The following is a 278,097-nucleotide window of genomic DNA, read 5'->3' on the forward strand; positions in this document are numbered from 1 at the left end:
ATAATAATTATTATTATTATAATAATAATTATTATTATTTATAATAATAATAATAATAATAATAATAATAATGGAATTTGTAATAAAAATTATTATTATTAATTATAATTCTAAAATCAATAATACACGAAAAGAACAAGATGTCACTAGATATCATCCCAGATTATTTTAAGTGAAAAAAAATTTTAGATAGTAGCTAGAATAATCCAGATTACAATGAGTATAATCCAGATATCACCCAGTATTATCTAGATTATACAAACTGAAAACTTAGTTTATACTAAAATCTAGATTATACTATCTGAAAATTTTTTTTCACTGCAGATATCACTGAGTATAATCTGAGATGATGACCAGTGTCATCTTGTTGTTTCCGCGTAATAATAATAAAAATAATAATAATTATCATTATAATAATAAATTTTTTAACGTAAAGGCTTTATTATTATTATTATTATTATTATTATTATTATTATTATTATTATTATTATTATTATTATTATTATTAATCCAAATTCTGGAATTAATAGTAATAATAAAATTTTGAGTAAAAAATATTTTTATTATTATTATTATTATTCCAAACTTTAAAAAAAAAAAAAATAATAATAATAATAAATTTTTTAACGTAAAAGCTTAAAGCTCAATTATTATTCTAAATTCTAAAACCAATAAAAATAATAATAATAATAATATAATTAATAAAACATACCAAATATTTTTTTATCCATAATCAACACATGAATCCCTCGACAAATTTTAGTAAAAGATTCTTTATCAGGAATTCTTTTCGAAGGATAAAACTTCATAAGATAAGCTTTAAGAACTTTAGCAGTATCAAAGCGTAATTTTTTTTTCTCATCAGTATAATCTAAACTTTTATCTTTTTTACTCTTATTATTTTTATCTACCGAATCATTTTTACTTCGCTTACTCGGCCGGTTTATTTCACCCGTCTCGGCTGACATTGGTGAAGAATATGACCGTTTATTTTTACAGTTTTTATTAACTTTACCATTAACGTCAGTATTATTAGCGTTAATAACTTTTTTATCGTCATTTAATGGCTCGGAGTCATCTATTACCAAAACATCCGAATGGTTAGACGTTATTTCATCAAAACTATTACTGACATTTTTTTTATCACTATTTTTAACGCTATCTTTTTTGACCATGTATTTCAACAAAGAATTCTGTTCCTGGCCAGAGATTTTTTTTTTAACCTGACGTTTTTTTGCAGATTGACTCTCATTAATTTTCTTGTCTTTTTTGAGACTTTCCGTAATTTTGTCTTTTTCTTTATCAGATTTTTCTTTTGCATCAAATAAAAAATCGGATTTTTTATCAATAAATTTAAAATGTTTATTCATACCTTCGTTGCTCGGAGCGTCGTAAATTAATTTTTTTAAATTACTTAATTCATGATCTTCTTCAACTCCATTTAAAATTTTTTTATTTTTCTTCTCACTGTCTTCTTCAATTTTTAATTCCAAGGCACTTTTAAATGCCGTTAGATTTTTATTATTTATTAAATTATCGGTAACTTTGTTTTTATTTTCTATTTCTATTAATTCTGTACAAGTTATAAATCCGCCGAAATTATTTGTTGATTTTTTTGGCGAATCTATTTTTTTAAAACTTTCGTGAAGTGTTTTAGATTTTTCGCATTGTCGGATAGTTGATACCTGTTAAATTATAATTGTTGAAAATAAATGAAATTTTGCTTATTAAATAATGAATTTTGTTAAATTGCACTGTATTTTCGTAAATATTGACATTTTTAAAGATATAAGCTCATCTTGGTGTTATACTCATCAAGAGCTTTCATTTGAGTACCCACATCAATTTTTCATATATTTTTTATATATTCATATATATAATATATATTTTAAAGATATAAGCTCATCTTGGTGTTACACCCATCAAGAGCTTTCATTTGAGTACCCACAAGCATTTTTGATATATTTTTGATATATACATATATATAATATATATAAATATATGGAAAATTGATGTGGGTACTCAAATGAAAGGTATTGATAAGTGTAATATCAAGATGAGCTTATATCTTCAAAAATGTCAATAGTTCACAAGATACAAAGTCATTTCTTAGTTATTGACAATTTTAAAGATATAAGCTCATCTTGATGTTACACTCATCGAGAGCTTTCATTTGAGTACCCACATGCATTTTTGATATATTTTTCATATATATAAATATATGATATATATAAATATATGAAAAATTGATGTGGGTATTCAAATGAAAGGTCTCAATGAGTGTAACATCAGGATGAGCTTATATCTTTAAAAATGTCAATTATTTATATGTAAATATGAAAAATATATCAAAATTCTTAATTATTGACATTTTTCAAGATATAAGCTCATTTTTAAGTTACACTCATCAAGAGCTTTAATTTGAGTACCCACATCAATTTTTCATATATTTATATATATCATATATTTATATATATGAAAAATACATCAAAAATTGATGTGGGTATTCAAATGAAAGGTCTCGATTATTGTAACCTCAAGATGAGCTTATATCTTTAAAAATTTCAATATTTCTCAAGATAGAAGGTAATTTTTCAATTCTTGACATTTTTAAAGATCTAAGCTCATTCTGACGTTACATTCATCAAGAGCTTTCATTTGAGTACCCACATGCATTTTTGATATATTTTTCATATCTACATATATATAATATATATAAATATATAAAAAATTGATGTGGGTACTCAAATGAAAGGTCTCGATGAGTCTAACATCAGGATTAGCTTATATCTTTAAAAATGTCAATATTTCTTAATATACAAGGTCATTTCTTAATTACGTATCTAGTGACAAAATTTTAATATAGATAAATTTTAACCTGACAAAATTAAATTAATTTGTAAAATTTTAAACGAATTAAATACCTCATTAGATACATTAAGTTTGTATTTATTGGCTAGCTTCGTTTGACTGAAGATTCGGTACTCCAATTCACGTGCTACATCATCAACATTTGTCTCTGCTAAGTCTACAATTAAATCCTCCTCTTGGCAACACTTAAAATTCTTAAACAATGCATCTTTCAATTGTGACAGATAAAATTCACGGACTTGGATTGACAAACCTTTGACCTTACGATCAGTACTCTCTGCAGCTTTAACTCGTGAATTTTTAGCGTCTATTTGGTTTTTTTTTCTTATCTGTTAATAAAAAAAAAAAAATAATAATAATATTTATAATAATAACAATTGATATAAATAATAATTAAATTAAATATTAAATTAAAGTTAGAATTTAAAAAAAAAAAAATACAAATTGATTAAAAAATTTTTTCTAATAATAATAAATATAAAATTACCTTATCATTTTTGTCACTATCACCACGACGTAGAGCAAACTGTTGCTGAATCATCGCCATAGCTTCTCGTTTTTCTCTAGCTTCAAAAGAATCTCTGGAGCCTCCGCCACCTTCTTGGTCATCCTGGCTGTAATTTTATTAGTAATATAATTGTTACATTAAAAAATAAAAAAAATCAATTAGATTATTTTTAGTGAGAAATAAAAAAATACAAGTCATATTTAGGAAGTGCAATACTGTCATCATCGTAATTTCTTTTTCTATGCGAATGTGATCGCGATTGACTGAGTTCAAATTCAGCAATTCTTCTCTTCACATCCTCTCCATCTTTACAAACATCGCATCGGTTAGTACATTGCGGAGGATTGTCCCCAAAAAATTGAGAAAATCTTGCATGCCGACATCTAAAAATATTTTAAATAATTCATTAAAAAATTTAATTAAATTTTAGTAAAAAATAAAATTTTATTGAATTTTAATAAAAAATAAAATTTTATTAAGAAATAAAATTTAATAAAATTTTAGTAAAAAATTTAATTTAATTATTTTAAGAAAAAAAAAAATTTAATTAAATTTTAATAAAAAATTTAATTTAAATAAAAAATAAATTTTAATTATTTTTAAAAAATAGAATAAAATTTAAGTAAAAAATTAAATTTAATTATTTTTAGTAAAAAAATTAATTACTTTGGCTCAATACAATAATTAACAAGAGTCTCAAAATTTTTGAACCGATGTTTAGCTATATCAGCATTTTGTTCATGCTCTGCATTTTTTAACAAAAATGATATAGCCCGCAGTTCCTCGTTACTGTAATAAATGCGACAGAAAGCTGGATTGCCATCACGACCAGCTCTGCCGGACTCTTGGTAATAAGCCGCTATGCTTTGTGGGATTGTCCAGTGAATAACGAATCTAAAATATTATAAAAAAAAGTTAGATAAAATTTTCCTTTATTAAATTGCACTGTACTTTCTTAAATACTAATATTTTTAAAGATATAAGCTCATCCCGAAGTTAGATTTATCGAGCTTTCATTTGAATACCCACATGCATTTTTGATATATTTTTCATACATACATATATATAATATATATTTTAAAAATATAAGCTCATCTTGATGTTACACTTATCAAGAGCTTTCATTTGAGTACCCACATGCATTTTTGATATATTTTTCATATATACATATATATAATATATATTTTAAAAATATAAGCTCATCTTGATGTTACACTTATCAAGAGCTTTCATTTGAGTACCCACATGCATTTTTGATATATTTTTCATATATATATATATATATATATATATATATATATATATATATATATATATATATATATATATATATATATATATATATATATATATATGAAAAATTGATGTGGGTACTTAAATGAAAGGTCTCGATGAGTGTAACATCAAGATGAGCTTATATCTTAAAAAATGTCAAGAGTTTACAAGATACAAGGTCATATCTTAATTATTGACATTTTGAAAGATATAAGCTCATTTTGATGTTACATTCGTCAAGAGCTTTCATTTGAGTACCCACATGCATTTTTGATATATTTTTCATACATACATATATATAACATATAAAAATATATGAAAAATTGATGTGGGTACTCAAATGAAAGGTCCTGATGAGTCTAACTTCAAGATGAGCTTATATCTTCAAAAATGTCAATAGTTCACAAAATATTAGGTCACTTTTTAATTATGTATCTAGAGACAGAGCATTTTCGAATGCAGCCTAAATATTCATCATAATAAGTTAATTATTTATATTTTAGGCGTGACAATGATCTTAGGTAGTATTTGTAGTGTCAACGCCGTGGTCTATTATTCTATTATTCTAGATTTACATTATTCAGACCTAACTGATCCTTTGTCTACTCCCATTCCAAAGCTGCAGGTTGCTGCAATAACTGGCACCAAGCCAGAGGTCCATTTATCTTGAATTTCAGTGCGGCTGCTACTTTTTAAACCTGTTTTTTTAACACAAAAATATCAATTTAATTTAAATAAATAATTTTTATAAAATAAATTTAATTTGAAATATTTTTTATTAGTTTAATTTATTAAACTGTTTTACTGTAAATTAAATTTATTGTTAAAAATTTAATAAAACTAATTTTTAATTAAAAAATTGTCATAAAAATTAATCAAAATAATTTTCAATTAAAAAATTGTTATAAAAATTAATGAAAATAATTTTTAATTAAAAAATTGTCATAAAACTTAATAAAAAATAATTTTTAATAAAGAAATTGTCATCAAAATACTAAAAAATAATTTTTAATACAAAAATTGTTGTAAAAATTAATAAATAAATTCTAATAAAAAAAATTGTCATAAAAATCAATAAATAAAGTTTTATAAAAATTACTAAAAATAATTTTTAATTAAAAAATTGTCATAAAAATAATTCTTAACAAAGAAATTGTCAAAAAAATAATTAAAAATAATTTTTAAAAAATTCATTAAATTTGAAATTAAAGTAAAAAAATAATATTTTTTTAATTAAATAAAAATAATTAAAAAAAAATTTTTGTTTAAAAAATTACTCTAGAAAAAAGTAATTTACTCTAAAAGTAATTTTATATTAGTATATATTAATTGAATCTAAACATTGTTACGCAATAAAAAATAAAAAAAGTTACAGAGGTCGTTAGCATATGATTTATTTATATTCTAATTTATTTTAAGAATAAAAATATAATTTACTTAATTATTTTTTTCTCTTAAAATTATCTAACCGACAATAAAAGCTTGTTAAAAAATTAAAAAATTCACCTGCATGATAAGCTAACGTAGGAATTCCCGAAGCGCTTAATTTTTCAGCAATAAATTCCGTAGCTTCTTTTTTACGGCAATAAATAATCCCGCAATTTTTGCCATTAATCGGCATCTTGGTATCATCAAAAGAACTGAGCGCTTCGATAATATAAGTAACTAAATGGTCAAGAGGGTTTGTTATGGCGTCTACAAACCACACATCGTAAAAAAGATTCTCACGGAATACCGGAGCTGAAAATATCAACGGATTTTTCATGGTCAAACTAGAAAAAATATCTTGTACAATCTGTAATTTAAATAGCGTTATTTTATTTTTATTATAATTAAAATTTTTAATATTAATTATAATTTATTTAACAAAATTTAACAAACCTCTTTAGCTGCGGTAGCAGTGAGAGCAATTATTGGAACTTCAGGACATTTTAAACGCAAGATATTTAATTTTCTGTATGTAGGACGAAAATCGTGCCCCCATTGGCTTAAACAATGAGCTTCGTCGACAACAAAATATGAAATTGTTTTTAATTTGTACATACTCTCTAATAAACTCTGAAAAATAAATATAAGAAATGTATTTTTTTAGTTAAAATAATAATTAACGAGCAATCTTGTTAAATTGCACTGTACTTTCTTAAATATTGACTTTTTTAAAGATATAAGCTCATCTTGATGTTACACTCATCAAGAGCTTTCATTTGAGTACCCACATGGCATTTTTGATATATTTTATATATATGGTATTTAAGATATATATATAAATATATGAAATATATGAAAAATTGATGTGGGTAATCAAATGAAAGGTCTCAATGAGTGTAACATCAGGGTGGGCTTATATTTTTAAAAATTTCAGTAGTTGACGAAATACAAGGTCATTTCTTCATTATTGACATTTTTAAAGATATAAGCTCATCCTGATATTACACTCATCAAGAGCTTTCATTTGAGTACCTACATGCGTTTTTGATATATTTTTCATATATACATATATATATATAAATATATAAAATATATGAAATATTGATGTGGGTACTCAAATGAAAGGTCTCGATGAGTGTAACATCGGAATGAGCTTATATCTTAAAAAATGTCAATATTTCACAAGATACAAGGTCATTTCTTCATTATTGATATTTTTAAAGATATAAGCTCATCCTGATATTACACTCATCAAGAGCTTTCATTTGAGTACCCACATGCATTTTTGATATATTTTTCATATATACATACATGTAATATACATAAATATATGAAATGTTGATGTGGGTACTCAAGTGAAAGGTCTCGATGAGTGTAACATCAAGATGAGCTTATATCTTAAAAAATGTCAAGAGTTTACAAAATACAAAGTTAGTTCTTAATTATGTATCTAGAGACACGAAATTATTCTTATTCTCTTAATAATAATATATAAATAAATTTAATAAATTTTTTAACATACTTGAAAGTGAGCTTGATCACACATCTCAGGTGTGATATATAACAATTTAATTGTTGGTTTTTTACTGGATATATCCTTCATTATCGCTGATTTCTCTTTGCTGCTTGTTTTTGAATTCAATGCATTTGCTTTTATTCCTTTGGTGTTTAAAAAATCTACTTGATTCTGAAAAGGTAATTATAATAATTATTACAAATTACACTTTATTGTACATCAAATAATATTTTATAATTATATCAATTTTTTATGCAAAAAAATTATTTAAAAAAAAAAAAATAAAAATACAATTTTTTTAACAAATTTAATTAAAAGATAAAAAAAATACTTAAATGACGGCTAACTTTACTAAGATTAATTTTTGTTACTGAAAAAAATTATTTAAAAAAATTTAATTACAATTTTTTTATTTATAATTTTTATTTATTAAAAAACTATTAAAAAATTTATTTCAAAATTAATTTTTATTTATTGAAATCATTTTTAATATCAATTATTAAAAATAATTAATTTCAGTATAAATTAATTTAATAAATTAGTAAAATAATAAATAAATAAATAAATTATTTACCTTGACAAGAGCCAGAAGTGGAGAAATAACAAGAGCCACTGAATTTTCTTTCAACGTTGCTGGCAATTGAAAGCATAATGATTTTCCAGCTCCAGTTGGCATGCAAACATAAACGTCATTTTTTCCTGAAAAAAATAATTAACAATTAATAATTAATAATTATAAACAATGAATATTATTTGTATTATATTATTATAAACACTGGATAAGAGAGGTTAAATCTCACTGTCATTGATAGCTGCAGTAGCACGTGCTTGCAAATCACTTTTAAAATTTTCATATTTGAATTTTTTTTGTAGAGCTTGTTGTAATAACATTTTAACAATTATTTTTTATAATTTAATTGTTATTCCGGTAAATATGTCCTTTGATTTTAATTATTAAGCATCACATATTACACTACACATAAACACGGAGTTAAATCCACGACGTTCTGTACGGAGTGGTACGGAGATACACGAAAGCGCCCGAGTGATAATTTTAAATTTGAAATTTTTTTAAGGAGGCTCGAGCGAATCTAATTTAAAAAAAGTTTGGAAAATCCAAAAGTGCACGCCTCATAACGCTCATTCATTTTTTAAGAAAAAATAAATTGTGTAACTGATAAAAAAAAGAAAATTATAATTAAGTAATTTCTTACAGAGTATTTTTTTTTAACTTCCCGCTAAAAATCTCAGATTTTCAAAAATTGGGAAATTATTGTTTTCACCCCGTTTTGCAAAAATCGAGTTTTCATCAGATCTCGACGTTTGAAGGTCACAGGAAGCTTCCCTGACTATCCCCGCGAGGTTGTCATGGCGTCTGTATGTATGTGTGTGTGTGTGTGTGTGTGTGTGTGTGTGTGTGTGTGTGTGTGTGTGTGTGTGTAAGTATGTGAATCACTTATAACTTTTGAACGGTTAAACCGATTTCATCGCGGTTGGTGCCATTCGAAAGGGCTTCGCCAAACTTAGATTTCCTGAGAATTTGAACCGATTCGGACCGATAGATTTTGAGAAATTTTGAAAAATCTCAAAAAAAATTAGAAAAAAATCATTTTTGAAAGTGGTTTTTGAAATATCTTTTAAACGGCTCGATCGATCAATTTCAAAAACTAATCAGCTCTTAACGTCAAAACCACGCCGATCGGCGCTAATCCGGTCAAAATCGGTTGATTCGTTCGAGAGATAGCGTGAACGAAATAAAACCGAAAAAACTGTTTTTCACATAACTTCGTCATTTCTTCTCGGATCGTTTTTGATGATATAGAATAATTTCAGAGGTTAAAAACCGCGTCGATTGCCGCCGAAAACGTGGAAATCGGTTGATTAGTTCGAGAGATATCCTCGACGAAATATTTGGAAATAAGGATTTTTCAACATAACTTCGACATTTTTGGAATAACTTTCAAACAGCTCTACCGATCGATTCCAAAAACTAATCAGCTCTTAACATCATAAAACCACGTCGATTGCCACCAAGCTGGTCAAAATCGGTTGATTCGTTCGAGAGATATCGTGAACGAAAGAAAACCGAAAAGTGTTTTTTCAGAGTTACTCCGAAATTTCTAGTTTGACCAATTGAAACTTAGAAATTATTTATAAGGCTTAAAAACTACGTAGAATGCCGCCAACCGCGTAAAAATCAGTTCATTCATTCAAAAGTTATTGCGGTATGAACATTCAAAAAATAGTGTTCCATGAAACTTCTATCAGACTTTTGAGCTCAAAGAGCTCAAAAAGCATAGAAAGGTATCTTTTGAGCTCGGAGGCTTAAAACAACACACAGATTGTACTTTTGAGCTCGAAGAGCTCAAAAAGCAACCAGGTATTAACGGAATTAGCGGGAAGTTGCAGGGATGGCCTTTAGGGTCAACCGTTTTCCTAATTTTTTTTTTTTAATATCAGCGCCCTTTTTTCTGGGTAGGTGTCGTTTACGCATATCCCGATGATACATACACTGATAAAAAAATTAACTTGACTCAAGAGCCAAACTCTTGAACCAAGAAATCCATTTTGAAGAAAATGATTTTCTTGAGTCAAGAGAATAAATTCTTGACTCAAGAAAATTTTCTTAGACCAAGAATAATTTCTTAGCTCAAGAATTTATTCTCTTGACTCAAGAAAATCATTTTCTTCAAAATGGAATTCTTGGTTCAAGAGTTTGGCTCTTGAGTCAAGTCAATTTTTATCAGTGTATGTATCAGTTACTCAAGTCCCGATGATACATATCCCAATTTTTCATATTTCGATTACACATATACCCAATGATACATATGTGCAATGATACATATCCCGATGATACATATTATAAAACAAAACAAAATCACTGATAAAAAAATAGCTGGCGTCTTATTTTTTACCGGGGATTATAATTATAATTTTAATTACATGTATCATCGGGATATGTATCATTGCACATATTTCAAAGCTCGAGCTTTGAAATTAAGTATACGTATAAATAAATACGTGATTTATCTAATCCCAAAATTTAAAAAAGATTCACCGTTTACTTAGATATTAAATTTTAAAAATCACATATTTTATCTCCTTATACACGGACTCTTATGGCGGACAAACCTCCTGTCGAGACTTTAATTATTTTTTTCAATATTAACCTCCCAACTTTAACGGATAAAAAACTATACACGCAAAACTTGGATTATTGCAAAATATAAAAACAATTTAATAATAATACATTACCGATATAATTTTTGAAATATTTAAAGTCAAATTTTATGTTTGTAACTCGTTTATCGTCAGCTATTTATTCGAATAAAGATTTGACAACATCGCGTCAACAGCTGAGAAAAAACAAAAGGATAGAAATATAGTTACAGAGAGAGAAATGTTTAACTCACACACTCATCCACGTCTCAGGTTATGGGTACAATCAAGCGCGCTATTGCCAAATCTGTCTATTTATTCCGGAAAGTAATAAATACCAAAGTCATTTTATTACTTTACTTTATTAAATAAGTTAAAATCATCAATTATTAAATTGTTTAAATTATTTTAAATTAAAATAAAGAATTTTGACGAATATTGGGAAGACTAAAATTAAAAAAAATTTTTAACATTATTTTGACTCATTAGTTACGCTCGAACTTCCTTAAGGAAGTTCGAGCGAATCTAATGTAAAAAATAATTTCCAACTTTGAGCTTTGAAATTAAGTATACGTATAAATAAATACGTGATTTATCTAATCCCAAAATTTAAAAAAGATTCACTGTTTAGTTACTTAGATATTAAATTTTAAAAATCACATATTTTATCTCCTTATACACGAACTCTTATGGCGGACAATCATTTTGTCGAGACTTTAATTATTTTTTTCAATATTAACCTCCCAACTTTAACGGATAAAAAACTATACACGCAAAACTTGGATTATTGCAAAATATAAAAACAATTTAATAATAATACATTACCGATATAATTTTTGAAATATTTAAAGTTAAATTTTATGTTTGTAACTCGTCTCTAGTCTCCATGGATAATTAGTTCCGTGATTGTTATGTCCGTCTCCTGGTGGACAACGAGAGAAATATCTTTATTCTGTAAGAAATCTATACTGTGTATCGGTAAGTTAAATTTCATACTGACGTGATTTTATGTTTTTTATCTACACAAGATGGCGAAGTGATCGCAAATTATAGCCTATGTATTTTATCCATTGTATTATCTGAGCCAAGTCAGTTTTGTGTTGAGAAAAATTTTTCTGCTCGAACAGATGTCGTAAATTTATATATAAATTATTCTTAAAAAAACATTTGTAAGTCTTTGTTATTTATTATAATTTTAATTGCATTAATAATTAATTTTAACAATTATTTATTTATTTTTTGCAGATAATAAATTTTTGTCACCGGCCCTTAACCTAAAAAAATACAAGTGAGTGTTAGCAGTGTTTTATTTATTATTATAGTATACATGAGTAACAATTAATATTAGAAAAATTTGGAATTAAAATATTATTTTTTATTATATATTGATGATAAAATTTGAAAACGTCAAGTGTCAGCTGATTTTTAATGATTTTTTAATGAAGCAGATAAAATAAATTCACAGTTTGTTATTAAATTATTAAATTACGAGACAGCTGACTTTTTCAATTTTTTAAATGAATTTTAACACGTGACATGTGTTAAATGCAGTTTTTTAAAGTAATTAAAAATTAATTATTTAGGCTGCTCTATATCTAGATACATAATTATGAAATTACCTTGTATCTTGTGAACTATTGACATTTTTAAAGATATAAGCTCATCTTGATGTTACATTCATCAAGAGCTTTCATTTGAGTACCCACATGTATTTTTGATATATTTTTCATATATACATATATATAATATATATAAATATATGAAAAATTAATGTGGGTACTCAAATAAAAGGTCTTAATGAGTATAACATCAAGATGAGTTTATATCTTTAAGAATTCCAATATTTAATAATTTTTATATATTTTTCATATTTACATATATATATATATATATATATATATATATATATATATATATATATATATATATATATATATATATAATTGACATTTTTAAAGATATAAGCTCATCTTGATGTTACACTCATCAAGAGCTTTCATTTGAGTACCCACATCAATTTTTCATATATTTTATATATTTATATATATGTATATATGAACAATATATGATAATGGATGTGGGTATTCACTTGAAAGCTCTTGATGATTGTAACATCAAGATGAGCTTATATCTTTAAAAATTTCAATATTTAAGAATTTTTATATATTTTTCATATTTACATATATATAATTGACATTTTTAAAGATATAAGCTCATCTTGATGTTACATTCATCAAGATCTTTCATTTGAGTACCTACATGCATTTTTGATATATTTTTCATATATACATATATATAAATATACAAAATATATGAAAAATTGATGTGGGTACTTAAATGAAAGGTCTTGATGAGTATAACATCAATATGAGCTTATATCTTTAAAAATTCCAATATTTAATAATTTTTATATATATTTCATATTTACATATATATAATTGACATTTTTAAAGATATAAGCTCATCTTGATGTTACATTCATCAAGAGCTTTCATTTGAGTACCCACATCTATTTTTGATATATTTTTCATATATTTATATATATAGTATATATAAATATATAAAATATATGAAAAATTGATGTGGGTACTCAAATGAAAGATCTTGATGAGTATAACTTTAAGATGAGCTTATATCTTTAAAAAAGTCAATATTTAAGAAAATACAAAAATTCCGGGATAAAAATGACTGGAAGCAGTACCATGACGGAGCCACTAGTCTCTACTGAAAAGGCGTCAAACAATCCACTGGAGCAATTCGTCCTTTTGGCAAAGTCAGCAAAAGGTGCAGCAGCGCTCCAGCTGGTCAAGCAGGCAATGGAGGCTCCAGGAGTGAATGTCTTCGGAGAGTTGCTGGACATGCCAAACATAATAGAGCTGAAGAACGGGCCACACAGCGCGTACTGGAACACTTTGAATTTGTTCGCGTATGGAACTTACAAAGAGTACCTGGAGAACAAGGACAACTTGCTGGAGCTTACTCCGACCCAGAAGAAGAAGCTCCAGCACTTGACCATCGTTACATTGGCTGAAAAGTCTAAGTGCATTCCGTACTCGGTTCTGCTTACGGAGCTCGGGATTGACAATGTAAGAGAGCTCGAGGACCTTATTATTGAAGCTGTCTACGCGGATATTATTAATGGCAAGCTGGATCACAAGAACTCCCAGCTGGAAGTCGACTATGCTGGACTCGGGCGCGATGTTAAGCCTGGAGAGACTGGAGCTGTCATGCAGACTCTTGAAGCTTGGGGCGAAACTTGTGAAACTGTCTTGGCTTGCATTGAACAGCAAGTTAACAGTGCTAATATCAACAAGCGCAATGCTACTAGTCATAAGGAACGCATTCAACAAGATGTAAGTTTTTTTATTAATAATTATTTCATAAATTTTAATTAACAAAGAATTTTATTGAAATTATCATTTAAAATTATTTGATAAATTTTAATTAGTAAAAAATTTTTAGGTACATAATTAAGAAATTACCTTGTATCTTGTGAACTATTGACATTTTTGAAGATATAAGCTCATTTTGATGTTACACTCATCGAGACCTTTCATTTGAGTACCCACATGCATTTTTTATATATTTTTCATATATACATATATATGAATATATAAATATATATAATATATGAAAAATTGATGTGGGTACTCAAATGAAAGGTCTCGCTGAGTGTAACATCAAAATGAGCTTATATCTTTAAAAATGTCAATAATTAAGAAATGACCTTGTATTTTGTGAACTATTGACATTTTTGAAGATATAAGCTCATCTTGATATTACACGAATTAAGACCTTTCATTTGAGTACCCACATCAATTTTTCATATATTTTATATATTTATATATATGTATATATAAAAAATATATCAAAAATACTTGTAGGTGCTCAAATGAAAGCTCTTAATGAATGTAATATCAAGATAAGCTTATATCTTTAAAAATGTCAATAATTAAGAAATGACCTTGTATTTTGTGAACTATTGACATTTTTAAAGATATAAGCTCATCTTGATATTACACTAATTAAGACCTTTCATTTGAGTACCCACATCGATTTTTCGTATATTTCATATATTTATGTATTTATATATATGTCCATATGAAAAATATATCAAAAATGCATATGGGTACTCAAATGAAAGTTCTTGATGAATATAACATCAAAATGAGCTTATATCTTTAAAAATGTCAATAATTAAGAAATGACCTTGTATTTTGTGAACTATTGACATTTTTGAAGATATAAGCTCATCTTGATATTACACGAATTAAGACCTTTCATTTGAGTACCCACATCAATTTTTCATATATTTTATATATTTATATATATGTATATATAAAAAATATATCAAAAATACTTGTAGGTGCTCAAATGAAAGCTCTTAATGAATGTAATATCAAGATAAGCTTATATCTTTAAAAATGTCAATAATTAAGAAATGACCTTGTATTTTGTGAACTATTGACATTTTTAAAGATATAAGCTCATCTTGATATTACACTAATTAAGACCTTTCATTTGAGTACCCACATCGATTTTTCGTATATTTCATATATTTATGTATTTATATATATGTCCATATGAAAAATATATCAAAAATGCATATGGGTACTCAAATGAAAGTTCTTGATGAATATAACATCAAAATGAGCTTATATCCAAAATTTTTTTGTTCATTTTTTGATGATAAATTTTAATTAGAAAACATTTTTAATTTTAATTATTTTTCAAAATTAATCATTGAAATTTTAACAAATTTTTTAATAAAAAATATTAAAAATTTATTATTTTTACAGATCACAAATATTAAAAAATCCTTGCTGGCTCAAGCTGGAGGTGGAGGTGTCCAAGAAGCAGACGTAGCTGGTGGCAGTTCTGCTGCTGGAAGTGAATCCACCCGAGAAGCTATGTCTATTTCAACAGACTTAAAAAAAAAGCCCCCCAAGTCAAAAGGCATCCGTGACCGTAGTAAGTTCTGGAAGACCTAACTCATTTTTTTTTCTTAAAATATATTATCGCTGATATTAATTAGCGTCTCTACTGATAAGTTATTTTTAACAAGTAATTTTCTTTAAAACAACTTTTTCCATTTAATTTCGTAAATTCATTAGTATAAATATTTAAAGATGTATTTATAACAATATTAATAAAATAATGTCATTTATTATGAAATTTTGGTGATTATTCCAGGTCATAAAAAAAAAATTATTTTTTTTTTTTAAGTTACATTTATTTTTATTTTACACCTTAATTAATTAATTAATTTTTTTACATTATTTTGACATTGTTTTGCATTGCATTTTTAACAAAATTATAAAAAAAATTACTTATATTCTTTAAGATATAAATATTTAAATAATTTTCTTATATTTGTAAATTAAAAATTTTTTATCAAAAAAATTTTAATTTAGAATTTAATTAAAATTTTTTTAATAAAAAATTTGAACTTAAAATTCAATAAAAATTTTTTACCAAAAAAATTTCAACTAATAATTTTTAATAAAAATTTTTTATTAAAAAAATTTCAATTTAAAATTTAATAAAAATTTATTTAGAATTTAATAAAAATTTATTTAAAAATAATATTAGCCAGTCAAAAAAATATTGGGCTCAGTAATATTTTTTTGCCTTGCATTAAAATAAAAATTAAAATTCTTAAAAAAAAATTTACAATCAATTTAACAAAAAATTGTATACTCTAATTATTATAAATAATTGCACTACATAATTCGGATGCTCTCTTATTTAAATTTAATATCAGTAGACAATTTTATTTTATTAATAATTAATAATTAATAATTTATAAGCAATTCCTCAAGCTTGTAGATTAATTTTTTTAAAAAGAGATTTACTATACAATTAAAAGAAAAACTGAACAGAGATTTATAATTAATATATACAGCATGCAGATAAATATTTTAAGCTACTTATTAATTATAAATTCAAGTATTTACATATTGCTTACATTAGATTAATAATAAATAATTATTCTTTGTACACAATATATTTAATACGATCACATTAATGCTTTGCTAAATTTTTTATAGATTTACAGAAAAAAGCTTATTTTTTTACAATTAATCTTTTTGGCCACGTTAATAATATATATTTACATAATTAATATTTAAATAATTTAACAACTTTAAAACACCGTGTCGAGGTAAGTATAAAAATTTTTTTTTTAGTTGATATATATACCTTTCTATCTTAATTAATTATTAATTATTTATTTTTTACTTTAACTATTTTTATTATTTATTTTATTATAATATGATCACAGTATAACTCAATAATTACATCTTAAATTTTTTAATTTATGTATAGAACACTTGGAATTAATCCAAATTTTTTTATAACAACCATTTTACCGACAATTTGTCATAATTTCTTTTTTTTAATTAAAATTCTAATTTTTTGTTTTTTACAATTCGATGACTAAAGAATTTTTTTTTTATTTTGATTATTTATTTTAAATTAATTAATAAACAATTTTTTTATCAAAAATTATTGTACAAAAAAATGTATTAAAAATAACATTTCAGACGAAAAAATCAATTTGAAAAACATTTTTGTACAAAAAATTAATTAAAATAAAATTTTTGTGCAACAAATTGATTTAAAAAATTTTTTTTTCATAGAAAAACAATTAAAAAAATCATTTTTGAGCTAAAAATTACCATAGATATAATTTTTCTATAAAAAATGAATTAAAAAAACATTTTTTTTTACAAAAAAAAAATTATTGTACAAAAAAATTGATAAAAATAAAATTTTTATACAAAAAAAAAATGAATTTAAAAATTATTTTTGTACAATAAATTAATTAAAAAAATTTTTTTTCTTATAAAAAAATACAAAAAAAATTTATTTTGCAAGAAAATTGATAAAAAAACAATTTCTATTAAAAAAAAAATGAATAAAAAACTCATTTTTAATGTTATAAGCTCATTCCGATGTTACACTCATCGAGTCCTTTCATTTGAGTACCCACATCAATTTTTCATATATTTCATATATTTATATATATTATATATATAGATATATGAAAAATATATCAAAAATACAAGTGGGTACTCAAATGAAAGCTCTCGATGAGTATAACATGAAAATGGACTTATATTAACAAAAATATTAATAATTAACAAATGACAATTGTATTTTGTTATCTAATGATCTTTTCAACGATATAAGCTCATCCTGATATTACACTCATCGAGACCTTTCATTTGAGTACCCACATCAATTTTTCATATATTTCATATATTTATATGTATTACATATATGTATATATGAAAAATATATCAAAAATACAAGTGGGTACTCAAATGAAAGGTCTCGATGAGTATAACATCAAAATGGACTTATACTTACGAAAATAAATAGAAATAAAATTAAAATTTTAAAAATTTTCCTTCTGGTCCTAAAATTGATATAAATAAAAGATCAAACGATCGATAGATAAAATTACGTTTGAACGTTGAGACAGATCTTAACGAGTATTCAATCAGATATGTGATAATAATTAACAGATAATTAATAATAATTACACCTAAACTTAGAATTAAACTTGAACCGGTTCCTTAGAAATAGGAACAAGATTGGCTTTAAGAAGGATATTGGGCAGTTCGCTCCGACTTATCAAGGAGCCGATGTTCTGCTATAAAGCCACGTCTTTCTTAACACCAGGTCCGTTTCCAATTTTAGCGTTAGCGCTTCCGAGGTCATTTAATTTATCGTCATTGACGGTCTCATTGTTGTTGAGGGAAGTCTGGGTTGACCTAGTCACCCCGGAAGTGAGGACTCTCCCGTTCTTGCAGTCCTTCAGCTCTATTTCGTGCACTGTAACATAATCAAGCCGTCAGTTTTGGTAAAGTCACTTTAGTTAAAGCACTTACTCTCACTTTGGGTCGAAGAGTCATTGGTGGTGACGTTGGTGTGCCCTTTGATGGTTTTATTCTGATCACAGGTTACAGCAGTCAGCGTTACTGTGGAGATCATACTTGAAGCGTTCGTTCTGCCAATTGTTGAATGCTTCGGAGCTGCGAAAGGTCCTCTGCCTCGTCTGATGTTCCTTTCAGGGTGGATTAGTATTATGTACAGCTGAAATTTGAAACAAGTCATTTTTATACTATATCTTGTAAACTATTGACATTTTTTAAGGTATAAGCTCATTTTGACCTTACACTCGCCGAGACCTTTCGTTTGAGTACCCACATCAATTTTTCATATATTCTATATATTTATATATATATTATATATATAAATATATGAAAAAAATATCAAAAATGCATGTGTGTACTCAAATGAAAGCTCTTGATGAGTGTAACATCAAGATGAGCTTATATTTTTAAAATATATGTTATATATATATATGTAAAATATATATATATATATATATATATATATATATATATATATATATATATATATATATATATATATGTAAAATATATAAAAATTTAATATGTTATTAACTTAAAAAAAAAATTATTTTTAAAAAATTTTATGTTTTTATTTTAAAAATTTTTTTGTCATCATTTATTTGTTATGAAATTATTAAATTCATGCTAAATTAATTTTCATTAATTGAGAAATCACCTTGTATCTTGTAAAATATTGACATTTTTAAAAATATAAGCTCATATTTACATTACACTCATCGAGAGCTTTTATTTAAGTACCCACATGACATTTTTCATATATTTTATATATTTATATATAATATATATGTATATATGAAAAATATATCAAAAATGCAAATGGGTACTCAAATGAAAGCTCTTGAAGAGTCTAACATCGGGATGAGCTTATATTTTTAAAATATGTATTATGTATATGTATATATAAAAAATATATAAAAATTTAATGTTATTAAATTAAATAAAAAATTATTTTTAAAAAATTTTAATTTTTTTTATTTAAAAATTTTTTTTGCCATCATTAATTTGTTACAAAATTTTTTAAAATTATTAAATATATGGTAATTAATTTTTATTAATTAAGAAATCACCTTGTATCTTGTGAAATATTGACATTTTTAAAGATATAAGCTCATATTTACATTACACTCATCGAGAGCTTTCCTTTGAGTACCCACTTGCATTCTTGATATATTTTTCATATATACATATATATAATACATATATAAATATATAAAATATATGAAAAATTGATATGGGTGCTCAAATGAAAGCTCTTGATTAGTCTAACATCAAAATGAGCTTATATCTTTAAAATATATATTACACATATGTATATATGTAAAATATATAAAAATTTAATATGTAATTAAATTAAAAGAAAAATTTTTTTCCAAAAATTAGATTTCTTTTAAAATTTATTTTTACCATTGTTTGTTTCAAATTTCTAAAAATCATTAAATATATGTTAAATATTATTTATATAGTCATTATTTAATAAAATAAAATTTTATTTATTTTTGATAAAAATTAATAAAAAAAATTTCAGCAAAAAAATTTATTACAAGTGTTGATTTAAAAAAAAAAAAATTTTTTATGTGATAAAAATTTTTTTATTTTTATAAATAAATAACTATCAATAATAATAACTAAATGTTTAAATTTATTAATATAAAATTATGAAATTATTTATTAAATAATTAAAATAAACAATTTATTTGTTAAAAAAATTATTTTAATTTTTGAATTCAAATAATCAGCGCGGTTGTAAAAAACCCGCGCGCACGCGCGGGTTCGAAATCTGCGCAGCTCAGCTGCGCAGAAGGTATGAATTGCAAGTTTTAACGGTCGCGCGAGCCAGCAGCCAACGCATCCTCATTGACATTTCCCGAGTATTCAGTATGATTATGCAGTAATAATTGTATGATTTATAAATAATTTATAGCTAATATAATCTACTGATGGCCCTTTATCTATAGAGATAATAATTTAAGAAAAATATTTATGGTAAGATAATTATTTATTAAAAATAAAAATTCCCACTGTGGAGCCATTTTGAAGCTTTCAGATTTCTTTTGTTTTTCAATTGATATTGTTAAATATCAAGTAATATTTAATTATTATTAGCTCAATTTAATTCAACAATAGTATTATTAAATATTAAAATAATTTAAATACATATTTTTATAAATAATAGATGAAAATTAAGATGGCCGACATTTAAAAATTTTATAATTTTTTTTTTTATTGAAAAAATTATAAAAAAATTTTTTTAAAAATATTATTCATAAAAAACGATAAATTATTTAAAAATATTTCTTAGTTCTAATTAAATAAACGAAAAAATAAAAATTTTAGCTAACTTTAGTATTATAAATAATGAAAATAAAGTTAGCTGACATTTTAAAATTTTTAGAAATTTTGTTATTGAAAAAAATTTCAATTAAACAATTAAAAAACAAATTTCACACGTACAAAACTTAAAAAACTATAAGTGGAATTTTTTATAAATATCTTTTTAGTTGTAATTTAATTAATAAAAAAAATCAAAAATTTTTGCATGAAAATTAAGTTAGCCGGCATTAAAAAATTTTTGATTTTTTTTTAAATTAAAAATTAGAACTAAAAAACTATTTTTAAAAAATTCCACGGATAATTTTTAAAATTTTCTACATGTGACAATTTTTGTTTTAATTTTTTAAAAATTATTTTTCAATAAAAAAAAATTTCCTAAAATTCTTAGGTGTCGGCTAATTTAATTTTCATCTAACTTCAGTGTTATTTATATATAATAAAAATAGTATTTTAATAAATTTTATTTTTTGATACTAAATTCCAAGTAATTAAAATAATCATGTGACTATTACTAGCTTCAGAATTATAAAAATTTCAAAAAAGTTAATGAAGAAACGTTGACTTGCGGACTCAAAGTCGGAATATTTAACACTCGGTCTAAAGTTTCAGTTGTGTTGTTTTATTAATAAGTGAAGTATTTTTAAAACTAGTTTTAGTGTATCAAGTATAAAAAGTTTATTTAAATTAAGTGTAGAGAGTGTATGTTGTGTTGGAGATGCTTAAATTATCATCATCAGGTAAGATGAATCATACAAATACGAAAAATAATAGTAGACATTTAGCAATTTTTATAAACGGAGATAAAAATTGTTCTGTCTACTACATTTTAATTTTTATTCAATGTTTTGAATCTTAAATTTTCTTTTTTTCCCAGAATGTTCGCTGCTTACTTCTACTTGCCGGCTGATTGCTTCTAACTGCTGAAATGGTGAGTTTGTTATAATTTTGTTAACATTTTTAAATGACTAGCACATAATCTGAAAATTTATTTACTATGATGGAGCTGATATTTTTTATTAGTCATTAAAAATTTATGGCTACAAAATATTAATCAAATATTTTTTATCAATTTCATTTATCTGTTTAAATCAGTCTTATATTTTTTGTGCTGATTTTAAAATTAATTAAATTATTAAATATCTGCTAAATTAATTTATGATAGTGAAATTAGCTGTCAAATTTTAGAATTTTTTAAATAATTCAATTTTTTAATTAAAACCTTTTTTTTTTTTTTAAGTAATTTTTTTTTTTAATTTTTTATTGTAATTTTTTTAATACAAAAAAATTTCTAAAAAAGTTTCATAATTAATTTTCATTAAAAAAAAAAATTAAAAAATGATCAAGTGCAATTAAATTTATATTAAATAATAATAATAATAATAATATACCTTGGGACTGAATAAACAAGCTATTGTAACTGATGCTGAGAGGCTTATTGTAACGGACATTGATGTTATTCTAAGCGCAACATGATTGCCTGTCCCGAAGAACAGTGGTACGAACGCCAGCCAAATAACACATGTTGTATACATTGTGAATCCTGAAACATAATTTATACCCCAAAAATTATCATATAAATTAAGATAAGTTTTAATTAACGTCATATAACAAAAAAAATGGTATAATATTGAATTACCAATGTGCTTGCTTTCGTTAAAATCTTCGGGAATCTTGCGAGTCAAGACTGCATAGACCGTGCAAACGATAATCAAAATAATGGGGTAGGTAAAGGCTATCATGTAGCTGGCGTCAATATGGCTGTTGCATACAAGGAGATTATCTTCGCGAGTGGGATAATGATGCTTAGCTCGGGCAGGATCAATCGCCATCCATACGATGTTTATAAGAATCTGCACTCCGACAAGAAGCGAGCAAATTATCAGCTGTGATCGCGGGGATATAAACGACGGCCTTTTTGCGCTCTTCTTGCTTTTGTTAAAGATACGGGATATCCGGTTTGTCTTTGTTAGCAACGCTGCGTAGACTACTGTGAAGCAAAATCCAGCTGCGAACCTGAAATTGTTATTTTTTTTTGAAAATAAAGAAATGACCTTGTATCTTGTAAAATAATGAAATTTTTTAAGATATAAGCTCATTCTGATGTTACACTCATCGAAAGCATTCATTTGAGTACCCACATCAATTTTTCATATATTTTATATATTTATATATATTATATATATAAATATATGAAAGATATATTAAAAATGCAAGTGGGTACTCAAATGAAAGCTCTTGACGAGTGTAATAACAGGATGAGCTTATATCTTTGAAATATATATATTATATATATGTATATATGAAAATGTATGTGGGTGTTCAAATGAAAGCTCTTGATGAGTGTAACATCAAGATGAGCTTATATCTTTAAAAACATCAATATTTGAGAAAGTACAATGCAATTTAATGAGTCATTATTTAACAAAGCAAAGCTTTAATTAATTACAATTCTTTTATTAAAAAATGACCTTGTATCTTTTAAAATATTGACATTTTTAAAGATATAAGCTCATCCTGATGTTACACTCATCGAGAGCTTTTGTTTGAGTACCTACATCAATTTTTCATATATTTTATATATTTATAGTTATTATATATATATATATATATATATATATATATATATATATATATATATATATATATATATATATATATATATATATGTATGTATCAAAAATATATCAAAAGTGCATGTGGGTACTCAAATGAAAGCTCTTGATGAGTGTAATATCAGGATGAGCTTATATCTTTAAAAACGTCAATATTTAAGAAAGTACAGTACAATTTAATGAGTTATTATTTAATAAAGCGAAGCTTTAATAATTATAATTCTTTTATTAAGAAATGATCTTGTATTTTGTTAAATATTGACATTTTCAAAAAAATAAGCTCATCCTGATGTTACACTCTTCAAGACCTTTCATTTGAGTACCTACATCAATTTTTCATAAATTTTATATATTTATATATATATGTATATATGAAAAATATATCAAAAATGCATGTGGGTACTCAAATGAAAGGTCTTGATGAATGTAACATCGGGATGAGCTTATATCTTTAAAAAAGAATAGTTAAGAAAGTACAGTGCAAAGCAAAATTAAAGCAAAACTTTAATTAATTACGATTCTATTTTTATGAAGAAATGACCTTGTATCTTGTAAAATATTTACATTTTCAAAGATATAAGCTCATCCTGATGTTACATTCATCGAGACCTTTCATTTGAGTACCCACTTGTATTTTTGATATATTTTTCATATATACATATATATATATATATATATATATATATATATATATATATATATATATATATATATAAACATATAAAATATATGAAAAATTGATGTGGGTATTCAAATGAAAGGTCTTGATGAGTGTAACATCAGGATGAGCTTATATTATTAAAAATGTCAATATTTCACAAGATACAAGGTCATTTTTTAATGCAAATAAAATTATAATTAATTAAAGTTCTAATTTATTAAATAATGATTTTTCTGAAGATATAAGCTCATCCCGATGTTACACTCATCAAGACCTTTCATTTGAGTACCAACTTGCATTTTTCATATATTTCTTATATTTATATATATTATATATATGTATATATGAAAAATATATCAAAAATACATGTGGGTACTTAAATGAAAGCTCTTGATGAATGTAACATCAAGATGAGCTTATATCTTTAAAAATGTCAATATTTAAGAATATACAGTGCAATTTACCAAAAGTCATTATTCGATAAAGCGAAACTTTAATTACAATTTTATTCTTTAAGTAGATTTATTTTTGAATAGTCGGGCGTGAAGCTTTTTTACAGTTGAATTTCTCGAAAAAAAATAATTTAAATTGTAATTACCTCTGAATTCCGCATACAATGTCCGTGGGTTTTAGAATGAGGGTGAATGTTACCAAGTAGCACAATAATATCCCAGTTAAAAGGACGTAGGAGAGTTCTCGTCCAGAAGCTCGGACAATTGGGGTGTCATTGTGTTTTAGAAATACTCCGCCGACGAACAGAGTTACCTAACAATTATCCCATTATTGCAGCGAGTATAAAGCGCTGGATAGACTATTTAATGATTGTTTGAATTTTAGTAAAATTAAACTCACGAGAATTCCGCTGGCGGAAAATGTCATTGCACCGATGGCCCATCCACTGTCGAATTTCAAAAACTCTTGGGGTATGTCGCGGCAAGAGGAGTGCTTCTCGTCGGGAAATGTTCCTTGAGGACATTCGACGCAGCGAGTGTGATCGGTTGCGTGCCGGATCTATTATTAATTATTTATTAGTTAATTATTGCAGTGTATCACAGTAGGAAATTATAATTATGATAAGGCTGTTATAATAATAATTATCATAATATAGAAAATTAGGTAGTGTGTCTATTAGAGAGGTATTACTTGATACTGGGTACAATCAAAACAATGCCAGCAGCAGCTTTCTCCTTCGACGTACTTTTTTGCCTGGCCTATTCTGCAAGGTAATGAACACACGCTTTCTGGAGGTTCTGAATTGTCAAGCCGGAATTTTATTTCTGGAAAATAATAATTTTTTTTCTTTAATTTTTGTACCAAAAATTAATTTTAAATTTATTGACCTTGTATCTTGTGAACTATTGACATTTTTAAAGATCTAAGCTCATCCTGATGTTACACGCATCGAGACCTTTCATTTGAATACCCACATCAATTTTTCATATATTTCATATATTTATATATTTATATATATGTATATATAAAAAATATATCAAAAGTGCATGTGGGTACTCAAATGAAAGCTCTTGATAAGTGTAACGTCAAGATGAGCTTATATCTTTAAAAATGTCAATAATTAAGAAATGACCTTGTATCTTGAGAACTATTGACATTTTTAAGGATATAAGCTCATCCTGATGTTACACTCATTGAGACCTTTCATTTGAGTACCGACATCAATTTTTTATATATTTATATATATTATATATATGTATATATGAAAAATATATCAAAAATGCATGTGGGTACTCATATGAAAGCTCGTGATGAGTGTAACACTGGGATGAGCTTATATCTTCAAAATATATATTATATAGATGTATATATCAAAAATTAATATGTTGTTAGATTAAAAAAAAAATTATTTTTAAACATTTTTTTATTTTAAAAATTTTTTTTGCCATTTATTTGTTATAAAATTTTCAAAAATTATTAAATATATGCTAAATTAATTTTTATTAATTAAGAAATGACCTTGTATCTTGTTAACTATTGACATTTTCAAAGATATTACCTTAATTAGCTCACCCCGACATTACACTTATCGAGACCTTTTATTTGAATACCCACATCAATTTTTCATATATTTTATATATTTATATATATTATATATATGTATATATGAAAAATATATCAAAAATGCATGTAGGTACTCAAATGAAAGCTCTTGATGAGTGTAATATCAGAATGAGCTTATATCTCTAAAAATGTCAATATTTAAGAAAATAAAGTGCAATTTAACAAAATTCATTATTTAATAAATAAAAATTTTATTTATTTATCGTTCACAGTATTTATTGTTAAAAAAATTAATATTTAATAAATTAAATGAATTTGTAAAAAACCAAATTAATTATTTTACATACTTCAATTAATAAATCAATTTACCGGACATGTTCAACCGTAGTTCTCCTTCCAAATATTTTCCAACGCGTACCCACTTGTACTCGCCGGGTGATACTTGTTTGAAATGTATAATATTGTATCTAGCAGGTCCATCGCCGTTTTTATCAAAGTGAAATTGATCTCCACTGAGACCTAATTTAATTATTTTCATTTCACAAAATTAAATTACTCAATTAATTAGTAACAAATTGATTTGAACGTACCTTGAAATTTAACTTTGCGTAAATATTTCAGCAGCTCGGTCCCTTTTGTTGGCTTCATAGCTTCACAAAGGCCCGATTCTCCTTGACAAAGATCCTTATGCATGTCCCTTAAATTTAACAATAACAATAACTAAAAATAATCCATAAAAAAATTGAATAGGGAGAAGGGGTCAATTGAACCAAAAGTTTAGTAATTTTTACTATTCGAATTAAAACTAAATAATAAATTTTTTTTTCTTGGAATGATAGTTTATTAAGTCTACTATCATTATCAATACATAAATTAGTTAATAAACAACGTGAATTTTTAAAAATTATTAATTTATCCAAACGCGTCGAATGGTTCAATTGACCCCCGCTCGGGGGGCAATTGAACCAATGACATTTATAACTCAAACCCGAACTTTTAATAAATAACATATTAATTGTTACTTTCTAATATTACTGTTGCACATTTTTAATACACATATATTATATTTAATAAATTAAAAATCGATTTAAAAATAATTTTAATTACAAATTGAGTTTATCAAATTGTTAGGTTATTTCCCTGAGTATTTTTCACGTCGAGTCAAGATGCGCGCGCATGTCCCATGCTTCTCCGTATGGTTCAATCGTCCCCGGGACTGCTGGTTCAATTGACCCCGTATAATTTTAAAACAATTAATAGTAAATAATAAATAAATAAACCATTCTATCACTATAAACAAAGTTGAGGATTATAAAATATAAGTATATACAACTACTATAATTCAAATTTTATCAATTAATTCAAAAATTTAAATATTATTAAACAATTTGTCACCAGCCGAAAAGAAAGTTTGCATGCCTAAAAATAAGAAAATCTCAATTTTTCAAAATTTATCGATCGCAATGATTTCAAATTTTGATCATATCCAAGTTTAACATATTAGAATCTAATTCTAAGAGCATGAAGCGTTTTTCAATTTTTCGATTTTTAAGTCGAGTGGTTCAATTGCCCCGTGGTTCATTTGACCCCCTTCTCCCTAATTATTTTTCAATTAAAAAACCGATTACTGGAGGAACATTCTAAAATTTTCATTAGAGTTTGATTTATAAATTAAATTCAACTACACTTGGCCTTTGTTATTTACAAAATATTTCATCCGTCCTGAAACGTCCCTTATTTATTCTCCAACCCCACGTCTTACTTTCTCTTGTGATTGTTCTCCATTAAATCCAATTACCAAAGGGAGGATAAATTAAGGAGACTTTAACCTTTGGGATTACCGGAGTAACAATTTATAAATAACAATTCGCTATGTATAATATTAGATTCATAAATCCATCAGCTGGATTCATTATTGATAAAAAAAAATTAATTATATATTTTTTTTTTCATACACAGTAATGTATGCTGGCTGGTCATTATTTTGTTTCTTTACCCTTTAAAAAATTATCTAAGGAAATTTTAATAAAGATATTGATAAATACCTGAATGCAAAAGCGAATGCCATAACTGCATCAGAAACAAACTGTAGTTGATCTTCAAAAGCTGTGTTTTCTTTAGTGAGTCTTTCTTTGGTCGTACAAGCTGTTTTGTATTTTTTATTGTAGGGCGTACGCGAAGAGTTCGGGTAGCGACATTGAAAGTGATCTTCCCAAAATTCTACAGCATAAAAAAAAACAATAAAAATTATAATCTATATGAAATATTGATATTTTTAAAGATATAAACTCACCCTGACATTACATTAATCGAGACCTTTCATTTGAGTACCCACATCAATTTTTCATATATTTTATATATTTATATATATGTATTAGGGTGGCGCAAAAAAACCGACTTTTTTTTTAGTCTCGAGTGAAAAAATGTTAGTTTTTGATGTTTTAAGAGCTCTCTCCAAAGGACAGCTTAAAAAAAAATTTTTAAGATGTCGCTCCAAATTTTTTTAAATTTCAAAAATCGTCAAAAATCGAATTTTTTTTGTTTTATTTTTTTTCTCGTTGCGGTATAATTTTATAGACTAAAAAAAAATAAGTTTCTGAAAATTTCAGTTCAAAATTTGAATTTTGAAAGGTCGCTCATAATTTTTTTCAATTTATTAGTGCATTAGTTTAGATTTTTTCGAGCGACCTTTTACTATTCAAATTAAAATTCCATGCATTTTTTTTTTTTATTTAGTACAATAATCGATAAAAATACATCTCGAGATGAACTAAAAATCAAGCACAACATAGAAAATATAATTTTTTTTTAATTTAATAATTTTATTTAATCAACTGCCAGGCGTGGGTTCGAATCCCAGGCTGGTCTTAGAAACCAGCTTGGTTGAGATTTGACCTTGCCGCGTAGGTTAAGATTTTTTCAAACCAAAAAAACCCCAACGTACCACTCCCAACACTTAAAGTCGGCGATATGACTAATTAAAGAAAAAAAAAAAAAGTTATGAGCGACCTTTCAAAATTTAAATTTTGAACTGAAACTTTCAGAAACTTATTTTTTTTTAGTCTATAAAATTATACCGTAACGAGAAAAAAAATTAAAAAAAAAAAAATTCGATTTTTGACGATTTTTGGAATTTTAGAAAATTTGGAGTGACCTCTTAAAAATTTTTTTTTCAGCTGTCCTTTGGTGAGGGCTCTTAAAACATAAAAAACTAACATTTTTTCACTCGAGACTCAAAAAAAAAAAAATAGTCGGTTTTTTTGCGCCACCCTAATATGTATATATGAAAAATATATCAAAAATGCATGTGGGTACTCAAATGAAAGCTCTTGATGAGTGTAACATCAAGATGAGCTTATATCTTAAAAATATGTATTATATATATTACATAATTAAGAAATGGCCTTGTATCTTGTGAACTATTGACATTTTATTGACAATGAAAATTCTAAATTTCTCAAATAATAATAAACTCGTAAACTTTTTGGCCTAAAAGCCTTTTATCGGATGCAAAAATGATTCGATTGGTATATAATAATAATAATCATAATAATCATGAGAAATAAATTTATTGAAAGTTTTGAAGCCTATTTTATGTTATTTTATGTCTTTTTATGAACGCGGCCATGTAACAACGAAAATTCGAAATTTCTGAAATTATAATAAACTTTTCAACTTTTTGGCCTGAAAACCTTTTAGCGGGTGCTAAAACGATTTGATTGGTTTATAATAATCACTAGCAGTTCGCCCCGGCTTAGCACGAGTTCACAAAAATTTTCAAATTATTTATAATATAAGATAGCCTACACAGAAAAAAAGATTTCTTGACTGGAGAATAAAATTCTTGGCTCAAGTAAATTTTCGGGTGCCTGAAGGAAGACCGAAGTTGTCTTGGCCGAAGTAAAAATTTTTCTTGAAATTCTATCCTTGGCGGAAGTATATTTTCTTAATTCAAATTATCATAAATACTTGATACAATAAATTTTTATATTGGATCAAGATTTTTAGATACTTCAGGGAAGCAGCGCCACCTACTTTAGCTGAGAAAAAAATTTTCTCGAGAATATTTGATACCCATTTGAGATTATTTTAGCACGCAATTATACATATTGAATAAAAGAAAATGGTTCAATATTATTTGATCTTCCCATTTGACATATTTGTCAATAAAAATATTAATGAAAATTTATTATCGAGATATTTAATTTTTTGGAGCAAGAGAAAAATTTTCTCAAAACAAGAAAATTTTCTCGATTCAAATAAATTGTCTTGGATCAAGATACGTATTTCTTGAAGCAAGAGAATTAATTTTGTTGAGATAAGTGAAATTTCTTGTGTCAAAAAAAAATTTTTTTTTCGCCCAAAAAAATAATTAGCAAGAAAAATATTTTCTTGGTTCAAGTGAACCATTCTTTCTGTATATGTCACCCGGGGATAGTGTAGCTTTCCAACAGTGAAAGAATTTTTTAAATCGGTTCAGTAGTTTCGGAGCCTATTCAATGCAAACAAAGTTAGGAAAATCCAAAAGTGCACGCCTCATAACGCTCATCCATTTTTTAAGAAAAAAAAATTGTGTATTTGATTAAAAAAAAAAAAAAAATTATAATTAAGTAATTTCTTACAGAGTATTTTTTTTTTTTTTAAATATCAGCGCCCTTTTTTTTGTCAAATGCGCACGCAATCTAAAAAAATCTAGCTTGCTCAAGTGGCGCCATAGTTTTCACGTGACAAATAAGAAAAATTTGTTTGTCTTTGTACGATTGTATCGTAATGAATTTTAATAAAAATTCAATTTAAAAAAAAAATAAGTAAACTAGACTACTGATATGCAATACGGACCCAGTTCATCGCATTCTAAAACTAATAAAAAAAGTCCGGTTTTGAAATATCAATTTGTTCAGGAGTAATCGTTGGTACATCCAAAATGGGGTGACATCCGGACGTCCACGTAAAATTTTTTTCAAAACGTTTTTTTTTTCAAAATAGCTATATGAAATGATTTTAGAAAGTAAAAGATGGTTTAATTTAAGTGTTTTCTCGGTGTACATCTACTTATATTATTGTATAAGTGTAATATGGTTGTGATAGAGACATTTAAAGATCACAAAATTGCTTGACCTTGACGAGTCGAGTATAAAGCACAACCTCACGCGCTTCGCGCTATGAGGTGTGCAAAACAATCAAATATTTCCTCTTTATAATATTAGTATGGATTCGGAGACACGATAGTGTTTCGCGCCAAGTACACGTCCAATATATGGCGTGAGACAACGTGTCTATTCTCTCATCATATGTCAACATAACCTCCTCACATATTTAGCTCTATATTTTTTTATTATTGCTAAGACACTAACACTTGACATCATTGTTAATAAGTTTCTTTTTACCAATTATGCATATATTACAAAAAATTATTGGATCTTAACAATTATTTAATATATCGCCAGTTTGAAAACTTTTGCTTGCGCCTGTTTTCGATTCTCCGAGAGATTTTACAAATTTAGGGCGAATTTTCTTATTTCCAAGTTGGCACCACTTAACCCTGTTATTCTACCATCTAAGTAGTTAATATACTAAGTACTGAACTTAGCGCCGATATAAGTAGTTGGTCTTTAGTTTAACATTTCAATATATGACAGTAGGTGGAGCCACAAAATCATTACCGCTATATTTTAGATGTCACATTGGTTAGTCACGCAAGTCATTTAAAGTATTGTAGTAATTTTGTTTGTAATTAAATTATTACAAAAATTCATGCATAAAGAATCAGCTGAATTACTTGAGAAGTACATAATTGGAATTTTAAAATATTTATAAAATATTTGATTATGTCACTTAATATACTCTTTGCAAAAAAAAGATATATCCCACAAAAAACAGTTTCACTGTAAACCAACGCGCCAAGTACACGTCCAACTATTGTTACAAACTATAATAATTCAATTTTTACAAAAAAACTATTGAATCGAAAAAAAAAAACGAAGTACAAAAAATTTTTTAGATTAAAAAAACATTAAAGACAGTAAATACTAAGGAAAAAAATTTAGTGTACTTGGTGTGCTATACAATTCACACTACAAGTATCAATTTTAAAAACTGTGGATAATGAAAGTATTCGAATGATGCTCACCAAATACATTAAATTTTTTTCCTTAATATTTACTGTCTTTAATGTTTTTTTAATCTAAAAAATTTTTTGCTTCGTTTTTTTTTTTTCGATTCAATAGTTTTTTGTAAAAATTGAATTATTATAGTTTGTAACAATAGTTGGACGTGTACTTGGCGCGGCGGTTCACCGTGAAACTGTTTTTTGTGGGATTAATAAATCCCTCTATCAGTATAAAATTAACAGAAATAAACTTACCAACAAACCAAGGATTGCGTCTATTATTTTCAACAGTGAGATTCAGAAAATACTCTTCAAACCCCACAACAGGATTAGCTTGTGGCTGTACTGACAAAGTACCTTCAACCTCAGGTTCATTTTTATTGCTAACGAGCCCGCGGGCGCTCCAGCCATCGCTCCCTATCCAGTAAAATGCACCAGTTGCATTATTGCGCCGGACTGCTCTCATCATTTCAGCCACTTCCTGGTCAGACCCGAAGATAATGCATCCTGAAAAAGGAAAATGACTTCACTTTTTTATAAAGAATAATTGAAAGAATTTAAAGCACTGGAATGTAAGCCGGAAAATCGGATTAAATACTCGCGAGTTGATTCAAGCTCAAGTTATATATTTTTGTTATTTTATTTAATCTGCAGGCTTTTAATCTCCGATCTACAAAGTAGTTTATACTCGATTAAAATTGAATTAACGATATCGTTGATAGACTTTATTGGTCTGTAGAAGAGTTTTACGATCAGCCTCTAAAGCTTTGTACCAATTAACTGTAAAATTTTATTCGCTTTTTTATTTTAGTTTTTACTTTTATATATATATATTCGGTGATATTGATATTTTTTAGTTTCAATTTTAAGTGGGATTGTAAAGAGGGCTTGGTAAATTTTATTGAAAATTTTTTAAAAAATTGAGACATATTTTTTTTTTGTTAAAAATTTATAATTAAAAGCTCGAAAAAATTATAAATAAAATTTTTTTTGTAATAATTTTTTAGACCTAATTTATTTTTAAAGAAAAAAAAATTATTATTATTTACTTATTTTATTAAATATGAATATAAGAAAAAGGTTCTGAAGCCAAAACGTTGATTTTTTTTCATAGAAAAGCTAGGAGAGCTCAAAATAACACATAAATTGTATTTTTGAGCTCGAAAAGCTCAAAAACGTCGTAATTGCAATTTTAAGAGCTTATTTATGGAATTAGCGGGAAGTTGCAGGGATGGCCTTTGGGGTCAACCGTTTTTAAGATTTTTTTAGTCAATTTTCACCGATAATTAATTTATTATGATAAGTATTTAGGCTGCATTAAAAAATGCTCTATCTTTAGAGATAATTAAGAAATGATCTTGTATCTCGTGAACTATTGACATTTTTAACGAAATAAGCTCATCCTGATGTTATACTCATCGAGACCTTTCATTTGAGTACCCACATGCATTTTTGATATATTTTTTATATATACATATATGTAATATATATAAATATATGAAAAATTGATGTGAGTACTCAAATGAAAGCTCTTGATGAGTATTACATCAGGATGAGCTTATATCTTTAAAAATATCAATAATTGACAAAATACAAAGTAATTTTTCAATTATTGATATTTTTAAGATATAAGCTCATCCTGATGTTATACTCATCAAGAGCTTTCATTTGAGTAACAACATGCATATTTTTATATATTTTGCAGATATACATATATATAAATATATAAAATATATGAAAATTGATGTGGGTACTCAAATGAAAGGTCTTGATGAGTGCATCGAAATGAGCTTATATCTCTAAAATGTCAATATTTCTAAGATATTTGTTAAAATACCCTGTACTTCCTTAACTATTAACTTTTTAAAGATATAAGCTCATCCTGATGTTATACTCATCAAGAGCTTTCATTTGAGTACCAACATGCATTTTTGATATATTTTTTATATATACATATATATAAATATATAAAATATATGAAAAATGCATGTGGTGCTCAAATAACTATGATAACTAACTTATCAGGGCTAACTAAAGATTCTGAACCAGGGATTTCTTTAAGCTAGCCTGTGAAAATATTGACATTTTAGAGATATAAACTCGACTTCGATGTTACACTCATCAAGAACCTTTCAATTGAGTACCCACATAAATTTTTCATATATTTCATATATTATATATATGTATATATGAAAAAGCTATGACCATGTTACCATAACTCTTGATATTACCTCATCTTTAACCAGCATGTCAATATTTAATAAAGTACAGTGCAATTTAACAAAAGTCATTATTTAATACTGCAAAATTTTATTTATTTATAGTTCAAAAGTCACGGCAGTCACATAGTAACTGCAAGATTGCTAGTTAATAATTATTTTGCTTTTTTTTTTAATTTTCATTAAAAACACTATATTAATTATTATAAATGAAAAATACAAAGTAGAAATAATAAAAAATACTATTTCGAGCAGATTATTTCTCCAAAAATCTTAAAAAAAGATTTTTTATTTCTTAAAATCAACAAATAAAATATCTTCAAGTAATTTTCTCTTAAGTATAATTCAGCAAAATTTCCAGCGCAAAAAAATATACTACCCTTGGCCTGATTTGATCTTTAACTTTTTTCCGCAATAATATTTTTCGTCCATCGTCAATTTAATATCTCGACGCAATACAAAGATAATTCTTCAGTTATTGAATCCCACAAAAAATTTAACCAACTAGTTCCAACACTCGATTCATCGGAGTAAAATTAGAGCTTTATATTTTCCGAGTTCCAAAATCGGTGTTTCTACCGAGCTTCAATAGTCTCTTCACTTTTTCAGCGAAAAATACAATCGTTTAAAATAAAAAATTTAAAAAGTCTCTTTAAGCGGTGCAGATCCAGAGATTCGGTGTCATGGATTTTTCGCTCTCAATACTATCTCCAGTTGAAACTACCGTGTTTCTCTGAATGTCCAGCTCGACTATTTGCACTTGTTATCCAGCTTTTTTCCATCTCTCTTCTACATGTGCGCTTTCGCTCTTTTTCATTATTTTTTTGTCGCTGTTCGATCGCGTGTTCTCAAACCAAAGGAATGAAATGTAAATAAATTGGTATCTATAAATAGACATATTGGTGATATTTTATCACCAATGTTCGATGCATCCACGATTACTCATCTATAAAAAAGTCTGTCATATTAAATTCGCAATGCAGTTTTGTTGTAATATTCTTTCGCCCGAGCAAATTCCAGAGTGACTGAAAGATTATTATATTTATCTATATTATTAAGAGAATAAGAAAAATTTTGGTTCCAGGATAGTCATATGATAAAATCGGTTTTTTTTTGTGAACTATTGACATTTTTTAAGATATAAGCTCATCTCGATGTTTCACTCATCGAGACCTTTCATTTGAGTACCCACATCAATTTTTCATATATTTATATATATTACATATATGTATATATGAAAAATATATCAAAAATGCATGTAGGTACTCAAATGAAAGCCCTCGATGAGTGTAACATCAGGATGAGCTTATACCTTTAAAAATGTCAATAGTTAAGAAAGTACGGTGCAATTTGACATAATTAAGAAATGATCTTGTATCTTGAGAACTATTGACTTTTTCAAATATATAAGCTCATCCCGATGTTACACTCATCGAGACCTTTCATTTGAGTACCCACATCAATTTTTCATATATTTCATATATTTATATATATTATATATATAAATATATGAAAAATATATCAAAAATGCATGTTGGTACTCAAATGGAAGCTCTTGATGAGTGTAACATCGGGATGAGCTTAAATGTTTAAAAATATCAATAATTAAAAAATTACCTTGTATCTTGTGAACTATTGACATTTTTTAAGATATAAGCTCATTTCGATGTTACACTCATCGAGACCTTTTATTTGAGTACCCACATCAATTTTTCATATATTTATATTTATTATATATATGTATATATGAAAAATATATCAAAATGCATGTGGGTACTCAAATGAAAGCTCTTGATGAGTGTAACATTGGAATGAGCTTATATCTTTAAAAATATCAATAATTAAGAAATTACCTTGTATTTTTTTAACTATTGACTTTCTTAAAGTTATAAGCTCACTCCAACATTATACTCATCGAGACCTTTCATTTGAGTACCCACATCAATTTTTCATATATTTCATATATTTATATATATTATATATATAAATATATGAAAAATATATCAAAAATGCATGTGGGTACTCAAATAAAAGCTCTTGATGAGTCTAACATCGAAATGAGCTTATATCTTTAAAAATATCAATATTTAAGAAAGTACAGTGCAATTTAACAAAATTCATTATTTAATAAAGCAAAATTTTAATTTTTTATAGTTCACAAGTCACTTAGTGATAGCAAGGTTGCTAGTTAATTTTATTTTCTAAACAATAAAAAAAAAATATTCTCCGCAAAATAGTCCTCTTATAAAAAGTTTATTTAATTTTTTCATTATTTCAAAGTTTGTGTTCCGAATAAAACAATAAAGCGTCATGAGACTTATTTTTTCCCATGAGGCTTGAATAATAGCATTTTTTTACTGTCCTCAGATTTATTCTCACCCTTCGGAGGATATTCTATTTAATTTTTCTTTTTATATATCTATCGAATAACTTTGAATTGAGTTATCTAATTATAACTCACGGAAAAAAAGGTAACTATTAAAATTCAAGGATTTTCTCCAGTAACTCGCCGGAATTACTTTTAAATTACATTAAAACATTTAAAAGTAAATTTTAACTTTTTACCAGTAGTTCGATGTCACTTTTAATCCAAGTTACAGCCGAGGAAATTAAAATTTTTTAGTAATTACTTTAAATAAAGTTTGGTAAATCTAAATGTGCAAGCCTTAAGCGGTCATACTTTCAATTTTTCAAAAATTTTATATCTAAACTATAAAAACAAACAAAGAAGGTATAATAATGAGTTGTCAAGAATTAATTATAAGAAAGAAATTTTATTTAATTCAATTTTAAAGTTCGTTCAAATTTTCTCCGGGAATATTATTTATTTTTATAAAAATTCAACGCTCTCTTGCGATTGCGGTAAATCATCAAAAGAAACAATAGGGAACTGTATTACCGGCGGTCACTAGGCTACATCACATTTTAGTATAGTATCAGCTGTCTTGAAGCTCTATTTAGAAATAAATTATTACACATGGCTGCTTAAAAGACCGAAAATTGTCGGGATCTCCCAGCCGAAAAAAATTAATTATAACTAAACAAAACAATTTTAAGCTGGTATTTACATACCGTCGCTTCCTAAATGATTGATAAGGAGATTAAAAAATAAATAGAGTCGAAAAATTGATATTTTGAAAAGTTATCGTGCTTACACCTCCATAAGGACTTAATAATCCACAGCATAAGCCATTAGACGACTTTTTTGATGTAAAAAGTCCTGTGTAAAAAAAAATTGTCCCAAAAATGTCCCAAGCGTGGGACATCCAAACGTGACACAATTTGGGACATTTTTGGGACAATTTTGGGACATCTCAAAAAAAAATTAAAAATTTTAAAATAGTGCGTTTAAGTAATTTTACGTCGATTTTAGGTATTTTTTTGAAGATTTTCAGAAGACTTCACAATTTCATGACAATTTTAAACGGTTTTTAAATGATTTTGAAGAAGATAATTTATTTTTGCACAGCTGTAGATTTGTCTAGAAATTAATGGATGAAACATTTATTGAACATTTTTGGGACAATTTTAGGACATTTTCGGAACATTTTTTTAATATTTTAGGACAATTTTGAACGTTTTTCAAATAATTAAAAAAAAAACAATTTATTTTTGCACGGTTGTAGATTTGTCCTAAAATTAATAGATGAAAAATTTTAGGACATTTTTGGGACAACTTGAGGACATTTTTGGGACAACTTTAGGACATTTTTGGGACAACTTTAGGACATTTTTGGGACAATTTTAGGACATTTTTGGGACAACTTTAGGACAATTTTAGGAAATTTTCGGAACATTTTTTCAAAAGTGTCGTGAAATAGTTCTAAAAATGTTCAAAGTTTGTTGTAGAAACATTACAGAATTGTCCTAAAATTGTCCCAAAAATGTCCTCAAAGTTGTCCCAAAATGTCCTCAAGTTGTCCCAAAAATGTCCTAAAATTTTTCATCTATTAATTTTAGGACAAATCTACAACCGTGCAAAAATAAATTGTTTTTTTTTTAATTATTTGAAAAACGTTCAAAATTGTCCTAAAAATATTAAAAAAATGTTCCAAAAATGTCCCAAAAATGTTCAATAAATGTTTCATCCATTAATTTCTAGACAAATCTACAGCTGTGCAAAAATAAATTATCTTCTTCAAAATCATTTAAAAACCGTTTAAAATTGTAGTAAAATTGTCATGAAATTGTGAAGTCTTCTGAAAATCTTCAAAAAAATACCTAAAATCGACGAAAAATTACTTAAACGCACTATTTTAAAATTTTTAATTTTTTTTAAGATGTCCCAAAATTGTCCCAAATTGTGTCACGTTTGGATGTCCCACGCTTGAGACATTTTTGGGACAATTTTTTTTTACACGGGTTCAGCAATCAATTTTCATTCTGACAATCTGCTTTTTATATCAATTTTATGCATAATATTGCAAGATATGATTCAATTAAAGCTTTTATTTCAATTATTTCACTAATTAAAAGTGAATATTTTTGTAAAAAATATATTTTATACATATGTACGCGTAATTTACTATTTAATTATCGTAATATATGGCTGTAACTTAAGTAATTACGTAAAATAGTATTATATAATATGAGTAGGGCAGGCAGTAAATTTATCCACAAATTTTTGCTCTCTTAATATAATGTAGTGTCATATTCCATTTCGTCCCGGTCTGCTAATTTTTGGGTTTTGTCTCGGGCATGTTCCCCTTACACTACACAATAATGTGACATTTCAGACGGCAAATAAATCATTGTTCTGTTATTGTTATGCTCGTTGTAGTAAAAAATATCAAGGGAAAAAAAGTGAGATCATTAGACAATTTTTTGTCCGCTTTTACTCAACTTCCGTTTACTTTTTTGCGTCAGCTCGGCGAGATCTTAATTACACTTACACTAAGAGTCGAGAAAGGTTTAATTTCAAAGTAAATGAGCTTCTGGGCTTTTCGATATTTATTTTTTTTACAATAATTATTTTTTACACCAATCCTACTTAACGGAAAATTACTTTAAAAACATTTTTAACTTTTTATCACTCATCGATTTAAAGCTGAAAGTATTTTTAGAGTATCTTCAAAAATAATCTGCTTAAAATAAAACTTTTCTAAAATAAATCGCTAAATAAATTTATTGGATTTTTTTTATTTTATAAAATTTTAAAAACAACAAATTAATTTTTTCTCATTAAAAATTGTTATTTAATTAATTTATTAATTAAAAATATCAATAAAAAACAATTCAATTATTTTTTCTGTTAAAAAAATAATCATAAAATTTTTCCTTTAATTTTTAATGAAAAATAATTTTTTTTTCTATAAAAAAAATCTAATTGAAATTTTTAACCAAACAAAACTTTTTCAATCTAAAAAATTGAAATGTCCAGTTTTTTGCAACTCCTGTTACAGATTCTTCTTAAATAATTCCTAGTTCTGAAACTTTTAACTGACGCAAGATACAAAACATTGCTTGAATTCTAGCGTTCATCTTTCCTTTGACATAAAAGTCCGTATCTCGGCAGTCGAGCAAATTACGCAAGTTTCACTTAAAATAACTGTTGTATTTAATTAAAAATGTTTTTATTGCTTTCGAAGATCGATAGCGAATGCAAGTTCGTCAAAAAGATCTTACGTGTTGATACTCTTGTCAATTTACTGGTAAAATGACAGCATTTTTATTAAATTAATTGAGTTAAGCCTTGGAACAGTGACAGAAAATGAAGTTATTAAAAATAAGGGCCTGCAATCATTTGTGACCTCGATCTTAAATTATAATCTGTCAATATATTTAACAATAAATCTTCTTTTAGCGAAAAAAAAATATTTTCCGACATTAGCAGTGTCTTAAGAGAAGTTCGAACGTAACTAATGAATCAAAATAATGTTAAAAATTTTTTTTAATTTTAGACCCCAATATTCGTCAAAATTCTTTATTTTAATTTAAAATAATTTAAACAATTTAATAATTGATGATTTTAACTTATTTAATAAAGTAAAGTAATAAAATGACTTTGGTATTTATTACTTGCCGGAATAAATAGACAGATTTGGCAATAGCGCGCTTGATTGTACCCATAACCTGAGACGTGGATGAGTGTGTGAGTTAAACATTTCTCTCTCTGTAACTATATTTCTATCCTTTTGCTTTTTCTCAGCTGTTGACGCGATGTTGTCAAATCTTTATTCGAATAAATAGCTGACGATAAACGAGTTACAAACATAAAATTTAACTTTAAATATTTCAAAAATTATATCGGTAATGTATTATTATTAAATTGTTTTTATATTTTGCAATAATCCAAGTTTTGCGTGTATAGTTTTTTATCCGTTAAAGTTGGGAGGTTAATATTGAAAAAAATAATTAAAGTCTCGACAAAACGTTTGTCCGCCATAAGAGCCCATGTATAAGGAGATAAAATATGTGATTTTTTAATTTAATATCTGAGTAACTAAACGGTGAATCTTTTTTAAATTTTGGGATTAGATAAATCACGTATTTATTTATACGTATACTTAATTTCAAAGCTCAAAGTTGGAAGTATTTTTTATTAGATTCGCTCGAACTTCCTTAAGGAAGTTCGAGCGTAACTAATGAGTCAAAGTAATGTTAAAAATTTTTTTTAATTTTAGACCCCAATATTCGTCAAAATTCTTTATTTTAATTTAAAATAATTTAAACAATTTAATAATTGATGATTTTAACTTATTTAATAAAGTAAAGTAATAAAATGACTTTGGTATTTATTACTTTCCGAATAAATAGACAGATTTGGCAATAGCGCGCTTGATTGTACCCATAACCTGAGAGGTGGATGAGTGTGTGAGTTAAACATTTCTCTCTGTAACTATATTTCTATCCTTTTGCTTTTTCTCAGCTGTTGACGCGATGTTGTCAAATCTTTATTCGAATAAATAGCTGACGATAAACGAGTTACAAACATAAAATTTAACTTTAAATATTTCAAAAATTATATCGGTAATGTATTATTATTAAATTGTTTTTATATTTTGCAATAATCCAAGTTTTGCGTGTATAGTTTTTTATCCGTTAAAGTTGGGAGGTTAATATTGAAAAAAATAATTAAAGTCTCGACAAAACGTTTGTCCGCCATAAGAGCCCATGTATAAGGAGATAAAATATGTGATTTTAAAAATTTAATATCTAAGTAACTAAACGGTGAATCTTTTTTAAATTTTGGGATTAGATAAATCACGTATTTATTTATACGTATACTTAATTTCAAAGTTCAAAGTTGGAAATTATTTTTTACATTAGATTCGCTCGAGCTTCCTTAACGAAGAGCAAGATGTTTAAATAATACATAATTGAAAGTTTCTAAAGTCACAAAGAAAGAAATAATCTAAAAGATCGTGTCATTTTCTTTTAATTTTCACGATAAAAAGCATATCCTCTCTTTATACAAAGTATGAAAGACAGGCTGATTTTTTTCCTTATAAATACTCGGTGTTTTTTTATAAGAGAACATTATTGCTAGTTGTCATTATTCACGTTTCCATCTGAAAGAGCTCGGGTGATTTTTTTATTTCTCTTAAACATTTCTGCTCTCAGACTTTCTTTCACCAACTTTTAATCACCTCTATTTCATTTTATTTCTTTTATTTCAAGGACTTTGTTTTGTTTAATTAATTTTCAATATAACGAGACTCGTTTTGCTATTGGTTATTAATAATAATTATTATTATTGAGAGACTTTTAACAGATTTTCTCTTCATCGCGTTCTGGATAAAATGATTTATCAAGTCCTCAATTTTGCAAAGAACTATTTTAGATTTATTTATAATTTACGTTTGAAACTAAACCTCTTAATATAAACGATTATTTGGGTTCTTTTGCTCCTTCTGAGCATAAAGAGTTAAGAGCATTTATTCTTTTGTTAGTCGAGGACTTGATGGCGTATTAAGTGACAAACTTTTAATTCAAAAACGGTAAAACTTTCCAGCTAAAGATTTAATGTCTATTCATGAAACTTTTAAGACCTCATTTTCAGTAATAAACAATTTATACAATTAAATGTTGAAGAATAATTGAAAAAGGTTATTATTATTATTATCTTACCTCGAGCTCGCGGCTTAGTCAACAATTTCTGCACTATATTGTCGTAAGCTATTTCTTCGGCAACTCCTGAATCTTTAACTAGTTTTTCCTTTATTGCGATGCAAATTTGGTGTTTTGCGAGAAGTTCTTCCAATTCTTCATAAGCCTAAACAAGAAATTTTTTTTTATTATAGATAAAATGAACATAAATACATTATTTGTAGTAATAAGTGCCTCAAGAGAGAAATTATTGAATTTTTGGTGGTTCAAAAATGGTTGATAGTCGCCATTTGTAAAGTTATTTATAGATTTAGTTGAAATTGAAACTCTATCACTAAAATAGCGCTGAAAATAAGTGTCTTCAGTTTCGTTAAGTTTCCTTCAAAATTATAAAAGTTGTTACACGTTAATTAAAAAAATTTATCTAAAAAATGTAGTCAATTTTTGTATATAGGATAAAGACTTTAAATATTGAACAATTTAGATAAAATTAACATAAATATTAAATAGTTTCTTGAAAGAGAAATTATCGAACTTTTGGTGGTTCAAAAATGGTTGATAGTCACCATTTGTAAAGTTATTTATCGATTTAGTTAAAATTGAAACTCTATCACCAAAATAGGGCTGAAATTAAGTGTCTTCAGTTTCATTAAGTTTCCTTCAAAATTATAAAAGTTATTGCACGTTAATTTAAAAAACTTATCTAAAAAATGAAGCGAATTTGTGTATATAGGGAAAAGACTCTAAATATTGAACAATTTAGATAAAATTAACATAAATATTAATTAGTTTCTTGAGAGAGAAATTATCGAATTTTTGGTGATTCAAAAATGGTTTATAGTCGCCATTTGTAAAGTTATTTATCGATTTAGTTGAAATTGAAACTCAATCTCTAAAATAGCGCTAAAAATAAGTGTCTTCAGTTTCATTAAGTTTCCTTCAAAATTATAAAAGTTATTGCACGTTAATTTAAAAAACTTATCTAAAAAATGAAGCGAATTTGTGTATATAGGGAAAAGACTCTAAATATTGAACAATTTAGATAAAATTAACATAAATATTAATTAGTTTCTTGAGAGAGAAATTATCGAATTTTTGGTGATTCAAAAATGGTTTATAGTCGCCATTTGTAAAGTTATTTATCGATTTAGTTGAAATTGAAACTCAATCTCTAAAATAGCGCTAAAAATAAGTGTCTTCAGTTTCATTAAGTTTCCTTCAAAATTATAAAAGTTATTGCACGTTAATTTAAAAAACTTATCTAAAAAATGAAGCGAATTTGTGTATATAGGGAAAAGACTCTAAATATTGAACAATTTAGATAAAATTAACATAAATATTAATTAGTTTCTTGAGAGAGAAATTATCGAATTTTTGGTGATTCAAAAATGGTTTATAGTCGCCATTTGTAAAGTTATTTATCGATTTAGTTGAAATTGAAACTCAATCTCTAAAATAGCGCTAAAAATAAGTGTCTTCAGTTTCATTAAGTTTCCTTCAAAATTATGAAAGTTATTACACATTCAAAGAAATTCATTAAGACTCCAAATATTGACCAGTTTAAATAAAATTAACATAAATATATTACTTGTAAAATTAATGGAAGAGTTTTTGAGCTGAAATTAGTAATATGCTTTTTTTTATAGTTTTAACATACAAACAATAATACTTTTGTTTGTAAAATACATAATAATAAACATTTAATTGTAATAATTAACAGCCGGTTGCTCCGAATATTGAACATTACTTACTAAATATTGACCGCTATGTTCCAAATACTGACCAGTATTATGCTTACTAGACTTATAAATAATTTTTATTTTCAATCTATAATAATTTCGACATTAGCTAGTCTATTCACTGACATGTTAATAATTAAAGTATTCTTGTTAGTTGTTCTGTATTCTGATACAATATTATCTTCCGTACTGATATTTAAATCAATGGTCGAATCCGTACTAATATTAGGTACGTTGGATAATTTACAACCCCAATTGTCGACCAGAGTATTATTTCAATTAACATGCCTTTTCTCACTAAAATAATTGATAATTAATCTTCGATATTAAATTGTTTTGACAAATACTTATTTATTATAAAGTATTTAATTTTACATAAATTGATCACAATGTACTTATTAAACACGGCGAGGTCAAGTTCTAATGACTAATTTTCACAACTTTCTGACATTTGTACTTAATTTTTTTTATTATAACAGCATATATTTATGTGCATGCTTTTTATTTAGAGTATAATAAAAAATAGATAATTACTGAATATAAAATTAAATTACTAGATTTTTTAAAATTTAATTGTTACGCTGCCTGGTTACTTGCTTTTTAATTATTTACATAAATTTACAAGCTTTTTAATTCAATAATTTACTACTTAAAAATTTTTTAAAAAATGTAGCTGGATTGAAAAGTTTGTAAATTAGCATAATTTAATTTGTACTCCTCAAAGTATTATTTGTAAGTTTTTTATGTTTCAAAAAATTTTATATTGAGTGTACCATCAAGCATTTTAAGCAGTGCACTAACTTGTGTATTCGCGGATAAATTTTCGAGATCGAAATCTAGTAAACTTTTAAAAGTCTAATAAATATTAATCAACTCAGTAAATTTCATGAGCGACTATAAATGTTCTCTCCAAGTGAATGTATTTGATGGACTGTCGGAAAAAGTCATAAGGCACCTTGAGATTTACTTTTTTTCTGAAATTACTGCAGCACAATTTTGCTTTAATAAATTTTCACGGTTTTTGTCGAAAGATTTCCAAAGTACTAAATGTTAAAAAAAAAATTCTCAATGCGGAATTTAATATCAAAATATATTGTACAAAAAAAGATTAAAATTGTTTGAGATATTTTTTAATTAAAATAATATTGCACTTTTTAAAAAAGAAAAATTCCATGAATTTAATTGAAGATATTAAAGTTTTAATAAATTAATTTTATCAATATGAAAAATAATAAGATATAATTAAGTTAGTTTTTTATTTTTTTCAAGATAAAAATAATTAAATGAAAGTTTATTATTAGGAAAGTTTTAGAGGAATTTTTTTAACAAATTTCATCGCGGTATCTATCTTCTCGAGTTTACACAAGTTATTTGACGAAAAAGTCCGACAGGAGAAGAACGATACAAGAGAAGGAAGAGATAAAAACATTAAAGAAAAGCATACATTTACATTTACTTATATATGAACAAAAAAATAGCAACAAGACGAAAGAAGGTTAGTTGAATCAAGGCTAAGACTTTTACCGGGCACTTATTTATTTAAATTAAAATTGCTGCGCTTTTTTGAGATACGAGTGCGCTTATGCAACCTGGATCGTTATTTACTTGTATATTTTCTTAATTCCCCTATTTTTTGTACTTAGCAAATGTTTAGCCTGGTTCCCGTAAAAACTTTATACCCACTCATGCAAGAGGTTACCTCTGAAGTTTAATTAAAAAATGTGTATTAGCATTCATGTATTTTACTTTTTGTGCTTTCTCTCAAAGAATTCGTTCAATTTAGCTCTACTTTTATTTATTTTGGATTTAATTAAATTACTAATTTATTTTTTATTTGAAAAATTTTATAAATTATCATAAATAAATCTAGTAAAATTATTTTATTCAAGTACTTATATTTTTTTTTTTTTTTAAGAAAAAAAATATTAATTTTGTAAAAAGAATAAAATTTATTATTAAAAATTTTTAAATAATTAAAATGTAGCTTTAATGTCGTAAAAAATTAACCTACTTTTCACGCGAAAGAGATATGAATTTAATGCACATAAAGTGAAAGCCGAAGAGAGAAAAAAAATTTTTTATATTAAAATAAAATTTAGACTTTTAAAATTTAGAGTGTCTGATATTGATTGTAAAAATAATAAATTCACATTAAACTTGTGTTAGCTTGAGGAGCTTACACCGACTTAAGCTTAAAGAGCTTACAATGCATTAGGCGAGCTTAATATATCTAATCGTAACCATCCGAACTTTGAATTATAAACTTTGTATTGGATCTGAGTAATGGAAATATTAAACAAAGCGGGTATCACTTTATAATAAATATTTGGTTGAATTAATGAAAAATATCAAATGTGAAAAATTAGATAATCTGCACTCTACTTGCTTAAATATTGACATTTTTAAAGATATAAGCTCATTTTGATGTTACACTGATCAAGAGCTTTCATTTGAGTACCCACATGCATTTTTCATATATTTTTCATATATACATATATATAATATATATTTTGAAGATATAAGCTCATTCCGATGTTACACTCATCAAGAGCTTTCATTTGAGTACCCACATGCATGTTTGATATATTTTTCATATATACATATATACAAAATATATAAATATATGAAAAATTGATGTGGGTACTCAAATGAAAGGTCTTGATGAGTGTAATCTCGGGGTGAGCTTATATCTTTAAAAATGTCAATATTTCACAAGATACAAGGTCATTTTTTAATTAATGAAAATTAAATTAACATATTTTTAATAATTTTAAAACATTTTTAACAAATAAATATTGGCAAAAAAAAATAAAATGCAATATTTTAAAAATAATTTTTTCTTTTTTTATTTGATAACATTAAATTTTGATATATTTTTCATATATATAATATATATTTTAAAGATATAAGCTCATCTCGATGTTACACTCATCAAGAGCTTTCATTTGAGTACCCACAAGCATTTTTGATATATTTTTCATATATACATACATGTAATATATATATAAATATATAAAATATATGAAAAATTGATGTAGGTATTCAAATTAAAGGTCTCGATGAGTGTAATCTCGGGGTGAGCTTATATCTTTAAAAATGTCAATATTTCACAAAATACAAGGTCATTTCTTAATAATGTTTTTTATCTAATTAGATTCGCGGCATTAAATTATAAATTGGTATTTTGCGTAATAAATATTTCTATTATCATCACAAAAAAATGTCTGTATAGATTGATTAAATAAAGAAAATACCTTCGGGAAAGCTCGTGTTAGGCTTATTGAGTTAAAAAAAGTATTTGATTAAGAAGGTACATAAAGCATGTCTGCGAGTAGTATAACTGGGGTGTGAATAATGCGAATGACATACGTGAGATAAATAAGATTAGTGTTGTGTTGTAAATTTGATTAGAAAAGGTAACTCTTGTTCTGCGGAGAAAATGCTCGAGCTTTCCATCAGCGGCAAAATTTATATGAATGTGCCCTATATATATAAGGGTGGCGCAAAAAAACCGACTATTTTTTTTTTTGAGTCTCGAGTGAAAAAATGTTAGTTTTTGATGTTTTAAGAGCCCTCACCAAAGGACAGCTCAAAAAAAAATTTGTAAGAGGTCACTCCAAATTTTTCAAAATTTCAAAAATCGTCAAAAATCGAATTTTTTTTTTTTAATTTTTTTTCTCGTTACGGTATAAATTTATAGACTAAAAAAAAATAAGTTTCTGAAAATTTCGGTTCAAAATTTGAATTTTGAAAGGTCGCTCATAATTTTTTTCAATTTATTAGTGCATTAGTTTAGATTTTTTCGAGCGACCTTTTACTATTCAAATTAAAATTCCATGCATTTTTTTTTTTTATTTAGTACAATAATCGATAAAAATACATCTTGAGATGAACTAAAAATCAAGCACAACATAGAAAATATAATTTTTTTTTAATTTAATAATTTTATTTAATCAACTGCCAGGCGTGGGTTCGAATCCCAAGCTGGTCTTAGAAACCAGCTTGGTTGAGATTTGATCTTGCCGCGTAGGTTAAGATTTTTTCAAACCAAAAAGACCCCAAGGTACCACTCCCAATACTTAAAGTCGGCGATATGATTAATTAAAGAAAAAAAAAAATTAGACAAACGGTTGACCCTGAAGGCCATCCCTGCAACTTTCCGCCACTTACATACCTAGGCGCTTAAAATTGCACTAATAATTGCTCTTTGAGCTCAAAAAAACAACTTATGTCTTATTTTGAGCTCTCCAAGCTCAAAGAGATAGTCTTTCTATACTTTTGACATAGAATTTAATTTCACATAACTTCACACTAATAGATTTGTTTATAGTTAAAAAGATTTGTTAATATTTAACAAATCATTTATTAGAAGCCATTTGTTAGGCCTTAACAAATATTTCTTAGTATTTAAAAAGATTTATTAATACTTAATAAATGAATATCAGATTTATTGAATACAAACAAATCATTTTGAATACTAAGAAATATTTATTTAACATTAAAAAATGGTCTCTAATAAATGATTTGTTAGCTATTAACAAATATTATTTAACACAAATAAATCCTTCTATCAGTGCAGTCAATTCGTTCAAGAGATATCATAAACGAAAGAAAACCGAAAAGTGTTTTCTGCACATAACTTCACATAATTTCACATAATTTCACATAATTTCAGTCGATTCGTTCAAGAGAAATCATGAACGAAAGAAAACCGAAAAGTGTTTCCTGCACATAATTTCACATAATTTCAGCCAGTTCGTTTAAGAGATATCATGAACGAAAGAAAACCGAAAAGTGTATTCTGCACATAACCACATAATTTCACATAATTTCACATAATTTCACATAATTTCAGTCGATTCATTCAAGAGATAACTTCACATAATTTCACATAATTTCAATCAATTCGTTCAAGTGTTTTTTCCACATAACTTCACATAACTTTACATAATTTTGCATAAGTTCTCATAACATTTCTTTTCGGATCGTTTTTGATGAGATAGTATAATTTTTAGACTTTTGAGCTCGAAGAAGCATAGAAAAGCTATCTCTCCAAGCTCGGAGAGCTCAAAATAATACATAAATCGATCCAAAAAAAATTAGGAAAACAGTTGACCCTGAAGGCCATCCCTGCAACTTCCCGCTAATTTCATACTTAGGCGCTTAAAATTGCAGCAATGACGTTTTTGAGCTCTTCGAGCTCAAAAATACAATTTATGGGTTATTTTGAGCTCTCCGAGCTCAAAGAGATTGCTTTCCTATCCTTAAAAGCTCTTCGAGCTCAAAAGTCTGATAGAGATTTGATAAGACACTATTTTTTGAATTTTTAAACCACAATAACTTTTGAATGAATAAACCGATTTTTACGCGGTTAGAAGCATTCGACGCAGTTTTTCAAGCCTCACAAAGAATCTCAAATTTTGAATTGATCGCCCTAGGAATTTTGCATTTATTCAGAAAACACACGTTTCTCGGTTTTCTTTCGTTCACGATATCTCTCGAATGAATCAACCGATTTTGACCGGTCTGGTGGCGATCGACGTGGTTTTTTGAGGTTAAGAGCTGATCAGTTTTTGGAATTGAACTATTAAGCCGTTTAAAAGTTATTCCAAAAAAACCACATTTGAAAAAATTTTTTTTTTTTCAGTTTTTTGAAGATTTCTCAAAATCTATTGATCTGGATCGGTCCAAATAGTTTTCAAAATCTAAGTTTGGTCAAGCCCTTTCGAATGGCACCAACCGCGATGAAATCGGTCAAGCCGTTCAAAAGTTATAAGCGGTTCACATACTTTCACACACACACACACACACACACACACACACACACACACACACACACATACAGACACCGTGACAACCTCGCGGGGATAGTCAGGGAAGCTTCCTGTGACCTTCAAACGTCGAGATCTGATGAAAACTTGATTTTTGCAAAACGGGGTGAAAACAATAACTTCCCGATTTTCGCCGCGGGAAGTTAAAAAAATTATGAGCGACCTTTCAAAATTTAAATTTTGAACTGAAATTTTTAGAAACTTTTTTTTTAGTCTACAAAATTATACCGTAACGAGAAACAAAATAAAAAAAAATTCGATTTTTGACGATTTTTGAAATTTTAAAAAATTTGGAGTGACCTCTTAAAAATTTTTTTTGAGCTGTCCTTTGGTGAGGGCTCTTAAAACATCAAAAACTAACATTTTTTCACTCGAGACTTAAAAAAAAAAAATAGTCGGTTTTTTTGCGCCACCCTAATATATATATATAATAAATATATATGTGTGTTTTATGAGCTAGGTTAACTACTCTATTCTGTTTCGCAGTTAGTTGAGCGTCCAAGGTGCGCGTAGTTTTAGAGCGTTAAATATTCACTGGATTATAATGGAACTCTTGGCAGTTGTTGGTGTTGGTTCTCGTAAAATACATAGATAATAGGGTGCAAATGCAAGAGAAAAGGAACAAACTGATCTGGGATCTCGGATGGCCTCTACTCTGGGTTGCTCCAAAGTCTGCCAAAAGTGAGAATCAAGACTTGGTCGGATTAAAATCATTTGCATTTCAGTAGTTTAACATCTGTACTCGCTTACATAGTTTAAATATCGCTTCATCCGAGGGTTTACTAGCTCCAAAAGTAACATTTTATCTTGTATGTTAATTACTGGCATTTAGCGAGCTTTTTATTCTTGATTACACAAAATTTTTTTAATAAATTTAATTTTAACTTTTGAATATTTAATCCAACAGATTCCTTTGATTATAATTTATTCCTTTAGTTTATTTAGGTCGACCGCAACACTCGTGATTAATTGTTATTTTATTACTCACTCGTCGGCTTTTTCTTCCATCTATTTATATTTAGATTAACTGGGGAAAAAAAGCTCGTTATATAAAAGGAAAGTTAATTATGATTGCTTTTATCTTAAGACGTGGAGGGTGACTGGCGAAATTTTTTATCTTAAATTTACTAAAGCTACGGCAAGAGCTTGTCTAGTTATATAACCAAGGAGACTTTTAGATTTTCTGCGCAATCATTTTAGAAATTTATTATTATTATCGTGTGAACTATTGACATTTTTAAAGAAATAAGCTCATCTCGATGTTACACTCATCAAGAGCTTTCATTTGAGTACCCACATCAATTTTTTCATTTTATTTCATATATTTATATATATGTATATATGAAAAATATATCAAAATGCATGTAGGTATTCAAATGAAAGCTCTCGATGAGTGTAACCTCAAGATGTGCTTATATCTTTAAAATATGTATTATATATATGTATATATGAAAAATATATCAAAATTTAATATGTTATTTAATTAAAAAAAAAAAATTATTTAAAAAATTTAATATTTAAAATTTTTTTTGCCATCTATTTGTTGTAAAATTTTAAAGAATTATTAACTATTTTCTTAATTAATTTTCACTTATTAAGAAATGACCTTGTATCTTGTAAACTACTGACATTTTTAAAGATATAAGCTCACCCCGGCATTACATTCATCGAGACCTTTCATTTGAGTACCCACATTAATTTTTCATATACTTGATATATTTATATATATTATAAATATGTATATATGAAAAATATATCAAAAATGCATGTGGGTATTCAAATGAAAGCTCTTGATGAGCGTAACATCAAGATGAGCTTATATCTTCAAAATATATATTGTACATATGTATATATGACAAATATATCAAAAATGTATGTGGGTACTCAAATGAAAGTTTTGATAAGTTTAATCTCAGGATGAGCTTATATTTTCAGAAAAGTTAATTTTAATAAAGTATAGTGTATTATTATTATTTAATAAAAACTTTGAATAAAAATCAACAGTGAATATTATTATTCAGAGAACTTTAAATGAGTTAATTGTTTATAATTATTATCAGTTATCAATATCAAAGTCAACAACATAACATAAACATTAAAATATCAGATGTTAATAATTGTTACTCTGTCAATACCTGGCATTTTCGCTCGACTGAAGTTTATTATTAGTCATACAGAGTAAATACCGAGTTGAAATGTTAATTATTGGCCTCGAATTACTAAAAAATCGTTAAACGTACGCTGATATTTACGGAAGCGTATTTGTATTGGTAATGAGTTAATTTATAATCAAAGTATTATTTGAGCTGGCAATCGAATTAAAATGGAATAATTTATTTTATTTAAACTGAAACTAAAAAATTAAATTTTATCGCAACTAACAATATGTTTGCTTACCTTAATTCCATAATTGCTCTCCTCGTAAACGATCGAAACGTAACTCCAGCCCATTTTTCTGATAATATCAACCATGGCCTTGACCTGATAGTGATCGCTGGGTATCGTTCTTGTGAAATACTCGAATCGTTGTTTGTTTGACAGCTCGGGGCTCGTTGAAAAAAAAGATACCTGCAATCATAAAAATCAGGCTCGTTATTTACATTTTGCTTCATACTTCCGGTTAATAAAATTTATAAATATTTTTTCCATCGCTGTCGTTATCGTAAATATTAATTTATGTTTTACACCACCTGGGTTGTTTCCGAGCGAGCCAATAACAGGTCAGTAAATACAGTAAATATGTCCAGTAAAAGGGGAATAATTTTTATTGAACAATATTTTTATTTATTTGTGCTTTTTTCCGGATAAAAATTCAATAAGCTTACATAAATTTGAACAATTGGTTGTTTAGAAGTAAAATAGTTGTGGAAGCGGTCAACAGGTGGCGCATGGTAGTTAAAAATTTCCGCTTGTAGACTGTTAAAAATTAAGTATTTATAAAAAGATCTATTAACCTAGCGGGAATGTAATATAATAATTAAAACTAGGCATTTTGCAGTCACTTTGTGACTGTCGTAGTGAATTATAAATAAATAAAATTTTACTTTATTAAATTATTAATTTTTATAAATTGCACTGTAATTTTTTAACTATTGATGTTTTTAAAGATATAAGCTCATTTTGTTGTTACAGTCATCAAGCTTTCATTTGAGTACCCACATGAATTTTTCATATATTTATATATATTATATATATGTATATGTGAAAAATATATCAAAAATGCATGTGGGTACTCAAATGAAAGGTCTTGATGAGTGTAACATCAAGAAGAGCTCATATCTTTAAAAACGTCAATTATATCCATTTAAATATAAAAAATATATCAAAATTCTTAAATATTGGCGTTTTTCATGATATAAGCTCATTTTGATGTTACACTCATTAAGAGCTTTCATTTGAGTACCCACATGCATTTTTGATATATTTTTCATATATACATATATATATAAAATATGTTAATATATAAAATATATGAAAAATTGATGTGGGTATTCAAATGAAAGGTCTCGATGAGTGTAATATCAAAATGAGCTTATATCTTTAAAAATGTCAATAGTTTTCGAAATACAAGGTCATTTTTAATTATGTATGTAAATAAAAATCTCCTGTCGATCTACGGGCCGTGAAAATTTATTAGCGGTCGAGAAACTTTTAATTTATCGACGCGTGAATAATAAACAAAATTTTATCTCAAAACTGTAAAGTAATATTTCACCTTCAATAAGCTCATAAATATTTATCTGATAAACTGAAAACCAGAGTTGTTAATAAATATCTCGAGGCTTGGGCCATTAATAATAATAACAACGATTATTTATTTTTCTTTGAAAAGTCCGCGGTAGATATATATCCTCGCGAAAAATGTGAATATTTCCATCATCGCTTAATGAAATATACACTCGGCAATGTGCCGTTGACGTATGGTAATATCAGATGAAAAAATAACTTGAATTTATTATTGTCAGGTAAAAAAGCGTCGAGCATTAATTTAATTTAGAAATCGCCGTGAACAGATGCGCTAGTAAAAAGTATGTCGAATAAAAGTGCAAATCGGTCTTACTGCACCAAGTGTCATGTTTGCTGACAATAAGAAAATAAGTCAAGCATCTTTGAATTACGTATGCACGTCAAGAAGAAGGAAGGATCAATATTTGCAGTAAGAAACGTGACAAACATCTCGCTCATAATATTATACATATTATTATCTACATTATCCTCAAGCATATCATTATAATTATGTAATAGATGTTATCTTGACGGTACAACACTAAGTCAAGACCTAAATCTCATGCTTGGGTACCCTTGTCTTGGATAGTGTTTCAAGTTTACGATATTGTCTAAACTCGCCAGCTGCTTTTATCATTAACTGTATTCCTTGCCTGACATTGTGTTTCAAAATTAATTAATATACACTCTTGCAAAAATTTTATTTTTTAATTAAATTACACTTTTGTCAATTTTTAAGTTTGGTTATATCTCTAGGTACATAATTAAAAAATGACCTTGTATCTGGTGAACTATTGACATTTTTAAAGATATAAGCTCATCTTGATGTTACACTCATCGAGACCTTTCATTTGAGTACCCACATCAATTTTTTATATATTTTATATATTTATATATATATATATATATATATATGTATATATGAAAAATATATAAAAAATACATGTGGGTACTCAAATGAAAGCTCTTGATGAGTGCAATATCAAGATGAGCTTATATCTTTAAGAACGCCAATAATTAAGAAATGACCTTGTTTCTTGTAAATTATTGACATTTTTGAAGATATAAGCTCATCCTGATGTTACACTCATCGAGACCTTTCATTTGAGTACCCACATAAATTTTTCATATATTTTATATATTTATATATATGCTTTTCATATATATTTATATATGAAATATTTATGTATAAAATATATGTGAAATATATAAATATATCTATGAAATATATATTTATATATTTATATATGAAATATATATATTTAAATATTCATATATATTTATATATATGAATATATGAAAAATATATAAAAAATGCATGTGGGTACTCAAATGAAAGCTCTTGATGAGTGTAACATCGGAATGAGCTTATATCGTTAAAAACATCATTAGTTAACAAAATACATTATCATTCGTTAATTATTAACATTTTTATAAATATAATTCCATTATGATTTTATACTCATCGAGACCTTTCATTTGAGTACCCACATGAATTTTTTCATATATCTTATATTTATATTTATAAAATATATGAAAAGTGCATGTGGTCGGTCAAAATCAACAACAATTTATAAATAAAAAATCTATTAAATAAACATTTTCTCGTGGTCTGAATTGTGAATCTAAACCATTCTGGATCCACCGGAAGACACACAAAAAATTTCATTAAAATCGGTCCAGCCGTTCAGGAGGAGTTCAGTGACAAACACACGCACAGAAGAAATATATATATGTATACATAAAGATTAATTTTGAGATTTTTTTTGTCGAACGAAAATTCATCCTTATTTTATTTATTTTAAAAACTCCGAACGCGGATGTTTTTCGGAGTGAAATTCGAAATCACTCTGAAATCACTCCGCAAATAAAAACTCCGGATTCACTCCCTACGCGGAGTGATTAATTACTTCACTCCGGAACTCCGAGTGATGGGAGTGAAATTCACTCCGGATTTTTTACAGCGTAAGGGTCAACCGTTTTCCTAATTTTTTAGATTAATTTCAAGTTTAAAAATGGATAATTTACGTTCAAAGTCAATCTTTCACTTAATTCACTGTCTGTGGTTGCCGTAAACACATGTATCAGAGTGAAATACGAACACGCGGTGAAGTTGGAGCACGTTACGCGGTTACGGCATTCAGTGGATCGTTTGGTTGAGCAGGGACGTGGAAAGACGGTAATTTAACGAGGACTATTTCCAAGAGGACAAGAACGATTGCGATAGTCTTTGGAGTATAGAAACACTCTGTACGTGTGATATTAGTTTCTCGGGCGCAGTTGGTTCCTTTTTCATTCAGTGTAACCTTATTTGATGCGGCCGCGGAAACGGATTGGCAATTTAACTTAGGTTTTAGGACATAACACGGAAGACGTTGAAAAGGGCCGAGTGTTTTATTTCAAATTTACGATACGACTCTCGAGTTTGTCCTTACGAATACTCAACAGCTGCTGGGGATATTATATTGATATTGTCACGATATTTTATTTTCATCCCTGCACTGTAAACGTAAATTAATATTTATGAATATTCCGCCGAGATTTTACACAAATAGACTAAATTTATGGCCCGTGATAGTTCCGGGATTTTATTTAGAAAGCACCGACTTTTTGCTGAGCTTGGTGAGAGTTTTGAGTGCTAATATACTGTAAATTATAATGCACAAGATAAAAATGCACTTGCTTCAATGTTATACGCAAGTAAATGGCCCGAGCTTTTTTAAATTACAAAAAATATGAAGCGCTTCAAAAAAAAAACCGCGGTGAAATGAGATACTAGCTCGTAAGTGTTCCAGACAGAATGACACAGTTTAGGACAAGAAAAAATAGCTTTGGTGAAAATTTTACGAGGCCAGAGGTGATCAATTTGTTCCTTTCTTTCTCAGGCGTGGATGAACATGAGAGAAAAAATTTTGTGGGATGTTTCAATTATACTTTCAAGTGCTAGAGAGTGAAAAAATTTATTTTATTTTATTTAAATAAATAGAATTTCGCTTTATTCAATAATGACTTTTGTTTAATTGCACTGTATTTTCTTAAATATTGACATTTTTAAAGATATAAGCTCATCTTGATGTTACACTCATCAAGAGCTTTTATTTGAGTACCCACATGCATTTTTGATATATTTTTCATATATATATATATATATATATATATATATACATATATATACATATATATATATATATATATATATATATATATATATATATATATATATATGAAATATATGAAAAATTGATGTGGGTCTTCAAATGAAAGGTCTTCATAAGTATAATATCAAGATTAGCTTATATCTTAAAAAATGTCAAGAGTTCACAAAATACAAGGTCATTTCTAAATTATTAACATTTATAAAGATTTAAGCTTATCTTGATGTTATACTCATCAAGAGCTTTCATTTGAGTACCCATACGCATTTTTGATATATTTTTCATATATACATATATATAATATATATAAATATATAAAATATATGAAAAATTGATGTGGGTATTCAAATGAAAGGTCTTGATGAGTGTAATGTCGGGGTAAGTTTATATCTTAAAAAATGTCAATATTTCTCAAGATACAAGGTCATTTCCTTATTATTGACATTTTTAAAGATATAAACTCATCTTGAGGTTACACTCATCAAGAGCTTTCATTTGAGTACCCATACGCATTTTTGATATATTTTTCATATATACATATATATAATATATATAAATATATAAAATATATGAAAAATTGATGTGGGTACTCAAATGGAAGGCCTCGATGAGTATAATATCAAGATGAGTTTATATCTTAAAAAATGTCAATATTTCTCAAGATACAAGGTCATTTCCTTATTATTGACATTTTTAAAGATATAAACTCATCTTGAGGTTACACTCATCAAGAGCTTTCATTTGAATACCCACATGCATTTTTGATATATTTTTCATATATACATATACCTAATATATATAAATATATGAAAAATTGATGTGGGTACTCAACTGAAAGCTCTTGACGAGTGTAACATTGCGATGAGTTTATATTTTAAAAAATGTCAATATTTAACAAGATACAAGGTGATTTTTTAATTAATGAAAATTCAGTATATATTTAATAATTTGAAAAATTTATAACTAATAAATAGTGGCAAAAAAACAATTTTCCGAAAATGCAATTTTTTTTTTTTAATTTAATAATATTAAATAATTTTTCGGAGGATCATGACATTAAATTTTTAAAAGCGTGGGTGGGCTTCCTATAAAAAATTGACAGCTTAACTAAAAATAAAAATAAAAAAATTGTTTTTACTTGAACATCGAATGTAACTCGGCGGAAATGAATAAAACAAAGGATTAGTTTCGTAAAAAGGACATTCGAGCGCAAATATAAATAAATAGAAGTGACTGTCAAATGAGAACACAAACTTGGTATTAAAAAAAGTGAGGGGCTGGTTGTTAATTGAAGTAGTGATGTGATGCAGATAAATGCCGAGTGTACCTCCAGTCTCCAGCGCAATTACATTGCAAGCCAGCAGCGAGTACAGGGGTTATTATCTAGTTTGATATGTTTCTCACGGATGCTTTGTGCGTTCTATTCGTCCGACGACATGAACAGTCCTGGCAGTAACATCAGTATCAGCCTACGCTTGTTAATTTATACACCATGTCATGTACACAACTATATACAATATCGGGCCTTCTGAACAATTGATCCTGCTGGACGTATATATTGCTAATAGACAAACATATACTCTCAATCGATTTAGTGGTCGCCCAAAATAACCTCCTGTAATTATATACTCAAATTAGTATCAGTGTACGTTGAGGCTATCTATGTCAATTCGAGATAAACATCCGATATTGTGATATTGCATTACATGGTTAACCTTCGCGATTTTGGTCCTCTACAAATCTAATTATTTGATAAATACACTGACCAGTGGCGTTTTCGTTCTAGTTTATGTCAAATAGATAACTTTCATTGAAAAATTACCTTGTATCTTGTAAACTATTGACATTTTTCAAGATATAAGCTCATCCTGATGTTACATTAATCGAGACCTTTCATTTGAGTATCCACATCAATTTTTCATATATTTTATATATTTATATACATTATATATATGTATATATGAAAAAATATATCAAAAAGCATGTGGGTACTCAAATGAAAGCTCTTGATCAGTATAACATTAAAATGAGCTTATATCTTTAAAAATGTCAATATTCAAGAAATGACTTTGTATCGTGTGAACTATTGACATTTTTCAAGACATGAGCTCATCCTGATGTTACATTAATCGAGACCTTTCATTTGAGTAATCACATCAATTTTTCATATATTTATATATTATATATTTCTTTTATATATTATATATTATATATTATATATTTCATATATTTATATTTATATTATATATATGTATACATGAAAAAATATATCAAAAATGCATGTGGGTACTCAAATGAATGCTCTTTATGAGTATAACATCAAAATGAGCTTATATCTTTAAAAATGTCAATATTTAAGAAATGACTTTGTATTTTGTTAACTCTTGACATTTTTCAAGATATAAGCTCATATTAACATTAAATGCATCGAGACCTTTCATTTGAGTACCCATATCAATTTTTCATATATTTTATCTATTTATATATATATGTATGTATATAAAATATATATTAAAATTGCATGTGGGTACTCAAATGAAAGCTCTTGATGAGTATAACATCAAAATAAGCTTATATCTTTAAAAATGTCAATATTTAAGAAATGACTTTGTATTTTGTTAACTCTTGACATTTTTCAAGATATAAGCTCATATTAACATTACATGCATCGAGACCTTTCATTTGAGTACCCACATCAATTTTTCATATATTTTATATATATATATATATATATATATATATATATATATATATATATATATATATATATATATGTATGTATATAAAATATATATTAAAATTGCATGTGGGTACTCAAATGAAAGCTCTTGATGAGTATAACATCAAAATGAGCTTATATCTTTAAAAATGTCAATAATTAAGAAATGCCCCTTTAACTTATTAACTGTTGACATTTTTAAAGATATAAGCTCATCTTGATGTTACACTCATCGAGACCTTTCATTTGAGTACCCACATCAATTTTTCATATATTTTATATATTTATATGCATTATATATATATATATATATATATACAAAAAATGCATGTGGGTACTCAAATGAAAGCTCTTGATGAGTGTAACATCAAAATGAGCTTATATCTTTAAAATATATATTATATATATGTATGTATGACAAATATATAAAAAATGCATGTGGGTACTCAAATGAAAGCTCTTGATGAGTGTAACATTAAAATGAGCTTATATATTTAAAAACTACAATGCTTCAGAAAGTACAGTGCAATTTAACAAGAATCATTATTTAATAAAGTAAAATTTTATTTACTTATAATACACAAGTCACGGCAGTCACATAGTGACTGCAAGGTTGTTAGTTACCATTATTATAATTCAAAGTCACTTGTCCTTTAAAAAGTAAGTAGTTAAGATCAACCATATAGTCCGACAATGTACTCTACTTACCAAAATTCTAATCTTGTTTCATTTATGGAATGCAATAAAATATATCATTATTTTTAACCAATTAAATCTAATCTGAAAGTAAAATAAAATAATATTTAAAAAAAATTAACGCCTTGTTAATTTAAAAAAAAAAGTTTAATGAATTTTCAAAGGACTAAAATTTAAATTTATCATTATTAAAATCGAAAAAATAAATACCGAACAAAAATTATGAATTTAAAAGTATATTTTTCCATTTTATCAACTACTTTTAACATAAATGTTTCCCCTTTGTGTTATCTTTGTTATCTCCATTAGATCGCGAACCTCGAACGAATCCTCTTTTTACCGACTCGCGTTTTGCATAGAAATGCGTGTGGATGTAATGTATAGCATTAAAAGGAATTACTTTTCAGCAGTAAGAGTAGAGACATCCAATGAGAGAAAAACTCTAATGTGTATACATTTTCGTCGCTATTGCTACATTACTTGTTTTCTCAGACGCTCTGGATAGTAATAATAATAATAATAAATCCTTTGAATTTTTATAAATTATTGAGATTTCCATTTATTTTTATCCTCATTTTACTTTCTATTATTTCCAACAACAATTCCGGATTACAAATTAACAAAAAAAAAATATTTTTTTAAATTTCATTTTTGGTGCAATTAAACTCATTTTTTCTTAAAAATCTCTGCTAACAATAGAGTCTGTGTACAGCTAACATTTTAATGAGCCTTTCATTCGAGACAATGATAAATATAACAATGAAGGGAGATTAATTATTGAGACGTTATTAAATTTATGTTTAAAATATAATTGCTAAGAAAATAAATATAATTTTTATTAAAGGAATATTGTGGTCTAGAAGTTTGAATTTAAGGTAATTTTTGAAGGCAATATTTTTACTAATTTTTCTATAAGTTAATTAATATTTCAAGAATACAGAAAAAAAATTCAAAATTCAAAAAGTTAGCTAATAAAAGGGGTTTATAAAAATTGGCACGCGACCATACCCACGATTACAACCCTTAACCGGGAAAAAAAAGATTATTAATTTAGAGTAATGTTATACTAAAAAAAAATTGAAAAAAAATTTTTTTTCACAAAAAAACTGCCTGAATTAATTTTTGTACCACTTTTTTTGAGTTTCCGAATTTTTTAAAAATAGTAAATATTCAAATTTGGAGGTGAGGATAGTTGAGGCGATAGAGAAGTCTATAGAGAAGACTTACACCAAATTTCAAGTAATTCGGTTCAGTAGAACTTGAGAAATCGTGGGTTGAGTTTTAAACAAGACAGGTTCAAGAAAAACGCGTTTAAAGTTTCTTGTAAAAATTCTCGCAGTCTAGTTCCGGCCGGGCCGGTTTGGATGCCGCGTCAGCAAATCAGCCATTTCTCCGAAAATAATTTGAATTTTCTAAATTACAGATTGTGTTATTATTTATTTAATTAGTTATTTTTCTTTAGAAAATATTTTTTTAAAATTGAAAATTGATTAATAATTTTTTCTAGAAGGATAAAATTGATGATTTTTATGGAAAAATTAATTATTCAAAAAATAATAACAATGTTAGTGATAAAATATTTATTTTCACCAAAATTGCTCTCAAAATTTATGTTAATAATTTTTTGAACAATTTTAAATTAATAAAAAATTAAAAAAAATTTAGAATTAGAAAAATTATAAAAATTACATCAATTACTGAGCTAAAAATTGCGTCAGCAAATCAGCAATTTCTCCGAAAATAATTTGAATTTTCTAAATTACAGATTGTGTTTTTATTTATTTAATTAGTTAATTTTGTATTAGAAAATATTTTTTTAAAATTGAAAATTGATTAATAATTTTTTCTAGAAGGATAAAATTGATAATTTTTATGGAAAAATTAATTATTTTAAAAATAATAACAATGTTAGTGATAAAATATTTATTTTCACCAAAATTGCTCTCAAAATTTATGTTAATAATTTTTAGAACATTTTTAAATTAATAAAAAATTTTTTATTAATATAAAAAAAATTTTAATTATAAAAATTACATTTTTACTCTAAAAATATGAAAAAAATTAATTTTATCAAATTTTTAGACCAGAATACTTCTTTAAAAAATATCGCGTTTCAGATGCCATAAGGGCATATACCGGCAAAAGGTACTGGTGAAAAGCCATAAGGGCATATAAAAAATTTTTTTTTGGGAATCAACTCATTTTTGTCTGAAACATGCAGAAATGCAAAAAAAAAATTTTCGCCTAACTAAAAATTTTTTTGGACTTAGAAAAAAAAACCAGAATTTTTATTATACGCCTTTATGGCATCCGAGGTGGGTCCCGGGAGCCATAGGAGCGTATAAAAAAATTTTTTTTCGGTAATCGATGTATTTTCGTCCGAAATGTGCAGAAATGCAAAAAAAAATTTTATACGCCCTTATGGCACCTGTAACGCGATATGAGCTTAACATTAACCCTTATTTTCTCATCACTGGTGTTATTATAATTATTATCAACTGCAATTGTCTGAAAAAAATTTTAACGATAACTGCTGAGAAAAAAAAAGCATTTAATTTAACCCGGCGGTGCGATATAAGCTTACGCACAATTTTATGTATATTTGTATTTTTATTTTCTTCCGTGACTCTCATCAACATTCATATATGTGTATTCACCCATTATTTTATACAGTCGCCCAAAGAATTTTACAGAGCTACGAAAATTGCCAGCTTAAGATAAGCCACCATTGTAAATTTATTACTCGAACTCTTGCTCTTTTTCCTCCGCTTTTATTTTTTATGCCAAACTCTTTTCAGTTTTACATTTTTGTATTCCGTTGTTATACTCGGAATTCCTCGCGTATATTTTTCCTACGGAGATGAAAATTGAACAACAATAAAATTAGTTAAAACGCAAACACTGCGGGCTAAAATAAACCACGCGAGATTTGAATTTTAAAAAATTAATGTTAATCTCTGTTTTTTTATGCAGTTTATAAATATTTTATATTTCTGGCGTTTAACGCTCGACTAGAATTTATTTTTTTACATTGAATATTTTACTGCAATATGCACAAGATAAAATATTATTTTAATCGGGTCGATAATTTTATTAAATATTAAATTATTTTTAAATTAAATTAAATAGTAATTTATACAATTTAATTTTAAATCAAATTTTTAAGAGTTTGGTATTCAAAATTTTTCTTATAAATTTATTTTTATTAGTTATTACTCTTCAATTAATTTGAACCAGGAAAAATAAAGTACCGAGACTATAAACGGTTCTTTTATCCTCAATAATAACTTATCATATTCTTGTGATATAAAGTTATAAGTTTACTTAGTCATAAAGTAATTTCAGTTTATCCTTTGTTCTTTTTCTTGATGGGTGTGATCAAGTTTCATATTTAGAAAAAAAACTACGTTTTTTATAAGAATTTAAATTGTTGGAATTTTTTAAAAGTGTAATAACTTTTATAATTTTAAAGGAAACTTAATGAAACTGAAGACACTTATTTTCAGTACAATTTTAGTGATAGAGTTTCAATTTTAACTAAATCGATTAATAACTCTACAAATGGCGCCTATCAACCATTTTTGAATCTTGACTTCGCCGTGTTTAATAAGTACATTTGGGATCGATTTATGTAAAATTAAATACTTTATAATAAATAAGTATTTGTCAAAACAATTTAATATCGAAGATTAATTATCAATTATTTTAGTGAGAAAAAGCATGTTAATTGAAAAAATACTCTGGTCGACAATTGGGGTTGTAAATTATCCAATGTACCTAATATTAGTACGGCTTCGGCCATTGATTTAAATATCAGTACTGAAGATAATATTGTATCAGAATACAGAACAACTGACAACAATACTTTAATTATTAACATGTCAGTGAATAGACTAGCTAATGTCGAAATTATTATAGATTAAAAATAACAATTATTTATAAGTCTAGTAAGCATAATACTGGTCAGTATTTCGAACATAGCGGTCAATATTTAGTAAGTAATTTTCAATATTCGGAGCAACCGGCTGTTAATTATTACAATTGAATGTTTACTATTATGTATTTTATAAACAAAAGTATTATAGTTTGTAAGTTAAAACTATAAAAAAGCATATTACTAATTTCAGCTCAAAAACCCTTCCAATAAATTTACAAATAATCTATTTATGTTAATTTTATTTAAACTGGTCAATATTTGGAGTCTTAATGAATTTCTTTGAATGTGTAATAACTTTCATAATTTTGAAGGAAATTTAATGAAACTGAAGACACTTATTTTCAGCGCTATTTTAGTGATAGAGTTTCAATTTTAACTAAATCGATAAATAACTTTACAAATGGCGACTATCAACCATTTTTGAATTACCAAAAATTCGATTTCTCTCTCAAGAAACTAATTGCTACAAACAATTTATTCATGTTCATTCCATCTAAACTGATTAATATTTTTGTCGCAATAATTGCAGATTTTTTCCGTATGAAAAAAAAAAAGTAGTATAAGAAAAATTCAAATTCCTGTAATAAAAAAATTTTTTTTGCTCGACGCCTGCTGCGCTAAACGAAGTTGCCCCTTTCTGCCTTCGTCGAGCAAAAAAATAGTATACACTCCACGGGAAGTAAATAAGAAAGCCTCAGATCACATGTTTGTTGACCTCGGCTTCGCCTCGGCCAACAATTACATGTGATCTGAGACATTTCTTACTTTACTTCCCTAGGTGTGTAATATACTATTCTTCGAGTTCCTGCGCATCGATCTCTATTATTACCACCTAATTATTACTCTGCCATATCATTATTATTATTATACACACTTAGACACAAGTGACGTGTTTGTCAATGGACGTCAGGTGTTTGATGCCCGTCTACAGAGTTAGAAACAATGGATCGAGTTGAAATCCGGGTTTGTGTATCGCAAGCTCGGGTTTGCACGCCGCTGAAAATGCACACAACACCTACCTATATTTGCATGGATAATGAGATGCTTTACGATTGCACGATTAATTTATAACGCTCGAGAATGTCTGATAGGGCTTCTCACCCCATTGTAACAGCACAAAATAATCCAAGTTATATTGAATAGTTTATTTCGGGCGCTTTGACCGTAAATTACATCATAACACATGAATTATGCATTAGATTTACTCTTTGCTACATGTACTCAATTCCAATAATCACTTAATAATATCAATAATTGTTATCCACGTTTGCATTGTGTTTTATTTATTTATCGCTGTTACAATGTAAACAATACACGCTGCCGGGTTAAAATGCTCTTTTATGAATAGAGACTAAATTTTATCGTGACTCTGTTCTGTATGTAACTAAATAATGGAATCGTGTATGGAAAAAGTGGTGTTAATAACATACCAGCTGATACAAAAAATGTACGAGCGCTAGATTGCAGAATTCATATTTATGTTACTCAGAGATATTAAATCTACATCTAATGAATTTTTAAATGGGAGTGATTTGATTACTATATTACAAAGTCCATTTTTTGCCTCGGAATTATGTAAAACGATATAAAGAATTTTTTTAAGTAGAATATTCACAGCGTAGTAGGGTAAAGGCTCTAAATATTGTACAATTTAGATAAAATTAACATAAATATTAATTAGTTTCTTGACAGAGAAATTATCGAATTTTTGGTGATTCAAAAATGGTTGATAGTCGCCATTCGTAAAGTTATTTATCGATTTAGTTGAAATTGAAACTCTATCACTAAAATTGCGTTGGAAATAAGTGTCTTCAGTTTCATTGAGTTTCCTTCAAAATTAACGAAGTTATTACACGTTAATTAAAAAAATTTATCTAAAAAATGAAGTCAATTTTTGTATATAGAAAGACTAGATATTGAACAATTTAGGTAAAATTAACATAAATATTAATTAGTTTCTTGAGAGAGAAATTATCGAATTTTTGGTGATTCAAAAATGGTTGATAGTCCGCATTTGTAAAGTTATTTATCGATTTAGTTAAAATTGAAACTCTATCACTAAAATTGCGTTGGAAATAAGTGTCTTCAGTTTCATTAAGTTTCCTTCAAAATTATAAAAGTTATTACACGTTAATTTAAAAAACTTATCTAAAAAATGAAGCGAATTTGTGTATATAGGGAAAAGACTCTAAATATTGAACAATTTAGAGAAAATTAACATAAATATTAATTAGTTTCTTGAGAGAAATTATCGAATTTTTGGTGATTCAAAAATGGTTGATAGTCGCCATTTGTAAAGTTATTTATCGATTTAGTTGAAATTGAAACTCAATCACTAAAATAGCGCTGAAAATAAGTGTCTTCAGTTTCATTAAGTTTCCTTCAAAATTATGAAAGTTATTACACATTCAAAGAAATTCATTAAGGCTCCAAATATTGACCAGTTTAAATAAAACTAACATAAATAGATTATTTGTAAAATTATTGGAAGAGTTTTTGAGCTGAAATTAGTAACATGCTTTTTTATAGTTTTAACTTACAAACTATAATACTTCTGTTTATAAAATACATAATAATAAACATTTAATTGTAATAATTAACAGCCGGTTCCTCCGAATATTGAACATTACTTACTAAATATTGACCGCTATGTTCCAAATACTGACCGGTATTATGCTTACTAGACTTATAAATAATTTTTATTTTTAATCTATAATAATTTCGACATTAGCTAGTCTATTCACTGACATGTTAATAATTAAAGTATTGTTGTTAGTTGTTTTGTATTCTGATACAATATTATCTTCAGTACTGATAATTAAATCAATGGCCGGAGCCGTACTAATACTAGGTACATTGGATAATTTACAACCCCAATTGTCGACCAGAGTATTATTTCAATTAACATGCCTTTTCTCACTAAAATAATTGATAATTAATCTTCGATATTAAATTGTTTTGACAAATACTTATTTATTATAAAGTATTTAATTTTACATAAATCGATCACAAATGTACTTCTTAAACACGGCGAGGTCAAGTTTTATGACTAACTTTCACACCTTTCTGACATTTGTACTTAATTTTTTTTATTATAACTGCATATATTTATGTGCATGCAAATTTTTATTTAAAGTATAATTAAAAATAGATAATTATTGAATATAAAATTAAATTACTAGATTTTTTTTAATTTAATTGTTACGCTGCCTGGTCCATTAGTTTTTTAATTATTTATATAAATTTACAATCTTTTTAATTTATTTTTTAAATATTTATTTTTTTGTACGTTTTTTATGTTTCAAAAAATTTTATATTGAGTGTACCATTAAGCATTTTAAGCAGTGCACTAACTTGTGTATTCGTTGATAAATTCTCGATATCGGAAATCTAGTAAACTTTTAAAAGTCTAATAAATATTAATCAATTCAGTAAATTTCATGAGCGACTATAAATTTTCTCTCCAAGTGAATTTATTTGATGGACTATCGGAAAAAGTCATTTTTTCTGAAATTACTGTTGCACAAATTTGTTTTAATAAATTTTCATGGTTCTAGTCGAAAGATTTGCAAGGTACTAAATGTTAAAAAAAAATTCTCAATGCGGAATTTAATATCAAAATATTGTGAAAAAAAATGAGCAACGATAAATTTTTATTTAAAGTACATGGAAAGAAATTTTCTTTAACAATTACCGTTAAAATCACAGTAATCGTGGAACATTCGGGAATTCTTGATCTAATTACAATTCTTTCAATAATTATTCACTACAATGTAAAAAATTCAGAAAAGTACCATTAATTTTTACTGTAGTATACCGGTAAAAAATATTAAACGTAAAAAATTATATTAAAAGTTATTTTTACTGATTTAATCTTAAAAATTACAGTAAAATCAAAAGATTTTACTAAAACTACTATAAAATTTACCGAAGTCTCCGGTAAAAAGCAATCTAAGTAACGGTACTATCCACCGACTTTTCAGCGGCGCTGCAAACGCTCTAGACTTCTCAGCTGTTTACAAAATTTCACATGTCAGTGATCAGTTGACACTGAATTACAGTTAATTCTAACAACACATTTATACAATTATCATTATAATAAAATTTAATGCAATTAGTTAACTATTAATTGTAAAGATGTGCTTTAATGACATTCTTAATTATCTATAAATATTTGCTATTATTCTATACACATAGATTGTAAAGTGAAATAACCTAAAAAAATAAATTAAATTAAAAAAATCAAATAAACATTTAATGTTGATAAACTAAAATCAACTTTTTTTAAACATAAAAACCTAGAAAATTTATAATAATAATATTCCATTAATAACAATATGTCCAATCCCACAAAAAACAGTTTCACTGTAAACCGCCGCGCCAAGTACACGTCCAACTATTGTTACAAACTATAATAATTCAATTTTTACAAAAAACTATTGAATCGAAAAAAAAAACGAAGTACAAAAAATTTTTTAGATTAAAAAAACATTAAAGACAGTAAATATTAAGGAAAAAAATTTAATGTATTTGGTGAGCATCATTCGAATACTTTCATTATCCACAGTTTTTAAAATTGATACTTGTAGTGTGAATTGTATAGCACACCAAGTACACTAAATTTTTTTCCTTAGTATTTACTGTCTTTAATGTTTTTTTAATCTAAAAAATTTTTTGTACTTCGTTTTTTTTTTTTCGATTCAATAGTTTTTTTGTAAAAATTGAATTATTATAGTTTGTAACAATAGTTGGACGTGTACTTGGCGCGGCGGTTTACAGTGAAACTGTTTTTTGTGGGATATATCTTTTTTTTGTAAAGAGTATATTAAGTGACATAATCAAATATTTTATAAATATTTTAAAATTCCAAATATGTACTTCTCAAGTGATTCAGCTGATTCTTTATGCATGAATTTTTGTAATAATTTAATTACAAACAAAATTACTACAATACTTTAAATGACTTGCGTGACTAACCAATGTGACATCTAAAATATAGCGGTAATGATTTTGTGGCTCCACCTACTGTCATATATTGAAATGTTAAACTAAAGACCAACTACTTATATCGGCGCTAAGTTCAGTACTTAGTATATTAACTACTTAGATGGTAGAATAACAGGGTTAAGTGGTGCCAACTTGGAAATAAGAAAATTCGCCCTAAATTTGTAAAATCTCTCGGAGAATGGAAAACAGGCGCAAGCAAAAGTTTTCAAACTGGCGATATATTAAATAATTGTTAAGATCCAATAATTTTTTGTAATATATGCATAATTGGTAAAAAGAAACTTATTAACAATGATGTCAAGTGTTAGTGTCTTAGCAATAATAAAAAAATATAGAGCTAAATATGTGAGGAGGTTATGTTGACATATGATGAGAGAATAGAGACACGTTGTCTCACGCCATCTATTGGACGTGTACTTGGCGCGAGACACTATCGTGTCTCCGGATAATAATTATATTCCAAGCAGCAAGCTGCATTGAAAATCAAAATTTTTTTTACCGGAGACAGGTAAATTTTACTCACACCTGTAAAAAGTATTTCTGTTTCTAGTAAATGGTAAAGTCCCACGATTACAATACAGGTAATTTTTCTCGTTAATTTAAGGGTAAATTTTAAAGAAAATTTCTTTCCGTGTATAATTACATGCAGAAATTTTTTAAAAATTTTCATCAATTAAAAAGTTAAATTCACTGACGAATATTGAACTGTTCCGGATGTAAAAGTACAGCAGGAAGGATCTGGCTAAATTGTAAATTCACATGTTAGTTGATTGCCGGTTCTAGTTGCAAGGCCGCCGCCCTAGGGTGGGAAAACTGCTCGACATTCGCATCAATCACGAGCAGAGCGTGGGTCGAAAATAAAATGAAAAGGAAAAAAGAGGAAGGAAGGAAGGAAGGAAAAGGTTCACTCGCCCGGAGAGTGAGAAAAGGGTAAAAGATGCTGGGAGGGAGTTGACAGAGCCTTCGAGCTCCGGCAGGGTGAAAAAGCTTCAGATAGACCGGCTCTACTTTCCCAACAACATAGTCATTACTCTTCATCATCTGCATACACAATTACCGCCGGGTGTACATGCAAAGTGTATTACATTATCCTATTTCTGGTGGGAACGGCTTACCAGTGGGATAACTCGGAGATTCTAATCGTAAATACCATCCATAATCCACCGATTCCAATGAATTATTTATCTTCACACCTAAATTGATAAAAAGTTCGCTAGTGCAAGCCAGTGATTCAAAGTTTCATCATTAATATCGAAGATATTTTTCACCTGGTCGTTTTTTTTGATTAACCTCTGCAAGGCTGAAGAGCTTCAAAAGTTCTACTCATGATATTAAACTTAAATTATTTAACGCGAGGAAAATTTGATTTATGAGCTGAACTAGTTTAAAAATTCTAGCTGGAATTTATTTCAAATAGAATAATAGAAAAGCCAATGGAGGTGATTTCTTAAATAGAGAAAGTTTATTATTGAATTAAAAAGCTTGTAAATTTATATAAATAATTAAAAAACAATTGGCCATGTAGCATAACAATCAAATTTTAAAAAATCTAGTAATTGAATTTTATATTCAGTGATTATCTGTTTTTAATTATACTTTAAATAAAAATTTGCATGCACATAAATATATGCAGTTATAATAAAAAAAATTAAGTACAAATGTCAGAAAGGTGTGAAAGTTAGTCATAAAACTTGACCTCGCCGTGTTTAAGAAGTACATTTGTGATCGATTTATGTAAAATTAAATACTTTATAATAAATAAGTATTTGTCTAAACAATTTAATATCGAAGATTAATTATCAATTATTTTAGTGAGAAAAGGCATGTTAATTGAAATAATACTCTGGTCGACAATTGGGGTTGTAAATTATCCAATGTACCTAATATTAGTACGGCTTCGGCCATTGATTTAATTATCAGTACTGAAGATAATATTGTATCAGAATACAAAACAACTAACAACAATATTTTAATTATTAACATGTCAGTGAATAGACTAGCTAATGTCGAAATTATTATAGGTTAAAAAATAAAAATTATTTATAAGTCTAGTAAGCATAACACTGGTCAGTATTTCGAACATAGCGGTCAATATTTAGTAAGTAATGTTCAATATTCGGAGCAACCGGCTGTTAATTATTACAATTAAATGTTTATTATTATGTATTTTATAAACAAAAGTATTATAGTTTGTAAGTTAAAACTATAAAAAAGCATGTTACTAATTTCAGCTCAAAAACTCTTCCAATAAATTTAAAAATAATCTATTTATGTTAATTTTATTTAAACTAGTCAATATTTGGAGTCTTAATGAATTTCTTTGAATGTGTAATAACTTTCATAATTTTGAAGGAAACTTAATGAAACTGAAGACACTTATTTTCAGCACTATTTTAGTGATAGAGTTTCAATTTTAACTAAATCGATAAATAACTTTACAAATGGTGACTATCAACCATTTTTGAACCACCAAAAGTTCGATAATTTCTCTCTCAAGAAACTATTTAATATTTATGTTAATTTTATCTAAATTGTTCAATATTTAAAGTCTTTATCCTATATACAAAAATTGACTACATTTTTTAGATAAATTTTTTTAATTAACGTGTAACAACTTTTATAATTTTGAAGGAAACTTAACGAAACTGAAGACACTTATTTTTAGCGCTATTTTAGAGATTGAGTTTCAATTTCAACTAAATCGATAAATAACTTTACAAATGGCGACTATCAACCATTTTTGAAGCACCAAAAATTCGATAATTTCTCTCTCAAGAAACTAATTAATATTTATGTTAATTTTATCTAAATTATTCAATATCTAGTCTTTCTATATACAAAAATTGACTTCACTTTTTTAGATAAATTTTTTTAATTAACGTGTAATAACTTCGTTAATTTTGAAGGAAACTCAATGAAACTGAAGACACTTATTTCCAACGCAATTTTAGTGATAGAGTTTCAATTTCAACTAAATCGATAAATAACTTTACAAATGGCGACTATCAACCATTTTTGAAGCACCAAAAATTCGATAATTTCTCTCTCAAGAAACTAATTAATATTTATGTTAATTTTATCTAAATTATTCAATATCTAGTCTTTCTATATACAAAAATTGACTTCACTTTTTAGATAAATTTTTTCAATGAACGTGTAATAACTTTTATAATTTTGAAGGAAACTTAATGAAACTGCAGACACTTATTTTTAGCGCTATTTTAGTGACAGAGTTTCAATTTAAACTAAATCAATAAATAATTTTACAAATGGCGACTATCGACCAAAAAGTTCCCGAAAACTTTGTAAATTTCTGTACAATTAGGTTATTGAACTCTATTATTAAGAACTAAGACATTTCCCAGGGAGTAGCCAATTTATTTGAGTCACTCTATTAAAGATATTCAAATTTAAAAGTTTATTTGCCGTCCTTATTGATCCACATTGGTAAGAATAGGTAAAACTCAACGAAAGTCTATATTCATGAGCCACCTGTGTATAGTTGTTGGTTTAAATTCTTATTTGTTATCCTAGTTGTTTTATAAATTCAACAGCCGGAACGGATTTGAAAATTAAATGGAAATTGGGTAAACCTTTGGATGGTTTAGTGCCAGTAGCAGAAACTGGAACATGCAGAAGTTCCTTGCTGATTTCGAACGGCAAATCTTGTTCACTTAAAGGGACCTCTCGGTCATAAATATACAGGTATATTGGAATATTATATGGTTCGTAATATAGGACGATGAGTCGTTTCATCTCGAGCTCAAGAGACACTTGGAAAGCAAGCTAAGCTTGGAAAGCGAACTAAACCGCAACTATATGACAGGATAAAGATCTGGGTAGAGATTAAAACGTATTGCGGGTTTCCTTGCATGTGTTATACACTATAAAGGGGATAATTTGCAGGAAGAGATGCAAGCGTCTTCTTAATTAGCAGTCTACAGCTCGCTTCCTCTTCTAGCTCAGCCTTCTCTACTGTGCCGATTGGATCTAATTTCTGGAGAATCTTACAGCTTTTATGGAGTGTAATTATGATGCGCACTTATTTGGTGTAAATTTCATCATTATCGAGGCTTCAGGTTAGCTTTATGATCTGCAGGAAGTATCTGGGTAGTCTTTAATGAAATTATATGATATAGATTACAGGAAAATCCCTTTAAAGGTTACATATTATGCATAAAATTGATATAAAAAGCAGATTGTCAGAAAGAAAAATGATTGCCGAACTAATAAAAATATTTTTAAATCGATTAATTGCCATTTTTACCTCAAAAAAGTCGTTTAATGGCTTATGCTGTGGATTATCAAATCCTTATGGAGGTGTAAGCACGATAACTTTTCAAAATATCAATTTTTCGGCTTTATTTATTTTTTAATCTCCTTATCAATCATTTAAGAAGCGACGGTATGTAAATGCCAGCTTAATATTGTTTTGTTTCGTTATAATTAGTTTTTTTCGGCTGGGAGATCCCGACAATTTTCGGTCTTTTGAACAGCCATTTGTAATAATTTATTTCTAAATAGAGCTTCAAGACAGCTGATACTATACTAAATTGTGACGTAGCCTGGTGATCGCCGGTAATAAAGTCCCCTATTGTTTCTTTTGATGATTTACTTCAATCGCAAGAGAGCTTTGAATTTGTATAAAAATAAATTATATTCCCGGAGAAAATTTGAACGAACTTTAAAATTGAATTAAATAAAATTGATTTCTTATAATTAATTCATGACAAACTCATTATTATACCTTTTTTGTTTGTTTTTATAGTTTTGATATAAAATTTTTGAAAAATTGAATGTATGACCGCTTAAGGCTTGCACATTTGGATTTACTAAACTAATCAAGTCATTTAGATTTCTCTATCTTTTGTTCATTAAACAAAAAAATTTTTATCTTTAAGAAGATACAAATCTTCTCTTAAAAAAATCGCGAGATACGCGACTATATAACTTATACGAGTTTATCTCTTAAAGTTATTTACTTTTATGAAAAGAGATTTCGCAAATAGTATTAAAATTGAGAAAAGTATCTCGACTGAACTCAATACGCTCATAATTTTATAGTATTACACTTTATACACAAGATAAAATACAAGACTTTGAATGTAGATAAAGCGATTCTATGCTATTGTTGCCGCGGGCTCCAGGTCATTGTTATAAACGGTTGATATTAAGCTTGTACGTAAACATTTATGTCCATACAATCTTTGTTTTAAATTCTTTGAAGATTAAGAATAAATCTTATACTCTCAGATACTTGCAGTATTTAATAAGAGATTCTTAGAATGATCCATTAAAAGTTAGTGGACTTTCTAAAAAACTTACTTGTGGTATTCGGAAGAGCCGTAAAAGATTAGCGACTTGGATAGAAGTTACTGAGGAAGCTGCTCCGACAACACCACTGATAACTTTTCGTACGGTGCTTTTGTTGCAGTGATACTCGGCGCCATCAATGTTGCTTATAGATCCTAGAATCAGACAAAATTTAATGTATAGAATTTATTTTTCAAAGAAATTCACAATTAAATCGTGGAAAAATGATCAAAAATTAACTTACAAATTAAAATTTACAACAAAAAGTTTTTAAGAAGCGTTAAAAAATTAATTTTTATTTTATTACTTATATTTTAAAAATTAACTCACTTAAAGCGAGAAGATTTAGCGATCATGCGCCACATGTCGGATTTTTTTGGAACTAAATTTTATCAAAAAATTATATCTAGGCAAATTAAGCTTAAATTAACTTTCTAAAGTAGAAGATAAAGCAAAAAAATTGTAATTGTTAGTTAAAAAAAATTAATGTTTTTTTTTATTAATTGTAAATTGAAAAATAAAATATTGTTATTTTTCGATCTCTGACAATGTATTAAGTCCAAGAAAAATGCCGCTATTTATCTCAAAGGTTTCATTATTTTTCTCTCAGTTAGGCTCTCTAGTTTAATCAGAACACCGCACTTACGTCCAATTTACTTATAACGATGCCCGGTCTTATTTGAGCAAAAAATCCTGGTTAGAAAAATATGAAACAAGAGAGATGTTTGGATATAAAAACTTAATTTTATTTTATTACTTATACTTTCAAAATTAACTCTCTTGAAGCGAGAAGATTCAGCGACCATGCGCCACCTGTCGGATTTTTCAGAACTAATTTTTATTGAAAAATTATATACAGGCAAATCAAGTTCTAATTTAATTTCTAAGGTTGAAAATTTTTTATCCATCGTTATTATTAGAATTTTTTATTCTACAAAGAAATTTACAGTTAAAATGATCAAAAATTGGCTTACAAATTAAAATTTACGACAAAAAATTTTTGAGAAGGCTTAAAAAATTAATTTTTATTTTATTACTTATATTTTTAAAATTAACTCTCTTAAAGCGAGAAGATTCAGCGACCATGCGCCACCTGTCGGATTTTTTTTGAACTAAGTTTTATTAAATAATTATATACAGGCAAATTAACCTTTCTAAAGTCGAAAATGAAGCAAAAAAATTGTAATTGTTAATTAAAAAAAGAATTAATGTCTTTAAAATGAAAAATAAAATAAATATTTGTTATTATTAAATCCAATGATATTTTAGCAGTATATGTAGTAGGGTGTGTCATTTTTAGGCGATATTTTTCTTTTTACTGCTATACCAGAAAATCTGGTAGTATATAGAAAATAAAAAATTATGCCGCTGAACTAAAGGTTTTAAGTCCAATAGCGGCTTAGCTCATCAAAAAATTCGATTTCCCATTTAAATAACACAGGAAAAATTTTTTTTTTGTTTCAAGTGGACTTTTCGTTATTAAAAAAATTTTTCTTCGAAAAACCTTCTCATGGCTTTTGTAGGAAATTAAATTCTCTACAAAAATATTTTTTTAGACGAAGACTGTAGAACGACTATTTTCGAAGTTATAGCCCGTTAAACGGTAACATTTAAAAAAATACACATTAAATTCTCTAAAAGAGAAATTTTTCCGACGTAACACACAAGTGATTGCTGAATTTTTTTGACGCTACTTCTGAAAAATTTTTATTTATTTTTTTATAATTCAGTAAATCTTTCATAAATTCTAAATCCTGTCGAGGAGCTTGGATTTATGAAAGCGCACAATACCATGCTTTTATGTATACTAATACGATGAAAATACAAATGTGGTGGAGTCCCGAAGCTTCTGTCCGGCTGAGTGAAAATTGTTCTTGAAACAGGTAAATTTTTAAGGAATATATTGCTTTAAATATGCGCGAAAATATGATTTCAATCCATAAGTGTTATTATTTCACAATAGTAATAACTATTTAATAATAATTTAACTTAGATTATTATATTGAAACGAGTCAATACTTTAATTAAAAATTTTAATGCTCAAAAATGTACAATAAAATTAAATTATTCATGTAAGAGTAATAAATTAAAAATTAAATGGAATTTAATGTGTATTTTTTTAAATGTTACCGTTTAACGGGCTATAACTTCGAAAATAGTCGTTCTACAGTCTTCGTCTAGAGAGATATTTTTGTAGAGAATTTAATTTCCTACAAAAGCCATGAGAAGGTTTTTCGAAAAAAAATTTTTTTAATAACGAAAAGTCCACTTGAAACAAAAAAAAAATTTTTCATGTGTTATTTAAATGGGAAATCGAATTTTTTGATGAGCTAAGCCGCTATTGGACTTAAAACCTTTAGCTCAGCGGCATAATTTTTTATTTTCTATATACTAAGGTAAAAGCCCCAATTATTGACGCTATAAGAGACAAAGTTATGATTTGATTTTTTTTAAGCAATCAAATATAAATATCGATGAATTTTGTTTGTGGTAATCCGAACAAAAACAGTTTCACTGTAAAAAAATCGCGCCAAGTCCACGTTCATAAGACTATTAGGAAAAAAAAAATTTTTTTTTCTTTACAAAAAGATACAAAATAAAAAAATAAAAAAATCCAAGTAACCGATATGATTGTTTATGATTTTCGGAAATTAAAAAAAATCTTATTGTAAATTTAAAAACTAAAAAAAAAATTTTAGAACGTATTTAGTGTGCGTAGTTGCAAAATATTTTACTTTTAATGAAATTCGTAAAATCTATTTACTAGGACTTTAAAAAAATTAAAATACACAATGACGCACACCAAGTACGTTCTAAATTTTTTTTTTTAATTGCGAAGCAATAAATCATTTGTTAAATACTAAATATTTATTTAATTAATTAATTAGAATTTAATAAAAATTTATTTGATCGTTATTCTTATTACAGATAATTTAATATATTTAAAAATAATTTAGGGTGTCAATATTTAGACCCCCGTCAATAATTGGGGCTTTTACCTTACCAGATTTTCTGGTATAGCAGTAAAAAAAAAATATCGCCTAAAAATGGAACACCCTAATATGTAGCACCTGTTGAATTTCTTGGACTGTATACTCCTACATTTAACCTTTATCTATCAATTTAACATTTAACGAAAGCGAGTTGAACTTACGAAGGTACAGTCGTTAAAAGTTTAACAGTACGAGAAAATTTATTTGCGTAGAATTGTTACGGCATAACTAAATTCAACGATGTTATCGTTCGCGCAAACATAAATATGAAATATACTATTTATATCTTAGAACATAATTATAAAATATAACTTGTTGGAGTAATATTTAGTACTTAGTTTTATTTACTCAAGGCGAAAGTTTGTTCAGTGCAAAAATTGAAGTCGATGATATTTCAGAAAGACGAGTAACTTTATCCTTAAAGTTAAGATATTTCGGTTAGTTAGCGTCGCAACAGCATTGCAGTGTTTGCGAGGCGTCGGTAGATTAACTCGCCGTAGAAGAACAGGATCAAGTAGTTGAATAAGAAGAATGGGAAGAGTAAGAACAAGATTTGCAATGAAAAAAATTGTAAAGTATCCTGCAGCAACAGCCGGGAACTTTTGACGTTAATTGTGCAGCTAAATTTAATTTTATGCAAACTTTTATCGTGTCTATTCATTAAAAATAATTTACTGTTGGAAATTTATCAGAATTAACAATTTTTTGTTTATTCTTCAGAACAAATTTTTCAGAGAAAAAATGTAATTTTTATAATTTTTCTAGATCTAAATTTTTTTTAAATTAATAAAAAATTTTTTATTAATATAAAATTGTTCAAAAAAATATTTTTTTAACAATTTTGGTAAAAATAAATAATTTATCACTAACATTGTTAATATTTTTAAAATAATTAATTTTTCCATGAAAATCATCAATTTTATCCTTCTAGAAAAAATTATTAATCAACTTTCAATTTTAAAAAAATATTTTCTAATACAAAATTAACTAATGAAATAAATAAAAGCACAATCTGTAATTTAGAAAATTCAAATTATTTTCGGAGAAATGGCTTGGCTGACGCAATTTTTAGCCAACCAATGTAATTTTTATAATTTTTATAATTCTAAATTTTTTTTAAATTAATAATAAATTTTTTATTAATTTAAAATTGTTCAAAAAATTATTAACATAAATTTTGAGAGCAATTTTGGTAAAAATAAATAATTTATCACTAACATTGTTATTATGTTTAAAATAATTAATTTTTTCATAAAAATCATCAATTTTATCCTTCTAGAAAAAATTATTAATCAATTTTCAATTTTAAAAAAATATTTTCTAATACAAAAATAACTAATTAAATAAATAAAAACACAATCTGTAATTTAGAAAATTCAAATTATTTTCGGAGAAATTGCTGATTTGCTGACGCAATTTTCAGCTCAGTAATTGATGAAATTTTTATAATTTTTCTAATTCTAAATTTTTTTAAATTAATAAAAAATTTTTTATTAATTCAAAATTGTTCAAAAAATTATTAACATAAATTTTGAGAGCAATTTTGGTGAAAATAAATACTTTATCACTAACATTATTATTATTTTTAAAATAATGAATTTTTCCATAAAAATTATCAATTTTATCCTTCTAGAAAAAATTATTAATCAATTTTCAATTTTAAAAAAATATTTTCTAATACAAAAATAACTATTTAAATAGATAAAAACACAATCTGTAATTTAGAAAATTCAAATTATTTTCGGAGAAATGGCTGATTTGCTGACGCGGCATCCAAACCGGCCCGGCCGGAACTAGACTGCGAGAATTTTTACAAGAAACTTTAAACGCGTTTTTCTTGAACCTGTCTTGTTTAAAACTCAACCCACGATTTCTCAAGTTCTACAGAACCGAATTACTTAAAATTTGGTGTAAGTCTTCTTTATAGACTTCTCTATCGCCTGAACTATCCTCACCCCCAAATTCAAATATTTACTATTTTTAAAAAATTCGGAAACTCAAAAAAAATGGTACAAAAATTAATTTGGGCAGTTTTTTTTGTGAAAAAATTTTTTTTCAACATTTTTTTAGTATAGCATTACTCTAAATTAATAATCTTTTTTTTCCCGGCTAAGGGTTGTAATCGTGGGTATGGTCGCGTGCCAATTTTTATAAACCCCTTTTATTAGCTAATTTTTTGAATTTTGAATTTTTTTTCTGTATTCTTGAAATATTAATTAACTTATCAAAAATTAGTAATAATATTGCCTTTTTTTACACTTCAAAAATCAAGTTAAATTTAAGCTTCTGGGCCAGATTACCCTTAAGGAAGTTTGAGCGTAACTAATGAGTCAAAATAATGTTAAAATTTTTTTTAAATTTTATTCTTCCCATTATTCGTCAAAATTCTTTATTTTAATTTGAAATAATTCAAACAATTTAATAAATGATGATTTTCACTTATTTAATAAAGTAAAGTAATAAAATGACTTTTGTATTTATTACTTGCCGGAATGAATAAACAGATTTGGCAATAGCGCGTTTGATTGTACCCATAACCTGAGACGTGGATGAGTGTGTGAGTTAAACATTTCTCTCTCTGTAACTATATTTCTATCCTTTTGTTTTTTCTCAGCTGTTGACGCGATGTTGTCAAATCTTTATTCGAATAAATAGCTGACGATAAACGAGTTACAAACATAAAATTTAACTTTAAATATTTCAAAAATTATATCGGTAATGTATTATTAATAAATTGTTTTTATATTTTGCAATAATCCAAGTTTTGCGTGTATAGTTTTTTATCCGTTAAAATTGGGAGGTTAATATTGAAAAAAATAATTAAAGTCTCGACAAGACGTTTGTCCGCCATTAGAGCCCGTGTATAAGGAGATAAAATATGTGATTTTAAAAATTTAATATCTAAGTAACTAAACGGTGAATCTTTTTTAAATTTTGGGATTAGATAAATTACGTATTTATTCATGCGTTTACTTAATTTCAAAGCTCAAAGTTGGAAATTATTTTTTACATTAGATTCGCTCGAACTTCCTTAAAAATAAATGAAATAAATCCCGGACCTCAACCGCGACGTGAATTATGATAATAACCCCTGGGACAAAGAGGATAATCGATAATCTCGCTTTTGTTCTTCCTCTACTGTTTTATCCTTTATTACATTATTATATTTCTAAAATTTTGTCTCTTCAGCCGACTTCTCATCGATCCTCAGCGCCTTAGGAGAAACTTTTATCGACGGATTGTACACTTCAGAGGTTCCTTCTTTGATCTTCGTTCTATCTTTGTGCATCTACGATACATTACTACAATTCAAGAAAAATAAGTTTTCTCTGCTTTCCTATTGTTCGAATTTACAAAAAAATCTAGACTGAAAATTCACAAAGGATCTGCAAAAGGAGACACAATAATTAGGGGGTTCGATTGACATTGCTTTTACTCCTTATACTACTGCTGCTTATTTAAATAATTTATAAATTATAATTTTAAATTTATACAAAATTATTTTCTCGCTTTCTGAGACGCTGAATTTTTTTCGCTGTAAATTCAATTGCAGTTATAAAAAATTAAGGATACTAATGCACACCTCGCTTATGTTAACTTAATAACTACTTCTTGGATTATCGTGAATGCGACTCAGTACTTTAAAGCTTTGAATTTAAAATTATTTTATTTAAATCTAAATTATTAAGAGAATAAGAAAAACTTTGTGTCCAGGATTTGAAATTTAGTGTCATTACAAATAAAAGGTCTTGACTTGAATTTGTGCCTTTTCAAGGTTTTATTTCATTCTAACCGATAGTCAATTTATTATGATTATTTAGGCTGCATTCGAAAATGCTCTCTAGATACATAATTAAGAAATGACCTTGTATCTTGTGAAATATTGACATTTTCAAAGATATAAGCTCAACCCGATGTTACACTCATCGAGACCTTTCATTTGAGTACCCACATCAATTTTTCATATATTTATATATATTATATAAATTTATATATATGTATATATGAAAAATATGTCAAAAATGCATGTGGGTACTCAAATGAAAGCTCTTGACGAGTATTACGTCGGGATAAGCTTATATCTTTATAAATGTTAATATTTAAAAAACTACAATGCAATTTAACATGATTACGAAATGACCATGTATCTTGTAAAATATTGACATTTTTGAAGATATAAGCTCATCCCGATGTTACACTCATCGAGACCTTTCATTTGAGTACCCACATCAATTTTTCATATATTTTATATATTTATATATATGTATATATGAAAAATATATCAAAAATGCATTTGGGTACTCAAATGAAAGCTTTTGACGAGTATTACATCGGGATGAGCTTATATCTTTATAAATGTCAATATTTAAAAAACTACAGTGCAATTTAACATGATTATGAAATGACCATGTATCTTGTAAAATATTGACATTTTTGAAGATATAAGCTCATCCCGATGTTACACTCCTTGAGACCTTTCATTTAAGTACCCACATCAATTTTTCATATATTTTATATATTTATATATATTATGTATATGTATATATGAAAAATATATCAAAAATGCATGTGGGTACTCAAATGAAAGCTCTTGATGAATGTAACATTGGGATGAGCTTATATCTTTAAAATATATATTATATATATGTATATATGGAAAATATATCAAAAATGCATGTGGGTACTCAAATGAAAGCTCTTGACGAGTATTACATCGGGATGAGCTTATATCTTTATAAATGTCAATATTTAAAAAACTACAGTGCAATTTAACATGATTATGAAATGACCATGTATCTTGTAAAATATTGACATTTTTGAAGATATAAGCTCATCCCGATGTTACACTCCTCGAGACCTTTCATTTGAATACCCACATCAATTTTTCATATATTTTATATATTTATATATATTATGTATATGTATATATGAAAAATATATCAAAAATGCATGTGGGTACTCAAATGAAAGCTCTTGATGCATGTAACATTGGGATGAGCTTATATCTTTAAAATATATATTATATATATATGTATATATGGAAAATATATCAAAAATGCATGTGGGTACTTAAATAAAAGCTCTTGATAAATGTAACATCGGAATGATCTTATATCTTAAAAATTGTCAATATTTAAAAAAGTAAAGTGCAATTTAACAAAAGTCATTATTTAATAAAATTGTATTTATTTATAGTTCGAATAGTGATTGCAAGGTTGCTATTGATAATAATAATACCGAAAAATTTATCATTTAGTTAATTTAATCCCAAGTATTCGGCCAAAGGACAAGATTCGATAAAATTAATAAGGACTTTTATTGTAAAAAATTAAATTTCCTTTAAAAAAGGTCTCCCATTATTTCTTCATATCTTCGATATTTTGGTCAAAATTTACAATTTAAATATTATCTCAGATTATTATTAAAAAAATATTCTAATGGAATTATAGGCCCTCTAACGGGAGGAAAATCAGGATTTGAATAAAAAATTCAGTGGTTATAAAATGTAGTCTTCATAGCGACATGCCAGCCCCCAGAGGACTCCTTGGAGGCGGCATAAACGGAGCATCCTTTCTTTATACTCCGGCGACCCAAATCTTTACTTACATGCTCTCATAATTCGAGAATAAGGGTAGTTGTGACATCAGGGAGTTACGAAAAGAGACAGACCGGAATATAAAGGTAAAAAGGTATCATCAGCCACCGTGAAGGTTTATGAAGATAATTTTTTTCCTTCTCTCTCCCGCTACCCTATATAATATTATTATCAACAGTGAAAAGTTACAAAAAATGACGGTTTAATGATAATTGGCTTATCTGGACGTAACCTTAATAAACCCTTTGTTTTTATCTCAAAGATGACAGGTGTTCTGGACAAAATGCCGCTATTTATCTCAAAGGTTTCATTATTTTTATCTCAGTTAGGCACTCTAGTTTAATCAGAATACCGCACTTACGTCCAATTTACTTATAAAAATGCCCGGTCTTATTTGAGCAAACAATCCTGGTTAAAAAAATATGAAACAAGAGAGATGTTCGGATATAAAAACTTATTTTTATTTTATTACTTATACTTTCAAAATTAACTCTCTCAAAGCTAGAAGATTTAGCGACCATGCGCCACCTGTCGGATTTTTTTAGAACTAATTTTTATTAGTTTTTTATTAATTTTTATTAAAGGCAAATTAAGTTCTAATTTAATTTCTAAAGTTGAAAATTTTTTATCCATCGCTATGATTAGAATTTTTTATTTTCAAAGAAATTTACAATTAAATCGTGTTAAAATAATTAAAAATAACAACAAAAAGTTCTTTAGAAGGCTTAAAAAATTAATTTTTATTTTATTACTTATATTTTTAAAATTAACTCTCTTAAAGCGAGAAGATTCAGCGACGATGCGCCACCTGTCAGATTTTTTTAGAACTAAATGTTATCAAAAAATCATATCCAGGCAAATTAATCCTAAATTAACTCTCTAGAGTTGAAAATAAAGCAAAAAATTTGTAATTGTTGATTAAAAAAAAATTAACGTTTTTTTTTATTAATTGTAAACTGAAAAATAAAATAAATGATTGTTATTTTTCGATCTCGACAATATATTAAGACCGAGGAAAATGCCGCTATTTATCTCAAAGGTTTCATTATTTTTCTCTCAGTTAGCCTCTCTAGTTTAATCAGAATACCGCACTTACGTCCAATTTATTTATAAAAATACCCGGTCTTATTTGAGCAAAAAATCCTGGTTAGAAAAATATGAAACAAGAGAGATGTTTGGATATAAAAACTTATTTTTATTTTATTACTTATACTTTCAAAATTAACTCTCTTAAAGCGAGAAGATTAAGCGATCATGCGCCACCTGTTGGATTTTTTAGAACTAATTTTTATCGAAAAATTATATAAAGGCAAATTAAGTTCTAATTTAATTTCTAAAGTTAAAAATTTTCTTTCCCTCGCTATTATTAGAATTTTTTATTTTTCAAAGAAATTTACATTTAAATCTCGTTAAAATGATCGAAAATTGTCTTACAAATTAAAATTTACGATATAAAGTTCTTTAAAAGGCTTAAAAAATTAATTTTCATTTTATTACTTATATTTTTGAAATTAACTCTCTTAAAGCGAGAAGATTAAGCGATCATGCGCCACCTGTTGGATTTTTTTAGAACTAAATTTTATTAAAAAATTGTATCCAGGCAAATTAACTTTCTAAAGTTGAAAATAAAGCAAAAAATTTGTAATTGTTGATTAAAAAAATAATTTATGTTTGTAAATTAAAAAATAAAATAAATGATCACGACTTACGTCCAATTTACTTACAAAAATGCCCGGTTTTATTAAGCTTTAGCAAAAAATTCCTCGCTTAGAAAAAGATGAAATAATAAGAGAGATGTTTGGATATAAAAACACGCCGCTTATGAGAAGAGAAGGATTACAAGAATTAGTTATTTAAATTATGTTCGGGTTTATTTGTCCGCTTTTTTTGACGTTTTATAAGCCAGAGGTAGTTTGAGGAAGAATTTAAAGGGCCAGTTTAGCCAAAGTTGATGGATATTTGCCCAGAGTAAATTTTATATTAACCGCGGCTCTTGATCGTCGTGTTAAGCTCCTGGCAAATATTTATTCAGGATTTCCCTCAAGGAAAAAAATGAAAAATTAGAATAAAAAAGAGAGCTTTCGTAAGTAAAAAATATTTGGATGAAAATAAACGAGCTTCTGTTATAAATTGCATTTTATTTTTAAGTAACATAGCATTTTGTTGTTCCTAACTTTTATTATAGTGATTGCAACAATTTGCTGTACGTATCTAGTGGACTTTGTTATACATTTAATACATGGACGTATATAAAGGGATAAAAAACATCATAACGTCCCTGGTGATGCGACATACATGTACCATAAGAACTCTTTTCATTTTTTCAATGTACTCCTCAGAGCATACGCTTGTACTTTTTTTTTTAGAAAAAAATTACACGATGAAATAACAGTAATAAAAAAATATGTGGACGTATAAGTTGTTAAAGTGAATTGTAACTTTTTAAGGTCCAGTTAAAAGTTTTTCTAATAAACTTTGGTAATTAATAAACTTAACAAGGAACTTTAAGATTTTTAGTAGATTTTATAGAAATTAAATTGTTAAAAAAAATTAATTTGTTGAAAATTTTATTTCTCGATGAAAAAATTAAAATTTTATTTTATAGTAAATTTTTTATTGAGAAAAAATGTTCTAGATTTGAAAAAAAAAATTTATAAGCTATCTATTTGAAAAATTTTTTTTTTCCAAATAAAAAAAAATTTTTTTTTACAAGAAAGTCAATTTAAAAAAATTTTTTCTTCAGTTAAGGAAGTTCGAGCGTAACTAATGAGTCAAAATAATGTTAAAATTTTTTTTTAATTTTTGTCTTCCCAATATTCGTTAAAATTCTTTATTTTAATTTAAAATAATTTAAACAATTTAATAATTGATGATTTTCACTTATTTAATAAAGTAAAGTAATAAAATGACTTTGGTATTTATTACTTGCCAGAATAAATAAACAGATTTGGCAATAGCGCGCTTGATTGTACCCATAACCTGAGACGTGGATGAGTGTGTGAGTTAAACATTTCTCTCTCTGTAACTATATTTCTATCCTTTTGTTTTTTCTCAGCTGTTGACGCGACGTTGCCAAATCTTTATTCGAATAAATAGCTGACGATAAACGAGTTACAAACATAAAATTTAACTTTAAATATTTCAAAAATTATATCGGTAATGTATTATTATTAAATTGTTTTTATATTTTGCAATAATCCAAGTTTTGCGTGTGTAGTTTTTTATCCGTTAAAGTTGGGAGGTTAATATTGAAAAAAATAATTAAAGTCTCAACAAAACGTTTGTCCGCCATAAGAGCCCGTGTATAAGGAGATAAAATATGTGATTTTTAAAATTTAATATCTAAGTAACTAAACGGTGAACCTTTTTTAAATTTTGGGTTTAGATAAAGCACGTATTTATTTATACGTATACCTAATTTTGAAGTTTAAAGTTGGAAATTATTTTTTACATTAGATTCGCTTGAACCTCCTTAAAAAATAAAATTTTTAATAAATTATAATATTTATTAGTCTTACTTGATTGAAAGGAGCACTAAACTGATTTAGTAACAAAATTTTTAGTCATTAATTTGGGAGAAAAAAATATTACGCCATCAATATTATTTGTTACAGTTTAATAAATTATTTTTTTATTATAAATAAATTATATTAACATAAACAAAGCCTTATTATATCAAAATAAATATTTGTTTCCACCAAATAATATTTAGTAGTAGTTACTAAATATTTGTTTGGTAAGTATTGTCGGTAGATGGCGATACTTTAATTCCAATGTCATGCATAACTTATTAACTGACTCAGATTATTTTATTGAGCTCGATTTTTGGGAGATTTATCTTCCCTTTGAAATCACACATCCTCCCAAATGGCTTGCATGTAATTTCTCAGTGGAGTTTAGTATAAATTTGTTCAATTAGTCTATTATTGATATGTTAAAAACTTGTTTAATTTTAAATTTTATAAATGTTTCAAATAAAAAATGATACTTTAATGAGATTATTTTCTTTATATCTTGTATTTCTACTTAAAATTATTCATTTTAATTATTTTGAGTTAAAAGTTAGGTTATACGGTAAAATTAGTTAAAAAATTAATTTTTTTAACCAATTAACGATTTATTGCGAAGCAATAAATCATTTGTTAAATACTAAATATTCATTTGGTGGCAATGGGCCTTATTAATGATTTAGTAAATATTACTAAATTTTATTAAATAAAACTAAATCCTTCTATCAGTGTACGGAGTAATTAACTGTTTTAGTAACAAAATTTTCAGTCATTTACTGAGGAGAAAAAAATATTAACCCATCAATATTATTTGTTACAGTTTAATAAATTATTTTTTTATTCTAAATAAATTATATTAATATAAACAAAGCCTTATTATATCAAAATAAATATTTGTTTCCACCAAATAATATTTAGTAGTAGTTACTAAATATTTGTTTGGTAAGTATTGTCGGTAGATGGCGATACTTTAATTCCAATGTCATACATAACCTATCAACTGACTTAGATTATTTTATTGAGCTCGATTTTGGGAGATTTATCTTCCCTTTGAAAACACACATCCTCCCAAATGGCTTGTATGTAATTTCTCAATGGAGTTTAGTATAAATTTGTTCAATTAGTCTATTATTGATATGTTAAAAACTTGTTTAATTTTAAATTTTATAAATGTCTCAAATAAAAAATGATAATTTAATGAGATTATTTTCTTTATATCTGATATTTTTACTTAAAATTATTTATTTTAATTATTTTGATTTATTTTGAGTTAAAAGTTAGAATATACGATAAAATTAGTTAAAAAATTAATTTGTTTAATACCAATAAACGATTTATTGCGAAGCAATAAATCATTTGTTAAATACTAAATATTCATTCGGTTATGGGTTTAATAAATGATTTAGTAACTATCAATAAATCTTATTAAATAGAACTAAATCTTATCAGTGCATCAAATAGTGTTAAAATTCCCGTCTAGTTTTTTCGGAAGCCGTTTAAAATAAAAAATTTAAATATATTCCTTAGCTCTCGGCATTACATTATATTTTACGCATACATAACAAATGGAGCGATTCTCCCGTTAGACTAACTCGAATACCTTCTCCTTTCGGCACGAACCGACCATTTTTTATTCAAACGACGGGATTATTGTTACAAAAAAATCAAATTTTTTTCCTCTACAATTTTATATTCTTCTTCGATACAAACCTCCGATTACTGGTTCGGCATTCATTTATTTTTCCAGGACTATTTTCATGAGCTCTGGTGAACTTTAAAGTTCTCAAAAAAAAATTAACTTAAAATTTTAATATTCAAATTAATTAAAAAGATAAAATATACAACGAGGTAAATAAAATTAAACCCAGCAATTTAATTAAACAGCACCTGGTTAGTTCAAAATTAATAACTGGCTCTTAATTATTATTTATTGAATTAAATGTATATACGGCAGCCTGTGATGTGGTTATTATCGTTTTATCAAATGAATAATGCAATCAGGAATAACAGATGGCGTGAATACTCTTTGTGGTAACGAATTTATTTTCTCACTGCGTTATAAATTGAAATTTATGACCTCGCGTCCGTATTGCGACTGGCTGATCCACATAAAATACTATTGTTACGCGTTTCATTGTTTCACTGAATAATATTAAATCTCGTGTAATATATTATTGATGTTTTCACAATTACGGTGATATCTTTCGCATTTGCTATTTAATGATAACACAATAACAATATTTGATTATAAAAATTATTGTTGAAGATTTTTATTTTAATTTATAAATTTTAATAATGTAAAATTAATTAATTAAATTTTTTAAATGAAATTACAATATTTATTCTAACGTTTATAGACGAAAAAAAAATTTTTAATTTAAGAAATAAAAATATTTTCATATTTTTAATTTATTATTAAATTTATTCATACAATATTAAATACGCCAGGGGTTTTATAAAATTACTTTAAGGTCTAAAAGAAGAAAATTTAATTTTCTATAAATAATTCATGTCTGTATGATATAAATTACAAACAAACTGAAATAAAAAATTGAATATTTAAAATCGACAAAACAAGAGATTCCCTCGTGGACAAACTCAGCGAAGCGGGAAGTTTAAAGTTGTAACAGTGCAAGTGTCATTATGTGTAACAGTTGGTTTACAGTTGGATTACTTTTTGGACAATATTCGCTGGACTGGGTGATCAAATTATTCCTTTAGAAATAATTTATAATAATTTTCTCTAAAATTTAGTTCTATTTAATAAGATTTAGTAAGAGTTACTAAATAATTCATTAAAGCCCATAACCAAATAAATATTTAGTATTTAACAAATGATTTATTGCTTCGCAATAAATCGTTAATTGGTTAAACAAATTAATTTTTTAACTAATTTTACCGTATAACCTAACTTTTAACTCAAAATAATTAAAATAAATAATTTTAAGTAAAATTATAAGATATAAAGAAAATAATCTCATTAAATTATCATTTTTTATGTGAGACATTTATAAAATTTAAATTTAAACAAGTTTTTAACATATCAATAAGAGACTAATTGAACAAATTTAAACTGGCGCCAGATTCTACCGAATCTGTGGATATTGATGGGTCAATATTTTTTTCTCCTAAATAAATGACTAAAAATTTTGTTACTAAATCAGTTTATTACTCCGTACCAAATCCTTCTATCAGTGATAGTAATAATAAATAATGAAAATCAGTGATTAGTGAATTGCGAATGAAATCAAGTACTATTGACAGTTTAGCGTCTTTGGCCATTGAGTTTCCTACATACAATACAAACAACAGCTTTCTGATTATTCGGATGAATAAACTTAAATGAATAGCGGAAGTGTTTGACGCACTCGGCTGACATCTGCAGATATCCACTACTTAATTTCACTTCGAAGTGGTTTTCGCGTCCATGTTTACGCTTTGAATTTTTTATAGTGATCCCGTCATAAAATCAACGGTTCAAAGAAAAAACGGAAAAAGAAAAAGTTTATAATAGATCGAACAAAATCGAAGTTGATATCTATGAACAACTTCTACGGTGGTTTATAAAAGCGGCAGCTTGAATTTGCTGGGCAACGACGCGTGACATCCAACTTTCTTATCAACCACAACCAGCTTCTAGTATCTTTTCTCATTTTTCTACACACACTCTACTCGATATTGCTTTATACGGCCAATGCAAGGAAACTGAATCGACTGACGCACTTATTCACACTCACTAGGCTAACTTGTAGGAATGTGTGAGGAAACAGTGATAATAACGGGGAAAAAATCGAGAATTACTCGCACTTTACGTAGTAAGTAGTTAAGATCAACAATACGGTCCGACTTATCAAACAAAAAATTCCATGAATTAAAAATAATTATATGACTGAAACTTATACTATAGTAAAATTTATCTTATAATATAGAAGAATAACTAATTAACAACATCCCTTTGTCAACAAACCTCCATTACTTTTTAAGTTTCTCGTAATTATCATTTGACTGATTGTGAGTGTGACAGGTGGAACTAACAACAAATCCTTCTCTCTTACCAAAGGTATACTTATAGTCCAATTTCAGTTCGACCACTGAACTAAAAAAAAATACTTCCCTCGAAAATACTAAATTTATCCTACAAACATTCAATATTATGGAGAATTAGACTGAATACCTACGTAGAAACGATTAAAAAAATTTGTTTTTATTGTGACTGGGAGGACAGGCATTTGTGACTGGTGGGACAAGTATTAAATGTCTACATCAAGTTGTTTATTAAAAAGACTTTTATATTATTTCAACCTTACAAACATTATTGTTTATATATTTAACTATAAATTATTTAGGATAATAAAAGAAACGAATTAAAAAATACAAATAAAGGAGTTAGCATGCTGACAACACGATCTTGATAAACTTAGGTGTTAATTAATGACGAACATAAACAAAATTTGTTCTTAAAACTATAATAATAAATATGTTAGTTAATAACAAAGATAAAATGAATCTGTTGTTATGACTATTAAAACAACATTTAACCGGGATACAAGGTAGTACGGCTGAAAAGTTACTAGGAGAAGAAAATCGATTTTCTTGTTGATTAAAAAAAATTTTCTTTATCAATTAGTTAAATACAGACTTTTTATAATAAATTTGTACTAAAAATAATACTATTGATAATATAATAGTAAAAAAAAATTTTTTAGTTCTTTACTTATATTTTAAAAATTAACTCTCTAGTAGCGAGAAAATTTAACGACTATGCGCCGCCTGTCGGAATATTTAGGAACTAATTTTTATAAAAAACATTTATGGGCTTATCAAGGTATTTGATCAAGTTTATTCACCGGAAGCTAATAAATTAATGACATTAACATCTTATTAAAATATATAAAAAGGAATTTTTAGATAAATAGCATTACATAGTGACTGGTGGGACATTCGACTCTGGAATTCTGTCAATTATATATAATTATGTGACTGAAATTTATACTATAGTCAAATTTATCTTATAATATAGAAGAATAACTAATTAACAACATCTCTTTGTCAAAAACCTACATTACTTTTTAAGTTTCTCGTAATTATCATTTGACTGAGTGTGACAGGTGGAACTAACAACAAATCCTTCCCTCTTACCAAAGGTATACTTAAAGTCCAACTTCAGTTCGACCAAGAAACTAAAAAAAAAATACTATACATTCAATATTATGAAGAATTAGACTGATTACCTACGTAGAAACAATTAAAAAAATTTGTTTTTATTGTGACTGGTGGGACAAGTACTAAATGTCTACATCAAGTTGTTTATTAAAAAGACTTTTATATTATTTCAACCTTACAAACATTATTTTTATATATATTTAACTATAAATTATTTAGGATAATAAAAAAAACTAATTAAAAAAGACAAATAAAGGAGTTAGCATGCTGACAACACGATCTTGATAAACTTAGGTGTTAATTAATAACGAACATAAACAAAATTTATCCTTAAAACTATAATAATAAATATGTTAGTTAATAACAAAGATAAAATGAATTTGTTGTTAAAACTATTAAAACAACATTTGACCCGGATACAAGTTAATACTGAAATACGGCTGAAAAGTTACTAGAAGAGAAAAATCGAGTTTCTTATCGATGAAAAAAAATTGTTTTTAGAAATTAGTAAAATATAAACTTAAAATTTCAATTTATAATTTTTAAAAATTTTTCCTTAAAGTAACATTCTTAATTTAAATTTAAAATTTTAGATTCGCGCAACTTTAAATTTAAATTTCTTATCGAAGAATGAGATACAAAAAAATTGATAAGAACTTTTTTATAGAGTATTAAACTTTCTACAAAAAAAAGTCTTTTATCATTTTTCGTTATTTTCAATATTTTACTCAGAATATCAATTTATACTTTTAAAATATTGTTTCTTGAAAATAAATTTAATATTCAATAAAAATCACAAGATGAATATTTATAAATATTCTATGTAAGATAAAGAGGTTTATTTTTACACTGTAAGAATATTTCAAAGAACTATAGTTTGCTTAATCAATTCAACGGACTTATTACTTGTTGACTGTGTCTGCTCAAGGCTGCGCCAAACAAATGTAAATACTTCAAAATTATATTTACAATTGCGAATATAAGCACGTATTTTATTTATTTTTTTTCTTAATAAAAACCAGCGTTGAACAAATAGTTTTTCTATTGATTAATTCTGCGCCAGTGAAATTTAATTACAATATGACTTAATTGCTTCCGACGAAGAAAAGACTGGTAACATTTCGTTAATTAGAGCTGATGTATTTTGCGGGAGTATTGTCACCTCTTTTGTCTGTTGCTTTGTATTTGATGTCATTGTGCTTTGCTAAAGTTTCTTACAAAGTTTCTCCTGAGAAATAATGTGTTGTTTGAATTTACTCTTCAACAATTCGGTTTAACTCTAATAAAATAACAGTAAAATAATCAAAAAAAAATATTATCTCAAATTGGATCGACTAAAATTTAAAAATTTCTCTAATTCATTTTAATTTAGTCCTAATTTATTATTAAAAGTTTATATTTTACTAATTTGTAAAGAAATTTTTTTTTAATCAATAAGAAAATGGATTTTTCTCTCCTAGTAACTTTTCAGCCGTACTAACTTGTATCCGGGTCAAATGTTGTTTTAATAGTTTTAACAACAAATTCATTTTATCTTTGTTATTAACTAACATACTTATTAATATAGTTTTAAGAACAAATTTTGTTTATGTTCGTCATTAATTAACACCTAAGTTTATCAAGATCGTGTTGTCAGTATGCTAACTCCTTTATTTGTCTTTTTTAATTTGTTTTTTTTTAATAATCCTAAATAATTTATAGTTAAATATATAAACAATAATGTTTGTAAGGTTGAAATAATATAAAAGTCTTTTTAATAAACAATTTGATGTAGACATTTTGTACTTGTCCCACCAGTCACAAATGCCTGTCCCACCAGTCGCAATAAAAACAAATTTTTTTAATTGTTTCTACGTAGGTAATCAGTCTAATTCTTCATAATATTGAATGTTTGTAGGAAAAATTTAGTATTTTCGAGGGAAGTATTTTTTTTTAGTTTAGTGGTCGAACTGAAATTGGACTTTAAGTATACCTTTGGTAAGAGAGAAGGATTTGTTGTTAGTCCCACCAGTCACGCTCGGTCAAATGATAATTACGAGAAACTTAAAAAGTAATGGAGGCTTTTGACAAAGGAATGTTGTTAATTAGTTATTTTTCTATATTATAAGATAAATTTGACTATAGTATAAGTTTCAGTCACATAATTATATATAATTGATGGAATTTCAGAGTCAAATGTCCCACTAGCCACTATGGAATGCTTTTTATCTAAAAATTCATTTTTTTTATTTTAATAAGATGTTAATATCATTAATTTATTTGCTTCCGGTGAATAAACTTGATCAAATACCTTGATAAGCCCATAAATGATCTTTTATAAAAATTAGTTCCTTAATATTCCGACAAGCGGCGCATAGTCGTTAAATTTTCTCGCTACTAGAGAGTTAATTTTCAAAATATAAGTAAAGAACTAAAAATTTTTTTTTACTATTATATTATTAATAGTATTATTATTAGTACTAATTTATTATAAAAAGTCTATATTTAACTAATTTGTAAAGAAAATTTTTTTTTATCAATAAGAAAATCGATTTTCCTCTCCTAGTAACTTTTCAGCCGTACTAACTTGTATCCCGGTCAAATGTTGTTTTAATAGTTTTAACAACAAATTCATTTTATCTTTGTTATTAACTAACATATTTATTATTATAGTTTTAAGAACAAATTTTGTTTATGTTCGTCATTAATTAACACCTAAGTTTATCAAGATCGTGTTGTCAGCATGCTAACTCCTTTATTTGTCTTTTTTAATTCGTTTTTTTTTTAATAATCCTAAATAATTTATAGTTAAATATATAAACAATAATGTTTGAAAGGTTGAAATAATATAAAAGTCTTTTTAATAAACAATTTGATGTAGACATTTAGTACTTGTCCCACCAGTCACAATAAAAACAAATTTTTTTAATTGTTTCAACGTAGGTAATCAGTCTAATTCTTCATAATATTGAATGTTTGTAGGAAAAATTTAGTATTTTCGAGGGAAGTATTTTTTTTTAGTTTAGTGGTTGAACTGAAATTGAACTTTAAGTATACCTTTGGTAAGAGTGAAGGATTTGTTGTTAGTCCCACCAGTCACACTCGGTCAAATAATAATTACGAGAAACTTAAAAAGTAATGTAGGTTTTTGACAAAAGGATGTTGTTAATTAGTTATTTTTCTATATTATAAGATAAATTTTACTATAGTATCAGTCACATAATTATTTATAATTGATGAAATTCCAGAGTCAAATGTCCCACCAGTCACTATGGAATGCCCCAATCTCACTCGAAGGAAGTGGTAACAATTTTCTGGGCAGTAAAAAATATCTAAAGGCTGTCACGTACGTCCCAAATGGGTCCAGAGAGCTTTAAAAGTTCCCAATTGATAAAACGAACTGAATTTATTATCTAGAATCTCGAAAAACTAATTTAGCGGCGTGCTTGGAAAAGATTATTAGGTTATATGTCTAAAATAATTTAAGGGAGAGCATAATCAGAATCCGTATCAAAGTCAAACATCACAGTGACGATTCAATTGAAATTCGTCCCGAGGAGAGAATCGTGACAGTTGTATTGATCCCCATGTATTCCGATGGTATCGAAATGAAAAAAAAAAGGATAAGAAAGGCAAAAAGTATATAGGAAATGATTCCATTTATCCTTTCTATCAACTAAAGTCTATAGGGTAGAAAATTTTTTATCTTTTTTAAAAGTTTTCGGGTCGCTCGTATTGTCAATTTTACTTCATAAATTCACTCGACGGAGATATTAAATTTTTGTTTTAGCAAAACGTATATTTTCTATCGAAGAAGCATTATTATAAAATATATTCAAATATAAACGGATATAAAAATAAAATTTTAAATAATGACTTATGTTAAATTGCACTGTACTTTCTTAAATATTCATGTTTTTAAAGATATAAGCTCATCCTGATTTTACTCTCACAAAGAGTTTTCATTTAAGTACCCACATGCATTTTTGATATATTTTTCATATATACATATATATAATATATATATTAAAGATATAAGCTCATATTGATGTTACACTCATAAAGAGCTTTCATTCGAGTACCCACATGTATTTTTGATATATTTTTCATATATACATATATATAATATACATAATATATATAAATATATGAAAAATTGATGTGGGTACTCAAATGAAAGCTCTTGATAAGTATAACATCAAGACGAGCTTATATCTTTAAAAACTCCAATATTTAAGAATTTTGATATATTTTTTATATTTACATATATATATAATTAACGTTTTTAAAGATATAAGCTCATCTTGATGTTACACTCATCAAGAGCTTTTATTTGAGTACCCACATTCATTTTTCATATATTTTTCATAAATACATATATACATAATATATGTAAATATATGAAAAATTGATGTGGGTACTTAAATGAAAGGTCTTGATGAGTGTAATGTCAGGGTGAGCTTATATCTTTAAAAATATCAATTGATATCTGAAAAAATGTTACAATTCGAAATTTTGATTTTTTTATGATTAAAAAAAATCAAAATTCTTTTTAATAAATTTGAAATTTTCTTAAAAATTTTAATAAATTTTTTTTGTGATTATTCTTAAGAAAAATGATTTAAATATAAATTTTAATTATTATTTTTTAATATTAATACTCAAAGATGAGTGATGAAATGTATTTTGATCTATTTTTCATATATACATTTATATTTTGAAAATATAAGCTCATCTTGATGTTACACTCATCAAGAGCTTTCATTTGAATACCCACATGCATTTTTGATATATTTTTCATATATACATATATGTAATATATAAAATATATGAAAAATTGATGTGGGTACTCAAATGAAAGGTCTTGATGAGTCTAACATCGGGGTGAGCTTATATCTTTAAAAATGTCAATAGTTCACGAGATACAAGGTCATTTCTTAATTATCTATTCTCTTAATAATATAGATTTAAAAGTAAGTTGTCAAGACGTGCCAGCACTTAAAAAGTTTTGACGTATTGGTCTACCACAGCTTGGAACAAACCGTTCAATAATTAGAGAATCGAAAGTGCGGGCCTAGTGGACGGAGTGACGAGTCGAGATAGAGGAGGGAGAAATTGAATGAGCCTTAATGAAAAGACTTTAGTGGTGAGTAATGCGGTGGGAAAGCATGCCATTGCTAATGACATCTAGTCGATTATACACAGAGTATATGGATTTTGCTTATCGAAATTCAATTAAGCTTCTGGGGGTGTCGCAAGTCTATTACTGATAGGAAATTAATATTGTTTTGATACACTGATAGAAGGATTTATTTGTATTAAAAAAATATTTGTTAATAGTTAATAAATCATTTATTAGAGACCATTTTTTAGTATCAAACAAATATTTCTTAGTATTTAAAATGATTTGTTTGTATTTAATAAATCAGATATTCATTTATTAAATATTAATAAATCTTTTTAAATACTAAGAAATATTTGTTAAGGACTAAAAAGTGGTCTCTAATAAATGATTTGTTAAATATTAACAAATATTTTTAACTATAAACAAATCCTTCTATCAATGTAATAATATTGGTTTTAGTCGCTTTTAATTTTTATTATTATTCGGAAATTTTGTAATAATTTTTTATTTTAGATCATAATATTTTATAAAGCTTGAAATTCTTTTTAAAATAAATACTTACACTCCTAGATTTATTTTAAATTATCAATCAGCGAATTAAAAAAAAATATTGAACACAATTATTTTTTTTTTTAATATTTATACATTTTATTTTTCATCTAATCGATGAAAGGCGATTTTGTTAAAATTGTCATTAAAAATAATAATAATAATGATAATAATAATAAATTTAATACTCTAAAATTTACCTTTGCCGGAATTTACACAAGCAACCATTAAAGCTTTCAGCAATATTAATTATACAGCTTAAATATCAAATAAATTCAACCGTAATTCAATATTCAACCAAGTACCCAACAAATATTTATTCTAGCCAATCAGAGTAATGAACAATTAGTTAAAAGTATCTTCTGAACAACTTAATTTTCGATTTATGCATAAAAAATAACATCGGCTAAAAAGTGACATAAAAAAATAAAAAACGACACTAAAACTGTGTTAAAGTAAAAAAAATTTATGAGACTATTTATCCTCTATTTTATGACTATCAAGTAACGTAACAGCCCCACACTTTTATCCGTAGTATTATTATGTAGGATAAAAATATATATTTACGGGATACTGAACCGAAAAATTGATAATAATGATATGATATCTTTTTTATTTTTCAAATGAGATTTACAAACTTTTCGTGTTTAAAAATTCATAGAAATTTGTGCATCCGTAAAATTGCGAAAAACTTTTTAGCGTGAATTAACTATTAATATACTCACTACGTCAATATTTTTTATTATCCTTTGTTTTATAAAAGAATAATAATAAAAGTTGAAGTCATAAATAAAAAGATTTATGAAGGGTTTAAATCTATATTATTAAGAGAATAATAAAAATTTTGTGGCCAACATTATCAATTTATGATGTTTTTAGGCTGCATTCAAAAATGCTCTAACTTTTGACATTTTTAAAGATATAAGCGCATCCCGATGTGACATTCATCGAGACCTTTTATTTGAGTACCCACATCAATTTTTGATATATTTATATATAATATATATATATATATATATATATATATATATGCTGCTATATATATCTCCTATATATATATATATGAATATATGAAAAATATATAAAAATGCATGTGGGTATTCAAATGAAAGCTCTTGATGAGTGTAAAGTCGGGATGAGCTTATATCTTTAAAATATATATTATATATATTACTTAACTAAGAAATGGCCTTGTATCTTGTGAACTATTGACATTTTTAATGATATAAGCTCATCCTGATGTTACACTCGTCAAGACCTTTCATTTGAGTACCCACATCAATTTTTGATATATTTATATATAATATATATATGTATATATGAAAAATATATAAAAATCACATGTGGGTACTCAAATGAAAGCTCTTGATGAGTGTAACATCGGGATGAGCTTATATCTTCATAAATGTCAATAGTTAAGAATGTACCGTGCAATTTAACATAATTAAGAAATGACCGTGTATCTTGTGAACTATTGACATTTTTAAAGATATAAGCTCATCCTGATGTTACACTCGTCAAGACCTTTCATTTGAGTACCCACATCAATTTTTCATATATTTATATATAATATATATATGTATATATGAAAAATATATAAAAATCACATGTGGGTACTCAAATGAAAGCTCTTGATGAGTGTAACATCGGGATGAGCTTATATCTTCATAAATGTCAATAGTTAAAAATGTACCGTGCAATTTAACATAATTAAGAAATGACCGTGTATCTTGTGAACTATTGACATTTTTAAGGATATAAGCTCATCGTGATGTTACACTCATCAAGACCTTTCATTTGAGTACCCACATCAATTTTTCATATATTTTATATATTTATATATATAATATATATGTATATATGCGAAAATATATCAAAAATGCATGTGGGTACTTAAATGAAAGCTCTTGATGAGTGTAACCTCAGGATGAGCTTATATCTTCAAAATATATATTATATATATGTATATATCAAAAATGCATGTAGGTACTCAAATGAAAGCTCTTGATGAGTGTAACATCGGGATGAGCTTATATCTTTAAAAATGTCAATAGTTAAGAAAGTACAGTGCAATTTAACAAAAGTTATTTAATAATGCAAAATTTTATTCATTTATAATTCACTACGGCAGTCACATAGTGACTGCAAGATTTATACTAAAAAGTAACTAATTAATATCGTCATTAGTGAAATGAGATAATCTTTGTTAATTCTTAAAATCTCATTAGACGAGAAATTTTTATTCAAGCAATGAGAGTAATAATATATTATTACGCTAACGATTTCGACAATAATGCTAGCGTGGGAAATGCGCGATGACGTTTAATGGAAGAAATAAATTCATCGGAGCTCTGTATATAATACTCGATACAATTTATCGCTCCAGATAATAGATGTCATATGTATTCACGTGTTTTTCACCACCTTCAATTCACAATAAATACATTCAAATAGGAGACAGTTCCAGGATTTATAATTATTTCTCGTGAGATAAAATTCTGTATTTATGTTGTGCATAAATTTTTCTGACCTATAAAATTCAGCCTAGAATTTTTTCTCGGCTTAAAAAAATTAAATTAACAGTCAATTTTTAACTTCCCGCCAAGAAAATAGAAGATTTTCAAAAATCGGGAAGTTATTGTTTTCACCCCGTTTTGCAAAAATCGAGTTTTCATCAGATCTCGACGTTTGAAGGTCACAGGAAGCTTTCCTGACTATCCCCGCGAGGTTGTCATGGTGTCTGTATGTATGTATGTATGTATGTGTGTGTGTGTGAGTGTGTGTGTGTATGAAAGTATGTGAACAGCTTATAACTTTCGAACGGCTTGACCGATTTCATTGCGGTTGGTGCCATTCGAAAGGGCTTGACCAAACTTAGATTTTGAAACCTATTTGGACCGATTCAGAACAATAGATTTCGAGAAATCTTCAAACAACTGAAAAAAAAAATTTTTTTAAATGTTATTTTTTTGGAATAACTTTCAAACGGCTTGATGGTTCAACTCCAAAAACTAATCAGCTCTCGACCTCAAAAAACCACATCGATCGCCACCAGTCCGGTCAAAATCGGTTGATTCGTTCAAGAGATTGAGACACTACAAATGTCCCGATTTTATCAGCCTGGCGAACTACCACCCGAAATTTCCGTTACCGACGCTCGCTAAATTAATGTGTAGCTCCTGTGACGTCACAGGACGACACGAGGAGGGGAAAAAATGGTTACGAACCTCAAACCTTGAGCATTGATCGACACTTCGATCTATCCCCCGGTGTCAACCACCACGCTAGATTTTTCTTAGTAAAATCTTATAAATTACTATTACTACTATCAGGTGACTACTCACCAAAAACTCACTAAATCTCTAAAAGTTTATTATCTAATAAAATAATATTTTATATCATTTCTATTAATTTTATTATTTTGCATTAGGTAATTACTCACCACGTTTATTCATTAATATTTAATTAGCTATAATCCTAAGTATAAGTGTCCTATTTTTACAAGTATTTCATTGAATTGCGTTACCGAAATACTACAAGCTTATATTTAAAGTGTTGATTTGGTGGAATAAAGTTAAGTTAACTTCTGTCTAAAACTAATAAATTCATCTAAAGACAAAGACACTCATTGGTTCACGGGAGCGGAATATCCCAGAGCAGCGAATCCCAATTTTTAGAAGTTTAGGTAATTATTTCTTATCCGCGAGGTTTAATGGTCTAAATAATTAAATTTTTAAATTAACCAAAAATTTAGTGTTTCAAGATATCGTGAACGAAAGAAAACCGAAAAAAGTGTTTTTTCGGAATAACTCCGATATTCCTAGCGCGATCAATTCAAAATTTGAGATTTTTTATAAGGCTTGAAAAACTGCGTCGATTGCTGCTAACCGCGTGGAAATCGGTTTATTCATTCAAAGTTATTGCGCACGGAGAAAAAAATTTTTCTATAGGAACTGTATAGTAGTTAGTTAGTTGTAAAAAGTTCCAGTAGGTTAACGTATTCCTATAGTAAAAATATCGTTTAGCTCCTGCAACTCTATGTCGTTGAGCTCTAAGAGCTAAACGTTATTTACCTCTCACAACTCTACAGGATCGTTCTGAGACTATAACAAATTTTTGGCAGTCTGCTTAGTAATTTTTTCTTACGATTTAGCATTGATAATTTAATAAATACATGCGGCAGAATGAATTTATATTGCCAACAATAATTGTATATGACAAATAAGAATAGTATTATAATAGAAATAAAATAATAATAGAACTTATATTACAAATAAAAATTATTTGTAAAATAAAAATATGGTCGTCACAAAATTATCTTATTTTTTTAATTATATCAATAAATATTGTACATAAAATCACTGCCGTATATGCACAAGAAAAGATAAATAAACGAAAACAAATTTTATTTTGTGTTAAATGGGATCTTTTTAATGTATTCCGATAACTTATTACTTATCACAATATATTCAACTAATAAATTAAATTAACAGTCACTGCAAATGAACCTTGAAAAACCACAAATACAAAACTGTCCTAACGAAATTCAATTTGACAAAAAAAAAAACCTATTTCCTTAAATAAATAAACTGGAAACTTAATTGTCCGCATATATTTTTAATAATATGGATGAGTAACAAAATAATTCTGTTTGTCATTTTAGAAGGTTATGAAATATGTCAGCGCACTGCACTACTGCGCAACGTAGGGCGCTCCCAACTATACCGTTTGGCTTTGAGAACAATCCCGTAGAGCTCTGAGAGCTCAACAACATTGAGTTATCAGAACTAAATAACATTTTGTTACTGTAACTCTACAACGAACAGTAAACTGTGTACACGGAAAGAAAATTGTACGAAAAATTACAATGCAAACATCGTAATTTTTAGTATAGGACATTGCAGTGCCGGGCCAGAACTTGAACATCGTAATTTATACGATGCAACATCGTAAATTTCTATCACTCAAATTAATAAATAATAGTTTAAAAAAACTAAAAACACGCTTTTTATAGAAAACCAAACTAAAAAATAGAAAATAAATTTAAATTAAGAATAGTGTTAAAAATTTCAATAAATATAAATTAATAATAGTGTAAATAAAAAAGTGTGTTTTATTTTAAAATAGCGTGAGGTGCATGGTGTCAATAGTTATAAATATTTTATTGACAGATATGAGTAGAGTGATTATCATTTTGATAATATCTTAAAAAGCACCCAGGCTTTTTAAAATAAAATACATTTTTTTTTTATTTACACTATTATTAATTTATATTTATTGAAATTTTAACACTATTCTTAATTTAAATTTATTTTCTATTTTTAGTTTGGTTTTCTATAAAAAGCGTGTTTTAGTTTTTAAACTATTATTTATTTTTACTTTTTAGTTTGGTTTATTTATAAAAGCGTGATTTTTAGATTTTTAAACTATTATTTGTTGATTATCAAAAATATTCAGGCGCGCAAATTACCCACGGAGAGTTACATACTGACATACTGACATACTGACATACAAGTGAAGCTAATAAAAAATAATTATTTATAAATATTATAAATACGGGGAATCAGAGTTCGATTTCGGAGAGCGAGCCTGAGAAACGGCTACCAGAACCAAGGAAGGCCGCAGGCGCGCAGATTACCCACGGAGAGTTACTGACATACTGACAAACTGACATACAAGTGAAGCTAATATAAAGCGTGTAAAAAAGAAGTTTAGGTCACCGAAAAAATAATTCTGTATCATTCAGGAATCGAACCCGGTATCCTCTCCGCCTCAAGTCCAAGGTTTATCCCCTCACGCTATCGGAGGGAATATTTTAGTTTCTGTTCAGTCACATAATAAGACCCTCGATACAGTAGTTGGTCATCTTTCGGTGGTGGCGTCGCAAACTACTAGACTCTGTCTCTCTTTTATTAAAACATATAGTATGCGTCCTTATTCACTTGCTCTTACGGAAAAAAAATTTACTAAATAACATCGTAATTTTCAATAATTCAAATTGTATTCTGTAGACGGCAGCATCGTAAAAATCGAGATACTGAAAGTCTAGTCCTGGATTACGATGTTACTATAGTAATTTTTCATAGGATTTTTTTTCCGTGTATAGTGGTGGTAACTCTACAGTTAGGTTACTAGAATGAAATTTTTTTTTCCGTGCGGTTTAAAAATTCAAAAAATAGTGTCTTATCAAATCTCTATCAGACTTTTGAACTCGAAGAGCTCAAAAGCATAGGAATGCAATTTCTTTAAGCTTGGAGAGCTCAAAATAACTCATAAATTGTATTTTTGAGCTCTTCGAGCTCAAAAACGTCATTGGCGCAATTTTAAGCACCAATTTTAAGTATGGAATTAGCAGGAAGTTACAGGGATGGCCTTCAGGGTCAACCGTTTTCCTAATTTTTTTATAATAAAACATCAAACTTTTTTTTTTTAACGTCAAATCTTGTTAAACTCATTCAAATCAATTCCCATTCAATTTACAAGTAATTTACGTTTATATGCCAATAACAAGTAGATTGTACGATGACGTGCCATGTGATAGAGTTTGCAAATTAAAGTAGAACACCGAACAGATGTTTACTAAAAAATATTATGAACTTTTTTTTATTTTTATAAAATCTTGTTAATTTAATAAATTTATGAAAATATTATTATTACTTTTATTAATATTTCAACGGTAAACATTGTAGATAACTGTAAAAAATCACTCAGCTCTTAAACTTGTTAAACTCTCGTTGAACCTCTTCTGAGGAAGCGAAAGCACTCGACTATTTTTCATAGATAAAGAGAACGCTCAGTATTTAAACTTAACTTCTACAAAGAATTAACGATCGTTTTATCCGCGAGATTTTATTTATTAAAAATTTCGCAAAAAAATTAATTAATTGTTAGTAAATAAATTTAGATTTATAACATGAACTTTTTAGTTTATTTTAATTAAAAAAATAAAATTGTAAATCTTTGGTATTCATACAAAAAATATGTATATATACCCGGCCTGTACTTTCTTAAATATTAAAGTTTTTAAAGATATAAGCTCATCCCGATGTTACACTCTTCAAGAGCTTTCATTTGAGTACCCACATCAATTTTTGATATATTTTTCATTTATATATATATATATTTTGAAAATATAAGCTCATCCTGAGTTTACATTCATTAATAGCTTTCATTTGAGTACCCACATGCATTTTTGATATATTTTTCATATATACATATATATAATATATATAAATATATGAAATATATAAAAAATTGATGTAGGTACTCAAATGAAAGGTCTTGATGAGTGTAACATCGTGGCGAGCTTATATCTTTAAAAATGTCAAATTATATCTGTAAAAATGTTACAATTCAATATTTTGATTTTTTTATGATTATAAAAAATCAAAATTGTTTTTAATAAATTTAAAAATTTTCTTTAAAAATTTTAATAAATTTTCGAAAGGATCATTCTTTAGAAAAATGATTTAAATATTAAATTTTAATTATTATTTTTCAATATTAATGCTTAAAGATAAATAATAAAATGCATTTTGCTATATTTTTCATATATACATATATATAATATATATTTTAAAGATATAAGCTCATCCTGAGTTTACACTCATCAATAGCTTTCATTTGAGTACCCACATGCAATTTTCATATATTTTTCATATATCCATATATATAATATATATTTTTAAAATATAAGCTCATCCTGAGTTTACACTCATCAATAGCTATCATTTGAGTACCCACATGCAATTTTCATATATTTCTCATATATACAAATATATAATATATATTTTTAGAATATAAGCTCATCCTGAGTTTACACTCATCAATAGCTTTCATTTGAGTACCCACATGCAATTTTCATATATTTATCATATATACATATATATATATATATATATATATATAAATATATGAAATATATAAAAAATTGATGTAGGTACTCAATTGAAAGGTCTTGATGAGTGTAATGTCGGGATGAGCTTATATCTTTAATAATGTCTATAGTTCACACGATAATAACAATAATAATAATAACTTTGTGGTATTCTTACATGCAAATATATAAAAATATCAATCTTGTGATTTTTATTGAATATTAAATTTACTTTCAAAAAACAATATTTAAAAATTATAAATTGATATTCTGAGTAAAATATCAAAAATAACAAAAAATGATAAAAGACCTTTTGTGTAGGAAATTTAATACTCTATAAAAAGAAATTCTTATCAATTTTTTTGTATCTCTCATTCATCGATAAGAAATTAAAATCTAAAGTTGCGCGAATCTGAAATTTGAAATATAAATTTAAAATGTTACTTTAAGGAAAAATTTTAAAAAATTATAATTTGCAATTTTAAGGAAAGTATCGAAGATAACAAAAAATAATGAGACATTTTTTATAGATAATATAATTTTCAACGTATGAATTTTATCGTATCTCTTAATTGTCATTTACACGAAAAGCTCGAATTAAATTTAGAACTATACAATTAATTAGAAGTGATTTTTTATAAATTTTTTTAAATAACAATAATCTATTTTAAAATAAATAAAAATTCGATTTTATTTTTAATACAATAATTAAAAAATAAATTTTTGTAATGATTAAAATTCACTCTGTTTTTAAAGCTTATTAATAAAACAATTAAAATAAATAATAATAAATATTACACAAGTAAATATTTAGAATTATTTATGTATGAGTAAATAATAGGTCGATGGGATGAAAATATGCAAGTTTCTTATCGGAGTAAAATCTTGGTTAGCATTTCAAATTAGTGTTATCACAAAGTTGTATCAATATTTTACTTAGCTTTATAGTAACGTGTATACAATTCGTAAATCTGTGCTTACAAACATCTATTACTTGCAAGCGCCTGGAGCAATATTACAGAATATTATTACATCTCATAAGCTTTTACCTTTTATCTTAATTAAATCCAATCCGCGCTCACAAGACTATCTACGGAATTATTACATGTGTATTATTTATACTATTAATAGAAAAAGCGAAATTTAGTGGCCAGTGTATTTATATGATAAAATGGGTTTTTATGGTTAAATTTGGTATCGTTGGAAAGGTCTTAACCTGAAGTTGTCCCTTTTCAATGTTTCATTTCCTTTTCTAAAATAGTTTATTTATTATGATAAGTTTTCGAAGTAGTTATAAATAGATTAGAATTTAGCGATAAACAAAATTTGTTTATTTATTTATTTTGTTTTGTACACGTCAATGTGGTTATATGTCAAAAATAAATTAATATAATTAAGAGACTAAGAAAAATTTAGTTTTGGGTATATCTTTATCGTTAATTCGGTTTGATATTTTTTACCGATAGTTATTTATCATTTAAATAATTGCGAGAGAAAGGAAAATTTTGTGACGAGCATATTATTATTTTTAAAGGAATTTTTATAGTTTAATTTGCTATCATCAGAAAGAAAGAGATAACAATTAGTGCCGAGGTTTTATATATTTTTCACGTCAATTTTTTATTTAAAGTTTTTCGAGGAGTTTTTAATAGTTTTTTGGTTCTATAAATTTGTCCGGTCACATTTGTCCATTAAATTATTTGTAATTGATCCAGTGATAGCACTATTATTTTTAAAATTTATTTAAAAAGTCCCCAAACTATCAGTGTGATTAAAAAAATCATTAAAGTTTTCTTATTCATAATTCGCAAATCGCTGCAGTCGCGGAGCGACTGCTGGTTGCTCGTTTTAATATTAATTTTTTAATAAATGATAAATTAACTAATAAAAATCTTGAGTATCTTATTTTCAATTTAAACTCCATTAAAAAGTCACAAAATATTAATTAGTAAAAATAATTAATTTTTTAATTAATTATTTTAGAACTTTATTTATTATTTTTATTTTTGAACTTCTATAAATAAAAATTACATTAAAAAAAGTCTTTTCTTCTTTTTTCTTTAAAATATTTTTTAAATAAAATAAAATCAAAATTTTTTCACTATTAATAAATTTGAAAAAAAAATTTTTTTATTAAAAAAAACTATTTTTAAGTTTTATCATGATTTTATTAAAAAAAATCTTTATGTAAAAAAATTTTTTTTTTGTTAAAAAAAAATTATTTTAAAATAATTTTCTTGATAATTTTTTTTTTTAAATTGTTTTTTAACAAAAAAAAATTAATTATGACTTCAAATTTATTAATTTTTTTAAGGAACAAAATTTTGAAGTCAAAATTAATTTTTTTTTGTAAAAAAAAAATTATTTTCATAAATTTTTTTATTAAAAAAAACTATTTTTATGTTTTATAATGATTTATTCGAAAAAAATTTTTGCTTTAAAAATTTTTTTTAATAATTTTTTTGATAAATTTTTTTAATGCAATAATTTTTTTTCACAAAAAAAAATTAATTTTGACTTCAAATTTATTGATTTTTTTAAAGAACAAAATTTTGTTATTTATGATTTAAATAATTGAGAGAGAAAGGAAAATTTTGTGACGGGCATATTATTATTTTTAAAGGAATTTTTATAGTTTAATTTGGTATCATCAGAAAGAAAGAGATAACAATTAGTGCCGAGGTTTTATATATTTTTCACGTCAATTTTTTATTTAAAGTTTTTCGAGGAGTTTTTAATAGTTTTTTGGTTCTATAAATTTGTCCGGCCACATTTATCCATTAAATAATTTGTAATTGATCCTGTGATAGCACTGTTATTTTTAAAATTTATTTAAAAAGTCCCTAAACTATTAGTGTGATCAATCATTAAAGTTTTCTTATTCATAATTCGGAAATACTCGGCAGTCGCACAGCGACTGCAGGTTGCTAGTCACAATGATATTATCTAGAATAATATTTTCTTTAATGAAATTTTAAAACAAAAATTTTTTTATATAAATTTTTGAATTGCCAAATTTTTGTCTCTTCTCTTTGACACAAAAAAATCCAATAAAATATTTTTTTATCCCAGCTATTTTTTTTTAGTTCAACTTTCCATTGACTTTGTGAATTTATTTTTAATTGGGTCACATACATACTTTCATCGGAAAACTTTTCAACGTTGTTTTTATCAGAGATACTCAAAATGATAATACCGGTTTTAGAGAGTATGCAAAATTCGTGTTTTATTTTTATTAAATTCTACTTTTTCATTCAGGATATGGATAAAATCTCGGCACTGTGCTCCAATCAAACATCAGTGCGAATAAGAACAGAGAAAGTAACAAGAACGACAACTAAACGCGAACTTTGGCAAAGATCAAAGCATTGAATTTGAATTCTAATCGTTATTTCGCGAACTGCTCTTTTGTGACAGCGATCTCATCAAACATCACCAGTCAAACCTTCGAAAGTTTCCGATTTAGATACACTGCAGAAGATTTTCTTTGGCACGTAAGTTGCTATCAAAATTCAGCTAACAATACGCTCTGCTTTCCAGAGGGTGGGATCAAATCAATAAACTCGAACCCCATGTTATTCAAAAAGCGCTTTTCAGCCGTTTCATACCATCCAGTACTTTCAACGGGAATAATAACAATAACATAAACAGTAAGTTGATCGCGATAACGAACACACTAATTATTAAAGTGCTTTGTGTTGTTGATTGTTGAATACAATACAATATATTTCATTTTCAAATCGTCCGATGAAAGAAAAGTTCGTGAAGCTCGGTTAGATACATTAACTGATTGACATAATAGTCCCGGGAGAACAGACGCCGCAGTAAATGGAACATTCATTACAATAAATCAACGGAGAAATAAAACTTCAACCGACTTTGTGGAGTAGAGCATTGATATATACTCGCTCCGGATAAATGTTTTGTTATTTTTAAAAGAATTTGCGCTCGAGAAATGTGTTTTTCAATTCAAGATTTATGGGCTCAACATAAATGCTTGAGGTTTTGTGATTCTGCTGGAAGAAGCTTGATTATTTTTAAACAATATGTCATTTTTTATTAATTTGTAAGCTGAAGGCTTCAAATATTGATCAATTTAAATAAAATTAACATAAATAAATCATTTGTAAATTTATTAGAAGAGTTTTTGGACTGAAATTAGTCATTCAAAAATGGTTCATAGTCGCCATTTGTAGAGTTATTTATCGATTTAGTTTAAATTGAAACTCTATCACTAAAATAGCGCTAAAAATAAGTGTCTTCAGTTTCGTTAAGCTTGCTTCAATATTTTAAAAGTTATTACACGTTGATTAAAAAAATTTATCTAAAAAATGAAGTCAATTTTTGTATGTAGAAAAAAGAATCTAAATATTGAACAATTTAGATAAAATAAACATAAATATTAATTAGTTTCTTGAGAGAGAAATTATCGAATTTTTGATGATTCAAAAATGGTTGATAGTCGCCATTTGTAGAGTTATTTATCGATTTAGTTTAAATTGAAACTCTATCTCTAAAATAGCGCTGAAAATAAGTGTCTTCAGTTTCGTTAAGTTTCTTTGAAAATTATAAAAGTTATTACACTTTTAAAAAATTTATCTAAAAAATGAAGTCAATTTTTGTAAGTAGGAAAAAGACTCTAAATATTGAACAATTTAGATAAAATTAACATAAATATTAATTAGTTTCTTAAGAGAGAAATTATCGAATTTTTGGTGATTCAAAAATGGTTGATAGTCGCCATTTGTAAAGTTATTTATCGATTTAGTTTAAATTGAAACTCTATCACTAAAATAGCGCTAAAAATAAGTGTCTTCAGTTTCGATAAGCTTCCTTCAATATTTTAAAAGTTATTACACGTTAATTAAAAAAATTTATCTAAAAAATGAAGTCAATTTTTGTATGTAGGAAAAAGACTCTAAATATTGAACACTTTAGATAAAATTAACATAAATATTAATTAGTTTCTTGAGAGAGAAATTATCGAATTTTTGGTGATTCAAAAATGGTTGATAGTCGCCATTTGTAAAGTTATTTATCGATTTAGTTAAAATTGAAACTATATCACTAAAATAGCGCTGAAAGTAAGTGTCTTCAGTTTCATTAAGTTTCCTTCAAAATTATGAAAGTTATTACACATTCAAAGAAATTCATTAAGGCTCCAAATATTGACCAGTTTAAATAAAATTAACATAAATAGATTATTTGTAAATTTATTGGAAGAGTTTTTGAGCTGAAATTAGTAATATGCTTTTTTTATAGTTTTAACTTACAAACTATAATACTTTTGTTTATAAAATACATAAATAATAAACATTTAATTGTGATAATTATCAGCCGGTTGCTCCGAATATTGAACATTAATTACTAAATATTGACCGCTATATTCCAAATACTGACCAGTATTATGCTTACTAGACTTATAAATAATTTTTATTTTTAATCTATAATAATTTCGACATTAGCTAGTCTATTCACTGACATGTTAATAATTAAAGTATTTTTTTTAGTTGTTTTGTATTCTGATACAATATTATCTTCAGTACTGATATTTAAATCAATGGCCGAATTCGTACTAATATTACATTATTTTGACTCATTGGTTACGCTCGAACTTCCTTAATAATATAGATTAAGCCGAAATTTCATTATTTATAATCTTGAGTAAATTTTGGCAGTCACTTAGTGACTGTAGGTTGCTCGTAAATAATTTATCTGATAACTCCATTGATGTACTTGATATCAAGCGGAAAATTATTTAGCCAATATACCGACGAATACTCGTAGCTGAATTCTACAAATCAACTTACTGAGTCACTTTGTGCTCTGGTAAACGATAATCACTAATTATAATTAACAAGTGAACCAAGAGCAAATGAGCTTGTTGGATTGGTTGATAGTGAGCAACTCTGTTGAATACTACATGACATGTAATCAGTTGGAATATTTCCTCTTCGGTATTGATATTTAAAAAAAAAAAAAACAAAAAAAAGCTGGCAGGATAAAATTGGAATTTTGATTCTTTGTTCTGAAATTCAATAACAATCTGACATGCGATGCTTGGTGGCCCAGCGCGCCATGACACGGAAATGAATCCGTCAAACATGATTATATAATATGATGGCTGATCGATTGTCATCCGTGATTGTTTCAAATTTTTCCTCTCTGAAAATTTCATTTTGCTCCAGGCTACACTGGTAGAAGGATTTAGTTCTATTTAATAAGATTTAGTAAGAGTTACCAAATCATTTATTAAAGCCCATAATCAAATAAATATTTAGTATTTAACAAATGATTTATTGCTTCGCAATAAATCGTTTATTGGTATTAAACAAATTAATTTTTTAACTAATTTTACCGAATAACCTAACTTTTAACTCAAAATAAATCAAAATAATTGAAATAAATAATTTTAAGTAAAAATATAAGATATAAAGAAAATAATCTCATTAAATTATCATTTTTTATGTGAGATTTATAAAATTTAAATTTAAACAAGTTTTTAACATATCAATAATAGACTAATTAAAAAATTTTAACTAAACTCCACTGAGAAATTACATAAAAGCCATTTGGGAGTGTGTGTTTTCAAAGGGAAGATAAATCTCTCAAAATCGAGCTGAATAAAATAATCTAAGTCAGTTAATAGGTTATGTATGACAATGGAGTTAAAGCATCGCCATCTACCGACAATACTTACCAAACAAATATTTAGTAACTACTACTAAATATTATTTGGTGGAAACAAATATTTATTTTGATATAATAAGGCTTTGTTTATATTAATATAATTTATTTAGGATAAAAAAATAATTTATTAAACTGTAACAAATAATATTGATGGGTCAATATTTTTTAACTTCCCGCTAAGAAAATTGAAAATTTTCAAAAATCGGGAAGTTATTGGTTTTACCCCGTTTTTCGAAAATCGAGTTTTCATCAGATCTCGACGTTTTGAGGTCCTAGGAAGCTTTCCTGGCTATTCCCGCGAGGGTGTCACTATGTCTGTATGTATGTGTGTGTGTGTAAGTATGTAAACCTCTTATAACTTTTGAACGGTTGAACCGATTTCATCGCGGTTGGTGCCATTCGAAAGGGCTTCGCCAAACTTAGATTTCCTGTTAATTTGAACCGATTCGGACCGATAGATTTTGAGAAATTTGGAGAAATCTAAAAAAAAGTAGGAAAAAAAATTTTTTCTGAAGTGTTCTATGAAACTTCTATCAGACTTTTGAGCTCAAAGAGCTCAAAAGCATAGAATAGGTATCTTTTTGAGCTCGGAGAGCTTAAAACAACACACAGATTGTACTTTTGAGCTCGAAGAGCTCAAAAAAGCGGCCAGGTATTAACGGAATTAGCGGGAAGTTGCAGGGATGGTCTTTAGGGTCAACCGTTTTCCTAATTTTTTCTCCCAAATAAATGACTAAAAATTTTGTTACTGAATAAGTTTAGTACTCCGTACTAAATCCTTCTATCAGTGTATAAATAGTAATTTTAATAAATTTGATCCAGTATTTTTATAATATATATCGGATCCTCGAGTAATCTTCGGAGACCACTCGGGAAAAGTTTAACTGGAGAATCATCTAAGTGCTTAGCACGTCGTATTGAATTAATGGTACCTCATAACTCACAGTTCAACAGTAATTGTATTGGACAGGTGATTGAAGAAACTACTTGAGTTGTTCATAGGTCAAGTCCGCGGTGAATTTGAATACTCAATAATTCTCGGACGTTTTAAAAGTTTTAAAACTTGAAATTTAATTATGCGAATGCATAAACTCGGGAGAATTTATTTTTTTACCTCAGGTATCCGTTTTAGTCTTGGAATACCGCAATGGATTCTTCGTAAATACTTTTCGCTCATTCATGAATATTTTATTGAAGAACTAATTGAATAACCTCATTGACTATTAAGTTAGCAAAGCTCTAGATAATAAAATGCGGTTGAATTTATTGAAAATTGTGTTTACATCTAAATAGTTGATGAAGTATGTTAATTTTTATTTTTCTAGTTAAAAAACTAACAATTTTTTTCATAATTTATAATTTATAGAACAATCAATGTGATGATTAATATTTATTAGACTTTTAAAGTTAATTTTTTAAGTCATCGCTCCTGCTTTAAAAGAACGTATCTTGATCCAAGAAAATTTATTTAATTATTGTTTCTTTTATTATTAATATATCTTTTAATGTATTAGAATGCTCAAAAAAATTATATCTAGTAGATTGATGAATGATGAATGAATATTTGAGAAAAATTAATAATTATTAATTTTTTTCTCAAAAATCTATCATATCGACGGTCCAATTAGCAATTTAACTCCTTATTTTTAGAGGGTGATTTTTTAATATTTTGATGTAGCAATAGACCAATTATAAATTATTTTAATGATCCAAACCAAAATATTATACCTTTAGTAGATATTAAATGGTTTTTTAAAGTGACAATTAATTTTTATTCAATTGTTTTTTCGTACAAATGGAAGATTCTCGAAAATGGAGTTAGACAATTTGCTGCACAGAAAAAAAGGTTCACTTGAGCCAAGAAAATATTTTTCTTCCTAATTATTTTCTTGAGCGAAAAAAATTTTTTTTTGACAAGAAATTTCACTTATTCCAAAATTAATTCTCTTGCTTTAAGAAACACGTATCTTGATCCGCAAAAATTTATTTAAGTCAAGAAAATGTTGTTTTGAGAAAATTCAGCCTCGAAGCTCCAAAAAATTTAGTTCTTGATAGAAGTTAATTTTCTTGTCTTGAAAAAATTTCTCTCTTGCTCCAAAAAATTAAATATAAAGATAGAAGTAAATTTTCATTAATATTATTGATTAACATGTCAAATGGGAAGATCAAATAATATTTAATTTTTTTTATTCAATATGTTTAATTGCACGCTAAAATAATATAAAATGGGTATCAAATATCCTTGAGAAAAATTTTCTCAAGAAAATTTTTTTCTCAGAAGTACCCGAGTAAAAATGAAATTATTATTTTTTACGGAAAAATAATAAATTTCGTTCGACCGCCGCACCACCGCTGCACGACCGCCGTTTGGCGGACTATTACGCCGCACGCTAAAAATTTACTCCCCCTAGCATCGCCGCACTACCGCTGCACCACCGCCGCACCAATGCTAAATCATACCTACAATTTCACAAAAAATGGTATCATAATTAATTTATCACGCAATAATTAATTAATAAATAATGCGACTAGAAATCTTTATGTAAGACCTATTGATCAACCTCCTTTTAATCGAATGCCTAATATTAAAAAAAAAAATTTTTTTTAAATCAGGCCAAAGCACCGCGAAATTATTGATTTTTTTAGTCGTATTGTTGATGTAGATTTTTAATTTCGTCCTCGGGTTGCACAGAAGCGGTACGCCTATTGAAATACTCTGAAAGAATTTTAAAAATTGAACTGTGATGGGATTCGAACCTGGATCGTCTGCATGGAAGTCTCGAACATTGCCAACTGCACTGCAAGCCATACTTAACTTAAAAAATTTAGTTAAGCTATTTGAATGATCAACGAATATATTATTTCAATGTATATACCATCAAACAGTGGTATGGTGCGGCGGTGGTGCAGCGGTGGTGCGGCGGTCGAACGAAATTTATTATTTTTTCGTAAAAATTAATAATTTTATTTTTACCCGGGCGCATCACAGCTGTGGTGCGGCGAATAGATAAATTCTTTATCTGTCACGGCGGTGGTGCGGCGGTGATACTGCACTTATAAAATAACCAAAATTGTCACGGCTGTAGTGCAGCGGTGGTGCGGCGCTTAAAAAGCCGTGCAGCGGTGTTGCGGCGGTGGTGCGGCGGAATTCTGTTTTTACTCGGGTAAGTAGCGCTTCCCTAAAGTATCTAAAAATCTTGGTCAAATATAAAAATTTATTTTATCAAGTATTTACGATAGAATTAAGAAAAAATTACCACCAAGAATAGAATTTAAAGAAAAATTTTAACTTCGGTCTTAAGGCACTCGACAAATTTTCTTGAGCCAAGAATTTTTATCTCTAGTCAAGAAATTTTTCTTTCTGTGTATAAAAAATATTCTGAAAAGTAAAAAAAAAATAAATTTTATCGCGATAAGACTAATCAATTGCTATCAATGATGTGTTAATAGAGATAACCACTAAAGGGTCTTAAATAGGATTTATCATAGCTGTGATTTGAGCAAGATAAATGTTATCACTTTAATCAGATTAAATTCAACTCCCCAGAGAGTCTCTGGACCGGCAATAATCGATATTGTTTCTCCCATTATCCAATTCTCGATTAACGCGCTATATTATGTAATTAAATTTTCCAACCATATATCGAATTTAAATTTCTGGAAATATTTTTAGTGAATATATCGATGAAGCACGATCGGAATCGACACCTGATGTGCTGCAGAAAGTCTTAACTCGATCTTTGACATAGTTCACATTTCGCACGCCTTCGGAAAAACTTCCAGAATTTCGTGAAACTCCGGAATTGAGATACCGAACACCTCTAGGGAAGTTTAGAAGGGTTCTACTCTAAACTTTCGCGGCGCAGACATATTGAAAGACCTTTCAGTGACACCGAATTCAATTACTTCGACTATTTGATGCATAAAAATCTTTCTCGTAAATTTATCAATTAAAAATTAACAAATATAGAAAGATTTATTTATATTACGCTTTTAAAAATAATCTTTAAATTATTTTATATTTTTAATATAAATCTCAATATTTATTAACATAAAGCTGAATTATAAATTCAATAGTAAATTTATAAGATTATGCAACTTGAGTTTAATCCAAATGGAATATAAAAAAAAAAAATCGGTAATCAGCTTATTAAAATTTATAATACTTTAATAATATTATTTATTACGGACGGATTTATTTTTTTTTAAGTAAAATATTAAATTGCAAAGATATATTAAAAGCCAGTTAACCCGTAAAAAATTTTTTTTATGCAAAAAAAAATTTTTCTCTAAGAAATTTTCTTATTAGACTTAAAAAGTTCTTTGGAAAAAAAAATTATATATACTTTAAAATTTAATTCTCTTCTAAGGAGAAGATTCTACGGCCACGCGCCACCTGTCGGATTTTTTCGAAACTATAAACAAATTTTTTTTTGTCTGGAAAATTTTCTTATTAGGCTTAAAAAATTGTTTGGAAAAAAAAAAATTATTTATACTTTAAAATTCAACTCTCTTCTAACGAGAAAATTTTACGGTCATGCGCCACCTGTTGGATTTTCTCAACACTATTAAAAAAATTTTTTTTGTGGAAATTTATCTAATTTTTTAATGTTATTTTTAACCTACAGTACAAAAAATAATTTTTAAATTAAAAATTAAAAAAGAAAGTTGATAAAAAATATAAATTTATATTAAAAGTTTAAAAGTACTGTTAAGGCCTCTTGCATTTTATTGTTAGTGAGTTAATCTTCCGTTATCAGTCGGGTACACAAGAAATATCGAAAAAATTTATCATCATTTTTAAAAGCAGGCAGATAAATTCACGCTTGAATCAAAATCCGATACATCATTGTACCTATTCATGAATAATGAAAACCAAACTATTGTTGTAAAAATAATAATAATTCCATGTCGAACAATAGATGTAGATTTAGTATTTTTATTATTACTTTCAATGTACAAAGTAACTTGATGGTAGATTTTTTGACATGTACCGAGCGTATCTATTCCACGTGAGCGAAAATGAATAATCCATGGATGAAATTTTTTACTGACCGGTAGCACTAAAAAATTTATTATTTCCATCAAATGAACGTCCAATGAAAGTAAATCTTTGCATCAATTTAATATTTATAACATCATTTTAAAATAACCGATTTTATCTGACATGTAGTCAACAGATTGCGATTCAATTAATAAAACCCGCTTGCTGCTAATCATTGACGTCACTGCGGCCGTAATAATAATAATAATAACAAGTTTGAAAAAAAAAATTTTTAATTAAAAATAATGTTGAACATAAAAATAACGAATTTTGTTAAATTGCCCTGTACTTTCTTAAATATTGACATTTTTGAAGATATAAGCTCATCCTCATGTTACACTCATCAAGAGCTTTAATTTGAGTACCCACATGCATTTTTGATATATTTTTCATATATACATATATATAGTATATATTTTAAAGATATAAGCTCATCTTGGTGTTACACTCATCAAGAGCTTTCATTTGAGTACCTACTTGCATTTTTGATATATTTTTCATATATACATATATATAATATATATAAATATATGAAATATATGAAAAATTGATGTGAGTACTCAAATGAAAGGTCTCGATGAGTGTAACATCGGGATGAGCTTATATCTTTAAAAATGTCAATTATTTATCAAGATACAAGGTGATTTTTTAATAACAATAGAATTGTAATTAAATAAAATTTTGCTTCATTAAATAATGATTTCTGTTAAATTGCACTGTACTTTCTTAAATATTGACATTTTTAAAGATATAAGATCATCCCGATTTTACACTTATTTAAAGCTTTCATTCGAGTACCTACATGCATTTTTGATATATTTTTCATATATACATATATATGATATATATTTTTAAGATATAAGCTCATTCCGATATTACACTTATCAAGAGCTTTCATTTGAGTACCCACATGCATTTTGATATATTTTTTATATATAGATATATATAATATTTATAAATATATAAAATATATGAAAAATTGATGTGGGTACTCAAATGAAAGGTCTCGATGAGTGTAACATCGGGATGAGCTTATATCTTTAAAAATGTCAATAGTTCTCAACATAGAAGGTCATTTTTTAATAACAATAGAATTGTAATTAATTAAAATTTTGCTTCATTAAATAATGACTTTTGTTAAATTGCATTGTACTTTCTTGAATATTGACGTTCTTAAAGATATAAGCTCATCCCGATGCTACACTCATCAAGAGCTTTCATTTAAATACCCACATGCATTTTTGATATATTTTCCATATATACATATATATAATATATATAAATATATGAAAAATTGATGTGGGTACTCAAATGAAAGGTCTCGATGAGTGTAACATCGGGATGAGCTTATATCTTTAAAAATTTCAAGAGTTCACAAGATACAAAGTCATTTCTTAATTATGTTAAATTGCATTGTATTTTTTTAACTACTGACATTTATGAAGATATAAGCTCATCCTGATGTTACACTCATCAAGAGCTTTCATTTAAGTACCCACTTGCATTTTTGATATATTTTTCATATATTCATATATATAATATATATAAATATATAAAATATATGAAAAATTGATGTGGGTACTCAAATGAAAGGTCTCGATGAGTGTAACGTCGGGATTAGTTTATATCTTTAAAAATGTCAATAGTTCACAAGATACAAGGTCATTTCTTAATTATGCAACAAAATTTTTAATATAGATTACAATAAACTTTTTTAATTTAACACTTTATTTCCTATCGACGTGACACCTCCCCTCAACTTTCAATAAAATAAATAATTTGTCTCCAATATTCTCATATCGAGCGTCCCAGCTGGTTCTCAACAGCAGCGCCTCGATTTAAGCTTAAGTAACTTTTAAATAATCGACAAGATTAATTTTGATACTTGACTAGCAACTTTAAAAGTTGAAAAAATTTCTAACAAAAAGATATCGCTCGAGGATACGCTTGTGACACACGTCGTTGTCATACTTTTTATCCTCATTATATTTTTTCTTTTTATTATTTTTATTATTATACTTTTCCCTTTTTTTCCTCGAGTTTCCTCTACAACCCGGTACTTTGTTTCACCACAGAGACGGTTTCTGCTTGGCCTCATACATTCGTCGGTTTAGTTTCAGAATTCACCCCAACCCTCGAGCTTTATACATGTTTGCACATTTGCGCTATATACTCTATACATATCGTGTTTGTGCGATGTACAATTCTATCTACAATATCTTTAGAAGCATCAGTTCTAATTCGCGTTGCAAGACTTCGTTTCAAACATTCTAACGAGATGAATGCTTCGTCACTCACGATTCATGGAAATATTAAGTTACCTACAGACGTATATAACCTTTTACTCGTCGGGTTATCTTTTTACATTCAGTTGTATAATCAGATTCTCTTATTATTCATTAATTTAATAGCAGATATGCACATAAATTATTTGATGTTTTAACACACTTAATTTTATAATTTAGTAACTTAATTATTCAAGAAAAAAAATTATGTAAAAATTATATAAATAGTTATGTAAATTTTAATTTTTTAAAATACATTTTTTCCAAGTAAAATTTAGAAAATTTTCTTTTAATAAATTTACATTATTTTTCAATGTGAATAAAAAATTTTTTTTCATGCTGAATTTACATTAACTTTCCATGTAAATTAACATTTTTCTAGATACTTAGTTTACATTTTAATGTAAATCTAACATTTTTTATGTAAACTAAATTTGCATTGTTTTTTATATAAACTAAAAATTTCTTCTCATATTAAATTTACATAATTTTTCTATGTAAATTTAACATTTTTTACATACTAAATTTACATTATTTGTCCGTGCAAACTAAAAAATTTTCTTATGCTGAATTTACATTTTTTTTCATATAAATTTAAGTTTTTTTTTCATACTAAGTTTACATTATTTTTCCATGTAAATTAAAAATTTTTATTTAAGCTGAATTTTATATTTTTCTACCTATTAAATTTACATTTTTTCCGTGTAAATTTATCATTTTTTGACATACTAAATTTACACTATTTGTCCGTGTAAACTAAAAAATTTTCTTATGCTTAATTTACATTTTTCTCATGTAAATTTAACATTTTTTTTCATAATAAATTTACATTATTTTTCCATATAAATTAAAAATTTTGATTTATGTTGAATTTACATTATTTTTCAATGTAAATTCAAAATGTATATTTAAGCTCAATTTAAAATTTTTCTACATATTAAATTTACATTTTTTCCATGTAAATTTATTATTTTTCGACATACTAAATTTACACTATTTGTCTGTGTAAACTAAAAAATTTCCGTATACTGAATTTACATTTTTTTTTCATGTAAATTCAACTTTTTATTTCATACTAAATTTACATTATTTTTCATTTAATTTTAACATTTGTTTACACACTAAGTTTGCATTATTTTTCTATGTAAACTAAAAATTGTTGCTTGGGCTAAATTTACATTGTTTTTCCATGTAAATTGAAAATTTTTATTTCATAATAAATTTACATTATTTTTACATACTAAATTTACACTATTTTTCCATGAATATTAAAAATTTTAATTTATGTTGAATTTACATTATTTTTTTATGTAAATTTTACATTTTTCTACACATTAAATTTACATTTTTTTCATGTAAATTAAAAATTTTTTTACTTAGTAAATTTATATTATTTTTTCATGCAAGCTAAAAATTTTTCTACATAATAAATTTACATTTTTTTACCGTGTAAATTAAAAATTTTCCTAAATGATAAATTTACATTATTTTTTCATATAAATTAAAAAATTTCTCATTAAACTAAATTAAGATTTTTTCCATGTAAAATTGACCGGAAAAAATGTAAATTAAAAAAATGTAAATTTCTCAGGAATAAAATTAAATTGAACAGATTTTTTGCTTTAAAATCCTTAAAAAAATTTTTTTTTTCCAACAATCTAATTTAAACTTTTAAACTGACAGTTTACTCGATGTAAAAAACTTTATGAGAAAAAAAAAAAAGTACATACTACAAGTTGAACTTGAGCCAAAAGTTATAATAAATATAAGAATATAATTGTAGCGCATTGATACAAATCGGCATTGAGCTCTGCATACCAGATTTATCAATATAAATTATAAAGCATGGGCAAGCGTCGGTATTTATAGTACAATTGTGCTGCTCGAACATATCAAACCACTTTATCTATAACCACGTTAACAAATTATCATGCCGTAAAATTCGCTTTGTTTCGCCTCTCGCCATTAGTACGCATCATTTTCCAATACATACCTCTGCTCTACACCGCGCGGTTCAACAGATGATTATTAATTTATTCAAACCGAGGTAGGCTGATATTAATTGCTGCGCTAATTTTCATCGGATAGGGTTTTGATTGCCCCGCGAAATTTGATATTTACTGTATCAGTTTCAGGGAATTATTCGGTTGAATAAAAAATAATAAACTCGCTTTTAGTAATTTGATTTTTAATTCTCTCGATTTTTTTTAATAGAAAAACATTGAAATTATTTTCAATCCTGTAAGCAACGATGAGATATATAAGCTGTTGTTATATTGCGGTGTATAGATAAGGTAGACAGATCGTAATTACGATATTCTTGTGATATCCTTTCAATATCAAGCAGACGATCGTATAAAACTGACAGTGAAATATTAGTTCAGCAGTAAGAGCTTTTCTAGTTGACATTTTGTTGTTGAAATATTTATTTTAATATACATGCTAATATTCACAATCGATACTATAACTCACAATATTATTATTATTATTATTATTATTATTATTATTATTTAAAAAAAAATATGAAAATTCATTTATATTTTATTGTATGAAGAGTTAAACGCATGAATATTTATTAAAAAATCATTTTTTTAATGTTTTTTTCTAATTCGCGATTATTTACGGTTTTCCGTGAATTATAAATTTTAAATTAATATCTAGGCGTGCATGTACTCATTTTATAATCTATAAGATCCTATAATTGAAGTTTGATATTATTTAAAAAAAAATTTTTTTTTTCTATTTCTGTCCTAATTCGCGGTTTTCCGCGAATAAAAACTTTTTAAAAAATTTAGCCGTGTAAATAATCATATTAAAACGGATTTTATAATCTGTAAGATCCTATAATTCAAAATTATTATTATTATTTACAAAAATTCATAAAAAAGAATTTTTTTCAATGTTTTTTTTCTAATTCGCGATTTTTCGCGGTTTTCCACGAATTAAAATTTTTAGATGAATATAGTCATTTGGGTACTTATTTTAAACGAGATTTTATCATTTCTAATATTCTATAACTCAAAATTATGATTATCATTCCAAAAAATTCACAAAAAAAATTTTTTTTTTCTATTTTTTCCCTAATTTGCATTTTTTCTCGGTTTTCTGCAAATGAAAATTTTTAAATAAATTTTGCCGTGTGAATAATTATCCAAAAAAGAATTTTATAATCTACAAGATCCTTTACTTTAAATTTATTATTATTATTTAAAAAAATTCTTAAAAAAAAATTTTTTTCGACGTTTTTTTAATAATTCGCAAGTTTCCGCGGTTTTCTGTAAATAAAAATTTTTAAATGGATACAACCGTGTAAATAATCATTTAAAAAAGAATTTTATAATCTTTAAGATCCTTTACTTTAAATTTATTATTATTATTTTAAAAAATTGATAAAAAAATTTTTTTTAATTTCGTTCTCTAATTCGCGATTTTTCGCGAATTGAAACTATTCATGAAATATAGACGTGTGTATTTATTTCAAAAGGAATTTTATGGTCTCTGAGATCCTATTATTCAAATTTATTATAATTATTTTTAAAAATTCATAAAAAAAATTTTTTTTCAATATTTTTTTCTAATTCGCGGTTTTTTTGCGGTTTTCCTTTAATTAAAATTTTTAAATGAATATAGGCATTTAAATACTAAATTTAAAAAGATTTCCCGTGACTGATGCCATAAGGGCGTATCCCGAAAAAAATACCCTTGAAAAGGCATAAGGGCGTATAAAAAATTTTTTTCCAGGAATCGACGTAGTTATGCCTGAAACGCGTAGAAATGACAAAAAAAATTTTTTTTCAAATCTGAAATTTTTTGATACGCCCTTATGGCACCCGGGGTACCTACCGGGAGCCATAAGGGCGTACAAAAAAATTTTTTTTTCGGGAAACATCGTATTTTTACTTGAAACGCGTAGAAATGACATAAAAAAATTTTTTTCAAATTTGAAATTTTTTTTGGTACGCCCTTATGGCCCCCAGTGGGTAATTCCGGTGCCATAAGGACGTACCAAAAATTTTCAAATTTGAAAAAAATTTTTTTTCGTCATTTCTACGCGTTTCAAGTATAAATACGTTGTATCTCGAAAAAAAAATTTTTGGTACGCCCTTATGGCTTCCGGTAGGTACCCTGGGTGCCATAAGGGCGTACCAAAATTTTTTTTTGCATTTCTGCCCGTTTTAGGCATAACTACGTCGATTCCCGAAAAAAACTTTTTGGTACGCCCTTATGGCACCCGGGTGCCATAAGGGCGTATAATAGGCTGATACGCCCTTATGGCATTTATAACGCGATTTCATAACCTATGAGTCACAGTAATACAAATTTATTTTTATAAAATATTTGTTTTATTATTAATAATAATAACACTTTTACGTAGGAAGCTCTTTCCATTATTACCGTTATTTGATACTTAGACAGCATTGCCGAGGGCTCCGAGACATAAAGTGAAAAAAAATGCAAATAACATACTGTTATGTAGTCTTGAAAAGTGCCCTAGGAAGTTTGCTGAATATTTTCATTATTATTCAAACTAGTATAGTATCTCGACACATATCTTCAAAATGAGTGCACAAGATCGAAAGCACAGGAAGTACATGTATGCATTGTTATTCTCTGTACAACATTTTAAGTATTGTTAGAGTTCTAACTTTTGCAAAATGTTTCCTAAAATTCTTTCAAAAACTTCTTTAATAATAATAATCATATTAACGCATAGATTAATTATATCGAGTTTTTTTTTTTTTTGGGACCTTTAAACAAAATTTGTCAACATCGCTCACGTCTAAATAATCTTAGGAACCCATAAATTATTTGAAATCTCTCAAAATGTCACTTCTGGAAACGTACCTGTCTCAAGACGGAAGTCGAGATTATAAGTTCCGTACCCTGGAGATCCGAAAGTTTTACTCGACGTACCAATTTAGAATTGTATCTGCGGAAACTGGAGTAAGTCCAGTCTAAGACTCGAGATTCATTTCCCGGATAAAAGGTTAAATGCATTGATTATTAACTCAGGGAAATTTTGCTTGTAATATAACTAAATTAAATAATTACTCGATTATTTTTAATTTAATTACAATTTTAAAATTTTGGTTTATTAAATTATGACTTGTTAAATTGTATTGTATTTTCTTAAATATTGACGTTTTTAAAGATATAAGCTCATCCAGATGTTAGACTAATCAAGAGCTTTCATTTGAGTACCTACATGCATTTTTGATATATTTTTCATATATACATATATATAATATATATTTCAAAGATATAAGCTCATTTAGATGTTACACTCATCGAGACCTTTCATTTAAGTACCCACATGCATTTTTGATATATTTTTCATATATCCATATATATAATATATATAAATATATAAAATATATAAAAAATTGATGTGGGTACTCAAATGAAAGGTCTTGATGAGTGTAATGTCGAGGTGAGCTTATATCTTTAAAAATATCAATATTTCACAAAATATAACGTCATTTTTTAATAAAAATAGAATAATAATTAGTTAAAGTTTTGTTATATTAAATAATTACTTTCGGTAAATTGCATTGTACTTTTTTAAATATTGACTTTTTTAAAAATATAAGCTCATCCAGATGTTAGACTCATCAAGAGCTTTCATTTGAGTACCTACATGCTTTTTTGATATATTTTTCATATATACATATATATAATATATATTTTAAAGATATAAGCTCATTTAGATGTTATACTCATTGAGACCTTTCATTTAAGTACCCACAAGCATTTTTGATATATTTTTCATATATATATATATATATATGAAAAATATATAAAAATGCATGTGGGTACTCAAATGAAAGCTCTTGATGAGTGTAACATCTGGATGAGCTTATATCTTTAAAAATATCAATAGTTCCCAAGAAACAAGATCATTTCTTAAGTAATGAAAATTAATTTAGCATATATTTAATAATTTTTAAAAATTTTATAACAAATGAATGATGCCAAAAAAAAATTTCTAAAATTAAAAAATGATTTTTTTATTTTATTTCAATTACATATTAAATTTTGACATATTTTTCATATGTACATGTATATACTATATATATTTCAAAGATATAAGCTCATCCCGCTGTTACACTCATCAAGAGCTTTCATTTGAGTATCCACTTGCATTTTTGATATATTTTTCATATATACATATATATAATATACATAAATATATAAAATATATGAAAAATTGATGTGGGTACTCAAATGAAAGCTCTTGATGAGTGTAACATCGGGATGAGCTTATATCTTAAAAAATGTCAATAGTTTACAAGATACAAGGTCATTTCTTAATTATGTATCTAGATACTAATTAAAAATGAATTTTTTTTTTGCAAAACTCTTATTTAAATAAGACACAAAATTTTAAATAATAAATTTGACTGCTTTACATTCCAAAAGCTCATGGTCTGAATTTAATTATAATTATTATCAATACAGTTAATAAGATTATTGATGAAATGATAGTTATTTCATCGTACCAACTGTGGTTCTCATTACATCAGAAAGAAGGGAATCAGTAGTAAATATTTCACCCGAGTACTGCTGTTACCATCAGGAACGAACAACGCGTCACTTGTTTAGTTCCAGCTTGTTATAAAATCGCGCGTGTTGTACAAACGTCTGGTGGAGTTGAACAATGAGTTCGTCGAGAGCAAGAGCTTCCTAGAGTTGTATTTTGCTTAACAACAACAACAACGATAATAGCAACGACCGACACCCGAGAACTTGGTCACGATAGCGTGTTTGCTATAATTGGGAAAATGTTAAGCTATAACAAATTATAACCCTTGTATATTTTTATTAAAGATGGATATTATGTTATACTATAACCACAATATTACCTCCAGGATTCAGAAGTCATTAAACTTTTATTAAAAACAAATCACTGGAACAGTTTTCGCTGAAATAAGTTATTATTTATAGCGAATTATTATTTATGGAGCTTTCATTGACTAAAGAAGATAATTTTTATTACTTTCAAGAGTATCAATAAATAATGAGAGTTAAAATCACTTAATAATAACTCTGATCCGAAAAGGCTCATAAATATAACAGGGGATAAACTTTTGACGTTTATATCCCACATATTTCTTGCAAAATCGATCAGACCCTTTTTAATACATCACTAGGGTGATTCTCTGAGATATGACTGTTTAATTTAATATGAAAATTTTAATGTCTATCAAATTTTGTAAAAATTCAGCGAGACCCTTTTCAAGTTAACTAAATTTACAAGTGACAGATCTTTTAGCAAGATTAAATTTAAATCTACCCGAAAAAAAAAATTTTTTTTTCTATTATTAATATTTTTAAAATTAACTCTTCGTTAGCGAGAATATTTAGCGACCATGCGCCACCTGTCGGATTTTTAAGACATTAATGTCATAAAAAAATTTTAGACCTGTAATTTTTTTCAATTATTTATATTTTAAAACTTAAACTCTCTGCTAAGGAGAAAATTTAGCGACTATCTGCCACCTGTTGGATATTCGAGACACTATTTTTTAAATTACCCTATCAAAACAATTTTTTAAATGTAATTTAAAAATTATTTGGATTTTAAATCTTAAGTCTTCGCTAATGAGAAAATTTTGTGACCATGCGCCATCTATCGGATTTTCAAGACACTACTGTTATTTAAAAAATTTTTAAACTTCCATTTCAACAAAATTAATTATATTTTAAAACTTAACTCTCTGCTATCGAGAAAATTTAGTGACTATGCGCCACCTATCGGATTTTCAAGAAATTATTTTATAAATTACCTTATCGAAACAATTTTTTAAATTTAGTTTAAGAATTATTTATATTTTAAATTTTAAATTTCTCCTATCGAGAAAATTTAGCGACTATGCGCCACCTATCGGATTTTTTAGACATTAACATTATAAAAAAATTTTTAATCTTCCAGTTTATTAAAATTATTTATATTTTAAAACTTAACTCTCTACTAAGGAAAAAATTTAGATACCATGCGCCACCTGTCGGATTTTTGAGACACTACTTTAAAAATTATTTTTTTAGAACTATTTTTTAAATTTAATTTAAAAAAAAAATTACTTATCTTTTAAATTTTAACTTTCTATTAACGAGAATATTTAGCGACCATGCGCCACCTGTCGGATGTTCGAGACACTACTTTCTAAATAATTTTATCAGAACAATTTAAAAATAAAATAATTCCCAGTCTTATCGTCTAACATTGATTTTTTTTAGCAAAAAGATAAGAAAAAGTCTTATAGTATTAGTACGTGTGGATAAGAAGAGTTTGAATCGGTAGATTACAGTTAGCTGCAATAGATTCTGAAGATCTAGGAGACATTACAGGATAATACTACTGGGAGCTTTTTCCTCATTTTATGCTATCGTCCCCGCGGGGGTGGTTTTTTAATCATGACAGTCGTAATTCTTTTTTATATTCTTACACCTACAATTCGAAAATATCCTTCTGTGATAGTGATAATAATAATCTCAGTATCTTTTTAAATAAAATTATTCTGTTAATTTTATATTAAATCCTTCCGAGTTAATTAATTATGCAAATTAGTAGATTAAAAGTAGATACACGTCCAGGAAAATAATTAAAAACTTATTTTATATTAATAAATTTAATTTATTTGTTGTAAAAAAATAACCAATTGCTCTTGTCAGAATTCTGAAACCTTTCAATGAAATTCAAAACCTAGAACCTTTTTAGTCTACACAATTATTGTCCAGCAATTTAAAAAAAATTTCCCGTTCAATTACAAATAAATCCCTTCAATATTCCACAAAATGTTTTTCCTTACGGAAAAATTTAACATCAATATTGCAATGTGACGTTCCGCGTTGTAAGAAAACCTCCAATATCCTCGATATGATCATTGTTATTATTAAATTTTTTTTAAACAAATTTCCGGGGATTTATTAGCGAAAAAAAGCGCTCAAAGAAGCTTAAACGGAAACTATCAATCACTTGAACGGTACTTGAGGTTTAAATATCCATCTACTTTGGGATAATAAAATAACATCTGATTTTTTTTTCTGTAATAAGAAAGCAATAAAGAAAAAAATTCTCAGAACTTTATTCGTAAAGAGAGTTTTTGAGGATATTCGGTTGAAATGTTCAAGGATCTTCTATAGATTTTCACTTAATATTTCTCAGAATAAAAAAATTCAATGAAAAAATGTCATAATTTTTTTATTAATATAAAAAATCAGGCAGCATTTAATTTAATTAAAAAAAATCTAATAATTTAAAGAAGTTCGAGCGTAACTAATGAGTCAAAATAGTGTTAAAATTTTTTTTTAATTTTAGTTCTCCCAATATTTGTCAAAATTTTTTATTTTAATTTAAAATAATTTAAACAATTTAATAATTGATGATTTTTACTTATTTAATAAAGTAAAGTAATAAAATGACTTTGGTATTTATTACCTTCCGGAATAAATAAACAGATTTGGCAATAGCGCGCTTGATTGTACCCATAACCTGAGACGTGGATGAGTGTGTGAGTTAAACATTTCTCTCTCTGTAACTATATTTCTATCCTTTTGTTTTTTCTCAGCTGTTGACGTGACGTTGTCAAATCTTTATTCGAATAAATAGCTGAGGATAAACGAGTTACAAATATAAAATTTAACTTTAAATATTTCAAAAATTATATCGGTAATGTATTATTGTTAAATTGTTTTTATATTTTGCAATAATCCAAGTTTTGCGAGTATAGTTTTTTATCCGTTAAAGTTGAGAGGTTAATATTGAAAAAAATAATTAAAGTCTCGACAAAACGTTTGTCCGCCATTAGAGCCCGTGTATAAGGAGATAAAATATGTGATTTTTAAAATTTAATATCTAAGTAACTAAACGGTGAATCTTTTTTAAATTCTGGGATTAGATAAATCACGTATTTATTTATACGTATACTTAATTTCAAAGCTCAAAGTTGGAAATTATTTTTTACATTAGATTCGCTCGAACTTGCTCAAGTAACAATTTTTTTCATGATTTAATTTATAGAAAAATAAATTTGATGATTAATATTTATTAGACTAATAAAGTTTACTAGATTTCCGGTCTATGCAAATTTGCAAACTTTTCAATGCAGCTACATTTTTAAAAAAAAATTTTAAGTACTAAATTATTGAATTAAAAAGCTTGTAAATTTATGTAAATAATTAAAAAGCAAGTATCCAGACAGCGTAACAATTAAATTTTAAAAAATCTAGTAATTTAATTTTATATTCAGTAATTATCTATTTTTAATTTTACTTTAAATAAAAAGCATGCACATAAATATGTGCAGCTATAATGAAAAAAATTAAGTACAAATGGCAGAAAGTTGTGAAAATTAGTCATTAGAACTTGACCTCGCCGTGTTTAATAAGTACATTTGTGATCAATTTATGTAAAATTAAATACTTTATAATAAATAAGTATTTGTCAAAACAATTTAATATCGAAGATTAATTATCAATTATTTTAGTGAGAAAAAGCATGTTAATTGAAATAATACTCTGGTCGACAATTGGGGTTGTAAATTATCCAATGTACCTAATATTAGTACAGCTTCGGCCATTGATTTAAATATCAGTACTGAAGATAATATTGTATCAGAATACAGAAAAACTAACAACAATACTTTAATTATTAACATGTCAGTGAATAGACTAGCTTATGTCGAAATTATTATAGATTAAAAATAAAAATTATTTATAAGTCTAGTAAGCATAATACTGGTCAGTATTTGGAACATAGCGGTCAATATTTAGTAAGTAATGTTCAATATTCGGAGCAACCGGCTGTTAATTATTACAATTAAATGTTTATTATTATGTACTTTATAAACAAAAATACTATAGTTTGTAAGTCAAAACTATAAAAAAAGCATATTACTAATTTCAGCTCAAAAACTCTTCCAATAAATTTACAAGTAATCAATTTATATTTATTTTATTTGAACTGGTCAATATTTGGAGTCTTAATGAATTTCTCTGAATGTGTAATAATTTTCATAATTTTGAAGGAAACTTAATGAAACTGAAGACACTTATTTTCAACGCTATTTTAGTGATAGAGTTTCAATTTTAACTAAATCTATAAATAACTTTACAAATGGCGACTATCAACCATTTTTGAATCACCAAAAAATTCGATAATTTCTTTCTCAAGATACTAATTAATATTTGTGTTAATTTTATCTAAATTGTTCAATATTTAAAGTCTTTACCTTATATACAAAAATTGACTTCATTTTTTAGATAAATATTTTTAATTAACGTGTAATAACTTTTATAATATTGAAGGAAACTTAACGAAACTGAAGACACTTATTTTTAATGTCATTTTAGTGATAGAGTTTCAATTTTAACTAAATCGATAGATAACTTTAAAAATGGCGACTATCAACCATTTTTGAATCACCAAAAAATTCGATAATTTCTTTCTCAAGAAACTAATTAATATTTGTGTTAATTTTATCTAAATTGTTCAATATTTAAAGTCTTTACCTTATATACAAAAATTGACTTCATTTTTTAGATAAATATTTTTAATTAACGTATAATAACTTTTATAATATTGAAGGAAGCTTAACGAAACTGAAGACACTTATTTTTAATGTCATTTTAGTGATTGAGTTTCAATTTTAACTCAATCGATAGATAACTTTAAAAATGGCGACTATCAACCATTTTTGAATCACCAAAAAATTCGATAATTTCTTTCTCAAGAAACTAATTAATATTTGTGTTAATTTTATCTAAATTGTTCAATATTTAAAGTCTTTACTTTATATACAAAAATTGACTTTATTTTTAGATAAATATTTTTAATTAACGTGTAATAACTTTTATAATATTGAAGGAAACTTAACGAAACTGAAGACACTTATTTTTAATGTCATTTTAGTGATTGAGTTTCAATTTTAACTCAATCGATAGATAACTTTACAAATGGCGACTATCAACCATTTTTGAATCACCAAAAAATTCGATAATTTCTTTCTCAAGAAACTAATTAATATTTGTGTTAATTTTATCTAAATTGTTCAATATTTAAAGTCTTTACCTTATATACAAAAATTGACTTCATTTTTTAGATAAATATTTTTAATTAACGTATAATAACTTTTATAATATTGAAGGAAGCTTAACGAAACTGAAGACACTTATTTTTAATGTCATTTTAGTGATTGAGTTTCAATTTTAACTCAATCGATAGATAACTTTAAAAATGGCGACTATCAACCATTTTTGAATCACCAAAAAATTCGATAATTTCTTTCTCAAGAAACTAATTAATATTTGTGTTAATTTTATCTAAATTGTTCAATATTTAAAGTCTTTACTTTATATACAAAAATTGACTTCATTTTTTAGATAAATATTTTTAATTAACGTGTAATAACTTTTATAATATTGAAGGAAACTTAACGAAACTGAAGACACTTATTTTTAATGTCATTTTAGTGATTGAGTTTCAATTTTAACTCAATCGATAGATAACTTTACAAATGGCGACTATCAACCATTTTTGAATCACCAAAAAATTCGATAATTTCTTTCTCAAGAAACTAATTAATATTTGTGTTAATTTTATCTAAATTGTTCAATATTTAAAGTCTTTACCTTATATACAAAAATTGACTTCATTTTTTAGATAAATATTTTTAATTAACGTGTAATAACTTTTATAATATTGAAGGAAACTTAACGAAACTGAAGACACTTATTTTTAATGTCATTTTAGTGATAGAGTTTCAATTTTAACTAAATCGATAGATAACTTTAAAAATGGCGACTATCAACCATTTTTGAATCACCAAAAAATTCGATAATTTCTTTCTCAAGAAACTAATTAATATTTGTGTTAATTTTATCTAAATTGTTCAATATTTAAAGTCTTTACCTTATATACAAAAATTGACTTCATTTTTTAGATAAACATTTTTAATTAACGTGTAATAACTTTTATAATATTGAAGGAAACTAAACGAAACTGAAGACACTTATTTTTAATGTCATTTTAGTGATAGAGTTTCAATTTTAACTAAATCGATAGATAACTTTACAAATGGCGACTATCAACCATTTTTGAATCACCAAAATTCGATAATTTCTCTTTCAGGAAACTAATTACTACAAATAATGTATTTACGTTCATTTTATATAAATTGGTCTTTATTTTTTAAATCATTAATATCTTTTGTTGAAATTTCCGCTCAATTTTTCATAAAATAATAAATGAACCAAAAATATATCATAAATAAATTTTGCTGACAGATGTTACTTTATAAAAATCGGAGAATATTTTTCATAAGGATGCAGCAACTACGTGTGCAAAATATTCGAGTTGTTCGAGGAGTAACAGAAGCCCTGCATGGAGAAAAATATCTCCGATGTATCGATAAAAAGCACGAAAAACACTCTAGAGATAAGAAAAGCAATCACTGAAGACTCAAGTGCCGATCACGATCAGCGCGAACGAAAAGAGCATAGAATACAGAAAAGATGAGAAGTTTTATCGTCTGTTTTCACTTAGTTTGATGCTAACGTTAAATGTTAGACGGATTCTTCTCAAATGTAAACACGATTGTTATCGAACTGTCTTCAGCGAAACGTGTGATAATTAATTAATGAATCAAATTGTACATTCGCAAGTTGCTGCTGAAAAATTTACGGGGATTCTCTTGTATACACAGAAAGAAAAATTTTTTGATTGGAGAACGAAATTTTTGGCTCAAGAAAATTTTCGGGTGTCTTAAAGCCGAAGTTAAAATTTTTCTTTAAATTCTATTCTTGGTGGTAATTTTTTCTTAATTCTATCATAAATACTTGATACAATAAATTTTTATATTTGACCACGATTTTTAGATACTTTAGGAAAGCGCTACTTACTTCTGAGAAAAAACTTTTCTCTTGAGAAAATTTTTCTCGAGAATATTTGATACCTATTGCACGCCTCATAGCGCGAAGCGCGTGAGGTTGTGCTTTATGCTCGACTCGTCAAGATCAAGCAATTTTGTGATCTTTAAATTCCTCTATCGCAACCATATTACACTTATTCAATAATATAAGTCGATGTACACCGAAAAACACTTAAATTAAACCATCTTTTACTTTCTAAAATCATTTCATGTTGCTATTTTGAAAAAAAAAAAACGTTTTGAAAAAAATTTTACGTGGACGTCCAGATGTCACCCCATTTTGGATGTACCAACGATTACTCCCGAACTAATTGATATTTCAAGACCGGAACTTTTTTATTAGGTTAAGAATTCGATGAACTGGGTCCGTATTTCATATCAGTGACCTACACGGAAAGAAAATTGTACGAAAAATTACAATGCAAACATCGTAATTTTTAGTATAGGACATTGCAGTGCCGGGCCAGAACTTGAACATCGTAATTTATACGATGCAACATCGTAAATTTCTATCACTCAAATTAAAAAGAAGTTTAGGTCACCGAAAAAATAATTCTGTATCATTCAGGAATCGAACCCGGTATCCTCTCCGCCTCAAGTCCAAGGTTTATCCCCTCACGCTATCGGAGGGAATATTTAAAGTTTCTGTTCAGTCACATAATAAGACCCTCGATACAGTAGTTGGTCATCTTTCGGTGGTGGCGTCGCAAACTACTAGACTCTGTCTCTCTTTTATTAAAACATATAGTATGCGTCCTTATTCACTTGCTCTTACGGAAAAAAAATTTACTAAATAACATCGTAATTTTCAATAATTCAAATTGTATTCTGTAGACGGCAGCATCGTAAAAATCGAGATACTGAAAGTCTAGTCCTGGATTACGATGTTACTATAGTAATTTTTCATAGGATTTTTTTTCCGTGTAGCTTATGTATTTTTTTTTTAATTGAATTTTTATTAAAATTCACGGATACAACCGTACAAAGCCAAACGAACTTTTCTTATTTGTCACGTGAAAACTATGGCGCCACTTGATCAAGCTAGATTTTTTTTAGACTGCGTGCGTATATGACAAGAAAAAAGGGCGCCGATATTTAAAAAAAAAAAAAATAAAAAATACTCTGTAAGAAATTACTTAATTATAATTTTTTTTTTAATCAATTTCACAATTAATTTTTTTCTTAAAAAATGATTGAGCGTTATAAGGCGTGCACTTTTGAATTCTCAAAACTTTTTTATATTATTTTAGCGTGCAATTAAACATATTGAATAAAAAAAATTAAATATTATTTGATCTTCCCATTTGACATGTTAATCAATAATATTAATGAAAATTTACTTCTATCTTTATATTTAATTTTTTGGAGCAAGAGAGAAATTTTCTCAAGACAAGAAAATTAACTTCTATCAAGAACTAAATTTTTTGGAGCTTCGAGGCTGAATTTTCTCAAAACAACATTTTCTTGACTTAAATAAATTTTTGCGGATCAAGATACGTGTTTCTTAAAGCAAGAGAATTAATTTTGGAATAAGTGAAATTTCTTGTCAAAAAAAAATTTTTTTCGCTCAAGAAAATAATTAGGAAGAAAAATATTTTCTTGGCACAAGTGAACCTTTTCTTCTGTGCAGCAAATTGTCTAACTCGATTTTCGAGAATCTTCCATTTGTACGAAAAAACAATTGAATAAAAATTAATTGTCACTTTAAAAAACCATTTAATATCTACTAAAGGTATAATATTTTGGTTTGGATCATTAAAATAATTTATAATTGGTCTATTGCTACATCAAAATATTAAAAAATCACCCTCTAAAAATAAGGAGTTAAATTGCTAATTGGACCGTCGATATGATAGATTTTTGAGAAAAAAATGAATAATTATTAATTTTTCTCAAATATTCATTCATCATTCATTAATCTACTAGATATAATTTTTTAGAGCATTCTAATACATTAAAAGATATATTAATAATAAAGGAAACGATAATTAAATAAATTTTCTTGGATCAAGATACGTATTTTAAAGCAAGAAAATTAATTTTGTAAGTGACATTTCTTGTCAAAAAAAAACTTTTTGTTCAAGGAAATAATTAGGAAGAAAAATATTTTCTTGGCTGTAAGCTTTTTTTTTGTGTAAAAATAATTTAAACTCGAAAAACTAGAGCGAAAGGTGATTTGCATATGATGGAGAAAAATAAAATACCTCAAAGCTTTTTGTGACAATTGAAGGATACACCAGCCGGAAATTCAACGAGGCATTGTTCCGAAACAATGACAATTGTATGCGAACATGCATGCTAAATTCTACCGATAACACGGATAAGGGTAAAAGAGATGAACCGCGGGGTGGAGAGCGCTCGTGTGATTGATAAATAGTGAAGAGCGAATAGAGAACTAAGCTTCAAGAATCAAGAGCCGTGTATTGTACGTACAGCTTTGTAGCATTCATTGAAATCTGAGTGAGCCTCTCCCGGTTCAGATGCGAATCACCGTTTTTAAAGGAGTGCTGGTATTATCGTCTATAGTCTACTGTATGCAATGTACGGAGCGTAATTTCCACGTACTTAACTGCTGAGAATAAATGTTTTTAAGTACTTGCTCGGATGCGGAAATATGTTTCTAAAGTGATGCTTGAGGATTGTTCATTTCGCGGAAATTGAACAAATATAATTTTTTTTTGGTGAAATAAAAATCAACGTTAATGAAAAATATTATTATTATTTATCAAAACGTATTTACAAGTACTGTTTTTGATATCATAAAAATATATTGTATTTACATTATTAAGAGAATACACGGAAAAAAAAATTTCGTTCTAGTAACCTAACTGTAGAGTTACCACAACTATACACAGTTTACTGTTCGTTGTAGAGTTACAGTAACATAATGTTATTTAGTTCTGATAACTCAATGTTGTTGAGCTCTCAGAGCTCTACGGGATTGTTCTCAGAGCCAAACGGTATAGTTGGGAGCACCCTACGTTGCGCAGTAGTGGAGTGCGCTGACATATTTCATAACCTCCCTAGTAGAAATAATCGAGTTTTCACTGGATATAAACCAGTAACTGGCCAGTGATATCGAGTAAAAACTTGAAATCGCGCCACCTACAACTAAGTCATAAACATTAGTTACACCGACAGTGTATCTTTACTAGTGTGTGTATGTTTGTTTATTTTTTTTGTTAACCTGTACGCATCATTATTGTAATTATTATTATTAAAAAACAGTATAAATCAATCAAAATTAGTGTTTATTAACGTGTAAATAATTTCCAGTATATATTTCGAAATGGATACAGTGAAAAAAAATGACACAATATATAAATTGCGACTGTGGGCATTAAAAACAAATCTCCAATTCAAAATAATTATTTTCTTATTCTATTGTTAGATTTATTATTAGTCTATCAGACTAATGATGTTATCTATTTTATAATGTACACATAAATGAAACTTTTTTATATCATATCGTTTATTAAACATTATTTTGAATTTATTTGACAACGCCCAATTTAATAACACCTAATAACCTCAGAATTCGAAACTGACAGTTTCACTAAAGCCGCCATAATGTTTTGTTAGATCTCTAGTAAAACTGGCCAGTTACTAGACAGAAACTGGATATTACACTGGCCAGTTACTGGTTTAAGTCTAGTAAAACTGGCCAGTTACTGGCTAAAAACTTGATTTCATTTCTACTAGGGCTTCTAAAATGACAAACAGAATTATTTTGTTATTCATCCATATTATTATAAATATATGAGGACAATTAAGTTTCCAGTTTATTTATTTAAGGAAATAGGTTTTTTTTTTTGTCAAATTGAATTTCGTTAGAACAGTTTTGTATTTGTGGTTTTTCAAGGGTCATTTGCAATGACTGTTAATTTAATTTATTAGTTGAATATATTGTGATAAGTAATAAGTTATCGGAATACATTCAAAAGACCCCATTTAACACAAAATAAAATTTGTTTTCGTTTATTTATCTTTTCTTGTGCATATACGGTAGTGATTCCATGTCCAATATTTATTAATATAATCAAAAAAATAAGATGATTTTGTGACGACCATATTTTTATTTTACAAATAATTTTTATTTGTAATATAAGTTCTATTATTATTTTATTTCTATTATAATACTATTCTTATTTGTCATATACAATTATTGTTGGCAATATAAATTCGTTCTGTCGGATTTATTTATTAAATTATCAATGCTAAATCGTTAAAAACAAATATTAATCAGACTGCCAAAAATTTGTTATAGTCTCAGAACGATCCTGTCGAGGTGTGAGAGGTAAATATAGTTTAGCTCTCCGAGCTCAACGATGTAGAGTTGCAGGAGCCAAACGGTATTGTTACCATAAGAGAACGTTAACCTACTGGAACTTTTTACAACTAACTAACTACTATAGAGTTCCTATAGCAAAATTTTTTTCTCCATGTAAGAAAAATTTTGTGTACAGAATAGTTATATGATAAAATTGGTTTTTTTAGTGAAATTTAGTGTCATGTAAAGGTCTTCATTAGAATTTGTGCCTTTTCAAGATTTCATTTTATTCTCACTGATAGTCAATTTATTATGATAAGTATTTAGGCTGCAATAAAAAATTCTCTATTTCTAGAAACAGAATTAAGAAATAACCTTTTATTTTGTGAAATATTGACATTATTAAAGATATAAGCTCATCCCGATGTTACACTCAACGAGACCTTTCATTTGAGTACCCACATCAATTTTTCATATATTTATATATATTATATATATGTATATATGAAAAATATATCAAAAATGCATGTGGATACTCAAATGAAAAGTCTTGATGAGTATAACATCGGGATGAGCTTATATCTTTAAAAATTTTAATATTTAAAAATTTTGATATATATTTTATATTTACATATATAAAATTGATGTTTTTAAAGATATAAGCTCATTCTGACATTACACTCATCGAGAGCTTTCATTTGAGTACCCACATCAATTTTTTATCTATTTTATATATTTATATATATTATATATATGTATATATGAAAAATATATCAAAAATGCATGTGGGTACTCAAATGAAAGCTCTTGATAAGTGTAACATCGGGATGAGCTTATATCTTTAAAAATGTCAGTAGTTCTCATGATACAAGGTCATTTCTTGATTATTGACCAAAATAATTTATTTTTTATTTTTTTTTTTAAAATTGCCAATAAAAAAAATTAAAATTTGAAGCACAACTTCGTATAAAATCACAAAGTTTCGCATAAAAATTAAATTCTCTACAATCAAATATCAAACATTCAATTATCAAGCTTGGTGTATCAAAGCTAATCATCAAAGGTTTCCGCTCGTCCTTAGAAACGCGACGACACATTATTTCCAGGAATTCCGGCTGTAAATAATCCTGAAGGTAGATTTATGGTTTTCTCCAGGTGCATTATGATCACATTATTTCCTTACAGTCAGTTGTATTTATCACATTACAAATGTACAACAATTGGTAGCCGATCTGATAACCCGAACGGCGAACAAAGTCCAGGATCAGAGACAATAATTCTATTTATTCTATTACTCATAATTGCATTTCTTATCTCTCTTATTTCTTTTCTAAAACAATCTATAATTTACTATTATTATTATTATTATTATTATTATTATTATATTGTTGACCGCGTCTCGACTCAGACGATACCGAGCGAAAATAGAAAATTTTCTGTTATTTTTCTTAGCGCTTGTTTCCTCGAGGTATAGCTTTTATTAGATAAATTATTTTTTACTTTTATTTCAACTCAGTAACTTGGAAGAGAAAACTAGTTTATAAAATTTATTAATACTTTGTTTACTTTGTATAAATGTTTGAGCTTGTACCAATCGATCAATGCAACTTTTTATTACACGAGCAAATAATAATAATAATTAATGATGTGTGTGACAAATTGTTCTTGTGTTTGATTTATAATTTTTTTGCTGAAAAAAATAACATTAAAATACCAAAGAACGAATTTATATATTTTTTTTTTTTTTTTTCAAGATCAAGATCTCTAGTTTTTTTTGATTAATACTAGAGCGGTCACACCTCCGTGGTTTTCTTTAACGGGCACTCGAGGTAGGCGTTACCCAATGTGACCGCTCGGGGTAATAAATGATAATGGAATATTATTGACATTACAATCAGGGAATGCGGAGCAATTCAAAATAGTTAATTCGTAATTATTCATTAAATTTTACGGACTAATTAATTTATTTAAAGCTATTTAATTTATAATTCAACTGTAATTGAATCAAAATATCAGAGTAGTGTTTAATCTCGGAATCGGATTTATTAATTTTGTTTTTAATTAATATCTCCGTTTTCATCACCCGGGAATTTTGATTGTCATTATATTAAATTATTGATTTATTGAAACCTTATAGATCTCAAAATTCTATATTGTAGTCTCTTGTCGGAGATAATTGATAGAAAAATATCATTTTTCTTCTATTGTTCGGCGAAAAAAAATTTTTAATTTTAAAATAAATTTTGATATTGTAAACTTCGATTTTATTCTTAATTAACTATTACGCAAATTTGATAAAATTTTAGTATTTCAATTGACAGCTGTCAATTAAATTCAATCAATTTTTTGAGATAAAAAAAAATTGAAAATTTCGCAAATAATTGATACAAGTAGAATGATTATAATAATAATTTCTTCAAATTTCAATATAAAAAAGAAAGTTTTATAAAAAAAAATGTTCTAAAATTTGGATTTGAAATTGTTTTTTATAAACCATATTAAAATAATAATAATAAAATAAGACGAAAAATATCCTTTGAAATAAATACTTACATGTGTGAATTACATGTGTAAATATCAAGCCGCGAAAAACAGCGAAATTTAAAAAAAAGGTCAAAAATAAGGATATTTTTTTTATTTTTTGATACTAGCAACCTTGCAGTCACTATGTGATTGCTGTGATTTGTGAAGAATGAATAAATAAAATTTTGCTTTATTAAATAATTACTCTTGTTAAATTCCATTGTACTTTTTTAAATATTGATATTTTTTAAGATATAAGCTCATCTTGATGTTACACTTATCAAGAGCTTTCATTAGAGTACCCACTTGCATTTTTGATATATTTTTCATATATGAATATATATAAATATATAAAATATATAAAAAATTGATGTGGGTACTCAAATGAAAGGTCTCGATGAGTGTAACATTGGGATGAGCTTATATCTTTAAAAATGTCAATAGTTCACGAGGTACAAGGTCATTTCTTAATGATTGATATTTTTAAAGATATAAGCTCATATTGATGTTACACTCATCAAGAGCTCTCATTTGAGTACCCACTTGCATTTTTGATATATTTTTTATATATACATATATATAATATATATAAATATATGAAAAATGGATGTGGGTACTCAAATGAAAGGTCTTGATGAGTATAATGTCAAGATGAGCTTATATCTTTAAAAATGTCAATAGTTCTCAAGATACAAAGTCATTTCTTAATAATTTATCAAGATACTTAATAATTATCAAGACTTTTTCAATAATACAAAATTTAACCAAAAAAACCCATTTTATCACATAAAATTTGTATTTTGAAACTTAACTCTCCGCTAATGAGAAAATTTAGCGACCGTGCGCCACCAGTCGGATGTTTGAAACACTATTTTATAAGTTACTTTATCAGAACAATTTTTTAATTTAATTAATAAATTACTTATATTTTAAATCTCAACTCTCTACAAGTGAAAAAATTTAACGACCGTGCGCCACCTGTTGGAAATTTTTGGTAGTATTTTTTTTTTTTTTTTAATTATAATAGATATTTCTGACAAATGAGAACTATTTTCTTTAATTAATAATAAAAAAATTTTTTTTGCTGAATATCCCAGATGTTTTACAATAAAAAATAAGTAAAAAGTTTAAAATTTAAAATTTCCACCGGAATAAATAAGGATTTACACGCGTAATATTTATCTCCATAATTCTGTAATTTTTAATATAAAGCGCCTTCATGAATAATTCCGCAACCAGAAGGCCAGTAAATGAAAACCTAAATAATAAAATCGTTAATCCATATTTTTTCTCCAACATTGTTATATATTTATAGAAGGTTCGCTCTGATAAAGCAATCACTTCAACCCCGAGAACGTTTTTTTAATCTATCACATCTCTGAAGCGGTTTGCAGCACAATAGATCGATTTTACAAATAAATTTGCTCCTCCAATAACCGTCAGGAAAAGAGACAACAAAATAAAATTAGAAGCACTATTCCCTTTTGTCGCGGAAAAAAAAAACACAAATTATTTTCCCAGACTCGGAAGCCTTAAACCTCAACCACTTTAATCACAATGGGTTGCGGAAATCTAAAAGTGCTTGTCTTGAACACTCATTCGATGACAAAAGGTTCAAAGTAGTCTCAATTATAAATATTAACCTTTTTGAACAATTCAATTTAGATTAGAAAAAAAAATAAAATAATTGAATATTTGTAATTATTAATTAAAAAAATATTTTAAACAATTTAATAAAAAACTAGCAATCTTGCAGTTACTTTGTGACTGCCCTGACTTGTAAAATATAAATTAATAAAATTTTGCTTGATTAAATAATGACTATTGTTAAATTGCACTGTACATTTTTAAATATTGACATTTTTGAAAATATAAGCTCATCCTGGTGTTATACTTATCGAGACTTTTCATTTGAGTACCCACATCAATTTTTCATATTTTTATATATATTATATATATGTATATATGAAAAATATATGAAAAATTGATGTGGGTATTCAAATGAAAGCTCTTGATAAGTGTAACATCGAGATGAGCTTATATTTTTAAAAATGGCAATAGTTGACAAGTTACAAGGTCATTTCTTAATTATTGAAATTTTTAAAGATATAAGCTTATTTTGATATTAGACACACCAAGAGCTTTCATTTGAGTACCCACATCAATTTTTCATATATTTCATATATTTATGTATTATACATATATGTATATATGAAAAATATATCAAAAAAGCATGTGGGTACTCAAATGAAAGCTCTTGATGAGTCTAACATCGGGATGAGTTTATTTATTATATATCTTTGTTTATTATATCTTTGAAAACTTCAATAGTTAAGAAAGTACAGGGCATTTTAACAAATATCTTGTAAAATATTGACATTTTCAAAGATATAAGTTCATTTTGACATTACGCTCATCGAGACCTTTCATTTGAGTACCCACATCAATTTTTCATATATTTCATATATTTATATCTATTATATATATATGGATATATGAAAAATATATCAAAAATGCATGTGGGTACTTAAATTAAAGCTTTTAATGAGTGTATCATCAGGATGAGCTTATATCTTTAAAATATGTTATATATAGGTATATTGAAAAATATATAAAAATTTAATATATTATTAAATTAAAAAAAAAATCATTTTTAAAAAATTGCATTTTTTTGCCATTATCCATTTGTTATAAATTTCTTTAAAATTATTAAATATGAGCTAAATTAATTCTCATTAATTAAAAAATGACCTTGTATCTTGTGAATTAATAACATTTTTAAGGATATTAGCTCATCTTGATGTTACACTCATGGAGACCTTTTATTTGAGTACCCACATCAATTTCTCATATATTTATATATACTATATATATGTATGTATGAATGTATGAATATATGTATGTAAGTATGTATGTATGAAAAATATATTAAAAAAGCATGTGGGTACTCAAATGAAAGCTCTTGATGAGTGTAACATCGGGATTAGCTTATATTAAAAAAAAAATCAATATTTAAGAATGTACGATGCAATTTAACAAAAATCATTATTCAATAAAGCAAAATTTTATTTATATATAGTTCACAAGTCATTGCAGTCACGAAGTGACTGCAAAATTTCTATTTTTCGAATTAAATAAAAAAAATTGTTCTGATACGGTAATTTTAATAATAGTGTCTCAGACATCCGCCAGGTGGCGCATGGTCGTTGAATTTTCTTACTAGTACAAAATTAATTTTTATAAGTTATATAATAAATAAATTATTTTAGCTGACGCATTAATAAATATAACTTTATATAAAAATTTTTCTACGAAAAAAATTATGACTAAGTTGGCACCCAATTCTGGGCTAACAAATGAAATGTCCAAGACATACTGGATCAATTTAATCTAAAATCTCAATCTGTTATCGGAGATACAAAGAGCAGAATACTGACCTTTAATAAAATCGACTGCCATTTCCAGACCATATGTGTCTTTATCGCAGTCATCTAGTATGTGAGCGCCAATCTTGACACCGGGTACCGTCCCGTTGTTATTAACCCAGTCGAGGGTGTAAAGCATCGCCTCAAGTGCTTGTATACCACCCTGAGGCATCACTGGTCCGCACGTAATAGAGTCCTCTCTCTCGTGGACCATCATCAGTCCTCCCAAAAGGAGGTCTCCCTCGACAACCGCCTCCTTTTTAATGGGCCAGCTGACTGCCCCTCGAGGACTCTGCTCTATCGACCGGAAAAGCCGCTCGCTGTGACGAATAACGTGATGAGTTATCGGGTTTTCAAGGTAGAAGTGTCGTCCATCTTCGAAGATCCTCCTCTGGAGGCCCTCCGACATTATCGACGGAAAGTAGTCGGCAAAGATGTCCTCGTGGAGCGTCTCATTGCCGAGAAAATTGTGTCTCTTGATTTTTGAGATCCAGTTTGTTCTGCAGTAGAAGCCTTTTGGAAGGCAAAGACAGCCGAGAAACAACACCAGGAGGATACACTTCATGACGTCATAGTTATGCGATGCTTCATTGGACTATTTTTTCACTCCGAGGCCTTAAGGCTTGTTTTTATCGAATTAGTTCTTTTTATTGTTGGATTTAAAGATTGAGTTCTCATTTTTAGGATTTAGTTCTATTTAATAAAATTTAGTAATAGTTACTAAATCATTTATTTCCACTAAATATTTAGTAGTATTTAACAAATGATTTATTGCTTCGCAATAAATCGTTTATTGGTTAAACAAATTAATTTTTTAACTTATTTTACCGTATAACCTAACTTTTAACTCAAAATAATTAAAATAAATAATTTTAAGTAAAAATACAAGATATAAAGAAAATAATCTCATTAAATTATCATTTTTCATTTGAGACATTTATAAAATTTAAAATAAACAAGTTTTTAACATATCAATAATAGACTAATTGAACAAATTTAAACTAAACTCCACTGAGAAATTACATATAAGCCATTTGGGAGGATGTGGGTTTTCAAAGGGAAGATAAATCTCCCAAAATCGAGCTCAATAAAATAATCTAAGTCAGTTAATAGGTTATGTATGACATTGGAATTAAAGCATCGCCATCTACCGACAATACTTACCAAACAAATATTTAGTAACTACTACTAAATATTATCCGAACAAAAACAGTTTCACTGTAAAAAAATCGCGCCAAGTCCACGTTCATAAGACTATTAAGAAAAAAAAAATTTTTTTTTTTCTTTACAAAAAGATATAAAATAGAAAAATTAAAAAATCCAAGTAACCGATATGATTGTATATGATTTTCGAAAATTAAAAAAAATTTTGTTGTAAATTTAAAAATTAAAAAAAAAATTTGGAACGTATTTAGTGTGCGCGGTTGCAAAATATTTTACTTTTAATGAAATTCGTAAAATCTATTTACTAGGACTTAAAAAAAATTGAAATACACAATGACGCACACCAAGTACGTTCCAAAATTTTTTTCTTAATTTTTAAATTTATAACACAATTTTTTTTAATTCCCGAAAATCATAAACAATCATATCGGTTACTTGGATTTTTTAATTTTTTTATTTTATATATTTTCGTAAAGAAAAAAACAAATTTTTTTTTTCTTAATAGTCTTATGAACGTGGACTTGGCGCGATTTTTTTACAGTGAAACTGTTTTTGTTCGGATTTCAGTATTTTTTGTAATTATAATAAAAATTTACAATTGGTACCAACTTAAATCTCGCGTTGGTTGCATTTTTTATAGCAAACTATCCCCTTGAAACTACAGTTTATGTAAAAATCATTCCAGCGCACCCTAGCGGGTGTAGATGCAAGTTGTGAAATATCTTTTTTTAACTGTAGTTTCCCATCTAATGAAGGATTACTATGAATTGTCGAATTATTTAGTCTGTGGCAGATCACTTTGCCCATCGAAAAAAAGTCAGGATCGAAATTTTTGCGTTGCTATACTTTGTGCTGATTAAATTTAATAATTTCAATTAGATTAATTGTTATAAGTGAATATAATTAATTAATAACAGTCAAATAAAGTATGAATTACTGTTATAATATACAATTTAGGAAAAAAAAGTACCATAGAATTAAATAAAATTTTGCAACCTCAAAATACCGTTCTGCTTACAGTTAACACAGTCGGTAGTCTGGCGCTCCGTTTACAGCAGATTTGAACGGAACTTGGCGCCAGATTCTACCGAATCTATGGATTTGGTGGAAACAAATATTTATTTTGATATAATAAGGCTTTGTTTATATTAATATAATTTATTTAGAATGGAAAAATAATTTATTAAACTGTAACAAATAATATTGACGAGTCAATATTTTTCTCTCCCAAATAAATGACTAAAAATAATTACTAAATCAGTTTATTACTCCGTATTAAATCCTTCTAGTGCAAATTTGCTGATTTTCCGCTAATTGAATTTATTTTTAATAACCAAAACTATCACTAACAGTAATGAGATAAAGTTAGAAATTTTTAACAAGAGCAACTTTATTTATTATTCGATAACCTATTGTGCGAAATATTGAACCATTCGTTCCGGTGCATAACTTTTAGTTTTGATTATTGTTTTCCTCAACAAGATCGAGACTATAAGAATATAAAATTGCAGCGCTACTTTAATGAAATAGTTTTCCGGGTATTTTATATTATGGAAAACTTCTAGGATATTTTATTCTCGAATTGATGCTAAGAATTTTTTAATATTCGAATCTTTCATATAAAATTTTCATATCTGACCTTTTAAAAAAATTTTTTTTCATAAATAGTAAATTAATAAATTCATTTCCGATAAACTACTCATGTTCATTGATCCAAAATATTTTCTTTTGTTGATAATAAAGTACTTATCTGTCAATAAAAAAAATCTGAATAGCCGACAAATCACATGTTTTTGAATTAATATATCGACAAATAAAAGAGTTTTTCATCACGTTATCGTTGAATGCAGTTTGAGTTGCTTTCAAAAAAAAAAAAAAAAAAAAAAAAAATGCGGCTATAGAGAATTTATTTGATCGTTCTACCGTATTAATATTTCCGGGCTAATGGATATCTATAACGTTGCTCATAATTGTTAGAAATATAAAAAAGCTTCTCAAAAACGGAAACTACACTGATAGAAAAATTTGTTTATATTCAATAAGCTTTTATAACCGTTAATAAAAAATATTTAATAAAATTTAAGAAACTAAATAATTGTCTTCAAATAAATTAAATTATGAATACACGGAGAGAATTTTATGTTAACGGTAACCATCCCTATTTTGTAGCTTCTACTATCCAGGATGATTATTAACTTTTACAAAGTTAAGATGATAAATGCAACTATCCGGCGATTGTAATTAGTACAATCAGTATATATTAATTCCCACAATTATGATGATACGGTTTATCATCTAGATGGTATTTTTTATCATCGTAGATAGTTAAAATCATCATGATTGCAATCATAAAAAAAATAAACAGGAAGTATAAAAAACTAAATTTTTTTCGATTTTAGAGTCAGAATATAATAGCATTCTAATGTTTGACATAAGAGTGAGTATTGAAAAAAGTATATCTATATCATTAAGAGAATAACAAAAATTTTGTCTCCAGGATAGTCATATGATAAAATCGGTTTTTTTTTTTGTGAAATTCAGTGTCATTGCAAAGGTCTTGACTTGAATTTCCGCCTTTTCAAGGTTTCATATCATTCTCATCGATAGTCAATTTATCATGATAAGTATTTAGGCTGCATTCGAAAATGCTCCATTTTTAGACACATAATTAATAAATGATCTTGTATCTTGTTAACTATTGACATTTTTAAAGATATAAGCTCATCCCGACATTACACTCATCGAGACCTTTCATTTGAGTACCCACATCAATTTTTCATATATTTTATATATTTATATATATATTATATATATGTATATATGAAAAATATATCAAAATGCATGTGGGTACTTGAATGAAAGCTCTTGGTGAGTGTGACATCAGGATGAGCTTATATATTAAAAATGTCAATAATTAAGAAATGACCTTTTATCTTGTTAACTATTGACATTTTTAAAGATATAAGCTCATCCCGACATTACACTCATCAAGACCTTTTATTTGAGTACCCACATCAATTTTTCATATATTTTATATTTATATATATATATATATATATATATATATATATATATATATATATTTATATATATATTATATATATGTATATATGAAAAATATATCAAAATGCATGTGGGTACTTGAATGAAAGCTCTTGGTGAGTGTGACATCAGGATGAGCTTATATATTAAAAATGTCAATAATTAAGAAATGACCTTTTATCTTGTTAACTATTGACATTTTTAAAGATATAAGCTCATCCCGACATTACACTCATCAAGACCTTTTATTTGAGTACCCACATCAATTTTTCATATATTTTATATATTTATATATATATTATATATATGTATATATGAAAAATATATCAAAATGCATGTGGGTACTTGAATGAAAGCTCTTGGTGAGTGTGACATCAGGATGAGCTTATATATTTAAAAATGTCACTAATTAAGAACTGACATTGCTATCTTGTCAATTATTCACATTTTTAAAGATATAAGCTCATCCCGACATTACACTCATCGAGACCTTTCATTTGAGTACCCACATCAATTTTTCATATATTTCATATATTTATATATATTATATATATGTATACATCAAAAATATATAAAAAATGCATCTGGGTACTCAAATGAAAGCTCTTGATGAGTGTAATCTCAAGATGAGTTTATATCTTTAAAAATATCAATAATTTAGCAATGACCTTGTATCTTGTAGACTATTGACATTTTTAAAGATATTAATTCACCCAGACATTACACTCATCGAAACCTTTCATTTGAGTCCCCACATCAATTTTTCATATATTTTGTATATTTATATATATAAGTATATAAAATATATGCTTATATCTTCAAAAATGTCAATATTTGAGAAAGTACAGTGCAATTTAACGAAAGTCATTATTTAATAAAGCGAAATTTTTGTTTATTTATAATTCACAAGTCACGGTAGTCACATACTGACTAATCATATTACTAGCTGCGATGATAATAATTACCATCATGATTGTAGAATTTACAATCAACATGATTTTATCGGTTAACATATATTATGATTAAGTTTACCATCTTTAAGTTACCAGCCAGATGGTAATAATTATTATCCAGATGGTAAATGTAACTATCTGGATGGTTCAGTTAACAGTTTAGATAGTTCTTGCAATCATTCATACTAAGAAGCCTGTTTCTACAATAAACGGATAGTTGTATTTACCATTAAATTCTCTCCATGTAGTTAATAAATCCTTCTATTAGTGTACAATTTATTTTAACGATTTACTAATTATTTCCTCACCATGAGGGCAGAGTGTAAATTTTGCGCAATTGGAGCAGACATACGTCAACAAGCGGTCAAAACTATTGTTGGGACTAGAAGCTCCTTAATAGATTCATGGCGTTAGTTACAATCCGCCTCCGATTGTTATCGGGTTAATGCCGCGATCGCTGAACTGTTTTGGCTTTGTGGGTATTATTATCGGACCACATCCAAGTTTATGCTCGCCCGAAGGTTAACATTACCGATCGATCCTGTCTTTAGTTGAAACTATCTCATATCGTGAGTAATGAAATTTATGGAACCTTACTAATGTAACCTAACTTACAGTCAATTGGTCAGAATGGGTTAGCTTTAATTTTAAGGAGGTATTCTGAGCTAGAAGCTTAAATTTCAGGTAATTTTTGAAAGCAATATTTTTACTAATTTTTTTATAAGTTAATTAATATTTCAAGAATACAGAAAAAAAATTCAAAATTCAAAAAGTTAGCTAATAAAAGGGGTTTATAAAAATTGGCACGCGACCATACCGACGATTACAACCCTTAACCGGGAAAAAAAAGATTATTAATTTAGAGTAATGCTATACTAAAAAAAAGTTGAAAAAAATTTTTTTTCACAAAAAAAACTGCCTGAATTAATTTTTGTACCACTTTTTTTGAGTTTCCGAATTTTTAAAAAATAGTAAATATTCAAATTTGGAGGTGAGGATAGTTGAGGCGATAGAGAAGTCTATAAAGAAGACTTACACCAAATTTCAAGTAATTCGATTCTGTAAAACTTAAGAAATCGTGGGTTGAGTTTTAAACAAGACAGGTTCAAGAAAAACGCGTTTAAAGTTTCTTGTAAAAATTTTCGCAGTCTAGTTCCGGCCGGGCCGGTTTGGATGCCGCGTCAGCAAATCAGCCATTTCTCCGAAAATAATTTGAATTTTCTAAATTACGAATTGTGTTTTTATTTATTTAATTAGTTAATTTTGTATTAGAAAATATTTTTTTAAAATTGAAAATTGATTAATAATTTTTTCTAGAAGGATAAAATTGATGATTTTTATGGAAAAATTAATTATTTTAAAAATAATAACAATGTTAGTGATAAAGTATTTATTTTCACCAAAATTGCTCTCAAAATTTATGTTAATAATTTTTTGAACAATTTTAAATTAATAAAAGATTTTTAATTAATTTAAAAAAATTTAGAATTAGAAAAATGATAAAAATTACATCAATTACTGAGCTAAAAATTGCGTCAGCAAATCAGCAATTTCTCCGAAAATAATTTGAATTTTCTAAATTACAGATTGTGTTTTTATCCATTTAAATAGTTATTTTTGTATTAGAAAATATTTTTTTAAAATTGAAAATTGATTAATAATTTTTTCTAGAAGGATAAAATTGATGATTTTTATGGAAAAATTAATTATTTTAAAAATTATAACAATGTTAGTGATAAAATATTTATTTTCACCAAAATTGCTCTCAAAATTTATGTTAATAATTTTTTGAACAATTTTAAATTAATAAAAGATTTTTAATTAATTTAAAAAAATTTAGAATTAGAAAAATGATAAAAATTACATCAATTACTGAGCTAAAAATTGCGTCAGCAAATCAGCAATTTCTCCGAAAATAATTTGAATTTTCTAAATTACAGATTGTGTTTTTATTTATTTAATTAGTTATTTTTCTTTAGAAAATATTTTTTTAAAATTGAAAATTGATTAATAATTTTTTCTAGAAGGATAAAATTGATGATTTTTATGGAAAAATTAATTATTTTAAAAATAATAACAATGTTAGTGATAGAATATTTATTTTCACCAAAATCGCTATCAAAATTTATGTTAATAATTTTTTGAACAATTTTAAATTAATAAAAGATTTTTAATTAATTTAAAAAAATTTAGAATTAGAAAAATTATAAAAATTACATTGGTTGGCTAAAAATTGTGTCAGAAAATACAAAAAAAAATCAATTTTTTCAAATTTCTAGACCAGAATACTCAATTTAGAGACTTGAAACTCTAATTAGGCTGAAAAATAGCGATCAGATTTTTATGTTAAAAAGCTTTTACAATCTTTCGAGTCAGCCCTATCATGGCAACTGGATTATCGAACTGCTGTATATTTACATAAGACCGTCAGAATATCTAGTACCCTAAAAAAGCTCCAGAGTTGATAATAATAACGTAATTTTATTTTTTAGTGGATATATATTTTATAAAGTTATTTTTCAGTAAGCATTCTTTCATTATTTAAGACAAATTAAATTATGGAGATGAGCAGCAAGATTTAATAATGGTAATTAATAAATAATACACCGGAAAGTAATTAAAAATTAAATTACCGGGCTTGAATTTTATTTTGTTTACTTTCTTTATTAAAAATGAATATTTTTTACTAAAAAAAATAATTATCTTAATTCTTAATTATATTTCGAAAAATTAATGCTAAAAATAAGCTTTTAATGCATAAAAATAATAATTGGTTGTACTATACAAGAGAGAAGGTGGAGCTCCGCTCCTACATAATCGCAATCACCATAAAAATGTTATTAATCAATAACTAATAAATGCAACGTCAGGAAAAATTAATTTTTTTCAATGTATTGGTAATTATCATCTCTTATAGAAGTTTAATTTAATTTTATTATAATTATCAATTAATATGCATTAAGATGATTGCGTAGGTAGTAATACAAACTACCAAGTTGACGCTTGATGTACACCCGAGTTATAAAGTTATAATGAGGTTTCGATGGCAACTAAAATTTACTTAAATATTATTGAGGATGTCAAGAGTCATAACTTTTTTATTTTCATTAATTCATTTTTGTTGACTTTAAAATTAATTTAAATTAAGACGAAAAAAATTATGTTGATTAAGATGTGTTTCTCTTTGAGCTAAACATTCCAAGCTATCTGTTGTATTTTATGGTAATTAGTTCTTGCGGTTTAATTAACAGTCAAAGTATTGCGGAAAATATTAACAATCTAAATTATTTTAGATAGAATTTAATAATGCAGAGTTGTTGCTCCAGTCTTTGGTATTTAATCTAATTAATTTACAATTGAACACTCCCTATAATGTAAACTCAGGACAATTTTTTGACGATAAATTCTCTGGATAGCTCAGAGAAATAGAATGTCAAGGCGATGCACTTTTTCGATCGTGCCGAAACTTTTTGTAATTAAAGATAATAAAGTGAGTTTAATTGCTTTGAAAATAAACTTTTAAATACACTGATAGAAGGATTTAGTACGGAGTAATAAACTGATTTAATTATTATTTTTAGTCATTTATTTGGGAGAGAAAAATATTGACTCGTTAATATTATTTGTTACAGCTTAATAAATTATTTTTCCATTCTAAATAAATTATATTAATATAATAGTATATTACACACCTAGGGAAGTAAAGTAAGAATGTCTCAGATCACATGTAATTGTTGGCCGAGGCGAAGCCGAGGTCAACAAACATGTGATCTGAGGCTTTATTTACTTCCCCGAGGAGTGTATACTATTTTTTGTCCGACGAAGGCGGAAAGCGGCAACTTAGTTTAGCGCAGCGGGACGAAAGTTGCCACTTTCCGCCCGGAGGGCAAAACAAAGTTTTAGTATATCAAAATAAATATTTGTTTCCACCAAATAATATTTAGTAGTAGTTACTAAATATTTGTTTGGTAAGTATTGTCGGTAGATGGCGATGCTTTAATTCCAATGTCATACATAACCTATTAACTGACTTAGATTATTTTATTGAGCTCGATTTTGGGAGATTTATCTTCCCTTTGAAAACAAACATACTACCAAATGGCATATATGTAATTTCTCAATGGAGTTTAGTTTAAATTTGTTCAATTAGTCTATTAGTAATATGATAAAAAATTGTTTAAATTTAAATTTTATAAATGTCTCACATAAAAAATGATAATTTAATGAGATTATTTTCTTTATATCTTGTATTTTTACTTAAAATTATTTATTTTAATTATTTTGATTTATTTTGAATTAAAAGTTAGGTTATACGGTGAAGTTAGTTAAAAAATTAATTTGTTTAACCAATAAACGATTTATTGCGAAGCAATAAATCATTTTTTAAATACTAAATATTTATTTGGTGGCAATGGGCTTTCATAAATGATTTAGTAACTATTACTAAATTTTATTAAATAAAACTAAATCCTTCTATCAGTGTACGGAGTAATTAACTGATTTAGTAACAAAATTTTCAGTCATTTATTTAGGAGAAAAAAATATTGACCCATCAATATTATTTGTTACAGTTTAATAAATTATTTTTTTATTCTAAATAAATTATATTAATATAAACAAAGCCTTATTATATCAAAATAAATATTTGTTTCCACCAAATAATATTTAGTAGTAGTTACTAAATATTTGTTTGGTAAGTATTGTCGGTAGATGGCGATGCTTTAATTCCAATGTCATACATAACCTATTAACTGACTTAGATTATTTTATTGAGCTCGATTTTGGGAGATTTATCTTCCCTTTGAAAACACACATCCTCCCAAATGGCTTATATGTAATTTCTCAGTGGAGTTTAGTTTAAATTTGTTCAATTAGTCAATTATTGATATGTTAAAAACTTGTTTAAATTTAAATTTTATAAATGTCTCAAATAAAGAATGATAATTTAATGAGATTATTTTCTTTATATCTTGTATTTCTACTTAAAATTATTTATTTTAATTATTTTGATTTATTTTGAGTTAAAAGTTAGGTTATACGATAATATTAGTTAGAAAATTAATTTGTTTAACCAATAAACGATTTATTGCGAAGCAATAAATCATTTGTTAAATACTAAATATTTATTTGGTTATGGACTTTAATAAATGATTTAGTAACTATTACTCAATCTTATTAAATAGAACTAAATTATTCTATCAATGTACGGAATAATAAACTGATTTAGTAACAAAATTTTTAGTTATTTATGTGGGAGAAAAAAATATTGACCCATCAATATTATTTGTTACAGTTTAATAAATTATTTTTTTACTCTAAATAAATAATATTAATATAAACAAACCCTTTTTACTATAAATAACGAATTTTTGATATTATGACTAAAATATTGATTCTACAGAAAATTTTTTTAAACAAAAGTTGAAAATTTAATTTTATAAAAAAAATGTCTATGTTATTTCCTTAGGATCAATAATTTCGTCATTATTTTAAAAGTAACATTTATAATTATTACAAAAAAATTATGACCTTTTATTATGAATCTTAATTTCGGAATTACATTGAAAATTTCGGTTTTTTTTTAAATCATAACATTTTTTTTATAAAATTAAATATTGAACAATTTTTGTTTAAAAAATTTTTTATAAGACCAATATTTTCGCTGTGATATTAAAAATTTTAACCAATTATTTTAAAATTCCTGCACTGATAGAAAGATTTAGTACGGAGTAATCAACTAATTAGCAACAAAATTTTGTCATTTATTTGGGAGAAAAAAATATTGACCCATCAATATTATTTTTTACAATTTAATAAATTATTTTTTTATTCTAAATAAATTACATTAATATAAACAAAGCCTTATTATATCAAAATAAATATTTGTTTGGTAAGTATTGTCGGTAGATGGCGTTGCTTTAATTCCAATGTCATACATAACCTATTAACTGACTCAGATTATTTTATTGAGCTCGATTTTGAGAGATTTATCTTCTCTTTGAAAACAAACATACTCCCAAATGGCTTATATGTAATTTCTCAGTGGAGTTTAGTTTAAATTTGTTCAATTAGTCTATTAGTGATATGTTAAAAACTTGTTTAATTTAAAATTTTATAAATGTTTCAAATAAAAAATGATAATTTAATGAGATTATTTTCTTTATATCTCATATTTTTACTTAAAATTATTTATTTTAATTATTTTGATTTATTTTGAATTAAAAGTTAGGTTATACGGTGAAATTAGTTAAAAAATCAATTTGTTTAACCAATAAATGATTTATTGCGAAGCAATAAATCATTTGTTAAATACTAAATATTTATTTGGTTATGAGTTTTTATAAATGATTTAGTAACTATTACTAAATCTTTTTAAATAGAACTAAATCATATTAATAATTGTCTTAATGGTCGGAAAAATTTATTAACGAATGCTGAATTGTAAGAAATTTAATGTCATAATCAAGGCTAAAAAAATCTACTGGATAATTGGAATTGCCATTGAATAATTCATAAATTCTTTATAAATACATCGTACCTTTTGTATGCAAAATCATACAAGACTATAATTTAGTTTTTCATTTCCCCTATGTATTAATTTAAATATGTATATGCATACTGAAAATAATTTCACCGGTGATGTATACTACATACTACAAGGAATCACGAAGGTGAACAAGAACGCTGATCGAATTCACGTCGGGTATGATAACAACCCTTATAGAGTGCAAGTTCATTTCTCCGGGAAATATGAGTACTCTACACACTATTAAAAAATTTTTTGTAAATTTTATTCGCTTAGGAAAATATTTCGAGCACTTTTATTATTTTTTAAATTATTCATAAATATTTTTTTATTAAATTTCAAGGTTTGATTTTATTTTTATTACCTTTAAAAATTTTTTTTTTCATTAATTAAGGAAGTTCGAGCGAAACTGATGAGTCAAAATAATGTTAAAATTTTTTTAAATTTTTAGTCTTCCCAATATTCGTCAAAATTCTTTATTTTAATTTAAAATAATTTAAACAATTTCATAATTGATGATTTTTACTGATTTAATAAAGTAAAGTAATAAAATGACTTTGGTATTTATTACTTGCCGGAATAAATAAACAGATTTGGCAATAGCGCGCTTGATTGTACCCATAACCTGAGACGTGGATGAGTGTGTGAGTAAAACATTTCTCTCTCTGTAACTATATTTCTATCCTTTTGTTTTTTCTCAGCTGTTGACGCGACGTTGCCAAATCTTTATTCGAATAAATAGCTGACGATAAACGAGTTACAAACATAAAATTTAACTTTAAATATTTCAAAAATTATATCGGTAATGTATTATTATTAAATTGTTTTTATATTTTGCAATAATCCAAGTTTTGCGTGTATAGTTTTTTATCCGTTAAAGTTGGGAGGTTAATATTGAAAAAAATAATTAAAGTCTCGACAAAACGTTTGTCCGCCATAAGAGCCCGTGTATAAGGAGTTAAAATATGTGATTTTAAAAATTTAATATCTAAGTAACTAAACGGTGAATCTTTTTTAAATTTTGGGATTAGATAAATCACGTATTTATTTATACGTATACTTAATTTCAAAGCTCAAAATTGGAAATTATTTTTTACATTAGATTCGCTCGAACTTCCTTATACCGTAGAAAATTTTGATAAAAATTTTCAAAGTTGTAAATTATTTTTTTACACTAAAAAAAAGTTCACTACAAAAAAAAAATAAATCACAATTTTTTACTGCGTAAAAAAAAGGTTAAAGTTTTTTTTATTTATTTAAAATAAATAAATTTAAAAGAACGACGATCTTTCCCGGAAGTCTCGTAATATTACGAGAACATACGAGAGCAGAGGTGAGTGAAAAGGAAACGCGCGGCTCTGTGCCAGAGCAGTCACTGAAGGTTGTTACCGTAACCGTTGAATATTATGAAGCTACCGCTAGTGGTACTTCCACCACTATTCTATCCACCACCTCAACTTCCACCTACTACCTTTGCTCAAACAACATCAACCCCTCTTGCTCCTGCTCTAGTCTCACTTCAATTGCTATCCCATAGATTTAGCGGTCCTACCGCGCAACTCCCCGCTATTATTGTCGCGTGATTCAAGTTAGCGACGGGATATCCCATCACACCTTCAAACTTTATTTTCGAGCTTTCAGTTTAAAGTCTTCACTTTCTAGTTTTTACTGAGATTTATAAGCTTTGCTCATTAATTATAATTATATCATCGTAAAATGATAATTATCTGGGAAAAGTTACACCAAGAGCTGTAGTTGAGTTTTTTTTTTTTATTTTTTTTTTTTTTTTTTCTCAACAAGAAGGGTTGAAGATATTATGAGCTAGAGGAAATGAAATTAGAGTTTTCTGGTAGAGATAAATTATTTTGGTTAATTATTTTTCGAGGGATGCTAAGAAAATATTTAATTGGATAATAATTTTTAAAATAATTTAGAGTCAAGTAGTAAAATCGGTTTTTGGTCGGGCGGGACTATAAATTGTTTTATTTTTTATATTTCTATTATTTTAATAATTTATATTATTATGAGAATAAGAAAAATTTTGTATTTTTCAAGGTTTTAGATAATTTTCACCGATATTCAATTTATTATGATTATTTAAGCTACATTCGACAATTATCTCTAGATACATAATTAAGAAATGACCTTGTATCTTGTGAACTATTGACATTTTTAAAGATATAAGCTCATCTTGATATTACACTCATCGAGACTTTTCATTTGAGTACCCACATCAATTTTTCATATATTTATATATATTACATATATGTATATATGAAAAATATACCAAAAATACATGTGGGTACTCAAATGAAAGCTCTTGATGAGTGTAACATCAAGATGAGCTTATATTTTTGAAATATATATTATATACATGTATATATGAAAAATATATCATAATTTAATGTTTTTAAATTGAAAAAAAAATTGCATTTTTTAAAAAATTTTCTTTTGCCATTATTTATTTGTTATAAATTTTTAAAAATTAATAAGTATATGCTTAATTAATTTTCATTAATTAAAAAATGACCTTGTATCTGGTAAACTATTGACATTTTTAAAGATATAAGCTCATCTTGATATTACACTCATCGAGACCTTTCATTTGAGTACCCACATCAATTTTTCATATATTTATATATATTATATATATGTATATATGAAAAATATACCAAAAATGCATGTGGGTACTCAAATGAAAGCTCTTGATGAGTGTAACATCGAGATGAGCTTATATCTTCAAAAATGTCAATAGTTTACCAGATACAAGGTCATTTCTCTATTATGTATCTAGACACAGAGCATTTTCGAATGCAGCCTAAATTCTTATTATAATTTTCCTTATTCTCTTAATAATATAGATTATTATTATTATTATTATTATTATTATTATTATTATTATTATTATTATTATTATGATTTAATTATTATTGTTGTTTTAACTATTATTGTCGACAACATGAAAATCATGTGGCTGCCCTAATTTTTTTTTTTCGTGTAAGGTAAAAGCCCCAATAGATGATCATGTACTAGTATATGATCACTCCATGTATTTGTATACCTATATTTATGAATATAGATATACAAATACATGGAGTGATCATATACTGGTACCTGATCATCTATTGGGACTTTTACCTTATATATTATAGGAATTATTTAGAACTCACTCCGCACGAAGATTTTATCTTTATTTTATTTTGAGAATGATTCCCATAATAGTATAAAAATGATTCCTATAATATTCTAGGAATCCTTCCTATACCATTATGGGAATAGTTCCCATAATGATATAGAAACCATTACTATATCATTATGGGAATATTTCCCATAATATTATGGGAATAGTTCCTATAATTGTATAGAAATCATTCCTATAATTATAGTAACCATTCCTATACCATTATGGTATATGAACATTGACTTATGAACGTTCATTTCTATTGTCTGCGATAAGATGCTGGAATCAGCTTCCAGATAATCTTGTTGTGTTGGGCACATTTCAGAAATTCAGGCTTGCAAGTTTTCAATGGCATTCTGAGAGAGATGCTTAAGAGTGTAAAATTGTGGTGATATATAACTGTTCAAATGTTGCGAAGAGTCAATGTTAATCAATGTTAATCTATGTTAATCAATGCTAACTAATAATAATAACTAATGGCAATTACTGACAATTTAAGCTAATCATTTTTGAATTTAGTCTTTTTGTTGTTTGCTTACCATTTTACTTATGTATTATTATTATTATTATTTTTATTAATATGATTATTATTATATAATGTACTCATTATAAATGTATTTGATTGTATGGCCCTTAGGGAGCACTTGCTCTAGGGTCAAAATTATTAAATAAATAAATAAATAAATAAATATGGGAACCATTCCCATCATTATGGGAAATTTTCCCATAATTCTGGGAAAATTTCCTATAATCATGGGAACAGTTCCTATAATTGCCTGGGAATAGTTCCCATATTTTTCTTTCCGTGTAGTTTCCCATCTATTGGAAGATTACCATGCATTCTCGAATTATTTAGTCTGTGGCATGTCACTTTTTACATAAAAAAAAAGTCAGGATCGAAATTTTTGAGCTTGCTATAGTTTGTGCTGATAAAATTTAATAATTTAAAGTAGATTAATTATTATAATTGAATATAATTAATTAATATCAATAAAATAAAGCATGAATTACTGTTATAATATAAAATTTAGGAACAAGAAGTACCGTAGAATTAAATAAAATTTTGCAACCTCAAAATACCGTTCTGCTTACAGTAAACACTATGTTTATGTTTCACTAAAAGTTGTTCAACTCCAAACATTAATACAGCTATTAAAATGAAAATTTAATTCATAGCTGCGTTTGCGAATCCTTTCAAATAGCAAACTTTAAAATAGTGAGTCTACCTTCGGCATAAATCTGTAGTAACTCTTCATAGAGTGAATAAATTTTAATTGCGCATCTTATAGAATGTAAATCCGATAAAGCGATCATTATTACTAACTTTATTACGATAATATGTAAGTTAAAATAAAATCTATATTCAAATGATCTCTTCTAGCTGATGTCTCACTTTCTAATTTAATGATAAGATTGGTAATTAAAATTCTGTAAACGCCAGAAGTTCTCTTCTCTCTTTTTTCAATTAAGAGAAAGCCATTAAAAGTGAACATTACGATGAGTAATTAAAGGATGAATTTTAATCTACATAATTAAGCTTTTAATAAAATATTTTTATTCTTTACGAAGATTTTTTTTAGCAAAAAAATCAAATTTATAAAAAATTCAATTTTCGCCTTTGATTGATAATTCTGATTAAATAATAAGAGATAGGAAGAAAAATTATAAAAATCTTTTTTATAAAAAATTAAATTTGCTACAAAAAAAAGGTATCTTATAATTCTTTCGTATCTTCAATATTTACCTTAGAAATATATATTATTAAGAGAATAAGAAAAATTTTGTGTCCAGGATAGTCATATGATAAAATTGGTTTTTTTAAGTGAAGTTTATTGTCATTGAAAAGGTCTTGATTAAGAAATTACCTTGTATCTTGTGAAATATTGACATTTTTTAAGATATAAGCTCACCCCGACATTACACTCATCGAGACCTTTCATTTGAGCACCCACATCGATTTTTCATATATTTATATATATTATATATATGTATATATGAAAAATATATCAAAAATGCATGTGGGTACTTAAGTGAAAGCTCATGATGAGTGCAATAACGGGATGAGCTTATATTTTCAAAATATATATATATATATATATATATATATATATATATATATATATATATATATATATATATATATATATATATTAAATATATGTATATATAAAAAATTAATAATTAAAATTCAATATTTTAATCATTTTTCTTAAGAATAATCACAAAAAAAAATTTATTTAAATTTTTAAAGAAATTTTTAAATTTATTAAAAAGAATTTTGATTTTTTTTGAGGATAAAAAAAATTAAAATATTGAATTTTAACATTTTTACAGGTATAATTTGACATTTTTAAAGATTTAAGCTCACCCCGACATCACACTCATCGAGACCTTTCATTTGAGTACCTACATCAATTTTTCATATATTTATATATATTATATATATATATATATATATGTATATATAAAAAATATATCAAAAATGCACGTGGGTACTCAAATGAAAGCTCTTGATGAGTGTAACATCAAGATGAGCTTATATCTTAAAAAACGTCAATTATAGATATGTAAATATGAAAAATATATAAAAATTCTTAAATATTAGAATTTTTAAAGATATAAGCTCATCCCGATATTACGCTCATCGAGACCTTTCATTTGAATACCCACATCAATTTTTCATATATTTATATATTATATATATATGAAAAATATATCAAAAATGCATGTGGGTACTCAAATGAAAGCTCTTGGCGAGTGTAACGTCAAAATGAGCTTATATCTTTAAAAATATCAATAATTAAGAAATGACTTTGTATCTCGTGAAATATTGGCATTTTTAATGATATAAGCTCATCCCGATGTTGCACTCGTCGAGACCTTTCATTTAAGTACCCACATCAATTTTTCATATATTTTATATATTTATGTGTATTATACATATGTATATATGAAAAATATGAATATATGTACATATAAAAAATATATCAAAAATGCACGTGGGTACTCAAATGAAAGCTCTTGATGAGTGTAACATCAAGATAAGTTTATATCTTTAAAAATGTCAATTATAGATATGTAAATATGAAAAATATATAAAAATACTTATATATTAGAATTTTTAAAGATATAAGCTCATTCTGATGTTATACTCATCAAGAGCTTTCATTTGAGTACCCACATTACTTTTCATATATTTTATATATTTATATATATTATATATACATGTATATATGAAAAATATATCAAAAACGCATGTGGGTACTCAAATGAAAGCTCTTGATGAGTTTACCATCAGGATTAGCTTATATCTAGAAAATATATAATATATACATGTATATATAAAAAATATATCAAAAATGCATGTGGGTACTCAAATAAAAGCTCTTGATGAGTGAATTATCAAAATGAGCCTATATTTTTAAAAACGTTAATATTTAAGAAAGTACAGTGTAATTTAACAAAATTCATTAATTAATAAAACAAAATTTTATTTATTTGTTGTTCACTATTGCAGTCACATAGTGACTGCATGGTTGCTAGTTTGAATTAAAAATCTCACTACTAATTTAAAAAAAAAATATAAGACTTATTTAAAATTTCTTCTTTAATTATAAACTCCGTAAATAATTACAAGACATGACTTTTAATTACTGATAATTAAGCCAAAAACAGTGAGGATGACAGAGTAATAAAGTGACTTTTTCAATTAAACGACGGTATGAGTGAAGGTGAAAAATGATGACACACTAAACATCGGTGAGTAAATAACTTTAACACTGTTACACGGATACGAGGACAAAGTGGGATCTCCGGTCACGTAGTAATTTTATAGCAGGTATTTTACCACCGCAGATTCTAAAAATTTATACCTAAATTCTACCCTAGTATGGTTGCGACGGGAGCTTGCTCCATAAAGGTATAATCCAGAATATTAACATACATAGTACTAATACTCAACAAAAGTAACACGAGACCGTTTATGAAGTAGCGTGCTGTAAATAATAGCGCCCGATAAATTCTCTTTGATTACAACGCAAACTTATGACTCACTATTTTTTTATTAATGAATCATTTATATGCGCTTTTTTCTATCAATATGCATTCTCGAAGCCTTGGTCATTATGATTGACTGTCAATCGCGATACGGGCTCGCCATTCTTAATTATAACGCATAAATTCATTTAGTAATTTGCTTTCTGCAAACAGAAGTATCACGGAATTTGTACTTAATTTTTTTTATTATAACTGCATATATTTATGTGCATGCCAATTTTTCATTTAAAGTATAATTAAAAATAGATAATTACTGAATATAAAATTAAATTACTAGATTTTTTTTAATTTAATTGTTACACTGCCTGGTCTATTAGTTTTTTAATTATTTATATAAATTTACAAGCTTTTTAATTCAGTAATTTAGTACTCAAAAATTTTTTAAAAAATGTTACTTTTTAATTGCATTTTATTTGCATAATTTAATATGTGCTTCTCGAAGTATTTTTTATTACACGCTTTATATTAGCTTCACTTGTATGTCAGTTTGTCAGTATGTCAGTAACTCTCCGTGGCTAATCTGCGCGCCTGCGGCCTTCCTTGGTTCTGGTAGCCGTTTCTCAGGCTCGCTCTCCGAAATCGAACTCTGATTCCCCATATTTATAATATTTATAAATAATTATTTTTTATTATTAGCTTCACTTGTATGTCAGTATGTCAGTATGTCAGTATGTAACTCTCCGTGGGTAATTTGCGCGCCTGAATATTTTTGATAATCAACAAATAATAGTTTAAAAAAACTAAAAAATCACGCTTTTATAAATAAACCAAACTAAAAAGTAAAAAATAAATAATAGTTTAAAAACTAAAAACACGCTTTTTATAGAAAACCAAACTAAAAACTAGAAAATAAATTTAAATTAAGAATAGTGTTAAAAATTTCAATAAATATAAATTAATAATAGTGTAAATAAAAAAATGTATTTTATTTTAAAAAGCGTGGGGTGCTTTTAAGATATTATCAAAATGATAATCACTCTACTCATATCTGTCAATAAAATATTTATAACTATTGACACCATGCACCTCACGCTTTTTTTAAAATAAAATACATTTTTTTTATTTACACTATTATTAATTTATATTTATTGAAATTTTTAACACTATTCTTAATTTAAATTTATTTTCTATTTTTTAGTTTGGTTTTCTATAAAAAGCGTGTTTTTAGTTTTTTTTTAACCTATTATTTATGATGTGAAACATCTATAGGCTCACTTGTAAACCGAATTGTTGGCGTGGCGACGCTTGCCGTGGCGACGGGTCGCCACGCTATACTAAGGTATACATATATATATTTTATGTGTAGTAGAGTGTACGGTGTGGCGACGGGTCGCCACGCTATACTGAGGTATACATATATCCGAACAAAAACAGTTTCACTGTAAAAAAATCGCGCCAAGTCCACGTTCATAAGACTATTAAGAAAAAAAAAATTTGTTTTTTTCTTTACAAAAATATATAAAATAAAAAAATTAAAATATTAAAAAATCCAAGTAACCGATATGATTGTTTATGATTTTCGGAAATTAAAAAAAATTTTGTTACAAATTTAAAAATTAAAAAAAAGTTTGGAACGTATTTAGTGTGCGCGGTTGCAAAATTAAAAAAAATTGAAATACACAATGACGCACACCAAGTACGTTCCAAAATTTTTTTCTTAATTTTTAAATTTATAACAAAATTTTTTTTAATTTCCGAAAATCATAAACAATCATATCGGTTACTTGATTTTTAATTTTTTATTTTATATATTTTTGTAAAGAAAACAAATTTTTTTTCTTAATAATCTTATGAACGTGGACTTGGCGCGATTTTTTTACAGTGAAACTGTTTTTGTTCGGATTTTAGTATTTTTTGTAATTATAATAAAAATTTACAATTGGTACCAACTTAATCAAATCTCGCGTTGGTTGCATTTTTTATAGCAAACTATCCCCTTGAAACTACAGTTTATGTAAAAATAATTCCAGCGCACCCTGGCGGGTGTAGATGCAAGCTGTGAAATATCTATTTTTAACTGTAGTTTCCCATCTAATGAAAGATTACTATGCATTCTCGAATTATTTAGTCTGTGGCAGATCACTTTGCCCATCGAAAAAAAAGTCAGGATCGAAATTTTTGCGTTGCTATAGTTTGTGCTGATAAAATTTAATAATTTCAAGTAGATTAATTGTTATAAGTGAATATAATTAATTAATAACAGTCAAATAAAGTATGAATTACTGTTATAATATACAATTTAAGAAAAAAAAGTACGGTAGAATTAAATAAAATTTTGCAACCTCAAAATACCGTTCTGCTTACGGTATATACACACTGGGTAGTCTGGCTTGAGAACGGAACTTGGCGCCAGACTCTATCGAGTCTGTTGATTTATTTTTTTTCTGAAATTACTGCAACACAAATCTGCTTTAATAAATTTTCATGGTTCTAGCCGAAAGATTTGCAAGGTACTAAATGTTAAAAAAAAAATTCTCAATGCGGAATTTAATATCAAAATATTGTGAAAAAAAAATGAGCAACTATAAATTTTTATTTAAAGTACACGGAGAGAAATTTTCTTTAAAAATTACCGTTAAAATCACAGTAATCGTGGTACATTCGTAAATTCCTGATCTAATTACAATTCTTTCAATAATTATTCACAATTACAATGTAAAAAATCCAGAAAAGTGCCATTAATTTTTACTGTAGTATACCGGTAAAAAATAATAAACGTAAAAAATTATATTAAAAGTTTATTTTTCTATTTTAATAAGATGTTAATGTCATTTATTGATTTGCTTTCAGTGAATAAATTTCATCAAATAGCTCGATAAGTCCATAAATAATTTTGTTATAAAAATTAGTTCCAAAAAATTCCAACAGGTGGCGTATGGTCATTAAATTATCTCGCTACTAGAGAGTTAATTTTAAAAATACAAGTAAAGAACTAATAATTTTTTTTAATCTGTTTTAAAGTGCCTGAAGTTTTGTATAAAAATTTCGATAATTACGAGAAACTTAGAAAGTAAGCGAGGTTTTTGACTAAGTGATGTTGTTAATTAGTTATTCTTCTGTATAAGATAAATTTTACTACACAGAAAAAATTTTCTTTAAAAATTACCGTTAAAATCTCAGTAATCGTGGGGCATTCGAGAATTCCTGATCTAATTACAATTCTTTCAATAATTATTCCCTACAATGTAAAAATCCAGAAATGTACTATTAATTTTTACTTAAGTATACCGGTGAAAAATAATAACCGTAAAAAATTATCTTAAAAGTTATTTTTACTGATTTAATCTTAAAAATTACAGTAAAATCAAAAGATTTTACTGAAACTACTATAAAATTTACCGAAGTCTCCGGTAAAAAGCAATCTAAGTAACGGTACTATCCACCGACTTTTCAGCGGCGCTGCAATCGCTCTAGACTTCTCAGCTGTTTACAAAATTTCACATGTCAGTGATCAATTGACACTGAATTACAGTTAATTCTAACAACACATTTATACAATTATCATTATAATAAAATTTAATGCAATTAGTTAACTATTAATTTTAAAGATGTGCTTTAATGACATTCTTAATTATCTATAAATATTTACTATAATTCTATATATATAGATTGTAAAGTGAAATAACCTAAAAAAATAAATTAAATTAAAAAAATCGAATAAACATTTAATGTTGTTGAATTAAAATCAACTTTTTTTTAAACATTAAACCTAGAAAATTTATAATAGTAATATTCCATTAATAACAATATGTCCGATAATAATTATATTCCAAGCGGCAAGCTTAGAAAATTAAAATTGTTTTTTACCGAAGGTAAATTTTACTCACACCTGTAAAACGTATTTCTGTTTCTAGTAAATAGTAAAGCACCTTAGCGTCCCACAATTACAAGATCCGGTAATTTTCCTCGTTATTTTAAGGGTAAATCTTAAAGAATATTTCTTTCCGTGTGTGTATATAATTAAAAAAAAAATTAGTTCCAATAAAATTCAACAGGTGGCGCATGATCGCTGAATCTTCTCACTAATGGAAAGTTAATTCTAAGATATTTAGTTCTAAATTAAAAATAATTTTTTTAATCCTCTTTATAAAGTCTTCTGTCATTAATTACTCATTTTAAAAGCTAAGAAGAGGAAGAAAAATATTTTCTTGGCTTATAAGTGAACTTTTTTTCCTGTCCATGCTTTGTAACGCGTTCAATGTATGCACAGTATTTTTTGAAGGTACAAAATATTTATTTTAACACGAATAAATATGACAATTATTGATCAAACTTGATGTATACACATATTTACAGATATATGATAGATACATCTAATGAATGCACACGAGGATGATATTCAGCATGAAAATGACGTGCCGACTAATGACTTGTCATTGAAATAGATTTATGCTGGATCGATCGTCCTACTACGCCCACAATTGACACTTGGTACGGTGCGATTGATATCCGAATTCAGGACTTACGATTATTCCTGTCTTTCTCACGCGGAATTGCTTGCTAATGTACTGTTTGTTTCCGTATTATCAAACAGCCATCTCTCACAGATTCGGCGCTGTTCACTATCATGTAATTTCGTTTGTATTATGTATGAATGCATGTGAGAGGAAGTGAACGCTTGATGATGTAAAGTTTTTGCGCTGAAACGAAGATCTTCGATTTAGTGATTATATATAATAGGAACGCTTGATTGTAACAGAAAGATTACATTTGTTCGTGAGAAGTTGGGCGATAAAGATTGAATAATGGTTGTTGTAATAAGTTAGCTCAAAGTGACGGATTGACAAATTGCCGTCTATTAATGCCACACAAAATCTCATTATTTTGGTCGATTTCTATGACACCCTACGTAATAATAAACTACCTCTCTACAAGCTTAATGAGTTCTTGTTTTAACATTGTTCTTTACTCTTAATTTATATGTTCATAATATTATTAATTAATTTTATAATTACTATATATTTAAGATATAAGCTCATCCCGATGTTACACTCATCAAGAGCTTTCATTTGAGTACCTACATCAATTTTTTATATATTTTTCATATATACATATATATAATATATATACATATATGAAATATATGAAAAATTGATGTGGGTAGTCAAATGAAAGGTCTCGATGAGTGTAATATCAGAGTGAGCTTATATCTTTAAAAATGTGAATAGTTGACAAGATACAAGATCATTTCTTAATTATTGATATTTTTAAAGATATAAGCTCATTTCGATATTACACTCATCAAGAGCTTTCATTTGAGTACCCACATCAATTTTTTATATATTTTTCATATATACATATATATAATATATATAAATATATGAAATATATGAAAATTGATGTGGGTAGTCAAATGAAAGGTCTCGATGAGTGTAATATCAGAGTGAGCTTATATCTTTAAAAATGTGAATAGTTGACAAGATACAAAATCATTCCTTAATTATTGGCATTTTTAAAGATATAAGCTCATTTCGATATTACACTCATCAAGAGCTTTCATTTGAGTACCCACATCAATTTTTTATATATTTTTCATATATACATATATATAATATATATAAATATATGAAATATATGAAAAATTGATGTGGGTAGTCAAATGAAAGGTCTCGATGAGTGTAATATCAGAGTGAGCTTATATCTTTAAAAATGTGAATAGTTGACAAGATACAAGATCATTTCTTAATTATTGATATTTTTAAAGATATAAGCTCATCTCGATATTACACTCATCAAGAGCTTTCATTTGAGTACCTACATCAATTTTTTATATATTTTTCATATATACATATATATAATATATATAAATATATGAAATATATGAAAAATTGATGTGGGTAGTCAAATGAAAGGTCTCGATGAGTGTAATATCAGAGTGAGCTTATATCTTTAAAAATGTGAATAGTTGACAAGATACAAAATCATTCCTTAATTATTGGCATTTTTAAAGATATAAGCTCATTCCGATATTACACTCATCAGGAGCTTTCATTTGAGTACCCACATGCATTTTGATATATTTTTCATATATACATATATATAACTAGCTGACCCGGCAAACGTTGTTTTGCCATGTGAATAATTTCTAGAGAATTTCTAGTGTCGAAAAAAAATTACTAACTTATTGGAAGTGTATAAGGATGTGGAATATGAGTGAAAAAGGCCTGGAGCGCTGTGAACGATAAGGGAATGTTGTTTAAAAATAACAAAACACCAAACATTAATTGTTTTAATTTATTAAAAGTAATAATTATTTATATAATTAATTAATTACATAATATTAATCTCTTAATGCTGCAGCGTGAACAATATTTTTTGTTAGCCCGTCTTTAGCTAATACAAACAAACTTGATGGTTTACCCACTCGAGAGCATGCAACGTATAATTGTCCGTGTGAAAAACATGGTGTGCTCAAATCTAAGCCACAAACAGACATTTTTTGGCCTTGGGATTTATTAATAGTCATTGCAAATGCCAATCTAATCGGAAATTGAATACGCTTAAATTGAATTGGCACATCTGTGGGTATAATAGGTATTCGTGGTATCAATATATTTTCACCTCGAAACTTACCATTTAAAATGGTGCCTTCGATAACGTTTTTCATTAATTTTTTAATGACTAATCGCGTACCGTTGCATAGCCGTAGCGGGTTCAAATTACGAAGCAAAATAATTGGAGATCCAACCTTCAATTGTAAGTTATGTGGTGGCATGCCTGGCAAATCTAGTGAGTTCAAAAACTCTGTTGGAAAATTTACAGCTTCAGTGTCATCGCAAACTGTATCAATAGATTTATATGATACCAAGTCCCCTGGCAATAACTGTTGTATCTTCAGATTTAAAATGTCAACGTCCATATTTTTTTCAGCTAACATTGCTCTTTCTGCAAGCCACCCGAGATTTATGTAATTCGTGTGTACATCGGGAAATATTTGTTCAATGAGAGCATCTTGCGAATCAATGATTGTGCAGAAATCATTCGCTAATTTTATGTATCCAGTTTCAGCTATAGTGACTTTTCCATCGCCGATATCTAAGAGTTGTTTTGAGAATGTTTCAGCGGATGGATCTTGAAGCATTTGAACGCGCATATTTACTTTCAGCTGTACTATTTCAACATTACGCCACAATGTCGATGATTTTAAGCAGGGGGTGATTTCATCAGCGTATGTTGAACGTGGAATGACGGGAAGTGTTTGTCTGAAGTCACCTGAAAGGACTAACAGAGTGCCACCCAATAGTTTGTCGTTGTTTTTAATATCTTTCAATGTTCTGTTCAACGCTTCAAGCGAATGTTTGTGTGCCATGGTACATTCATCCCAGATGATAATGAATGAAGGTCATGAGAATGAATCAAGGTTATTGTAGCCACAACGTGCATCCATTCGATTGGCTAGTGCGCTTCCGAAGTCCTCGCCGCCCATAAAGTAGATTTGTAAAAATTTATGTGATTCGTTTGGCATTGGCAGCAATGAGCCTATTTTATGATAAACTTGGCCTCTGATTTTAAATGTAGAATTGTATTGTTGACCATTTGCATTAGTATTTTGAACTATTTCTGTTGCTCCGAACGATGTCATTTAAAAGCATGAGTTGAATGTTCGAGTGGACTTCAGGAACATGTTAGAATCTGGATCTGTGCCGATAAGCAAACCGTTCAATGGTCCCGGTGGTGTTTCAATTACAGGTAGTTGTACCTTCCCTGACGCACAACACATCCCGGCTGGTTCATTTTTGAATTTCAAAGCATGACAATACGCGCATTCTTTGTCCATAGCACCAATTACTACTTTTGAATGAGCATAATATTCAATATCGGGCTCATACTGGGATGCTAGTCGCAGAAATGATGTAGCTACACATGCTCGATGTGCCTGTTGGCGTTGTTGGTCATTCGCTCTGCGTCTATTGACAGTAAAACGGTGTGATTGTCGTTGTTCTAATCTCATGACTTCATTGCGTTCAGCTCGTGTATCGTCTGATTGTTCTTGACGCAATTGCGCCATTCTCACACGCGCTCCAGTATTTTCTTCCTGAACTTGTTCTTCGGTTCTTTGGGCTCTTCTATTTCGAATGCTTCTAGATTTATTTGTATCACGGCTCAAATTGGCCCCTTTGCGTTTTGTTGGCATTGTTCACTGTACAATACAAAACACACATGAATAGAACTGATTGAATTATTTAATTATTATATTAATCATTTATTTTATCTTTGATTACATTAAATATACATGTAAAAATTAGATAGTTTCACGAAAGCGAAAAATTTTATGTTTCTTAATTATATCGAAAATACATATTGTTAGAAATAGTGAAAAAAAAAATTCTGTCGAAGTTAGAGCTCTTATAAGTGATCACAAAAAAAAATTTCCCAATTGTAATAAAAATCTAACTTTCACCGAATTCGTTTTTCACCATTCCCAACAATATTTTCGTTATAAATAAGAAAGAATAATTTTTGATTTTATAATAAACGTAAAAAATAATTTATACTTACAACTTAATAGCCGTTGTTTGCGGGAACTCTTGACACGTGTTGAGTATTTTAGAGGTTATGTAAGTCACTTAATTAACTGATCGTGCGATTTACACTCAAAATTAATAATTTTATTAGTTATTAATAATTAATTATATTCAATAATATTAGTTATTAATAAATAAATAATAAAGTTACTCGAGAATATATTTGATATGAGAGTTACACTGAGATAGTAAAAATGTTTAACTACTACGCTTGAAGCATAAACACTAATAATAGCCGAAAACTGTAGAGGTAACATCCCTTCTCCGTGCTGTTTACAGGGTGAGAAGTGACACCCGTAGACACATGGAGGGGATAACTTACCAAGTGATAATAATTGATGTTATTGAGCGGGATAGAAAATGATAAAATTATGAAAATGACTATTAAAAAGCAAGGGTTGGTGATAAAAAAGTGCAAATTTAGAATTGTATGTATTTTTTGATGCCACATAATAAAAAAATAAAAAAAAAAAAAGTTTTATCAAAAAAATAAAAAAAAAATTTTTGGGGTGAACACCTCTTATCATTCTCAGGCTTACTGAATATGCATAAAAAATTTCATGAGAATCGGTCAAGCCGTTTCGGAGGAGTATGGGAACGAACATTGTGACACGAGAATTTTATATATTAGATTAGATATATGTAAATATATAAAATATATGATAAATTGATGTGGGTACTCAAATGAAAGGTCTCGATGAGTGTAATGTCAGGGTGAGTTTATTTCTTCAAAAATGTTAATACTTTACAAGATACAAGGTCATTTTTTATTTAACGAAAATTAATTATGCATATATTTAATCGTTTTAAAAAATTTGGAACAAATAAATAATGGCAAAAAAAATGCAATTTTTTAAAAACAATTTTTTTTTTCAACCCAATAAAATATTAAATTTTGATATATTTTTTATATATACATATAAATAAAATATATTTCAAAGATATAAGCTCATCTCGATGTTACACTCATCAAGAGCTTTCATTTGAGTACCCTCTTGCATTTTCATATATTTTTCATATATACATATATGTAATATATATAAACATATATAAATATATAAAAAATTGATGTTGGTACTCAAATGAAAGGTCTCACTGAGTGTAACATCGGGATGAGCTTATATTTTTAAAAATTTCAATAGTTCTCAAGATAAATGGTCATTTCTTAATTATGTATCTAGATATATTTTTGAATGCAGCCTGGATAAAATTTTTAAAAACTAATAAATTCAGAATTTTATAAAAGTATTATTTTTTTTTTAATAGCAATAATAATCATAATTCTCAAAGCCCTCAAAGGAGCAACTCCTCAAGATAGCAATCAAAGTTCTAATTACTCATTACAAAGATCATATCAAATAATAGAATCCTAGGTCGTAAAATTTGATGGAACATCTGTCAAATGCATGTAATATAACTCAGCTTCTCGTTTTATATTCTTTTCTTACAACTAATAAAGTAACCTCTGTATAATAAAAAAGAAAGATAATTTTACGAGCAATGAAAAAATGATTACTTCCGGTACAATCTTTACTTCTACAAGCTTGACAGTAGAAAGAGTAAAAAGAACAATTATTAAAATTTAACTGCAATTTTTTTCTTTTCCCAGCGCTAGTATCGTGGAAAATATATTATTCAGCTTCTGCCGATAATATCAACTCCTAGCTCTTGTTCTTACCTTTGGCTAAATATCGAGTCGATAACTAGAAAATTTTCAACAGTGAGTAATAAAATTTTTTACTATTACCTTATACGATAATTGTTTTAATTATTGACAAAAAAAAAATGTTTGAAAATTTATCAAAGATTTTTTTAAGTTAAAATTTTTTTTTTTAAGATTATAAATTCAGAAAAATTTCTACTAAAAATAATAGAATAAAAAATGGAGCATTGTAATTTCTCCATTACTTTACTGCAGCCATAAAACCAGCGTTTCTTCTTGAGCAGTAGTTCAAATTCACAGGGGAGTGTAAAGGTATAAATACAGAATGTCGAGGTAGTAGTTTTTTACGAGCACTATAAAAGACAGAATATAACAGAGATGTTATATATATCTTAATGAAAATCTAGTTAAGCGATGCGCTGACTGATCAATTCTGAATGGAGAGCAATGAGCAAACGTCTTAGTTTCATTACCGAAAAAGCAATTGCAAGTTTAATGAGTGAACAACTCGTTTGATAAGAATTCAATCGGAGTTTTATTGTAAAAAAGTACTCGGGTCATTTAATATAATGACCGATGAGCTTTCTGATGCTTGTACATGGAAAAAAATTTTCTTTAAAATTTACCGTTAAATTACTGAACTGTATTGTAATGGGACTTTACCATTTACTAGAAAGAGAAATACTTTTTTTGCTCGACGGGCAAAAAGCGTCAACTTTCGGCCCGCTGCGCTAAACGAAAGTGCCGCTTTCTGCCTTCGTCGAGCAAAAAAATAGTATACACTCCACGGGAAGTAAATAAGAAAGCCTCAGATCACATGTTTGTCAACCTCGGCTGCGCCTCGGCCTTTACATGTGATCTGAGACATTTCTTACTTTACTTCCCTAGGTGTGTAGTATACTATTTACAGGAGTGAGTCAAATTTACCTGTCTCCGGTAAAAAAAATTTTAATTTTCTATGCAGCTTGCCGCTTGGAATATAATTACTATCGGACATATTTTTATTAATGGAATATTATTATTATAAATTTTCTAGGTTTTATGTTTAAAAAAAAGTTGATTTTAATTTTACAACATTGAATGTTTATTTGATTTTTTTAATTTAATTTATTTTTTTAGGCTATTTCACTTTACAATCTATATATATATGGAATAATAGCAAATATTTATAGATAATTAAGAATGTCATTAAAGGAAATCTTTACAATTAATAGTTAACTAATTGCATTAAATTTTATTATAATGATAATTGTATAAATGTGTTGTTAGAATTAACTGTAATTCAGTGTCAACTGATCACTGACATGTGAAATTTTGTAAACAGCTGAGAAGTCTAGGGCGATTGCAGCGCCGCTGAAAAGTCGGTGGATAGTACCGTTACTTTGATTCTTTTTTACCGGAGACTCCGCTAAATTTTATAGTAGTTTCAGTAAAATCTTTTGATTTTACTGTAATTTTTAAGATTAAATCAGTAAAAATAACTTTTAATATAATTTTTTACGTTTATTATTTTTTACCGGTATACTTAAGTAAAAATTAATGGTACTTTTCTGGATTTTTTACATTGTAGTGAATAATTATTGAAAGAATTGTTATTAGATCAGGAATTTACGAATGTCCCACAATTACTGTGATTTTAACGGTGATTTTTAAAGAAAATTTTTTTCTGTGTAGTAAAATTTATCTTATACAGAAGAATAACTAATTAACAACATCACTTTGTCAAAAACCTCGCTTACTTTCTAAGTTTCTCGTAATTATCGAAATTTTTATACAAAACTTCAGGCACTTTAAAACAGATTAAAAAAAATTATTAGTTCTTTACTTGTATTTTTAAAATTAACTCTCTAGTAGCGAGATAATTTAACGACCATACGCCACCTGTTGGAATTTTTTGGAACTAATTTTTATAAAAAAATTATTTATGGACTTATCGAGCTATTTGATGAAATTTATTCACTGCAAGCAAATCAGTAAATGATATTAACATCTTATTAAAATAGAAAAATAAACTTTTAATATAATTTTTTACGTTTATTATTTTTTACCGGTATACTACAGTAAAAATTAATGGTACTTTTCTGGATTTTTTACATTGTAATTGTGAATAATTATTAAAAGAATTGTAATTAGATCAGAAATTTACGAGTGTGCCACGATTACTGTGATTTTAACGGTAATTTTTAAAGAAAATTTCTTTCCGTGTATATATTGATTGCCGGGCCAAACTTGTATAGAGGATCTTAGGACTAGTAAGAAATGAAAAAGGGAATATTGATGAAAGCTTTTAGCCAGATAAATCTATTTTTTTACTCGAATGTACTTCAAAAGAATATTAATATTATTTAAAACTCCCCTTGAGGGATATATTACTAGATCGTTCTTAAGAAAATGCTAAATATTTCCGGAGAAAGAACAATTATTTGACTGATGTTCGATGAATAATGAATTCTGATGGTGAGGTTAAATTATTTTATTATTCAAAAATAATCTACGGTAAACTTTATCGATTAAAACTTTCTCGGGTTTAAAATTCAATCAGAATCTTTTCCTTATACTGATAGAAGGTTTTAGTTCTAATAAGATTTAGTAATAGTTACTAAATTATTTATTAAAGCTCATAACCAAATAGATATTTAGTATTTAACAAATGATTTATTGCTTCGCAATAAATCGTTTATTGGTTAAAAAAATTAATTTTTTAACTAATTTTACCGTATAACCTAACTTTTAACTCAAAATAAATCAAAATAATTAAAATAAATAATTTTAAGTAAAAATATAAGATATAAAGAAAATAATCTCATTAAATTATCATTTTTTATTTGAGACATTAATAAAATTTTTAATTAAACAAGTTTTTAACATATCAATAATAGACTAATTGAACAAATTTAACCTAAAATCCACTGAGAAATTACATATAAGCTATTTGGAAGGATGTGTGTTTTCAAAGGGAAAATAAATCTCTCAAAATCGAGCTGAATAAAATAATCTGAGTCGGTTAATAGGTTATGTATGACATTGGAATTAAAGCATCGCCATCTAGCGGCAATGCTTACTAAACAAGTATTTAGTAACTACGACTAAATATTATTTGGTGGAAACAAATATTTATTTTGATATAATAAGGCTTTGCTTGTATTAATATAATTTATTTAGAATAAAAAAATAATTTATTAAATTGTAAAAAATAATATTGATGGGTCAATATTTTTTTCTCCCAAATAAATGACTAAATTTTGTTGCTAATTAGTTGATTACTCCGTACTAAATCTTTCTATCAGTGCAGGAATTTTAAAATAATTGGTTAAAATTTTTAATATTACAGCGAAAATATTGGTCTTATAAAAAATTTTTTAAACAAAAATTGTTCAATATTTAATTTTATAAAAAAAATGTTATGATTTAAAAAAACAAAACCAAAATTATCTGTGTAATTTCCAAATTAAGATTCATAATGGAAGGTTAAAATTTTTTTATAATAATTATAAATGTTACTTTTAAAATTATGATGAAATTATTGATCCTAAGGAAATAACATAGACATTTTTTTTTTTAAATTAAATTCTCAACTTTCGTTTAAAGAAATTTTCTATCGAATCAATATTCTAGTCATAATATCAAAAATTTGTTATTTTTATGTAATAATGCTTTGTTTTTATTAATATAGTTTATTTAGAATAAAAAAATAATTTATTAAAATTTAACAAATAATATTGATGAGTAAATAATATTTCTTTCTTCCAAATGACTAAAAATTTTGTTATTAAATTAGTTCAGTACTCTATACTAAATACTTCTATTAAAAGTTTAGTAATTTTCCCGGAATAATTAGTTCTATGATTCTATATAACAATTAATAAATAATTGAGGGGCTCAATTTAATAGATTTTTAATAATTAATTGAGGTAAACACATTTTTAATATTAAAAATATTATTGAACTTAAAAATATTTTTTTCACAGATTTTTTATTCATGGATATTTTATCCCGCGGATTTTTTGTCTTAAGAATATTTTGTCCGCGGATATAGAGTCCGGTTATCGAAAAATTACTAAATTCATCAATAATTTTCAATTTAAAAACCCGCCAAAAATTTTTTATCATTTAAAATTAAAAAAAATTGTACTAAAAATAAATGAAATACCTTTGATGAAATCAACAGCCATTTCCAATCCATAAGTGTCCTTATCACAATCATCGAGAATGTGGGCGCCAATTTTAACACCAGGAATAAATTGTTGTTTGCTGAGCCAATCCAACGTGAATAGCATAGCTTCAAGTGCTTGAACGCCACCCTGCGGCATAACTGGACCGCACGTGATAGTGTCTTCTCTCTCGTGGACCATCATTAAGCCCCCCAGCACCAAATCACCCTCGACGATAACACTGTGCTTCACCGGCCATTGATTTACCGTAGCGAGGCTTTGGTTTCCATTTGACTTTATTTTCCCCGTTTCTGCTGCAATCTGAGTGCTTTTGATAACACCAAAATTAGTTTCATTCCCCTTCTTCAAATTAGAACCACCCACTTTTAAAACTAACTTACTGGACACTGGAACCTTTGTAGCCGATTTTCCTTCACTGCCAACCGTCCAGTTTCTCGTAGTATCATCAAGCACTAAAAGATCGCTATTTCCTTTGGCTTCCAACAAGGAGTCCTTTGAAGCGTTGGACAATTGGAATTCGTTTTCCTCATAATACCCCATATCAAGACCGGTCTTTAAAGCATCAGAGGCGTTATTGTGTGAAAAATGTCCACCAGGACTTTCCTTTTCAGTAACATTGATTCCTAAACTTCGCAAGTTGAAAGCTTCTGTCGAAGTTTTGTTCAGCAGTAACGAATTTTGCAACTCTCCCTTTGAATTCAACAAGTCAGAGCTCAAACCTTCTGACAGCGGTGTACCGGAATTCCATTTATCTTCCGAAAGCTGCTTTCCGTCAGTCACTTGGTTACTTGGTAGCAATTTCTCTTTGTTATTCCAACCACCCAAGGTTTCACTGTCTCTTGTCTTGACATTCGTCAGATTCTCCTTAGAATCATTCTCTCTAGTCCTCAGCAAAGAAAGGCTATCTTCTGACCGGCTGGTTACACTTTCATCCACATTGATGAAAATCGTCGAATTATTTTCCTTAGTCTCTTCATTTATTCCCGATGCAGTGAAGGGAACATCAGTCCCTTGATCAGAATCGTTGGGAATTGAACGAATAAGGTCAGAATCTATGTCAGTATTGGTCAGAAAATAATCAGAACTCGATACCCAATAGTTAGAGCTATTTTTATCAACTTTCCAGATGGTAGCATCCGAAGGCATTAACCCAAACGGTTTGCTGGTAACAAATGCCTCCAAATAGTTTCTTCGAGGCTTTTCATTAGCCGAGCTTGTTGGCGGTTTATCACGTACCAACTTTCCAAACAAATTCCCCAGTACTTTACCCAATACTCTGTTTTTCTGTTTCTGATGCTCATTTTCTGCCTCCTTAAACTTTTTTAAGGTGTTGTTAGCACTTACATTCGGGTCTTGTAAACTAGTATAAGTTTCTGGTGATAAATCTTCATTTTGCTCACCAGATTCACCATTTTTCAACGAAAGTAATCCACTGTTATTCATTTCTGACACTTCTGACGTTGTTCTAAATTCAACATGTTTATCCAATCCATTGTTATTTTTATCTTTATTACTTTTCAGATTACTTCCTGAATGCGTGATTTTATTGGCGGGAACTTGAAGCCCATTATCATGATTTTGAATCAGAAAATGCGGTTGCCTGGAAGATTTTATTGGAGTAGTTAAGAGAATGTTTGTTGATGCTTCAATAAAATTAGTTTTTATTGTGGTCATTTCTTGGTGTGTTGTTTTTGGGTTGCTTTCAATTGTTTTAAATTTATTCACCCGCGGGTATGATAACACGTTTAATGTATCACTGGGATTCGCTGTCGTTTGAATCGCGATTTTTTCAACGGATGAATTTGATGTGTCGCTGAAAATTTGATTACGCGTTTTCAAAGTTATATTAACACGGTAGCTTTTAACGGTAATAGAATTCCGAGTTGGTGAGCTGGTTAATGCGATCGACGAACTGGATGACAAATCATATGGTGGCGAAACTGATTCATCGTGAGTTATTGGATAATTTATCGCGGTCTCTATCGTTCTATTGTCGTAATAAAATTGTTCTTTCGCTTGGCTGACAATCAAAATAATCCACACGCCCGCCAGGGCCGTCCAGATCAGATTTTGCTGCATATCACCTTGATGATATCCGAGTCATCTTCTGTAACAATTAATTTTTTTTTTAATTTTATTAATTGTGTATAACATTATTCAATAAGTTTTATAAGTATTAATAAAAAAAATTGTGTGCATAGTTATAAACCTAGCAACGTTAGAAACGCCCCTAAAAACGTTCCTTAGCAACCGTTGCTTGGATAACGCGCCTAGCAATGTTAGAAACGCACCTAGTGATCTTAGACACGCCCCTAACAACCTATACTTAGCAACTAAGGCCTAGTAACGCCTTTAGAAAAATTAGCAACGCCCCTGGCAACCTTTAATTAGTAACCGTTGCTTGGTAACGCCCCTAACAACCTTAGCAGTGCCTCCAACCATTTATATTTAGCAACTGTTGCCTAGTAACGCCCTTAAAAATCTAAGCGATGCTTCTAGCAACTTTAGCAACGCCCCTAACAACCTATAATTAGCAACTATTGCTTCATAACGCTCCTCGAAATATTAGAAACGCCTCTAACAACCATAGCAATGCTCCTAATAACATAAACTTAGCAACGGTTGCCTAGTAACGCTATTAACTCCCTTATAAACCGTAGCAACGCCCCTAACAACCAATACTTAGGAACTATTGCCTAGTAACACTAGTAACGCCAATAGCAATCTTATTCACGCCCCTAACAACAGTTTCTTAGCAACTGTTGCTTAGTGACGCCTCTAGCAAGATTAGCTACGCCCCTAACAACCAATACTTAGCAACCATTGCCTAGAAACAGCCCTAAAAATCATATCAACGCCTCTAACAACCATAGTAACGCCCCTTAACAACCAAAACCTATCAAAATAGCTTCATAAATCTCAGGAAAAATTTTTTATTTAAAAAAAACTTCGAATAATAAATGCAAAAAATAAAAATTATTATCGTAATAAAAAGGTTTCATTTAATTTATTAAACCATATATTTTAAGGAATGTCTTTCTGTTTTAAAAAAAAGGAAGAATATTAAAACACAACACTGTTTTTTTAATCTAACAATAAAAACGTGGCAATAACTTAACGAAGAGGGTTAAAATTTAAACCTTGACACCCTGATACTTAAACCACACGATAAATTTTATTACAGCAGCTTTTTAGTTAATGAAATTCAACGTCAAACTAATGTCAATAACTTTTATATTTTACGAACCCGTGCGATACAATTTCATTAGATTTTTTAGCTTTTTTTAGCTCCCTTGCTTTAAAATTTATATTTTTTTTATGAAAAATTCTCGCGAATTTACGATTGTATATTAAGTTTTTTATCAATACATCGCTGTGATGATTGAATACTTCTTTTTTACGTGAATTTCAATACAGCATACAACAATTGTGATCGGAATAAGTCTGACATTAAAATCCTTTTCAGACACAGCCAAAGTGTTTATGCCGACTCGTACGGTTTGAATGAATGAGAACAAAAAAAGTCGGCTATATAAAATAAAAAAAATATGAGTAAGATAAAAAGTGGATAAATAAAAATCCACTTCTGTCGGAAGATCGTAATTTTACGAGTGAATAACATGGGCTTTTTTTCGCTCTTGCACTTGCAAATAATTTCCTCCGATCGTGAAAATATTTTGTTAAAATTTATATTTAATAGATTTTCTATTCGGAAGCAATCACGAATTTTTCTAAAACCTTCTTTGTCATTTATAAATTTTTTTTTTTTTGCAGTACTAAATGGTCTAAGCTGGCCTACATTAACTACTGACATGAATAAAACGATTCGGCTCTTGAAGCGGTGAGTTTTTCCGGAGATTATTCTTCGACTTTACTGTTTTTTGCCCTTTGTTCTTTCCTTTTTTATTTCTTCCACCTAATTGATCAGAGCTCGGGTGTATAATGAGTGTAAGGAAGTGATATTTCGTTTCTGGGGCCGTATAAATGCGCGATAAATTAACTCGTGTAGGAGGTATCGATCCGAGAGAGAGAAGCAATTACATTAGGAGAGACGTGACTGCGAATATGTACCTTTGTTATATTTTAGCTGTAATTGTATCGTCAGACATCGGATTTTATTAAAATAAAAAAATAAATTTTTATATAACAGTTCAGACTTTTTAAAACTTAAAAAAAAAATTGGTTACTTATATTATTTAAATTAAGGCTCTAGTAGCGAGAAAATTTAGCGACCATGCGCCACCTATTGGAATTTTTTGGAACTAATTTTTATAAAAAAATATTTGTAGACTTATCAAGTTATTTTATGAAATTTATTCACTAAAAATAAATAAATGAATGTCATTAACATCTAATTAAAATATAAAAATGAATTATTATAAAAAACAGGCTCTTTAAAATGGCAAAAAAAAATTTTGGTTCGTTACTAATATTTTAAAAATTAGCTCTCTACTAGTGAGAAAATTTAAAGACTATGCAACACCTGTTGGATTTTCTTGTAACTAAATTTTCTAAAAAAATTATTTATGGACTTATCAAACTATTTAATAAAATTTATTTACTGGAAATAAATAAATAAATGACATTAACATCTTATTAAAATAAAAAAATAAATTTTTATTTAAAATAGTAAAAAAAATTTTTTGGTTCGTTACTTATATTTTTAAAATTAACTCTCTAGTAACGAGAGAATTTACCGACCACGCGCCACCTGTTGGATTTTATTGTAACTAAATTTTCTAAAAAAATTATTTATGGACTTATCGAGCTATTTTATGAAATTTATTCACCGAAAATAAGTAAATTAATGACATTAACATCTAATTAAAATATAAAAATTAATTTTTATAAAAAACAAGCTGTTTAAATTAGTAAAAAAAATTTGGGTTCGTTACTTATATTTAAAAAATTAACTTTCTGCTAGTAAGAAAATTCAGCGACCATGCGCCACCTGTTGGGATTTTTTGGAACTAAATTTTCTAAAAAATTTATTTATGGACTTATCGAGTTATTTGATGAAATTTATTCACCGGAATCAAATAAATAGATGACATTAACATCTGAAAAGTAACTTTCATTGCTGGAGAAAGAAAAATAAAGCTCGAATCGTTTTCGGGACAGAGAATAAGTAAGAATTGAAATTAACAGATTGCCAACAATGGGAATTCCATCCCAGTGGATGCGGGAAAAACTTTTCAAGCTCATAAAGCCAAGTGGTTGAAGATGTTTAAGCCAGGAATTATTCATGTGCTACAAACATCAAATATATTTAACAAGGTAGGATTTTGCGTAGAGTGGACTCTCTTATGGGCCGACAATACTCCATTAAGACGCTTTTCATTATCCATTTCAATATTCCGGGTATATGCATGCATATTATCACCATTGGTCTTGCTCACCGGCTTGGAAAAGCCTTTCATTACTAACACCTGAATAAATATAACATTTTAATATGTTTCATTCTTTACTTTTATTTTTATTGACACTCAACAGTTAAAAATTAATTAAACACATAAATTACTATATTGATAGACGAGAAATTAATTATTTGTTAATAAAAATATGCTGCACTAATTTCAATTATAAGTTACAAACTTATAAGTTCAACGAGATCGTTAAGATTGAATTTCTTGAGCAGCTGAATAAGTTATAAAATAAAACTAACTGCAGAATATAAAATTTCATAGTATATTTCAATATTTCAATTGGAATTTTTATTTTCATACCAAAGATGCATACTTTTACGTGCAGGAAATATTTTATTCTTTATTGGCCAATCAGAAACCTAAAAAGCGCACGTGTATAAATAAGATAAAGTTCAGTGGAATGCTTGTCTTTCACCAAGTGATATATGATATTTTTCATATAAGAAGCGCTTTAAATTCCAGCAATCACTGGATATTCGATACTCTAAAATAAATATTTTATTATCAGTGTAATTTTTTCAAAAAATAATCAGTCACTATGTGACTGCTGTAGTGAACTATAAATAAATTAAATTTTGCTTCATTAAATAATAAATTTTGTTAAATTGCACTGAAATTTCTTAAATATTGATATTTTTAAAGATATAAGCTCATCTTGATGTTATACTCATCAAGAGCTTTCATTTGAGTACCCACATGTATTTTTGATATATTTTTCATATATACATATATATAATATATATAAATATATGAAAAATTGATGTGGGTACTCAAATGAAAGGTCTCGATGAGTGTAACATCGGAATGAGCTTATATCTTTAAAAATGTCAATAGTTCACAAGATACGAGGTCATTTCTTAATTAAGTTTCTAGAAAAAGAGTATTTTTGTATGCAGCCTAAATAATTATCATAATAAATTGACTATTGGTGAAAATTTAACTAAAAAAATAATTAATTCAATTTTTTAAATTACAAATTTTTCACAAAATGCATCAATAAAAATTTTTTAATAATAAATTTTGAAAAAAATGTGTAAATAAAATTTATAAGTTACTTTTGATAAACTGTACTGTACATTCTTAGCTATTGACTTTTTTAAAGATATAAGCTCATCTCGATGTTATACTCATCAAGAGCTTTCATTTGAGTACCCACATGCATTTTTTATATATTTTTCATATATACATATATATATATATATAAATATATAAAATATATGAAAAATTGATGTGGGTACTCAAATGAAAGGTCTTGATGAGTGTAATGTAAATATGAGCTTATATTTTAAAAAAATATTAATAGTTCCCAAGATACAAAACCATTTCTTAATTATGTAATATATATAATATATATTTCAAAGATATAAGCTCATCCCGATGTTACACTCATCAAGAGCTTTCATTTGAGTACCCACATGCATTTTTTATATATTTTTCATTTATACATATATATAATATATATAAATATATAAAATATATGAAAAATTGATGTGGGTACTCAAATGAAAGGTCTCGATGAGTGTAACATCGTAATGAGCTTATATCTTTAAAAATGTCAACAGTTCACAAGATACAAGGTCATTTCTTAATTATGTATCAAGAACAATTGGTAAATTTTATTTAAACAAAAATGAGAATGATAGAAAACAAAAATATAAAATATTGCAAACTTAAGAATTAAAATTGACTAAAAAAAATAATTTTATAAAATAAATATCAACAGACTTGCAGTAAATTACTTAGCTGAATTCAGCTTAATAACAACAAGAATAACTCCAAAACTTCGATCCTCGCTTTTTCCTCCAATTCTTTAGACAAAAATATATGTAACCTCTAATTATAAAGTGAATCCGGCTGAATGATTTGCTAACTGCTTCATTATAGTAACAAAAGGACTAAAAAAAAGTAAAAAAAAAATGACGATTGATTAAATTGATTCGCATAGCACATGTGAAACTGAACGATATCAATTTTATCTCGCCGGTCGTTACAAACGACAAATTGACGTGAAACGCACTCATAAAAATTCTCGAGCAACAAAAGCGATATTTTTCCTATTTTTGTTGAATCAGAGGTTTTATTTTATTTGTTTTCCACGAATAGAGCTGTTGCATACAAAGTTATGAATAATCTATGGATCATTTAATTAAAATTAAATTAAATTTGTAATAATTTGCGAGTCATAGAGAAAAATTTACCAGTTTAGAATTTCTTGGTGTTGTTGAACTCAAATTGGATATTCGTGGGCATAAACGACTGGTTGTATATTTATTGTATGGTAAATCAATATAAGATGAAAATAAGTGAAGAAATAAAGATATCTTAAAGTTTATTTATCGACGATTCTTGGAAACAATTGAAATTTATACCCGCAATGGTAGAATAAAGTGGGTTGTAAACTCTCTGAGTGCAGGGGCAAGATGCTTTAGCAATCCTGTAATAAATTACGCTGAATTATATTTACTAAATATTATTTAGATTAAAATTCTTTTGCGTTCTTTGGATAATTATTAAGTCGAAAAAAATTAGTGTAAGATTAATTGGAAAATATAATAAAAATTATATATATTTTTTTTTACAAAAATTATTAAATAATTGATTAATTATTTAGTTAAATTAATTAAAAAATATTTTGTTTATTTTTGGATAAAATTTTTTTTTGATAAAAAAAAAATTGATTTTTTTTTCTTGAAAAAAAAAATATAATTAATAAATGAAAAAATTGTTTATGAATTTTAAAATTATTTTTCACGTTTTAAAAATTGCTGACTTAACTAAAAAAATATTTAGCTTGGATGTGAATATTAAAACAGAATAGATGTAAAATATTAATAAAGAATAATTTTCCATTCTTCAGTACTCTGAGATAACATTACGGTAAAATAGAGTCGGTACTTAAGAGCAAGCCTGAGCCATCTGAATAAAAATATGAAAGAATAAGAGAAAATGATAATGAAAAGTACTTTTGTTATAATCCTCATTCTTTTTACCTCGAAAAATACTGTCGATCAAGTACATTTTACTGCAGAAAGATGGAATAATTGCTCGTGCTCTAGATTCATTTAAATTAAAGCTAGATTTAATTCTATAAATTAATAGATAAATAGGAATTTTGCAGTCACTACGTGACTGCCGTAGTGATCTATACATAAGGGTTTGCTTTATTAAATAATGAATTTTGTTAAATTGCACTGTACTCTCTTAAATATTGACGTTTTTAAAGATATAAGCTCATCCCGATGTTATACTCATCAAGAGCTTTCATTTGAGTACCCACATGGCATTTTTTATATATTTTATATATATATGATATTTGTGATATATATATGTATATAAAATATATGAAAAATTGATGTAGGTACTCAAATGAAAGGTCTTAATAAATGTAGTGTCGGGGTGAGCTTAAATCTTTAAAAATATCAATAGTTGATAAGATACAAGGTCATTTTTTAATTATTGACATTTTTTAAGATATAAGCTCATCCTGATGTTACGCTCATAAAGAGCTTTCATTTGAATACCCACATGCATTTTTGATATATTTTTCATACATACATATATATAATATATATATATATATATATATATATATATATATATATATATATATATATATATATATATATATATATATATATATATATATATATATATATATGAAATATATGAAAAATTGGTGTGGGTACTCAAGTGAAAGGTCTTGATGAGTGTAACATCGAGATGAGCTTATATCTTTAAAAATGTCAATAGTTCTCAAGATACAAGGTCATTTCTTAATTAATGAAAATTAGTTTAGCATATATTTAATAATTTTAAAAAATTTGTAACAAACAATGGCAAAAAATGGAATTCTTTAAAAACAATTTTTTTTTTTTAATTTAATAACATAATAAATTTTGATATATTTTTCATATATTCATATATTTTGAAGATATAAGCTCATCCCAACATTACACTCATTGAGACCTTTCATTTGAGTACCTACATCAATTTTTCATATATTTATATATATTACATATATGTATATATGATAAATATATCACAATGCATGTAGGTACTTAAATGAAAGGTCTCGATGAGTGTAACATCAAGATGAGCTTATATGTTTAAAAATATCAATAGTTCTCAAGATACAAGGTCATTTCTTAATTAATGAAAATTAATTTAGCATTTATTAAATAGTTTTAAAAAATTTGTAAAAAATAAATAATGGCAAAAAAAAAATTTTAAAAAAAAATGCAATTTTTTAAAAATAATTTTTGTTTAAAATTTAATAACATATTAAATTTTGATATATTTTTCATCAATATATATAAATAATATATATTTTAAAGATATAAGCTCATCCCGATGGTACACTCATCAAGAGCTTTTATTTGAGTACCCACATGTATTTTTGATATATTTTTTATATATACATATATATAATATATATAAATATACAAAATATATGAAAAATCGATGTGGGTATTCAAATGAAACGTCTCGATGGATGTAACATCAAGATGAGCTTATATCTTTAAAAATGTCAATAGTTCTCAAGATACAAGGTCATTTCTTAATTAATGAAAATTAGTTTAGCATATATTTAATAATGTTAAAAAATTTGTAACAAACAATGGCAAAAAATGCAATTCTTTAAAAATAATTTTTTTTTTTTTAATTTAATAACATATTAAATTTCGATATATTTTTCATATATTCATATATTTTGTATACACTGAGAGACAGTTTTATTAAATTCTATAAACGCTTATTTGTATTTAGTAAAACACGTATTTGGCTCATGCACAAATAAAAAATTTATTAAATACAAATAAAATTTTTATTTGGACCAGTTTTGAGATTTTATTAGTATTTAATACGTATTTATTAATAGTTAATAAACGATTATTAGTATTTAATACGCATTTATTAGTGTGTAATACGTTTTTATTTATACATAAATAACTTAGTTTTTCAATAATCAATGAACAATAAGACAAAAACGTCATAATCGGTTTTGTTTTGTTAATAAATGGTTATAACAAATTTTATAAAAAATCTATCTATTATCACCAAATAATGTCAAACTATTGATGATTATCCATAGATTAAAATTAAAAAATGTAAATCAGGAAATGGAATTTTATAATGAAAATACATAGAAATTTTTTTCCCTGCAACTTCCCGCTAATTCCGTTAATACCTGGCCGCTTTTTTGAGCTCTTCGAGCTCAAAAGTACAATCTGTGTGTTGTTTTAAGCTCTCCGAGCTCAAAAAGATACCTTTTCTATGCTTTTGATCTCTTTGAGCTCAAAAGTCTGATAGAAGTTTCATACACTGATAGAAGGATTTCTTAGTATTTAAAAAGATTTCTTTGTATTTAAGAAATCATTTCTTAAACATCATTTCTTAGTATTTAAAAAATATTTCTTAAATACAAAGAAATATTTCTTAAATATTAAGAAATATAACTACTAAGAAATATTTCTTAAATACAAAGAAATATTTCTTAAATACTAAGAAATATTTTTTAAATGCTAAGAAATGATGTTTAAGAAATGATTTCTTAAATACAAAGAAATCTTCTTAAATGCTAAGAAATCCTTCTATCAGTGTAGAACACTATTTTTTGAATGTTCATACCGCAATAACTTTTGAATGAATGAACCGATTTTTACGCGGTTGGCGGCATTCTACGTAGTTTTTTAAGCCTTATAAATAATTTCTAAGTTTCAATTGGTCAAACTAGAAATTTCGGAGTAACTCTGAAAAAACACTTTTTTCGGTTTTCTTTCGTTCACGATATCTCTCGAACGAATCAATCGATTTTGACCGGACTAGTGGCGATCGACGTGGTTTTTCATAATAATAATTTCACATAATTTCACATAATTTCACATAATTTCAGTCGATTCATTCAAGAGATAACTTCACATAATTTCACATAATTTCATATAATTTCAATCAATTCGTTCAAGTGTTTTTTCCACATAACTTCACATAACTTTACATAATTTTGCATAAGTTCACATAACATTTCTTTTCGGATCGTTTTTGATGAGATAGTATAATTTTTAGACTTTTGAGCTCGAAAAAGCATAGAAAAGCTATCTCTCCAAGCTCGGAGAGCTCAAAATAATACATAAATCGATCCAAAAAAAATTAGGAAAACGGTTGACCCTGAAGGCCATCCCTGCAACTTCCCGCTAATTTCATACTTAGGCGCTTAAAATTGCACCAATGACGTTTTTGAGCTCTTCGAGCTCAAAAATACAATTTATGGGTTATTTTGAGCTCTCCGAGCTCAAAGAGATTGCTTTCCTATCCTTTAAAGCTCTTCGAGCTCAAAAGTCTGATAGAGATTTGATAAGACACTATTTTTTGAATTTTTAAACCACAATAACTTTTGAATGAATAAACCGATTTTTACGCGGTTAGAAGCATTCGACGCAGTTTTTCAAGTCTCACAAAGAATCTCAAATTTTGAATTGATCGCGCTAGGAATTTTGGAGTTATTCCGAAAAAACACTTTTTTCGGTTTTCTTTCGTTCACGATATCTCTCGAACGAATCAACCGATTTTGACCGGACTGGTGGCGATCGACGTGGTTTTTCAAGGTTGAGAGCTGATTAGTTTTTGGAATCGATCGGTTGAGCCGTTTAAAAGTTATCCCAAAAAAACCACTTCAGAAAAAATTTTTTTTCCTACTTGTTTTTTAGATTTCTCCAAATTTCTCAAAATCTATCGGTCTGAATCGGTTCAAATTAACAGGAAATTTGAGTTTGGCGAAGCCCTTTCGAATGGCACCAACCGCGATGAAATCGGTTCAACCGTTCAAAAGTTATGAGGTTTCCATACTTACACACACACACACACACACACACACACACACACACACACACACACACATACATACAGACTTAGTGACACCCTCGCGGGAATAGTCAGGAAAGCTTCCTAGGACCTCAAAACGTCGAGATCTGATGAAAACTCGATTTTCGAAAAACGGGGTAAAACCAATAACTTCCCGATTTTTAAAAATTTTCAATTTTCTTAGCGGGAAGTTAAAAATATGACCAAAAAGTTCTACATGTGAAAATTAATAAAAATTACAACTGAAAATTTTTAGAAACATTTTTCTATTCTGATTGATTTGTTAAAAAAATTTTTTAAATTGACAGCTGATGGCTAACTTCAGTGTTATGAATATTTATAATAAAATAATTAGAATGTATTATGTTTAATTAACTTTTATTTTATTGAAAATCTCTACATGAAATAACAGTGGTATCATTCGCACTTGTGATGACATTAAAATCAAAAATCAAATAAGGCTAACCACAAGCAGGTTATAAATATACACATATATACATTGAATTACTTAAACAAATTTTTATTTTTATTTGCGTTGAAAAATTGGCCACAATGCATCTAAATCCTTTTGTTTTAATAGAACATCCATTGTTTAATAGACACTCTTCACTGTTTAATAATTATTTTAATTTTTATTTACTATTAATAAACAATAATTCCGAATTTTACGCCTTGACTTTAGCATTAAAGATGGCTGCCGTTAAAGCGAAACTGGCGGTGGTTTTAATAAACACATATTAGTATCGAATAAAATTTTATTAAATACTAATAAAATTTTATTCACTGCAAAACAAATGATATTTATATGTAATTAATTTTTATTGACAATAGTTCTAAAATAAAAAAAATCCAAATACGCGTTTTTATTCACTGTGAATAAAATTGTCTCTCAGTGTAAGCTCATCCCGACATTACACTCATTGAGACCTTTCATTTGAGTACCCACATCAATTTTTCATATATTTATATATATTACATATATGTATATATGATAAATATATCAAAATGCATGTAGGTACTTAAATGAAAGGTCTCGATGGATGTAACATCAAGATGAGCGTATATCTTTAAAAATGTCAATAGTTCTCAAGATACAAGGTCATTTCTTAATTAATGAAAATTAATTTAGCATTTATTAAATAGTTTTAAAAAATTTGTAAAAAATAAATAATGGCAAAAAAAAAAATTTAAAAAAAAATGCAATTTTTTAAAAATAATTTTTGTTTAAAATTTAATAACATATTAAATTTTGATATATTTTTCATCAATATATATAAATAATATATATTTTAAAGATATAAGCTCATCCCGATGGTACACTCATCAAGAGCTTTTATTTGAGTACCCACATGTATTTTTGATATATTTTTTATATATACATATATATAATATATATAAATATACAAAATATATGAAAAATCGATGTGGGTATTCAAATGAAAGGTCTCGATGGATGTAACATCAAGATGAGCTTATATTTTTAAAAATGTCAATAGTTCTCAAGATAGAAGGTCATTTCTTAATTAATGAAAATTAGTTTAGCATATATCTAATAATTTTAAAAAATTTGTAACAAACAATGGCAAAAAATGAAATTCTTTAAAAACAATTTTTTTTTTTTAATTCAATAACATAATAAATTTTGATATATTTTTCGTATATACATATATATATATATAATATATATTTCCAAGATATAAGCTCACCCCGACATTACACTCATTGAGACCTTTCATTTGAGTACCCACATCAATTTTTCATATATTTATATATATTACATATATGTATATATGATAAATATATCAAAATGCATGTAGGTACTTAAATGAAAGGTCTCGATGAGTGTAACATCAAGATGAGCTTATATCTTTAAAAATGTCAATAGTTCTCAAGACACGAAGTCATTTCTTAATATACTATCCTGGAAAAACATTTTTTTTAATAATATTGATTATTTTGAGAAATCGAGCTTGAATAAAATTACCTGATTTATTAAATAAATTTCTTCAAGATTGAATTAAACAGACCATTGACTTTAATTTGATTTTTGATTTGGTATCAGCGATAAATCATAAATCTATTGATCCTTAATAAAAACCCTGACAGAAAAGATGAAAATAACTCTATTGATATTTGCGCTCTATTAACTGCTATCCTCAATCCGTTTCATTTTATTCGCTGATCAGCAGAGAAAATATTATCTTCCCTCAGTTTATCTTGCGCGATTCATCGCTATTTACATAACAGATACAACACCGATCAGTACAGATTAAACCTTCGGTTACTTAATGAATTATAGGAATTATAAATCTTGATGCGGTTTCTCAAACATCGTCATACCTCTGCCGAATTGTTGTATTGTTATTAATTGTACTAATTGTATTAAGTTGCCATTCAGGTTAAAGCAATCGTGAATAAGTAAACTTCCGCAATGGTATAATCAGACTAATGAATACCTAAGCTTCCTATTATGCTCACCAAGCTGGAATCAATTGAATCCCGGAGGATTTTCCGTTCATTAATACGTCTCGAATAAGACTATTTCTACCCGGTAGATATATAATATGATAACCGCTTGTATTATTCCCAAAAGCATTTAATTATTTGATCACTATCGTAATGTCTTTCATATCAATTCTATTATTTAATTAAACATTCTTGAACTAACTGTTGTTTGCTTGAACAAATTACAGACTTGTAATTTCAAGTAATTAGTTTTTTTATGTTATTTTATGTTATTTTTTAAGAAAACCATAAAATTATCGTTCAAAAATGGTTAATAGCCGCCTTTTGTAAAGTTATTTATCGATTTGATTAAAATTGAAACTGAATCTCTAGAATCGCACTGAAAATAAGTGTCTTCAGTTTCATTGAGTTTCCTTCAAAATTATAAAAGTTATTGCACGTTAATTAGAAAAATTTATCTAAAAAACGAAGTCAATATTTGTATATAGGGTAAAGATTCTAAATATTGAACAATTTAGATAAAATTAACATAAATATTAATTAGATCCTTGAGAGAGAGATGATCGAATTTTTGGTGAGTCAAAAATGGTTGATAGTCGCCATTTGTAAAATTATTTATTGATTTAGTTGAAATTAAAACTCAATGTCTAGAATCACGTTGAAAATAAGTGTCTTCAGTTTCATTAAGTTTCCTTGAAAATTAACGAAGTTATTTCACGTTAATTAAACAAATTAATGTAAAAAACGAATAGCCGATGTTTGTGTATAAAATAATGACTCTAAATATTGAAAAATTTAAATAAAATGAACATAAATAGATTATTTGTAGTAATTAGTTTCTTGAAAGAGAAATTATCGAATTTTTGGTGATTCAAAAATCGTTGATAGTCGCCATTTATAAAGTTATTTATCGATTTAGTTAAAATTGAAACTCTATCACTAAAATAGCGCTGAAAATAAGTGTCTTCAGTTTCGTTAAGTTTCCTTCAAAATTATAAAAGTTATTGCACGTTAATTAGAAAAATTTATCTAAAAAACGAAGTCAATATTTGTATATAGGGTAAAGATTCTAAATATTCAGCCATTTAGATAAAATTAACATCAATATTAATTAGATCCTTGAGAGAGAGATAATCGAATTTTTGGTGATTCAAAAATGGTTGATAGCCGCCATTTGTAAAGTTATTTATCGATTTAGTTAAAATTGAAACTCTATCACTAAAATAACGCTGAAAATAAGTGTCTCCAGTTTCATTAAGTTTCCTTCAAAATTATAAAAGTTATTGCACGTTAATTAGAAAAAATCTAAAATATAAAGTAAATTTTTGTATATAGGGTAAAGACTCTAAATATTGAACTATTTCGATAAAATTAACATAAATATTAATTAGTTTCTTGAGAGAGAAATTATCGAATTTTTGGTGAGTCAAAAATGGTTGATAGTCGCCATTTGTAAAGTTATTTATCGATTTTGTTAAAATTGAAACTCTATCACTAAAATAGCGCTGAAAATAAGTGTCTTCAGTTTTATTAAGTTTCCTTCAAAATTATAAAAGTTACTACACATTCAAAGAAATTCATGAAGGCTCCAAATATTGACCAATTTAAATAAAATTAACATAAATAGATAATTTGTAAATTTATTGGAAGAGTTTTTGAGCTGAAATTAGTCATATGCTTTTTTATAGTTTTAACTTACAAACTATAATACTTTTGTTTATAAAATACATATTAATAAACATTTAATTGTAATAATTAACAGCTGGTTGCTCCGAATATTGAACATTACTTACTCAATATTGACCGCTATATTCCAAATACTGACCAGTATTATGCTTACTAGACTTATAAATAATTTTTATTTTCAATCTATAATAATTTCGACATTAGCTAGTCTATTCACTGACATGTTAATAATTAAAGTATTTTTGTTAGTTGTTCTGTATTCTGATACAATATTATCTTCAGTACTGATGATTAAATCAATGGCCGAAGCCGTACTAATATTAGGTACATTGGATAATTTACAACCCTAATTGTCGACCAGAGTATTATTTCAATTAACAAGCTTTTTCTCACTAAAATAATTGATAATTAATCTTCGATATTAAATTGTTTTGACAAACACTTATTTATTATAAAGTATTTAATTTTACATAAATTGATCACAAATGTACTTATTAAACACTGCGAGGTCAAGTTCTATGACTAATTTTTACAACTTTCTAACATTTATACTTAATTTTTCTTATTATAACAGCATATATTTATCTGCATGCCAATTTTTATTTGAAGTATAATTAAAGATAAATAATTACTGAATATAAAATTAAATTACTAGATCTTTTAATATCAAATTGTAAGAATTCAAAGACTTGACAATGAAAAGTAAAGTGCAGAATCGATAGATCCTATTGGCAAGGGACTATTATGTGTCTCTGAAGGAAGTGTTGTTCTGTGTAACGTGTTGTGTGGGTAGACCACAAGCATAAATACTTTATGTGACACGAGAGCCCAGCGGGGGTAGATGAATGGGCTCGGTTGCGCCAGGTTCAAACAAATATTTCATAATCTCTCTGGTAAGCCTTCGGCATTCTTTTAATCTACCCACTCTATAACCCCTTTTGTCCTTTACCGATCGCGATAGCTCTTCCGATTATAAAATTCTCTGGAAGTGACCTCTATCGCTTTTAACCTGATAATTTGCTCAAGCTGCAGAAAATCACAAAAAATCCAATTATTATAATCTGGAGCGAAGCTACTCCTAGCGAGATAATAAGCGATGTTTCAGCGTAGGAAATTTAATATCCGACGAGATTGGTGATGAAAAAATCCTCGATTTACATTTTTATGGACAGCAAATGTCATTTCCTTCAAAAGATATCATATTTTGTAAATACATTTTTTTTTATGGCTGATGATTTAATTTAGGTTTGATATTTGATACTGTCGCAAGGAAATCATGTTTTCTGAATTTATATACTCGATAATATTCGATATAAATTTTCTATAGTTAAAAAAAATATTTTTTTGACTAAAAAAATTCTAAATATTTGTTAAAAGAATAATTAGTAACTAAATTTGCATTATTAAATAATGACTTGTTAAATTGCACTGTACTTTCTTATTTGTTGATTTTTTTTAAGATATAAGCTCATCCTGATGTTACACTCATCAAGAGCTTTCATTTGAGTACCCAGATGCATTTTTGATATATTTTTCATATATACATATATATAATATATATTTTTAAAATATAAGCTCATCCTGATGTTACACTTATCAAGAGCTTTCATTTGAGTATCCACATGTTATTTTGATATATTTTTCATGTATACATATATATATATATATATATATATATATATATATATATATATATATATATATATATATATATATATATATATATATGAAAATATATCAAAAATTGATGTGGGTACTCAAATGAAAGGTCTCGATGAGTGTAACATCGGAATGAGCTTATTTCTTTAAAAATGTTAATAGTTCACAAGATACAAGATCATTTCTTAATTAATTAAAATTATTTTAGCGTATTTTTAATAATTTTAGAAAATTTGTAACAAATAAATAATGGCAAAAAAACTTAAAAAAACAATAAAATTTTTTAAAAATAATTGTTTCTTTAATTAAATAACATTGAATTGTGATATATTTTTTATATATTCATATATATAATGTGTATTTTAAAGATATAAGCTCATCCCGATGTTACTCTCATCAAGAGCTTTCATTTGAGTACCCAAATGCATTTTCATATATTTTTCATATATATATATATATATAAAATATATTAATATATGAAAAATTGATGTGGGTACTCAAATGAAAGGTCTCGATAAATGTAACATCGGAATGAGCTTATATCTTTAAAAATGTCAATAGTTCACCAGATACAAGGTCATTTCTTAATTATTGACATTGTTAAAGATATAAGCTTATCTTGATATTACACTCATTAAGAGCTTTTATTTGAATACCCACATGCTTTTTTGATATATTTTTCATATATACATATATATAATCTATATTATATAAAATATACGAAAAATTGATGTGGGTACTCAAATGAAAGGTCTCGATGAGTGTAACATCGGAATGAGCTTATATCTTTAAAAATGTCAATAGTTCACAAGATACAAGGTAATTTCTTAATTATGTAAAAATTTCGTATAAATACTTACTGATAAAAAAAAAAAATACATTCTTGAGCAATTAATTCAAAGGATAATCTGTCGTAGCAATGTTTCCTCTGCATAATTTTCAAAACAACAAAAACCAGCTCCGTGACTTGCACTCAGATGACTTTGAATCAATTTTATTAATGTTCTGAATTAAGCTACTAGTTCCGGTGCCAAATGTCTTTTTTTTATTAGAATTTATCTGAGCTCTCCAATTTAATTTCTAAAAAAAAAATATTAATAATAAAAGTTGTAACTTAAGATTAATGGTGATCAATAAGTCAACGAGCGTTAATTTTTGTGACTAGCCAATTACCAGAGCGGTAAAAAATAAATAGAAAGAGCTGAAGCTTAAGCATTACTCGGGATCGAAATCGATGAGTAGAAGAAAGTAAGACTTTAAATTCAGACGTGTTATTTGTCTGTTTCAAAGTAAGGTAAACGTTTTCGTTTTCTCACGCTCAACTAGTTACAGATGATCCTGCTGTACACTTACACAGATGTCCAATTTTTTTTGCCAACCGGTTCAATTCTCCTCGGGATGTATGGCGTATTTTTTTTTCGCATCTTCTGCTTTAGTTTTTATTTTGGGTTTCCCGTAAAAACAGTTAATAATTCATTTTGACCGACTTTTTTAAAGGACACACAACAGACAAGTAACTTAATTTACGTTACGAGGAACCGAAAATTAATTATTAAAACCGGACCAATGGAAACAAGAGATGCTTGTTAATTTGATTCGACGGTGTAAGCGATATATTTCGAAGCACGATAAATCAAATTTAATTTTTTCAGCTTCAAATTTATGCACGGGAAGAAATTTTCTTTAAAATTTATTCTTAAATTAACGAGAAAAATTACCGGAATGTATTGTAATCGTGGGACTTTACCATTTACTAGAAACAGAAATACTTTTTATAGGTATGAGTAAAATTTACCTGTCTCTGGTTAAAAAAAAATTTTGATTTTCAATGCAGCTTGCCGCTTGGAATATAATTATTATCGGACATATTGTTATAAATGGAATATTATTATTATAAATTTTCTAGGTTTTATGTTTAAAAAAAAGTTGATTTTAATTTAACAACATTAAGTGTTTATTTGATTTTTTTAATTTAATTTATTTTTTTAGGTTATTTCACTTTACAATCTATATATAAAGAATAATAGCAAATATTTATAGATAATTAAGAATGTCATTAAAGCACATCTTTACAATTAATAGTTAACTAATTGCATTTAATTTTATTATAATGATAATTGTATAAATGTGTTGTTAGAATTAACTGTAATTCAGTGTCAACTGATCACTGACATGTGAAATTTTGTAAACAGCTGAGAAGTCTAGAGCGTTTGCAGCGCCGCTGAAAAGTCGGTGGATAGTACCGTTACTTAGATTGCTTTTTATCGGAGACTTCGGTAAATTTTATAGTAGTTTCAGTAAAATCTTTTGATTTTACTGTAAATTTTAAGATTAAATCAGTAAAAATAACTTTTAATATAATTTTCTACGTTTATTATTTTTTAACGGTATACTACAGTAAAAATTAATAGTACTTTTCTGGATTTTTTACATTGTAGTGAATAATTATTGAAAGAATTGTAATTAGATCAGGAATTTGCGAATGTCCCACGATTACTGAGATTTTAACGGTAATTTATAAAGAAAATTTTTTTTTCTGTGTAGTAAAATTTATCTTATACAAAAGAATAACTAATTAACAACATCACTTTGTCAAAAACCTCGCTTACTTTCTAAGTTTCTCGTAATTATCAAAATTTTTATATAAAACTTCAGGCACTTTAAAACAGATTAAAAAAAAATATTAGTTCTTTACTTGTATTTTTAAAATTAACTCTCTAGTAGCGAGATAATTTAATGACCATACGCCACCTGTTGGAATTTTTTGGAACTAATTTTTATAAAAAAATTATTTATGGACTTATCGAGCTATTTGATGATATTTATTCACTGCAAGCAAATCAATAAATGACATTAACATCTTATTAAAATAGTAAAAATAAACTCTTAGTATAATTTTTTATGTTTATTATTTTTTACCGGTATACTAAAGTAAAAATTAATGGTACTTTTCTGGATTTTTTACATTTTAGGTGTGAATAATTATTGAAAGAATTGTAATTAGATCAGGAATTTACGAATGTCCCACGATTTCTATGATTTTAACGGTAATTTAAAAAAAAAATTTCTTTCCTTGTGGTATCAATCTTCAATTTAAAATTTCTTGACAATAATATGCATAAAAATGATATAAAAAGCAGATTGTCAGAAAGAAAAATGATTGCTGAACTTATTAAAATTTTTTTAAATCGATTAATTGCTATTTTTACATAAAAAAAGTCGTTTAATGGCTAATGCTGTGGATTATCAAGTCTTTATGGAGGTGTAAGCACGATAACTTTTCAAAATATCAATTTTTCGACTCTATTTATTTTTTAATCTCCTTATCAATCATTTAGGAAGCGACGGTATGTAAACAGCAGCTTAATATTGTTTTGTGTAGTTATAATTAATTTTTTTCAGCTGGGAGATCTCGACAATTTTCGGTCTTTTGAGCAGCCATATGTAATAATCCTAATATAAAATTGAGATGAAATGTATGTGGCATCAAACTATTCGTAACGTGATTGGTCGAATATATCATAAGCATGAAAATATATGCAAATGTTATAGTCAGGCGCGCGCTTGCGCGCGCAAATTCAAATTCTAGTTTATTTCTAAATAGAGCTTCAAGACAGCTGACAGTATACTAAATTGTGACGTAGCCTGGTGACCGTCGGTAATACAGTCCCCTATTGTTTCTTTTTATGATTTACTTCAATCGCAAGAGAGCGTTGAATTTGTATAAAAATAAATTATATTCCCGGAAAAAATTGGAACGAACTTTAAATTAAATTAAATAAAATTTATTTCTTATAATTAATTCTTGACTAACTCATTATTATACCTTTTGAGTTTGTTTTTATAGTTTTGAGATAAAATTTTTGAAAAATTGAAAGTATGACCGCTTAAAGCTTGCACTTTTGGATCTACCAAACTATTTTTTAATAAAATTCCTAGTTATCAATAAACATTGAATGCAAACGTGAGCTTTGAAGTGTATTTGGCTGTGAATCAAGAGAGATTTAATCCACGCAAAGTAAAATACTTGAAAGATTCCGAAAGGAAGATTGATGGATTTAAAATGCGCTATATGAATAAATTTTTATTGAAAGAGATCACAGCTTCAATTGCCAAAGTGAAGAGGCTACTCCTGGCATTGACTGGAAAGACTCCTTAGAGTACCTTTATCAAGTATGTTCTCAAGACCGTAAAAAATTTCAAAGAACGGCATAAGACTCGTTCTTTTTTGTTAACAAAATAGGTATTTATTATTTCCATCGTTTTAAATTTAAAAAAAAACGTCATCTAAGATCGAGTATAGTAAAAGGTACTCTCAACTTGAAAACATACCTTCTTGAATAAATAATATGAGATGGATACGTAATCCTGGATGTAACTACTCGTTTCTGAGATCCTCTCACATGAAAAAGTGTACTCTGAACTATATAAAATTATATTCAAAAGGATGTAGTACGGAGTAATAAATTGATTTAGTAACAAAATTTTTAGTCATTTATTTGGGAGAGAAAAATATTGACCCATCAATATTATTTTTTACAATTTAATAAATTATTTTTTTTTTCTAAATAAATTATATTAATATAAAAAAAGTTTTAGTATATCAAAATAAATATTTGTTTCCACCAAATAATATTTAGTAGTAGTTACTAAATATTTGTTTGGTAAGTATTGTCGGTAGATGGCGATGCTTTAATTCCAATGTCATACATAACCTATTAACTGACTCAGATTATTTTAATCAGCTTGATTTTGGGAGATTTATCTTCCCTTTGAAAACACACATACTCCCAAATGGCTTATCCACAGATTCGGTAGAATCTGGCGCCAAGTTCCGTTCAAAAATCCCGTTGTAAACGGAGCGCCAGACTACCGACTGTGTTTACTGTAAGCAGAACGGTATTTCGAGATTGCAAAATTTTATTTAATTATATGGTTCTCCTTTTTCCAAAATGATATATTATAAAACTAATTTATACTTTATTTTACTGATATTAATTAATTATAATCAATTATAACACTTAATTCACTTAAAATTATTAAATTTTATCAGCACAAACTATAGTAAGCCCAGAAATTTCGCTCCTGACTTTTTTTCGATGGGGAATATCGGCGCCACAGACTAGATAAAATAAAAATGTGTAGTAATCCTTCCTATAGACACGCAACTACAGTAAAAAAAAGTGATTCATAGCTTGCATCTATGGCCGCCAGAGTGCACTGGAATTACATCTACATAAACTGTAGCTTCAAGGGGATAGTTTGCAGTAAAAAATGCAGTCAACACGAGATTTAAGTTTTTATCAATTGTAAATTTTCATTATAATTACAAAAAATACTAAAATCCGAACAAAAACAGTTTCACTGTAAAAAAGTCGCGCCAAGTCCACGTTCATAAGACTATTAGGAAAAAAAAAATTTTTTTTTCTTTACAAAAGATACAAAATAAAAAATTAAAAATCCAAGTAACCGATATGATTGTTTATGATTTTCGGAAATTAAAAAATTTTATTGTAAATTTAAAAATTAAAAAAATTTTAGAACGTACTTGGTGTGCGTCATTGTGTATTTCAATTTTTTTAAAGTCCTAGTAAATAGATTTTACGAATTTCATTAAAAGTAAAATATTTTGCAACCACGCACACTAAATGCGTTCAAAAATTTTTTTTTTAATTTTTAAATTTACAATAAAATTTTTTTTAATTTCCGAAAATCATAAACAATCATATCGGTTACTTGGATTTTTTAATTTTTTTATTTTGTATCTTTTTGTAAAGAAAAAAAAAATTTTTTTTTCCTAATAGTCTTATGAACGTGGACTTGGCGCGACTTTTTTACAGTAAAACTGTTTTTGTTCGGATATGTCATTTCTTAGTGGAGTTTAGTTTAAATTTTTCAATTAGTTTATTATTGATTTATTAAAAAGTTGTTTAATTTAAAATTTTATAAATGTCTCAAATAAAAAATGATAATTTAATGAGATTATTTTCTTTATATCTTATATTTTTACTTAAAATTATTCATTTTAATTATTTTGATTTATTTTGAGTTAAAAGTTAGGTTATACGGTAAAATTAGTTAAAAAATTAATTTGCTTAACCAATAAACGATTTATTGCGAAGCAATAAATCATTTGTTAAATACTAAATATTTATTTGGTGACAATGAGCTTTAATAAATGATTTAGTAATAAATTTTTGGTATAAAGAATATTTAAAAAAAAATATTAATATTAAGTTATTGAAAGTTTGTCTGTCAATTGGGTAAAGTCTCCCCTCGTTGTTATATATCTGTAATATATACATCAAGTTAATAAGACAAGTTTAATCCAAGCAGTAAGTTCTGAAACTAAAGCGGTATCTCTTATGATGAAATGATATATACATGTCATCATCCGGTCGGTTTACTTATCAAACGGCTCACAAAGTCAAACAGAGTAACTATGGCAATACATTAAACATAGCACGTCATACTGAGGTGACCGAGATAACAGAGAGCTCAAGGGTTCCAAGTGAGCATTGTGGGGATTCGACTATTGGGACAACTTGCTGGCAATACAAGTTAAGGTAAACCCAGTTTCTCGATGCTTCTCCGCCTGAGGAATGACCAAGTCAAAGCCCCGGGACCGAAGGGATATTTGTCTCTAAGTTCCGGTGATTAGCAGGATAGTTTGAATCGACAATTTCGGGAGTACCTCGGTGGTGTATTTCAACAGGAAACGGGCGATTAGTTTTCACGCGCTTACTAATTTAAATTTTATTAATGGCCGTCGTTAGGTTGTTAAGAGGGTTAAGCTCTTAGTAGTTTATCGGAAGGATGCTAGATGCTCCGAACGTGTGGGAAATGCTACTGAGCATTTTAGTCTGGTGCGATAAAAGTTTGGATGAAAGATATATATCATAATTCGCGGAAATAGTGATAAAATTTAGTCATACTGGACTGGTCGATATCTGGAGCTAACGCTCCAGATATTGACCAGTTAATTAGTTTTTTGAGAAAGAAATAATTTAATTTTGGTGATTCAAAAATGGTTGATAGTCGCCATTTGTAAAGTTATTTATCGATTTAGTTAAGGTAGTACCTCCGCGACAATCCAGATCAAAAATTTTGACTCGCTATCCATGTTATACGTATCGACAGAGCTAAGGTTGTAGGTTAAGATTTTTTAACGTTACTGTACTCGTCACTACTATATTCTCTATACATATACACACACACTACGGTTTCAGTGACTAGCGGCTGTTTTTTGTACCCCCTCTCCTAAAAATAATCCTCTAAAAGTGAAATTGATTTTAATTAATCTCGAAAACTACATGGTAAAAAATTTTCATTTTTTTTTTAATTGTTCGAAATATCATATTCTTCAATCTACTAGTTTTTTGATAAAGTCTTGAAATTCTTTCGATGGAAAAAATTAAAAATACTGTCATTTTCCCACGCTTCTCCTATGTTACATGTACAAAAATGTCATTTTCAATTGCAATTATCTCGAGCTTGGTGTGGTAAATCGTCTTCAAATTTTAACAGCATATGTATTATGTATTTAATGACTTATATTCAAAGTTTCGAGGATTTCTTGAAATATTGCTTTCATAACCGTACTACCTTAAAATTGAAACTCTATCACTAAAATAGCGCTGAAAATAAGTGTCTTCAGTTTCATTAAGTTTCCTTAAAAATTATAAAAGTTATGACACGTTAATTAAAAAAATGTATCTAAAAAATGAAGTCAATTTTAGTATATAGGGTAAAGACTCTAAATATTCAACCATTTAGATAAAATTAACATCAATATTAATTAGATTCTTGAGAGAGAGATAATCGAATTTTTGGTGATTCAAAAATGGTTGATAACCGCCATTTGTAAAGTTATTTATCGATTTAGTTAAAATTGAAACTCTATCACCAAAATAGCGCTAAAAATAAGTGTCTTCAGTTTCATTAAGTTTCCTTCAAAATTATAAAAGTTATTGCACGTTAATTTAAAAAACTTATCTAAAAAATGAAGCGAATTTGTGTATATAGGAAAAAGACTCTAAATATTCAACCATTTAGATAAAATTAACATCAATATTAATTAGATCCTTGAGAGAGAGATAATCGAATTTTTGGTGATTCAAAAATGGTTGATAGTCGCCATTTGTAAAGTTATTTATCGATTTAGTTAAAATTGAAACTCTATCACTAAAATAGCGCTGAAAATAAGTGTCTTCATTTTCATTAAGTTTCCTTCAAAATTATGAAAGTTATTACACATTCAAAGAAATTCATTAAGGCTCCAAATATTGACCAGTTTAAATAAAATTAACATAAATAGATAATTTGTAAATTTATTGGAAGAGTTTTTGAGCTGAAATTAGTAATATGCTTTTTTATAGTTTCAACTTACAAACTATAATACTTTTGTTTATAAAATACATAATAATAAACATTTAATTGTAATAATTAACAGCCGGTTGCTTCGAATATTGAACATTACTTACTAAATATTGACCGCTATGTTCTAAATACTGACCAGTATTATGCTTACTCGACTTATAAATAATTTTTATTTTTAATCTATAATAATTTCGACATTAGCTAGTCTATTCACTGACATGTTAATAATTAAAGTATTGTTGTTAGTTGTTCTGTATTTTGATACAATATTATCTTCAGTACTGATGATTAAATCAATGGCCGAAGCCGTACTAATATTAGGTACATTGGATAATTTACAACCCCAATTGTCGACCAGAGTATTATTTCAATTAACAAGCTTTTCCTCACTAAAATAGTTGATAATTAATCTTCGATATTAAATTGTTTTGACAAATACTTATTTATTATAAAGTATTTAAATTTACATAAATTGATCACAAATGTACTTATTAAACACGGCGAGGTCAAGTTCTAATGACTAATTTTCACAACTTTCTGACATTTGTACTTAATTTTTTTTATTATAACAGCATATATTTATGTGCATGCAAATTTTTATTTAAAGTATAATTAAAAATAGATAATGACTGAATATCAAATTAAATTACTAAATTTTTTAAAATCAAATTGCCAAAATACTTGTTTAAGGGGGTAAATACGTGTACAGGCTTAAAACGATTCAATTTTTTTTTTTTTACAAATCGCTTGTTAAACTATTCAAAAATATAGATTGAAAATTTAAAGTCAAAATTTCCATTCGTTCAAAAGTTATAAGCGATTTATTAATTACTTTAATACTATTTTACATTAACTTTTTCTGTCACTTTTTTTTCAAACGCGTTTTTCTCGAAACGAGTTTTTTCAAAACTGTGTGCAGTCTAGCTCAAAGAGTTTTAAACCAATCATCTTGCGATATGGCTTATAATTTTCTTTATACAATTACCTTGAATATGAACCTCAATCGAAAGCGATATTTTTATTTAAACTATTTTTTTTTAATAGACAATGTATGAAAAAGTGATAAAAAATCACGACTTAATTTTACAGCCCTGTAAAAAATGGAAATTTTTACTTTTTTTTTGTGGAATTGAGGTTCATATGGAAGATACACATATAAATGAAGTAATTTTTCTGTGCCATTGATTTCAAATAAAAATTGTGGCTTTCATACTGCACACAGATTGCTAAATCGGATGACAACCTACGATGTGTATCAGCTGATATCTCCGCTATTTGTTAACTTATATTATTGTTTAATACGAAAAAATACTCATAAATATATGTATAAAATAACCTGATAGTTTCAATAAATAATATTAATTTCTTATACCTTAAAAAAATTAATGAAAATCAGCATGAAAACGGCCTTCTACACGTATTTTCCCCCTTAATATTTGGTTCCTTTATTACATTTTTTAATAAAATAAAAATCAGACATTTTAAATTTACGGAATCGTAATAAATGTTTCCTTAGCAAAATTTCATTAGTAAAATAAATTTTATGGACCGGAATAGTTTAAGATACTCTCAACTAACTGGACAATAAATTATCAAACCTATTCCATTAAAATAAAACCGAACATAAAATCAAGTGAAATGTTAAGTATTCAATAATTTTTCTTAAAATATTTATTAAATTTCAATTCCTGGTATCAATAATTCGAATTCCGTTGACAGTGCCAAGATCCAATGGCAATCTTGTGAACTCTACAATCCCAGTGTGAATGCCCGAGACCAGACGGAACATTCCGAGCCCTGTTCATACTTAAGATAGCTTCTAATATCTCGAGAGCTTCGATAGAATCTCTGATAATTTTTCAAAAATCGTTATGATTTTTTTTACACGGAAAGAAATTTTCTTTGAAATTTACCCTTAAATTTACGAAAAAAATTAACGGACTGTATTGTAATCGTGAGGCGCGATGATGCTTTACCATTTACTAGAAACAGAAATACTTTTTACAGGTGTGAGTTAAATTTACCTGTCTCCGGTTAAAAAAATTTTGATTTTCAATGCAGCTTGCCGCTTGGAATATAATTATTATTGGACATATTGTTATTAATGGAATATTATTGTTATAAATTTTCTAGGTTTTATGTTTAAAAAAAAGTTGATTTTAATTTAACAACATTAAATGTTTATTTGATTTTTTTAGGTTATTTCACTTTACAATCTATATATATAGAATAATAGAAAATATTTATAGATAATTAAGAATGTCATTAAAGCACATCTTTACAATTAATAGTTAACTAATTGCATTAAATTTTATTATAATGATAATTGTATAAATATTTTGTTAGAATTAACTTTAATTCAGTGTCAACTGATCACTGACATGTGAAATTTTGTAAACAGCTGAGAAGTCTAGAGCGATTGCAGCGCCGCTGAAAAGTCGGTGGATAGTACCGTTACTTAGATTGCTTTTTATCGGAGACTTCGGTAAATTTTATAGTAGTTTCAGTAAAATCTTTTGATTTTACTGTAAATTTTAAGATTAAATCAGTAAAAATAACTTTTAATATAATTTTTTACGTTTATTATTTTTTAACGGCATACTACAGTAAAAATTAATGGTACTTTTCTGGATTTTTTACATTGTAGTGAATAATTATTGAAAGAATTGTAATTAGATCAGGAATTTACGAATGTCCCACGATTACTGTGATTTTAACGGTAATTTTTAAAGAAAATTTTTTTCTGTGTAGTAAAATTTATCTTATACAGAAGAATAACTAATTAACAACATCACTTTGTCAAAAACCTCGCTTACTCTTTAAGTTTCTCGTAATTATCAAAATTTTTATATAAAACTTCAGGCACTTTAAAACAGATTAAAAAAAATTATTAGTTCTTTACTTGTATTTTTAAAATTAACTCTCTAGTAGCGAGATAATTTAATGACCATACGCCACCTGTTGGAATTTTTTCGAACTAATTTTTATAAAAAAATTATTTATGGACTTATCGAGCTATTTGATGAAATTTATTCACTGCAAGCAAATCAATAAATGACATTAACATCTTATTAAAATAGTAAAAATAAACTTTTAATATAATTTTTTACGTTTATTATTTTTTACCGGTATATTACAGTAAAAATTAATGGTATTTTTCTGGATTGTTTACATTGTAATTGTGAATAATTATTGAAAGAATTGTAATTAGAAAGAAATTCACGAATTTCTCACAATTACTGTGATTTCAACGGTAATTTTTAAAGAAAATTTCTTTCCGTGTAAATAAAAAAAAATTAATTTTATACACTGATAGGAAGATTTACTAACTAATAATAATTTAATTTATTTGAAGACAATTATTTAATTTATTAAATTTTAATAATCATTTTTTAATATTCAATAAATATTTATTTTGAAGGAAATTACATTTATTAATAGTTAATAAGTATTAATTAATAGTTAACAAATATTTATTAACTCTAAATATTTTTTAACCGTTAACAAATATTTATTAATCTTTAATAAATAATTTATTAACTGTTAATAAATATTTATTAAATCCTCTAATGTTAAAAAATTATTTATTAACAATTAATAAAGCTTATTATATAAACAAATCCTTCTCTTAGTGTATGAATAATTAAGACTAAATGCGGCAATATTAGCTCTGGAAATAATTAAAACTTCATGAGATTTATTAACACTGTAAATATTTACTTCAGCTTAATAACTGTTGGTAGCGAAGCATTAATGTCACAAAAACAACAAAGTAGTAAATACTATCATCACCTGCCGACGAAGTTTACAGTTTAGTGTGTAATTTTCGTTGAAAGCATACAAAAGCGCATATAAAATTGCTACTATGAAGTGTTATCACAATCCTTTCGACTGAAGAATACTCTCAATTTTAGAGTACACTAAGGGCAAGTTTTAATTGAGATATAAAACTGTAATGTCTGAATAACTATTGCGCGAAACTATAAAATTATATTGTGATTTAAGATTTAATTAATTTAAAATGAAACATGTTGCACGTAAGGCGCGAATTATTAGAAATTACATTTATTTTATTTCTTAAAAAAATTCACCTTATAAATAAATTCATCTGCAGGATTTTTTTTTTTAATAAAAAAATATTTTTTGTAAAGGTATTGCAATCGTTATATTTTTTATGTCATTTATCGTTGATTATATAGCCAAGTATTAGAATTTTAAATTATTACTCTTAAAAAAAAAATTTATTTTTCAATTTTTTTTTCTCGGTATCAAAAGTACAAGTCGACAAGCTGATAATGTTTCGAGCTTTTTTTTTTTTTTAATAAAAAAAATAAAAACTCCTGCAGTAAATTCATCTCTCGAGAGCAAATAAATGAAAAGCTATCCATCTGCAATCACTCGGTAGTTACTCCACGTTTATCCTGCAAACTCGACGCTGATTAAATAATCTACTGATGAGCTTTTAATTCCAATCTGTGAAAGTTTTTTTTTTTTTTAAATAAATCAAAGATTTTATTGTTATTATTATTAGAATTATTATTAAAAATACGTATTATTTATATTATGAAATAAAATACAAAAAAAAATTATTTTATTTTGACACTTTCTCTAGATACATAATTAAGAACTGACCTTGTATCTTGTGAAATATTGACATTTTTAAAGATATAAGCTCATCTTGACATTACAGTCATCGAGACCTTTCATTTGAGTACCCACATCAATATTTCATATATTTATATATATTATATATATGTATTAAAAAATAATAATTAAGATTTAATATTTAAATTATTTTACTTAAGAATAATCATAAAAAAAAATTTATTAAAATTTTTTAAGAAAATTTTAAATTTATTAAAAAAAATTTATGAATTTTTTTAGTCATAAAAAAATCAAAATTTTGAATTTTAACATTTTTACAGATATACTTTGACATTTTTTAAGATATAAGCTCACCCCGACATTACACTCTTCAAGACCTTTCATTTGAGCACCCACATCGATTTTTCATATATTTATATATATTATATATATGTATGTATGAAAAATATATCAAAAATACATGTGGGTACTCAAATAAAAGCTCTTGATGAGTGTAACATCGGGATGAGCTTATATCTTTGAAAACATATATATATATATATATATATATATATATATATATATATATATATATATATATATATATATATATATATATATGTATATATGAAAAATATATCAAAAATGCATGTGGGTACTCAAATGAAAGCTCTTGATGAGTGTAACATCGGGATGAGCTTATATTTTAAAAAATGTCAATAATTAAGAAATTTTTTGAATTTGTATCATAAAAAATCAAATATTGACATTTATCAAGATATAAGCTCATCCTGATATTAAACTCATCAAGACCTTTCATTTAAGTACCCACATCAATTTTTGATATATTTGATATATTTATATATATATTTCATATATGTATATATGAAAAATATGTTAAAAATGCATGTGGGTACTCAAATGAAAGCTCTTGATGAGTGTAATATCGGGATGAGCTTATATCTTTAAAATATATATTATATATATGTATATATGAAAAATATATGAAAAATGCATGTGGGTACTCAAATGAAAGCTCTTGATGAGCGTAACATCAGGATGAGCTTATATCTTTAAAAACGTCAATAGTTAAAAAATTACAGTGCAATTTAACAAAATTCATTATTTAATAAAGCAAAATTTTATTTATTTATAGTTCATATAGTGACTGCACGGTTTCTAGCCAACGTATAAACTTATCAATGCAATTACAGTTTACAAAACAAATTTCTATGCAAAGAAAATAATTAATTCATTTAAAAATCGATAAAACTTTATCGTACTAATGAATAATTACCATATATATTGCCGCAATAAATCGCTGTCAATAATCAGATTTAATTAATTAAACTCAACCGCGCTTCGTCATAAATAGACGCGAATAATTCGGCTTATTATTGATTAAATAATAAATAATAACTAGCGGCAGTAGATATTTAAATAAAGTCAATAACTGGAGAATTGACAGCCGGATGATTTAAATCCTCGCAAACACATTTTTTCCATTTATCCGAGTAAATAATGTGCTTGGCGTGTTAATCTTTAAAAATAAATCACGAAAACCTCTTTAAGCTACAACGCAAAACTTAACAGTGACTTACTGGACCGAGGTGGACTTGGCGCTTGTGTCAGGATGTGGAAAACGTGTATTCAAGAGAGTCAAGTGAAATCGAGTTGAGTGCGGTGTTAGAATCAAGTGCAAGCTTCAAGTACGTTCGAGCTTTAATGAAAAAAAAAAAAAAAAAAAAAAATACAATGCAGGGATCCTTTCACTTTGTACCTAACTTTATATAACACCTGGATTTATTTTATTATTATTGCTTCATTCCGTCGTTGGCTTTTCAGTTTTAGTTCTACAAATCCTTTAATCAAAATTATACAAAATACGTTTTATTTATACGCTAACGGCGTTTTTATTATATTACTAAAATTTTGCTTTATTGAATAATGATTTTTGTTAAATTGCACTTTACGTTCTTAAATATTGACGTTTTTAAAGATATAAGCTCATCCTGATGTTACACTCATCAAGAGCTTTCATTTGAGTACCCACATCAATTTTTCATATATTTTCCATATATACATATAAATATAATATATATTTTAAAGATATAAGCTCATCCCGATGTTACACTCATCAAGAGCTTTCATTTGAGTACCCACATGCATTTTTAACATATTTTTCATATATATATATATATATATATATATATATATATATATATATATATATATATATATATACATATATGAAATATATATATAAATATATCAAATATATCAAAAATTGATGTGGGTACTTAAATGAAAGGTCTTGATGAGTTTAATATCAGGATGAGCTTATATCTTGATAAATGTCAAAATTTCACAAGATGCAAGGTAATTTCTTAATTATTGACATTTTTGAAAATATAAGCTCATCCTGATGTTACACTCATCAAGAGCTTTCATTTGAGTACCCACATGCATTTTTGATATATTTTTCATGTATATATATATAAATATATAAATATATGAAAAATTGATATGGGTATATAAATGAAAGGTCTTGAAGAGTGTAATGTCAGGGTGAGCTTATATCTTTAAAAATCTCAAAGTATATCTGGAAAAATGTTAAAATTCAATATTTTGATTTTTTTATGAATCAAAGAAAATCAAATTTTTTTTTTAAAATTAAAAATTTTCTTTAAAAAGTTTAGTAAATTTTTTTTTGTGGTTATTCTTAAGAAAAATAATTTAAATATTAAATCTTATTATTTTTTACTTTATTAAATTTTACTTTATTAAATAATGAATTTTGTTAAATTGCATTGTAATTTTTTAACTATGGACGTTTTTAAAGATATAAGCTCATCTTTATGTTACACTCATCAAGAGCTTTCATTTGAGTACCCACATGTATTTTTGATATATTTTTCATTTATACATATATATAATATATATAAATATATGGAAAATCGATGTGGGTACTTAAATGAAAGGTCTCGATGAGTGTAATGTCAAGATGAGCTTATATCTTTGAAAATATCAATTTATATCTGTAAAAATGTTAAAATTCAATATTTTGATTTTTTTATGATTAAAAAAATTCAAAAATTTTTTTTATGATTATTCTTAAGAAAAATAATATAAATATGAAATCTTAATTATTATTTTTCAATATTAATACTCATAGATAAGTGATAAAATCCATTATGATATATATATATAATGTATTTAAATATATGAAAAATCAATGTGGGTACTTAAATGAAAGGTCTTGATGAGTGTAACATCGGGATGAGCTTACATCCTTAAAAATGTCAATATTTCACAAGATACAAGGTAATTTCTTAATTATGTCTCGTGAGATTATTCTTTTAATAATATAGATAATTTCAAACTAGGAGAGGTTTTAAAAATTCTTTTATAATATTATCATTTGTTAGTTTGACAGGTTTCGCCCCAAGCGCTTTTCATTTGAAGCGTAGGCGGTTATTGTACTTGTCCGTGCTGGTGATATTATGTATATTTTGCTTTATGTTGGGTAAATATTGTACAATTTTACATTCTGGAGTTTGAAATGATAATGTAGGATATAATACTCCAAGCATAGCGCTTATTATCATGGATTAATATTAAAGCAGATTTTCGGGCGAATTTTAATGATTATGGACTGTAAACTTTACGAAGTACACTCAGTGTATTATCATAAAACTAATTACGGATTATTAATTACGAAGAGCGCAATAGAATGCTTTTAGGGTAAATATAGTTGTAGAAAATTTAATTTGAAACAAATAATAAAAATAATAATAATAATAATAATGATAAATTTAAATTGTAGGATCTTATAGATAGTAAAATTCCTTTTAAAATGAGTACACACACCTAGATTCATTTGAAAATATCATTTCGCGGAAAACCGCGAAAAACCGCGAATTAGACAAAAATCTTGAAAAAATCATTTTAAAAAAATTTATTATCTAATTTTTGTACACTTATTTAGAATTGATTTTACATAAATTTTTATGGATAATAATAATAATAATGATAATGACAATAAATGATAAATATTTAGGCTGCATTCGATAATGCTCTATCTCTAGATATATAATTAAGAAATGACCTTGTATCTTATGAAATATTGACATTTTCAAAAATATAATCTCATTTTGACATTACACTCATTAAGACCTTTCATTTGAGTACCCACATCAATTTTTCATATATTTATATATTTATATATATGTATATATGAAAAATATATCAAAAATACATGTGGGTACTCAAATAAAAGCTCTTGATGAGTGTAACATCAGGATGAGCTTATATCTTTAAAAATTCCAATATTTAAGAATTTTTATTTATTTTTCATGTTTACATGTATATACAATTGACATTTTTAAAGATATAAGCTCATTTTGATGTTACACTCATCGAGACCTTTCATTTGAGTACCCACATCAATTTTTCATATATTTATATATTTATATATATGTATATATGAAAAATATATCAAAAATGCATGTGGGTACTCAAATAAAAGCTCTTGATGAGTGTATCATCATGATGAGCTTATATCTTTAAAATATATGTTATATATATGTATATATGAAAAATATATCAAACATACATGTGGGTACTCAAATAAAAGCTCTTGATGAGTGTAACATCAGGATGAACTTATATCTTTAAAAATCTCAACATTTAAGAATTTTTATATATTTTTCATATTTACATAAATATACAATTGACTTTTTTAAAGATATAAGCTCATCCTGATGTTACACTTATCGAGACCTTTCATTTGAGTACCCACATCAATTTTTCATATATTTATATATTTATATATATGTATATATGAAAAATATATTAAAAATGCATGTGGGTACTCAAATGAAAGCTTTTGATGATTGTAACATCGGGATGACCTTATATCGTTAAAAACATCAATATTTAAGAAAGTATAGTGTAATTTAACAAAAGCTATTATTTAATAAGGCAAAATTTTATTTATTTATTAGTTCAGTCACATAGTGACTGCAAGGTTGCTAGTAATTAATAAGAGTGTAATACAATTATTCCGATTTAAGTAGTAAAGATCTAATTATGTCAGACGGAAATTTTTCGATAAACATATTGATATAACTTTGAGTTAAGTAGAGTAGCCTTAAAATAGTCAGACATAAATTATTAAGAAAAGAATTTGTAAAAAAATTAATTGTTTGTATTTAAATAAAAAATATAGAAGTAATAAAATTTTTAAGTAACCTTAAAATTTTTTACAATTATTATAATCCAGTAGTATAAATTTATTTTGATCAGTCATCAGATAATTATCGGGTTAGAAAAAAACATAAATTAATTTCTTTGCAGCGGAGAGTAAAATACGCGCGACAAAAAAAAATTTTATGCAAATAAAAAGATATTTATTCAGGACATATTTTATTCTTAAAAGTTGGGGTTTAGCAATTACTTAAATTTATTCTCACTTTATTTAAAGTTTACCGTTATTAAAGGCTAAGCATTTAAAATGTTTTTCGTTTACTCTTTATTCAATTCACTTAACTTTAATAAAACCTGTAATTAAATAAAATTACCGAGGACCCGAATAATATATCATTTTATTTTACTTTTAATCTGACACGTTTCCGAGCGATAAATTAACAGGGCTGGTTTTAAATTTAAAAAGAATATTAAAGGGGTAGTGGATTTTTTTAGCACCTAATTTACATATCTGATTTCGGTCTTTGTTACAACCGTGTAAATCCGGAAAATGCTGGAACAAAGCCGTATAACTCTGATAAACGAACTCCTTTGATAACGAGATTTAGTTTAATCTATTCGGTGTTGAAAGTTAAGTGGAGTTACTTTTGTTTGGGAATCCACTGTCGGAGCACTCGATTTAATCTCATGATTTTTTTTATATATATCTACATATATAGTAGATATACACATATGTACTGTAATAATTTCCATTATGTATTTTACACGGAAATTGATCGATATATTTTGAAGGTTTAGTTTTAAGAGGTTTATGCCTGTCTCTTCAACTAAATACAAAATCGGTTTTGTGAATGCTTCGAAACATATTATCGTCAAAATTTATTAATATTATTATTATTATTATTATTAATGGAAATTTAAGTGGAATGATTTCTAAATAAGTGTATAAAAATAAAAAAAAATAAATATTTTTTTTTTAAATGAATCCAAGCGTGTAAGTACTTATTTTAAATCGAATTTTCTAATCTAAAAAATAAAATAAATTTTTTTTTTTTATTATTATTAGCAACCTTGCAGTCACTGCGTGACTTGTGAACTATAAATAAATAAAATTTTGCTTTATTAAATAATGAATTTTGTTAAATTACACTGTACTTTCTTAACTATTAACGTTTTTAAAAATATAAGCTCATCCCGACATTACACTCATCAAGAGCTTTCATTTGAGTACCCACATCAATTTTTCATATATTTTTCATATATACATATATATAATATATATTTTAAAGATATAAGCTCATCTCGAAGTTACACTCATCAAGAGCTTTTATTTGAGTACCCACATCAATTTTTCATATATTTTTCATATATACATAAATATAATATATATTTTAAAGATATAAGCTCATCCCGATGTTACACTCATCAAGAGCTTTTATTTAAGTACCCACATCAATTTTTCATATATACATATATATAATATATATTTTAAAGATATAAGCTCATCTTGATGTTATACTCATCGAGAGCTTTCATTTGAGTACCCACATCAATTTTTCATATATTTTTCATATATACATATATATAATATATATTTTAAAGATATAAGCTCATCCCGACATTACACTCATCAAGAGCTTTCATTTGAGTACCCACATCAATTTTTCATATATTTTTCATATATACATATATATAATATATATTTTAAAGATATAAGCTCATCCCGAAGTTACACTCATCGAGAGCTTTCATTTGAGTACCCACATCAATTTTTCATATATTTTCCATATATACATATATATAATATATATTTTAAAGATATAAGCTCATCTCGAAGTTACACTCATCAAAGACAGTCATGTAACAATATATATTTCCGAAAGATATAAAGTTTCATCTTTTGATGTTATACTCATCGAGAGCTTTCATTTGAGTACCCACATCAATTTTCATATATTTCATATATATATTATATATTTTAAAGTCATATTTATACCCATATATATATTTTTCATATATACATATATATAATATATATTTTAAAGATATAACTCATCTGAAGTTACACTCATCGAGAGCTTTCATTTGAGTACCCACATCAATTTTTTCATATATTTTCCATATATACATATATATAATATATATTTTAAAGATATAAGCTCATCTCGAAGTTACACTCATCAAGAGCTTTTATTTGAGTACCCACATCAATTTTCATATATTTTTCATATATACATAAATATAATATATATTTTAAAGATATAAGCTCATCCCCGATGTTACACTCATCAAGAGCTTTTTATTTAAGTACCCACATCAATTTTTCATATATACATATATATAATATATATTTTAAAGATATAAGCTCATCTTGATGTTATACTCATCGAGAGCTTTCATTTGAGTACCCACATCAATTTTTCATATATTTTTCATATATACATATATATAATATATATTTTAAAGATATAAGCTCATCCCGACATTACACTCATCAAGAGCTTTCATTTGAGTACCCACATCAATTTTTCATATATTTTCCATATATACATATATATAATATATATTTTAAAGATATAAGCTCATCCTGATGTTATACTCATCGAGACCTTTCATTTGAGTACCCACATGCAATTTCATATATTTTTCATATATACATATATATAATATATATAAATATATGAAAAATTGATGTGGGTACTCAAATGAAAGCTCTCGATGAGTATAACATCAGGATGAGCTTATATCTCTAAAAATGTCAATAGTCCACGAAATACAAAGTCATTTCTTAATTATGCATCGATTATTAAATTATTCTCTTCATAATATAGATTAAATTTAATTAAAAATATTTTTATTCATTTTTTAATAAAAAAATTTTCTATCAACTTTTAAATTAAATATCTCTTCCCCGATTAGAGTGAATATATTTATTTATCATTCAGATATTTTTTACTGAAGCTTACGGGTGATTAATTCTCCGCGAATGTTTCCGATTTCGCCCACGTGAAATACATTGAATTCTCAAAACTCAAATATTTATCTTACTGCGCTCATCCGTTATTAAAAACTCCAACTATAGGCCGTTATAATAAATACTCCAGTGTATAATAAATATGATAAAAATAAATATTTGTACAAGATGATATTTCCGGTCGATTTTCATTACTCTCTACCTATTATTCGCTGTCGCTTGTAGAAATTTTTTTTTCCAGTTTGTTCTTTTTATTTGCTCGAAAATTATGGAGGCTGTTTATTCGCCTCTTGACTGGCGAGCTTGTATGAAGAACTAACATTTTGTAATTTTGTTAAAAGGTAGAACTCATTACTCTAACGTTACTTATGGAATGTAAAATTCAAAGTAACTATCATTCATAAATTATCACGCGCTCTCTTCTTTACACTCTACAAACAGTAAAATAATATCTTTAGCTTGAACAAAAAAAAATTCATTATAGTTTTTGAATATTTACTGGAAAATTTAACCAGAAAATTAAATATTTTTTTTTACTGAGGGCTGAATTTTGTGTGTACATTTTTAATTTTATTTACAGTAATAAAACTCTTATTAATTCATTAAAATTTTTTTTTTTCAATAATTTTTTTTATCACAAAAATTAACAATTCTTATCAAATATTTAAAAATCTAATAATTAAAAATATATATAAAAGAAAGGATTTATAAATTAAAGCGCTGCTTTAAATGCTCGATGGTACACTCAATATAAAATTTTTTGAAACTCAAAAAACTTACAAAAAAATACTTTAAGAAGTACAAATTAAATTATGCGAATTTACAAACTTTTCAATCCAGCTACATTTTTAGAAAAATTTTTAAGTACTAAATTATTGAATTAAAAAGCTTGTGAATTTATATAAATAATTAAAAAACAATTGACCAGGCAACGTAACAATTAAATTTTAATAAATCTAGTAATTTAATTTTATATTCAGTAATTATCTATTTTTAATTATACTTTAAATAAAAATTTGCAAGCACATAAATATATGCTGTTATAATAAAAAAAATTAAGTACAAATGTCAGAAAGTTGTGAAAATTAGTCATTAGAACTTGACCTCGCCGTGTTTAATAAGTACATTTGGGATCAATTTATGTAAAATTAAATACTTTATAATAAATAAGTATTTGTCAAAACAATTTAATACCGAAGATTAATTATCAATGACTTTAGTGAGAAAAAGCTTGTTAATTGAAATAATACTCTGGTCGACAATTGGGGTTGTAAATTATCGAATGTACCTAATATTAGTACGGCTTCGGCCATTGATTTAATCATCAGTACTGAAGATAATATTGTATCAGAATACAGAACAACTAACAACAATACTTTAATTATTAACATGTCAGTGAATAGACTAGCTAATTTCGAAATTATTATAGATTAAAAATAAAAATTATTTATAAGTCGAGTAAGCACAATACTGGTCAGTATTTGGAACACAGCGGTCAATATTTAGTAAGTAATGTTCAATATTCGGAGCAACCGGGTGTTAATTATTACAATTAAATGTTTATTATTATGTATTTTATAAACAAAAGTATTATAGTTTGTAAGTTAAATCATAAAAAAGCATATTACTCATTTCAGCTCAAAAACTCTTCCAATGAATTTACAAATTATCTATTTATGTTAGTTTTATTTAATCTGGTCAATATTTGGAGCCTTAATGAATTCCTTTGAATGTGTAATAACTTTCATAATTTTGAAAGAAACTCAATGAAACTGAAGACACTTATTTTCAGCGCTATTCTAGTGATAGAGTTTCAATTTTAACTAAATCGATAAACAACTTTACAAATGGCGGCTATCAACCACTTTTGAATCACCAAAAATTCGATTATCTCTCTCTCTCTCTCTCAAGAAACTAATTAATATTTATGTTAATTTTATTTAAATTGTTCAATATTTAGAGTCTTTATCCTATCTACAAAAATTGGCTTCATTTTTTAGATAAGTTTTTTTAATTAACGTGTAATAACTTTGATAATTTTGAAGGAAACTTAATGAAACTGAAGACACTTATTTTCAGTACAATTTTAGTGATTGAGTTTCAATTTTAACTAAATCGATAATTAACTTTACAAATGGCGACTATCAACCATTTTCGAGTCACCAAAAATTCGATAATTTCTCTCTCAAGAAACTATTTAATATTTATGTTAATTTTATCTAAATTGTTCAATATTTAGAGTCTTTATCCTATCTACAAAAATTGGCTTCATTTTTCAGATAAATTTTTTTAATTAACGTGTAATAACTTTCATAATTTTGAAGGAAACTTAATGAAACTGAAGACACTTATTTTCAGCGTTATTCTAGTGATAGAGTTTCAATTTTAACTAAATCGATAAATAACTTTACAAATGGCGGCTATCAACCATTTTTGAATCACCAAAAATTCGATAATTTCTCTCTCACGAAATTAATATTTATATTAATTTTATCTTAAATGTTCAATATTTTAAGCTTTTACTTTAATTCATTTTTCTTAATAAATAACAAAATAGAATATATATTTTCTTATTAATTTAATATCTAAATAAAAATATACATCAAAGACTTGAATAATTTCAAAAAGAAACATTGCTCTTGACATTAAAAGAATATTTTTGCTGCAAGCTACTTCTCGGCTTGTATTGTCAAAGGATAATTCCAAAGCAGCCCTTCAACTTCAAACCATTGTGACCAGTGGTTTGTGCATCGATTGTCAACGTTGAAAGCTTTGACAACCAAAAGAATTTAGTCAAAGAAGGAAAATTCAATTGCAAAAGTCACGACAAGTTTCTTTGGAAGGAAAACCTTTCAATTTAAAAATTTCTAGAATTATTTTCTCTAAAATTCAAATCTTGCAATTATAAATTTAATAATTTCTAAATGAATAGCTAAATAAATAATAACAATTAAACCTGTCACATCTCTTCAACATAAAATAATTAAAAAGCTATGTAAAAATACTTACAACAATATCCCCTTGACAATTAGAAACTCATTTATAATAAATGCATTAACTTACTACTATCAAGAATGTAAAAGCCTATTCTATGAAAAATGTACAAATACAAGATCTAAGTTGTTAGTTCTACCAAAAATAAACAAAACTATTAGTACTCAGAATGCTTATTATGTAGCAATTAAATATTATAACAAACTCCCTGCTGATATGAAAACTATAGTCTGTAGTAAAAAATTGTTAAAAAAAAAGTTAAGTTACTGGATAAGAAACCTTAATGGTTAACATGCTTGAAAAATGTAATGGAAAATGCGAGTATTTGATTGGATATTTCTTTTTATGATAATTATCTATAATTTTGTATTTCTTTCTATATAAATTTATTACTTTTGTACTTATTATCTCTTTGCATTGTATTATCGACAAAAATTTTGTAAAAATTATATATATTGTAAAATTGGTATTTTTGTACTGGTTCTATAAACAGGTGTCTTTACACCTCGATAGAATTCTTTACCAGATAAATAAATAAATAAATAAATAAATTTGGAGAAATTTCCACGATGTATTTTAGCGCTTTTTTGAATTTTAACTACTGCTTTACTATCAATATTAATATCAATGTTTATTTAGACACATTATTGGTCGCACAGTCTGTCAACAATATTACCCATCGATTTTCAATATCTATAAAAGTTTGTCTGATGTTTACTGTTTACCTGCCGTATTCCATACTCTACACTCAGCTCGGGAATTTATAAGACCTAATTATCGGAAAAATAATAAATATATTTTAAATTCACATTGTTATGTTATTGAAATAATAAAAATGTCGATAACTTGGCGAAATGTGCTATTAATTGAAGAAAACGACGCAACAGGATATAGATGAAGTGATACTTAGATACTTATTTCACACCATGGCGTTTTAATAGACCTAAACAGATTTTACATTGATAGAAGGATTTATTAACTGTTAATAAATATATATTAAATCTTATGATGTAGAACTATAAAAAATTAAAATTTTGCTTTATTAAATAATGAAATTAGTTAAATTAAACTGTACTTTCTTAAACATTGACGATTTTTGAGATATAAGCTCATTCCAATGTTACACTCATCAAGAGCTTTCATTTGAGTACCCACTTGCATTTTTGATATATTTTTCATATATACATATATGTAATATATATAAATATATAAAATATATGAAAAATTGATGTGGGTACTCAAATGAAAGGTCTCGATGAGTGTCACATCAGAATGCTTATATCTTTAAAAATTCCAATATTTAAGAATTTTTATATATTTTTCATATTTATATATATATATATAATTGACGTTTTTAAAGATATGAACTCATTATGATGTTACACTCATCAAGAGCTTTCATTTGAGTACCCACTTGCATTTTTGATATATTTTTCATATATACATATATGTAATATATATAAATATATAAAATATATGAAAAATTGATGTGGGTACTCAAATGAAAGGTCTCGATGAGTGTCACATCAGAATGAGCTTATATCTTAAAAAATTCCAATATTTAAGAATTTTTATATATTTTTCATATTTATATATATATAATTGACGTTTTTAAAGATATGAACTCATTATGATGTTACACTCATCAAGAGCTTTCATTTGAGTACCCACTTGCATTTTTGATATATTTTTCATATATACATATATGTAATATATATAAATATATAAAATATATGAAAAATTGATGTGGGTACTTAAATGAAAGGTCTCGATGAGTGTAACCTCAGGATGAGCTTATATCTTTAAAAATGTCAATATTTCACAAGTAAATTTCTAAATTACGAAACTTTGTAAGAAACTATCGAGTGATATTATAAACTTTCATGTCTTACAAGTTTTTAAATATAAATTATTTGATTTTATTTCGAACTTTTTTATAAATTTAAGACTGACTTGTTAAAGTGTCTTTACAAATGTTATGTGTGGCGACAAACTTTCTATCAATTGTTATTATGATCGTATAAATTTTTATTTTTAGTCGTAAAAATTGCATAAAATTATTCGCTATTTTTTTTTTAAAGTTAAATCGTTAAAAAATAAAAAAAATGTATTGTTAAAAAAAGTAATAAAACTCGGGGGATTTGTCAGGGGTATTAGATTGGACATAATGCCTACTTGCGGTATAAATGTCCAGGTTTTCGCTGGCAAGCAGATTTGAATCTCGTGGCTTCATGAATACTCAACAGACTCATCCTCCGGTTGAATTTCATAAATGTGCATTGGTATGTATAGATTGAAATTGAAGTTAGAGATAAATGTCTCTTGTGTGTAACTGTATGAAAGTAACGTCTTATATTAAATATATGTATATATTTATATATATAAATTTGTCATGTGAATTCAAGGTGTGTCGAGTAGAAAAGGACACCGGTTATGTTATGATGAATTTTATTACATACAATGTATCAAATGTGAGATATACTATAATATGTAATAGATAATGCAATAATGGAGAAATAGAAAATGTAATATCTGCAGCTCATCGAGAATGCATTGAAAGGTGAATAAGAATATATGTTCAACACCTGACTCTAGAAATTCAATTGGATATCCTGGTTTTGTCAGTGGGAAAAAAGATCAACGCTGTTCGAAAATTAGTTTTATTTTACCGATACGGAAGTGATATTAAATATAGTTCTAAGAATGTCAGGTTTAATATAGTTAATTTTTTTTATATTCTTTACACGTAGAAAAATTTTTCTGACGTTAATATTTATTTTTATATGTCAGTATCAGGCTTGATATTAAAATTTGCAGTGTCAGAAAATTTTTGCCATGCAAACAAAAGTATTGTTAAAATTATGAAAAATTTTTATTTATGAAAATTTAATTTTTAGACAAAATTGGAATTTTTTTTCCATGGAAAAAATTTTATTTTACATGGAAAAATTTTTATTTTGCATGGAAAAATGTTCTAATTTTCATAAAAAAAAAAATTTTTTTCCAATGTTAATATATATATTTTATATGTCAATATTTTTCCATGCAAAAAAAAAGTCTGATTTAAATCATAAAAATATGTATTGAATTTTTATTTATAAAAATTTAATTTTAAGAAAAAAGTTTAAATTTTACATGGAAAAATTTCATTTTTTTTACATGGAAAAAATATATTTTGCATGGAAAAAGTGTCTAATTTTCATTAAAAATAAAAAAAAATTTTCTTACGTTAATATATATTTTATATGTCAATATCAGGCTTGATATTAAAATTTTCAATGTTAAAAGATTTTTTCCATGCAAAAAAAACTTGAAACTATAGAAAATATGTCAATTTATATTTATAAAAATTAAAATTTTACATAGAAAAATTGAATTTTACACGAAAAAAATTTTAATTTTTTTCTTTTCATGGAAAAAATTTCATTTTGCATAGACAAAAAATTTTATTTTACATGGAAAAAATTTTATTTATTTTTTTTCATGGAAAAAATTAAATTTTGCATGGAAAAATTTATAAATTTTATTTTTAAAAAATCCACTATAAAAAAATATAAAATTATGCCCAGCCAAAATTTTTATGTATTTTTATACGACAATTTTTTTCATGTATATTAAGAAATTATAAAACGTACAAAAGCAATAAAAATAACAATCACTGAGGCATCAAAAAAAAAAGAAAAGAAGTCAATACTTCCGGACATAAATAAAGAACAATTTATTTAAGAGTATCAGAGTGCAGCTCTGATCTATAAAACTCCCTCAAAGTTTGTTTGTTCACTTGACTTATTTCATATTTGATTTAAATTCTCTAAAAAAATAAAATTTATAACTCCCTCGTTTGTTAGCAAGCTTTAAACGCGATTAACTTATAGATCAGTCATATTTCCAACCGATGTATTGTAAACAAAACAAATATCCTACAAAAATCCCCTTGGGGTAAAAAAATTTAATTTACTAAATAAATTTTTTTTAATTTATAAAATTCAAACATTTGTAAAATAAATTAAATTTTCATAAAGCTAAATTAGTTTTAACAATCAAATATTCCCAGCAATAAATAAATTTAAATAACGAAGTTGGAACTGATAAAATATAATTTAATATAAAATACAATGTAGTAAAAGGAATAAATTTTCCGGGAAAATTTTTTTCAAAATTGTTAGACGTGAAAAAAGTTAAAACTAACAACAGAAACTTCGAAGGAAGATAAGTGCAGAAATATGTGAGTATATTCTTGAGAAATAAAAAAAATAGGTAAGAGAAAATGGAATCGAGATAAAAATTGTGCTAATGTAGAGAAGCTGAGTGCAGACTGGAGGCAGAAAAATAAACGTGTGAGGCGCCAAGTGTCTTGAGTAATTCAAGAAAATATCGCGCGAGTATAGAGTATTGTCAAGTGTAAGGACTCGAGGCATATAGAGTGAAAAAACGTTTCTTGAGATTCAAAATCGCGGAATTTAAACAGTGCTAGGAACAGAAATAAATTACACAAATAATTTTTCCGAGTTAAATTGTCTCACTGTGATTTATAAACTTTCTGCGATTTAAAACTTTCTTTTATACATAAATTATATATTGTATCGTTCGAAGATTTTCGCTATGGAAAAGCGTGTGCCAAGATGTCGCAACCTCACAGTTGGACCGACTTTCAGATAAGTTATCTTTATTATCAGGTGACGTTTTTGTTAACATAATTGCCCTGAGTTAGTTAAAACTTTCAAATCTAACTTTAATGAAGTTAGTTTATAATTTTAACTAAAAAAAAAATTAAAGAATTTTTTTTCAGTATCCAAAACAAAATTTTCTGACCTTCAGTTTATTTTTAGTCCTAACATGGCTTCATATGCGCATATTTAATTTTTTTATCAAATTTAGTTCCAAAAAATTCCGACAGGTGGCGCATGCTCGCTACATTTTTTCACTAGAAAAGAATTAATTTTTTAGTATTTAGTTCTACAATAAGAATTTTTTTTGACTCTTTAGAGAACTGATAAGAGATTTATTTTTGAATTAATTAATTAATTTATGATTATTTTTAAATATTATGTTCCGAAAAATTCCAACAGGTGGCACATGGTCGCTAAATTTTCTCGCTATAGAATAATTAATTTCTTAGTATTGAGTTCTACAAGAAAAATTTTTGTTGACTCTTTAAAGAACTTACAAGACGGTAATTTGTAAATTAATTAATTAATTTATGATTATTTTAAAGTATTAAGTTCTAAAAAATTCCAACAGGTGACACATGATCGTTAAATTTTCTCGCTAGAAGAGAATTAATTTTTTAGTATTTGAGTCTAGAGTAAAAAATTTTTTTTTTACCTTTTTAAAGAACTTATAAGACAATAATTCTTAAATAAATTAATTAATTTTTGTTTTTTTGTTCCTTAGAAAAAATTTTCTGATTTCTTGTTTATTTTTAACCCTAATACGGCTTTATATGCGGATATTTAATTTTTTATCAAATTTAGTTCCAAAAAATTCCAACAGGTGGCGTATGGTCGCTAAATTTTTTCGCTATCAGAGAATTAATTTTAAAAATATAAGTAACGAACTAAAATTTTTTTTTAACCCCTTTTAAGAATTTACAAGACAGTAATTTTGAATTAATTAATTAATTCATAATTATTTTAAAATATTAATGTGATAAATAACAATTAATTAATTATAAATTTAAATAAAGTATAAAAATCAAATTTTTCCAATCGTTGTAAAACAAATAGCATGGCAATTCGATTGTAAATGTATACAGAGTTTTTACAATGCATACATTCTTAATAAAAATAATTCCGAGACATTTTCCAGACACTTGCAAGAGAAAATAGTTGGATGCATTCTATTTTATTTTATAAACCGTTCCGGGAAAGAAATAAAGAGCGTAGGAGTTTGATAAAATAATAAAATCCAGAGTAGAAATTGAACAGGAATGGAGAAAAAAAACTGGGATGTATATATATTTATATATAACGAGAAACAGGTTTCATTTTTCCACAGTGTGCTTCGTAGTTAAAATCGATGTTATTCTTTGAAATGAAGGAATTATTTTTTCAATTATCTATATTAATAAGAGAATAAGAAAAATTTTGTGTCTCGGATGGTCATATGATAAAATCCGTTTTTTTAAAGTGAAATTTAGTGTCGTTGCAAAGGTTTTATCTCCAGACACTTAGTTAAGAAATGAGCTTGTATCTTGGGAACTATTGACATTTTTGAAGATATAAGCTCATCCTGATGTTGAACTCATTGAGACCTTTCATTTGAGTACCCACATCCATTTTTGATATATTTTTCATATATATATATATATATATATATATATATATATATATATATATATATATATATATATATATATAGAAATGTATAAAATATGTAAAAAATTGATGTGGGTACTCAAATGAAAGCTCTTGATGAGTGTAACGTCAGAATGAGCTTATATATCTTTAAAAATATCAATAATTAAGAAATTACCATGTATCTTGTGAACTATTGACATTTTTGAAGATATAAGCTCATCCTGATGTTACACTCATCGAGACCTTTCATTTGAGTACCCACATCAATTTTTCATATATTTCATATATTTTTGTATGTTTATATATTTATATATATGTGTATATGAAAAATATATCAAAACTGCATGTGGGTACTCAAATGAAAGCTCTCGATGATTGTACCATTAGGATGAGCTTATATCTTTAATATATGTATTATATATATATGTATATATGGAAAATATATAAAAAATTTATGTGGGTACTTAAATGAAAGCTCTTGATGAGTGTAACATCAGAATGAGCTTATATTTTCTAAAACGTCAATATTTAAGAAAGTACAATGCAATTCAACAAAAGTCATTATTTAATAAAGCAAAATTTTATTTATAATCAATTTTAATTCCATGGATGAATTTTTTAAATAAATGTCATGTTGTATGTACTAAGCTCGGGATTTCCTACTTATTTTTCACGAATTTTGTCGAGTTTCCGGTCGGCTTGTTAACGTATGCATATGTGTAAATACATAAATTTAAATGAAATGAAAATTTAAAAGTTAAAAATATTTTTACATTCAAATATGAAAAATTAATTAACGAATTTGTCGTATTGTATACGCGAGGATTAAATTTGAATATTTAAAAATGGGAGTTAACGTCCATTAGTGGAATTAAATTATTTATTCAAGGATTACCATTTGTTTGGCTTGTTATTGCAGTATCGGAATTTTTCAAATGGTTAAAAAATATTTTTACTGACAGAAATTTGCACTTTTAAATTAAAAATAATTTATCGACTGTAGATAAAAAATTATTTAATCAAAAATAAGAATTTAAAAAAACCGAGAGAATAATTGGAGCGAAATTTAATGTTATGAATATTTTTTAACACGTTTAGGAAGCTGCTTAAATTAATAGAGTCTTAAGTAACATCCGGTGTTAATTTCTCGAGTACTTTAATGAGGCTAATGAGACAGAAAAGTTTATGAAGAGATCCAATAGTGAATTTAATGAATGTTAAGAAAGTTCTTCAATGTTTAAGAACTTTCATACGTTATGCATCTCATTCATTTTGCTATTTATATATAATATATATGTATGACGTATAGTATAATAAGTACGTGTGAAGTCTGAGCGCAAACAGGTCTCATGAGAAATTTATTATGCATGACATGCTTGAAAGCAGCGGCAGTTCTTCACAACACATTTGTAATTTTGTTTATCTATTCAGACTCGAATATTTCTTTAGTGTGAAATATACTTTCATAATCAACACAATTTTTTATTTAATTTTTATCCTCATAATCTTATATTTAATTTTTAATAGTATATTACACTACAAGGGCAGAAAGTTGAGATTCCTGCACTGCGCGCCATGATGCCCGAGGCGAAGCCTCGGGCATCATGGCGCGCAGTGCAGGAATCTCAACTTTCTGCCCGTGTAGTGTATACTTGTTTCCTTGCGATCCGGTCGAAAGTACGCAAAAAATTGCTTTGAAATAGTATATTACACACCTAGGGAAGTAAAGTAAGAAATGTCTCAGATCACATGTAATTGTTGGCTGAGGCGAAGCCGAGGTCAACAAACATGTGATCTGAGGCTTTCTTATTTACTTCCCGTGGAGTGTATACTATTTTTTTGCTCGACGAATGCAGAAAGGGGCAACTTTGTTTAGCGCAGCGGGCCGAAAGTTGCCACTTTCCGCCTGGAGGGCAGAAAAAAAAATTGATGTCTGCCTCCGACAATTGCGGCACGAGCGAAGCGAGTGCTGCTGGTCGGGGGGCAGGCATCAAATACACCTGTCAATAAAGATATTAATTTATAATCTATCATATTACTACTATCTTTATAGAAAAGATCTTAATTTAATTTAATAAATTTAAAGTTATAAATATATTATAAATTAACTCTGATTTTGAGAATAAAAAAAAAACAGAAAAATGAAATAATAATCGTACAATGAATAAAAAAAAAAATTAAGAAAAATATCTGTTTGTGTACACTGATAGAAGGATTTGTTTATAGTTAAAAATATTTGTTAATATTTAACAAGTCATTTATTACCACTTTTTAGTCCTTAACAAATATTTGTTAGTATTTAAAAAGATTTATTAATATTTAATAAATGAATATCAGATTTATTAAATACAAACAAATCATTTTAAATACTAAGGAATGTTTGTTTAATACTAAAAAGTGGTCTCTAATAAATGATTTGTAAAACTATTGACAAATATTTTTGAATACAAATAAACCCTTTTATCAGTGTATTTTTTAATATTAATACTCAACGATAGATGATAAAATGCATTTTGATATATTTTTCATATATACATATATATATAATATATATTTTAAAGATATAAGCTCATCTCTATGTTACACTCATCAAGAGCTTTCATTTGAGTACCCACATGCATTTTTGATATATTTTTCATATATACATATATATAATATATATAAATATATGATAAATTAATGTGGGTACTCAAATGAAAGGTCTTGATGAGTATAATGTCAGGATGAGCTTATATCTTTAAAAATGTCAAATTATATATGTAAAAATGTTAAAATTCAATATTTGATTTTTTTATGATTAAAAAAAAATAAAAAATCTTTTTAATAAATTAAAATTTTTCTTCAAAAATTTTAATAAATTTTTTTTTGTGATTCTCTTAAGAAAAACAATTTAAATATTAAATTTTAATTATTATTTTTTAATATTAATACTCATAGATAAGTGATAGAATGCATTTTGATATATTTTTCATATATACATATATATAATATATATTTTAAAGATATAAGCTCATCTTGATATTACACTCATCAAGAGCTTTCATTTGAGTACCCACATGCATTTTTGATATATTTTTCATATATACATATATATAATATATATAAATATATGAAAAATTGATGTGGGTACTCAAATGAAAGGTCTTGATGAGTATAATGTCAGGATGAGCTTATATCTTTAAAACTGTCAATAGTTCACAAGATACAATGTCATTTCTTATAAATTTTCTATAATTATAATAATAATAAAATTAAATACATATATACTAAACTTAATCATTTAAGTTTCTGCAATTTAGAATTTTCCAACCCATTGTTCTAAATAAGACCGCAACCTAATGATAATTTCTAATTCCTCCCATTTTCTCCAAACTAAAATTTTCAACAAACTAAAATAAAATAAATAAATTAATAAAGCCCGCGGGATTTGTAAGATTTCTTGAGTATGCGCGTATCCAACCGGAAAGTGTAACAAGATGTTATTTCAACCAGAAGAGCAAACAAAAAACAGCAAGTAAAAGTGCTTCCAAAATACAGGACAATAAATAGCAATAGAAAAAAAAAAAAAAAAAATGAGGAAAACACTTTAGTAATTCGAACTTGGTGAAAAAAGTCAACCGTGCTGATAACAGCCGAACATTTTGCGCCTCAGAATAATAAAATGTCTGCTATTTATACAAACAAAACCACCGGGAATAATTCAATACATGTTACAGAAAAAAAAGATACATTATAAAAAAAAAATAAAAAAAAAAAGAGTTTTATTATTTTACGCTCTGGTATTTATTGTTTTAGTATTTAACGAAACAATGAAAGCTTTCATTATAATTGAATTACTTTAATAAAATAAAACGCATAAATGTTTTTAATATTCCTCCGCTGATGATGTTAAACTTGGAGTGGTGTTTTAACAAAAAAATATCGACCGAGTTACGTATGATTAATAACGATAAGAGTATTTCCATGTACTCACTCGTGAAATGAAAAAAGTCTTGAGAACACTATTTTTTTTTAATTTTAAGTTCCATTTCTATTCGCTCTACGGAATTATTTAAATAAAATGGAATAGTTTGTGAACTTTTTGTCACACACTTCGATTATAACTTTCCGGGGGTTGATCATGACGGGAGTTTGATTTAAAATTTCCTTGCGATGTTATGATTGGATTTGTAAAAAAAATCAATTCAAAGTTGCAATATTTTTTTATTGGTATATTTTACTAATTTGTAAAGAAAATTTTTTTTAATCAATAAGAAAATCGATTTTTCTTTTCTAGTAACTTTTCAGCCGTACTAACTTGTATCCGGGTCAAATGTTATTTTAATAGTTTTAACAACAAATTCATTCTATCTTTGTTATTAACTAACATACTTATTATTATAGTTTTAAGAACAAATTTTGTTTATGTTCGTTATTAATTAACACCTAAGTTTATCAAGATCGTGTTTTCAGCATGCTAACTCCTTTATTTGTGTTTTTTAATTGGTTTTTTTTAATTATCCTAAATAATTTATAGTTAAATATATAAACAATAATGTTTGAAAGGTTGAAATAATATAAAAGTCTTTTTAATAAACAACTTGATGTAGACATTTAGTACTTGTCCCACCAGTCACAAATGCCTGTCCCACCAGTCACAATAAAACTCATTTTTTTAATTGTTTCAACGTAGGTAATCAGTCTAATTCTTCATAATATTGAATGTTTGTAGGATAAATTTAGTATTTTCGAGGGAAGTATTTTTTTTTAGTTTAGTGGTCGAACTGAAATTGGACTTTAAGTATACCTTTGGTAAGAGAGAAGAATTTGTTGTTAGTCCCACCAGTCACACTCAGTCAAATGATAATTACGAGAAACTTAAAAAGTAATGGAGGTTTTTGACAAAGGGATGTTGATAATTAGTTATTCTTCTGTATTATAAGATAAATTTTACTATAGTATAAATTTCAGTCACATAATTCTATATAATTGATGGAATTCCAGAGTCAAATGTCCCACTAGCCACTATGGAATGCTTTTTATCTAAAAATTCATTTTTTTTATTTTAATAAGATGTTAATGTCATTAATTTATTTGCTTCCGGTGAATAAACTTTATCAAATACCTTGATAAGCCCATAAATGATTTTCTTATAAAAATTAGTTCCTAAATATTCCGACAGGCGGCGCATAGTCGTTAAATTTTCTCGTTACTAGAGAGTTAATTTTTAAAATATTATTAAAGAACTAAAAATTTTTTTTTTACTATTATATTATTAATAGTATTATTATTAGTACTAATTTATTATAAAAAGTCTATATTTAACTAATTTGTAAAGAAAATTTTTTTTAATCAATAAGAAAATCGATTTTTCTTTTCTAATAACTTTTCAGCCGTACTAACTTGTATCCGGGTCAAATGTTGTTTTAATAGTTTTACCAACAAATTCATTTTATCTTTGTTATTAACTAACAAATTTATTATTATAGTTTTAAGGACAAATTTTGTTTATGTTCGTTATTAATTAACACCTAAGTTTATTAAGATCGTGTTGTCAGCAAGCTAAATTCTTCATTTCTCTTTTTTAATTCGTTTTTTTTAACTATCCTAAATAATTTATAGTCAAATACATGAACAATAATGTTTGAAGGGTTGAAATAATATAAAAGTCTTTTTAATAAACAACTTGATGTAGACATTTAGTACTTGTCCCGCCAGTCACAAATGCCTGTCCCACCAGTCGCAATAAAAACAAATTTTTTTAATTGTTTCTACGCAGGTAATCAGTCTAATTCTTCATAATATTCAATGTTTGTAGGATAAATTTAGTATTTTCGAGGGAAGTATTTTTTTTTAGTTTAGTGGTCGAACTGAAATTGGACTTTAAGTATACCTTTGGTAAGAGAGAAGGATTTGTTGTTAGTCCCACCAGTCATACTCAGTCAAATGATAATTACGAAAAACTTAAAAAGTAATGGAGGTTTGTTGACAAAGAGATGTTGTTAATGAGTTATTCTTCTATATTATAAGATAAATTTTACTATAGTATAAATTTCAGTCACATAATTATATATAATTGATGGAATTCCAGAATCAAATGTCCCACCAGTCACTATGGAATGCCCCAAAAGCCACAATTTATAATTTAATATCGAAAATGTGATTAGTAGCTGTCGCTATAGTAAATAACGACTTTCTCATCTTAAAAAATTACAGTTTCAAACAGTAAAAATTGCCGTTTAAATATGTAGTCTATACTATGAGGAAAAGGGCAAGGTCTCACACGGAGAATTTAACATAATAGTAAAAATTCTACTCTTAAAATATATATTTTACCAGTCCAAGCAAGTCAATAATTATAGTTTGATGTTTAGCGTTGCGTTTAAAATTTATCATTTCACTTTGTAAATATTGACGTTGCTTGTAAAGAAATTTAGTAACTGTAGTTTATATTTTTACATATCATAAGATCATTTTTTAGCTGATAAATATCAAAGTCTAAATCCTTAATTATTATACTTAAACATTTCGGACTTTTTTATAGCGAATATTACTATTTGAAATAGTATTTTCTTCCATGTAAATAATAAATTTTAGCATTTAAATAATAAATATTATAAAGTGATTGTTAAAATCACGAGTTTCCTGTTTGAAATGGTAATTTTTACCAGTTGATCATTATTTATTATAAATCGACTGTTATTTATTACAGTTTACTTTTTTCCGTTATGCAAAGTTGCAATATTTTTTTACTGATCTATTTATGGGTGTCTAAATATTTAAACATCGTTAATTACAAATAAAAATCCCCCAATTAGCGATTTACAATTTACTTTATGCGTCGTTAGTAGTATCGACAGCTCTCTATATCCACCCAGCAAGCCTTGATAGGCAATATCCACCATTCATAATATAACGACTGTTTGTTGAACCACCAAACACGGAATTCGGTAGTAAACATCCGGGCAATCTCCATGCAATTAACCGTCGAATATGATCAACAAGTACGCCATTAAATTCCGTTGTTTACATTATTTTTATTTATATTTGCTCCTTAATTATCGGTGAATAATGAATGGAGGTATTAGGTTAGAAGGACGAGCTTGATTAAAGGAGAATAATTGTTGAACGGCAATAGGTCTTTGACCCATTTACACCTTTACTTCCCCGTTGCTAGTTGTTAGCTCTAACCCTCTCATTTCCTCGAGGGTGTTAGTGTCTACGGAGCTGAGGGACCTGCTGAGGGATTTAATCAACAATCAGACTGAGATCGTTGAGTCTAACTCTAGCATCTGCTTCGGATAGAGTAATGGATTTCTCGTTTTTTCTTCTTTTAGGATTTATTTTATTAATATACTGTGACGGAAATTTTATCGCAGAACAATAATAAGAATTTTTTTTTTAGAAATAAAAATATTCAAAAGAAGTAGAACGTTTTTTTTTTTTTTTTTTTTTACGGAAAATTTATGAAAAAAATCCGAGAAAACTACCAATTAGTAATTAGTAAAATTTGCTGTCTAATAATTGGTAGAAACTACCAATTGACAATCTTTAGAAACTACCAATTAGTAATTGGTAGAACTTATTGTCGGACAATTGGTAAAAACTACCAATCAGTAATTTATAGAGACTACCAATTGATAATTGGTACAAGCTACTACTTAAAAGTTTGTATAAACTACCAATTGACAATTGGTAGAAGCTACCAATGAGTAATTGATAGAATTTACTGTTTGATAATTGATAAAACCTACCAATTAGCAATTGATTGAATCTACTGCTTAACAATTTGTAGAAATTAGCAATTTAAAATTTGGAGAAACTACCAATTAGTAAAATTTACTGTCTCAAAATTGGTAAAAACTACCTATTAGTAATTTATAAAGACTACCAATTGACAATTGGTATAATATATTGACAATTTGTACAAATTACCAGTTGACAATCTTTGGAAATTACTAATTAGTAATTGGTAGAATTTACTGTCTCATAATTAGTATATATTACTAATTAGTCATCTACAGAGAGTACTAATTGACAATTTGACAATCGGTAGGAACTACCAATTAGTAATTGGAAGAATTTACCGTCTGAAAAATGGTAGTTAGTATACTAATGAGCAATTGATTGAATTATTTGCCTAACTATTCGTAGAAATCACCAATTGACAATCTGTAGAAACTACCAACTAGTAATTGGTAAAATTTATAGTCTAAAAATTAGTAGAAACTACCAGTTAGTAATTTATAAAGACTAATATTTGAAAATTTGTATAAACCACTATTGACAATCGGTAGAAACTACCAATTAGTTATCTGTAGAGACTACCAATTGACAATTTGACAATCGGTAGAAACTACTAATTAGTAATTAGTAGAATTTACTGTCTAAAAATTGGTAGAAACTACCAATAAGTAATCAAGAGAGACTACCAATTGACAATTGGTACAATCTACTACTTGAAAGTTTTTAAAAACAACCAATTGATAATGAGTAGAAACTACTAATTAGTTATCTATAGAGACTACCAATTGACAATTTGACAATCGGTAGAAACTGCCAATTAGTAATTGGTAGAATTTGCTACCTGATAAATGGTAGACACTATATTAATTACGAATTTATCGAATCTCTTGCTTAAACAATTTATAGAAATAATCAATTTACAATTAGTAAAAACTACCATCTAGTAATTGGTAAAATTTACTGTCTAAAATTGCTAGAAACTACGAATTAGTAATTTATAAAGACTACTACTTGAAAATTTGCAGAAACCACCATTGACACTTGGTAGAAACTACCAATTAGTAATTAGTAGAATTTACTATCTAAAAATTGGTAGAAACTACCAATAAGTAATCTAGAGAGACTACCAATTGACAATTGGTACAATCTACTACTTGAAAGTTTTCAAAAACTACCAATTGATAATGAGTAGTAACTACTAATTAATTATTGATAGAATTTACTGTTTAAACATTAGTAGGAACTACCAATTAGCAATTAATTGAATCTCTTGCCTAACAATTGTAGAAATTACCAATTGACAATTTGTGAAAACTACCAACTAGTAATTGGTAAAATTTACTGTCTAAAATTGGTAGAAACTACCAATTAGTATTTATAAAGACTACTACTTGAAAATATGTAGAAACTACCATTGACAATCGGTAGAAACTACCAATTAGTTATTTGTAGAGACTTCCAATTGACAATTTGACAATCGGTAGAAACTGCCAATTAGTAATTGGTAGAATTTGCTACCTGATAAATGGTAGACACTGTATTAATTAGCAATTGATCGAATCTCTTGCTTAAACAATTTATAGAAATAACCAATTTACAATCAGTAAAAACTACCATCTAGTAATTGGTAAAATTTACTGTCTAAAATTGGTAGAAACTACCAATTAGTATTTATAAAGACTACTACTTGAAAATATGTAGAAACTACCATTGACAATCGGTAGAAACTACCAATTAGTTATTTGTAGAGACTTCCAATTAGTAATTTGACAATCAGTAAAAACTACCAATTAGTAATTAGTAGAATTTACTAGCTATCAATTGGTAGAAACTACCAATAAGTAATCTAGAGAGACTACCAATTGACAATTGGTCAATCTACTACTTGAAAGTTTTTAAAAACTACCAATTGATAATGAGTAGAAACTACCAGTTGGTAATTGGTAGAATTTACTGTCTAAAAATTAGTAGAAACTACCAATAGGTAATTAATTGAAACTCTTGCCTAACAATTTGTAGAAATTACCAATTAGTGATCAGTAAAAACTACCAATTGGCAATCAGTAGAAATTATTATTCAGCAATTGGTAAAAACACCAATTGATAATAAGTAGAAATAACTTTCTGATATTTGTTAGAAACTACTAATTATTTTTTACCAAATTTTGGACAAAATAATTGGTAGTTTCTACCAATTGTTACTCAGTAGTCACAACGAATAATTATATTTTTAAAACAAACGTAGCTTGAAAAATGAATAAAATTTTAATACCATTAGAAACAATGCAAATATTTGGATAAGTACCAGACTTTCATTAATAACGAAAGTCAGAAAGCGATTTCATAAAAGTTCCATTACGAATTATAAATTACGATCACGAGCGATCAATATCTCTCGATTCACTTGCCTATAAACTTTTCTTTCCATCATAATATTTAATATTCGTAATTCGTTCTAAAGTTCCCTGCGAGTTATTATCGTTAGCACCAAAAATTCAGTAATTTGCTCGGTGTATCGTGATTAAAGTACTTAAGATAAGATTACGGAATAATTAAGTTGACGATGAAACGTTAATTGAGTTTTAGAGTATTATTATCAGAAAATTCTTTGTGGTTTTCTTTATTACTATCTTTATCACTTAAATAAGGACAGTAATTTTTTTCTATTTGCTTAAAGAAAAGTTTCACCGGAAAATTTATTTTTTATTAAATTAATATTTAATGACAATTTTAATTAAAATTCTTCGGTAACACCGGATGTATTTGTACTGCTTATTAATGAGAGACAAAGCTCTTCATACATTTATAAAACAAGCTTACTTGGTATAATGTATTTGTATGTATAATGCTCACATTAAATATTCCAAATGTAAATGAATCTACTGTTTTGAACAATTGTTACAGTTGAGTCGAGGAAACTTGGAATTAAAAATTACAAATAATTAAATTTATTCGCTATTTGTTCCCAAAGCAGTCATCTGCGGATAAAATAATAGTGGAAGAGAACAAAGAATGATTTAAATACAATTGTAACGCTTTAATATACGACCGACGTTGAATTTTTGTTAAAATAGTTTCTTAAATCACCTTAAGCTTTATAAAACATTAAATATTAAATTTTTTAATAATTTTTTACAAAAATTATGTTAAAAAATTATTAAATTAAAGATAAATCTCTTTAAAAATGTCAATAAATATTTATTTCATAATTTAAATTTCTGCTATTGAGAAAATGAAGCGACCATGCGCCATCTGTTGGAAATTTTTTAAAATTTCATTGAAAAATGATATATTATCACATTAAACGGTTAAAAAATTATTAAATTAATAATACATCTCTTTAAAACAGTAAAAAAAAAATTATTTTACTATTTAAGTTTCTAATGTTGAGAATATAAAGCGACCATACGCCACCTGTTGGAAATTTTTGGAACTTTAGTAGAAAAATCAAAGATGGTCACATAAATCGGTTAAAAAATTATGAAATTAAGTACAGATCTCTTTAAAACAGCCAAAAAAAATTTATTTCACTATTTAAGTCTCCAATATTGAGAAAATAAAGCGATCATGCGCCACCTATTGGAAATTTTTGGAACTTTAGTCAATTAATAATATATAGTCACATTAAACTTTTAAAAAATTATTAAATTAAAGATAAATCTCTTTAAAAGAGTTAAAAAAAATTTATTTTACAATTTAAGTCTCTAGTATTGAGAAAATAAAGCGACCATGCGCCACCTGTTGGAAATTTTTGAAACTTTTATTGAAAAATTTAATATTGCCACATTAAAAGGTTAAAAAATTGTTAAATTGAAGATAAATCTGTTTAAAAGAGTCAAAAAAAAATTATTTTACAATTTAAGTCTCTAGTATTGAGATGATAAAGCGACCATGCGCCATCTGTTGGAAATTTTTGGAACTTTCATTGATAAATTAAATATTGCCACATTAAAAGGTTAAAAAATTGTTAAATTAAAGATAAATCTGTTTAAAAGAGTCAAAAATAATTTATTTTATAATTTTAGTTTCTAGTATCGAGAAAACGCAGCGACTATGCGCCACCTGTTAGAAACTTTTGGAACTTTCATTAAAAAATTAAATATAGTAGCATTAAAAGGTTGAAAAATTATTAAATTAAAGATAAATCTCTTTAAAAAAGTCAAAAAAGATTTATTTCATAATTTATGTCTCTAATGTTGAGAAAATAAAGCGACTATACGCCACCTGTTGAAAATTTTTGGAACTTTCATTTAAAAATCATATAAAATCATATTAAGCGGTTAAAAAATTGTTAAATTAATAAGAAATCTCTTTAAGAGAGTCAAAAAATATTTATTTTACAATTTAAATCTCTAGTATTGAGAAAATGCAGCAACTATGCGCCACCTGTTGGAAATTTTTGGAACTTTCGTCTAAAAATCATATATAGTCATATTAAACAATTTAAAAAGTATTTTATGGAATAAAGGAAGCAAAATAAAAGCCTTGAAATAAAAAATAAACATTAATTAAAATCTCATAATTTTTATGACTGAATAAAAAGTAGAAACTCACTGCCAAAAGTGAATTTTATAGTCTTGCCTGTAATTTTTTAGAAATAAAATATCTTTTCAGTTGATAGCTCTGTTACAGTTTTAAACTAAAGCGGACAACTTGGCACAAGTAACGGGTTGTAAATAATTTAAAGCGATTGTATATAACATAAAAAAAAAGTAGAAAAGCTCGTAAGAAAATTTAACAGCACTGGAGCTATGATTTCTATCTCTGTGCGGTTTTGTGTGATGATATGTAAATATGTGAGAGATATTTGTGTCTAACATGATGAATAAAAAATAATGTTGAGAGATATATTGACTACAATAGAGAAAACGAGAAGCTAGAAATGACGAAATAAAAGGAAAATAATAATGGGAATTGTATTGGTTGGATAAACTATTGACTACAATAGAGAAAACGAGAAGCTAGAAATGACGAAATAAAAGGAAATATATATTGTTCTATACTATTCTTCACGTCCGATAAATTTATTGGGTACATATTGGGTACAGCAAGAGTAAGATTCCTCCGGGGAGTCCGGTACCATCTTTTCCGACATCGGATCGAGATCTGTAATTGAGCTATGACAGTTATCGTTAGGTAAATTATCGGTTTTATTGAAAACAGTTGAATATTTTAAGATATTGTGCTTCTATTAAAGGACTTTAACTTTATCTTCTATTTATTCCAATAGAAGATTGGGTTCTGTAAGTTGAATGAGTCATTTTGCGCTAGATGGCGCTAATAGGATTTATTACGGAGTGATAAAATTTTTAGTCATTTATTTGGGAGAAAAAAATATTGACCCATCAATATTATTTGTTACAGTTTAATAAATTATTTTTTTATTCCAAATAAATTATATTAATATAAACAAAGCCTTACTATATCAAAATAAATATTTGTTTCCACCAAATAATATTTAGTATCAGTTACTAAATATTTGTTTGGTAAGTATTGCCGCTAGATGGCTCTGCTTTAATTCCAATGTCATACATAACCTATTAACTGACTTAGATTATTTTATTGAGCTCGATTTTTGGAGATTTATCTTCTCTTTGAAAACACACATACTCCAGAAAGGCTTATATGTAATTTCTCAGTAGAGTTTGGTTTAAATTTTTCAATTAGTCTATTATTGATATGTTAAAAACTTGTTTAATTTTAAATTTTATAAATGTCTCAAATAAAAAATGATAATTGAATGAGATTATTTTCTTTATATCCTATATTTTTACTTAAAATTATTTATTTTAATTATTTTGATTTATTTTGAGTAACAAAGTTAAGTTATACGGTAAAATTAGTTAAAAAATTAATTTGTTTAACCAATAAACGATTATTGCAAAGCAATAAATCATTTTTTTTTTATTTTTTTTATTTTGTTAAATAAATTTTTGTTATTTGTTAAATACTAAATATTTATTTTTGTTAAATTGCACTTTACTTTCTAAAATATTAACTTATTTGAAGATATAAGCTCATCTCGATATTGTACTCATCAAGAGCTTTCATTTGAGTACCTACATGCAATTTTGATATATTTTTCATATATACATATATATAGCATATATTTTGAAGATATAAGCTCATCCGGATGTTACACTCATCAAGAGCTTTCATTTGAGTACCCACATGCATTATGATATATTTGTCATATATACATATATATATATAATATATATAAATATATGAAATATATGAAAAATTGATGTGGGTACTCAAATGAAAGCTCTCGAAGAGTGTCACATCGGTATGAGCTTATTTCTTCAAAAATGTCAAATTATATCTGTAAAAATGTTAGAATTCAAAATTTTGATTTTTCTTGATTAAAAAATATCAAAATTTTTTTTGATAAATTAAAAATTTTAATATATTTTTTTTGTGATTATACTTAAGAAAAATGATTTAAATATTAAATATTAATTATTATTTTTTTAAATTAATACTCAAAAATAACTAATAAAATGCATTTCGATATATTTTTCATATATACATGTATATAATATATATATATATATATATATTTTAAAAATATAAGCTCATCTTGATGTTACACTTATCAAGAGCTTTCATTTGAGTACCCACATGCATTTTTGATATATTTTTCATATATACATATATATAATATGTATAGATATATGAAAAATTGATGTGGGTACTCAAATGAAAGGTCTTGATGAGTGTAGTCTCGGGGTGAGCTTATATCTTTAAAAATGTCAAATTATATCTGTAAAAATGTTAAAATTCAATATTTTATTTTTTTTATGATTAAAAAAAATCAAAATTCTTTTTAATAAATTCAAAATTTTCTTTAAAAATTTTGATAAATTTTTTTTGTGATGATTCTTAAGAAAAATGATTTAAATATTGAATTTTTATTCTTATTTTTCAAAATTAATACTTAAAAATAAATGATAAGATGTATTTTGATATATTTCTCATATATATATAACATATATTTTAAAAATATAAGCTCACCTTGATGTTACACTTATCAAGAGCTTTCATTTGAGTACCCACATGCATTTTTGATATATTTTTCATATATACATATATATAATATATATAAATATATGAAAAATTGATGTGGGTACTCAAATGAAAGCTCTCGATGAGTGTAACATCTAGATGAGCTTATTTCTTTAAAAATGTCAATATTTCACGAGATACGAGGTAATTTCTTATTTATGTATCTAGAATAATTTTCAAATGCAACCCAAATAATTATTATATTAAATTGACTATCCATGAGAATGATATGAAACCTTTAAAAGGCACAAATTTAATTATAAAAAATGTAAATTTATTTTAAAATATTTTTGTTATTTTAATAATTGAATAAATATAAATTAATAATTATTGTAAATTTAAAATAAATAAAAATTTAAATCATTCAATAAAAAATTTTATAAATTATTCAAAAAACTCCAGAGATAGATACTTCATTTTGTTTTTGTTTTATCCGCTACAATTCGATATTTATTCAATTATGCGATCGGCTGTTTAATTAACAAATTGATAAATTATTAACAGTTCGACAGAATAAATAACAAGCGTTTATGTAACGAGGAAATAAAAAATGGCTGTCAAGCTTTTTAATATTGAAATATTGAAATATTCACAAGACAATTATCGAAATTTAAATTAAAAGAGAATTTGTTTTCATTTAATTTTACAAGTCTTAGTAAAATAAATTTGAATTCAAGGATATTGATCTTTATAGAAGAAATGACAAAAGATAATTGGAAATATATGTGTATATTTTTTTGTGTAAACAGCACGAAGATATATTGTAAAAGTTTTATCATGAATAGTTTAATACCAGAATTTGATGGTGGTATCATTTCATAAAGTATATATATTGTTTATTACTCGTTGGGTATTTCTTGTTTCATACACGAGAAACTTTATTACTTTTTTTCGACAAATAAACTATTGAAAAAATTTTTTTTTCGTTCAATTTTGTAAGCTATTATTTTCAAATTGCTGTAATAAATTTTATTTTTTAATTAAAAAAAATAAATAAGAATTATTAATTGATGAATTTTGTTAAATTGCACTGTGCCTTTTTAAATGTTGACATTTTTAAAGATATAAGCTCATCTCGATGTTAGACTCATCGAGTCCTTTCATTTGAATACCCACATAGCATTTTTTATATATTTTATATATTTGATATTTGTGAAATATATATAATATATAAAATATATGAAAATTTGATGTGGGTACTCAAATGAAAGCTCTCGATGATTGTAACATCAAGATGAGCTTATATCTTTAAAAATGTCTATAATTCACAAGATACAAGGTCATTTCTTAATTATTGACATTTTTAAAGATATAAGCTCATCTTGATGTTACACTCATCAAGAGCTTTCATTTGAGTACCCACATGAATATTTGACATATTTTTCATATATACATATATCTATATATATATATATATATATATATATATATATATGCTATATATATATATATATATATATATATATATATATATATCTGAAATGCACTGCCAGCTGAGACTGTGGCTGTAGATAATTTGGTTGAATTGCTTGCTTCAATCACTTATTTGAACATGACAATTAACAATTGCAATCTTTATTTTGGATCGTATTTAAATATTTTTTCTTGTAGAATTATTATGACTTTAAATTAAGTTATTTGTTTGTATTAAATAATCTATTTGGATTTTATAACATTTGAAATTAAATCTAATTGTAAACCTTTAATTAGTTAAGTAATCTTGTAACCTATGTAAACCAATGTAATTTAAATATTGATGGCTTTGAGGGAGCTTAGGTTCCAGAGCCAAATAAATTTTTTATCTATCTATCTATAATATATATATATATATAAATATATGAAATATATGAAAAATTGATGTGGGTACTCAAATGATAGGTCTCGGAGATTGTAACATCTTGATGAGCTTATATCTTAAAAAATGTCTATAATTCACAAGATATAAGGTAATTTCTTAATTATTGACATTTTTTAAGATATAAGCTCATCCTGATGTTACACTCATCAAGCCCTTATATTTGAGTACCCATATGCATTTTGATATATTTCTCATATATTTATATATATAAAATATATAAATATATGAAAAAGTGATGTGGGTATTCAAATGAAAGGTCTCGATAAGTATAACACCAGAATAAGCTTATATCTTCAAAAATGTCTATAATTAACAAAATACAAGATCATTTCTTAATTATTGAAATTTTTTAAGATATAAGCTCATCCTGATGTTACACTCATCAAGCCCTTTCATTTGAGTACCCACATGCATTTTGATATATTTCTCATATATTTATATATATAAATATATGAAATATATGAAAAAGTGATGTGGGTATTCAAATGAAAGGTCTCGATAATTGTAACACCGGAACGACCTTATATCTTTAAAAATGTCAAGCGTTCTCAAGATACAAGGTCATTTCTTAATTATGTATCTAAAGATATTTTCGAATGCAGCCTTGGTACTTCTTAAAATAAATTGACTATCCTGAACTCAAAATTTTTCTTATTCTGATGATTAAATTTTTTTTTAAATTAATTGACTTACCAAAAATTAATGAACATTCTTTTGAATAAATAAAAAAATGAAAATCCCCAATAAATATCACAAAATCACCAAACTTAACTAATTAAAACCATTGTTATCATAACAATAACAATAACCATTTACTCTGAAAACTTACGACAGTAAATCACCCGCAAAACGCGAAATACTCTCAAATATATCGTCAAACGTCCGGCACGATATGCTGACGCGCTTACACTAAAACTAAGTTTTCCCGTATCGGGTAGAAGCGGTTTCCCAGCACCCCTCTTTTATTTCGCGAGGACAGAATCCTTACACCGCGCATTCGCTTAAATCAATTCGGTTTATTATTTTCAGCTTTGTAAATATACATGTTTGATATATTTTTTCAAACAATGGATTATTGTTGAAATTTGTGCTTTTGTCAGAAATTTAATAACTTAAATTAAATTTACTGGATCAAATTTATTATTCTGTTATTTAATATTGTTCGATTGGCAGCAATATTAAATTAATATGGAATTTATTAGACCTTTAGAGGACAGAATATTAAATTAGTAAACAGAATTTAGCTTTGATTTTGAAGCTATTGTTTTTAATAAAAATATTTTCTTAAATTCTTTGCTAATAAAACATTATTATACATAAAATTTAATTGAGAAGGAATTTTTTATATATTATTATTACTCAAAAATTAGAATTTTTAATTTATATAATTTTTCTGAAATAATAAAGAAAATAATTTAATTATAATTTTAACGAATTAAGTTTCTAGTATTGAGGAGATAAAGCGACCATGCGCCACCTGTTGGAAATTTTTGGAACTTTTATGAAAAAATTAAAAATAATCACATTAAACGGTTAAAAAATTATTAAATTAAAAGTAAATCTCTTTAAAAGAGTCAAAAAAAAATTATTCTATAATTTAAGTCTATAGTATTGAGAAGATAAAGCGACTATGCGCCACCTGTTGAAAATTTGTAGAAGTTTTGTCAAAAATCATATTTGGTCACATTAAATTGTTAAAAATTATTAAATAAAAAATAAATCTTTTTAAAAGAGTAAAAAAAAAATTATTTTACAATTTAAGTTTCTAGTATTGGGAATATGAAGCGACCATGCGCCGCCTGTTGGAAATTTTGGAAATTTTTGGAACTTTTGTCAAAAATCACAAATAATCACATTAAAAGGTTCAAAACTTGTTAAACTGAAGATAAATTTCTTTAAAAGCGTCTTAAAAAATTTATTCCACAATTAAAGTGTCTAGTATTGAGAAGATAAAGCGACTATGCGCCACCTGTTGAAAATTTTCGGAGCTTTTGTCGAAAAATTCTATATAATCACATTAAACGGTTAAAAAATTATTAAATTAAAAGTAAATCTCTTTAAAAGAGTCAAAAAAAAATTATTCTATAATTTAAGTCTATAGTATTGAGAAGATAAAGCGACTATGCGCCACCTGTTGAAAATTTTCGGAGCTTTTGTCGAAAAATTCTATATAATCCCATTAAACAGTTAAAATATTATTAAATTAAAGATAAATCTTTTTAAAAGAGTCAAAAAAAAATTTATTTTAGAATTTAAGTCGCTAATATTGAGAAGATAAAATGAAGATGCGCCACCTGTTGGAAATTTTTGGAATTTTTGACGAATAAATCATTATTTTACATAAAATTTAATTGAGATGAAATTTTTTATGATATTATTGTTAGAAAAAAAAAAAATCTAATTTTATATAAAAAATTACAGAAATTATTTATTTTTAATTTATATTATTTTTTTTTAATTAATAAAAAAAATATAAAATAAATTGCAAGTATTTCTAACAAAGCGCAAATAAACTAAAATTTAGAAGCAATTTTATTCCCAATTTATTTAATTAAATTTTGATGCAAAAAAAATTATAATACATGCAATGAAAATAAAACTTGTTTATTCCGCGTGGAATAAAGGTGAAAAAGTTTATAAACTTTTGAATTTATATGTATCTAATGTACTCGGATGCCAGAAAGGTCAAAAGGACAATTCAAAAGGAAGTATAGAGGTAATAAAAGCAAAGTAAGCCCTGGAGAAAAAATTTTCCTCGCGTGCTTGATTATGCATCATTAACTTTTATCTCATGGAAAACTGACTCATTTTCCTCTGTGGGCTTGTTATTTCACAAAGTAAGAGCTAATTTCCGTAACCCGTCAATCGGGATGCGTTTGGAGGGCAACATGGTCCTTAATTTACGTTTTTCCATTTAATTTCATGATATTGAATTACCTCGTTTGAGTACTTTGCAATTTTATAATATTGTATATTTAATATTTAGCTTTTTTCCGGGACAACGTTATCTTTAATGTCTGCGCTATTAACTTAATCTCCGACATGGTGAATATTACGTTATGATTATGATAATGATAATTACTCTCGAAGTAATGTCAGAATTCAAGGAGTAAAAAGGAAGTGTTTGCTTTAAGATGCTTTCATGGGGTAATTATTAATAATGCATTTATGTTGGGTGAAGAATTGATATTAATCGAGTACATGTTCTTGATAATTAGACCGATTGTTAATTATTTTTTTTTTTATTAAAAAAATTATTTTAAGGAGCATTTCATAAGTTACCCATATATTAGCCATAATTTATAGCTAAATTTGTCATTAAAGACAAATTTGGGAACTGGGGAAATAAAGGATAAAGGGGGGGAGGGGGGACCTTACTCAGTAGGAATTTTTCGGTAACCGAAAAAATAATTCAGACAGCCCAGACCGGGACTCGAACCCGGATCATTTGGTTACGCGCCAAAGGCTCTACCAGTTAAGCTATCCGAGACATTGTCCGTAACTACCATTCCGTCACCTAATAAGAAACTATGGCTCTTTGTTTGTATATTATTTAGTGTAACTTATTCATGCGAAATGGGAAAGTTTCTAAAATTATAAAATTTCTCCAATTCATTCTCTATAGTCCTAATTTATTAATAAAAGATAATATTTTACTAACTTGTAAAGAAAATTTTTTTTAGTCAAGAAAATCGATTTTTCTTTTCTAGTAATTTTTCAGCCGTGCTAACTTGTATCCGGATCAAATGTTGTTTTAATAGTTTTAACAACAAATTCATTTTATCTTTGTTATTAACTAACATATTTATTATTATAGTTTAAAGAACAAATTTTGTTTATGTTCGTTATTAATTAACACCTAAGTTTATCAAGATCGTGTTGTCAGCATGCTAAATCCTTTATTTGTATTTTTGAATTATCCTAAATAATTGATAGTTAAATACATAAACAATAATTAGTCTATTATTGATATGTTAAAAACTTGTTTAATTTAAAATTTTATAAATGTCTCAAATAAAAAATGATAATTTAATGAGATTATTTTCTTTATATCTTATATTTTTGCTTAAAATTATTTATTTTAATTATTTTGATTTATTTTGAGTTAAAAGTTAGGTTATACGGTAAAATTAGTTAAAAAATTAATATGCTTAACCAATAAACGATTTATTGCAAAGCAATAAATCATTTGTTAAATACTAAATATTTATTTGGTTATGGGCTTTAATAAATGATTTAGTATCCATTACTAAATCTTATTGAATAAAATTAAATCCTATCAGTTTAATAGAATTAGATAATTTGTATAAGTGCGTCGATGCTGACTTAATAATTTTATATGCAAATTTACCGACTTTGACTTAAATTTCGAATAAAAATGCTAATGTTTACTCTAAGTAACAAGTACAATCTTCAATGTCGACGTAAGTAAGAACAATTCGAACAAAAACAGTTTCACTGTAAAAAAAATCGCGCCAAGTCCACGTTCATAAGACTATTAAGAAAAAAAAATTTCTTATTTCTTTACAAAAAGATATAAAATTAAAAAATTAAAAAATCCAAGTAACCGATATGATTGTATTTGATTTTCGGAAATAAAAAAAAAAATTTATTGTAAATTTGAAAATTAAAAAAAAAAATTTTATTTCTTTACAAAAAGATATAAAATAAAAATTAAAAAATCCAAGTAACCGATATGGTTGTATATGATTTTGGACATTAAAAAATTTTGTTGTAAATTTAAAAATTAAAAGAAACAATTTTGGAACGTATCTAGTGTGCGTGGTTGCAAAATATTTTACTTTTAATGAAATTCGTAAAATCTATTTACTAGGACTTTAAAAAATTGAAATACACAATGACGCACACCAATTACGTTCCAAATTTTTTTAATTTTTAAATTTACAATAAAATTTTTTAATTTCCGAAAATCAAATACAATCATATCGGTTACTTGGATTTTTTATTTTTTATTTTATATCTTTTGTAAAGAAATAAGAAATTTTTTTCTTAATTGACTTATGAACGTGGACTTGGCGCGATTTTTTTTACAGTGAAACTGTTTTTGTTCGGATTTTAGTATTTTTTGTAATTATAATAAAAATTTACAGTTGGTACCAACTTAAATCTCGCGTTGGCTGCATTTTTTATAGCAAACTATCCTCTTGAAGCTACAGTTTATGTAAAAACAATTCCAGCGCACCCTGGTGGATGTAGATGCAAGCTGTGAAATGTATTTTTTTAACTGTAGTTTCCCATCTATTGGAAGATTACCATGCATTCTCGAATTATTTAGTCTGTGGCATGACATAGAAAAAAAGTCAGGATCGAAATTTTTGAGCTTGCTATAGTTTGTGCTGATAAAATTTAATAATTTAAAGTAGATTAATTATCATAATTGAATATAATTAATTAATATTAGTAAAATAAAGCATGAATTACTGTTATAATATACAATTTAGGAACAAGAAGTACTGTAGAATTAAATAAAATTTTGCAACCTCAAAATACCGTTCTGCTTACAGTAAACATAGTCGGTACCCGAGTCAAAAAGTTTCAGCATTATTTCGAACTGCTAAAGCTGAATTAAACCTTAATTGAAGCTCGCTGCACTGAATTGGACCTTTTATCAAACTGACTACACTAAATAGAGCCTTAAATCAAACTGTTCAGCCTGCTAGAGTCAATAATTTCAAACTGCTCAGCCTACTAGCAGTATTAAATTGAAACTGGTTTCAACCTAATTACACTGCAGCTTTAAAATGACGTAAACATTTCAGACTACATTTAGACTGAACAGCTTTCCAAGGTATTGTAATGAAACTGAATTCAAACTGATCAAGCTGTAGGCTATTCAGTTTGAAAGAAGTTTCAACTTTAACCATTTTTTCAAACTGAACAACCTGCCATATAGAAAAATTTTAAGCTTAACTTGATACTGAACAGCCTGCTAAGCATTAAAATGAAATTGAATTCAAGCTGTTCAAGCTGCGGCTATTCAGTCATACTTTGTCACCATGTATATTTCGTTTATGTGAATGATGAGATATATCGGTCGTACGGCGTAGGGGTTAGTTATCGGTCTGGCAAACGCGCGGCCCGGGTTCGAATCTCGGTTAGGGCTAATGCTATTTTCACTTTATTTCTATAATTAGTAAAAGTTAGGCCTAAATAAAGAGTCAAACGATCTAAACTTGCGTTAGCTCTACATCAAAATTAAAATAAAAAAATGACACTTCAACTGGGATGGCTCTCGATAAAGAGTCGTCGAATTTATTTTACTTGTTGTTACTTTTATAAATTATTAGAAATTGGTAAACCTAGCTATTTGCGCGAATTATTTCAAGAAGACCTTACTGTAAGACGCTCTGAGAGACTAGCAGCCAAGAAAAATAATATTCTCTTTAAATTCCCAAATTTCAGTACCACTCATTATGAGTCTTCTTTCGTAATTACAGTTATACGATTATGGGAAGAACTACCAGAGGACATTATAAATTCATCAAGCTTGGAGGTTTTCAAAAATAAAATTTTTGATTATTTATTTAATTTAGATGTTTGATCATAAACTGTTGTAAATGCTTCTATCATTATTTTATTAATCTTCAAACTTCGTTAACCTTCTTTATATAGCTTCTTTTTAATTTAAAGTTTCCTACCTGTCTCTTTAGTAACATCAAAGATTCTTAAAATTATTAGTTAATTCTTTATAAATTAAATTTTTATATTAATTTTTAATGTAGTATATAATATTATCACCTATCTAAAAATATTATTGTGTAAAACACTCTAAATATTTATAAGTTAAACTGCACAATAATGTAAAATTATATGTATACTTACTCTTTGTCATTCGGCAACTGCCTTGACATAATTTTGTTAATAAACTAAAAACTAAACTTCAAAAAATTTTTTTTTATCATTTTCTATCAAATGGCATGGGCCAGCGTTATCATTCCAGACTTAAACCAAGACTGGGCCAACTCTGGTTTACAAGCCTGGCCCAGAGTTATACAAAGTTGGGCCAGGCCTAGGCCAAGCCTGGGCCCGCCATACTTTCCTACATGGGAAGCTGATCACGCTTCTTTTATTGAGCAGTAATTAAACCTGTATAGCTTGACTTCAAGCTATTGTCAAGCTGAATAGCCTGAATTAATAGGTTCACATTCAAACTGAAATTCAGCCTGCTAGTCCTGAAAAGTGAAATAAAACCACTTTTCAGTCTGAGTTCCCGAGGCAAGAATTTGAAGCTTGAATTGAAGCTGTTGAGACTGATTTCAAGCTTAGGTTAAACTGTTCAAGCTGAATTGAACTTAATATGAAACTGACTAAGCTGAATTGAAACTGAAATCAAACTGTTCAGCCTGATATAAGCATTAAGGTTCAAACTGATTTGAAACTGAATGGAACCAGAGTATTATTTAGGCTTTCCAGTTTCAAACCAACATCAACTTTTTGAGCTTTTTTGACACTGAACGACCTTCTGTACAATAAAATGTGAACCTGAATTGATGCTGACCAAATTATTTGTTCGAGTCAGTCTGATAAGGTTGAAATCAAGCTCATTTCTTTTATCTTATCAAATTGAATGTGCTGTTTTTGAACTGAATAACCTGATTTTCTAAGTCAGATATCTTTGAGTCTTAAAAGTTAAGAATAATGGAAGTTTTTCAAATCTGAGAGCAGCCTTGTGGTTAACGTTCCAGACTTCGGGTCCTAAGGTTCCGCGATCGAGTCCCATCCAGAGTAAATTTCTTCTATTTGATTTTTCAGCATTATTAATTAATTCTCTATAAATGGGATGTTCATACGTACAATTCACAATGAAGTTCATTGATTATCGTTGTGATTTCAATTAATTAAAAAAAAATTAATAATAAAAAAAATGTAAGCAGGTATATAATATTTTTAGAAAATTTATTATATTTAATTTATTATAAAAGGCGCCATTCAATTTTATAAATTCATTAATTAAAACTACGACATCAATAGAATACATCTCATTGATATCACAACCGCGAACACAATCAACTACACCAAATTATTATTAACGAAAATCGTTCTCCGACTGCGTAAATTATCAACCTGTTTTAAAACGGAATGAATTTTTTTTTTATCATCAAAATGAACCTTAAGTTCAACCTGATGCTCCTGATTCGTCGAATATTCGGAACTAGAAGGTTCAACTCAGTTTTATCTTCAAATACAGTTTTCTATACTAATTTTAAAACTGAAAAAATAGTAATCGATAGTTTTGGCAGTTTCATTCCAGTCTTCAAATTTTTGCCTCGGGTTCAGGCTCATTTTATAATGTATTTATAAATAGCCGCTTTTTATTTTTTTCAAACGTTGGCTAGCAGCTTATTCAGTTCAGAGTAAGGCTGAAACATTTCGACTCGGGTAGTCTGGCGCTCTGTTTACAACGGATTTGAACGGAACTTGGCGCCAGATTCTACCGAATCTGTGGATTTAAAATATAAGGATGATAAAAATGAATTAGTAAATTTAAATGATTGCAACCGCAAAGGATATAAAGGTAACACATATTTAAAGGATTTTAATTATCTGCTGCACTCGCTTTAATAAACACCAACGTGCTTAATTAGCAAATGAAATTATAGCGCATGTTCTCGCTAACTAACAAGTTTGCGGGTAAAATATCGCGGAGATTTAAAAGTCTTCCATTAATAAAATAACTCACGGGTGAGAACTTAGTCTACCATAAATAAATTTCGGGAGATTTTGGAAGAAAATAAGAGAAGAAAAACAGAAAAGTTTACCGGTAAATAGTAATTTAATCTAACCGATGTAAAATAACGCTCCCGAGAAGTTGTTCGGTGCAAACAACGCTAAATTTTAAAAGTATTAAATTTTGATACACTGAAATAATTTCCACTTGTCTTCTGGTGTTGCTGGAAAACAACAGTAAAAGTTTGTGCTGGAAAAGTCCTCGCGAATCGCGACGATTTCTCTATGGAAGTATTCGCTGTTGTAAAAGGATTCCTCCTGAGGGCATTAAAAAAAAATTTACCCGTCGGCGTTCTGAGACCCTTGTTTCTAGTGGACATTAAAGTTCTTCAAACTTATGTCCCCCCGAGGAATTACTGAGCATACAACACTCAACATACAGGTACAACATTAATTTATTAAATTCTTCACATGGAAATTTTTTTTTTTTCACTTTTTCTTTACTAATTTTTCATCTAATTTGCTCTTTTAAAAAATTACTATAATTTAATCAGATAAAAATTATCATTAAATTTAATAAAGATTTTTTAAATGTTTAATTTTATTTCGATTTAAAAATTTTCCTTTGATTTTTTTAAATTAATAAAAGTATTTACTTTATGATACTTATCAGTGCAGTTATTAAATTTCATTGAAATATTTTTTTGTGTAAATTTATGACCATGATAGAAAAGAGAAACAAGCTCTGAAGACGAAACATTAAGCTCTTTGATGAACTGAATATGAGAGTTATCAAAGCTCATAAAAGTTTCACATGTGAAACACAACATCAAGGAAGGATGTTTAAATAAATGTAAATTCGTTGGGGAATAGTTTGAGCGCTTTGTAAATACTTTATGCATTAAATGTAGTTTTGGCTTTTTTAATTTTATATTAATATTTTTTTATTAAACAATCGTGGTTCATTTATTTGTTATAAAATTATTAATTTTTATTTTTATTGTTATAATTAATTAATTTTTATTTTTATTGTTATAAAATTAATTACAGAAAAAAAATTATGTATAGTTTTATAATAAAATATATTTTTTAATAATTAATTTACTAATTTTCCAATATTAAATTTACATTTTTTTAATACAAAATTTAACATTTTTCCTACAAGCTAAATTTACATTTTCTGTAGCGTAAATTAAAAGTTTTTTGCTACACAATAAATTTACATTTTTCAATGTAAAATTTACAAACTTTTAAGCGCTAAATTTACATTTTTTCCATGTGTTAAATTTACATTTTCTTTGATATAAATTAAAAGTTTTTCCTACATACTAAGTTTACATATTTCAATGTAAAATTTACAAACTTCTTAGTGTTAAATTTACATTTATTTACGTGTAAATTAAAAATTTTTTTCTACACAATAAGTTTACATGTTTTAATGTAAAATTAACAAACTTCCAAGTGCGAAATTTACATTATGTTCCACGTAAATTTAACATTTTTCCATGTGTTAAATTTACATTTTATAATGCAAAATTTTATATTTTTCTTGCATGCTAAATTTACATTTTTCTCCATGTAAATTTAATTTTTTTCCACATGTCAAATTTTTACATTTTTTTATGAAAAATTTTACATTTTTTCTACATGTTAAATTTACATTTTCTTTCTAATGAAAATGAAAATTATTTCCTAGAACTTTACATTTTTAAATGTGAAATTTACAAATTTTCTAACACTACATTTACATTTTCTCATGTAAATTTAATGTGATAAATTTACATTATTTTCTATATGTAAATTTAATTTTTTTGTACATGATAAGTTTACATTTTTCAATGTAAATTAAAAAATGTTTTTTGTGCTAAATTTACAATTTTCTCCATGTAAATTAATTTTTTGTATAAATTTACATTTTTTATGTAAATTTAATGTGATAAATTTACATTTTCTTCCATGTAAATTAAATTTTTCTTACATGATAAGTTTACATTTTTCAATGTAAATTAAAAAATGTTTTTTGTGCTAAATTTACAATTTTCTCTATGTAAATTAATTTTTTGTATAAATTTACATTTTTTATGTAAATTTAATGTGATAAATTTACATTTTCTTCCATATAAATTAAATTTTTCTTACATGATAAGTTTACATTTTTCAATGTAAATTAAAAATTTTTTATTGCACTAAATTTACATTTTTTCCATGTAAATTTAACATTTTTTTGCCTAACAAATTTTCATTTTTTGTCCGCAAAAATTTACAAATTTTTTAATGATAAATTTACATTTTTTTAAATGAAAATTTGACTTTTTTCAATTTGTTAAATTTACATTTTTCCATAAAAAATTGATAATTTTTTTTTTTCCTCTAAAATTTACAATTTTCGGATTTAAATTCAAAATTTTTCATGCTGAAAATTTCTAAAAAATACAAAAAAAAATGTAAATTTATCAATTGTATTTTATCACGACTAAAACTATAAATTTACTAAATTTTCCTGTAATTTCCACAAAACTTTGTAGGCTCTCGGGATAAAACTAAACCTGTCAGAAAATAAACCATCAATTTATAGTAACATTTATAGTTACTACTCTGACCGTAGCTTTTATCTGAGCTCATAAAGGGAAGATGGACACACTAGTTAATTCGTACTTAATCGTTCCTTGGCACTAGCACACTACCCTGACAATCCTGATGTGATTTACAGGCACTAAAAGCTTCCTACAATATCCACATGAAAATAATATAATTTTATATTTTTTATTGTTTTACTTCTCGAGAAAATTTCTAGACAATGTTCTCGACAAAGCTCAATTAAAATGCTGCCGATTGTCAGAACAAGAAAGGGAAGTATCATATTTCAATTAAAACAATATTTTAGATAGAATAACTGCAGAAATCTTGAATTAAACGACTTTGATATTTTTTACCCGTTTTAGAATTTTTAAGAGATTTTATATTTTTATATTTATTATAAAACTTGATTTGGTCTTACTATAAAATAACATCAATTTTTGATTGATTAAAATTGTAATGCAGATTTAATGAGAAGCTTTAAATTTAATAAATAATATATTTATATTAAATATATATTTAGATATTTATGAATTGTCGAAGAAGATTTAAATTTAAAAGTTAATGGAAAATTTTTTTTAATTTATTATAAGTATTGAGAAAATATCTCTAGATACATCATTAAGAAATGGACTTGTATCTTGAAAACTATTGACATTTTTAAAGATATAAGCTCATCCTGATATTATACTCATCAAGACCTTTCATTTGAGTACCCACATCAATTTTTCATATATTTATATATTTATATGCATTATATATATGTAGATATAAAAAATATATAAAAAATGCATGTGGGTACTCAAATGAAAGCTCGTGATGAGTGTAACATCAAGATGAGCTTATATCTTTAAAATATATATATTATATATATGTTTATATGAAAAATATATCAAAATGCATTTTATCATTTATCTTTGAGTGTTAATATTAAAAAATAATAATTAAAATTTAATATTTAAATCATTTTTCTTAGGAATAAGCACAAAAAAAATTTATTAAAATTTTTAAAGAAAATTTTAAAATTAAAAATAATTTTGACTTTTTTTTATTATAAAAAAATCAAAATATTGAATTTTAACATTTTTACTGATATAATTTGACATTTTTAAAGATATAAGCACATTCTGATGTTACACTCATCGAGACCTTTCATTTGAGTACCCACATCAATTTTTCATATATTTTATATATTTACATATATTATATATATGTATATATGAAAAATATATCAAAAATGCATGTGGGTACTCAAATAAAAGCTCTTGATGAGTGTAACATCAAGATGAGCTTATATCTTAAAAATATATATATTATATATATATATATATATATATATATATATATATATATATATATATATATATATATATATATATATATATATGTTTATATGAGAAATATATCAAAATGCATCTTATTATTTATCTTCGAGTATTAATATTAAAAAATAATAATCAAAATTTAATATTTAAATTATTTTTTTTAAGAATAATCACAAAAAAAATTTATGAAAATTTTTAATTTATTAAAAAGAATTTTGATTTTTTTTTATCATAAAAAATCAAAATATTGAATTTTAACATTTTTACTGATATAATTTGACATTTTTAAAGATATAAGCTCATTCTGATGTTACACTCATCGAGACCTTTCATTTGAGTACCCACATCAATTTTTCATATATTTTATATATTTACATATATTATATATATGTATATATGAAAAATATATCAAAAATGCATGTGGGTACTCAAATGAAAGTTCTTGATGAGTGTAACATCAACATGAGCTTATATTTTTAAAGTATATATTATATATATATATATATATATATATATATATATATATATATATATATATATATATATATATATATATATGAAAAATGCATGTGGGTACTCAAATGAAAGCTCTTGACGAGTGTAACATCAAGATTAGCTTATATCTTTAAAAATGTCAATATTTAAGAAAGTACAGTGCAATTTAACAAAATTCATTATTTAATACAAAAGAATTTTTTATTAATTAATAAATATTTTATAAAAAATATAATCAATTTTATAAAATCAAAGATGACTTTAACAATACTACAAACTAAGTTCAAAAATTCTATATATATTACGTAAACATATTGATATTCATTGAATCAGACATAATAGCATTGCAAATAAGAAACGGATATTTACACAGGAACTCCGACATTCGCCGAGAGATAAAGATTCCTTAATCTTTCGGAAACCGTGGACTTAAAGTTTCTTTGCTCAAAGCTGTTCGTGTAATCGATAACATTGAAGTTCTGTTCCAATGCTACTGTCTATAACTACGTCGAATTTCTCTGGTACATGAATATAATAATAATAATAATAATAATAATAATAATAATGATCGTGGTCGATCGATTTCAGCCGAAGAGAAGAACTTCTCAAGAATCAGATTACAATTATTGGAAAGACACTCGACACTTTTGATAATTAAATAAATATTAAAAATAATTAAAAACTTTTCTCGATAAAAATTGTAATTACAAGTTTTCTTTTTTGTGTTATTAAAACTAGAAAAATTTTTGAAAATGCAAATTTTTAACAAGAAATTTTTTTGAAAAATAATTTTTGAGTTTGTTATTATTTAAAAAAATTAATTACAAGGTTCTGCGCTAAAAATTAATTGCATTACCCTGATATAAGGATTTGCTTGAAGCAATTAATAATTGCATTGCTATCTGAATCTCATAAATGATTTATCTCTGATGACTCGATAAAGGCCAACATTTATTAAAAGAAAAAAAAATCGATAAAATAGCAAAACATTAGAATCGATTAGGTTGGTTATTTATAGAACGGATTGTCAGTGCAAACTTGGCGATAGAAAAATCCATAGCAATGTATCAAGTCCTACCGGAATTAATAGTATCGATACAACTATTCAATTGCTTTCTGTTATTGTTTTTTTATCGAATAAAAGTTTCATAGCTTCTATAAAAATTTAATCTATCATCTAAATAATCTATTTAATCTTATATAATCTATATAATTAAGAGAATTAATAAATGACCTTGTATCTTGTGAACTATTGACATTTTTAAAGATATAAGCTCATATTGATGTTACACTCATCAAGAGCTTTCATTTGAGTACCCACATCAATTTTTATATATTTCATATATTTATATATATTATGTATATGTATATATGAAAAATATATCAAAAATGCATGTGGGTACTCAACTAAAAGCTCTTGATGAGTGTAACATCAAGATGAGCTTATATCTTTAAATATATATATATATATATATATATATATATATATATATATATATATATATATATATATATATATATATATATATATGAAAAATATATCAAAATTTAATGTTATTAAATTAAAAAAAAAAATATTTTTAAAAAATTTCATTTTTGAAATTTTTTTTGTCGTCATTCATTTGTTATAAAATTTGAAAAGATTATTAAATATATTCTAAATTAATTTTCATTAATAAAGAAATGACCTTGTATTTTGTGAACAATTGACATTTTTAAAGATATAAGCTCATCCCGACATTACACTCATCAAGACCTTTCACTTGAGTACCCACATCAATTTTTCCTATATTTCATATATTTATATATATATATATATATATTTATATATATATGTATATATGAAAAATATATAAAAAATGCATGTGGGTACTTAAATGAAAGCTCTTGATGAGTGTAACATCAGGATGAGCTTATATCTTTAAAATATATGATATATGTATATATAAAAAATATATCAAAATTTAATATGTTATTAAATAAAAAAAAAAAAAATTATTTTTAAAAAATTTCATTTTTTCATTTTAAAAATTTTTTTTCGCCATTATTTATTTGTTATAGAATTTTTAAAAATTATTAAATATATGCTAAATTAATTTTCATTAATAAAGAAATGACCTTGTATTTTGTGAACAATTGACATTTTTAAAGATATAAGCTCATCTTGATGTTACACTCATCAAGACCTTTTATTTGAGTGCCCACATAAATTTTTCAGATATTTATATATATATTATATATTTATATATATTATTTATTTATATATATGTATATATGAAAAATATATCAAAAATGCATGTAGGTATTCAAATGAAAGCTCTTGATAAGTGTAATATTGCGATGAGCTTATATCTTTATAAATGTCAATAGTTAAAAAAGTAAAGTGCAATTTAATATAATTAAGAAATGGAAATGTATCTTGTGAACTATTAACAATTTTAAAGATACAAGCTCATCTTGATGTTACACTCATCAAGAGCTTTCATTTAAGTACCCACATCAATTTTTCATATATTTCATATATTTATATATTTATATATATGTATATATGAAAAATATATCAAAAATGCATGTGGGTATTTAAATGAAAGCTTTTGATGAGTGTAACATCAAGATGAGCTTATATCTTTAAAATATATATTATATATATGTATATTTGAGAAATATATAAAAAATGCATGTGGGTACTCAAATGAAAGCTCTTGATGAGTGTAACATCAGGATGAGTTTATATCTTTAAAAACGTCAATATTTAAGAAAGTTCAGTGTAATTTAACAAAAGTCATTATTCAATAAAACAAAATTTTATTTATTTATAGTTTACTACGGCAGTCACGTAGTGACTGCAAAGTTGCTAGTATAAATTAAAAAAAAAATCCAAATGACTGTAAAAAAATATATTAATAAAATTTAACTGTACCCTTAAGAATTAATTAATTCTAATAATTTCCTTAATTATAATTATCATTAAGTGTGACAACAAAGTTATCTTAAACTCCAACAATAAAAGGAATGATTATGTAATCAGATCACACACTCGGTGACATGTAACCTTGATTGTAGTTTCCTTGATATAATATATCTGAACAGTAATTTGAAGGTTACTGCTCATAAACTTTGGTAATTCCTGTCAAGAATATGAAATACATCTGATTAAATAACTGGTTTACGTTTTACGTTTGTACTCGAGGGTGTGATGTATAAATTAATAATAACTCCTTTTATAAGTCGCCTTTCTGGTGTATACATGTATGCAATTGATGAAATCGGAGCGAGTGTTACACAGAAAAAGAGGTTCACTTGAGCCAAGAAAATATTTTTCTTCCTAATTATTTTCTTGAGCGAAAAAAATTTTTTTTGACAAGAAATTTCACTTATTCCAAAATTAATTCTCTTGCTTTAAGAAACACGTATCTTGGTCCGCAAAAATATATTTAAGTCAAGCAAATGTTGTTGTTTTGAGAAAATTCAGCCTCGAAGCTCCAAAAAATTAAATTCTTGATAGAAGTTAATTTTTTGTCTTGAGAAAATTTCTCTCTTGCTCCAAAAAATTAAATATAAAGATAGAAGTAAATTTTCATTAATATTATTGATTAACATGTCAAATGGGAAGAACAAATAATATTTAATTTTTTTTATTCAATATGTATAATTGCACGCTAAAATAATATAAAAAGGGTATCAAATATTCTCGAGAAAAATTTTTTTCTCAGAAGTAAGTGGCGCTGCTTCCCTAAAATATCTAAAAATCTTGATCAAATATAAAAATTTATTGTATCAAGTATTTATGATAATAAGAAAAAATGACTCACCAAGAATGTAATTTAAAGGAAAATTTTAACCTCGGCCAACACAACTTCGATCTTCCTTCAGGCACCCGAAAAATTTTCTTCAGCCAAGAATTTTGTTCTGCAATCAAGAAATTTTTCTTTCTGTGTAGTTATATGGGTGATTATCTGTAAGGACGTCTTAAATCTGTACAAAATTGTCCGGCCAAATTATTTTTTCTGCCCTCCGGCCGGAAAGTGGCAACTTTCTGGCCGCTGCGCTAAACAAAGTTGCCACATTCCGGCTACGTCGAGCAGAAAAATAGTATACACACCTTGGCCAGTAAATAAGAAAGCCTCAGATCACATGTTTGTCAACCTCGGCTTCGCCTCGGCCAACAATTACATGTGATCTGAGACTTTTCTTATTTTACTGGCCTACCCTAGTAGGAATAATCGAGTTTTCACCGGATATAAACCAGTAACTGGCCAGTGATATCCAGTAAAAACTTGAAATCGCGCCACCTACAACTAAGTCATAAACATTAGTTACACCGACAGTGTATCTTTACTAGTGTGTGTATGTTTGTTTATTTTTTTTGTTAACCTGTACGCATCATTATTGTAATTATTATTATTAAAAAACAGTATAAATAAATCAAAATTAGTGTTTATTAACGTGTAAATAATTTCCAATATATATTTCAAAATGGATGCAGTGAAAAAAAATGACACATTATATAAATTGCGACTGTGGGCATTAAAAACAAATCTCCAATTCAAAATAATCATTTTCTTATTCTATTGTAAGATTTATTATTAGTCTATCAGTCTAATGATATTATATATTTTATAATATACACATAAATGAAACTTTTTTATATCATATCGTTTATTAAACATTATTTTGCATTTATTTGACAATTTTAATAACGCCTAATAACCTCAGAATTTGAAACTGACAGTTTCACTAAAGCCGCCATAATGTTTTGTTAGATCTCTAGTAAAACTTGCCAGTTACTAGACAGAAACTTGATATTACACTGGCCAGTTACTGGCTAAAATAGTATATTACACACCTAGGGAAGTAAAGTAAGAAATGTCTCAGATTACATGTAATTGTTGGCCGAGGCGAAGCCGAGGTCAACAAACATGTGATCTGAGGCTTTCTTATTTACTTCCCGAGGAGTGTATACTATTTTTTTGTCCGACGAAGGCGGAAAGCGGCAACTTAGTTTAGCGCAGCGGGACGAAAGTTGCCATTTTCCGCCCGGAGGGCAAAAAACTTGATTTCATTTCTACTAGGGTAGGTATGTAATATACTATTGGTTTTATTAAAAAAAAATTTAACAAGGGCTACAAAACTATCTTAATCATAATAAATAAACAGATTTAATTTTTGTTTTTTCGTAATTTCTGTGTCTTTTGCCATATAACATCACAGGGGACTGTTTTCCAGGGGACTGTTTTTTTTATCACATTGAGAAAAATCAAGTAAACTATTTCAATGCATTCAACTTTTCAAGTTTTCAATGAATGTTTACATTAATTAGAATAATATTACGACTTATGGATCCAATTTTATAAATAAATTATAAATAAAAATAGTTGCCAAGGGACTGAGTTTTGAAGTGGCCCAGACATATATTTCCAGCACAAACGGTGCTTTGATACTCAATAAAATCCCGATAAAGCGCTAACAGCTCTATGGTTATTAACTCAAGGCTAGTTAGGTCCTTATAAACCTTACAAAAGGTAAAATAACACGCCGGATTTTTTTTTTGGCTTTGAACTTCTGGCAGGGGACTGTTGTTAAAATACCTGGGACAAACTTTGGTTTAATGAATTCAATGAAACAAATTAATTTTCAGTACTTTTTATTGAAGAAGATTGTTAGTTAACTAATCAAGTTTATAAACATTGTGGACAAATTACATATTATGGACGAATAATTAAAAATTTAATCTTAAAGTTTTAATTTTGGGAATAAGACAGCCCAGGGGACTGTTATTTCGGTGGTTTACCAATTTATAGCAAAAAAATCAAAATTTATTTCATTTTAGTTTTCAATGCTCTGAATAGAAATGTTTTTTTACTTTCGCAATTAATTTTTTTTAGTAACAAAATAACAATTTTTCTAATAAAAAAATACCTGGGACATCAAAAAATATCCTTACAGAGAATTACCCATTTAGAGCAATTGTGTTAAAATAAATATATATTATAAAAATTTACAATTGTGCAATTATTGGCAGTTTTAAGTGTTATTATTTTACAGAGTAAATACTAATTAAGTATCGGTTATTGATTTTTGGAAAGTGAATTAAGTGTCTTAATATTTAATTACTTAAAAGATTATTCGTAATTGTCCGCGCCGGTAAGGAATGCAAGGACTGCGTTCCAGGTATAAACGAAGCCGGTGTTCGCTGCTGCGAATACGCTTCGGAGCCAATTGAAGATTCTCGTTATGAAGCCATCTTCTTCAATTTGAATGAACGATTCTTCAGGTACAACATCATAAGTATCTCCGGAAATTAGATTTTCCGCAGTTGGTAAGCAAAATACCTAAAAAATTCCAAATGTAATTATAAATAATTATTTATACTTTTTAATAATAACAATAAAATTTTTATTTTAGTTTTAAGATCATAAAATGCTCTTTAAATTAAATTCACTAGTCACTTGACCAATAAGGCGAGATAACTTTAATTTATATTATTTATAAATGTTCTTATATGAATTTTTATCGAAATAATAACTAGCAACAGATGAAATTTTGCATTCCATGCAAAATTGGAAAATGTCTAAAATTATAAAATTTCTCTAATTCATTCTCTATAGTCCTAATATATTATTAAAAGTTAATATTTTACTAATTTGTAAAGAAAATTTTTTTTAATCAAGAAAATCGATTTTTCTCTCCTAGTAATTTTTCAGCCGTACTAACTTGTATCCGGGCCAAATGTTGTTTTAATAGTTTTAACAACAAATTCATTTTATCTTTGATATTAACTAACATATATATGTAATATCGGGTATATATAGTAAGGTTAACAGTAATTCGGTAATATTAAGTTTTATCCACAGATTCGGTAGAATTTGGCGCCAAGTTCCGTTCAAATCTGCTGTATACGGAGCGCCAGACTACCGACTGTGTTTACTGTAAGCAGAACGGTATTTTGAGGTTGCAAAATTTTATTTAATTCTACGGTACTTTTTTTTCCTAAATTGTATATTATAACAGTAATTCATACTTTATTTGACTGTTATTAATTAATTATATTCACTTATAACAATTAATCTACTTGAAATTATTAAATTTAATCAGCACAAACTATAGCAACGCAAAAATTTCGATCCTGACTTTTTTTCGATGGGTAAAGTGATCTGCCACAGACTAAATAATTCGAGAATGCATAGTAATCCTTCATTAGATGGGAAACTACAGTTAAAAAAAGATATTTCACAGCTTGCATCTACACCCGCCAGGCCGCGCTAGAATTATTTTTACATAAACTATAGTTTCAAGGGGATAGTTTGCTATAAAAAATGCAACCAACGCGAGACTTAAGTTGGTACCAATTGTAAATTTTTATTATAATTACAAAAAATACTAAAATCCGCACAAAAACAGTTTCACTGTAAAAAAATCGCGCCAAATCCACGTTCATAAGACTATTAAGAAAAAAAAATTTGTTTTTTTCTTTACAAAAATATATAAAATAAAAAAATTAAAAAATCCATGTAACCGATATGATTATTTATGATTTTCGGAAATTAAAAAAAATTTTGTTATAAATTTGAAAATTAAGAAAAAAATTTTGGAACGTACTTGGTGTGCGTCATTGTGTATTTCAATTTTTTTAAAGTCCTAGTAAATAGATTTTACGAATTTCATTAAAAGTAAAATATTTTGCAACCGCGCACACTAAATACGTTCCAAAATTTTTTTCTTAATTTTTAAATTTATAACAAAATTTTTTTTAATTTCCGAAAATCATAAGTAATCATATCGGTTACTTGGATTTTTTAATTTTTTTATTTTATATATTTTTGTAAAGAAAAAAACAAATTTTTTTTGCCCTCCGGGCGGAAAGTGGCAACTTTCGTCCCGCTGCGCTAAACTAAGTTGCCGCTTTCCGCCTTCGTCGGACAAAAAAATAGTATACACTCCTCGGGAAGTAAATAAGAAAGCCTCAGATCACATGTTTGTTGACCTCGGCTTCGCCTCGGCCAACAATTACATGTGATCTGAGACATTTCTTACTTTACTTCCCTAGGTGTGTAATATACTATTTCTTAATAGTCTTATGAACGTGGATTTGGCGCGATTTTTTTACAGTGAAACTGTTTTTGTGCGGATTTAAAATACACGGAAAGAAAATTGAAGGAATTTTTACTATTTTACTATTGTAATTTTTACTAAATAAAATAGTAACGGTGGACTATATCTCTTATTTAGTAATTTTTACGATCTACTATTGTAAATTTTATCCAACAAATAAGACTAGCAAGAGTCTTAAAAAGTTGGATACTATAGAGCAAATTATACAATATGTGTTTGTGAACTTTACAATTCAACTATTGTAAAAATTCACAGTTGGTTTTTTTAAAAAAAATATTAGGGCGGGAGAGAGATAAAAGGTTGGACTAATTGGTACCTGTACAGTAATCGAAAAAAGAATCCGACATTTTCGTGTTATCTGGGAATCGAACCCAGAACCCTGTGTTGGCAGCCAGAGACTCTCCCTCTACGCTATCCGAGGTAAACTAACACCCACATCCTTTAAAATTTACATAAACTCGGAGTCTAGCGCTGTGCACGGCCATCACTCACACTAATTGAGAAACATTCCAATTCAACTATTGTAAAATTTGCTATAGTTCTATTGGAAAGATACAGAGGCAGCACTGGAAATTTTCATCTCTTACTTTTTACAATAGTAATATCGTATTTTTTCATGAATAAATAGTATTTTTTCTTCTAAAATATTTGACAATTAATAGTAATAAAAGTATAGTCCAGCTTTACAATAGTTGTATCGTAAATTTTCCCAGAAATTTTTTCCCGTGTATAATTGTTACAAGAGATGATTTTCTTCATACAACTATCTGTGTGAGCTAAGACTTAGGAATTAACTTATTTTTCCTTTTTTCAAAGGTCCCAAAGGAGACCCAAACTTATCCCTTCTGGGACCATCGTCCATCCTTATCTAACTTACACACTAATTGCAAGAGTAATAAAATGACAGATGGTGAAGGAGGAGGAGAATGGTTTTACTTGTATCACTGTAGAGTGTTTTACAAGGGAGGGTGGGGAATTATTGTCTCTCCACTTTTTTCTCCGCAATATAATCTCTCAACCCCGTCATCATAACTCTCAACCACTTTTTCGTCCCCACCCCCCTGCATGTCGGGATTTTTTCTTTCATGCCCGACACACATGTGCTGCGACTGTGGCCGACTTACGCGTTATAATCAGTACCTGCATTTGCATTACGGTCTTAAATAGTATGGAGGTACTTCTATAATGACATTTTACAGAGGCTGGCAATGAAACGCACATATTCTTAGTTTATAATCATTGAAAAATATTGGTGCGCGCCGGAATCGAACCCTGGTCCCACTCTTTCGAAATGCAGGTACCGAGCCGATTAGGCTATTGCCAACCCTCTGACAGATGGTGAAGGATTAAACAATTTACAAAAATCTTAAGTGTCAAAAACATGACCTGGGTTTTATTACTCTAGCATCGCAGGGTCTTATTTTCAAAACTCTAAGTCTAAAATAAAATAAAATACTTTAACTAAAAATATAAGGCTGAGAGAAGAAAAAAAAAAGAAAAACACGTATACACATGCATACCACGACATTCCCGATACTACATATATTATTATAGTTTTAAGAACAAATTTTGTTTATGTTCGTTATTAATTAACACCTAAGTTTATCAAGATCGTGTTGTCAGCATGCTAAATTCTTTATTTCTCTTTTTTAATTAGTTTTTTTTAAATTATCCTAAATAATTTATAGTTAAATATATAAACAATAATGTTTGTAAGGTTGAAATAATATAAAAGTCTTTTTAATAAACAACTTGATGTAGACATTTTGTACTTGTCCCACCAGTCACAAATGCCTGTCCCACCAGTCACAATAAAAACAAATTTTTTTAATTGTTTCTACGTAGGTAATCAGTCTAATTCTTCATAATATTGAATATTTGTACGATAAATTTAGTATTTTCGAGAGAAGTATTTTTTTTAGTTTAGTGGTCGAACTGAAATTGGACTTTAAGTATACCTTTGGTAAGAGAGAAGGATTTGTTGTTAGTCTCACCAGTCACACTCAGTCAAATGATAATTACAAGAAACTTAAAAAGTAATAGAGGTTTTTGACAAAGGGATGTTGTTAATTAGTTATTCTTCTATATTATTAGATAAATTTTACTGTAGTATAAGTTTTAGTCACATAATTATATATAATTGATGGAATTCTAGAGTCAAATGTCCCATCAGTCACTATAGAGAAAATGCCCTTTATTAAAAAATTACTTTTGTTAAATTGCACTGTACTTTCTTAAATATTGACGTTTTTAAAAATATAAGCTCATTCCGATATTGCACTCATCAAAAGCTTTCATTTGAACACCCACATGCATTTTTGATATATTTTTCATATATACATATATATATATATATATATATATACATACATATATATATATATAAATATATAAAATATATGAAAAATTGATGTGGGTACTCAAATGAAAGGTCTCGATGAGTGTAATATTAAGATGAGCTTATATCTTTAAAAATGTCAAATTATATCTTAAAAATTGTTAAAATTCAATATTTTGATTTTTTTATGATAAAAAAATTAAAATTTTTTTTAACAAATTAAAAATTTTCTTTAAAAATTTTAATAAACTTTTATTTGTGAGCATTCTTAAGAAAAATGATTTAAATATTAAATTTTAATTATTATTTTTTAATAATAATACTCAAAACCCGTGTAAAAAAAAATTGTCCCAAAAATGTCCCAAGCGTGGGACATCCAAACGTGACACAATTTGGGACAATTTTGGGACATCTTAAAAAAAATTAAAAATTTTAAAATAGTGCGTTTAAGTAATTTTTCGTCGATTTTAAGTATTTTTTTGAAGATTTTCAGAAGACTTCACAATTTCATGACAATTTTACTACAATTTTAAACGGTTTTTAAATGATTTTGAAGAAGATAATTTATTTTTGCACAGCTGTAGATTTGTCTAGAAATTAATGGATAAAACATTTATTGAACATTTTTGGGACAATTTTAGGACATTTTCGGAACATTTTTTTAATATTTTTAGGACAATTTTGAACGTTTTTCAAATAATTAAAAAAAAAAAAAACAATTTATTTTTGCACGGTTGTAGATTTGTCCTAAAATTAATAGATGAAAAATTTTAGGACATTTTTGGGACAACTTTAGGACATTTTTGGGACAATTTTAGAACATTTTTGGGACAATTCTGTAATGTTTCTACAACAAACTTTGAACATTTTAAGAACTATTTCACGACACTTTTGACCGATTTCAAGAAAGATAATTTATTTTTGCACGCTTGTAGATTTGTACTAAAATTAATAGATGAAAAATTTTAGGACATTTTAAAATTGTCCCAAAAATTTCCTAAAGTTGTCCTAAAATTTTTCATCTATTAATTTTAGTACAAATCTACAAGCGTGCAAAAATAAATTATCTTTCTTGAAATCGGTCAAAAGTGTCGTGAAATAGTTCTTAAAATGTTCAAAGTTTGTTGTAGAAACATTACAGAATTGTCCCAAAAATGTCCTAAAATTGTCCCAAAAATGTCCTAAAGTTGTCCCAAAAATGTCCTAAAATTTTTCATCTATTAATTTTAGGACAAATCTACAACCGTGCAAAAATAAATTGTTTTTTTTTTTTAATTATTTGAAAAACGTTCAAAATTGTAGTAAAATTGTCATGAAATTGTGAAGTCTTCTAAAAATCTTCAAAAAAATACCTAAAATCGACGAAAAATTACTTAAACGCACTATTTTAAAATTTTTAATTTTTTTTTTGAGATGTCCCAAAATTGTCCCAAATTGTGTCACGCTTGGATGTCCCGCGCTTGGGACATTTTTGGGACAATTTTTTTTTACACGGGAAATAAATGATAAAATGCATTTTTGATATATTTTTTATGTATACATATATATAATATATATATAAATATATAAAATATATGAAAAATTGATATTTAAAAATGTCTATAGGTCACAAGACACAAGGTCATTTCTTAAATATCTATCTATAGATGATAAAAAATGATAATTACAATTTTTATTATTAAAAATCCGGTTTGAAAAATAATTAAAAAAAATCTAATTAAGAATTTTATAACTTTTCACTTAAAAAAACTTTTAATGCATAACTATAAAGTAATAATTAATAAACTTACAGCAGCGAAGGCGCAGCAGAGGACAAAAAGAACAACGAGTGTGTGGTCCATTTTAAAACTTATTTAAATTATAAAAATTTAATTTTGAAAACCCAATGAAGTGTTCTTGTCGAAATTTTGCGTTGAACTGTCGAGCCGAAAAAAACGTCTCACTTTTATACCCTGAGGTTCAATATATTTCTATCCACAGATTCGGTAGAATCTGGCGCTAAGTTTCGTTCAAATTCGTTGTAAACAGAGTGCCAGACTACCATGGTAATCCTTCTATAAATAGGAAACTACAGTTAGAAAAAGATACAGTCAACGCTCTCTGTATTTGACTCGCCCGTACAGGACCATTCTCTGTATTTGACTCGTCCTTTTCCATAAGAGCTGTGTAAAATCGTCAAATACAGAGGAAGAATGTGGTCAAATACAGAGAGCGTCGACTGTATTTCACAGCTTGCACCTACACCCGTCAGGGTGCGCTGGAATTATTTCTACATAAACTGCAGTTTAACATTTAAAAAAAATGATAAGCGATCTGACAATTCTTTCGCAGTACTTGAAGATGGCTCGTTTATTCGAATAGAATCATTTATTGTAGACCGAGGAACAAATCGAGAACTAACTCTATGCAAAAGAATAATAGTAAATAATTTATCGGTATCAAGATTTGAAGTAATTAAAATTAGGACAAAATGTGATGTTATTGATACAAAAACTATTAAAAGTATATGTGTTTTTATAAATCTTCCCGAGATACAATATCTTTGTAACCTTCCTAATTTACTATTTTATTAAAATTATTATTTGTGATAAATGTATCCGAACAAAAACAGTTTCACTGTAAAAAAGTCGCACCAAGTCCACGTTCATAAGACTATTAGGAAAAAAAATTTTTTTTTTCTTTACAAAAAGATACAAAATAAAAAAATTAAAAAATCCGAGTAACCGATATGATTGTTTATGATTTTCGGAAATTAAAAAATTTTTTGTAAATTTAAAAATTAAAAAAATTTTAGAACGTATTTAGTGTGCGCGGTTGCAAAATATTTTACTTTTAATGAAATTCGTAAAATCTATTTACTAGGACTTTAAAAAAATTGAAATACACAATGACGCACACCAAGTACGTTCTAAAATTTTTTTTTAATTTTTAAATTTACAAAAAAATTTTTTTAATTTCCGAAAATCATAAACAATCATATCGGTTACTCGGATTTTTTAATTTTTTTATTTTGTATCTTTTTGTAAAGAAAAAAAAAATTTTTTTTCCTAATAGTCTTATGAACGTGGACTTGGTGCGACTTTTTTACAGTGAAACTGTTTTTGTTCGGATTTTAGTATTTTTTGTAATTATAATGAAAATTTACAATTGATAACAACTTAAATCTCGTGTTGACTGCATTTTTTACTGCAAACTATCCCCTTAAAGCTACAGTTTATGTAGATGTAATTCCAGTGCACCCTGGCGGCCATAGATGCAAGCTATGAATCACTTTTTACTGTAGTTGCGTGTCTATAGGAAGGATTACTACACATTTTTATTTTATCTAGTCTGTGGCGCTGATATTCCCCATCGAAAAAAAGTCAGGATCGAAATTTCTGGGCTTACTATAGTTTGTGCTGATAAAATTTAATAATTTTAAGTGAATTAAGTGTTATAATTGATTATAATTAATTAATATCAGTAAAATAAAGTATAAATTACTTTTATAATATATTATTTTGGAAAAAGGAGAACCATATAATTAAATAAAATTTTGCAACCTCGAAATACCGTTCTGCTTACAGTAAACACAGTCGGTAGTCTGGCGCTCCGTTTACAACGGATTTGAACGGAACTTGGCGCCAGATTCTACCGAATCTGTGGATAATGCAATACTAATAAATAAATTTCTAAATTATAAAAAATACTTGCACGAAATTTTAATATAAAAATTATTAATCGTTTATGAAAAAATTACTGATAAATTTTTATTAAAAAATTATCTTATCCACATAGATTGGTTATTAGTTTTTTATCATGATACATATATAATTATTAGTTCTAAAAGAATTTAGCTCAATAGATTCCATGTACCAATACCTTCCCAAACGAACTCATATAGTTTCCCACATGGATTTTTCATATGGGAATCCATGTACCCACAGTTTTCTACATGGATTACCATACGAATCCATATTTGTTATATGGATTTTTTACGTGAGAATCTATGTACCCACAGGTTCCTATGAGTTCCCATAGGAATCCATATTTCCTATATGGATTTCTCACAATCCATGAACCATCAGGTTCCTTGGTAGATTTCCACAGGAATCCATGCTTCCTATATGGATTTCTCACATGGGAATCCATATACCAACAGGTTCCTATATGGGTTCTCATAGGAATCCATGCTTCCTATACGAATCTCTCACATGGGAATCCATGTACCCACAGTTTTCTACATGGATTACCATACGAATCCATATTTGTTATATGGATTTTTTACGTGAGAATCTATGTACCCACAGGTTCCTATGAGTTCCCATAGGAATCCATATTTCCTATATGGATTTCTCACAATCCATGAACCATCAGGTTCCTTGGTAGATTTCCACAGGAATCCATGCTTCCTATATGGATTTCTCACATGGGAATCCATATAACCACAGGTTCCTATATGGGTTCTCATAGGAATCCATGCTTCCTATACGAATCTCTCACATGGGAATCCATGTACCCACAGTTTCCTACATGGATTACCATACGAATCCATATTTGTTATACGAATCTCTCACATGGGAATCCATGTACCCACAGGTTCCTATGAGTTCCCATAGGAATCCATATTTCCTATATGGATTTCTCACAATCCATGAACCATCAGGTTCCTTGGTAGATTCCCACAGGAATCCATGCTTCCTATATGGATTTCTCACATGGGAATCCATATACCAACAGGTTCCTATATGGGTTCTCATAGGAATCCATGCTTCCTATACGAATCTCTCACATGGGAATCCATGTACCCACAGTTTCCTACATGGATTACCATACGAATCCATATTTGTTATACGAATCTCTCACATGGGAATCCATGTACCCACAGGTTCCTATATGGATTCCCATAGGAATCCATATATTCCTATGTGGATTCCTATAGGTTCTTATAGGAATCCATACTTTCCTATGTGGATTCCCATGGATTCCCACATAAATCCACATGGATTTTTTTGATAGGGATGTAGCTTCAAGAGGATAGTTTGTTATGAAAAATGCAGCCAACGCGAGATTCAAGTGGTAATTCTCTCCAGAGGCGTATCGATGAAATCAGAAATGAATGTTCGTAGACGGTAGTTTAGGAATTAGGAATTTTAAATGTGATATTGTTCTGTTTGGCAGCCACTCTCTCAGAACGTCTAATATCTGGTGACTCTTCGACAAACAAGCTTCTGAGAAATCTAGGTTCGCCAGAGTTAAAAAGTTTGTACAAAAAACAAGCCAAGAAGTAGTACCGCTTCGATTTGACTGCACTGATAGAAGGATTTATTTGTATCAAAAAATATTTGTTAATAGTTAACAAATCATTTATCAAAGACCACTTTTTAGTATTAAACAAATATTTCTTAGTATTTAAAATTTCACGTTTCAAATTGAAAATTAATCTTATGCCATTATTTATCAGACGTTGTAACTTGTAGTCTAATCTTTTGGATGTATCTATCAAGACCAAAGACCAAAGAGCTAATAATAATAATAATAATAATAATAAAAAAAAATTAGGAAAATGGTTGACCCTAAAGGCCATCCGTGCAACTTCCCGCTAATTCCGTTAATACCTGGCCGCTTTTTTGAGCTCTTCGAGCTCAAAAGTACAATCCGTGTGTTGTTTTAAGCTCTCCGAGCTCAAAAAGATGACCTTTTCTATGCTTTTGAGCTCTTTGAGCTCAAAAGTCTGATAGAAGTTTCATAGAACACTATTTTTTGAATTTTTTTCAAATATTGAAGGATACACTTTGAAGGATATTGACTATAGTCTGAATTTTTTTTCACTACAAATACCACGGAGTATACTATACGAGAATGTACAGTGGGTTATTCTTTCCGTGTAGTAGATAAATTTTACGAATTTCATAAAAAGTAAAAGATTTTGCAACCACGCACACTAAATACGTTCCAAAATTATTTCTTTAATTTTTAAATTTACAACAAAATGTTTTTTCTGCCCTCCAGGCGGAAAGTGGCAACTTTCGGCCCGCTGCGCTAAACGAAATTGCCGCTTTCCGCCTCTGTCGGACAGAAAAATAGTATACAAACCTATGGCAGGAAAATAATAAATATCTCAGATCACATATATGTCGACCTCGGCTTCGCCTCGGGCAACATATATGTGTTCTGAGACATTTCTCATTTTCTTGCCACAGGTGTGTAATATACTATTTAATTTTCGAAAATTATATACAATCATATCAGTTACTTGGATTTTTTATTTTTTTATTTTATATCTTTTTGTAAAGGAAAAAAATTTTGTTCTTATAATAGTCTTATGAACGTGGATTTGGCGCGATTTTTGTCACAGTGAAAATGTTTTTGTTCGGATTTATAATACAGTAATTACAAAAACGTTCCTGAAAAATTTAAATTTACATTAAAATTCTTTAACAAAATTTTACAATAGTATTTTTAATTGTTCATTGAATTATCGAAGGTACGAACGATAATGACAAAACTCATTAGTATAATATACTCCAAACAAGTAATTATAGTATCATATATCAGCAGAAGTATTCGATAGTAGTAATTTATGATTGTATTGATGTTGACAAATGTTCAGATCTTAAGTATTGATATTTTCATTATGACATTTTAGATAATTGACAATCGTTATCGGAATTTGTAGAAAATTATTTAAAATTTAAAGGACAATTTTTAAACATAGTAGAATTTTTGTATTAAAAAAAAATTATTTAAAAAAAAAACAAGTTGTTTTTTTTTTATTGAAAAAAAAATTATTTAAAAAAAAAAAATTGTTTTTTTTTATTGAAAAAAAATTATTTTTTTTATTGAAAAAAAATTATTTTTTTTATTGAAAAAAAATTATTTTTTTTATTGAAAAAAAATTCAATTCTTTTATTAAAAAAACAATTATTTAAAAAAAAAAACAAGTTTTTATTGAAAAATTATTTAAAAAAAAATTGTTTTTTTTATTGAAAAAAAAATTATTTTTTATTGAAAAAAATTTAATTCTTCTATTAAAAAATTATTTAAAAACAAGTTTTTTATTGAAAAAAATTATTTAAAAAAAAATTATTTTTATTGAAAAAAAAATTATTATTTTTTTTATTGAAAAAAAATTTAATTCTTCTATTAAAAAAAAATTATTTAAAAAAAAAACAAGTTTTTTTTTATTGAAAAAAAAATTATTTAAAAAAAAAAATTATTTTTTTTTATTGAAAAAAAAATTATTTTTTTTATTGAAAAAAAATTTAATTCTTCTATTAAAAAAAAATTATTTAAAAAAAAAACAAGTTGTTTTTTTTTTATTGAAAAAAAAATTATTTAAAAAAAAAAAATTGTTTTTTTTTATTGAAAAAAAATTATTTTTTTTATTGAAAAAAAATTTAATTCTTCTATTAAAAAAAAATTATTTAAAAAAAAAACAAGTTTTTTTTTATTGAAAAAAAAATTATTTAAAAAAAAAAATTATTTTTTAAAAGAGGGGCACTTAGCAAAAGACTGCCTAGAAAGTAAAAGCTTCCCTACCAAAGACTTCTACAATTCTCAAGAAATCCCCTCTTCCCAACCAATTTCATCCTCCTCCTCAATCCCCAACTATGAGTTAAACAAAACACACACAAGTCGGCCATCCAATACATCAATCAACGCATCAAATCTAATGCTTCCCCCTAAGTCACCGCTGATTCCACTCATCAGCTTACAAACGGCAAACTCTAAACGCGCCCTTTCTTCATCATCCACCTCAGAACAAAATATGGAAGTAGATGCTGTAAAACATGCTCGACAGACTGAACATAATTTAAGTAAATCAAAACCAAAAAAACTCAGAGCCGATAATGATCAGGTACACAATTCGAGATTTGTTATTCCCTCAACCATCGAAATGGAAATCTCGGCCAATCCTGATAAATACAAATGCTCCTATGACCAACTCCAAAACCTATTTGACAAGGTAGCCGAGTCAGACTCCATCAAAGAAACGGTCGAAGAGTTCAACCTATCACCCTTAGAAACAAGATCCATGTTGACTAATTTATACCTACACTTACCAAAGAGAGGTCACAAACAAAGATTTACAAGACTCAAGAACAAACTAACCAAAGAATTTAACCTACCTGTTGAAGAAAAAACATACGCATCAACCGGATCAGAATCAGAGCTAAGCTCAACGGAAACGATACAGTAAAAAACCCTCCTCCTTCACTCCAACTTCCTCATCACCAGAAATCGTTCCCAATCAACAAACAATAAATTTACACCATGAAAATAATACAATGGAACCTAAATGGATTATATACAAGATATGAGTATCTAAAACTCCTCCTCAAGAACAATGAAGCTGACATAATATGCATCCAAGAAACCCACTTTAAAGACAAATATTTCATGAACTTAAATGGATATAAATGCTACTGCAAAAACAGATTAACAGATCACGCGAGTGGTGGAGTAGCTGAGTGGAGGTTAGTTTTAGAAGAGCTCACTCCACCAACCACCACTTACATCACTTACATAGCTTCATCAAAAAGGCCTTCTCAAATAAGATGACAACAGTAGCAGTTTCCCTAGACATAGAGAAGGCATATGAAATGGTACACAGACCCAGAGTTATTAACATCCTCACAAAAGAACTAAATCTCTGCGGCCCTATACTTAATTTCATAAAAAACTTCCTAAAGGAAAGACTCATAGAAGTCAGAATCAACAACTCAACATCCAATACTAGAATGATAAAAAATGGCCTCCCTCAAGGTTCGGTTATGAGCGTCCTTCTATTTTTGATAGCCATTAACGAAGTAGTCCAGTGCATATCATCACCTGCCCACGCCCTCCTCTTTGCTGACGATCTAACAATCTACTGCTCGGGCAAAGATCCCCATAATATCTGTAACATACTACAAACTTCTCTAAACAACTTAACCGACTGGAGTAACAAAACGGGCTTTAAATTCTCAACAAGCAAATCTGAATACATGATCTTCACCCGGAAAAAGAAAATGCAACTAGAGCCATCAAATTTATTTCTCAACAACATAGAACTTCATCAAAGCAACAACTTAAAAATCCTAGGAATGTACTTTGATAAATCTCTCACTTGGAACAACCATATAACGGAGCTAAAACGACAATGCCACCAACGCTTAAATCTACTCAAGTCTATCGCGTCTACAAAATGGGGAGCTGACACACAAATCCTAATTAACACCTACAGATCAATCATTCGTTCTAAACTTGATTATGGCTGTACAATCTATCAATTTGCCTCGAACCACCATCTAAAAAAACTAAATTCAATTCAAACCACTTCCTTAAGGATTGCTCTCGGAGCTTACAGAACCAGCCCCAGACTAAGCCTACTAGCAGAATCCGGAGAAACACCACTAGACCTAAGAAGAACACAACTGTCTTTAAACTTCGCATGTTCAGCTCCATCAATTATCCCAGAGCTTCATCAAAATCACCCACAGAGACCCCCAAACTTCAACAACGAGAAACCTACAGAAATCCGAGCCTTCCTCATCAATTCCACCAACAATAATGAACTCCAAAACTTAACGCTGTACAATCCTCAATACTCACAAATTCCCTACTGGAAGACACCAACAGAATGTTATGATTTATCGATCCACGAACAAACCTGGGGGAAGGACAACACACCAGATGCCCTATTCAAAAACCTCTACTTAGAAATATCCAATCAACTTGAACAGTTCACCCAGATCTTTACTGATGGATCTATAATTAACAACCAACGAGGATGCGCCATAGTAATTAATGACAGTGTATACAAATACAAGCTTCCTTCATCTTACTCCATATTTTCCTGTGAAGCCTACGCGATACTTCAAAGCCTCAAGTTAATAGTCCAAATAGACATCACCAAAGCAGCCATATTCACAGACTCGAAGTCAGCGATCGAAGCGCTGCTAAACTCTAACTCGACAGACAACATCATACAGGAGTGCCAGACCATTATCTACAATACTAGACTAACTAGAGACATCAGAATCATCTGGATACCCTCCCACCAAGGCATCCTAGGAAACGAACTCGCGGATAAAGAGGCGAAAAACGCAACGGTTTCAGGCATTGATCTCACCTCCACACTCCTCACTACAGCAACAGACTTTAAAAAGAAAGTCAAAAACCACATCACGACCAAATGGAATGACCTCTGGATCAATGGACAATCTCACCTCCATCTTATTCGAGAAAATACAATGGAAACAAGACCTCAACTGGAAAAAAGAACAGACCAATGTCAATTGAACAGACTGAGAATAGGACACACTGTCTTTTCTCACAGTCATCTACTAAGTAAAACAAATCCCAAACCATGCCCAGCCTGCAATCAACCCGCCTCAGTAAACTACATCCTGACGACATGCTCACAACTCAACATTCTAAGAAGTCAACATCAGATTCCAGCCAATCTTCAGACTGCTCTCAACAGTGAAAACGTCTACCCACGAATAATAAATCTTCTAAAACAACTACAACTACTATGCTAATTCTAATACTATATATTACATTATCTCAAACCCTTTAAACTATGTTACGTTAATGTTCAGTACTAAATTATGTTATGTTATGTCCATATGTTAAAAATATGTTGTTAATGCTTACACAAAAAATTTTTTTTCCCTTTTCTTTTCCTTATCTATGTATTACATTTTTTGTTTAAACCTAATAACCTGATAATGTACTTAAAGTAGTCGCAGAGGACCTGAGATGTCATAGCGACTTAAAATAAACTTAATAAAAAAAAAAAAAAAAAAAAAAAAAATTTAATTCTTTTATTAAAAAAAAAACAAGTTTTTTTTTATTGAAAAAAAAATTATTTAAAAAAAATTAGGAAAACGGTTGACCCTAAAGGCTATCCCTGCAACTTCCCGCTAATTCCGTTAATACCTGGCCGCTTTTTTGAGCTCTTTGAGCTCAAAAGTACAATCTGTGTGTTGTTTTAAGCTCTCCGAGCTCAAAAAGATACCTTTTCTATGCTTTTGAGCTCTTTGAGCTCAAAAGTCTGATAGAAGTTTCATGGAACACTATTTTTTGAATGTTCATACCGCAATAACTTTTGAATGAATGAACCGATTTTTACGCGGTTGGCGGCATTCTACGTAGTTTTTTAAGCCTTATAAATAATTTCTAAGTTTCAATTGGTCAAACTAGAAATTTCGGGTAACTCTGAAAAACACTTTCGGTTTTCTTTCGTTCACGATATCTCTCGAACGAATCAACCGATTTTGACCAGCTTGGTGGCAATCGACGTGGTTTTATGATGTTAAGAGCTGATTAGTTTTTGGAATCGATCGGTAGAGCTGTTTGAAAGTTATTCCAAAAAATGTCGAAGTTATGTTGAAAAAATCCTTATTTCCAAATATTTCGTCGAGGATATCTCTCGAACTAATCAACCGATTTCCACGTTTTTGGCGGCAATCGACGCGGTTTTTTAAGCTCTATAAATTATGCTATGTCATCAAAAGTGATCCGAGAAGAAATGACGAAGTTATGTGAAAAAAACACTTTTTTCGGTTTTTTTCGGTTTTCTTTCGTTCACGCTATCTCTCGAACGAATCAACCGATTTTGATCGGGTTGACGCCGATCGGCGTGGTTTTTCAAGCTTAAGGGCGGATTAGTTTTTGAAGTTGATCGATAGACCCGTTTAAAAGATATTCCAAAAACTACTTTCAAAAATGATTTTTCTTATTTTTTTTAAGGTTTTTCAAGATTTCTTAAAATCTATCGGTCCGAATCGGTTCAAATTCTCAGGAAATCTAAGTTCAGCGTAGTCCTTTCGAATGGCACCAACCGCGATGAAATCAGTTCAACCGTTCAAAAGTTATAAGCGAGTCACATAGTCACACACACACACACACACACACACACACACACACACACACACACACACACACACACACACACACACACACACACATACATACATACAGACATAGTGACAACATCGCGGGGGTAGTCAGGGAAGCTTCCTGTGACCTTCAAACGTCGAGATCTGATGAAAACTCGATTTTTGCCAAACGGGGTAAAAACAATAACTTCCCGATTTTTGAAAATCTGAGATTTTTAGCGGGAAGTTAAAAAAAAATTATTTTTTTTATTGAAAAAAAAATTATTTAAAAAAAAAAATTGTTTTTTTTTATTGAAAAAAAATTATTTTTTTTATTGAAAAAAAATTTAATTCTTTTACTAAAAAAAAATTATTTAAAAAAAAAACAAGTTTTTTTTTATTGAAAAAAAAATTATTTAAAAAAAAAAAATTGTTTTTTTTTATTGAAAAAAAATTATTTTTTTTATTG

The 278,097-nt window shown here is 26.6% G+C and overlaps 4 protein-coding genes across 10 annotated transcripts in view; 2 read left to right on the forward strand and 2 right to left on the reverse strand.

Moving 5' to 3' along the window:
- LOC123270521 (ATP-dependent DNA helicase Q5-like) overlaps positions 1–8,614 on the reverse strand; it is a 9,876-nt gene extending 1,262 nt beyond the window's left edge. Inside the window, exons 1-11 of the mRNA XM_044736615.1 lie at positions 8,399–8,614; positions 8,173–8,297; positions 7,605–7,769; positions 6,536–6,712; positions 6,161–6,449; positions 5,241–5,352; positions 4,046–4,273; positions 3,571–3,762; positions 3,359–3,485; positions 2,925–3,200; positions 713–1,685 (exon numbers count right to left, since the gene is read on the reverse strand). Coding sequence (XP_044592550.1) covers positions 713–1,685; positions 2,925–3,200; positions 3,359–3,485; positions 3,571–3,762; positions 4,046–4,273; positions 5,241–5,352; positions 6,161–6,449; positions 6,536–6,712; positions 7,605–7,769; positions 8,173–8,297; positions 8,399–8,489 — 2,755 coding nt within the window. The 5' untranslated portion in view covers positions 8,490–8,614. The remainder of the gene's footprint in view (positions 1–712; positions 1,686–2,924; positions 3,201–3,358; positions 3,486–3,570; positions 3,763–4,045; positions 4,274–5,240; positions 5,353–6,160; positions 6,450–6,535; positions 6,713–7,604; positions 7,770–8,172; positions 8,298–8,398) is intronic.
- A 3,296-nt stretch (positions 8,615–11,910) lies between these two features.
- Positions 11,911–15,932, forward strand: LOC123270654 (COP9 signalosome complex subunit 7). 4 transcript variants are annotated; one of them, XM_044736796.1, is made up of 3 exons: positions 11,911–11,926; positions 13,435–14,110; positions 15,557–15,932. In XM_044736796.1, the coding sequence occupies exons 2-3, from the start codon at positions 13,442–13,444 to the stop codon at positions 15,746–15,748; spliced, it is 861 nt and encodes a 286-aa protein (XP_044592731.1). In that variant the 5' UTR covers positions 11,911–11,926; positions 13,435–13,441; the 3' UTR covers positions 15,749–15,932. The 4 variants fall into 4 exon arrangements, with proteins under 4 accessions (XP_044592731.1, XP_044592729.1, XP_044592730.1 ...); XM_044736794.1 differs by lacking the exon at positions 11,911–11,926 and adding an exon at positions 12,003–12,045; XM_044736795.1 differs by lacking the exon at positions 11,911–11,926 and adding an exon at positions 12,014–12,048 and having other exon boundaries at positions 13,438–14,110.
- A 2,194-nt stretch (positions 15,933–18,126) lies between these two features.
- Positions 18,127–243,139, reverse strand: LOC123270369 (metabotropic glutamate receptor 2-like). Of its 4 annotated transcripts, none has more exons than XM_044736381.1 (16): positions 242,938–243,139; positions 177,039–179,167; positions 74,836–74,978; positions 52,668–52,838; positions 42,722–42,866; positions 32,688–32,939; positions 28,369–28,543; positions 26,914–27,020; positions 26,693–26,842; positions 25,451–25,584; positions 25,160–25,318; positions 24,906–25,072; positions 22,671–23,047; positions 22,423–22,574; positions 18,656–18,860; positions 18,127–18,599 (listed from the first exon to the last, which is right to left on the reverse strand). In XM_044736381.1, the coding sequence occupies exons 2-16, from the start codon at positions 179,137–179,139 to the stop codon at positions 18,418–18,420; spliced, it is 4,620 nt and encodes a 1,539-aa protein (XP_044592316.1). In that variant the 5' UTR covers positions 179,140–179,167; positions 242,938–243,139; the 3' UTR covers positions 18,127–18,417. The 4 variants fall into 4 exon arrangements, with proteins under 4 accessions (XP_044592316.1, XP_044592319.1, XP_044592320.1 ...); XM_044736384.1 differs by lacking the exons at positions 177,039–179,167; positions 242,938–243,139 and adding exons at positions 143,791–144,471; positions 156,561–156,590; XM_044736385.1 differs by lacking the exons at positions 177,039–179,167; positions 242,938–243,139 and adding exons at positions 143,791–144,471; positions 155,828–155,846.
- A 31,180-nt stretch (positions 243,140–274,319) lies between these two features.
- On the forward strand, positions 274,320–276,287 carry LOC123270191. The gene has a single exon (XM_044736134.1). The coding sequence runs from the start codon at positions 274,320–274,322 to the stop codon at positions 276,285–276,287; it is 1,968 nt and encodes a 655-aa protein (XP_044592069.1).
- The last annotated feature ends 1,810 nt before the right edge of the window (positions 276,288–278,097 follow it).

Source organism: Cotesia glomerata, linkage group LG8 (genome assembly GCF_020080835.1).
Source record: "Cotesia glomerata isolate CgM1 linkage group LG8, MPM_Cglom_v2.3, whole genome shotgun sequence".
In the NCBI taxonomy this organism is placed as follows: domain Eukaryota; kingdom Metazoa; phylum Arthropoda; class Insecta; order Hymenoptera; family Braconidae; genus Cotesia; species Cotesia glomerata.

Bases quoted from the DNA above. Each gene is read 5' to 3' on its own strand.
- LOC123270654 (XM_044736796.1), top strand. From the start codon at position 13,442: ATGACTGGAAGCAGTACCATGACGGAGCCACTAGTCTCTACTGAAAAG. The intron at 14,111-15,556 runs GTAAGTTTTTTT...TTATTTTTACAG, and splicing joins AGGAACGCATTCAACAAGAT to ATCACAAATATTAAAAAATC.
- LOC123270369 (XM_044736381.1), bottom strand. From the start codon at position 179,139: ATGCAGCAAAATCTGATCTGGACGGCCCTGGCGGGCGTGTGGATTATT. The intron at 32,940-42,721 runs GTAAGATAATAA...TTCCTTTTTCAG, and splicing joins GACTAAGCCGCGAGCTCGAG to GATGCATTATCTTCGGGTCT. The intron at 18,861-22,422 runs GTATATTATTAT...TTCAAATTTCAG, and splicing joins CTTGTTTATTCAGTCCCAAG to CTGTACATAATACTAATCCA.
- LOC123270191 (XM_044736134.1), top strand. From the start codon at position 274,320: ATGACAACAGTAGCAGTTTCCCTAGACATAGAGAAGGCATATGAAATG.